Source organism: Mauremys mutica, chromosome 2 (assembly GCF_020497125.1).
Source record: "Mauremys mutica isolate MM-2020 ecotype Southern chromosome 2, ASM2049712v1, whole genome shotgun sequence".
NCBI classification, from domain to species: Eukaryota; Metazoa; Chordata; order Testudines; family Geoemydidae; genus Mauremys; species Mauremys mutica.
In genome coordinates, this window is record NC_059073.1 from 119,120,017 (window position 1) to 119,408,374 (window position 288,358).

Sequence of the window (288,358 nt, forward strand, 5' to 3'; positions counted from 1 at the left end):
ATGCGGCTCTCTTAAAGTGCAGCTCATGAAGCTCCTCATGTCCCCTGCCCCATTCCCCGCCTACCAGACTTGGGGGAGCTCCAGGCTTCTGCCTTGCAGTGGGGTAGTGGTGCAGGGCAGAAGTTCCAAGCCCTGGCAGGTGTGCCCAGCTCTCAAACTTCTGAAGATCATAGTCGTCTACTCCTCAGCAGGCCAGTAAATTTGGCCACCTCTATTAGAGGGTGAATAGCAGTAAATTATAATCTGCAATAGACTAGTAGTATGGTTTGTAGGCTGAAACTGAAGGAATTAGAAAGGTACTATTATTAAAGGTGTAAGCTGTAGTTGCCTTAGAAAGTATAGTTCACATGCTCCTTTTGTTTTTCTTATGCATGCTTTGTTTTTTTAATGTCCTGAAATGGGTCCTGATGTCAAATTCTTTCATATACATCTTTCACCCCCAGCTGCAGCCTCTAGTTTAACTGAGATCAGACCAGGTTTCCATAACTCTTTGAAGAAGCTGGGCCTGCCTTCCCCCTTATGTTGCCAATTTTGCTCATTCTCTTTATAACAGTGCCCTTACCACTTAGCTGGTGCTTTGGCCATGTGGATACCCTACCATGCTACTCTGTGCATAGTACTAATTTCCATGCATGATCTACATCTTCCCTCTGCTAGTTCCTAATAGTTGGGGAGTCAGTGTAGCCAAGACTTCCAACCTGCCTCAACAACTAGAGCCTCTCTCTTGGCATAGCAGTCACTACTGGCAATCCAAAAACACACATTGTCCAGTGCCCAAAATATTAGGCAGCTGGAGTTTAGCCAGTCCCCTAAGGTTTGACACTACAAAATGCACACAAGTAATTTGGTTTCTAGAACTACTTGACTGATTTAGTTAATTCTGATAGCGTTATGCTGACAAACACATGATCTAATCCTTTACACTTGAATATAAAATGCAAATAGGGCATTAGAATTTGGTATTGGATCCATGGTGCAATAGCCAAGTTAGTGGCTGCTGTTAAGTCATTTTTTACTATCTGTTAACAAAGTGAAGACTCCATTCAGTCTCATAACTTACAAAAAGGTACTGTGTAAATTACAGAGGAGTACAGCAGGACTGAGACACTGGATTGATCAGACAGGGAATATATATAACAAGGCAGTTTTAAGGGACAGGAAGCGCTAAGCCAATCACCATAAATTATTTTCAATGGGTGCAGAAAACAGATCACATCTGTTTTACTTTCTGTACCGTACAGACTTTCATGAAGCATCAAGGTTTAAGTTGGAAAACAGGATCCCCTATTGCAGCACCAGAAAATAGAGAAAGGAGTCAGGTACAGTCAAGCATGTTAAAAATTAGCCCTGCTCAAAGTACACAATTGAAAATAAACATAATATAAAATGAGTATTAAAAAAACCCAAGTGACAACCCTAATGTCACACTATCTGAAAGTGAGAAGCTGTCCAGCCTTTAACCCAATTTAGCCAGCCAGCCAACCAACAGCTAAGCAGCAAACACTCACAAAGGAATGAAGTACCCAAAAACTACATCAAAATGCGCCACAAGTCAATAACACATGCTGTGCAGATCCAAGAGCTGAGACTTCAGACCACTTCCACCATGTGTGAAGCAACATATTGGAACACTACTTATTTATCAGGTTTTCTGCACCTCTCCCAACTTGTTCTGGGCAGCTCTGTCCACAATGCTAAACTCATGGTATAGACAGCTAGTGGGAAGTGGCTTCCACAGTCAACGTAACAGTGCTGATCCCCTCATCCTGAAAGCTAGGTGTGGTCAGGGTCCTCCTGGCATGTCCCTCAGATGTGCAGGAGATGGGTACCTTTGGAGCAACCACCAGGAAAAACTTCTCCATAAAAATTCTTCCTGTAGTTCCTACATCTTGCCCTCTGTAATTTGTGAGTGAACTACTTACTAGACAAGTGAGACACAAAAATGGACCTCTAGCTTGTCATTTTTTTAAACATACGAAATCACAGAGCCACGTTGAGTTTTCTTTTTTACAGCATACATTGTGTGCTGTCATATAAACATGACTGAATTTTGTAAAAGGGTTCATATAGATCAGTTCGCTAACTTGAATAACCTGTGTTACGGGGAAAGGGGTGGGGAGCTTAGAAAGCAACAGAAACAAAGCCAGACTAGACATGTAGGAAAATGGCTCAACAGAAAAATAAAGTGGTTGTGGCATATCCCGGTGTCATGTTTTGGGGGGAAATAATCTTAACTCATGGAGTCATGGGATTAAACTATCTGCAGCAATAGAAGAACACCCAAGTCAGGAAGAGCACTATTTGAATATTAATATCTCATGCAACACCATGTGCTCAAAAAGTGAGCCTGGAGTAATGGACCTTCCCTCCCATCCAAGTCTATGTGCTACAAATGAGAGAGGCTTGCTAGCTTTCAGTCACAGCAATCCAGGCCCTTCCCTTGGCACCTACCTGCAATTTGAAAGCCTTGTACTATTTTTGGACAGGCAGATGCTAACAAATATTTGACCATACTACACTGAATAGGGAGTCAGCAGGTTATACTCCCTCTTTTGGTGATCTGCATGGAACAAATCCATGGTTCAGTGCAAGTCACATGCACAACAGCCCACTGCAGCATAACAACCACTTAGCAGTCTTGTTTGCAATCTCAAAGGGCCCTGAACGGTCATAGAAACAAGTGCCCCTAGACATGGGTCTGGGTTCTGAACCATGCTTGTTGGGCCGTTGCCCATGAAATGTTTGTTGTGAGGATAGAATGATTCCCTGTCCAGCATTGTCAATCTAACACCAGTCCCTACTATTCATTCACTTAAACAAAGCTCTCTACTTAACACCAAACATAAAGAGTGACTTAGGGTCTGAGCCTTTGTTTCCCTGCGCCATGTGCCATCATTTATACCAGTGCAAAGTGAATACAAAATGCTACTGTGTTTTACACTGGTGCAAGTAACCACAATTTCTGTGCTCCCTATTGACTTGATTTTTCATTGCCCTGCACTTGTGTTATCGTTTATAATATGGAGGTATACCTATCGCATAGAACTGGAAGGGACCTTGAAAGGTCATTGAGTCCAGCACCCTGCCTTCGCTAGCAGGACCAAGTACTGATTTTGCCCCAGATCCCTAAGTGGACCCCTCAAGGATTGAACTCACAACTCTGGGTTTAGCAGGCCAATGCTCAAACCACTGAGCTTTCCCTCCCTCCAAAATAGCTGCAAAGTGAATATAAAACACTAGCAGATCAGAATGGTAGCTTTGCACAAATATAAGTGACTGGACAAGGTGCAGGGGCACTGGAGAATCAGACCCTGTGGTTCCAATTCTGAAAAGTTCATAAACACATGCTTAAGTCAGTCCCTATTAAAGACAGTCCTTAAGCATATCCTTAACTAGCTAATGTCTATAGGATTTATGCACCCTTCCTCAATAGGGATGCTTCCAAATCCTGCAGGAATCTGTATGCTTGCCGTGTACAGATTTTTAATAAATTAAAATAAGTGTCTTGACTGCTGCCTCAACCTGCTCTGTACACATCCATTTGCCTTCAAAGGTTGTAAGAAATCTAGTGTCATCTGTTACAAGTCTGCCATCATTTCAAGGTTTGCCTGTCCCAAAGATTTAAAAACAAGGAAATAATCCAGCACAAGTGCCAGGATCATGAGATACACATATGTTCCTGCAAATTTCATTTACAGAAAAATGTGTATGGAAGTCAAAGAGCAGACATGCTTCTCATTCAAGAGCCAAGATTTCCAAGTGCACAAAAGAGCAAAATCAATTTGCATTTTCTTGAGCTGGAATCTGCACCAGTTCCTTCCCCAGAGACCAAGATTTTGAACTTTTTGAGAGCAAATAACCACCAGTTAATCTGCACCACTTGGGTGAAATAGTTAAGCATTAATTAGACAGTATCATGGTGAAAAGCTTACCACACACATTACTATAGCCTAGAGATTATGCAGGCAGCAGTACCACAAACTGCCAGCTGGGGGATCTCCAAAAGCAAGTTACAGTTCATCTTCATAAAAGGTAAATCTAAAGTTTCTTCTCTCAATTGCTCACTCTGTAAAAAGCAAAATTAATCTGAATGGAAAGATCACAGATTAAATTGACCAGTTTGTTTAGGTTTTTATCCTTCCATGGTGACTTTTTTCTCATCTCCAATTGCATATTTGTTAGATGGTATGAAGTGATCATGTTTTGATTACAGGTATCTACTGCATGTAACTTTACATATAAACTTTGTTCTTATACAAATATTGCAGTAGTACCATGGAATATTAAAAAGTACTGCTGTAATATTAAAGAGTTTGGGCAAAATACATATATGCAGATACTTGGTACCTCAACTAAGCAATTAAAAAAAACCTCACCAACCTCAATCTGGATTACTCCACTTGTTCTTTTTCTTGTGAGAAAGATTTGATGATCAAGAAGTTGAAGTCCACATTTTGCTTGTGGACAGTTTGCACCAGAAATCATGGTTGCACATAAACACAAATTTGGCCCCAGGGGCCACTGGAAGCAGGCACAGGATGACAAACTGTATGCATGTTTCACCCATGTAGCTCCGCCAGCCAGTGCACCTTCGGTTCCAAACCTCATCACCTGTGCTCTGCGAGTTGTGCCAAACTGTGTGGTGGTTTTGTTATTGGAGGAGGAAACTAACAGCTTCAGTCACTTGGGACATAAATCAGGCTTTCAAGCCCAGCCTCTAACTCTCCATGCCACCTGGCCACTCAGTGAGGTTCTTAATGATTCATTAGAGGAGATGGGCCAAGTTCTGCCCTCACTTCTGTGGTTTTTCGTGAGGTCTAAGTCAGAGAAGGATTTGGCCCAATTCATCTAAAAATTACTGTGTGTCACGTGGTAATTCAAAGTGCAGCTGACAAATAACCAACATGCTGAGCAAAACACTTAACACGGTCACCTCTATATAGTGAGCAGTGGAGGATTATCAGAATCCCCATCAGGGACCTGTAAGACCTTTTAAGCCTGGTTGACACAATTTGTTTTTTTACTCGCGTACCTATTTTGGTTAATGCTAATTTTTACACCAAAATACTTGTGACTGCATCCACACTAGGGGTTGTACTGGTATATTGCTATAAAAGGTACCATATAGTTTATTCCCCTTTCGGTGTGGGAATAGTTATACCAATATAAACACCTTTATACTGGTTTAACTACATCACACTCGGGAGGTTGTACCACTTTAACTACACTAATCTAGTTAAAACACTAAAACTTTCTAGTGTAGACAAGCCCCTAAGTCTTTGTCTTGCAGGCAGCCAGAACGGCTATTGCAGAAACCCAGAGGCAAAGCTTACAGGGATCAAAATCTCAGTGAGTACCTGAATAAGCACTCTATTTCACATTCAGCTAATCATTTCTACTGCTCTTAGTTCTTAGAGGAATGAGGGATGGCAAGCAGCCTTCTAGGTTCACACCCATTCCCCCTCTCCCAAAGGCTGCTTGACATCCTTTTTGGCTGTGCAGGATGCCGATCCTTTCAGAGATTAATCAGTCAATAAGGCTGTGTATTCCTTTCACCCACATGGGCTGCAGAGTGTGGGAGTGCCACTTTTCACAGAACAAAAATGTACTGTGACAGATTCCAAGAATCAAAAGAATAAAGGCATTCAAACACGATACACTTCAGTAAAATCAACCCAGGTGTTCCAGAGCATCTACTGTATCAAAGTCTTTGTTCAGTTGAGTTCATTCCCCTGCAGCATCCTGTTCAGACACAAGTTCTATGGCTTTAACAGCTTGTGTTTACCATGTAGCAGTGGGGCATGACCTGAAAAGGATCTTTCGGCACTTGCTCTATGGACTGGCACACAGACAACTAACTGCAACATTTGCCAGTTCTAGAAAACCTTCTGTGCTGGCCTGCCAGTTCTGAAGGATGGTAATTAAACCAGTGCATGGCTAAACCCTTAGATACTTCTCATCTGCAGATCTAAATGGCTTTACAAGGGTGGCCAGTATCATTATGCTGGAGAGAGACTGAGGCACAGGAAGGTGAAGCAACTTACCCAAGGTCACCCAGTGTCAGAACAAGGAGGAACAGAACTCAGCTCTCCAATTCCCATCCAGGGCCTTGTCCAATAGATTATCATCCTATTCAGTTCAATTGAGCTGATTCCTTGAACTTTCTGCAGGTAAATTCCATATTGCACTTTTGCTGGGATGCTGGAATAGATCTGATCCCCTGTATACAGACAGGAAGCCTTGGAAGAATCAAAACTGGCACATGCTTCAAATTAGGCAGCAGCAGAGGGAAGAAAGGGAAGGAAATGAAACTTAGGAGAGAGAAAGGGGGCCCTGCCCAGATTCCTTTGGAAGCATTATGTCCCTTTCTCCTGTAAGTCCTCTGAGTTTATTTCCCCCTGCTCCCAGCGATCTGGTCTACAGGCTCAGACTGAGCATGCCCAAGAGCAGATCAGCTGGCTCCAGGTATCCCCTCTGCCTCCTACACTCCCATCTCTCCCTCAGTGAGAGTTATAGGTACATCCCATCACACCTAGGGTGACTAGATGTCCTGATTTTATGGGGACAGTCCCAATTTTTGGGTGGGTCTCTTATATAGGCTCCTATTATCCCCTACCCCTGTCCCAATTTCTCACATTTGCTGTCTGGTCACCCTAATCCCACCTCTCCGGCTTTTCTCTGCACATGTGAAATAGGTTGTGTGTCTTTCATGATAGAAGATCAGGACTAAACTTTTGCTGACCTCCTGTAAAGGGGAAAACTAACCACCAATGCCACCTAGTGGTCAGGCTGGGGTAAGGTTGCCAATTTTGGTTGGATGTATTCCTGGAGGGTTCATCACATGACATAATCTTTAATTAAAGATTAATCTTTAATTCCAGGAGACTCCAGGTTGATCCTGGAGGGTTGGCAACTCTAGGCAGGAGTGCAGCAGGCGGTTGCCACTTTTCAGTTCTAGTCCTGTTCTTCAGCTCCCCAAAGGACTTCAGGGCTTTTTCCTTAGCTTTGTGGAAATAACTTAGCCTTCTGCCTGTCAACCAGGGCCGGCTCCAGACCCCAGCGCGCCAAGCGCGCGCTTGGGGCAGCATTTTGCCGGCAGGCTGGCAGCCGGCTCCGGCGGACCTTCCGCAGTCATGCCTGCGGGAGGTCCACCGGAGCCGCGTCTTCGGGGGACCTCCCACAGGCATGACTGCGGAGGGTTCGCTGGTCCCGCGGCTCAGGTGGACCTCCTGCAGACGTGCCTGCGGAAGCTCCACCGGAGCCACGGGACCAGTGGAACCTCCACAGGCACGTCTGCCAGAGGTACTCCGGAGCCGCGGGACCGGCACCGCCAGAGCGCGCCCCGCGGCGCACCGCCCTGCTTGGGGCGGTGGGATTCTTAGAGCCGCCCCTGCTGTCAACATAGCTACTTAGGCTATGTCTACACTACAGCTTATGTCAGCATAAGTGACTAAGGGCTTGGCTACACTCAAAACTCCAAAGTGCTGCCGCAGGAGCGCTCCCGCTGGGCGAGAGCTCTCCCAGCGCTGCAGGTACTCCACCTCCCCATGGGGATTAGCTTAGAGCACTGGGAGCCGCGCTCCCAGCGCTGGGGCACTGTTTACACTGGCGCTTTACAGCGCTGTAACTTGCTGCACTCAGGGGGGTGTTTTTTCACACCCCTGAGCGAGAAAGTTGCAGCGCTGTAAAGCGCCAGTGTAGCCCAGGCCTAAGGCTATGTCTACACTGCACTTTTGTCGGTAAAACCTTTGTCAGGCAGGGGTGTGAAACCCCCACCCCACCCCTGACCGACAAAAGTTTTACTGACAAGAAGCACCAGCATGGTCAGTGCTTTGTTGGTGGGAGAAGCTCTCCTACTGACAAAGCCACTGCCACTTGTTGGGGGAGTTTTTATTTTGCCGGCAGGAGAGAGCTCTCCTCCTGAGGAGGCAGAGGCAGTGGAGGATGGAACGGCTTCCTAGCCTGCTGAGGAGTGTGCAGGCCCAAGGAACAGAAGGTAGCACGGGAGTCTTTAAGGCTGTGGAGCCGTGCATCAGTAAGCTCAGAGAAGAGCCCTGCTCCCTCAAATGGGGGATCCTGCAGAGTGGTCTGCATCTCCTGGGACAGACCAAGGACCGCAGCCAGGAGCTAAGCCTCATGACCACTGCGAAGGCAACCAGCCTGGCTGCCAAGTCCGTAGCATCCCAGACCATCTGGAGTGCGTCTGTCTCTACCGCTCTGCGTTCCTCCACCAAGGTGGCGAACTCCTGGACTCGGTCCTGTGGAAGGCCTCCTTGAACTTGCTGATGGAGTCCCACAGGTTGAAGTTGTACCTGCCTAGCAGGGCCTGACAGTTAGACACCTGAAGTTGCAGGATGGCCGTCGAATACACTTTTCTGTCAAGCAAGTCCAGCCTCTTGGTATCTTTATTTTTCAGTGTGTCACTCGCCTGGCCCTGCCTGGCCCTCCCATTGATGGTGGACATGACCAGGGACCCCGCTGGAGGGAATGATCCTGCACCGGGGGTGGTTGACACCTGGGAGACTGCCTAGGCGATGATGACCTGCGCCGTGGCGATCTCTGGTGGGAGGTCCAATGGTACCATGGGTATGGGGATCGGCATCGCAACTCAGGTATTCTGTGCCTCGTAGGTGTGAGGCGCCTGGGTCTTCTAGCCAGAGACCGAGGCTGTAGTCCGAGGCTGTGGCAATGGGGACCGACACCTGCAGTCTGGGGACCAGGGACATTCCACTGTTTTAGAGAGTGGTCCCATAACTGGCTTGCCCTTGGATGCTGGGGCCTTAGCCGGGTCCATTGTTTGGCTTGGTGTCTGCAGTGCTGGTTGGCCTACTTTTTCTTTGGCCACCGGGGCCGCTTTCGGCATTGAAGGCCCTATGGGAAGTCAGGGTCCCCTGCTGCTCCCGGGAGTTGGATCCCTAGCTGGACTAGGAGGGCTAACCACAGTAGTACTCTCATGAAGCTCCGGGGCGGGCATGTTGCCTGACACAGGTCCTTTGCCTGAAGCCCCCTTCCCCTCTTGTTCCGATGGGCCCGTTGACTTCTTAGGCACCAGGGAGGAGGAACGGTGCCAGGTGGGTTCCAGTGTCGGTGATGCGCTGTGTGCTGATGCAGAGGTGCCAGGTGTGGAGTCTGATCAAGAGGGCTCCGAGGCAGGATGAAGCGCAGCCTCCATGAAGAGGATCCCCAAACGGATATCCCGCTCCTTCTGAGTCCAAGGGGAAAAGTTTCTGGAGATCCTGCATTTGTCCATTCTATGGGACTTCCCCAAACACTGTAAACAGCTCTTGTGGGGGTCACTAATGGGCATCAGCCTGCTGCATGATGAACATGGCTTAAAGACTGGGGAAAGGGGCATGCTCCACTCCAAGGCGAAGTCCCAGCCGGGACTCTAACTATTAAACTACACTAACACTTAATGGTCTAACTAAGTACCTATAAATACAAAGGAGACAGAAAAATGGGTTGTAAGAACCACAAACGTTCTTGTGATGCAAGACAAGGCGCTCCGACCAACTGTCACTGGCGGTAAGAAGGAACCGAGAGGGTGTAGGGTCGGCGGCGCCTAATATACCGACACATGAGCGCGGTACTCCAGAGGGCGCCAGAGCCGCCCTACGGATACAGCTAAGGCAAAAATCTCTGACGACTGTGCTCATGCCGCATGCGCGCACACACCTAGACTGGAATTGACATGAGCAAGCCCTCGAAGAAAAAGAAGCAGCAGCTAAAGTATAAGACCACTCATCATGCTGTCTAGATGTTATGGAGATGATTGCCATAGAAATAATACAGATTAGAGATATAAATGTGTCTGTAAATGTCCTAAGAACTCAAGCAATAACAGAAATGTCCTTTGTTCTCCCTAGACTCATTTATATATATTTCAAAATTAATAAAAACTTCCCTGGCTCTTATCAATATTCAATTACTAAAATATACATAGAAGAAGAAAGGTGCTAAGTGAATGCCCTGGGCTCATTAACCAGTGATTATCTCCATCACCTTAGGTAGCTTGGAAATACTTGTCAATGTTTCACTTGTGCAGGGTGCAGGTATCTCTTTCTGTGGAGCTGACATTTTGCTGACACTTCATCAGACAGGATCCATCTGCTGAAAAGCAAAGTGAGGAACAGGAAATGCATCTCCCAATTAGACAGCATAGGAAAGGCACCATCTTTCTAGCATGTGCTTTAGACTAAATCCCTTTCCATTTCCATTTCCACTTTTATGTTTACCCCAGCTGGGAAGTTTCTTTTCTAATGCATTTCTAGTTTCCTAACTTACCTCATCAGGCTTGTCCCAGTGGCGGCTGCCCATTTTATTGACATTGTCTTGTGTTTAAGGCATGTGTGTTTGGCAATAAATAAATACATACAACTAAGAGCCAAAAATTCTGCCATCAGTTACTGGTGTAAATGCAAACAGCCCCATTGACTTCAGTGGAGTTACTCCAGTTTTACACCAGCATCGGCAGGGTAGAATCTGACCCTAAAGGCTCAGTCCTGCAAGGGACTAAGCTCCCTGCACTCTCCTGGAGGACCCTTCACAGGATTGGCCCTGTAGTAGTTGACTCTTTTTTGTAGTTTGATGTAGTGTTTAAAATCTCTTTTCTACTACCCAGCAGTTTTCCTTTAAAGTGACAATATGGAAGTGCCTCCCCTTCCTTATTACTCTTTTGTCAGTTCTGCAGAATCCTATTCAGACTCTGGTGTCTGGGAGATGCATTGTGCTAGCAATAAAATAGGCTGCTAACAAGGAAGTGTTAGCAAATCACATAACATCCCACTGCTGCAATAGTTCATTGAAGTACTGCCACAAGGAGCCTTTCTAAGCAAAACCGAAGTGGCAGCAAGGGAATAGCTGCTATCTCTTTTAATTAGAAGTATGTTGGTTAAAGCGAGTACCTCCATCATCAGGCAATGACTTTTGCCAGGCAGGAGCGGACATGCTGGCTGAAAAAAAGCACTATAATGATACCAAGAGAGTCTGGAGGACATTGAAAGACAAGCACGACCCTGGGTACCATTACCAGATCCACAAGTGATGACATAATCCAATAGCCAAAACAAGGTAGGCGTTCAGTGCCAAAACCTACCACTCCTGTCCTCTAGTCACCGCACTGATCAGTTTCAAAAGGCAATCCTTCCTCTCTCCTGGGACCCAGGAAGGGCACTCTGGGATTTGAACACTGGTGGGCCCAGGTCTGGGACACGGCCACACCAGCAGGCCTCATGGGATAAGTCTACACTGCGATAAAAGAACTGCACCAGCAAGCCTCAGAGCCTGGGCCTTGCACTCGAAGAGCTGAAAATGGCAGTGTAGATATTCAGGCTTGGGCTGGAGCCCAGGCTTTGAGACCCTCCTCCCTCATTGAGTTTCAGAGCCTGGGCTCAAGTCCAAATCTCTACACTGCTATTTTTAGCCTTGTAGCACAAGCCCCACTGGCCTGAAGTCACTTGCTGTGGGTTCTGAGACTTGCTGCTGTGGGGTTTTATTGCAACGTAGACATACTCAGTGGCAGTTTCAGTCATGACTGGTGCTAATGCTACAAGATTTGAGGGATAACAGTCTAGAGGCAGGAGTCTGAATTCTTGGGATATAGAGCTGGCTCTGCCACAGACTTGCTGTGTGACCTTGGGCAACTCAGCATGCCTTCGTTTCCCCTTCTGTGAAATGAGGATGATACTACTGATGTACTTTGCAGGGGTGTTCAGAGGCTTTGTTCCATAAAGCCCTGTGAGGTCATCAGAGGCAATGATGCTGCAGATGTGCAAAGTATTATTATTATTTCTGTTATTCCTATTACCATAGAGCCTCAGAGGCCCAGTCATGAACCAGGACCCCATTGCATTCTCTAATGACTTCCTTCCACTGAATATTATGTGAGTAAAGGGCAAGAGAAGGAGAATGTAGCTCTGAAACCCAGACAGGATGGAGCACACTTGGGGTTTGTCCACATTAGGGATTTTTGCACTGGTGTTGCTATGCCAATGTACTACTGCAATCTCCCCAGTGTAGATGTGTAGTACTGGTGTAAGGTGGGTCACCCGTGTGATGAGTAAGTGTAGCAACGCCAGGGCAAATTTCTGTCAAGTACATGGCACACAGCAATATTTAGAACAGGAAGTGAAGAATGCAGTTTCCAATTCAAACGGGTATATAGAGAGAAAGTTATTGCTTAGTATTATTTGTTATTTCTACAGCTGTAACACCTACGAGCTTCATTGTGGTAGGTGCTGTACAAACAGAACGAACGGACAGTTCCTGCCCCAAAGAGCTGACATTCTAAGCAAATTAAAGAAATTGCATTTCTGAAGGACAAGGAAGGGATTCAAAATCCAGAAGGCATTCAACCCAAACTCCACTACTTATATAGTGAGACATTGTTCAGTTGTTAGTGGAGCTGGAGACACTTAAAGGGACACAGTTAAAAAATAATTTACAGAAAAAATGCTTTATATAGTTGCATTACCTTAGGTATGAAGAACTTTAGAAATACTGGGCTTTCCACTGTCTATGCTTGTTGATTGTTGCTTTCCTCTCAGCGTGGATAGGTAAAATAGAGTCATTAATTTCACATGTATTTGTTTACAGTCAGTTTCTAATCCCTTTCACTTAGGTTCCCCATGACATAGTCCCCTAGAACAATGTTTCGGTTGCAAACACTGCATGAAAATGTTTGCTGTTGAATAAAAATAACCCAAACTCACTATTAGAACCAAAAAACAAAACAAAACAAAAAAAGCCACGCCAAAACATTTCTTTAGGTTGTAGGTTTTTAAAGAGCCTGGGTGTTTTTATTTGTTATAACACTGAAATTTGAGGCCACCTTTGAGCGGACGGCAGCCCTTTCTGCATATGCAGATCCTCTACGCTTGAGCTAATGAGAGGAAAGGTGAGCAGACAGCTATGGATATATATCCAGATTAGGACAGAAGATAGTTTTTTAGCATGTGTTAACTAGCCCGGTCTAACACGTGTTCTGTAACTTGAGGCAAGTTGACGCTAACATGTGCTACAGTACAACTTGCCTAATCTACACTAGAGTTATACGACGTGTATGTTAGAATGTGGTAATTAACACATTCTAACCCCCTTCCCCATACTTTTTAATCCTACTCTACAGATACCAGTCCTAGAAAAGCATGTTCACCTAAAGGAATAGCAGTGAGTTTGTTTAAATCGGAAGCTCTTTGGGACAGGGACTATCTTTTTATTCTCTATTTGTACAGCACTTAGCACAGTGGGTTCCTGGGTCTATGGCTGGCGCTTAGGGCGACCTGACAGCATGTGTGAAAAATCGGGAAGGGGTTGGGGGGTAATAGGATCCTATATAAGAAAAAGACCCCAAAATCGGGACTGTCCCTATAAAATCGGGACATGTGGTCCCCCTACTGGCACTCCTAGGTTCTACTGCAATACAACTCATATCCAATAATAATAAAGGTGTATTAATCAACGGAGAGGCTTTTGCATAGTTCAGACCTGATTCTCTGAGGTGCTGAGCACCTCCTGCAAGGTACTTGATGCTTTCACTTTAATTGACTTCAGAGAGGCTTGAGAGCACTCAAGCTGCTCTCATGATTGGGCCCTTAGCAAGGGCTTCATGAGTACACCTGATGAATTCTGTTTACCTGAACCTTCCTGAGCCTGTTCTTCTGCCCATCCCTAGCCTCAGAAGAGAGGTTATAAATGCTAAACATACTTGAATAGTTCTCTGTGTACGTGCTGCTGACAGAAGTGTTGCCACTTGCTTACCTCTACTGCTCAGATCATGTATCATAATAAGACTGTCTCTCAGGGTTCAGGCTGGCATGTTATACTAGCCAGGACACATCTTTCTCAGCAACTTGGTCACATTCCATATTCTGTCATGGGTTGTATGCACAAGAGAATAACTGCCTGAAAACTAGCCCCAGGCAAATTATTTTGCACTTACCACATTCATCTTCAGTCATAAAATTATGGAAATGATCAGGCCTTTCATATTGAAAGGGAAAATTCTCCTTTTCAATCTGTATTGCTTATCTCTTAGCTACTGGGTTGCCCAATTAATATTTGTAAACTGCTTTATCGTTCTCTGATGCTAGGCACTAGAGAAGTTCAAATGTAGTTATTATCCCCAGTGTAGTTCTCTCCATGACACATTCTCCACTCCTGCATATAGAACATCCCTTTGGGTCAATGGCAGTGCTCTGAGCAGAACAAGTGAAAAACATGGAGTGAGGCTAAGCAGACTGCCTTAGGGATCAGAGTGGAAGAGTTTTCTCTTCACTGTAAGAATTTCCACTGCTCCACTTTCTGAGCTGGTTGTGGAGATGTAGCATACATTGCCCTGGTTCACACCACTAAATTACTTCAATATAAGTACGAATTATTCACACCCTTGAGTGACGTAGTCATACTGGCCTAAGCACCGGTGTGACAGCGCTACGTCAGCTGCCAACATAACTACTGCCTCTCACAGAGGTGGATTAGCTAAGCCAATGGAAGAAGTTCTCTCCCATTGGCATAGAGCGTCTTCATTAAAGCACTACAGCGGTGCAGCTGTGCCGATGCAGTGTTTTAAGTGTAGACCTGCCTTTTGTTACAGCTACATTATCAATAGCTAGAACAGGGGTCAGCAACCTACGGCACGCATGCCAAATACGGCACGCAAGACGATTTTGAGTGGCATGCAGTTGCCTGCCATGGTCCCAGCCCCACTCAGCCCCCGTGCCCGCCGCTCTCCCCTGTAGGGGCAGGAGGCAGAAGCTTGGTCCTGCAGCAGCCAAGCTTTCCCCCTCCCCCACTTCTTCCCCCCCAGCATGCTGCTTTCCTGCCCCTCCTCCTCTCCTTCCCTGCACCGATCAGCTGATGGCCCTTGCGAGGGGGAGGGGGAAGCTTGGCTCACTGTTCCGTAGAGGAGGCAGAGAAGAGGTAGGGATGGAGCCTGGGGGAAGCAGGTGGAACAGGGCACATCCCATTCAGCCCCCTGCCATGAGCCGCTCAGGGTAGGGGGTTGGGAGCACCCCCACAAGCTGAGCACCCCAGCCCTCTGCCCTGACCCCTGAAGCCCCCACACCCAGCCTTCTGCCCTGCATTTAACATGTATTACCAGCACGCAAAACTTTAAATTAGAGTGAATAAATGAAGACTCAGCACAGCACTGCTGAAAGGTTGCCGACCCCTGAGCTAGAAAGTGCCTGTTTTGCCAGCAGGATTCCCTTTCTCCAGGGGATACTAGAAGTGCTATGATTTATGTGGGTTTCAAGGGTTCTCTGCACTCTGAAAAATCCTCCTACTACAGGATTGTGATAGAAAAATTCCTTCTTTTCTGGAGTGGTTCCAGCTTTTAGAGTCTCTGGAAGGAGCCATGGTACATTAGCTTTATTTCTAATGTCCCCCTCCCCCGCACCCACACACACACACACACATCTTGGATCACCCAGGGTCTTTTACAAAATCATAAATATTTTCTAACACACAACACAAGCAGTAACATTTCACAAACTCTTGAAATTTGAAACAGAACAAATTGAGGGGATTGAATACAGGAGAAAGTGGGAAAGGGAAATAAATGTGAAGCCTCCACGATGCTACTCAACTAAACCTTGGGGGCAAAAAAAGGTTTAAAGATTTTTTTTTGTTTGCTTTTTAATTGGGCAAGGTGATCTGAGTGGATTCCAAAGGGGGCACGCTCTGCCCCCTATGGCCTACCACAGGAATAGCACAACTGATAATCAATTGACAGGTTTGTCTGCACTGAAAATTTAACAGAGTTTTCCCTTTAACACACTCTGTATTCACACATCAATGCACCACTAGTCGTGCTGCACAGTGAAGGGAGCACCATGTCCTGAGCTATCAGACAGACCCTAGTTAGCAATAAGCAGGATAAGCTACACCAAGGTTAACTTCAGTGAAAACTGGGTGGCCACTACCAGCCAGTCACAACAATCAATAGATGATGGTCCTTCAGTCCCTTCCCACAAGCTCCTGAGCACCCAATCCTGTGTACTAACTTGCCATCTAACTATGCTCTGATCCCTCACTGCAAAGGATCAACCAAAGTGGACAGCAATGCAAGGAAAATATAAAAGCGCTCACTGTGAGCTACCAGAAGACAATTTCCAGGTCTGGTACTGCCCTGATGAGCTACCCATTGCATGATGCTCTGTTCTCAGTAGCATCCTGAGCATGGAGCTCCATTTCAGTTGAGAATCATCTGTAGAAGTGGGAAGGGTGTGTGTTGCAATTTGGATGTATGCAAGGATAAGGAACTCTCCCCCTCTGGCCAGCCAGCCCCCTAGGGAGGGAGAGGACCTTGGCCCCAAACTGCAGTATCTCTTAGTTGATCCAGACCTGGAGGAGCACAGCGGGGTGGAGAAGAAGAAGAACCATAAAGAAGAACCAAGGGAGGATACAGCCATAGTGATCCAAAAGGCCCTGCATAAAGACGGAGCAGTATCCTTTCCAGTTAGTGTACTTGCTTGTTTTCTATGGTGGCCTTAGGGTGGATATATGTTTCATGTAAATTGCACTGGTACAGCTCAAGAACCCCATCTGCACAAATCCCACAAACATTTCAGGGATATTTCCAACTATTACAATCCTGGAGACCAGAACAGCATTAACAACCTTGCAAACCTTCATGCCTACTGTGCCAACTGTGGCTTTACCAACCAGGAACTGATTGGCATCCACAGACTGTTACAAATCTGTTGGTAGCCTCCACAGGGCGAAAGCCACACATTTCTTCTCCTCCCACCCCTTACCTCATCATCTGCAAGCATTGGCATGCAAACATCCAGCATCTTTGTCTGTCTGAAGTGGCACTTAGGTCCACCTGCTTACCATCTTCTTGGATGCAATCCATCCATTGCTTCCTCAGCTTTCCTGGGCGGGGGACGGGGAGGCTCTTTCCTAATCTGGCAGGAAAAGGTGCTATCTTCACCATGTCTTCTTCATTCATCCTCTGTTTGTGTCGATACAGCGAAGTCATGCTTCCTAGATTTTGTCAGCCACATCATAGACTGACTTCCATCCTAATGCTTTCATTTTGAAATCTGTCTCTTCATGTAACGCCTCTTATGGCACAAAAAAATCTCATCTCAAACACCTACAGGGCTTGAAACTGCCATCTCTTTACCACCCATGCTTCTGCACCATACAGCATTGTGGGGTGCACTATTGTTCTATACAATTGGGCTTTTAGTCTCAGTGGCATACAACACGGGAGATGTTATTCCACACTCTTCCAGCACTCCCCAGTTTAGACTGTATCTCACACTCTAGATCACCATCTTCTGTGACCCACCCACCAAAATACTTGAATTGGTCAGTCTGATTTAGTCTCACTCAGTTAATCTCTATGCCCAGTTTCCCTGTGGCACCTCTATTGGCCAATAGACCTCAGTCTTTTTTTTTTTTTTTTTTAAGGTTGTCCTTATTTCAATGTCATCTGCATATAGCAGCTTCTCACCTTTTCCTATTAGGATCATCCTGTTGACATAGTCCATCAATGTGATAAAAAGCAGCAGACTGAATGCCAACCCCTAGTGCAGCCCAACTTTCACTTCAAAGGGACTTGTCATTCCAACATATGTTTGGATCACTGGTTTGGATCACTCACCATAGCTATTAAATCATTAGACAATCCATATTTCCTCAACACTGGTGTGAGAATCCTTCTGGCCATTTTATCAGATGCCTTTTCTAGGTCTATAAAAGCACAGAAGCCATCTTATGGATACTCTAACTGTTTCTCTATCACTTGCCGAATTACAAAACGTGGCATCTGTGATTCCTTATATTTTCCTAAAGCCAAATAGTTCTTGTCTGAGGAGTAGCTCCATCATTCTCCTAATCCTAGCATCAGGGGTGAAAGTAATTTACAGGACTTACCGGTACTGCCGGAGTCCTGAGGGGGGCGTGGCCTCATCCAGAAGGGGCATGGCCTCATCTGGAAGGGGCGTGGCCTCAAGATTTAAAGGCCCTGGGGCACCAGCTGTGGCTGGGAGACCCAGGGCCTTTAAATCAACCAGGGCCTCCCAGCTGCAGAGGTAGCTGGGAAGCCCCCAGAGCTCAGGGGCAAATTAAAGGGCCCGGGGCTCCGGCTGCCGTGGGGAACCCTGAGCTTTGTGGGGCTGGGGCAGGTATTTAAAGGGCCAAGAGCTCCTGCTGCTGAAGGGAGCTCCAAGCCCTTTAAATCCTGGCCCCAGCCTGGCCACTGGAGCCGCGGCCGGGATTCAAAGGGCTCTGGGCTGCCCACAGCAGCGGGGAGCTCTGCGCCCTTTAAATCTCAGCTAGGCAGGGGTTTTAAAGGGCTCTGGGCTGACCACCGCCGCGGCAGCCCAGAGCCCTTTAAATCCGGCCCCAGCCCAGCTGCCGGAGCCGCGGGCGGAGGGTTTAAAGGGTTCTGGGCTGCCAGCTGCGATGGGGAGCCCAGAGCCCTTTAAATCCCCGCAGCGAAAGCTGGTGCAGTCCGGCATGGTGTACTGGCTCTTGCTGGTACACCGTACCGGCTTGTACCGGCTTACTTTCACCTCTGCCTAGCATTCAAGATACTTTCCAGTAACTTCATCTCTTAATGGTTTCTGTAGTCATGGAGGCTTCCTTTCTTACGTACTGAGACTAAGACAGACTTGCACCAATCTTCAGGATTTCTCTCGTCACACTGTACAGCTTAAACCATTCTGTTCATCCATTTTATGCATCTCTTGACCAAGACTTTCTGCCATCACATCATCAGGTCCTACTGCCTTAACATTCTTCATTCCCTGGACTGCATTTCTCACCTTCTTCTCTGTCATGTCAGACTCAGACACCGTATTAGGATCACAGATTTGCAACTCCATCAAAAAAAGTGTGCTTGCCTCATGTAAGAGACTCTCCAAGTATTGTTTTCTCCTCTCCTTCACTTGTTCAGATGTTACTAGCTGTTTCTCTTGGTCACCATTTCCAAATGGTATTGGCGACACCATCCTCCTTCCCTTTGCGTCTTGTTTTTGAAATGCTATAGATGGATAGTGATGCACTTCTGAAAAGTTATTCACCTCATCTGGGCATTCGGCTACTCAAAGGCCAAGGCGAGCTCCTCACAAACCTCCAAGAATTGGGCTTTCCTCAGGCAAAAGTTCTGGACCCACTGCTATTCATCCCATGTTTCCATCACAATGTAGTCCCACCGCTCTCTGCTTATGGTCCTGGTGAAAAGCAAAGCGCAGCAAGTTGTGGTGCTATGAACCACAGAATATGCACCGAGACAGCTGTACTGTCTCTCACGGACAGATATAGCACCAGTGAGGATACAGGGCATGGCAGCAGCCTGCAGATGCAGACATTTTTGTCCAGTGAGTTAGGCTACCACATGTTAATTGACCCATGACTATTTATCCCATGGTTAACATGCATCGAAGACATAGCTTAATACACATTGGTGGGACCCCCTGCAAGGGAGGTTGAGAGAGAGAGAACAGCTGCCAGCACAAAAGGCATGACCGCAGGGAGAAAGAAAAAGGGAGTGGTCTCTTGGACCATAATCTAAGTCAATTTTTAAATTAACATCAATGTGCAACCTTTAAAAAAAAATGGCATGAATTACTGAAAGAAATGGGAGGGAAAAACCAAAGTATTGGAACTGTAATAGGAGGGGAAACAGGAACATTCAAAAGAGTAAATCATTACCAAAAAACCTTGCATACAAGGAATTCAAGTGATATTTGCATTGTCAGGGGAATGAACATGACAAAGCATATTTACTTTCCATCGCTAAGTTCTATGAAACATTTTGGATGACCAGGAAAATCCTGTGAGTAAAGCAGTGAAGGTCATATAAGGCACATCAATAGTTTCAGAATGTAGACAATTAAAGAAAACAAAGAAGATAAGAGCAAGAAAAATTGCAAGTGCAAAGAGGATTTCATAGAATATTAGGGTTGGAAGAGACCTCTGGAGGTCATATAGTCCAATCCCCTGTTCAAAGCAGGACCAACACCAACTAAATCATCCCCGTCAGCGCTTTGGCAAGCCAGGCCTTAAAAACCTCTAAGGGTGGAGATTCCACCACAACCCTAGGTAACCCATTCCAGTGCTTCAACACCCTCCTAGTGAAATAGTGTTTCCTAATATCCAATCTAGACCTCCTGCCCTGCAACTTGAGACCATTGCTTCTTGTTCTTTCATCTGCCACCACTGAGAACCGCCTAGCTCCATCCTCTTTACATGATATTAAGACAAATGTGAGATTTCACATAATGTGTGTGAAACCAGAAACATTAATGAGATGTTTCCTTGCCTCAGTGTACTGGAGACAGCCTGGGAACAGGGGCGGCTCCAGGCACCAGCAAAACAATCAGGTGCTTGGGGCGGCACATTTCTAGGGGAGGCATTCTGGCGCTGGCCATCATAGGTGTCGACTCTGGGGCATGGGGAGAAAGTGCCCCCGCTGCCCCCACTTGCCGCCCCAGCTCACCTCCGCCAGCTCCCCTGAGGCCCAGCCGCCACTTCTCTTCTCCCCCCTCCCTCCCAGGCTTGCTGTGCGTGAAACAGCTGTTTGCGCAGCAAGTCTGGGAGGGAGGAGAAGCCGAGCGGCAGGCGCTCGGGGGAGGCAGTGGTGGTGGAGCAGAGGTGAGCTGGAATGGGGAACGGTTCCTCTACCCCTCCTTACTTCCTGCGCCCCACCACCCTAGCTCACCTCTGCTCCGCCTGCTCCCCTGAACGCACCACTGCTCCGCTTCTCCACCCTCCCTTGCCTGAGAGAGAGTGGGGAGAAGCGGAGCGGGGGCACACTGGGGGGAGCAGGCGGAGCGGAGGTGAGCTAGGGTGGGAGGTTGTGGGGGCCCCCAGGAAGCAATGGGGAGGGAAATGCTGCACACCTGGGGGAGGAGGGGATGCTGGGGATTTGGGGAAGGGGTTCAGAAAGGGTGGAGTTGGTGAGGGGCCGGGGGGCATAAAAAAAAAGGGAGGGGCGGCCAAAAATTTTTTTGCTTGGGGCGGCAAAAATCCTAGAGCTGGCCTTGCCTGGGAAACAGGCCAGAAGCAAAGATGAGTTTTCTGAGGGGGAAGAGGGGAAATGGGCGTTACTTACCTGTAACTGGAGGGTCAAGATATGTGGTCCCTATTTGTATTCTACACATGGGTACGCATGCACTCCATGTACCTGAGACTGGAGATTTCTATTAAGTAGTTTCCGTTCGTCTTTGCCTATGGAGGTGCTCTTCTTGTGTTCTAAAGTGAGGGTGTAACGGGCTGCATGGGCTGACCCCTCTCCAGTTCCTCCTCTTACTGCAAAATCAGGAAAGATCCAAAGCAGATGGGAAAGAGGGTGGGTAGTGGAATATAGATAGGGATCACATATCTCAAAGAGCCTCCAGTTACAGATAAATAATCTCAATTTCTTCAAGTGCAGGCCTTTATGCATATTCTCATATGGATGGTAGAAACAGGATTCAAACAGGATGAGGGTGCCAGGATGCAGTTGGAATAGATGCCTGCATGACTGCAGCCCTCACAGCTGTGCCTGCTGAAGAGGCTTGGACTAAAGCATAACGTTCTGTGAAGATACAGATGGAGCTCCAGGTAGCTGCTCTACAAATGTCCAGTACAGGCACTTTTACTTGAGATTGCTTGTGATCTAGTGGAATGGGCTCTCACCCTGCTCAGGGGAGGAATAGGTGCCAGCAGATAAAGAACAATGCAGCCAGAGATCACCTTAGAGAGTCTCTGAGTAGATAGTGCTTGTCCTCACAATTGCTCCGCTATAGTGGCAAATAACTTTGGTGACTCCTAATCACTTTTGTTCTTTGTAGACAAAAATGCCAAAGCTCATCTGGCATCAGGAAGTCTCCACCCCCTTATTGGAAGTATGAAATTTTGAAAAGAAATTACCTTGGGGATGAATTTTGGGTGGAGTCGAAGGGAAGCCTTCTTATGAAATATGGTGTACGGCAGGTCAGCCTCAGTTCATTCATCCTTCTGGCTCAAGGGATGGTGACTAGGAATGCAACCTTCATTAAGATGTGGGACATAGAACACGTGGACAGCAATTTGAAGGGTGGGCTGATAAATGCTGAGAGTACAAGGTTGAGGTCCCATTGTGGTGCTGGTTTCATCATTGGTGGGAAGGTCCTAACAAGACCCTTCAGAAATCTAATTATTGTTGGGTGAGTAAATATAGAGTGGCTTTTTACTGGAGGATGGAGGCATACATTGCTGCTAGGTGCTCCAGCAGCAAACTAATGGAAAGCCCTAAAGTCTTCAGGAACAAGAGGTAGTTTAAAATATCAGGGATATCTGCTGCTTCTGGGGATAACTGTTTCAGTTGCATCCAAACTAGAGAAATGCCTCCATTTAGCCAGATAACATTTTCTAGTGGAATCTTTTCTACTTTGAATGAGAATAGATTTAAAAGCCTTCGAACATGAGCGTTCTGGGTCTGATGCTCATCCAAATACCAGTGTCAAGGTTTCTTTCCCCACTTTGAACTTTAGAGTACAAATGTGGGGACCTGCATGAACACTTCTAAGCTTAATTACTAGCTTAGATCTGGTAACGCTGCCACCAGCCAGAAATCAGTGTCTGGCACACATTCTGTCCCCCCAAAACCTTCCCTGGGGAACACAGATCCAAATCCCTTGGATCTTAAAACAAGGAAAAATCAATCAGGTTCTTAAAAAAGAAAGCTTTTAATTAAAGGAAGAAAAGGTAAAAATTATCTCTGTAAAATCAGGATGGAAAATGCTTTACAGGGTACTTAGATTCATAGAGCCCAGAGGAAACCCCCTCTAGCCTCAGGTTCAAAATTACAGCAAACAGAGGTAAAAATCCTTCCAGCAAAAAGGAACATTTACAAGTTGAGAAAACAAAATTAAGACTATTACGCCTTGCCTGGCTATACTTACAAGGTTGAAACATGAAAGACTGATTCAGAAAGATTTGGAGAGCCTGGATTGATGTCTGGTCCCTCTCAGTCCCGAGAACGAACAACCCCCAAAACAAAGAGCACAAAACAAAGACTTCCCTCCACCAAGATTTGAAAGTATCTTGTCCCCTTATTGGTCCTCTGGTCAGGTGTCAGCCAGGTTTACTGAGCTTCTTAACCCTTTACAGGTAAAAGAGACATTAACCCTTAACTATCTGTTTATGACAACCAGGCTGTGAGATACAGGGAGTTCGGGCTGGGATATTTGATCTCGTCATTAACAGATCTAGGAAGGGACAGTAGTATAGGAGGAAGGGTCAGCATTTGTATGCAGTCTGGAAACCAGAATTATCTGAATTAGTTGGGTGTGAGAATGACTCAAGCTTTACTGTGATAAATCTTTCATAAAACCTATGGTAACAGAGGGAGGGGAGGAAAGGTGTACCTCAGTGGTCCTTTCAGGATAACAGGAGGACCTCTCCCCTGAGGCCTGGCCCAGTGCTGTGCTGGAGCAGCATATGTTGCACTTCTTGTCTTAGGGTATGGCTACACTTGCAAATTTGCAGCGCTGCAGCAGGGTGTGAAAAAACACCCTCTGCAGCACTGCAAATTGCGGCGCTACAAAGCGCCAGTGTAGTCAAAGCCCCAGCGCTGGGAGCGCGGCTCCCAGCGCTGTCCGTTATTCCCCACAGGGAGCTGCAGTACGGACAGTGCTGGGAGAGCTCTCTCCCAGCGCTGGGGCTTTGACTACACTTAGCGCTTCAAAGCGCTGCCGCGGGAGCGCTGCCGCGGCAGCGCTTTGAAGCGCTAATGTAGCCATAGCCTAAGAGGCAAACAGGTCCCAGGTGTTGCTCACTGCACTGGTGGTCTGGGGAGAAGTGATCACTAGAATTCTGTACACCTGGTAGATTAGTAACTTACATGTAATGTTGTTCCTGATGCACCAGTTAGATAAATTGACTGTCTCTATGTTGAAAGAGAAAGACATTTGGATTGTTTTCTGTTTTTGTAGTTCGAACACTTAATGCTGCTGAACCACACCAGAATTTTAAGAGTAACAAAGAGGAAAGCTTTGACTCTGGCAACTGAAGAGATACTTAGGGACTTGAGCAAATGTGGCCCATACCCTTTGTAGTGCGGTCGCCTTCTCCTTGGGTTGGAGAGAGGCCACACCGCCTTACTACGTCACCAGAATTGCTGTCTAGTATCCAAGGAATTAACAAATCAGGTGCTAGCGCCTTGACCATCCTGGCGGCCAGAGCACCAGACAGTCTGTAGGCTCAGCTCCTCAGGCAGGGCAGAGCAAATAAGCAATTTGTATGTTCTGGCCCTCAGGTAGGGCTGAGCTAACAAGCAGTCTATAGGTCCACACCCTCAGGTGGGTCAGAGCCCCAAACAGCCTGTCTTCCCAGCTCTGGCAGATGGCAGACAAATGCAGGCCTTTTGGCCTATGGTGGGGAGGCTGCCGCCCCAGGGTTTGAGTTGGCAACAGGGAGTAAGGGGACTTGGGCCCACCCTACTCCACCAGATCCCAGCCCAGAGCCCTAACAGTGGTGGAATGTTCCGCCACGGGGTCAGCAGGGACTCACCCGCAACATGCTGACATGGATTCAGGCCACAACCCAACTAGACGATAGTCTAGTGTCCCTGGGACACTTCCTGCTACCCTTTTGTTAGGTACCTTGGCTCCGTGGGTGTCCTCCATCTCCCTGACGCAGATAGACAGTGGCAGTCCCAGCAGTTCCTCTGCGGACTCGGTCTCCTCCAGGGGCAGGGCACTGCTTGGTTCAGCAGCAGAGTCAGAGGCCTGCAGCAAGTCAGGCACATTGGTCTTCTTCCCTGGCTTGGCTCCAACTGAGCTGGAGGATCCACCTTTTGTATTTCCTGTTCCACCTCTCAACTTCTGGTGGGAGGGGATAGCCCAGCCTGACTCTGCCCACCCGAATGCAGAGAGTGGTCTCTCCCCCTCTGGCTCACAGGGGGACCACACTGCCTCCTGCATCCTCCCAAACCTCATATTTAAAAAAAGACATAGGTCCTGGTCCTGGAAATGTTTGCTACTGATGTAGAGCATACTACTAGGCCTTGTTCCATTGGAGTTAATGGAACAGCAGTGCTTGCAGGATCCAAGTTTTCAGGTAGTGGTACATAAAACACCTCTCCCACGATGGAAGTGATGAGCAGAGTTCGGCAGGAATTAGCATCTGGTTTTACTCACATGGAGTATCAGTGTCTTGAACATAGGAATGCACAGCAGCCTTTACAAGTCTACAGTTGCCCCAAAACTAGAAGGGTTTGTAAATACCTCAGAGGGAGAGACATTAGATCTAAAAGAAACTTTACTAAAAAGAGGGCAAGGCCTTCAAAGCAGCTCATCCAATTTAATGGAGAGTGGTGAAGTGGGGTAGGTAGAGGTGGACAGGAAATGTAAAAATAGATTGGGCAAAAATGAGGAGAGGGATTATCCCTAATAAACAAACACACTACGAGACACTGACATGGAAGAGGATGTGGGGTTGAGATGGGGCAGACCCTTAGCCAGCAACTCAGTGTTTGGCATCGGTTACAATGAGACAACGAATAGCACCCACGACAGAAGGCAATGTGTTGCGATGCTGATCACGAACACTTCTGCGTATTGTTCACAATTGTGGGCACCACATCACAGGACAGCAAAAGCAGTGAAGAATTAGCAAGAGGTGCAGAGGAGGGCAAAGGTGGTATGTGTCTCCAGGGTTAGCATTATGTGGAGAAGGAACACTAATTCATATTGATTTAAAAGGGGAATGAGGAGACCTTCTGATGATCTCCTAGGCCCTGGTGGGGGTTCACTATTGTAGCCCTGTGGGGAGCATTTGCCTTTTTTATAATTACTGAGATCCTGAGATTTAAAGGGCAGCAACACTGATGTCCCACACTGAGTGGAGGTGGCACCACCAAGGCCTCCTTTTCCCAGCACATTGCTCTTTGAACCATTCTTATTATGTAGCTTCCTCACCACTAGGGGAGCCTTTCAACTTTAGGTGGCCATGCATAGGGGACCACTTTCCTAGAGGAGACTGGCCAATTTCTCACCCTCTGCCACATGCCTTCTCTCCTGGCTGTAGAATCCCTGTGTACTCCATGCATGATTCTGTCACTGCTCTAGGACCAGGTTCTCCAGCATTTTATGCTGATTTCTTACCCTCTGCCCAGGTCTCTTCATGTACAAACTTCCCTCTCCTGACCCCAAAAGCCTGGTCTTTGGACCCTCCCTTTCCCTCCTTTCTAATTGAAAGGAGACATTATCCCATGGTTGAAGAATGGAGGCCTGGGTGCAATTCCTGGCTCTGCCCACGGACTTGCAGTGACTTGCCCAAAGCCACACTGCACCTCTCCATGACTCCATTTATCCCCATTTTATCAATGGGGATAATGATACTAACTTTGCAAATCACACTGAGATCTATGGCTGTTAAGTGCAAATTAATCTGTTACTATTATGATTATTGCCAGGGTGGAGCACGTTATCCAGCCCTAGTCCCAGCAAGCAAGTGGGCCAAAATTTCTTGGGTCACATTAGGAAACTCAAGGCTATAATACTAAGAAGGATTAACATCTTTTTTCTTAAAATTGGGCTTCTAGAGTCAATCAACCTATGGGGAATTCTAATCAAGCTCCTTTCACCTTAAACCAGACAGTGAGACATGCCTCTTTGTTGTCTCTTGCTCCTCTTTATGCCTTGTCTCTCTCCTTGGATATTAGCAGGGATAGTCAGTCTAAGGCAGTGGTGAGCTGGAGCCGGTTCCCACCGGTTCGCAAGAACCAGTTGTTAAATTTAGAAGCCGGTGTAGAACTGGGTGGGTGCGCAAACAACTCCACATCTGGCCCGCGGGACCATCCTGTCTCCGGCCCACCTGAGCTCTCAGCTGGGGAGGCTCCCTTGGCCCCTCCCCCGCTTCCCCTTCCCTCACAGAGCCGCAGGGTGCTGAGCTGCCGGCGCCAGCGCTCTGGGCATGCTTTGAGCGGCATGGTAAGGGGGGTGGGAGGCTGAGAGCTCCAGTGGGCCACGTGGCATCCTTACATGCTGCCCTGAGCAGCATGGTAAGGGGGCCGGGCCGGGGCTGGGAAGAGGGGTTAGATAAGGGGCAGGGCGCAGTTGGAGGGGGCGGAGGTTCTGGGGGGGCGGTCAGGGGCTGGGTAGGGTGGGAGTTCCGGGGCTCTGTCGGGGTGGTGATGGATGGGGTCGGGGCAGTAAGAGGACAGGGAGTGGGGCAAGTTGGGTAGGGGGTGGGGTCTTGGGGGGCAGTTAGGGTGGGGGGGGTGTCTCAGCAGGGGGTGGCCAGGGGACAGGGAGCGGGGGGTTGATGGGTTGCAGGTTCCAAGGGGGGCAGGACGTGGGTGGGATGGGGGGACAGGCTGTTTTGGGGGGCACAGCCTTCCCTACCCAGCCCCCGATACAATTTTGCAACCCCGATGTGCAGGGTCAGCTTTAGGAAGTACAGGGCCCAATTTCGACAGCACCCCGGCAGGGATGACTAAAAAAAAAAAACAACAACCATGTGGGGCTTGTACTCACCAGGCGGCACTCCAAGTCTTCAGCGGCACTTCGGCGGTGGGTCCTTCACTCGCTCCGGGTCTTCAGTGGCACTGAAGGACCCACCGCTGAAGTGCTGCCGAATACCCAGAGCGAGTGAAGGACCCGCTGCCGAAGACCCGGTAGGGAACTGGTTGTTAAGATTTTGGCAGCTCATCACTGGTCTAAGGTACTGCCTCAAGGCAGTACAACAGTTACACCTGCTGGGTGGGTGCAGGGCCAGTTCCAGGAAAGTGTCCAGCAGGCCCCTGGGTTTTCACCTGAATCCATATTGTTGTAGCTGCAACAATCAGGATCCCTTGAAGTTTCCACAAGTGGCTTGTTTTTCTTAGCAAGTTACCTGCAATTTTGAGTCCCAAGCATAGATCTCCATAAAAGCAAGCAAATTAATCTGAGCTGGGAAGTTTTAGAGAAGTCAAAAGAATGTTTCTTCCAGTCTTTTGCCTCCTTATTTTCCCCTCTTGCGAGGCTGAGTCTGAACAGAGTGTATGTGAGGATTTCAATTCAGTGTGGGGATGAGAAGTACAACTTTAAGAAACAGAATGGGCCACATGCATCTGTCCCAGTTACTACTCATTTCCTATTCTTTCCCCACTCCCTGTAAGTACTGTGAGGGCACATCCCAACTACTGCTATTATGTGACTATGGAGATAATGGCAAATACAAAATATTTTTATTCCTTTCTCCTTACCAGAAATTTCCAGGCTGACTTTCCATCATCTTTTACCAATAGCAACCCAAGTCAACATTTCGTATTGCAATATGGGGGCAACTATCAGGTTTTTCACCCAACTCCTACATTTTAAGAATCTTCTCCCATTCCCCCACCTCCAGCGACAGATGCCAACTTTGTGCTTTACACCACCATGCAAGAAGATAGGGGTCTGGTTCCTTTCCCAGCAGAGGCACCCTTAGCCCTCAGCAATGATTCCCTGCAGTGCTCTGTGAATGGGGAACTTCAGTCTTTTCCCCAAGCCCAATGCTTGGAAAAACAATAAATGAAGTTGGCACTCAAAAATCAAGGCAAAACCCCATGGTTATTCCCAAAACAGGATGGCTCTGTTGCCCACTCCGTGGGAGTTTTGCTTAAAACATATTATGTCAACAGAATCAAAATAATCTATGTAAAACTTCACGTTTAACGCACATCTGAGGGAACAAAGAGGTAGCATTTTTGGCATATAAAGGTAACACCAATAGCCCCAAATGTCTTGGCACTTCCCCCACACATCTGCCAACAAGCTGACAGCCCTACAGCTGGTCTTCAGAAACCAAGTGTCACTGTGGAGATGGGGGGGACTAGCAGGAGCAAAATAAGGTTGTTTTGGTAGGTAGCTGTATTGCCCAGTAGTAGTATTTGGTTTCTCTCCTAAACTGTTGCAGAACCAGGACAGGAAAAAATCATGGCAGTCACAGGGCCAAATTCGAATGGAATGGAAGGGAGTGTAAGTTACATGTCAGCAAAGGGGTTTCTGGGGAGCTTAATTTGGTATGATTTAAATATAAGAGGCTACAAAAAGGTGTAAATCACAGCAGCACAGACTCCTTTACACATCACTTCACAGGTTTAGACGGCAGGAACTATCATCCACAGGGAGGGGATTTTAAAAGAAGCAGATTCTAAAACTCCCTACATTTCCCTGGGCTCTAGAATCTTGAGCTCAACTCAGATGGCCGTCACCACCCTGTGAAAGGCATTCTATATGGCAGACAAAGTGCAAGTTGGAAGGCCGTATTTACCTGACAAGCTAAAATAAAGCAACATTCTCAGGTACTTTACACATAGCTGTCTATTATATCCTGAAGACTTCACAGCTCTACTAAATTCCCTGTGGAAAATTCAACTGTGATGGTAGTCGCCACTGGACACCTATTTCATTTATAAAAAAAATATGAATAGTATTCTTTAAGTACAGCGCCAGCCCCTGACAAAGCCATTTACTTATGCGATCATGAATCTGTAGTTTAAAAGTGGAAAGAGAGGTTCAAACTAAAGGTGGCTCAAGGAAACTGGCATGAAAATTTTGCCCCAACTTTTTACTGAAATTTTAACCAAAATCTTCAATCTACAAAAGCTGTGACTTGCCCCAAACTGGTTGGAATACAGGACAAAATGTTCAAAATCTTTTGACCATCTCTAGTTCAAACACAGCCCAACAACAAGGGAGAACCATAAGACCATCCCTATACATAAACTCAGACTCTGGTTTATGTATAATCCTTCACAGATAGGCTTAAAAGCAAGTTACAACAAACCCACAAGAAGAGCCGTGTCCATTTTGCAACCTATAATTTTTAAATATAACATTTTATTGCTTAGATGGTTTGATACAGAACAGGTTTACTTTCAATTTGAATTTGGAAGTACTGTACAGCTGAATAAAGAGAGGAATAAAAGTACCAAAACAAATGTGTGATTCTCTGTTCATGTGGCATAAACCAGTCTTGTACACAACTTGTAGCAGCAGTTTAAGTTCCCTTTAGAAAAAATATGAATTCTACACATTTATTATTGTTTCCTGCATGGGCTGAAATCACTAAGATTAAATTTCCTTCTTGAATAGAGAGAATGAGAGAGAGACACACACACAGAAGGGGAGAGAAGATTACGAATCATTCTGAAAATGGAATCAGACTGTCACATAGCTCCGAAAAGCCATTTGAGAATAGTCACAAACATAAGTTCTCTTTTTCTTTTTGCGCTTTCACAGTCAAGTGCTTAATGTAGTGATTGAATTATTTCATCGTTAAGTCCATTGCAACTCTGACAAAAGAATTTCAGAAGATCCATTTTTTTTTGTAAAAGCCCTGAGAAAGGAAAAATAAAAGGATTCAAACAAACAAAAAAAAAAAAAAAGAGAGAGACAAATTAGCTGAACATGCAAACTAAGCCTAAGATTCACCCATAGTTTAAACATGTTATAAACTTCACAGTTTAATATTGGGGAAAAAAACAACAACAAAAAAGTTTTCTCAGTCAAACTCAACTAATAAAAATGTCAATAAAATGTGGCAAGACCTTATAATCTACTAGGATATAGATAAAGGCTAAATAAAGCTTTAAATCAATAGTGATTATTGCTAGCAGATGTCCCGGCAGGCTGCTGGGAATTGATTACTCGCTACATTGTTCTGCAGCATATAGTTTAGTAATGGCTTCTCCCCCACAATATTGCGCAGTTTAGTGTGGAGAGCTGCAAAAAAACACAAACCCCCAAAATTAAAAATAAACAACAAACAAAAAAAAACAACCAAAAATACCCAAAATAATATAATAATTATCATCATTATAATAGTAATAAAAAAAATTAAGGGATGTGTGAACTGGTTTAAACTAAGTAGAACACACCTGGTAAAGTTTTAAAGGAATCATTGGTTCTGAGTTTTATTAATTTGGAGTAACTTATTTCAAAACTGGTTCATACATCCCTAATAAAAATCACATATACCTCAACTATTTTTTTTTCTTATTTTATATGCGAGAATATCACTTGAGAACATTTTTCTTCCTTTGAATTCTGGGGAGTTGGATTTCAGTCTCCAGAAATATATATATATGAGAGAGAGAGAGAGAGAGAGATTTAAGGCCCTCTTCTTCCAAGTCTAATGAAAGTAGGACATGTGATTTTACATGGGAAGGGACGGGAGGATCACAGTGTGGGTGAGGGAGCTGAAGTGGTGGAACGGCACAGTGAGACTCCGGCAATACTATGGCTCTGTCTGTCCCAGAGATCATGACTGAAGGACAACAAGAACAACAGATGCTGAGCATACCTAAAAATGCACAGCTACAGCAGGATACATTTTGCTTAACCCAGTAAATGCTGGTGGTTGGCAGTATCTCCTGTTGTAGGCAACAGGAGGCCTGTGAAGAAATCCCAACCCCCAGCATTAAAGCAGTTAAACTATCAATATGAAATTTAGAAACACACACACTAGTCTTCAAGCATCAACCCCAAAACCTCAGGAAGAAAGATTTTTTTTTAAATTTATTTTATTTATTTTTAACATGTTTTATATTTGTAGTTTTATTACCAGTAGTATTTTCTTGCTTTAGAAAAAGACGGTAGCAAGATCACGGTAAGGCTTGCATTTCTTTCTCGCTTTCTTTCAACTGGAAGACTAAATAACTTTGCTCATTAGTAACAAACGTCATGTGATCGGAACCAAGCAATTTGCAGTGCCTTCTTCATGCACTCAAGGTGGCCAGGGGAGACCTTTCATGACCCTCCCCACACACACCCATGCTATCACTAGTGAGATGTTCCCCTGTACATTTGTGATGATTACTTGCTGGCCTCCATTTGATTCTCCAGTCAGAGGAAGGGTTCCATTTAAGTACAGTAGAAGAGCTGCAACATGAGAGGGGAGTTGGTGAAAACTTAAACAGGGGATCCAAGCTGCACTGTAGATCTCCGTGGGCAAATATTGCCCATTCGTTTCTGCTGTCTGCAGAGACTAGCAAACTGATGAATTTATAAAATAATAATAAAATAATAATAATAATAATAATATATTGAAGCAAATCAAACATATATAACAGCGGGTGCATAATTTCCATAGGTTAAGTTGCTATGTAACTCTTCTCTGTGTACTCAGTCCACAATGGCCAGAAAGAATGTCTTTAAATGGTAACTAGATTACCATTTCTAATGCTGAAAAGTGGAAACAAGTTATGAGGTTGAAAGCTCTTTGTCTTTCCTGGTTTTGGCTTTAACCAACTTTGAACACCTTCAACCACCATGTCGTTAATACCTGGAACTGGATTAATGCTCCATCGTATGGCAAATGCAAGAATGTCTATACTGAGAAAAATCAGCATCTTGTACATATTTCCTCTGGCTATCTCATCTGAAATACATGTAATTTTCTTCCAGTTATTGGCTGTGGTATCCAAGGGCTTCCCCACCCCACTGCCCCTATTTCCAGCTCAGAGAACAAACACAGCGACTATAACAGATATACAAGAACAAGCTCACACACACACACCAATACAAAAGGTAACATTAATGCTTAAAAGAAAAAGGTCCTCTCCAAATAATTCATTAAAATATTACAAAAAAATCATTTTTTTGTTGAAAAAAACCTATGATACCAAAAGATCTAATAAAGTAGTAAGGCACTCAAATCAGTATATACCGTAGTCTCTTGCATTATTATACTGAAAGGCATATGGCACTGAATCCAGTCTGCCATACTATCCCGCAGCTGAAGGTCACTCTTACAAAATATATTCCAAAAACCTTGCTCTGCTGGTTTTAGTTTGTATGCTGGGATGGGTCCAATTTCATAGTAAGAATTCACTCAACTCCCAAAAGCTGAGGTGTACTATCTGCAGAGGCAAGAATGTGATTCATGGGAGATTTTTTGTTGTGCATCTCCAGCAAGTCCTGAATGAAACCTGATGGACTCTCGTGATCACAGTTACCCCGAGATTCCTGATCTTTTGTGATCTGTTTCTGTGCATTCTTGCTGGACTCTGCAAGGCAAGTACTAGCTGTTCGTCCGGGGGTTTTCTCCTCTCTGCAAAGGGAATCCTTCGCTGCATTGGCCAGACTCTCTTTTCGGTTTCTAGGGACAGATGAATGGTTACCAAGGCCTGCAACTGAGTCACACTCATTTTCTGAGATGGGGTTAGTGCCACTGTGGATAGACTCATTTTCACTGTCTTCTTCACACCTAGACTGGGTCTCCTCTTTGTCACTCTCCTTCTCATGGTTCCTAGCGTTCTTGACCTTCTGATGTATGCGCTGATGGCGAACCAGGCTGTGTTTCAGAGTGAAGGTCCGTTCACAGGTCTGACATTTGTATGGTCTCTCTCCTAGGACAGAATTAAGACCAAAATATAACTAAGATTATAAATACATTTCCCTCTCTCTTTTCAGGTCAATACAACATACAAGACTGCTCTAGACCAACGATTCTCACACTGTGGGTTGGGACCCCAAAGTGGGTCACATCTCCCTTTTAATGGGGTCGCTAGGGCTAGTCCCAACAATGTTTAGTCCCAACATTTACTGTAGGATTCCCTTTCATGTGACTTGGATAACTACCTGCTACCTGAGTAGTGAGGCCGACAGTTAGGTTCCTAAATGAAAGAGACCTGATTCAGAAAGGTACTGAGCTTCCGCAGTGGGAGCTGCATGTAAACAGCACCTCTGAAAATCAGGCTGCTTTTCTTTAAGTGTGTAATTTTAGACACCAACATTTGCAGGTGTTGGCTTTATTGAAGTCATATACCAAATAAATGCTTGACTTGCCACTTCTGTAACAACTGATATTTAACAACTCTGTACCTAAAATCTGTGTAACTATATGGTTTCAAAATCTGGCTATAAAACTACAATTTATACTGAACTGTATGTCTACCTGTGTACCCAATTGCCTATTTAATAGTGAATTTACCTGCAACTACCCTACTGAAACACAAGCCAATGGTTTTAGAGAATTCTTCAATCTTACCCAAGGTCGGCAGGATCTGGTAGTGAGAGAGTACAACCAGCTTATATGGTTATTCATTGTTAAACACTTAGCTATCACATAAACCTGGGGGGACTGTAAAGGCATCTGCTGAAACACGTATTTTTTAAAGGGACTATGTTGTAATTTGGGTAGATGGGTAATTTGACATGCTGTATTCAGCATCCATAATTCATGTCTGTTAACATTCTGTGCCCTTAAGTGAGCAACTTTTTCTGCCAGAAGCTCAGAAAAGTCTTTTGAAACGCAAAGATGTTTGTGAAACTCAGCATTGAGGCAGCAGTTTCCTTTGCAGGATAAACAGACTGCACAACTTTCTTTCCCCCTCAAAAGGATGGAAATTACCACAAAACAGTAAAGACTAGCCCATGGCACAGAGGGGCTGGGGTTCATAGAAGGAATGAGGATGATGGGCTCAGTTTTTCTGGGCAACCAGTATTTAAAAAACAAGCTAGGCGGCATGTGAGAAAACATTTCTTCCTCAGTCCCTGATAGAAGGGTGAACATTTTACACACAAATTATTAAACCAACTAGAATGGAAGCTGCTTACAAACGAGTTCTGATATAGCAAAACTCTATCTCTTGTTAAGTAAAATGAAGAGTCCCATAGTGATTCAACGTGAAAATGCAGACCAAGCTGCAAAGCATTTAAGCTTATAAGAGGTTTCTGAGGCAGAGAGTAACTTTACTCTCAAAAGGTTCTGGTTAGAATCAGGAGAAAAAGTTGTTGGTTTTTTTCCTCCCCAACATTTTTTTTTCCACAAAAAACTGGCAGAATGCTGTAAAGATTCTGTATCTCAGAATCAGGTCCTGTTTAATGATGCACAAGCCCTTTGGTGCACTGCATATCCTGCATCCATGATCAACAGAAAGAAAAATAAATGATGCAAGTTTGGTATGATTCCACTAATATGATAGCTTCTTGATCTTTTAAAAAATATGAGTGCATAGAGTGAGCTCATAAATTTGAAGAGCCCATAGCAATGGACTGAGACAGACTTACTGTAGGGTGTATAATAATATACTAGAAAATAAACTGTAGGGACCACCCTGCATTGGAAGAGAAATGGACTAGAGATGAGTGAATGGCTCTTCCATGCATCTTATTTTTATTCTTCAGGCAGGCATTGTACAAATTTTTCCCACATAGCCCCAGTTGGGGAAAAATGTGGCCAGGGTCACAAAAACAATTTTTTAGAAACAACTAGCAATGAAGCTAGTTAAATGTATTATGTTTGAAGGAAAAAAATCACGCATTGGTCAAGGCTACTACAGAAAGTGTTAAAAAGTTAAAGAAAGTGTGGGTGGGTGGGTGGGGTAGAGAAAGACTCCAGTGACAAGTCCAACAAACCTTCAGGAACAATGAAAATATTAAAAGCATCTGACACATGGATTGTTGAGGAGCTCATCCTCAGAAAGCACAAAAGCAGCACTGGCTCATCAGAGAATGCTGTGTTAGACTTAAGAATCTTTCCCCAAAGGCTTTCTTGAACACAGATGTATCATACGTTGTAGTGATTTTGTAATGGACACAAATAAATATAAGAATGAGACCAAACTAATTTTTCCTTGTGACACAACCCACATGTCTAGCAGTGAAAACTGGAAGCTGATCATGGCGTTGCCTCTCACTCAGATAAACATAGCAAAGAGTGTGATCAAACAGATCCACCGAGGCATGGAGATGCCGGGTCTCTAGAATCATATGATAAACCGACTCCCCTCCTCTGATGTATTCCCTTTATAGTGTCATAATACTCCAATATGCAACAAAATACAAGAGAAATGCAGAGCCACAGAGGAGGGGGCAAGGAGCTGGATATAAAATCTGTGCAATAGTTTCCCTGATCTCTCCTCACCTCCAAATTCTGAACCACGTAAGTGGAAAAATAATTTTGGAAAAATTTAAGCCAACTACCCTTATTCCCCAGGTAGATAAATATATCATTGACTTTGTATTTCCACAGAGCTTTCTGCAGATGTAAAGGATTTTGAATGTTTACCCTTCTCTCCCCATTCCTCTCCAATTCATTTTATGTTGCCACAGAAACTTAAACTCGCCTCATAACATAGTTTGACTGTGCAGCAGAAATTAGAAGTCCCTGCTCGTGCTGAGGTCCATCAGGCTGAAGAGCTCAAAGGATGCTGACAATAAGCAGCAATCTTCTTCCTGCAATACTGTCTCATGTTCTCCACTTACCTGTATGGGATCTCATGTGTCGTGTCAAGTCCTGTAGAGACCAAAACCGCTTGTTGCACACAGTACAGACTTTCTTCCTCTTGTCTGCCTTTGTGGTACTCTTAGCCCCATTAGTCTTTGGTTTTTTGTCATCATCACTCTTCTCACAGGATTTTCTTTCTGTGCTCTCTCCCTCAGAGATGCTTTCGCTTTCTTCATTCTCTTTTCCTGTTGCCTCACAGTCCATAGAAGATTCTACCACCTTTAAGTCCATTGGGGGCTCTTCCTGATCAAGAGTGGAGTCTTGCTTCGGGGGAGCTCCAGCTTCCTCCTGAACACTTTTGCTTTCATCCTCACTGCTCTTTTCGTCCTTTCTGTCCTCACGAGCATGGGCCTTTTTGTGCCGGCCAAGAGTGCCAGCAAATTTGAAGGTTTTCCCACAAACATCACAGGCGTGTTTCTTTTCACTCTGGGAGCAGTTACCTGCACTCTGGTCACTCTCTGCCAGTTTAAAGTCCATCAGCTTACTGGCAAAATTGAGGTCAAGGCTTTTGTTACTTACAGAGTCTTCCTCCGGTCCCTCTTCGTACTCATCTGCTTTTTCTTGTGCATCCTCTTCTCCTTGGGGCAAGTCAACCTTTTGCTCCTGCTTGGGACTGCATTTGTTTTCCGGTAGCTCCATTTCTTCCTCTGGCTGCTCTCTCTCGCAGGAGGTCAGATCCAGCACCCCACCTAGAGTCTCCAGATCTGACTGACTGTCTGTAGGCAAAGAAAGGGAAATTTTTGTAAGTCAGATATTCTCCACTGACGCAGAATTAACTATGTGTCCTGTCAAGGCATCACAGACTCACTAGCATCACTTCTAATTCATTCAATTTATTTACCACCAAGGCCAGTAAATGTACAGCTGAGAAGAGAACATAACAGACACCAAAAATGAGGCCATTAGGAGTCTGTAACAACATACTTTCTTCTCCAACATACAGCTACTGGGTTCTTGGGTCTCAGTTTCATTGAGCCACAGTATAATCACTCTCACTACAGAGAACAAATGGTAATGCTCAGATATCAAAGAAGGGGAGGTAAGTGCAATACTATTATAAATGCATACCAAAGATCTGCAATTATTTTTTATTTATAATACAGGAGAGTTTTTATGCATTCTCTGAGAGTACTTAATCAGTGTGTTTAAGATGTGGTTTCTATATAATGGAGCCCCTTTGCAAAATAAAAACAAATGTAATTAATTAGTATAATTAAGTGTTAAAGATTGTTACATTCCAAATTTGGGTAGATACAGATATAGGTCATATTGACATACCTCTGACATACAGAAATCATGGAAGTTTGTGCCAGTACAGGATTCAGTTCTCTATAGTGAACACATTTATTAAAATGATACTACACTGAACTAAGACAAAAATGCAGCAATGGGTGACATCACCCACTGTTTTGTGACCCCTGCAACAACCAGACATAGGGTGAGTTATCAGCCTCAACTACTGTAAGGCTCCCTGCTTTTATCACCTTGTATCACATTCTTAACATTGCTTAAAACACAGTTTGAGTTAAATTCCTTAATTTCTTTAAAGAAAAATGGAGGCAGAGACAGAGAGCTTCTGAATTCTAGAGAGAGGGTGAATTTGTAAATGGAAAATAATCCAGACCAGATTTGGATGCCAAAGTTGAGACTGATGTATGGGACATAATTGCAGCTGTTGTGCCTCTTTTTAGTTAAGATTTCAGGACACAAGCTAGACAAATCATGTTACCAAAAGCTGTGACTCTCCTTGCTTTAGTCAACTGTTTGCAACATTAATATAGACCTAGATGTTAAAATTCATCAAGTGAACAATATCATCTTTTATATTTATCATGGATCTAATAATTTTGAAAAGACCTCTAACATGCTATATGTACTAGCAGCCAAAACACTGCACAACTAACAGTGGATTTAGTGTTTACCTGCAAGTCTAATAGCTTCTTAGTAACTATAGCGATTTAAAAATGCTGATAAAATTTACAATTATTTTCTGGCTGACACATACACAGCATGTGGAGTTTGTCTCAGAACTGCTAGATTTTTTATTATAAGCTTCTCTCATATAAAGAGAGCAACCAGAGATGACAGTAAGATAGTTATAACGCTCTTGATAGTTTGGAATAGGTTTTTGTAATACAACACCTTCACAGTGGTAAGAAATACTGTGGCTAAGCAGAACTTCTAGTAATTGTGCATACCCACTTAATACAGCATAATCCTGATACATTTTGGTGGGGGGTGGGAAGACCACAGAATCACAGAAATGTAGGACTGGAAGGGACCTCAAAAGGTCAGTTCAGTCCCCTGCACTGAGGCAGGACTAATCATTATCTACACCAGGGGTCGGCAACCTTTCAACAGTGGTGTGCCAAGTCTTCATTTATTCACTCTAATTTAAGGTTTCGCGTGCCAGTAATACATTTTAGCATTTTTAGAAGGTCTCTTTCTAAAGTCTATAATATATAACAAAACTATTGTTGTATGTAAAATAAATAAGGTTTTAAAAATGTTTAAGAAGCTTCAATGCAGGAGATCTATTCCAAAGGGTGGGTGGATTACAGATATGCCTGTGGATGAACTGATGTCTCTGACATCAGGAAATGGAGTGCAGAGAGGGGCTTAGAGCCTATCAGGAGTTGTGAAGGGCAGGGAAGACCTTGTGAGCTGGAAATAGCTAGTCTAGCGGTGAGACCTTTCCATTCCAAAAGCTAGACATCTTATTAAGGTGCCCTGTTCCAGATTCAGATACAAACTAAGCTAGGAATACATGAAAATCTGCATGTGCATGTATTGGGAGCGATACTTTTTGCTGCATCTGGATCAGCACACATTTTTAGGAACAATTTCACAGGTCTGTTACAAAGGGGCTCAGGAAAACTGGGGGTTATAAGGGAAAAACTGTTTTGTAACCTTAATAGTAGTAGTTACTATCAGAAAACAGTCTAATAGTCTCCAAGGAAGTTGTAGAAACCCCATCACACAAAGACATTTAAAAACTGGGGTGAGCAAAGCACTAGAAATAATGCTGAAACAAATGGCACTACCAGAAGGATAAGATAGAATAATATATCAGAGAGGTAGCCGTGTTAGTCTGGTTCTGTAAAAGCAGCAAAGAATCCTGTGGCACCTTATAGACTAACAGACGTTTTGCAGCATGAGCTTTCGTGGGTGAATGCCCACTTCGTCGGATGCAAGAGTGGAAATTTCCAGGGGCAGGTAAATATAAGCAAGCAAGAAGCAAGCTAGAGATAATGAGGTTAGATCAATCAGGGAGGATGAGGCCCTGTTCTAGCAGTTGAGGTGTGAAAACCAAGGTAGGAGAAACTGGTTCTGTAGTTGGCAAGCCATTCACAGTCTTTGTTTAATCCTAAACTGATGGTGTCAAATTTGCAAATGAACTGAAGATCAGCAGTTTCTCTTAGAAGTCTGGTCCTAAAGTTTTTTTGCTGGAGGATGGCCACCTTAAGATCTGCTATTGTGTGGCCAGGGAGGTTGAAGTGTTCTCCTACAGGTTTTTGTATATTGCCATTCCTAATATCTGATTTGTGTCCATTTATCCTTTTCCTTAGAGACTGTCCAGTTTGGCCGATGTACATAGCAGAAGGGCATTGCTGGCATATGATGGCATATATTACATTGGTGGATGTGCAGGTGAATGAACCGGTGATGGTGTGGCTGATCTGGTTAGGTCCTGTGATGGTGTTGCTGGTGTAGATATGTGGGCAGAGTTGGCATCGAGGTTTGTTGCATGGATTGGTTCCTGAGCTAGAGTTACTATGGTGCGGTGTGCAGTTACTGGTGAGAATATGCTTCAGGTTGGCAGGTTGTCTGTGGGCGAGGACTGGCCTGCCACCCAAGGCCTGTGAAAGTGTGGGATCATTGTCCAGGATGGGTTGTAGATCCCTGATGATGCGTTGGAGGGGCTTTAGCTGGGGACTGTATGTGATGGCCAGTGGAGTCCTGTTGGTTTCTTTCTTGGGTTTGTCTTGCAGTAGGAGGCTTCTGGGTACACGTCTGGCTCTGTTGATCTGTTTCCTTATTTCCTCATGCGGGTACTGTAGTTTTGAGAATGCTTGGTGGAGATTTTCTAGGTGTTGGTCTCTGTCTGCGGGGTTAGAGCAGATACGGTTGTACCTCAGTGCTTGGCTGTAGACAATGGATCTTGTGGTGTGTCCGGGATGGAAGCTGGAGGCATGAAGGTAGGCATAGCGGTCGGTAGGTTTTCGGTATAGGGTGGTGTTAATGTGACCATCACTTATTAGCACCGTGGTGTCTAGGAAGTGGATCTCCCGTGTAGATTGGTCCAGGCTGAGATTGATGGAGGGGTGGAAGCTGTTGAAATCGTGGTGGAATTTTTCCAGAGTCTCCTTCCCATGGGTCCATATGATGAAGATGTCATCAATGTAGCCTAGGTAGAGAAGGGGTGTGAGTGGAAGGGAGCTGAGGAAGTGTTGTTCCAGGTCGGCCATAAAAATATTGGCATATTGTGGGGCCATGCGGGTGTCCATAGCGGTGCCACTGATCTGGAGATATATATTGTCATCAAATTTGAAATAGTTGTGTGTGAGGACTTCTAAGAGAAACTGCTGAGCTTCAGTTCATTTGCAAATTTGACACCATCAGTTTAGGATTAAACAAAGACTGTGAATGGCTTGCCAACTACAGAACCAGTTTCTCCTCCCTTGGTTTTCACACCTCAACTGCTAGAACAGGGCCTCATCCTCCCTGATTGATCTAACCTCGTTATCTCTAGCTTGCTTCTTGCTTGCTTATATTTACCTGACCCTGGAAATTTCCACTCTTGCATCCGACGAAGTGGGCATTCATCCACGAAAGCTCATGCTGCAAAACGTCTGTTAGTCTATAAGGTGCCACAGGATTCTCTGCTGCTTTTATAGAATAATATAGAATATTAGAGCATCTATTTACATTCACCACCATCACAGTGCTTAACTTCTAGGCTATCCCAAGGAACACCACCTTTCATGTGTGTAAGATGGCACATTTTCTGTCACTATTTGAACAGCTTCCACTAGGTGGAACCACTTAGTAAGTTTTTTTGTTTTTTTTTCATTTTTTAAAAACACACAAGGTACAGCTTTTCCTAGCTCCACCACCAAAGTACGGAACACCTGCCCAATCACAAGAGGCTTATGATATCAACGCTCTAAAGTGGTATTTTCCCCCTTCTTCATACTCACTCAAAATATATATTATTGATACCCCTATTAAATCTAGTCACCTTTAGTGAGAATAATACACCTTAAAAACAGCCAGTTTACATTTGAGGATTTCAGTCATACTCCTAAAACCCTTCCAACTAAAGGGAAAATTAAAAGCATAAAAGGACAAGTACAATTTATTTAAAATAAATAAATCCTATCAATTTGCAATAAATGTGGGAAAAATCACCAATTTACCAAAAAAAAAAAAAGTTATTAAATACTGTAACTGCTGAAAAACCAGATGCCACGATATTGCTTATCTTCTGATACAGGTTCTGATCCTGCAATACCTTCAAATGAATAATTACTCATATGAACAGTCCTATTGACTGATATGAGTGAAATTGTTCAAGACTGAGTCCATTAATTATGTCCAAGAAGTAGAAATCAGTATCTGAAACACCAGAAAGCCCAGAGAATTTCCCAGCTGTTTTAAGATGAATTCCATTGTTTAATCAGGAAAATGTTTTTATACTCCACTGGCTTAATGCAAACGATCATTATATATCTTCTGCACAAGATTCTCTACTAAGCAATAGCACTTGCTTTAAAACAACTTAATGGCTCTTGCCTTTGTCACACACTCTAGTGCAGGAGTCGGCAACCTTTTAGAAGTGGTGTGCCGAGTCTTCATTTAATCACTCTGATTTAAGGTTTTGCGTACCAGTAATACATTTTAACATTTTTAGAAGACCTCTTTCTATAAGTCTATAATATATAACTAAACTATTGTTGTATGTAAAGTAAATAAGGTTTTTTAAAATGTTTAAGAAGCTTCATTTATAATTAAATTAAAATGCAGAGCCCCCCGGACTGGTGGCCAGGACCCAGGCAGTGTGAGTGCCACTGAAAATCAGCTCGCGTGCCGCCTTTGGCACCCATGTCATAGGTTGTCTACCCCTGCTCTAGTGCTAAGCAGCTCTTCCTTTTGTCATGAACTATGATCCGGAACCTGAAGTTGCTATGCATGTGCCGGCCACAGAGACTGCAATTTCAAGCCCTCTGTCCTGCTAGAAAGTAACAATGATCTATTTGACATGTACTGGGGGCTGCAACAGTTGTTGCAACATCATCATTTTCTAGTGTAGACAGGGCCTGAGAGATGTAAGGACGGACCACAGAGATGGAGATAAGCAATGATGGATTCGGCTAAACATACTAAATATACTTACTTTGTAAATATTTTCCCAGTTACCTCTGGAAGTAGTTTTCAACTGTCTCATACTGTGGACCACTTCCTGAACATATTTGTCTGTCTTTCTGTATTACAGAATAGAGAGGCCCTCTCTTACCTAACTCCCACTCCCAATTCCACACCTTCCCTGCATCAATTAGAACATAATCTTTAGTCACAAGAAACAGTAAAATAAAGTTGCTTTCATATGTTAAGTATGGATATTTTATTATGTCCCTTCACATTTTGTCTCTGGTTATTCCTCTCCCTGGGCCCATGGCTTCACATTTACTTATACCAGGGGTCAGCAACCTTTCAGAAGTGGTGTGCCGAGTCCTCATTTATTCACTCTGATTTAAGGTTTTGCGTACCAGTAATACATTTTAATGTTTTTAGAAGGTCTCTTTTTATAAGTCTACAATATATAACTAAGCTATTGTTGTATGTAAAGTAAATAAGGTTTTTTAAAATGTTTAAGAAGCTTCATTTAAAATTAAATTAAAATGCAGAGCTCCCCAGACCAGTGGCCCGAACCCGGGCAGCGTGAGTGCCACTGAAAATCAGCTTGTGTGCCGCCTTCGGCACATGTGCCATAGGTTGCCTACCCCTGACTTATACCAAGTCACCCCTCATTGCCTGAAATCTGACTTCTCTTCTCTTCTGTACTGTTACAATCCTCTTTGTTTGTACTCTGTAGCTTCCCTTCATTTCAGAATGCTGCATACAGGCTACTCTCTCACCTAGGAAGTGGGAACATAGACATCCTCTCTCATTTTCAGAGATTCTCTATCCATCTCTGAATCCTATTCATAAATGCCACCCTGGTTTTTGAGAACTCCTATAGACTTGTTTCATATTACATGACCTCTCAAATTGCTTTTCCTGTCTCACCTTAAAGCTTTCTTCTTTTTACCTTGTGGTTGTATCTAACCCTCATCCAAACATCCCTTCCTTCCTCTTTCCAGTGACACTGGTGCTGATAAGCACTGGCTAATGACAGCCATCTTCCTTACAACCTTTAAAATCACAGCCCTTGCAAACTTCTTCCATGTTAGCTGGACTACACTATTTACCCACCTTCTATAAGAGCCAGAAGAAGAATTAAAACATCTCTGTCTCTAGGGTAGTATCATTGAAACAGAAAGTATTTTAAAAATACAATTTGCGTTAATCTTTTATGCTCTTTACATACCATGGACAATGAAAGGAGACTGCAAGTCCAAGGCTGTACATTGATTTGGGAAAATGATTAAAAGATTATTTGGTCCTGTCTTCGCTGCAAGACTATGCTGTGTGGGAGGAACAACTGTATTGTAACTGCATTCCCCAACACTACTCCTGGGGGAATTCTGCATCACTGTGCATGTGCAGAATTCACGTGTCCTGCAGAATTTTATTTTTTTCCGCAGAAAATACATTCTGCCCCAGAAGTGCTGCAGTTCCACCTTTTTCCCACCAGAGGCCACTGTGGCACCAGAACAGCCAACAGTATGAATACAACAAGAAGTCCGGTGGCACCTTAAAGACCAACAGATTTATTTGGGCATAAGCTGTCATGGGTAAAAAAAACCACTTCTTCAGATGCATGAATGCAGCAGGCTGTTCTGGTACCACAGCAGCCTCTGGTGAGCAAAAGGCAGAACTGAAGCACTTCTGGGGCAGAATGTATTTTCTGTGGGGGGAAAAAAATTCAGTGGTACAGAATTCCCCCAGGAGTAGAAGTTCGTCACAGCACCTGGCCTGTGGAGCCAGGTTAGGACAGAGTGGGGCACCCGTGGCTGCTGGGAGGTCACAGACAGGGGTTCAGAATGGCTAGTGCAGGAGAACAGACTGGGGCGAGGGCTCAGGAGCTAGTGTGGTGACAGCATTGAGCCAGGGACTGAATAGGAGTGGGGGTGCATGGACGTATGGGGATGGGGAAGGAGGCTGCAGGGACCCATCAGGATGGGGGGTGCAGGGACAGGGGCAGATGTGCCTGACTGAATGGGAGAGGCTTGGGATCAGCCAGGGTCTACATGGGGGAGGCTCCCCAACTCCCTAACAATCCTGCCCCGACCCCCACAATAAACCTGTTCCATATTTCTCCCCCCAACAACCCTCCAGGTTCACCCGAGTGTCCTTCCCTCTCCCTCACCTCCTCCGTTACCCCTGACACTCCCAAGCCTTTGCACTGCCTCTGACGGGTGCAGGAAATACAATTCTATACTGTAATTTAAATGAATTCCTCAAAGTTCTTATTAATATGCCTAGTAAGGAATCCATTTGTCAAAAAACATTACAGACATACTTGCTGACAGATATTTTGAAATAAATTATGAAAATAATTGAAACTGGTATGATTATATTGTGTTATTTTGACAAATAAAATATGCAGAATTTTGCAGAATTTTTAATTTTTTGGCACCAAATTCCCCCAGGAGTACCCAAACGGACGTTTATAGAGATAGATCTGAACTTTATCTTGATTTGTAAGGCCCTGCCAGCACGGGCCCAATAGCCTAGTTAAACGGGACTTAAACATAATTTACTTTGACAAAGTAGTGTGGACTGAACCAAATGGTACTAGAACAATCATGCCTAGACAGAGACCAAGGCTACACCATGCCTTTTTGAATAATATTTCACTTTGATTGCAACCACCCTTGCAATCCAGCCATGTTAGAAACCTCTTTGGCGACAACCAAGTTTAAAAAAACTTTCAAGCAGGGTTTTAAAATTCTGTTGTAAGGAGAGAACACAGAAGGCCTTGGGTCCTGTCTACACAATTTTATTGTGTCAGGGGATCATGTTATAACATGAAGTCCGCTTGATCAAGTTATAACATGGTTTGGTTCTGTCTGTGCAGTCAGGAACAAACCATATCATATCTATGACACCAAACTGTGCTATATAGCCCTGTAAAGTTAAGGGCTGCTAACAGAGTTATAACACAGTGTAGTCCCATTTTGACAGGCAAGGCCAAATCGTGTTGTAACATGTCCCCAAACATGGTAAAGTTTATTGCGAGGCTAGCACTTAGCCGGATCTGTATTACACCGTTTAAAAAGGGATTGCAAGGGATTCATATTCTGGTCCCTCTTCCCTTCATTACAGTACACCACCATCTATCAAACAACTGGTGGATATTGGAAACCCTCATATAAATGGGAATTCAGAAAAATGGAAGGAAGGTATGGTGCACCCTGATGCAACTGACTGTTGGTTAAATCAGGGTTCAGTGTAATGGGTTGATTTGTAACTTTCATTGACAGGCTAATCAAAACCACGTCCCTTCTGCTGCTTTTAAATTCATTGCTACAACACAACTTCTATGAAACCTACTCAAAAGATTCCTGACATGGAAGCTCTCTTTGAAGTATGTATGTACTTCACAAGGAAGGCTCACCCGTCCAAACTATAACCAGTAGCATATTTAGCAATTTTCAGGCAACAGACTCACACAGCCATCTGCTTGGCTTCCCTCTAAGTTCGGTCTCTCCTATGTAGTCAACACAGAAAAACTACTGAATAATTGCAGCTACCCTTGTTCCTATCAGCTTGCCCTTTCTGAACAAACACCACTCCTCCCTCTGAAAGCTAACTAAAGCCTTGTGTCATGCAGCAATGTATTTGCTTCGTTTGTCTACAGGCTCCAAGCAAATTAACACAACTTGTCTTGTTATTCTGAACAACCTGAAAGAACTACCTGTGCTATCATGAGATCCAGCATCACTTTCTTTAGACTGGGGGATAAGCCCGTTTCTTCTCAGAGAGCAGTTGGCAACTCCATGTTTGCGCAAGAGGTGGCGTTCACAGTTAGATTTGGTAGAAAAGAAGACATCACATTTTTGACAGGGGAAGGGCTTCTGACCTGAAGCGGGAAAAAAAAAAAATTTATCTATCTTTCTAATGTGTAATAAGAGCCTCTCTGGTTTCCCGTTGGTTTGAGACCATGTGTGATTAATGTGATGATTATTTTTCCCCTACAACTAGAATTCCATCCTATCCTGCCTGGGTGGATAAAGTTCCCTCTCACCTCCACAGTGTCTCAGGAAAACTACTACAACATCTTAGTTTGTAAGATCCTCAATAGAAGGATCTTTTCTGTGTGTGTGTTGAATCAGGCCTGCTGTGTTACGGGTCTGATGCAACTTCCCTGTGAAATCACTGGGGAGGTTTTTCCATTGATTTCAACAGAAGCTAAATCAGGTCCTGTGTGACAGCAATGATCATCTCTGCATGTTTGGAATAAGAATAACCAAAGGAGTAAACATTAAAAGCTAGAACAGCAAAATAGGACTGGGTTTAGAAAACTTTTAAAAAGCCAAAGCAAAAACAAATGCCATGCAATGGAATCAGAAAAATAGGCCTAAAAGATACCTCTCTGAAGAAGGAAGAGGTGGGGACGAGGGGTGTGTATAAAAGGAAATCAGCTACTGTAAGAAACCAAAGGGTAGCCTCATCTCCTTCATACAACGCAGACAACATGGTCACTTCCCTCACTTTAATCTTCCATGAGTTGGGTTCTGTGCTAATTAGCATCTGAATCTGTATTAGGGAATCATGTGTCACTTAAACAGCCCTGTATCTCACAACTGAACTGTGGTAAGTCACATGGCTCCCTCAGATGAGTTCTGCTTCTTTCCCTTCCTTGATTTTCTCCGTGTAAATTCAGCGTTGTGCAAGTGACATGGTACCACTGTCTATAGGCAGATAAGCTGCTCACTTCTTAGTTGGCCAGCTAATTATGTTGGCTGTAAAATTAAGACTTGAAATATTTATACCATCTTTGTCTCCACTTGTACTTGGCTTCTTTCCATAATCCAAATATAAAACAGAACTTCAAGGGGAAGGCCCTTTCGCAGTTTGCTGCATGTTAGCTCTGTGCTTTTCCATGTTTCTCTGTGTGTATGCAGTAGAAGGGTTAGTTTGGAATTAATTATTTATAACTCAGAACCAGCTTCTCAGATCAGAATCTCCTGGCCATTTCTAACATGGAAAGCTTTCACACAGCCATCTTTGTATAAAACAGTCTAATATATTTACAGCAGTTACAACCTAAACCTTTTGTTCTTCTGACCTTCGCACAAACACTCACATTAGACGGAGGTCTCAAGTCCTACCTACAAAACCTGCCTGTTATGCAAAATGTACTCCCCTCCCGCCCCCATGTATTTTACTATCATCAACTTAAACTAATAGATTAAAGAAAGACAGTTAGGCCTCAGAAGGGCCACATACTTTGGACTCCTCAAAATAAGAACTTAAAAGCTGGACCATTCTCTCTCTGCCTCTTTTTTTTTTTTTTTTAATTGAAACAAGTTTTGCATAAGAAAATGCAGGAAACCCTGGGTAATCCCTTTAATAGTAATGAGGATTTTCTCCCCAATGAACTCAAAAGTGCTATTTCAAATAGACTCAGGATGTGGCACACTTCTCAGAAGTTTGTCCAAACCCACACATTTTATTTTAAGTCAGGTAGCAAATTACATGAAGAGACAATGTTTTGGCCTGAAGGCTTTTTCCCTGGCTTTAAATAACAAATTGTTCTCGTGATAGGATACCCCATGCAAGTAGGTACATTAACTTTTTTTTTAGTTAAACTGATTAGGACTGAGCTTTTAAGTTTTAATTATTTACTTTTTCCATAAAGACATCACTGCTTGGCCTGAAGCTTACACATTAGATGCAAGACGACTCATTGTCGAACTCAGAAAGCAATGCAAAAGAACTACTGTCTGGGTCAGGCAATTTTTTGGAAATCTTCAATAGCATCTATTGAAAGGATTACGAAACAATTACAGCATAATTTAAAGACACCATAATAGAGGCCCAACTTCAATGTATACCCCAAATTAAGAAAAACAGTAAAAGAACTAAAAAAGAGCCACCGTGGCTTAACAACCATGTAAAAGAAGCAGTGAGAGATAAAAAGACTTCCTTTAAAAAGTGGAAGTCAAATCCTAGTGAGGCAAATAGAAAGGAGCACAAACACAGCCAACTTAAGTGCAAGAGTGTAATAAGAAAAGCCAAAGAGGAGTTTGAAGAACGGCTAGCCAAAAACTCCAAAGGTAATAACAAAATGTTTTTTAAGTACATCAGAAGCAGGAAGCCTGCTAAACAACCAGTGGGGCCCCTTGATGATCAAAATACAAAAGGAGCGCTTAAAGACGATAAAGTCATTGCGGAGAAACTAAATGGATTCTTTGCTTCAGTCTTCACGGCTGAGGATGTTAGGGAGATTCCCAAACCTGAGCTGGCTTTTGTAGGTGACAAATCTGAGGAACTGTCACAGATTGAAGTGTCACTAGAGGAGGTTTTGGAATTAATTGATAAACTCAACATTAACAAGTCACCGGGACCAGATGGCATTCACCCAAGAGTTCTGAAAGAACTCAAATGTGAAGTTGCGGAACTATTAACTAAGGTTTGTGACCTGTCCTTTAAATCGGCTTCGGTACCCAATGACTGGAAGTTAGCTAATGTAACGCCAATATTTAAAAAGGGCTCTAGAGGTGATCCCGGCAATTACAGACCGGTAAGTCTAACATCAGTACCGGGCAAATTAGTTGAAACAATAGTAAAGAATAAAATTGTCAGACACATAGAAAAACATAAACTCTTGAGCAATAGTCAACATGGTTTCTGTAAAGGGAAATCGTGTCTTACTAATCTATTAGAATTCTTTGAAGGGGTCAACAAACATGTGGACAAGGGGGATCCGGTGGACATAGTGTACTTGGATTTCCAGAAAGCCTTTGACAAGGTCCCTCACCAAAGGCTCTTACATAAATTAAGCTGTCATGGGATAAAAGGGAAGGTCCTTTCATGGATTGAGAACTGGTTAAAGGACAGGGAACAAAGGGTAGGAATTAATGGTAAATTCTCAGAATGGAAAGGGGTAATTAGTGGTGTTCCCCAAGGGTCAGTCCTCAGACCAATCCTATTCAATTTATTCATAAATGATCTGGAGAAAGGGGTAAACAGTGAGGTGGCCAAGTTTGCAGATGATACTAAACTTCTCAAGATAGTTAAGACCAAAGCAGATTGTGAAGAACTTCAAAAAGATCTCACAAAACTAAGTGATTGGGCAACAAAATGGCAAATGAAATTTAATGTGGATAAATGTAAAGTAATGCACATTGGAAAAAATAACCCCAACTATACATACAACATGATGGGGGCTAATTTAGCTACAACGAGTCAGGAAAAAGATCTTGGCGTCATCGTGGATAGTTCTCTGAAGATGTCTACGCAGTGTGCAGAGGCGGCCAAAAAAGCAAACAGGATGTTAGGAATCATTAAAAAGGGGATAGAGAATAAGACTGAGAATATATTATTGCCCTTATATAAATCCATGGTACGCCCACATCTCGAATACTGTGTACAGATGTGGTTTCCTCACCTCAAAAAAGATATTCTAGCACTAGAAAAGGTTCAGAAAAGGGCAACTAAAATGATTAGGGGTTTAGAGAGGGTCCCATACGAGGAAAGATTAAAGAGGCTAGGACTCTTCAGCTTGGAAAAGAGAAGACTAAGGGGGGACATGATAGAGGTATATAAAATCATGAGTGATGTTGAGAAAGTGGATAAGGAAAAGTTATTTACTTATTCCCATAATACAAGAACTAGGGGTCACCAAATGAAATTAATAGGCAGCAGGTTTAAAACAAATAAAAGGAAGTTCTTCTTCACGCAGCGCACAGTCAACTTGTGGAACTCCTTACCTGAGGAGGTTGTGAAGGCTAGGACTATAACAATGTTTAAAAGGGGACTGGATAAATTCATGGTGGCTAAGTCCATAAATGGCTATTAGCCAGAATGGGTAAGAATGGTGTCCTTAGCCTCTGTTCGTCAGAGGTTGGAGATGGATGGCAGAAGAGAGATCACTTGATCATTGCCTGTTAGATTCACTCCCTCTGGGGCACCTGGCATTGGCCACTGTCGGTAGACAGATACTGGGCTAGATGGACCTTTGGTCTGACCCGGTACGGCCTTTCTTATGTTCTTATGTTCATAACGAAAGATAATTTCTTAACTTTTCTTAAACAGAATCAACTCATGGTATTTTCAAAATTTATTTATTTTTTCCACTGTCACCATAAGAGGGAAAAACATAATTACTATGACAAAGTGCAACAGTGAAGATGCCAATTCAAAATTAAGTTATTAAAACAAAGAATTTTTAAAATCGAGTTAGTTTTCTTTATTTGTGCCTTTATGTATTTCTCAGTGTGGACAATAAAAACAGACTTGTCAGTCTCATTTTATTTATAGTTGATTTCATTTCAAAGTCTAGTGGTTACCTGGCAAGGTTTGCAAGTCAAAGTTTATTTCTTTAAAAAAAATGCTTCTACCGGTAAGTCTTAGCAACATCTCAGTGTTAAAACGTAAATGTCAAACATTTTTAAAAACCTAAGCCTTGGGCCAAATTTGACCTGACAGCACCCTTTAAAGAATCACTCAGGAAGGTTTTTAATGAGCACACCACTGATTTAAAATATATATGGTTAAGCTGCTGTAGACTCAGGGGTCCAAATATACCAGATTTTTTTTTAAACCATGCACTGCCCCACATACAAGGAACAAAGTGAAATTAATCATCTCTGAGGCACCCTCTTGTTTCTTTCACTTTACTATTGGAACACAGAGGAGGAAGACGGGGAGAAAAGCAGAGGGAAGAGGGTGGGAAAAATAAAGTGAAGGGAGAGGATGACTCGAGGAAAATCAAATACAGCCAAGCAAAGAAGAATGAAGAAAGAAAGATATTAAAAGGACAAGGGTTCAGGTATACTCACACACAGTGGTACAAGTGTACAGGTACCACTTCTGTGCTCTTCCACATCAGAGTATACCTGACCCACTGATGACCAACTGCATGCTGTGCATCGCAATACAAACCAACAGTATTTCATTTACAGATCAAATACTTTCAGAGAAAAGTTCTTGGAGTCACAGAGAAGTATTGACGCGGAGATGAGGAAGTGGAAGGAAGCTATATGGGATTTGGTAGTGTGAGGGATGGAGCAAAAAATGTGGGAGAAGATGACAGATGGGGAACTTAATGATGGGTCAAGGCACCAGCAATGAAGATGAGGTGATGGTGCTCTGGCAGTATGAAAGAGGAAGGGACCAGCATACATAGGATGGGGTATCAAGAAGTTTTTTTTTGTTTTGTTTTTTTTAAATGGAGGAGGGAGGGAACCACATTTTAAAAATGAAAAACATATTCTGACCCTCCTTGGAAGAAATACCCCCAGTATTAACAAGCACAAGAAACATATTTTAACTTTTTCACATTTGTATAACACCCTTGCTTAATGTTGGCACGTGAACCCCAATTTAATGCTTGAAATGGTGGAGCTTTTCCTCATTAGGATACTCATTTGCTAAGCTAACTGGATAATTTAAACACTTGAGCCTGGGAACAACACAGATAAATAACAGAGGGGGAGAGGTTATTCACCACTTCCCCTACTAAATCAATCTCTATTATTTGTTTCACAACAGCTTATTACAGAAATACAGGAGGACGTGAGGAAGAGGACGTGGTGAGTGGCAAAAGCCAGGACTGTAGGCCTGGCAAGTGAGCACACAGTGCCAAGATTTCCCCCTAACTCCTTCAGATCTGTTGAGGCCAAAACCTTTAAGTGTCTCCTCCATCACTGTCCCAAGTCAGGGAATGCACAGCAAACTGAATAAAATATTCATAGTTTTCATGACAAGAAGGCTAAATAGATTTGCTCTCAAGTTTAACCAGAGCTACCCAACACATTACGGAGTTCTAATCTGCAAGAGGGGCTTCGGGAAACTATCTTTTCCCAAACCTTCTACTAACCTGAAGCTGTCCCGCTCAAGAATTCCCATTGCACAGCTTTTACCATCACACTTATCTCTCTGGCACCCATCAATATTGTATCTACTACACCTGGCTCCCAACAATTTCTTCTATGTGGTCACACCTATGACAGAGAGGTCCCATTAATGTTTCAAAATATTTACAGCTTGTTTTTGTTATTCACGCCTGCCTTCCTGACCAATACTTTATAGGCCTTCATATCTCACTCCTCCTTGGTCATTCCGTGTAATCTCCGAGGCCTTGTCCACACTAGAGTTTTCAGCTGTCAATTTTGTTGCACTGGTGCAAAACCCTGAGTATAGGGTTAGCATGCTAGTGTTACCCAGGCTAAACTGCACTAGTGCAAGTCATAGTTTATATCAGCAAACCACATCAACACTAGGAGTGTGTACCAGCACAGCTACACCAGTGTCACTACAGTGATGGCTAAAATACTCAGTGTAGACAAGGCCAGAGTGTACCAGGATGAATCTGAATTGATTGCAACAATCACTGTAAGTGATGCCATCGGCAGAGTGGCTGCTCAGCAAGAAGGATACTGGGCTAGATGGACCATTGGTCTGACCTAGTTTGGCCATTCTTATGTTCTTTGCCTATGCTGGGGATCTGCACCATTTAACACTCTCAGTGGCCAGCCACCAACTTAGCTGTACTGGTGCAAGTCGCTAGTATAGACAAGCAAAGCTGCTATATGAACTAATGGAGCTCATTCCCAGCTTGGAGTTAAGGTAAATTCCACCAGCGCACATCATGGCTTATTGTGGTTTCCTCGGTATACACTAAGTGTCTGTCCAGGGCAGATACTTTGGTGGCTAGTCATTGTCAGCTGTAAGCAGAGCAAACCCCAAGTGAAGACACACAGTGTTCTGCCTCACACACCAGATGCTGCTTTTCTGCTAAGGATGCATTTCCTCTTTGGAGGGTGGTGATTTAGAAGATGATTAAGAGAGACCTCAAACGCCCCTTATCACTGAAAACAAACTGTGTATTTAGCGAGACAAAGCAATTTGTTCTGTGCAAGGCAGGAAAATAATAGCTTTACTGTTGTACAGGTGTTCTGCAAGTTATATGTTCATGTCACCCAACGTGGACTGTAACAGGGATTGCTCTATGGGTCAGAGTCCCTTTAAATTGCTTAACTAACTTTTTCCAGCTCTTCAGTTTTCTCTCTTCATTAGAGACACAGTCAGTTATTATATTTTGCATTCTTTTCAAAATGAAGGTTAAACTTCCCTACAGTCTGTACAAGCAGTAAACTCCTTTGTGAATCAACACTACTTGGTTAATATACAGAATTCCCACAGGAGAGAGCATTGCTTACAAATGCCCATTACTCTTATTCTTCTTGATGTCAGGATTTGATATTCCTCAACACAAAAGCAAATGCTAAGAGCGTAAACTGCTACTTCTCCTCTTTAAATAAAATGAAAGAGAGACTAGGGGTCCAAGACTGCAGCTTTGCTTCTCTCTGTACACAGGATGAGAGTCTACCCGTGGCTCTGCTGCAATGCTAGTTGAAAAGGGAGAGTAAAAAGCAATGCAGCATTCACTACAGCATTATTTATTTGTTTTAAAGTGAAAAACAAACAGATCAGTCTCCTCATAAAGCCCTTGCAATATAAAAGTTTAATGTTATTTACGCAGCAATACGATATCAAGAAAAAGTTCCAAGGAATATACAGTAAGTCTTCTTGCTTCAGGGCATAAGCCAGCCTCCTAAATGTCTGGGGTTAGGAAGAAACATCCCCTATGGTGCAGGTTATTATGCAGCTGTTCATTATGATGTTTCTTGCACCTTCCTCTGAAGCATGGGGTACTGACCACCATGAGCAACCAATACTAAACTAGAGGGACCACTTCTTTGATCCAAGATGGCAGTTCCTATGATCTTGTTCTGCTATAGAGTTTTACATTTATTTCCTCTCAGTTTTAAATTTCCTTATATATTTACTAAAGCTGACAAGCTGCTAATGAAGAAAGGCAGCCAAACAAATAATCAACAAAGAACTATTCAATACATAAGCTCATCTTCAGAATAAAGTTAGAATAACTGAAAACTAAAGGGAAAATTCTCTTCCTAAGTATAACAGAAGAACTCCACTGATGTCAACTGAGGCTACAACTACACAGTGAACTTGGGGTGTGATTCCCTGGCTTGTGTACACATACTTGCACTAACTCTCATTGAGCTAATATGAGTATAAATAGCAGCAGCAGAGACACAACAGCCATGCCGCGTACAAACTGCCCGGGGTATGTACGTGGCTCAGCTGTTCCTCTGCTGCTACTACCACGAATATACTGCTATTTATACTTGAGTTAATGCGAGTATGCGTACGCAGAATCACACCCCTAGCTCATAGTGTAGACATAACCTGATTTGTGCCAGATCTGTACTACATGTAGGAGAGCAGAATTTACCTCTAGATATCCATGGGTACAGAAGTTAGGCGAGCTACAATATTATTGACAAACACCACAATACAGTGTTGTGTTTTCATACCCCAAAATAACGGGAATGGTTGAGAAGTCACAAATCAAAGAGCAAAATTATTCAGACTATAAACAGGGGGAGATGAATGAATGAATGGACACCCTTCCCTCCCGTCCCTCCAGCTAACATGGTGCGCTGAGTCTCCCAAGAAGTCAGAGAGTCTCTTTCAGGGAAAATAAGCTCAGTGACTACAACCTAACCATTACAGCATGAGGCTCTCTTACCTGTGTGAGTGAGCATGTGGCGCTGCAGGGAACTCGCCCAAGGAAAGACTCGGGGACAATAAGGACAGGTGATTTTTTGCAGGCAGTTTGAGTAAGCATTCCTCTTTCCTCTCAGCAGCTTATCGTCGGCAGTTTCTCTCTCATCTTCACTTGTTCCGTTTCTGTCAGCTTCCTCTTTGAAATCATCAGTGGACTGCAGAAATGGACTAAATTTATTAGTGTCTGTGGTAGCTAGCATCTTCTCTATGCTAGCGAACTCTCCGCTTGACTCCAGGTCCACACCACTGCTCGCTTTAGGCTTGTTTTTCGTTCCTTTCTTCCTACCTCTTTTCTTAGCCAATCCAGCATCAGCAACAGAAGACTTCTCTGGATCATTTGGATCGTATGCCTTCTGAGTAAGGTCACTGGGAAGGCTGGAATCTTTCGGGATAGCCATTGTGATTGTCGCTTTTGGTTTGGAGTTCCCTGATTTATCAGAACCAGCGGAGCTGCTGGCTGCCTTGGGACTAGAGTCTGTTACCTCTGTTTTCAGCAGAGCAGGAGCAGAAGACACAGATGAAATGATCTGGGCAATGGAAGCCAGAGGTGGCAGCTCTTTAGTTACCGGAGGCTTTGGCAAAAGAGGTGGTGGCTTAGGCCTCAAGGGCCGCAGCAAGCCAGGGTTGCCAAGAAGAGCTGGGGAAATGATTGGGACAGTCAAATGCAAGGGACCCTTCAGTGGCTGGGAATGTTTGAGGGCTCCATTTTTCTCCACGCTCCTGTTGGTACTGAAGGCCAGAGGGGACTGCTGACAGTTATAGAGCTTGTCGCTATTCCCAGAAACTTGGTCTTGTTTCTTGGCTTCACTCTGGACATCATCTTTATCCTTCTTGAGGGCTTTGGGAATTGACAGGTCTATGGGCTCCATGGAACAGTCATAGTGAGACAAGGAAGAGGTGCCAAACAGGTTCTCCTGCTTCACTTGCACCATGCTTAAGTTTTTGTTCTTTTGCGAGAAGTCTAAAGGCTCGTCAAAGTCCATCGGGAAATTATTTGCAGGTTCAAGTTTGATTGGAACATGAGAAGGTGCCCCCCGCAAAAAGCCATTCTGTGATTCCAGGAAAGACGTGATGGACTTGCGGTCCATGTAAGTGCTGTCCTCCAGTAGTGGAGGGTCTGCCTGGTTCTCCTGAGGACTGCAGTCCACTGCCAGGATGTAGTTCTCTATCTCTCTCTCTTGCACATGTAAGTGTTGCTTGAGGATATGGTGAATGCAGTTTCGCTTGGCTGAGAAGGCAGTGCCGCACTCTTTGCACTCAAATGGCTTCTTCTTCTGGCAGCCGCTGTGAGTCCTCATGTGGATGCGCAGGGCGCGATAATGCTTGAGGTCCTCACCGCAGAATTTGCACACTGTGTCAGGGGAGCAGAAAGCATCCACCATCTCTGCTGCATTGCTGGTGACATACTCAATGTTCTTTTCTATGTCCTTCCTGGTCACTTTGAGGTGCTTTTTGCGCAGGTGCCTCTCACAGTTGGCTTTCACTGTGAAAGGGTAGTGGCAAATTTTACAGATGTACGGCCTCTCTCCACTGTGCGTCCGCAGGTGCCGAATCAGTGCTGCCTTGTCAGCTGCAATGTATTCACAGATGTTGCACTGGTAAGGGGAGATGCCCAAGTGAGAGCGAATGTGAGCCCTCAAGACACCAGAGAAGGCGAACACCTGGTCGCAGAAGCGACACGGGTACAAGACTTTCCTCATTGCTGGTGCTTTCTTGTTTGCGGCCCCTGCAATGATGGCCTTGAGGTCCCCTTCTGTGACCTCTTGCTTGATCTTGGCTTCCATACTCAAAGGCAACAGGGCTTCTATGATACTATCTTGTTCCAGCTGGGTTTTCATTTCGTGCTGACTCAGTGGCTCTGTCTTGGGCTGAGGGAATAACTGTGAAGAAGGACTGGATTTGTTTCCTGATTTGGACTGCGTAAGGTGAGCCCTGGAAGCGGACTCCACAGAGTTTTTGATCAGCCTCAGTGGAGGCGGGGGAAGGCTTGGACTGATGCACCCAGGCGAGGCTTGCTGTGCACTGATCAGTGGAGGTGGCGTAGAGGTTGCTACAACTGTTCGAGGAGCCACCAAGGGCTTTGGCTTTAGTGGAGGCATATGCTTGAAAATAGACTGCACAGGGACAGCAGGTGCCTTAGAAAGTGGCGGAAGACTTATCTGAGGAGGAGCTGAAGAAGCCATCTTCAAGATCTGCTGAATGTCAGCCAGTTCGATGGCAGACTCGTTGGAGATGGGTTTGACCACAATACTGCTGTCGGGCTGAATGATAAAGCCCTTCTGGAAAGGCTGCAGCGACAGAAGCTTCATGTTCTCTTTTGTAGGTGGAAGGACCGAAAAAGAACCTCCCATGGAAGCAGCTTCCAGAGCAGACATGTTCAGCAGGCTAGTGCTGCCAGGTTCCTGAGGTAGGTTACTCTTCAGTGTTCTAAGCTGCATTTCTTGGACCTCATCTTGCATAACCTCCTCCTGTTTGACAGGCTTGATGTCTTTGGTGTGCTGTAGGCCCAAGGACGCCATGTAGACTTTCTGGTCTGGGTTCTCACCAGCTGGGATCTTTACCTGCGGTTTGTGCTTTTCTTTTCCCTGATCAACCATATGGGTTTCTGTGTGCAGTTTGAGTGCCGAATGCATGGGGAATGCCTTGTTACACGTCTCGCAAATAAACCGATGAAATTCACTGATGCATCTTCGCAGATTCGTTTCACACCAGACCTACAAGATAGCCACAAAATAATGTAACTGACCTAGTATTTGAATTATAATGCCTAAATATCAAACAAGCCTTATGCAGAAAAAGAAAACAAATTTCACTTCTCCCCCTCTCAAGAGATTGCAAATTTTATGGCAAACTTTCTTTTCCAGTGTAAACTAACCTTTTTCAGAACATGAAGTTTTTTTTCTTCAAAATATCCTTTTATATAAACAATCAAATAATATCCACCAGAAGTTAACAAGTAATTTTATTAACAAAAGAGAGAAATTTAAAAGGGGGAAGGGGGATAAACAAGAGGAGAGAGGTTTACAGCAAATGAAGTTTATGTAAATTTATTGTAAAACACCTCATAGGGGCACATATTTAAATTCATGCATACTTTTATTAAGGTATATGTGAATTAAACGTAGCCCTCAGGCTACTCTCAATGTTGCTAGTACTGCCCATGTGTGGCAAAGTTTGTCCACCATTGTTTTATACATGCCAGGCTTATTCCAGGACACCATTTGCAAACAGACAGAGGGCTAGCACTATGTTTACAGAATCTACATTTTTGTTTTTTTCTGGTATCCTCCAGGGTCTGCAACTCAGACAGGCAGGGATAGCAAAATAATGTTTCTAAAAAGACAACATATGTTTATGCCCAACAATTCCTCACCCTTTAAAGAAAGGTAAATCCTATGCAGAATCCTGGAGAATGCTTAGATTACATTTTTGCATACCTAAAATCATATATGTGTGTGTGTATATAAAATATCTTATACATGTAGTGGTGATAATTATGTGATAAACTGCATTAATATGAACCTATGACTACATCATCTGCTTTCTGCCTACTAATCCAGCTCTTCCAGGACTAAATCTAACTTTTCAAACTCCTGAGCAATTTAGTAATAAAAATAATAAAATAAATCAACCTGCCAAAAAATGTTCCCTTCTTTCCTGAATGTGGAATTCCTTCATAAAACCCATACCAATCTGAGATGCAGATTGGGATAGTTATACACAGTCCTGCACCAGTGATAGAATTTTGGTCTACTACAGGGGTAGGCAAACTTTTTGGCCCAAGGGCCACATCGGGAAACAGAATTGTATGGCGGGCCATGAATGCTCACAAAATTGGGGTTGGGGTGAAGGAGGGGGTGTGGGCTCTGGGGTGGGGATGAGAGCTTTGGGGTGCAGGAAGGTGCGTGCTCCATGCTGGGATTGAGGTGTTTGGAGGGTGGGAGGGGGATCAGGGCTGGGGCACAGGGAGAGGCTCAGGGGGTGCAGGCTCCGAGCAGTGTTTATCTCGAGCGGCTCCCGGAAGCAGTAGCATGTCCCTTCTCCAGCTCCTAGGTGGAGGTGCGGCCAGGAAGCTCGGCATGCTGCCCCATCCTGCAGCTCCCATTGGAGTGTGTAGGATCTGGAGAAGGGACATGCCACTGCTTCCGGGAGCCACGTAGTGTGGACCCGACCCTGCGGCCTCAGGGCCAAGCCACATGGTGCGGTCCTGACCGGAAAGGGGCCGAGCCGCGTGGTGCAGCTTGCGGGCTGGCTTAAAATGGCTCGCAAGCCAGATGCGGCAAGTAGTTCGCCCACCCCTGGTCTAGTATCTTGCAACCCACCAGAGCTAGAAAACAGAGATTAATCCAGCTGGGAAGGAGAGATTACCAGCTTCCTAATGGGGCACTCACTGAACCTGGATGGTCCTGAAGTATTGGACTTTTAAGTCAGGACCTTTCAGTATACAAAATTCTATTTCAGGTCTTTTTTTGAGAGGGACTGTAAATATATTAATTTTAATTTTCTTCTCCTTGTGAGCCGTCTACATTTGGACACATGGTAATTAAGGCAGGTGGGCTTTGCAAGTAGAAGGCTATAAACAAGATTTCCAGTGCAAAATTTTACAACTCAAAATATTTACAAAATGCTTTTTCTGTAAATTCTGTAGTACGTTCGGAATTCATGCAGGTATGGGAGTAGTGTAAAGCTTTTCTAGGCACACATTTGGGGGAACTGTCTAACCTCACCCAAGGCGTCGCCACGCACAAGTAATATAAATTTCACAAACTGACAAAACCTCTATACCACACCAAAATGTGCATATAAAGAGCAGAGCAAAGCCTATCACGTATTCCTGACTCTACCATGTGTCTTTTATAGGTATTTTAAATGTGGAACAAAACTAATTTTTGGGGGGGAACTGGGAGGAGGAGCAGAGATTAATTTTTAACAGCCCAAAAAGTTTTCCTTTAAAAAAAATTATAAAAAACCTTTAACAAACTAACCTAAAAGGCATCCTCCAAGACGCCGCTTGAGATCTAACATTGAGAGGAAAATTGTGGAATCTAAAATGGTTGAATATGTTCTATAGCTTTCCACTAAACATTCTACAGCTAGTCTCTGCATTACCCAGTACAAAATCCTTCAATTAATTCAACAGATAAGCATGGCTGCGATTTTCAGAGCTAGGGATGTATAATACCTGAGAAATGCGGGGGAATTTCCTACAGGAGAAGTCTGTGAATCCCAAATCATGGAAGCCTGCTGGAATTGAAGGATTGTTCTGAATGAAAGGCTTTCCCAATGGGTCTCTTGGAAGCTGCTTGTGAATAACTGCATTATGACGCAGCAAACCCCGATGAGTGCGAAAGGTAATACAACAAGTGTCACACCTGGAAAAAAAGGAACATAGTAAAAAGTCACAGTGATTTTAAGTGTAAGGAGAATGGTCATCTCTTTACACTGGACACGGTATCTTTTCTGTCATGCTAACAACTTGGTAACAGTAAATAAAGTTGTGGCCCATAAAATGCTTAGCAAAACAAACAGGACAGTTTTTAATCACAATCAATCACTTTCTACCAGCTTCTGGCTAGTACAGTGAGTTCATGGGAAGTTCGAAGAATGCAACACATGTAACCTGAATGTCACATGTTAACGGACAGTTAAGAGAGACTGGGACCACAGCATGCTGACACTGTTCCCATTGTCTCAAACAATCTACTTTGATAGCTTTATGTTGTTTAGTTTAAGTACAAATTCTGGGACTCAAGTGCTATAAACATCTTAAAATTGTAGTTGTGGGGAAGGAAGGGATGAGAAGTCAAACTCAATTCAGCAAGCACCAAAAATCATATACTAATAGCCTTTTTAATTATTGTTCACTGTACTACAGAATTTCTATTGACCCTATCAACAAACCTCTATGTATGAAATAGCAGAAACTGTTTTATACTCCACACTGTCATACTTTTATTGGTTTTCCTAAAGTTACACCACTACCTCAAACGTTCTTTTATATTAGAGCAGGGATCGGCAATCTTTGGCATGCGGACCGCCAGGGCCAGGCCAGTTTGTTTACTTGTCGTGTCCGCAGGTTTGGCCAATGGTGGCTCCCACTGGCTGCAGTTCGCTGCTCCAGGCCAATGGGGGCTGCCAGAAGGGCGGCCAGCACATCCCTCGGCCCATGCTGCTTCCCACAGCCCCCATTGGCCTGGAGCGGCGAACCGCGGCCAGTGGGAGCCGCGATCGGCTGAACCAGCAGATGCGGCAGGTAAACAAACCGGCCCGGCCCGCCAGGGGGCTTACCCTAGTGGGCTGCGTGCCAAAGGTTGCTGATCCCTGCATTAGAGTATAACCTCTTTGAAAAAAAGCATCTGAAGCAGATTCAAAAGTCTCATATCATACACATACCTCTCATAGTCAATGTATCCCAAAGACTGACGCAGGAGTGAACACATTTTGATACCATGCCCACACCAAACAGCAGCAATATTTGCACAACACTGACTTGCACTATAAATGTCACATTTAAAATTCAGTTTTCAGAATGCAGCAACATTTAGACAGCATGCTAAGATCAAGTGTAAACAATTTGATTAAATATATGGTATCCTAGATTTATACCATAAAGAAGAATTCAAATCTCAACAGTGTAAATACACCTCTACCCCGATATAAAGCGACCCGATATAACACAAATTTGGATATAACGCAGTAAAGCAGCGCTCTGGGCGGGTGGGGCTGCGCACTGTGGCGGATCAAAGCAAGTTTGATATAACACGGTTTCACCTATAATGCGGTAAGATTTTTTGGCTCCCGAGGACAGCGTTATATCGGGGTAGAGGTGTGGTAAGCAAAACATTCACACTGAATTCAAACAAAGACAGATCACTTCTATCAGCTGTACCCTGCCGCTATACTGTCAACTTTGCATTAAGATGTCAGTTTCACAGAAGCAAATGCCAATGAATAACAGTAATTTAAACCCTGCCAGTGGAAATTTTATTAGTAATATTTGTACATTAAACCCTATTCTTGCATTCCTGCTATGCTGTGCTCCAGAGTCAGGTTTTCTGCAATAAGAGACTTACCCACAAAACAAACAGTGTTCAAGTCGTTTGTCCCTTAAACTGCGCATAAGAAGAATTTTTTTGACATCTGCCATTACTAATACTGCAGAATCCCATTAATAAAAAAGGTGTTTTAAAAAAAATCACTAGCTGGTCTTCTAACCTGATTTCTGCTAAGCCTTACCTAAACGCATGGCAGTTTTACTGAAAGCACAGTAACTGTCTTCAAGGTAAGAAAACATCCTGCAATTGGAAAGAGCTTCTCTGACAAAGTCCTGAAACAGTCCCCTTCTGTCCTGACCCCTAACTCACTGCCACTGGTGCTCTTTTTATCACTTTGCAAACTTTCATGGAACTTTTTTTTTTTAATTCTTCTCTGAAAATAAAGAGATAACCAAGTCACCCACAAAGTAGCTGATCTCATATTCCCCAAGTGCTGAAAGAAATGAGTGTGAAGTATATGTAACACTGCTTTTGTTATCATGCTGTGCAGAAGGATAGGACATGATTATTATGCTCTTGAGTTTTAATCTGCTTTATCTCCACTGTCAGTTCACTTGCATATTACCTTAATAATTACTGCCAGCATACTGTCTGCATTCAATTAAATATGGAATCATGCACATTTACAAAGCAATTGTTTACTTCAAGGGCTCTGATAAATGTGATGACAACCTTTGGTCATGCTAGAGAAATACCTATGTGTTAGAGTTCTTAATATCATAATTTGCAGCTGTTCTGTTACTAGATCTATGATACCTGTTATTCTATGATGTAAAGCTTTGTCCTTTTTTAAAAAACAAAACAAAACAAAACAAACCAGAACAAATCCCATGTGTGAGACCACATGGGAAGGACGGCATCAAGGGTTAAATAATTACCAAAAGAACTTGTATAAACATAGAGGCATAAACTCTTAGAAAGGATGAAATATCAAACATGAAAGCAAAAGTGTCATCGGTAACTTTCCATGGTGCCGGAACAGAGAAATAAACTTTAAAGTATTGTATGTATTATTACATATGGTTCCATGGCTTGCAATACAACCTAGCTACTTTGAAATTAATGTTAGTCTGCTCAGAAAGTTCATTCTGCCGTGTCTTCTTATTATTTATTTGTACTGTGGTAATGCCAATAGTCTCCAATCATAGATCAAAGCCACAAACACACACGCTTGATAGAAGTAAATTTTGTTTTCTATATACTCTAACCTTTCAGATGCAATATATCCTAAAGCACATTTTATAAAGGGATGAGTTAAATACAGGTAAGAGATGTGCCTGGAGGCAAACACGGCAGCTATTATGCACTCTGCAATAGCTCTGACACAGCTCTTTGCATTAAAATCTGTTTTACTGAGAGGCAGAAAACAGAGAGCATAGAGTTCCCTTTTAGTATTTTCAAATGGTGCCATAAATTCTTTAACTACCATCTGAACAAACTAAATAGGAATAAAAGGGTCTTCTCTCCATTTAACGTATCATCTGAAAGACAGCACAGCTAATGGAGCAGCAGTGCTTCTTACAGTACCACAGCATCTGGACAGAACACAGAGTTCTGGAGGGAGTGCTAACAGCAGCCAGTTCAGGCTGACACCTCAATCAATGATGCACTGCAGTCCTACCATCTTATGCCCACTGTGTGTGTGATCTATACCGACTGCCTTTATTCTGTCCTTGTTAGGTTTTCAGGGCCGCCCAGAGGATTCAGGGGGCCTGGGGCAAAGCAATTTCGGGGGCCTCTTCCATAAAAAAAAGTTGCAATACTATATTCTCGTGGGAGTCCCTGCGGGACCGGGGGCAAATTGCCACACTTACCCCCTCGAGCAGCCCTGTAGGTTTTAGAGGTCTTGTCAGAAACAATACTCAAGAGTTTTTCTTTGAGCAGAGTCCTGATAGCTGTCTGTGCTCTTACATCACATACAGTCTTAAGGATTTGCTAGTCTTGCCTCAGGTTGGCAAGAGACCTGGTTGAAAAATGGCAAATGTTTTCCATTTAATATTAAAAAGAAAAAAAAAAGTAGAAAAAATTTTGGATTTTCACAACTGAATTTTCTTGTTCCCTTCCTTCTTCCACCCTGCTGGATGGGGAGAGAAAGAGGAAAGAAAAAGGTAACATGATTTTTTATTTGGTTGGAAAACCCTTTTTGTTCATTAAATGTTTTGACAAAAATTTCATGACCAGCTCTAGTTGGCAGGCAATATTGCCATTGCTATGCTGGGTCCTAGGATGTATAAATCACTGTCCCTTGACTGAACATCTTAAAGCACTATTGGAGCTGTATGAGACAGTCAATACAGTGGAGACAAAGGCATGAACTGCTCTCCTCCCTCTGATGCAACACACAGATTCTCTTGTGGTTCAGACTCCTCCATCTCACAGACAGAAACAAAGGTTCAGGCAGTGAGTCAGAGAGGAAGGATCTCAGGATTTAAATCGCAGAGTGTAGTGAATAAAAATTCTGTCTCACACTCAACACCTGTTGACATGGCTTCAACTTAGAAAGCTGAAATAAAACCGGCATGAAAAGCCATCACCCAGAAACTTTTGGAACAGCCTCTATCAGCCAGAGACACTTAACTCCAACAGGCCACTCCTAATGCCTCCAGAACTAACTCTTGGCACCTTGTTTCTAAAATGCTCTCCAAGGACAATGAAGGTCATTGTAAACCCATTCCTGATGCAGAGCGATGCAGATAGAGCTGTAGGCTCTTAAGGTCTCCCAGGATTTGCAAACCTCACTTGGGGTTGTCAGTCTTCATTACAGATTCAATGTATAGCCATTTTGCCCAACATTGTGCGTGACAGTTTTTTCATTAACTGCCAAGGACCTCTGAGCTCTTTGTGTACAATTAATTTTGCTTTCAATGCAATGGCACTACAGCTGTACAAATGAATGCCAATTCTATGACAAAGACATACAGATATTGCTATACTTTATATTGTAACTGATAAGGGAAGTTTCATATTATACTGGTGAATGGTCAATAACATACTAAATATCTTCAGATTATTCCATTTTAAAATAAGTTGTCAAGTTTGACAATACACCACACTGTAAATTTTTTTTTTTTAACTTATTTCATTTGTTTAATTTAGGAAGCCAGGCCTTTATCTTCTTGCTTTATGGACAACATTATCTTTCATCTTTTAAATGAAAAAACACATACAAATGCAATTTTTCTATCTGGAAACCATATTTCTAAGAAGTAAAGAAAATAGTTTAGGAGAATGCTTAACTTTTTTTTAATCTGTGCTTAATGGCTTTGGAAAGAGTATGAAAAGTCTGACATGTCAAATAAAGCATTTGAAACATATGGCAAATGTCACAATGAATAAGAAACCCATTACAATCTAACAAGTATGCCCCATGCCAATTGCCAAGTCAAATAAGGATGGGACGATTACCTAAAACACAGATAGAAGTCCATGAAGGATTTTAGTGGTGTGACACCTGAACATCTAAAGGAGGTAAAGACGTTGTATTTGCAAAACAGGTTTCTAGCTGTACTTGATGTAGGCTGGAATTGTTTTAGAATTTCCTAACGTGCTGTAGTTTTCTATAAATATGAATGCAAAGTGAACTTTATCTCTGCAACCGAATAGCTTTCTCCAACTAGAGGCAACTAAGCGAACAAGAAAAAAGAATAGTTGCAGTGAATCTGTGACTGTTTCATAATGGGCCCCATTTTCAATCACCTTGCACCCTGTGCTGTCATTCAGATGTACGCAAAGTGGGTGTAAAACACTAACATTCTCATCTGGTAGCATTTTATACTTACTTTACATTAGTGTAAAATGCTAGAGAGGGGAGAAACAGGCTCCAGAAGTTACAGGTGCCAACCCCTAATGTAGATGTGAAACACCAGTGTAAATTGGGGTTGACTTGGAGCTTAATCCCCATCTTTGTGCCAATGCAGCACATCTACATTATTATAGTAGGGGTTTGCAAGAGTAGTCACACTGGTGCAAATTATCTTAACGCAAACAAGCCCTAAATTTACAAACGTGAGGAAGAAAATGTATCATTTAAAGGAGAACGCTGGTGTGGAAACAATAATTAACATATAAAAACACTTTAATGTTCTTTTGAGACGTACTCAACTCTGGGTAGCTTGCTCATGAGGCAAGCCAAGATGTGTAGCACTTATGACTAAAGTACGTATGCAAGATAGGTTTAGATAAGCAGGGCCTAGTCATTATCTTATTCTCTGGGCTAATTCTAATTTGTCAGCAATGTAAATAACTTTCTAACAACAAAAAAATGGAATGGCTCTCTAAAACAAGATGCAGAATCACCTTTATGTGTAGTTTACTGTAATTTTTAAGTAAAGGACAGTACAGGCAAATAGCAGATGTCTAATTTGAACTCTTACAATTTTCAATTTCAGCAGTCAATGTCTTTCAAATTCTAAATTATTATACCTCTACCATTCTGTTATTGAGAAATTAAAACAAATACTAGCCTCTGCTTTATGTAAGACCTAGATTAAAGCAACGTTGAAATGTTCCAGAAGCTTAAGCTTCTGGATCTATAGCAGAAGATGACTAAAAAGCTGTGTGGATCAAAACAAAGCTGTTGTGCAAGTATGGAAGCAAACAAAAGCTATGTTAATTTCCAGTCTCCATTTAAAGCAGATTTAAAAAATGCATGACATTTTTCCATACCAGTTTTGCCCTTTTCTAGCCAATATTTTAAGTGACTGTCACTTAAATTAAAACAAACTAGTTATAAAAAACAGTCTATGACAGAATCCTTAACACAAAGCTACACTAAATAAATCACCCAGCTCCTCTCACTTGAATCCCCAATGTGTCAGTATTCTTAAGTTTGAATTCATATGGCATTGCTCTGTTTTCTAGTTCACACCATCTTTAGGATTAATGCCATCTTTTTTAAGGCCCAATGCAAAATATTGTGCTGGCATTTTACAAGGATAATGGAACAAGTTAGGGAGATTACGGAAGATGGTGTGTGTGGATGTGGTAGGAGAGAGAATGATTACGTCGTCTCATCTAATTTCTTACTTCAAATGCAAAGGTGGGAAAAGGAGTGCAGGGGAATCACAGTTCTAACACTGATCATTTCAACTGTGGAGAAGGCTGTAATAATCCCCCCCACTTTTTTTTTTTAATTTAAAATTTTCACATTTTGTTTGTAAAGTTCTTATCAAGTGACAGACATTCCTTCTTGAAAGGATTTCATTGTTCACATTTTAATCTTTTGCCTCCTCTTCTAGGGAGAGATGGGGCAGAAGAAGAATGAATTGGTTTATGCTCTTTTTTAGCCCCACCCAGTTCCAGACATTCAACTCCTTTCTGGACAACCCCCTTCCCTCCTCTGCCTTCCTACCCACAGCCCTGAGAAATGATGTCAAACAGCTGCTCTAATCTCTTCCAGTTGCTGGTAGACAGAGTGATGGAACAGTGGCAGCTCTCTGACCACGGCTGCTGTCTCCCACTCAGCTACAGTCACAGATGTCTAATACATGCCTTCTCCCATTCTCTACCCTTCCAACAAGACAACTCCATTTTTTTTAACCCAGACTCAGTGCAGTGTGAACACAGAGCAAGAGCCTGAAAAATTTGCTTATTAAGAGTTAGTACAAAAGCTGTTCATTACAATACTACACCATGCAAAATCTGCACAGAGCACGACGCTGAAGAGAGACGTCCCTTGTATAGCATGGGAGGTTTCTGACATAGCAGATTAGGCCTCTAATGCAAGCAGCTCTAGTTAAGTCAACAAAGGTGGGGCTTTTATTTTAACTTTTCCCTCATTCTCCATGGCCTGTTCTCTTTTGCTTTTACTTCTCCTTCCCCTTCAACCTCCTTCTCCCTCCCTCCCCCGATAAAAACAAAACAAAAAAACCCACCCACCCCCATCCCACCCTCGACCTTGGATGCAGTAAGGCTGGAACCATTTCATCAGACATTCTATTTATAGGATGATGCTTAGCAAGGGCACAATGCTATGTACATTCCAAACGCTGCACATTACTCGTGCAGTCTGGACCAATGTGTAGAAGCGTGTGCAGCAGCTCTGATATAAACCAGGGGGACGTTCCAAAGACAGTATTTTAGAACTTGCTGGTATGCTGCAGAGTCAGTTTCAGCATTAATATATCATGATTCCCATACTCAAAGTAACTCAGGTGAAGCTGACCATTACCAGATAAAATCACAAGTTACTTTTTGAACAGATTACTCGGTTAGTCCCCAGCCTTTTCAAAAATAAGGGGGGGAAGGACTTCACATTTCTGGCAGCATCTTAATGAATTCTGTTTTCTAGCAAATGACTGAATTTTGTAACGTCAAGACAGATTCTGACATCTCTACTTGGGTAGAGATGTGCCTCAGTCTGCAAGTGGCCTCACTGATTTCAATGGAATTATTTATGGAGTAAGGTACTACTTAGCATGAATAAGAGGAGACAGAATATGGCTCATAGTTACTTGTACAACAAAAAATGCTCATTTTCTTATAATTAAGTTTATAACTTTGGCCCTAGAATCACAGAATATCAGGGTTGGAAGGGACCTCAGGAGGTGATCTAGTCCATCCCCCCTGCTCAAAGCAGGACCAATCCCCAACTAACACTAAAAGATAAGCATCAAGAAAGCTGCTTGACAGAATCTCAGAGCTAGAGCTACATCTGACCAGAAACAATTTTGATCAGTTGTTTTTTTTAAAAAGAACTACTACAAATGTACCAAATATATAGGATTCAGCACCAAATGGCCACAAAAATCTTCATTTGCACAACACACAGATGGGTAAATGTATAGACGTGCCTATGGGCACACAAATGCAATTTTACCTCTTGCATTCTCCTTTGAAAATCCAGTGCTTTGTGTATCACAATGTTCCTTTCAAATACCCAGTAGTTGCATAGTTTAAAAAGCTTTTGCAGAAATTAACAAAGGGTATTTGCTACAGAAAAGGGCCCCAATAAATGTTCTCTTTCACTACATTACTTAAGAAGGAAGCAGATCTCTCTCCAAGAGCTGGTCTACACTAGAACAGCTCTCTGTTGATGACAACAGGTGTCAGCACTGGGTGCAGCTGAACCTGTACTGAACATGGCTTGCCCTTGCCTGTACTTGCAGCTAAACCATGCTCAGTACCTGTTCAGCTGCTCCCCTGCTGATGCTGTCACTAGCACCAAGTAGTCTTTTTAATGCAACAAACCCTGGGAGATGGGATGGACTAGAACACTAACGACCTGCTATACCAGCCTCAACCCCTTCCCCCCACACTAAGCTCCTTTCTGTAGTACACACAGGACGTCATCCTGTTTCTATTCTCATACCAAGCTAGATATTCAACACCCTGTGACATCCTACACAGCTTCGCATAAGGGATGTCCTCTCTGCATCCCCTCACTATCTGATATCCTATCCAGCAGCTTCAGATTCCCAGGCTCACAGCACATTGAGATTTTTGATGTGACCGTGCAGCCTCTATGTCTGAGCAGGACTCAAGTGCTCTGTAGAATTTCCTCATTCTTTTTTAAATAAAAACACTAGAGTGCACTGTAGCTAAAATCCTAGTCTGTTCTGACAAATCAGCACCAGGACAGATGCTCTAATAAACCTCACCTTGTTTTATTACTCAGTTTTATTTTATTTAGTCAGTGAACAGATGCATTCTCCAGCTTGGCTGCATGGGTTTCTGTTGTTTTTTTGTTTTTGTTTGTTTGGGGTTTTTTGTTTCCTTGAGATCATTAGGAATTACTTTCTGCCACAGTTTATTGTTTGCTTACAGGACTTACCAGTATGAAGCCAGCCTCTGATCTCAGTCACATGGGTGACTCAAATCAGCTCATTGGCGTTACTCTGGATTTAAACTGGTGTAAAGGACATCAGAATCTGGTTCGTTGTTTCTATCAGAAGGACATTGTTTAAACTCTCCAAGCAAGCAGCTCTTGTGACAGAACAGGATGTCAGTGAATTGAACTGACAATGGCATGCAACGGACCCCTTTGGCTTAAAGCCTTTAGCTCCACCCTGTCTAGTAGCAGTCCTGGGGGAGCGATAGCTCAGTGGTTTGAGCATTGGCCTGCTAAACCCAAGGTTGTGAGTTCAATCCTTGAGGGGGCCACTTAGGAATCTGGGGCAAAAATCAGTACTTGGCCCTGCCCAGTGGAAGGCAGGGGGCTGGACTCAATGACCTTTCAAGGTCCCTTCCAGTTCTAGGAGTTAGGATTAGGTTGGGTAAACTATTCTCACTAATGCAATTTAAAATGATGACTATAATTACAAGGGTGGAATGGCAGGGTTCTTAACTTGCTAAAACCAGAAGGAAGGAGTCTGTGGGTGCATCTATGCTGGAATATTTCATACCTGTCCTCTAGCACTTGGCAACAGTGTATGTCCTTGTGTATGTCAGGCTCAGGATTATTCAGCACAGTGTTATGAAAGTGATTTTCAGATTTACAATGTGCTGAAAAGGCTTGGACCTGATTTATGCTTGCACAGGTACTAGAAAACAGGTATGAAACTTTATAGTGTTACACAGAGCATGCGTCTCTGGTATTGCATGCTACTTCAGGTGGCAGTGTCATCATGTAAGCAGACAAACACAGAACTTTGGGTCTTGGCAAATACGTAAATTATTTTCATCAGTATTTTGTTTTCAAATGCATTTATTTTGTCATTTTAAAGTCTACAGATATACCCTAGATAAATATAAATGATTTGTGATCTTAAACAAGTCTTTTTTTGTTGTTTACAATCATTTCAGTGCACTTTAAGAAAATCCTACAATTCAGTCTCCTGGCTAGTTTCTTTCTTGGTTGCTGATTAAAGGAACCATCATAATAAAGGGCAAAAATATACTGCTGTAAATGTGAAATAGTCTAGATACTTTTAAAAAGTTTCATGACTTTATTTATCAAGTATAATTTTGAAAACAAGCACAAAGGCTGTTTCACCGTGGCTTGACTTCAATGGGACTACTCACATGCTTAAAGTTAAGCACTCCTATAAGCTTTTGCAGGATTGAGGCCTAATACTGCGTCTCTGTGCAGCATCCTGCCACCTACAACAGATGTTGCCAGGAAGTGTAACAAACCCAGCCTGACCTGAACTGCAAGCAGGAGTCCATCTCTGGGATATAGGAACTGATTTCTTCCTCCTATGTGATGTCATACCACCAGGATTCCATGGTTTGAATACAAAAGTTTAAGTAATTATTCTGCTTAGACAGTGCTGGGAACACCACCAAAAGTTAGATTTGCCTATAATGGAAAGTATTAAGACCCAATTTTCAGTTGCTTATAACTTTACAAAACTTTCATTGTTTGGTCTGAAATTTTCCCTTGCCTGGTGTCTGCCTCCAGCTGAACTTTTTGTGAAAAGTTTTAGAAAAATGGATCAGCTGATAAGGAAAAACTGACATCTTCCCAAACTTCATTTTCAGAATGTTAGTAAGTGCTCACAAATGTTTTGTTGAGAAGCTCTAGCACAGTGGTTCTCAAACTATTGTACTGGTGACCCCTTTCACATAGCAAGCCTCTGAGTGTGACCCCCCTCCCCCCCGCTTATAAATTAAAAACTTGTTTATATATTTAACACCATTATAAACGCTGGAGGCAAAGCGGGGTTTGGGGTGGAGGCTGACCGCTCGAAGCCCCCATGTAATAACTTCATGACCCCCTGAGGGGTCCCGACCTCCAGTTTGAGAACCCCTGCTCTAGCACTTCCATGGCATTTGAAATTTGGCATGAGGCGTGTTGCCCAAGGGTGCCTTCACTACCTTTCTGAAAATCTATCCAAATTTGGTTGAGTTATAAGCGTAATAAAAATAATCTTTTTTTTAAAAATCACTGCTCTGACATTGTCAGCAGAAGTTTGTAAGATTTCATCTAAGAGCCGTCTACAGTTACCAGTTACTCCATTAGCTCAAGTGGTAAATGTCTTTACAATGGATCTAAAGTTCACAAGCCTGCTGATAACCCATGGGGAACAATATGACATCATGGAATTTCTATTTTATCAGTTTGCTGGGATCCTGTAAAGAAGTTCAGAGTTTATGATCCTGCATTTAAAGGAACTGTCTTGAATGGCCCAAAAGAGCGCATTTTTCAATCCAGTTAGCTCAGTTAAGCTAGTTTTTAACAAAACAGAAACGCTCTCTGAAGACTCGTTAAGATGCAGGCCAACACATCTGAAGCCACAAGAGCTCTTCTCGCAGCTGCTGTCATTAAATAAAAATATATATTTATTTTAAAATGTATCTAGATGGCTTTTGATAGGTGTTAAAAGCTGGCCTGCAGAATGATTAGCTCCTCCCTCGTCTCTGTTCTGAAGAGAGAAAAGAGCATTCGCGGTAGGGAAAAAGGTCATTGTGTCCCCCTGAAGCTGTGAAGGAGGAAAAATTAAAAGCCCTTTCAACTGTGGATACAGGTAGAACTGAAGACAACGGGGAGGGGAATAACGGGTAACCTTTGGTTAGAGTACAATCAGGTGAAGAGATTTTTGGTGTACATACTTTAAAAAAAAAATCTTACACTTTACGTTAAGCCTGTTCCATTGTGCTTGCCAAAGGAAAGAAGAGAAACCTCACATACTGCCTCTAGAGGTTTCTCCTCAGGAAATCCTCATGTCTCATACTTCTTGAGTTTTGCTGGTGCTGCTGATGCAGTCGTGAGTTGTCCATCAGTGACATTTACAGGCATTTTTCCATGTCTGATAGCAACAGGGAGCCACAAAAGATTCCAGAGAAGTAAACCTCTGTGTGAGATTTCTCCTTTTCCCTGTTGGCTGTGTAGCGTTTCTCGGTTCAGCTAATTATATCAACGCTCGGATACAAACTCACCAAAATAGCTGGAGCCCTGCAGAGAAATCACTGGCTTCTTTAAATAATCGAAGCAGGGGAGGAAGAGGATAAAAACAGCACTGTTGTGCCACCTCCCACTGATAATGGTCACTGCAAGACAGTGAGACAATGTTGCTCTATCCAACTAATGTTGCTAATTAGGGTGTGGCTTCCAGAGAGTTCAATGGGATGAGTGGCTACCCAGGGAGGTTAATTCCATGAAGGAGCTGCACTACCTCAAGCCAATTGTTAGCATAACAAAGGGCTCTATTTATTGCCCAAAGGGTAGAGCAGTTCTTACCATAATTATCAGACAAAGATGCAGGATTTAAGATTTTACATAACCAAAAGGTACTCTCCCAAAAGGAGCCCTCCCTCACATAATCAATGGATTAAGTATTGTTTATTCTGCTGTAAGTAAACAATGAGGTACTCACAGCTCTGAGGCTTTGCATAAACAAGCAGCACTCAGGAAGACAATGTCCTGTGTCTCTTTCTTTCATTTCGAACAGCTAACCCTCTGATTTAAAGTTGTTCATTTGACAATCCTGGGAAGGGTAAAGGCCCACCCTGTAAATTACAGTGTCTCATATGCTGACCCAGAGGCTACAAACCACCGGGCAGTGTTCCCTTTCCGTATTCTTACAAGCAAAAGTGTGTGAGAGAGGCTTTGTTTACACAAGAATCTTTCTGAAAAATGACCTGCTGCTGCTAACACCAGTGCAGTGCTAAATCTACATGATATGGTGATTAAAAACCACCAGCAACATTTTTCTTGTACAGCGTTTATGCCTCTGCATCCACTAGGAGAGCTACATTGGTGACCTAGATGGTGGGAAAAGGCTAGTGCACTCGGCTTCACAGCATTTGTATGTGTGTGGAGGACAGACTTGTATTACAACAAGAAACACAGACTCTGAAAAATCAGACAATGTGGGAAATTTTAAAAATAAACAAAACGTAGTATACTATTGGGAAATTTCCCAGATCCCAATAATCGATGGCCAGTCACTGATGCAGGTGCCTCAGTACAGACCCCATGTATAGGCAAGGAAGCCATGGTTTAGACTGGTAAAGTATCACTGGGTTTCAGGCAGGGTACACCATATTTGTCCTTGTCTAGACTAGGAGAAGTATGCATTGCTGCAGCTACACTGGTGGCAGGACCTTGACAGCCTCAAGGATTTTTGCTTTTAACTTAAAGACGACAAATAAAAGTAGGTATCTTTTGCTTCCCTGCACTGCAGTGACAGCACAACCAGCTGCCGTGGCTATCACATCCATGCCCTTTCCCCTTGTTTTTGTTTTTTTAAATTAAAAATCTCTAATTTGATTAAAACCTAATACTTCACGGGGGACCAGTCTGCTATATTGGGCCAGCCCAGGGCAAACAATGCCCTGGGGCTTGTCTAGACTAGGATGAAAGGTGGGTTTTTAAAACATGTTAGCTTGTGGCGTTTCAAGGTTAGCTGGCCAAGGTGAGCCATAAGCACTAGCATTTTAGAAAGTGTTAAAACATTTTACAAATACCCCTTTTATCCTTATGTGGATAAGCTCTCAACGAGCAGCCTCACTCCAGCACACTCCCACGCAGCCTGCTCTCCGTGTCTCATAGCTAAGGAAACTTCAGTCCTGCCCAGGAAGCACAACTGCACCAGCGTGAGGAGTATAAATGGGACCAGCGTGAGTCACTACTGCCAGGCTACAGGGAGAGCCTATCCCCGCATGGCAGCAGATTACGCTGCTCCCAAGGTAGGGGGCTAGCTATGCTGCTACCTTCTATCCATTCTCTGGAGCAACAGAATCCATCTTGCCCAGCTTAACTAAGTGCAGGCTCACGAAGACATCATGGCTCCATAAAAGCTCTAGAACTGAGCCATCAATGACATGCTGACTATACTGACATGCTCAGTTACCTGCTCAATAAGTGCATTCTGTGGAGTGATTATCTCAGCCCTCCTTAGGCAGGAGGAGGAGGGGAATATATAGAATACTGACAGAAGCATCATTTGCTATTTTGTACTATGTATAATTAAAATATACTGGACTTATTTATTAGTAAACCCTGTTTAAAGAATTGATACTGTTTTGCTGGATTAAATTTAGAAAAAAGCACTTCGCCCTTTCCCCCACTAAGGACTACAAATACTTGTGATTCCTTTTAAGCTTCTTTTATATATTTTGACAGAGTAATATCATGATAGTGTGACTATGGATAATATCTGATGTGGTTTTAAGTTTATTTGCACTACAATCTATCTGATCTAACAAAAAGTTTCACTCCAACCCTGCCCCGCACCATCCAGTAGAAAAACAAATCCTCAGAAATAGAAATCTTTTCAGAAGGGTAAAGAGTCAAATCAACGAAGGTGTCCAAATACTCTGTACATGAGATGCTCTTCAAAAATAAACTTAAGATGCAGCCATTGCTCATGAGTTTAATTTACTGATGTTCCTAAAGGGGAGATATTTGATTTCTAAGTATTTAAACCAGACTTGAAATCTGTTATTTATGTCCTCATGCATTTGGATTTACCTTTTTCTGTTATAAAAAACAGGAAATGTCACAGCAATCACTCAGACAAAAAATTAAACCTTCTTAACCAAATGAAATGACAACAAAAAAAATTGTCTAACTGTAAATTTTTCTTCCTTTAACCACTATTTGATACTTCACATTTCAAAAGGTAAAGGAAAAAAAGTGTAATTTTTGGTAAGGTCGCTTCTTATACATGGGAATTCCTCTGCCCGTATTCAATTTCTTCATGACTGGCTACTATAACCATCCTCTCCATCCCATCCTTCTTCTTTTCCCCCACCCGTAAAAGAGGGGAGTCAGTTAGTAATTAACACTTATAACAGGTTTTCAAAACACTCTGTACATAGACCTGGTCGAAATTTTACAAATTTCAAGTTGTTTTTCCATCAAAAATTTGATTTTTGACAGCTTCCTCCTTCCCCCTCCCCCCAAATTCATGAGTTTTTCCAAACAACACTGAATTAAGCATCACAGCATCCCTGTGAGACAGTCTGTACTACTCCTCATTTACAGATGGGGAACCTGGGGCAGAAGGGTTAAGCAACATGTTCGAAACCACAAATGGAGTCCGTTAACAGTGTAAAAGGTGGAATGGAACCTCCCACACCCTCCTCTGTTGACAGGGAGCATGTCCAAGCCTATTTCTTACCTCAGTGAGGTATCTGGATGGGTCTCCATATGGGTCTCCAGCCCATACTTGCATACAAATTCTTTGAAACACACAGGACAACGATAAACTTCCTCCTCAGCCTTCTTCTCCACTTCACTGGACTGAGCCTCCTCGACAACCTTCAGAGAGATGAAAATGCCCGTCACAAGGACTACACTCAGTGAGCCAAACATGCAATCCAGACAGAGTCTTTCTGTCACAATGTACCAGCCCATGACTTTGCTACAGGCTACTGAAAATGACTCACTCCAGAGAGACACAGCGTGCTGCTGGATCAATAAGATACATTAGCTAAATGTTGACTAGTCCTTTAGAAGGTATGGGTGCATCACCCCAGATAATCATCTCTTATGAAAACTAAACAATTTATAAACAACTTTAACAGGGAAGAAAATGCGCACGTGAGATGTTCAACTCCGCTGACCATTTAACTAGCATCATTACCCCTCCCCCATCACAAACCAGGCTGTCAGTCTAGGTTATTTATGCCAATGAATCACTGCCAGCCTCTGACTCAAGTGATCCAGAGAAGAGCAGTAAAATTGTTCATGTTTTCTACAGACATCTAATTACAGGAAAAAAAGAATGCACCGAAACAAGCGATGTCTACACTGAGTTATTGCTAGCCTAAAGAAGGTATAAAAGGGCCACTGTCAAGTTAAATTTGGCATCGAATGTATGTTTTGTATAAACCAGCTGTTATGAAACTAAAGCCCAATAGAAATATTGTATTAAAAAAATGCCAATAGCAACTTTTTTTTTAAAATAAAATGAATATTTCCTTGCAGCGTTTGAAGCGTAAACACTGCAGCAGCATGCTAGTATGGGAGAACCTCAATGTGAAATGGACTACAAACCAACTATAAATTTTCCAGAGAAAAAATTTAAACTGTTGTCAAGATTGAAAGTAAATATTAGTGACTTGAGCTTTAAAGGCCTTCCAAGACTGTTAGGTTTATCAAAAAAATAACACAATCCTCCAGCCATCAGACTGAGTTTCAGCCTAAAATGGGTAATTCATTCTCCATCTAATTTTCATTGTCCAAATTGAAATGCAAAGAGGAAAAAAAAGCTTAAATAGTGAAATGTAAAAGAGATGTTGAAATTCTTTCAATTTGAATAATCTAAGATGTTAACACAGGTAAGAACATCTGTGTTTTAAAAATATATATGATTTTAACAGTGTTTTCTGGATAGGTTCTTTCATGCACAATTAGGTAAATATCAGATACGAGAGGTTAGGAAATCAAAATGGTGGTCAGGAAGAGATTCTGCAACATGCATTGTAAAGAACCTTTTTTGCTGGGGTTCGTTCCTCTCTGTCTGTCTCAGGCTCATGACTAAGTTTCCTCTTACAGGACAATCGTCTGCGCTTCAGAGGAGATGGGGGAGTAGTACTTGCAGTGCTGTTTGGATCCTTCTCGTGAATCTTCATGTGTCTAAGTAGGAGAGGGAGGAAGACAGCCTTTCAGCACCCAGATCAGGATTCTGAAATTCAGCATAGTTTTAATCCAAATACCATTCCAAATATTTGACTTCAAGTAATAAACACAACTCCCATAAACTGGATTGTGCCTTTCAAGCAACACATAATGTAGGGCCTGATCCTACAAATGCTTACTACCGAGTGCACAGGCAGTCTCGTTAGTAAGTGTTTGCAAGATGGGGCCCTTAAAATTCATTCATGCTAGATGGCAAGAACCCTTCTTTCCCATGTCAGAACGTACATCAGCTGAAAATGGAAATCACATGGCTTAAGGAAGCATTACAAAACTTGTGGACATGTCCTATACATTTATGAAAATATGAAGTCCCCACAATTTGATTTTTATAGCTTAAAATTTATAAAACAAGGTCAATCTTGTTCTATGTATCTTGCAACTCTGCTAACTGTACCAGGCATGCTAATAAACCTCCATATCACCAACAAAAATGGTAATATATTCATGTTTCACACAAACCAGCAGGAGGGGTCTGTATTTTACTGAAAAGGATTGGTTTATAAAAAGCACAGATGCATTTTAAAGTTGGAAATAATCATGCACTTATAGATACTAATTTATAAAATGCAGAGTTCGGTTCCTCCAATGAAAGTTAAATAGATTTTTCAGGTTAACCAAGGCCTTTATTATATAATGTGTGGGAGGAAATGCAGGCCATTAACTCATGTCACCTTGGCCAAATCACTTGAGCAATCTGTGCCTCAGTTTCCCCATCTGTAATATGGAAATCATGGTCATCCACCTTTATGAGGTGCTGTGAGACCCTTGGATATCATAAGGATATTATAAATAAGTAAAAAGCCCACTGAACAAACCCAGGGATGTTCAGTTACAGGAAATATTGTACCACTTATAAAAGTGTTTCTTTTAACAACAAATAGTTTTGGCTTACATTGTACTAAACCTTTTATTTATGCATGAGCTTTTGGGGAAAAAATTAAAAAAGCACCTAACTAACTTAAGTTGCTATAAATGTTAAATGAGACCAAGGCACCTAAGCTCCTAAATCACTGGGTATATTTGGAAATTTTACTCCTACTGGTTTAGTCACTGTTTCCAGACACAATACTAAAAGGCAATTTGTCCTGGTCTACACTGGTAATTAAGACTGGAATTTTCCAATGGGATTTGGGCACCTCGTTCCCTTATTGCACCATTTAACTTTATTATACACAATTGTGTTTAATTGTGACAAAGTTTACAATCTTCTAGACAAACTTTATATCTTCCTGCAACTGGCTGGCTGAAAACACAATCAATTATTTTGAAGGCTGCCTACATGTGAATCACCTAACATTTTAAATTAATGTTACTTTTAGATGCCAGGTGCATGACATATGAAGATAACATAATGAATCAAACTGACCCCTACGGCAACTCCATTAAAGCCAAATGGGATGAGTCTGACCCAACATGTGTTTTACATACGTTTATTTCCTTTTCACAACATCTGAACCTTGAAAACACACACACACACACACACACACACACACGGCCTTGACTATGGTCTTGCTTAGAGTGGTGTAACATCCGGATTAACTCCATGTTTAGTCAATAGGATTACATTGATGTAAAACAGGTGCAAGATCAAAAGTGATCCTGCAAGGTGCTGACCGCTTTGAATTCCCAATGAAATCAGGGAGACGACACTCTACACGGGATCTGTCCCCCCCAGGTCAAGATTATGGCTTCTTCTTTGCACCCACACAGGGGGTGTAAGGTGCTCCTTTGCTTTGCCCCCCTCCATCAGCTACAATACAGGAAAGAGGGAAGAGGAAGCAGCTACACAGGGGGGGCAGAGAGTGGGCAGAACCTTGACTTTGCACAGCCTCCTTCTCCACAAACTGGGCTGCCAGCGGTCTGGGAGAGGAATCTGGACGAGGTAAGATAAGTAACAGACTCCACTGGAGCATGGGGAAGTAAACCCAAGGACCCAAATTGTACCTCAGACAGCAAAGCAACTATGCGCTGCCCCTTCTTTAGGACATGCAATTACCCCCCAACTGAGTACATAAATGTCCTATTCCTAGCTCATATTTATGGCAAATATTTGAAACAGCTTCTCCAGATTTGCACAGTCTAGTAAATTCAATCATTCTTTTCATTATTCTAAATCAGCTTGTTAAAAAAAAAAATGGAGACAATAGAGTCTACAGGCAAGAGGCCTAGGTGCACTGAGGCCAGTCAGATCTCTCCCAGCCGGGTTTCTCCGTTTATTTTTTCTTTTTCTTTGGCATTGCTCTAGTTCCCTGCTCCAACCAAGCCAACCCCAGAGCTTTCTACAGATGATAAATCTATAGGACAAAGAACAGTCAGTTATGTTCATACAGAAGCACAGAAGTAGAACTGAACCATTTGTTCATTATTTTATGCAATAGTTGAAGATGAGCTTGGAAAAAGCAACGGGGGGGTGGGGGAGTGAGTATTTTAGTATTCAATTCATTGGCAAGGCTAAGGCTGGAAGAGGTATGGGTCTTATTTTTTTTATTTTTATTTTTTAAGGTAGACTTGTCTATTAACTGGAAAACTAAAAGTGAGATACAGATATTTGTATTACTCACACACATATATTAGGCCAGCATATTTAACATTTTGACAGCATGACTGACGCATAGCTAACATTATTTGGCCTGTGCGTTTTCAGAGAGTCAGTATAAGCAAGAAACTAAACACACACACACACACACACCCCGCCCAGGAAAAATTCTATACTATAAAAGAAAATATGAGAAACCCTGGCTTAAAGATTCTATTCTATCCCTGATACGTGTGCATAATTCCCACTAGTAGCTACACATGCAAAATATTCCTTAGGGCCAGATTCTCTTCTCATGTTATTTTTTACACCTGTTTAGCTTCAATGGAACAATTTTTGGTTTACAGGAGTGCAAGTGAGAGGAAAATCAGTTCCAATAGCAAAGAATGTTATGGTCTGTTCATGTTTTAATTTTGCATGTTTGAAGTGAAACAGTCCTAAACTACTGAGCCATAAACAGGAAGACACCCCGACTGCACCTTTGACTTTTACTGCACAGGTCAAACGTCAGAGACCCTGATAGCTCTCTGGGTGGAATCATTTAAAAAAAAACAAGGAAGCAGGTTCCAAGTTCTCAAATAAATTCACAATCTGCCCCTACAGTACAAGGAGCACATTTATTCTTTGACAGGTTAAACAGGTTTCACTGCATTGAATCGAGGGTGGAGAGAAAGAGGATTACTAGAACAACCACCCAAGATAAGCAGGAAGAGAAAGTAGACCAATACAAAGGACAGACGCAATCTTCATCATCTCCTTTACCTTGCAGCAGGGACATGACATAGTTCAGTCTGCCTTCAGAAACACGATCAACTGACTTATGCTGAACTGTAACAGATGTCAGATTGCATCCATCACCTTTTATTTATTTATTTTTAAAATATAGTCCCTGCACTATGCCACATCTGCACTCTTGAGGGCTATGGTGGCATAACTACTTGCAGGGGAGATGCAGACTACAGTGACGGAAGGAGTTTTTTCATTGCTGGAGAAACACCATGTCCCCAAGCAAGGAGAGCTAAGTCAATGGAAGGTTTCTTCTGTTGCTCTAGCTGTGCCTACACCAAGAGTTAGGTCAGCATAGCTACCGCACTAGAGTGTGGATTTTTCACAACCCTGAGTGCCTAAGCTATGTTGACTTAAATTTCAGTGTAGACCAGTCCTAAAAAGTTTCTTAACTCTGAAAACAGACTAATATTTATCTTGCTGTATCCTCCTTTAAAAGTGTACGAAGCAGCTCTAAATTGGCCTCTTTTATGGGTAGATATTGCAGCAAAAACTGAGGGCTAGACATAGATGCTGGAACTAGGGGTGCTGGGGTACTACCGCACCCCCTGGCTTGAAGTGGGTTCAGTCATATACAGGATTTACAGTTTGGTTCAATGGTTCTCAGCATCCCCACTATACAAATTGTTCCAGCGCCCCTGGGTCCAGATTCTCAGCTGGGGGTATTGCTTTATTGATGTCAATGGAGCTAAGTGAATTTATACCAACCGTGGATCTGGCCCAGACATGCACAAGAGAAATATGGTACTTCACATAGCTACCTAAAGTATAGTTTTGAGAGTGCCTAGCCTGAGTATGTGCATGCACACACATACACTTGGGAGTTGCGCAGGATGGAACAAGAGGGTGTAACTAGGCTTAATGGGATGAAATTAAGGAAGTGAAAATTTAAACAGACCAGCAGGAAAAACTTCCAAGCACTGAGAGTTATCAGTCTATGAAATAATCTACTATGGGAAGTGATGGAAGCCTCATTACTTGGAATTTTTTAAACGACACCAGACAAAACACCAGAAGAGGTACTTGTAGGAAATAATCCTGCACGGGAAGGGGAATGGACTTGATGATCTTAAAAGGTCTGTTCCATCTCTAACTTGAAAGCTTTAAGAAATGCTATGCAAAAAATGCAGATATCTTGCTCCACCAAATTTTTGCAGCAAGTTTGTGTGCAAGAATTCCCCTCCCTTTTCCCTCCCAAAATTCCACAGGTGAGTCAAGAATATCTGATAATGCCACAATCTTATTAGTCAACCCTCTAGCAACATAGGTGTTTTTCAACCATTTTAGTGCATTTTACCCCCTACTCTCTATCGGTGTCAGCTTCTTCTCCCCCAGGCTCGGTCCCTTACCCCAGGGGTCCCCAACCTTTTGAGGACCAGGGACCGGTCGGGAGCGCTCGTCCCGCGGCTCAGCTGGACCGCCCGCAGGCACGCCTGCGGGAGGTCCACCGGCTCCGGTTTAGCTGCCGCAGGCATGACTGCGGACGGTTCGCTGGTCGCGCGGCTCAGCTGGACCGCCCGCAGGCACGGCTGCGGCAGCTCAACCGGAGCCGGTGGACCTCCCGCAGGCGTGCCTGCGGGCGGTCCAGCTGAGCCGCGCGACCAGCGAACCGTCCGCAGTCATGCCTGCGGGAGGTCTATCGGAGCCCCGGGAGCAGCGGACCTCCCGCAGGCATGACTGCGGAGGGAGCGCTCGTCCCGCGGCTCGGGTAGACCTCCCGCAGGCACGCCTGCGGGAGGTCCACTGGGTCGGTTCGCGGCCCAGTTTCTAAGAGGCCGCGGACCGGTACCGGGCCGCGGACCGGGGGTTGGGGACCCCTACCTTACCCTCCATCCCCCATCTTCAGGCAACTGAACTCTGGTGATCATCTTGGTCTGAATGTTAACCATGTGATGTGGCACAGAAAAGCTGCTTTTCCTTCTCTATCTTCAGCTCTACTTTGATCCACAATATATGGTTTCAGGAAAGTAACGTGAATAATCCAGCACTGCTACTATTGAAGAAAGAGTGAAAAAAGTGAATCTCTCTAGTTTTGCTATTTTTTGTTGTTGTTTTTTTCCTCTGCTGGGATGACATTGGCTGAGTATGTCACAGAGGCAACTCCTAAGAAAAGCTCGCGCCAGTGGTTTCTACAGCTCATGATCTGACCTCCAGAAAGGTTACTGCCTAAACTTTCAGGGAGAAGTGTAGAAAATGCAGAGGTTGTGTGTGTTCAAAAGATAAGCTCTCTGAAGATTTTAATACCCCCCCCCCAAGAGCCAGGAACATCCTCTGAAGAGGATTGGGGGTGTGATGGAATAAAAACGTGATGACTGTGGCCTCTGACTAGTGCCCGGGGTTAAAGTCCCTCTTCTTTTACTTCTTTGGCATGAGCAGGACCTTGGCTGGTCCAAGGCAGGTTTGACCAAAGGAAAGGGAGGTTACTTACCTTGTACAGTAACTGAAGTTCTTCAAGATGGGTGCCCCTCTGGGTGCTCTATGTCAGGACCTGTGTGTGTGCCGGTGCACTCTTGATCGGAGATTTTTGTCTGCAGGTTCGTGCCTGGGCCCTACAACCCGTCACACTCCGACATGAGGGTACACAGGCAGGGGGCAGATCTGCCACCACTCCAGTTCCTTCTTAACCCGCAAAGTCTAACATGAGACTCCAAGGCAAAGGAGGAGGCGGGAGGGTAGTTGAGCACACACAGGGAGATACGTCTTGAGGGACTCCATTTACTGTACAAGGTAAGTAATCTCTTCTTCTTCGAGCAGCGTCCCTATGGGTGCTCCACATCAGGTGACTCCTGAGCAGTACCTCTGTCACAGAGTAGAGTGCTGAATAGGCGGATTCAGTACAGATCGTAGAACAGCTTCATTGAAAGCAGTCCCAAGGGTTGGGGCTGGTAGAGAGCTGAACTGAATGGAATAATCTGAAGAAATCACCTCCAGGATCCATCTCTCTGAGGTGATGAGCTCCCAGGAAGGGAGACAATGGGAGAGATGATCCCCATAAAGGAGGTAGCAGGGAGAGGTGCAGCGTAAGATCTGGAGTGGGAGGTAGCTCGTGACCCTTGAGTAATGGGTCAAAAAAGGGGAAAAAAGTGCAGATTCAGGCTCTCCCAGGGTGCGAAGGTCCCTGTGGAACAGACATCTGGAAGCTACCAGGGACCCCAGATAGAGATCCTCTGGAGTCAATATGTCAGACAGCAATGGAGATGGTATCGAAGAACAAAAAGTGCATGACAAAGATTTTGTATTGACTCTGGAGCCCCCTGTTTCAAAGGCACTGAGTCCGGTGTCGACGTTGGTGCTACTCTGGGAGGCATCTCAGTAGGCAGCGCATTTGCCCATGGCTTCTGAGACCCAGACTGAGGGGATGACTTTCCCCTTTTCTTATCCCATTCCAGACTATGGGGTCTTTTCTTCTTAGAAGGCCTTTATCTACCACTGGCACAGTGGTGGCTGGCAGATCTGTTGTATAGGGGGTGACTCAGAGAGCACTTCATTACCTTTGTCTTCCCTCAATTTCTTAGATCTGCTCTTGAAACCTTGAAAAACACCCCCCTCCGAGCGCAGCAAGTTTCAGCGCTGTAAAGCGCCAGTGTAAACAGTGCCCCAGTGTTGGGAGCTGTGCTCCCAGCGCTGGCAACTACGCCTCTCGTGGACGTGGGTTTTTTAGAGTGCGGGGAGAGCTCTCTCCCAGCGCTCTGCCGTGAGCGTTGCCAGTGAAGACTACCCCTTAGTGGGGATGTGAGACTCCCCAAGGCCATGGAGAAGGCAGCTTAAATTTTTGTTGCCATGGGGAAAAGACCTAGTTCAGGTCTGGCAGGGTTTGGTACCTGGGTCTTGGGTGTAACCTGAACTCAAGGCTGTGGGTCAAAGCCCAAGAAAAATCAATAAAAGCCCACATCCTGCAAAAAAAAAAAAAAAAATGGGAAGGAGAATCCCATCCCCTCAAAAGCACAAACTGTGCAAAATAACAGAATGATGTAATAAAATCTATGAAATAAAGAATAAATGAGCGATTGGTTTAGCAAGCCGGATGGCTAGCTAAATGGACACCACAATGCTCCATCTCAAGCTGCAAATGGCTGAGATGGAACTGCAGTGGTGATGGGTCCACCCCTCCTGATATACCCTTGTGCTGGAGCACCGGGGTGTCTAGGGCACAGCTGTGGATCCGTGGACACAGCTGACAAAAATCACTAGTCAAGAACGCACAGGTGCGCACACATCCTCATGAGGAGCACCCATAGGGACACTGCTTGAAGAAGAACAGCAAATCCACAGGAAAGCCAGGAGGCACTCTCAGTGAGAGATGGTTGAGAAAGTTCCAGGCTCAAAAATCCTGATTAATTGCTGAGCACACGGTTAGCAAGTGCATAGGCAAGACACCCTGTCCCTCACTGCTCTGGAAACAACGAAGGAAAGTAAAACTGGCCATTACCAATTCAGAGTGATTGTTTGCCAGTATCACGTCCACGCTTCACAGTGCACACATTATTCTATATCACTTCTCTATTGCCTTCTTCACTTTACCACTTTATGTACCATACATCCCACTGCACTGCGAGAGGCCTTTTCTCCCCTCATTTGATTTCTGAATGCCGGACCACAACCTGACCTCAAAAAGAAACGGATGGTACCCATATATCTGACATCTATCTGAAAACAACAAGTGTAAAACCGCTGTATATTATTGCAGTATATACAGCCATCTAAATATTCTGGTAAGCAGTTAGAGTGAGAATAAAATCAGCTATGTTGAAAATGGCTTCTTTCATAAGCTACCACCTAGATCATAGGAATTATTCTTCAAAGCAAAACACTCTTCAACATCTACCAATCTAGTAAGCTCAGCATTCTGTGGCGATGTAAGCTGCCCTGACCACAATGTAGTTGAAAAAATTACTGTAAGTATGGTCTGCTACTTATTCTGATAATTCTCTTCCCTAATTACCTTCAGTGTACTATTATTTTAGTTTATGTTAATAAATTTACCAAAACAAAATCAAAACCACATACTTTCAATATTCCACAACAGAGGAAATATTTACAATTCAAAATACAATTATATAAAAAAGGGTCAGTTTCACCCTGATTTCAATCCTGCACAACCACCTTAAATTCCAGTGAAGTGCTAAGGATTTAAGACAGGCCAGATTTTGGCCCATTGTGCTCTTTTTGTGCTTCCATGGGATGGAAAGTGGCTCAAGAGTGCCAGAGTGCCAACTTTAATTCCATTCATATCAAAACCAGGACCTATTTTGACACATTTCCAGCTCAAAATGTCTGTGCAATTATTATTTCATTCTGCTTGGCAGTTCTAACTTTATCCAAGTGTCCTAAAAAATATAAAAGACAAAAACATTTCATTGCACGGATTCATTTCTGTCATTTGAAGCAAGAGGGGGAAAAACCCAAACAAAATACAAAATGGGTGCAGCAGTGTTTTCAGGAGCCATCAGTCAATACGAAGACTGTTAGCCCTCCCCCAAAGCCTGGTTGTGAAGATGACTACAGCTTAACTCCAAAGTACAGTAACACTATATACCGGAGTTAAACCTCCAGTTGTTTGTTTGTCAAAACACGTTAAGTCATCAAATCTGTATTGACAATATATGTTCAGTCCTAATAATTACAAGCAGGAGAGTCTAATTCACTCAACACTGTCAGCTGTAATCGCTGGGATCAGAAAGATGTAGCTAATTCTGAAATGAAACATGACTGGTATTTGGAAGGGTTTTTGTTTTGTTTTTCCTAACAGCTTATCAACGACAACAGTTGCTATTCAGATCCTCCCAAAACACTCAGTAAACTGAGAGACATTCTGATGCCAAAACCCTAACCACCTTGTGAAAACTCTACTAACACCGATGAGAAATTTCAATGCCGAGATTTTTGCTTTTATTTGAAGTATTCACACAGTGCTGAATGATTAATGGCTAGGATCGGCAAGGAGCAACTAATAGTGAGAGAACTCTGTGTGGTTATGGCGAAGCTAATAAGAAACCTAACACAATACACTGGAGCAAAGTGACCTCAGCAGAAGAGTTGAGTGTGGCAAACAGGTCAGGGAAGAGTTATGTTAGAAGCACTTGCTCGCTCTAAGTTCAGAGCAGTTAACCACGGCTATAAACACGTAGGGTATTTCATTTATGTTTGATGTTTGTTTTTTTAAAAAACACGGGGCTGTTAGTTTACTTTGAAGTACAACCCCCTGATTGATCCTGCACTGAGCTCTGTCCAGGGGGAGCCCTTCACCCACATGAAGCACTGCTGAACTTAACAGGGCTCCAGGCAAGTGGCAGAGTCCTCCAGCATGGAGCTCATTGCAGGATTGGGGTCTAACAGGCTAGGGAAAACCTTAGTTTAAACACCGCTTATAAACACTGGCAAGACTGCCAGGCCAAAGAAATGCTCATCAGGATGTGTCTAATTCCAGATTCTCCAAATGATTTAAAGGCCACTGCTGAAAGAGTCCTATGCAGGGCGGTGGTAAATCTAAGGCTAAAGTCTATTCTTTGGTGTCTTTTTGTTCTATGTTTGTACAGCGCCTAACACAATGCGCTCCTTGTTCACGACTAGGGCCCCTGGATAGTACAATAATACGAACAAACAACACTTGACAATTATCTATTGTATTCTATCTAGATTCTTATACTGCACTCATCACTGTAGTATCTGAGTGACTTCCAAAGTGCATTAAGCAGTATGGCTAACATCTGTCATGGGTTTGTTCTCTCATCCTCTCCTGAGGGGGAGGTGTGTGTGCAGCTGAATGTTTTATTTTGCATTGCGCGTGCACGCAACACACACACACACACACACACACACACACACACACAGAGCTATCCGTGTGTTAGAAAAGGCAAGGCCAAAGAAATGCGCCTTGCACCTAAAGCAGGAGGTGGGGAGGTGTGTGATGGTCCTTGGTTCCTGGGGGGAGTTCTAACAGAGCGAAGCAAAAGCAAAAACAAAGAAACCCCACAACACCATTTTAAATATCATCGTTATGATAATATTTCTAATGGTTTAGAACTATCAAGTCTATTTGAAAGTTCGATGTTTGCAAAAGCTGCTCATGATTAATTTCCGATTCTGGTAAATAAATTCCTTGATGGAGATACCAGTAAGCCTGTGAATTGTAGTCAATGCCAAACAACATAAAGCTTTCTGAAGTCTGCCAATATACATTATAGCTAGAGTGTAAGATACACAGCCACACACACGCTTATATTTTAGTAGTTTTACCCAAGAGAAGAATATTTTGTTTTGCCAAAAATAAAAAACATAGCAGAAATGTGAGTGAGAGAGAGAGAGAGAGATCTACAAAACTAAAAGGGGAAGAGTACTATTTCTGTAAAGCAGAGCCGTATATGTTGTATTAATAAATATCTAAACAACCAACTTGCTATACTGAAGTCAGCAAGTTCAACCAGGTTTAGATAGATACAAATGCACTCCCATCTTTGCTTGACAATATCCCTGCTCTCCACCAAAAGTGTTGTCATAACACCTCAGGGGGGAAAAAAAAAAAAAGAAAAGCAAAAAGGAGGCAGCTATTCCAAAACTACATGCCTGATGCTGCTGCAACAGTGAAGTGATTCAATAGTGGCAGCCTGCCCTGTACACGCTTTTAAAGCCAGTTTTCCCAAAGGGGAAGAGGTTCATTTGCAATTGTAATCACACAATGCACAAGCAGAGAGAGAGAGAGGGAGAGAGAGAGAGAGATGGTGGAAATTCAGTGTGAGCTTCCCATTGCTGCCCCACCTAACTGGCTTAGAAGCACCTTGCAGTAATTCAGGTTGCGCCACATTAACAATGACAAATGACATATGGTGACTTTGTAGATGAAAGAAACTCTGCTTACTGAGGGGCAGAGTTAAACACATGACACTCTTTAACAGGGCCCTCTGAATCTGCAAGCTTTGTAAGAAATCCCTATTTGTGCTGTGTTTATTAACCACATATGCATATAAGCCTAGCCACTGACCAGCACATTTGGATGTTTCTATTCAATGTCTTAAGACATTCCCATTAAAAGTAGATTTAAGGAAAGAGCACATAAAACAGCTTTAATTTCAGCACAAATACAGAGCACTGCATGTAAAAAAAAAAGTTGTATTCCCCTTAAAAATAAACTGTGGTGAAGAAATCTGAGGGATATTTTTATTCATTAAAAAAAACCCAACATGATGAGCAACTATGTCCAGAATCAGACACAGCCTACTCCAGGGGTAGGCAACCTGTGGCACGGGTGCCGAAGGCGGCACACGAGCTGATTTTCAGTGGCACTCACACTGCACGTGTCCTGGCCACCAGTCCGGGGGGCTCTGCATTTTAATTTAATTTTAAGTGAAGCTTCTTAAACATTTTAAAAGCCTTATTTACTTTACAGACAACAATAGTTTAGTTATATATTATAGACTTGTAGAAAGAGACCTTCTAAAAACGTTAAAATGTATGACTGGCATGTAAAACCCTACATTCGAGTGAATAAATGAAGACTCGGCACACCACTTCTGAAAGGTTGCCGACCCCTGGCCTACTCAATTCACTGCCCTCTAGCATTTTGCCACTGAGTACTACTAATGGCAAACAGCACAGAACAACTTGTTATATCGTATGGCACAGAAAAGAAATACAGTACACACAAACGCTGAAGGTGCTTTACGAAGGGAATAAAATGTAAAAAAAATCCCAAGGAAAATGCACTATATTACAAAACCACATTCTAGACAAAACAAGATCTCTGCACTATCATGTCAGTGGTATAAATCAATGACTGCTGAGGAGGAGGAGAAACAAATCAACTCCTCAAACCTTTCCCCCCCCAACACTGCAGACCACATCCTAATAGAGGAATTTTTTTAGACCACCCGCCCTCCCACTCCTGACTCTGTGGCCCACCTATTTCTCCCATGTGTGATCCCATAGCATCCTTGTGGTAACCACAATTGCCTGTGTGGGAGAGTACTGTTAAGAACATATTTAATGAATTTCTTAGCTGTCTTTTAATATAATTTAGCAGCTGGAAACAAGAGTGCCAGCACCACAAAACTAGCCTGCTCTCTATGGGCCACCAGACATTGCACTGTGGAACACCAACCACAGTTTGGGAACTTCTGCTTTAGGGATATGAACTTCGATGCAGTCAATGCAAATGTAGACTACTGACACATGTCATCATTAAGGCTGTGTGTCTGTCACGGATTCTGGGACTTTCTGTGACCTCCATGACTTCTGGAGAGGCCACTGCTGGGGCAGTCTCATGCCACTGCACCCCCCACCCAGCAGCAGCAGTAATTTGGGTGCAGGAGGGGGCTCAGGGCTGGGGGTTGCTTACCTCAGAAGGGCTCCCCGGAAGCAGCCGACATGTCCCTGCAGCTCCTAGGCGGAGGGGGCAGGGGCTCTGTGCGCTGTCCCTGCCAGCAGGCACCGCCCCTGCAGCTCCCATTGGCTGCGGTTCCCAGCCAATGGGAGCTGTGGAGCCAGCGCTAGTGGCGGGGGGCCAGGGCAGCGCACGGAGCCCCCTGGCCTTCCAACCCTTTGAAAGGAGCTGCGGGGACATGCCGGCTGATTCTGGGGAGCTGCGCGGAGCCAGGTAGGGAGCCTGCCAGCCCCGCAAATCCTCTTCCCCCCAGCACCCATGCTTCCCCCGCAGGCTCCCCCCCTCCCCAGAGCACCCCCAGTCCAAGTTTTAGTTAGGGGTATATAGTACAAGTCATGGACAGGTCATGGGAGGTGAATTTTTGTTTACTGCCCATGACCTGTCCATGACTTTTACTAAAAATATCCGTGACTAAAACACAGCCTTACTCATCAGTTTCAAGTTTGCCATTGAAGAGGTGTCACCTGCCAATATAATGCAGGTGCCTCTATTTTAAAACAGCAGGGAGGGCTGCCTGTCTTCCTCTTCCTAGGACAGCTTTCTCAAGGCTAGACATACTGAACAGTTTGGTCAGAGGAGTCACTGAGTCAATGCACTGAGTCAATGCAATCAATGAGAGTCTTCAATGGGCTGTGGATAAGGCCCCACGAGAGCTTACCCTCTCAGCTTGGACTGGCAAGAATACCAGTAGATCCCCTAATGGAAGACAAAGCAGTATTTGTATACCAAGTACAACCCACTTAATATATAATGGCACTGTCAGTTTACATAAAAAGGCATCTTCCCCATACTGAAAGCCAGCCACCTATGTATTAGGTGTAACAGGCAGACAAGTAGCATAATGGGAAAATGAGCATGCCAGGATCAGACTGCTGCTGTTTCACAAATCCAAATACTTTGGTTTTTTGTCTCCAGTCGTCTTCTGTTTTTAAGAAACAATTTATTGCTAATGAATGGTTTTGGTTTTTTTTAAAGAAAGAAAGGAGAAGCTGACAATGAGTGCCTATATTCTGGGGTTTGCTAGTTCCAGCGTGCTAAACCAGAACAGGTTGGGCAGCTTACATATTGACAGGTGGGAGGGAGAGTTAAAGCTAGACATGCATTAAGGTAGAACTACAGCCAGTACAAAACACAGTTTAAGATAATGACAAAGGTTTTCCTCCTTATTCTCTTGGGGCCTGTGTCTACACTTACAGCACTGCAGCTGCACTGCTGTAGCATTTAGTGAAGACACTACCCGCGCTGATGGGAGAGCTTCTCCCATTGGTGTAGGTACTCCCCCTCCTTAAGAGGCAGTAGCTATGTCGAAGGAGAAGCCCTACACATTAGGTATTGCAACAATATATATTTTTGTACAGATACCTCCACACATACAGAGGATGTATTCCAACATGCAGAGAACATTCCTCATAAACCTCCTCAACAGCTCGCATTTTTAGCACGTGGCCTATTAATCTATTTCCTCACCTGTTCCATCTTGTTAAAAATCTGCAACACGGCATATTGCCGTTTGTCTTTAAAACGTTAGGCCTACAGAAAAATCCTCTAATGCTGGGATTAAAGCAAAAGACAAACAGCTTCCAAGTCCCAAAGAGATTCTTAAATCTCTAGAGCTGGAATTCTCTCTTATCTTGCAGTCTTGCGTTAAAGATGGAGAGTGGAGGCAACTGTCCTGAGCAGGCAGAATACTAAGCCCCTAAAGCAGGTGTCGCTCCTGGGCAGGTACTTATGAAGATAAATAAAGGTCTAAAAGAGCCATGTGATCGGTGACTAGAATCTACTACGTCAAGTGGCATGTTCCCGTTTGAACTGTGACACGGGAAACAAAGCAGCACTAAGCTATGCTGAATACATGCTATTATATGGAGGTTGATGTTATTACCTGTGATGAAATTGGTATTACCCCTGTATTCCAGATCACCTTCCCCATTACACACACATGCAAACCAGACACCCAAACCTATTGCCAGCAGTGCACAAAAGTGTAAGACAGTCTTAAAGTGAACAAGACCAGATTTACGTAAATTAGAGGGTCTGAGACCACACACTCACTCTGTAGACTTAGAACACCCTTGACTAACTTGTATGTTCAAGAACTGAAGAGGCCTGGATATGCAAATATAATGCGGCTTATTGTATATGCTTCAGTTCTCAAGAACAATTGAGCCAACTAAGGACAGGAGTACAAACCTTAACTCTGAACTTCCTTGTTTTCTGGATTCTAATCAGACTCCAACATGAGTGTGTGTGTTAACTTCACAGCTCTTTAATAATAATTGAAGAGGAGGGGGGATACTTCAACGGCAGTAGGTGGAGTATGACATACCTGTAATCATGACATCTCCCTAAAGCTCTTAAGGTCCGCTAAACTGTTGCATACTTTAGAGGCTTTATTTAAGAGTGTGTGTGTGCTCAGTTTTTATTGATCCTGCACCGGCAAGGTTTATAGTAAAACTATTGAGACTCAGTGGCACTAGCACTTTCTGTTATACTGGCTTTCACACCACTGCCAGTTTTTCCAGTCCTTCACTTGGAGTCTTCATAGGTGCCCAGTTACTCAGAGCACACTTTTAAATTAAAAAGAAAATCAAATGTGTTGTGTCTCAGTTTTCTGCTACAACTAAAACTAAAATCATCTGTTACTCTGGAAGCAATTAGTTCTAACTGTGCAGTGCTCAAGAATTAGGGCATCTGCAAATGCTGAACAAGTCTATCCTCTCTCAAATGCTGATGTCACAGCACCTTGATATTGGCCAACGATCCTACATTCATAGTAAGACTGAGTTCGACATCATGTCAAACACGACTTGTCCAACTAGTCCCACTCCTCCATAAATTAGTTCAGTTTAAGGAATACTGTCCAGTTTTAATTTCATGTAAACCAAAATTTCTCAGGAGTTAAGCAAGAACTCATCCCAGTGCATGAGTGGATCTAAAACTAAATACAAAGGAGAATCTAATGCAATGCTGTATCTATTACAAATGCACAAAAGTCAGGTAATTCATTATGGTCATACAGAAAATATAATTTGAGTATATTGCACATATATAGTCTTTTGTATTCTGCTAATTTTAATGCTTTAATTTGTTTATGCAAAATATCTGTACCATGGATGATGTGAGATAATCACTGATTATATTTATTACATATATATTTTTAAGGCATATAGGCTGAACTTTTCAAAACTACCTAAGAATTTTAAATGTCCAATTCCTATGAATTTTCCCTTAGGCCTGGGTTCTCAACCTTTTTCTTTCTGAGCCCACCACAACATGCTATAAAAACTCCAGGACCCACCTGTGCCACAACAACTGGTTTTCTGCATATAAAAGCCAGGGCAATTGCCTGGGGCCACAGGAGCCTGCACGAAGCTAAATTGCTCAGGCTTCGGCTTCAGCCCCAGGTGGCAGGGCTCTGGGCCCCGGGCTTTAGCCCTATGCAGTGAGACTTCGGCTCTCTGCCCTGGGCCCCAGTGAGTCTAACACTGGCCCTGCTTGGCGGCCCCCCTGAAACCTGCTCGCAGCCCTCTAGGGGGTTCCAGACCACTGGTTGAGAACCGCTCCTTTAGGCAGCTCTGAAGAAGTGTCAAACTGAATGTTGCATTTAGGTCATTTTTGCACTGTACTTCCCCCTTTTTAAAAGGCAGAAAGTTTGTCACTGTGTTTAACTATGTAGAACCTAAAAAAATTCTCTTCTCAACACGCTATCTAAAAATCAAACAAATGCAGGACTGCATGTGTAATCAGATTGTACAAATTTTATCCAGACTCTGCATACTCTGAGGCTGTATGCTATTTAATGCGCTGCACCTACAATGCACATAATACACGTCAGAAGGGAACCAGCACCACAATCAACATTGGAGGAATTCATGGGTGGGTTGCAGAGAAAGGATGCTTTGGCAAGGTCAGAAAGAGGGTCTGTAGAATCAAAAGTTGTGTGCAAATACCTAAAAGTGTATGCACACGCGCACATCTGTACCTGACGCATGTACCTATGTTTTAAAAAAGTAAAGGAAATATGGTTTATGCTCAGGGACAGTAAGTGGGTCTCACTCATTTCTTAACCAATGTTTTGTAAACCTCACAAACTGCACTCTGACTAATGAAGAACTTATACACCCAAATTTTAAATGAAAGCTGCTTTCAAGCTCTCAAAACATTCCAACATACAAAAGTGGGGAGGATGGATTCTGAAAAATGCCTTACTCAGAAGGCAGAACTGTATCATTCCTAACAACAAAAAACAGCAGCAGTTATGACATTGCACACTGGCTTGATCCTTTTCAAGAAGTTTGGGGAAATTGCCACTGAAGAAAAAACAATTTGGATGAAGTGCCTTCTTAACAAAAAAATTAAAAGAAAAAATGCCGTCTTTGACTAAGAGTCTTTGTAACAGTTTGCCACAGCAAAGCTCCTGCAATTCTGCTCTTCTGCTTAAGTTTCAAGATTTGTACATGTATGCACTGTATGGTTGAAATACCTAGGTCATCCCACCATTCTTTTCAAAACATACTACGGAATCTTTAACAGCCAACAGAGACTGTCAAGAAAGCAGACAGTAGGTATCAAACTTACCTTCTGACATTTACATTTTATTAAACCTTCAAGTTTTATGGAAAGTTTGTCTTTAACAGACAGAAAAATACCATTTAAAATAGATGGGTACAGACCATCCTAGTCATAAAACTGGAAGAGGGTCTTTTATCCAGAAGGAACTATTTTGGGGAAGCTCTGGGGATATTTTCAACTGCTACATTAAGTCCTTAACAAGTTTTGCTTCAGCAAAACTTGAGCATAGAATTAAGTCAGGCAAGCAGTTTTAGACACCCCAAGTTCCCTTAATAAAAGATAGCACCAAAAATACACTAGCAGAGCAACTCATTTGTTTTGTTTGTTTTTGAGGGTTGGGGATCTGCAACTTTCAATTTCTTGTCAGAGCCAAGGCCCAGGGAGCTTCCCAAGGTTTTCATCTGCTAATTATTGGATACATCAACAACATACAGATATGGCAAAAGTGACAGCATGGATTAAAATGCTCTCATAACATTTATCTACTCCAACATTTACTTCAGACTCTTCATCAGAAAGGATTTGAGGTCCCTATGCTTTCAGCTCTACAGAAAGCCTTCTTTTTACGTGTGCACACACACACGCGTTACAACATTTACACTGAAAATGTGAAAGCGTATAACTCATGCACTGGGAATGAGAGAAAAAAACCCTGCTCACCATCTTCCTAGCACAAGTATGTGTGGATCTGCATGCTCTAAATAGCAGTGGTCCTGTTAAGACAGCTTGCATTTTCAGGTTTATGTCTCAACCTTAATACAATTTTGAAAAATAGTTCTTTAGTTCTTTTCAAGAACAAGATTAATAACAAACTCCTCCATAGGGCTGTGTGTGTTTTGTAAGACATAAGAAATAAATGGATTCACTCTTTCCAGTGTTCCCCAGAAATAAACACATATTGGAATACGCAGCCTCCAACCTCTCCTCTCTCTCAAGGAATTCCACTCCCTGACAGACCAGGAGGGATCCCCACCACGCCAACAACCCTTCTCCATTAAGTGCAGCAGTTCAGCAGGGTCAGTGCCCCATTCAGAGAAATAAAAGTAAAATAAATTAACTTCCCTTCAGTATCTATGTGCCATTCACTGTTGTTCCTTGATCGAACAGCTCTTCCAGATGAAGGCTCCATGTTGGGCACCTGGCCCAGTGCTTCAGGCTGTACAGTGCACCTTCCAGTAGGGAGCTCCAAAGTAGCAGAACATTTTGAGCAGCCTGGCAGCCACAACAGAGACCTCTCAAAGATGCTCTTACTCAGTCCAGAGGACAGTTACAGTTCCCCATTTAGAATGCTGACCAAAAGTCATCCAGTTCAGAAAATGAAGCCACACTGTTCACCTCAGTTTCAGAAGAAGTGCTGAAACAGTGGTTTTTTTTCTAAACTTCTAGCACCAGTTCGGCTGTACTTGTGGAGAGAGGGCGTAAGGTCAAGGAGGATGACAGAGTCGAAACTTTAAGAAGTCAAAGGCTATGACTCATTCACAAAAGAAATATAAAAGATTTCTTCTGAAGGTTGAGAAGGATAGCCTCTGTACATCCGGCAAGAAATGTAAAAGAAACCAGACTGCATATGAGGGAGGCTAGGACAACTTTGGAGTAAAGATTAGGACAAAAAGCCAGACAACTATGAAAGTCAGATTAATGGGCTAGGTACTAATTAATTTTAGGGGAAAAAAAACCAACAACATTGTATATACACATGCAGCATTCACATTTCTTTCCTTTCAATGGCTTTTTAGGTAAATACAGTATTAGTTGGCAAGACCCCAATGCAGGGCAAGGAGCATTCAAAGTTACCTTTTTCTTCTACAACAGGTCCACAAATTACAGATCTATGAAACATCACTAGCTCCCGGCTCTGGGTGATACCCCAGCATGATCTCTTCTCCTGCCATCATACCTATCACTGGAGTCTGCCAATAAGGGTATAAAAGTCTCATCCCTCTCCACTTGGCACGTTTTTTGTCATCTTTTAAATATTATTTTAGCACAAAATATTAAAAAGAAAACTGGAAAAAACTGTGCAATCCTGGGGATTGGGGACTTGCCTTACCCTCCCCAGACAGAGCACAGGTACAGGTGACGTTGAACTGCAGCTGCAGATTGCCTGTAGGAGCTTCACACCAAGAGGGAGCTAGCAAGCCGTAGTGTTGGAAATCCATATAAAAGAATTTACTTTGGACCAATTTTAACTAGAAGTACCTGGTTTTGACAGATGTACCCAATGTGCAAAATAAACTTTTTGATACTGCGTGCTTTATAGCGCCATACAGTAATTTCTCTTCATATTTATCATCTGTCTGCTTGCACTCTAACGCAGTAGGTTTGATTTTCTGGAGGACTTTTTAAATCTACTATCATAAACCAGAATGTCTTTAAAACATACAGGCTGCAATCCTGCCCTCTCTGAAATCAATAGCAAAACCTCCATTTACTTCAACAGGGGCAGGATTTCGCCCTGCGGGTGGTTTGAGATCATCTTCTGCAATGACAGACTACGTCAGTACAGTGTGAGACTTCTGCAACATTCACTGAACTGTTGCAGTCTGAAATTGTGCAGTGAAATAAGAGCCTTCAAAAGGTTTGTTAATTTTTAAGTTTAGTATCTCAAACCAACACCCAGATATTGGACAATGGAAATACTGTTTATAGGCCCGTCTTAATGCTCTAAATAGCTACTGCACTGCATGCTATTTGGCTTAAATGAAAAACCTCAGAAAAATTCAAAGCATTGATATTGTTTTAATACATTTATTTCCTTTAGATAAGTCATTTCTTAAGTCAACCATAGCCTGCATTCTGGCTGATCTGCCCTTCGGGGGAGGGGGGGTAGGGGGGGGATCAGGTTTGCACCTGACTTGCTCTGTTTAACACATGACCTCACAAAAGAATGACAAGAGATGCACCCACTATGAATCACAGCAGTGAGATAAGCTTGTGGGCTGGGAATCTGAAGTACCATCTCACCCCTAGGGCAATCCCTCCTGCCCAGCAAAAAAAAAAAAAAAAACAAGGCACATTAAGAGAGCAGTGCTGGCAAGCAAGCACTTCTGCTGGCACTGTACCCATTCTATGGTTAGATCAGGTCTGTCAATCAATCACTTTTCATGGGCACTAAAAAAGTAACTACAGCATAAAATGAAAGAGATCATGTATTCCAATCCTGTACATTTATCAGTAACATGTTTCTGTCCCAGAACCTAATTTTCCCTGAATTTTTACTTTTTGGAAATTACTCGAGAGAAATTGTACATAAAACTTTTAAATTAGCATTTTCCCATTCTGGCTGGCCAGGCAAGCTGTATCTTAAGAGACAGAGCATCTATTTGGAAATCAGAGACTTGAGGTCGTTGGTGTGACTAGAACCAACTTCCTGTTCACTGGAGAAAAATGATGAGACATGCTGAACATTAAAGCTAAAAAGATGGCAAACTCTCCACATTTGACCTCAGGTTTGGGAAATGGATTTAAACAAAGCAGAGAATGCTGGATCACTGCAGTTCTCAGCCTCCAATGCTGCCCGTCACAACATCTTAGGCTTTGGCTACACTTTGAAGCGCTAAGTGTAGTCAAAGCGCCAGCGCTGGGAGAGAGCTCTCCCAGCGCTGTCCGTACTCCACCTCCCTGTGGGGAATAACGGACAGCGCTGGGAGCCGCGCTCCCAGCGCTGGGGCTTTGACCACACTGGCGCTTTGCAGCGCCGCAATTTGCAGCGCTGGAGAGGGTGTGTTTTCACACCCTGCTGCAGCGCTGCAAATTTGTAAGTGTAGCCAAGCCCTTAGACCCAAAACAAACAAGCCTGCCTTTGCCACTGCAGGGAGTACCGTGTCAGATACACAATATGTGAGAGACGTGTCAGAAGTCAACATACAGGAAAGTGTTAGTCTAGCAGAAAATGAAACTATCAACCTGAGAGCTCCTACTCTGTCCAGCGTAAGAAAGAAGATGGTTCCTCTATTGGCAGCACATTAGACAGAAGGAGAAAATGTAACCCTGCAAATATGCACAGTTTGAAGTTTATGTGCCATGTGAGTGTGTCTAGTATTACACCAGGGGCCCAATTTTTATTCTGCATTTCAGCAGCCAAATAAATATCTTAGGTGCCTTAATGCCAACTGCATTCAAGTTTGAAAACTTAGTTCTTTTGTGTTTAAATAGGAGACTTTCAGCAATGTGTTTACAACTCCACTATTCCAACCCCCAATAAATCCTTTGGAGCACCGAAACTAGCATCCGGGCAACTCTAAGTACCAGTCGGCTACAACGGCTACCAGTTTCACTCAGCTGAGGCCAGTATCTCTCTCTTCAGACCCGTCCCCTTCCAATCAGAAAATTACACAAATCACACAGATACAGATGCAGTATCTTTTTAAACTGGATACACATCATGCAAAGAGGATAAAACAGCAAGAAAAATGTCAAAGAAACATTGGCCAAGTATTCAATTATACTCTACCGCTGCCTAACTGAAATCACTCCTTTAAAACCCAGCTTTGCAGCATTGCCTTTAAAAAAAAAAAAATTACTTAGGCTATGTCTACGCTACGCACCTTTAGCGACGCAGCTGTGCTGCTACAGCTGTGCCACTAAAAGGTGCGCAGTGTAGCTGCTCTTTGTTGGCTCTCCCGCTGACAAAGTGCTGTTCACACCGGTAAAACTTTTGTCATTAGGGTGTGTGTGTGTGTGTGTGTGTGTGTGTGTGTGTGTGTGTTTTTCACACCTCTGAACGACAAACGTTTTGTCGTTCAGGTTCCAAAGCCTCACACTCAAACCAAAGAAAAACAGACAAGAACATGCTCCTGAACCCCACAGAGAACTAGCAAGATATGCACCTGCTACCACTCTGGTCACTTAACTTATCATATCCCTTTCCCCTTATATCCCCCCCCACCCCTTACCTGTCTTTCGTTGGGTTGCTTTGTAAATTGTAAGTTCTTTGATGCAAGGAATTAATCTTCTTATGAATTTGGAAAGTGCTTAGAGTATTTTAGCTGTTACAGCAATACAAATGAATGAAACAATTGTGTGGGACAAAAATGTGGGTGTGATTAAGTGTTTTGCTTTCTCAGTCAACAACCTGTATCATTATATATAAACTGAACTATAGTAACTTTTAATTTTGACAACCTGTCATAGACCTAGGAAATTCTTTGTAAAGAAGTAAGACGACTGGAGCATGCAAATATGTAAAAAAAGAACAGGCCAAAGAAGAAGCCCCTTACTGACGGTATTTAGATATTTAACTACCCAATCCACCCACAAATCACGCAGATGTCTATATGAAACCTCTTACATCTGCCAAACTGAAGCTGCAAAGTAAGAGGCTGGTTGTCCCTTTAAAATTTGAGCCCGTATGTTATTCCTCGAGAGCCATTTATATGACAATCTAACCTCTGTGGCACCTGAACAAAAAGGAAGTAGCGCTTCCAGATATTATTTGTACCCATAGTTGATTGAGCTAAAAACCCATCCCCAATTCTTACATCATCCTAAAATCTGGCATTCTGGCAGTTCTGGGGGATTATTGCGATACAGAGCATATCATCACACACCTTCTTTGTCTCTCTCTCAGCAATAATGCATTATACATAATCCATACTTCCCTGCCCACGTAAAAGCCTTTTTCTTACTTGACAGTCCTGCCAAGGAAACATAATGCCCCCACATTCCACAATCCTTTCCACGCTCCTGTGTCATGATCAGCACTCACCTGTGCATGTTCCCATTGGTGGTGAAGGATTGTCCACATACTGAACATTTATAAGGCCTTTCACCTGAGTGCACCAGCATGTGGCGATCAAGGGAGCTTGCTGAGCTCAGAGACTTTCCACAGATGCTGCAGGAATGGTCTGTCCCTCCAGTGTCAGTGTTATGCTAAAAGCAAGCAATGATTTTCATTGAATTCCTCCTATGTACTGCCCAGGAAATATCAGAGAACTGTAACAGCTAAAAAAGTAGTTGTGTTTTGGGTTGGGTTTTTTTTTTTTTTTTAAAGAGCTACTTAGCAGGGTACTCAACTTAAAGGTAAACCTTACATGCTTTTCTTTTCATTAACCCCTTCGCTGCCAGAAAACCACACCAGGAATGTCTGGCTGATGTAGGCCTACTGTGTTGTGCAACACATCCAGCACATCCACTGTAGAGTGCAATGCAGGAGGGCAAAAAGGTATCCAGACACAAATGGTTAGGGGCAGAGTGGGGGGGTGGGGACGGTGAGAAGCGTTGTTTAAACTTGAAAGATCATTTTAAAATATTTATGCTTTTTTGTCAGGAAAGTGTCAATTTACATTTGTTTAAAATTAGTAGGTGATAAAATTTAGAGCAATATTCTGCCATTGGATGGACACCAGAGTTTTATGGCTATGTTCATGCCTTTTAGGGTAGAATCTGGCCCTTAGTTATCAACACCACGTAAGGGTCTTTACACAGACTAAAATCAGTGTGATATGTTGATGATGATGCTAATTAAAACTATATGTTTTAGCATAAAAGGGAAAACTGAAATACACATTTATCCAGTGGACACCAGAAAGTGAACCACACCCTCAATGTTCAGAGCAGATCTCTTTTTGTTCCTTATTATGAAAAAAAGACAAAAGCTCCTTTACAAAACTCCCTACATAAAAAAAAGAAAGAGAGAGAGAGAAGCAAGAGGAGGACATTTAGCTCCACAAAAAAGGTGCTGTTTGCAAAGTCACTTCTTTGTCTAGCTTCCCAAAGTTGTTGCACTCTGCATAGGACAGAAGTGCTTTAATACCAGCCTGAGCTCATAGCTCCTGTGTCCATGGTCCTTAATTTGCATGGGTGTTGAAGGTGACTATGGTGAAGCAGACAATAAAAGCAGGACACGTCTTTCTAGTGGAAATGTTGTTCTGAATCCTCAGATTACTTTAAACTTCCTTGAAGAGGAAACATTTCATTGCTTGGGAATAGGCTGGGGTAGAGGGGAAAGAACCCTACAACATTTGTGGATTCCAAAAAAATTTTTTAAATATGAAGGCACAAATATGTATGTGAAAAGTGAGCCACAGTCATAATGAAGGACCTCTGGGTTTGGACAAGGAATGATTTTTGTTACTGAAAAATGGATCTCTCTCTCCAAGTCACTGTGCTCTCTTTAATATAAAAGAACGATTAAGATAAGTAGTCTGCATACCTGACGAATGTGCATAGTTAGCTGGTGCTGTGTAGTGCAAATCTTCTCACACAGAGGACAGGTATAGGAAGACTTCTCTTCTTTTGTTTCCTGTAAGAAAACAAAAAAACAAAAACAAAAAAACAACCCACAAACATAAAAATAGAGAAACCCAAAAGCTAATATCACAACTACTGATTGGGATTGAAATCATATGCAAGAAACATAAAAACATCTCTCAAAGAACAAAACAATAACTTGTATTTCCACAATCATCATCCTGAAAGATCACTAAAGGAAGCTTCAGAAACTTTATAATTTACAAATATGGGTCGCTTCACCCACCACAGAAATGCAGCAGCTGTTTCACAGCTCACAGCAACTCCGCAACAGCAGTTTGGGACAGGAAGTGAAGGCAACCATTGTGACCAGCTGAAACTACCAGAAGGAATTTAGGCAGGCAGAGCACAAGTACCTGAATTGGAAGTTGGCCAGGATGTGAGGGTTAACATCACTAATCTTGCAACAAGGACCAATGAGATCTTTAAACAAATCATAGGGGCCTACATTTTACATCTCATCCGAATGACTGTGCAGGAGCGCAGTGCCTTTAACATAAATAACACTGCTTCACACAGGGAAGCGCTGCACCTACTGAATCACCAACACCACTTTTTAGAGCATCTTGGATTTTTCCTGGAAGTATCCCACTCACATAGGGGCCCTTCTTAAGTTTGCAAGATCTGATGAAATTGTAGCCTTCAAGAGGAAATGATGCAGGCATATATGCGACACAAACAAACACAATATACCTTATTCTCCTTTCACACTGGTGAGAACCAGAGTAACTATGGTCAAGCCAGAATAAGAAGAGTGAGAGTAGAGAATCCAGCCTTATATTATTAAGTATGCCCTTGAGACACTGACTCCACCACCAAGCCAAAGATGCAATGGGACTCCAAGTGGAAAGAAATTAATTTCATTTAGTTGCCCAGGACTGCTGTTAAGAGACGAAAGGCACATCCACCCACAACCCTCCACAGAAGCACAGTGCACTGTTATTACCTGAGCCGTCAACTAAAAAGCAAGAGTCTGAGACTGAAAACTGAACATGGTTCTTCTGCAGAACAGTGTAGCTCTCTACCAACCAGGAAGACCCAATGTTTATTTAAACCCCTGGTATCTCAAGAATGCACAAAAATCATCAGTGTTGCGCCTGGCGAATATCATGTTTATACTGAAAAGGTATCTTCTACTTGAACTTTCTTGCCTGCTATTTTAAGTATTCTTAGTGCAATAATGAAAAAAGATGAATAGCTCGTCCATTAGATATACTGTGTATGTGTTCGTGTCCACCCATTTCCTCTTTCTAAAAAAGCTCACTGGAGATGTCAAATAAAAAAAACTTTCCAGAATGTACGACAGACACATGAACGGAGGTTGCCCACCCCACTGAAAAGTGGATGGCTAAAATCCCTTATGGTTACGTACTACAGAATTTAAAAGTGGATGATGCCAATCAGGTGCTCGGAAAATTATTCTGAAGTCCCATGCAATCGAATAAAGCAGTAACTGCTCTACAGTTTTTTTTGGTTTGTGTTTGTCTGGGGTGATTTTTTATTTAGCAGGGGTGGGGGTGGGGGAGACCATCCTATAGAGGGGAATGTAGTTTATCTTCTAAATTTTATAGAATTGTTCGAAAATAATGGTTATTTTCTATTAATCTCTAATAGGAAATTTCTGTATGGACAAATGGCCACTTTTCTGCATCTTTTCAGCCCAAACAGAGTAAACAATAACACTGATCTCAAATCCCAAACGCATGAGACTTGTGATCTAATTTGCAATGATTAGCCTTTTTTGCCTTCTTGCCTACACAAAGAAAAATCCTCCCACTGTTTATAGATCTACTATACACAACTCTCTACAGCAGACTTCACTATAACATGGACCAACGCCTCATGTACTTCATGTTCACAACACACTAGAAGGCAAAAACATTAGAAGACAAGTGGGAAAAAAAAAAAAGTTTCTCTGAAATCTGTACATCCCCAAAAAAGCTGATCAAATCTGAGCAGTAGAACATATCACATATGGAACATATATATGTAATTAAAATACACATATTCCCCTCCTCAGATGTAACTTTACTCCACAAACTGGTTGTGTGCAATAATGTTCAACTCCAGTTATACTGCAGCTCTGTTAAAGTTGGCTCAGGGCTGGGAGAACAAACACGCAGTGCTGTGAGGAAAATCCCTGCAGCTGTGCTGACAGTTTAGATGGTGTTTAATCCCCAGAGATATCTGTGAAATTATCAGTCTACTTTTTCCTTTTTAGCTAAGGATACAATTCTACATGATACAATTAATTGTTTCGAAGGCTGCTTTCTAGATTGCCTGCTCTTTGAATAAGCAAATTAACAAAAGATAGCGTAATTACTGGTTCACCTTGAAGCAAAGATCAGACACACACTATAGCTCAGCCTCAGCCTATTAGTATTGACTCTGGAGTTTATTATTAACTAAAACCCAAACTTTCTCCAGTGCTCACATAGTACACACTGCATACCATAATACAGGTCAACCAAATCAAGGGTGGCTAACCACGGAATTCTGGTGACTAAGTCAATGCAGACATGACTTCTGTAAAAGCAGCATCACTGAAGAATTAAAAATGCAACACTCAGGGTATGTCTTCACTAGCAACGTTAAAGTACTGCCATGGTAGCGCTTTAACATGGCTGAGTAGTCCCCTAGTCTGGCCACCAGTGCTGGGAGAGAGCTCTCCCAGTGCTGTAAAAAAAACAACAAAAAAACCACCCCCACGAGGGGAATAGCTACCAGCACGGAAAGCGTAGCTCCTAGCACTGGTGCACTGTCTACATTGCCACTTTACAGCGCTAAAACTTGCATCGCTTGGGGAGGGGGTCACATCTCTGTGCAAGAAAGTTGTAGCGCAGTAAAGTGGCAGTATAGACAAGGCCTGAATATCTGAGTTGCTGCAGTTGTGCTGGTGAAAGAGCACTTCCTGAACTGAAAGATAAAATTAGCAGCTCATTTGTTAACTACACTTGCTTAAATAAAGCAATCTGGCACTGCTCTTCTGCACCCAACTGCTGGCAAATCTCTTTAGGAGTTTCACATTAGGTAGATTTGTTTTCTTGTTTTTCGCCCTTCTTCTCTCTTAAAAGTGGCCTGAAGCCTCTTTGTGACATCTTTTCTTCAGGAGAAAATAAATGAAAAGTTATAATAGATGAGGATTAATGTGCATGTGTGTTTATGAGACTCTAGGCAGACCAGAGCCAAGATAAAGGCAGCATCATAAAAAGAACCATAGACTTGGGATAAGGATTCAGGAGAGACTGTTTCACTATAACCCCATGGAATATAGCAATGAGACACAAAAAACCAAATCAATTCTGTTACCCTTTTACTATACCTAGGGCGTGGTATGGGGGCAATTCTGACCAGAATTTAGACTCATATTTGCAATGCACTGAAACAATTCACCACTTTTAATGTGCTCTGCTGTAAGTAGAAATTTGCAGCATCCGTGGTTGCTAGAGTCAGGCTACAAAACAGACTGATACAAACTTAATATTGCTCTGAAATCCTGTCAATTCCATTTTTTCCAATGAGACATGTATTTACCTCATTGGTGGTAACCTATCTCCACCTAAAAACAAATCAGCTAATTTATTTATTTATTTTTACACTGTAAGAATCCCTCTTAATCCTGTCACATTTACTCCCTGAGCGTCCCTTGATCCGATGCCCACTGAAATATCAGGTGGAATAAAGGTCAGCAACGCTAACAAACTCTCCTGAAGCCAAATCACTTGGTGTCCTAACAGCAGACAGCTGTTTAGCAGCCTTGCCACTGACACGAGTCTGAACAGCACACTCCCACTTAATGCAACTTTGGACTGTGAACGAACGTTAGCAGGCAAATCTTTCATGCCAGCTGCCAGACAATATACTCCTATGTTCGCATTTATCTTTATGTCACCCTGACACATTGTTCTTTTCAATTAATGTATTTCAGTTTAGAGGAAATAAAATATAAGCCAAATCAGAAGCCATTTATCTGAAAGACTAGTTTGCAGGCTATTAATAAATTGCTACAGAAACATCACATAAGTAACAGGGTTTTGACTGATATAATTCTCTTCTTTGTGGTGGTATTGATACAGTGCCGTCAACTGGTAAATATGATAAACTTGATCACCCCCTACTCATTTGCATTGCATTATGCAGTAAGTCTATGTACTTGTTAAAAAAAAAAGAGAAAAAGCAGCAAAGACTGTACCTTAAGGAACAATGTGTACTGGTAGAGGGACAGACTAAGGCCCTGACTGAGCAAAGCACGTAAGCCAGGGTAATTCAGTGGGAATACTCACATGCTTAGAGTTAAGCATGTGTTTAAGTGCTTTGCTAGATCAGTGTGCAAATGACAAAGCGGTCTTTTCCAGCTCAGATTTATATGCTTATTCTGTGAAAAAAAGTCACAAACCACGCATGGACTTGTGATGCATTTCAGCTAATGCCACCATGTACTATTTGAAAAGCAAAAATGACAATGAAAATTAACTTTTTTCCTCCACTGTGAAACTCTCTCACCCATTGCATGCTTGGAGTTATATACCTGGTTCCTCCTGCCAATCCGATTTGGTGCAGGAGACTTCGATGGGGACTTGATGTTTTGAGAGTTCCCGCCATTTTCAGCGATCTTCCCCACACTCATTACTGCTGACATCATGGCATCAATGGAGGACAAGTCTGTACCTTCCAAACTGTTTGGTAAAGTTGGTGTCTTGTAATTGGTTAAGCTTTTGAGCTGCTTCTCTGGAATTGTAAACAAAAAAAGTTGCTGAGATTATCAGTTGGAGAGCTAATGGTGTGTTCAGCAGTATGCAGCTGATGGGAGAGACATGGTCCATGCCTCAAAGAATTCACAACCTGTGTGATCTGAAAAAGTACAAAACAGTAGTTCATAACAGTTTGGGGTCCTTTATTAACAGGAAAGCTACTAAAGTTCTAGAAAACATAAGCGAAGTTGCGACTTTTTCTTTGAATGCTCTGTTCATGTGAACTTGACCTTCAAACCCCCAATACAGTACAGTAGAATCTCAGAGTTACAAATACCTCAGGAATGGAGGTTGTTCAGCACTCTGAACAAAACATTATGGCTGTTCTTTCAGAAGTTTACAACTGAAAATTGAATAAATACAGCTTTGAAACTTTACTATGCAGAAGAAAAATGCTGCTTTTAACCATCTTGGTTTAAACGAAGCAAGCACAGAAACAGGTTCCTTCCCTTGTCAAATCTTTTTTTTTTTTAGCCCCCCTCCCCCTTTTTTTTAGTAGTTTATGTTTAACACAGTTCTGTACTGTGTTTGCTTTTGGTTTGTTGCTGCTGCCTGAGTGTGCACTTCCGGTTCCAAATGAGGACGACCGGTTAGTTCATAACTCTAGTGCAGGGGTAGGCAACCTATGGCACGCGTGCTGAAGGCGGCACGGGAGCTGATTTTCAGTGGCACTCACACTGCCCGGGTCCTGGCCACCGGTCCAGGGGCTCTGCATTTTAATTTAAATTTTAAATGAAGCTTCTTAAACATTTTTAAAACCTTATTTACATACAACAATAGTTTAGTTATATATTATAGAGTTATAGAAAGAGACCTTCTTGTTGTCAGTAGCCACCGGTGTGGTGCGCTGCTCTTGTTCGATGATGATAACAGTCGGCTGCATGCGTATCTTACTACACTTCTAAAAATGTTAAAATGTATTACTGGCACGTGAAACATTAAATCAGAGTGAATAAATGAAGACTCGGCACATCACTTCTGAAAGGTTGCTGACCCCTGCTCTAGTGCTTTTAACTCTGAGGTTCTACTGTAGAGTCAGTAATTCTGTGTTTAAATCAGATGTAGCTTAATTCTCTTGTCATAATACAGCACCTTGTTGGTGTCCTGTGTCCACAGTGAAAGACTGGAGCACTGTTCATGAGTAGCTGCACTTGCAAACACATTGCCATGGGGGTGAGTCGGTGTTTTGGGCAATGTTACATTAAGGTGTAAGAAGTGCAATGTAGAATATACACAGAATATTTATTCTACATCACATGTACATGTAGGAAGGATGTTCTTGTTTCAGATACTGTACTTAAATAGTTGGGGCACTAGGTGTGTGGTGTTCCACTTTATGGACATATTACGTAAACATTAATATACTAGTAAGTCTTTCATATTCTGCTTTAGAAACATAAAAAGAGCATGCTTTAAAACCCCAGCAGATTCATCATTTAAGATGAACAGCACGGAACCCAAGACTTAAAATCTGAATATATACAGGAAAAGCCACTATAAGAGATGACGTGGGGGGGGATGTATAACAAGGGACATGTCCACTTGATCCTCTGTATAACATGTTTTGGGAAAAGAGAAGTATGGACATTATAAACAGGTGTTTTATGAGGAAAAGTAATGCTGTGCCAAGTTACTGGGAGCCAAAAAAGAGTCTTCATTTGTAAGTCTTGCAATGGGGAGAGAGTAAGTGTTTGTGCTTCTGCTCAATATTGTATTTGTATGTATGTGTACATACAAATGTACACACACACCCCTCTACCCCAATATACTGCGACCCGATATAACCCGAATTCAGATATAATGCGGTAAAGCAGCGCTCCAGTGGATCAAAGCAAGTTCGATATAACGTGGTTTCACCTATAACACGGTAAGATTTTTTGGCTCCCGAGGACAGCGTTGTATCGGGGTAGAGGTGTATATATAATGAATAGGGATGGAGAAAACTCTTTAAAAAATCTTGCTGATCCTTTAATTTAATGAAGAACATAATTCTAGTTAAATAAGTTACCTTCATTTTCCTCCCTTGACTGCTGAACAATGAGGTTTTCTTCTTGCTTGCTGCTCTCCCCACTTAGTGTATTCGGCTTAGCAGAGTCTAGACCCTCTATAGCACCCTCTAGTACTGTACGAAGCAAGGGGGAGGTAAAAAGGAGTACATTAACTATGAGGTAGTTTTAACAGAGAAAGACTTCATCCCCCTAATTTATATCCCAGATTCAACTTGCAAAAAAAGGAGACAGAGAGAGTACATCACTGACACTACTGACATCTGGCTGAGAAATTCAAGTGTATTCTGCAGCTAGAGAATTTCAGTAATTCAAGTTCATACATTCCGCACTTTCCTTTTTAGAAAAATTACAGTTTATTCTAACAGATGAATTCATGATGACCCTTTGCTTAATGCTAACAGTGGAAAGGATGACTGAAATTGCTGGGACCATTCAGCACATTTCTCATATCCACTGTCCCTGTTCATCAGTAATTACTGAAAATATACATAAGCTGGTGGAATTGCTGGTGGAATTTTTTCCCCTCCTCCCTCTCTCTCTCTCTCTTTTTTTTTTTTTTGGAAGCCTCACATGCACTTATCAAGCTATTGTCAGCAACTCTAACTCTGTGAGAAGGACACCTCTCTGGTTCAAATATGCCAGAATAGTTTTTTGAAGACCTTTTTTGAGCGGCAGACATTCCAGGAACACAACAAAACATAAACAAACAAAAAGTGATATCCTGTGGGAAGATTTTTTTTCAGCAAGTAATATTGCAAAATGCAATTACAGTTTTAAACTGAGAGTTGCACCATGGTAACATTAAAGAAAAATAGTTCTGTTACTTCACTATTGAAACAAAGATCAGCAGCCTTTGGAAGCTTTACCATCTCAGAATTCAAAATGGTGTCTGTCAGCAGGCCTTTAACGGCATTATGTGCTTTTATTTCCCTATATACAGAGGCTACAAGGCTCAAATAGCAGCAAAAACTGTGGGTTTTTTTGTAAAAGGAATGAGCACATCTTACTGTAATTATCCTGTTTGAAGCATCACTGAGCTTACACAATATGTTTGCACGTATGTAGCACTTCTCAGTGGATCCCAAACCGCTTTGCAAACATTAATGAATTAATAAAACGTCATAGTGATGTCCACTTTACAGGTAGAGACAGGGCCGTCCTTAGGATTTATGGGGCCCTACGCAGTATTATTAAACCGGTGCCCCTATGCCAGCGTAACTGGTACCCCAATGCCAGTGCATTTGGCTCTGTGAATACTGGTGCTCCTATACTGCCCCTATGCTGGTGCAACTGGTGCCCCTACAGTGGCGCATTCAGCTCTGTGAATACGGCCCCTGCCTTCTGCCTAGTAAGGAGACTGCAACGCTTGCTGGAGCCGACTGCTCTGACTTGCTGTCCCAGTCATAAGCGTGGACTCCATGGGTGGGTGCTCTGGGGCTGGAGCACTCACAGGGAAAATGTAGTGGGTGTGGAGCACCCACCCACACTACACTCCCGCCTCTGCTCCCTCACCCCGTGCCTCTCGTTCGCCAGTGGCCCCGCGCTTACCAACTCCTCCCCGTACCTCCCAGCGCTTCCGGAGCACCGCAAACAGCTGATTTGCAGCATTCAAGCTCTGGGAGGCAGAGGGAGTAGGTGGAGAAGAGGCAGGGTGGGGGTGGAGCAGGGGCAGGAAGAGGCAGGGCGGTGGGGGTTTGGGGAAGGGGGTGGAGTGGGGTCGGGACCTGGAGCAGAGGGGGGTGTCAAGCACCCACTGGCAAGATGAGAAGTCAGTGCCTATGGTCCCAGTGGTGCCCGAAATTTTTGGGTGCCCTACACAGCCGTGTATGCTGCGTATGCCTAAGGACGGCCCTGGGTAGAGAAACAAAGGCATAGGGAGACAGAGGGCCTAATTCTTCCATGTTTGCTCAGGCTGAATAGCTCCTTATGCCATGCCTACCTTCACCTCAGTGGGAGGAAGGATGGCAGAATCACGTTCTGAGGGATTACTCACTTCCTTAACTGTTACCCACGTGCTTAAATACCTGTTGTAAATCAGGACCTGAGTGACTTTGACACATCGGGTCAGTAACAGATTTGGGATTAAAACCTAGGTGTTCTAATTCTAGTCCCGTGATCTACACACTAGACAATGCAGCCTGCTCCCTAAATTGGGCTTTTATAAACTGTATAAGCTTTATAAACTGTCTCCTGAATGATTCTCTCTCCCCCAATTTTAATACCTTTCCACTCAGCAAGCACTGATTTTCCCTTCTGGTGTAGGCCTGATTCTGGGAGGGGTTGAGTGGATAGCTGATGGATTCCTTCACCAAGTAGTTGAAGAACCAACAAGAGGGGTTGCCATTTTAGATTTGGTTTTGGTGAGTAGTGAGGACCTCATAGAAGAAATGGTTGTAGGGGACAAACTTGGTTCGAGTGATCATGAGCTAATTCAGTTCAAACTAGATGGAAGGATAAACAAAAATAGATCTGGGACTAGGATTTTTTATTTCAAAAGGGCTAACTTTAAAGAATTAAGGAAATTAGTTAGGGAAGTGGTTTGGACTGAAGAACTTGTGGATCTAAAGGCGGAGGATGCCTGGAATTACTTCAAGTCAAAGTTGCAGAAACTATCAGAAGCCTGCATCCCAAGAAATGGGAAAAAATTCATAGGCAGGAGTTGTAGACCAAGCTGGATGAGCAAGCATCTCAGAAAGGTGATTAAGAAAAAGCAGAAAGCCTACAAGGAGTGGAAAATGGGAGGGATTAGCAAGGAAAGCTACCTTATTGAGGTCAGAACATGTAGGGATAAAGTGAGAAAGGCCAAAAGCCATGTAGAGTTGGACCTTGCAAAGGGAATTAAAACCAATAGTAAATGTTCTATAGCCGTATCAATAAGAAGAAAACAAAGAAAGAAGAAGTGGGACCGCTAAACACTGAGGATGGAGTGGAGGTTAAGGATAATCTAGGCATGGCCCAATATCTAAACAAATACTTTGTCTCAGTCTTTAATGAGGAGTTTAGGAATAACGGTAAGATGACAAATGGGAATGAGGATATGGAGGTAGATATTACCACATCCGAGGCAGAAGCCAAACTCGAACAACTTAATGGGATGAAATCGGGGGGCCCAGATAATCTTCATCCAAGAATATTAAAGGAAGTGGCACATGAAATTGCAAGCCCATTAGCAAGAATTTTTAATGAATCAGTAAACTCAGGGGTTGTACCATACGACTGGAGAATTGCTAACATAGTTCCTATTTTTCAGAAAGAGAAAAAGAGTGATCCGAGTAACTATAGGCTTGTTAGTTTGACATCTGTAGTATGTAAGGTCTTGGAAAATTTTTTGAAGGAGAAAGTAGTTAAGGACATTGAGGTCAATGGTAATTGGGACAAAATACAACATGGTTTTACAAAAGGTAGATCGTGCCAAACCAACCTGATCTCCTTCTTTGAGAAGGTAACAGATTTTTTAGACAAAGGAAACGCAGTGGATCTAATTTACCTCGATTTCAGTAAGGCATTTGATACGATGCCACATAGGGAATTATTAGTTAAATTGGAAATGAGGAGGATCAATATGAAAACTGAAAGGTGGATAAGGAACTGGTTAAAGGGGAGACGACAACGGGTCGTACTGAAAGGTGAACTGTCAGGCTGGAAGGAGGTTACTAGTGGAGTTCCTCAGGGATCGATTTTGGGATCAATCTTATTTAATCTTTTTATTATTGACCTTGGCACAAAAAGTCGGAATGTGCTAATAAAGTTTGCGGATGACACAAAGCTGGGAGGTATTGCTAACACAGAGAAGGACCGGGATATCATACAGGAAGATCTGGATGACCTTGTAAACTGGAGTAACAGTAATAAGATGAATTTAATAGTGAAAAGTGAAGGGTCATGCATTTAGGGATTAATAACAAGAATTTTGGTTATAAATTGGGCACACATCAGTTGGAAGTAACAGAGGAAGAGAAGGACCTCGGAGTATTGGTTGATCAGAGGATGACTATGAGCTGCCAATGTGATATGGCTGTTAAAAAAGCTAATGCGGTCTTGGGATGCATCAGGCGAGGTATTTCCAGTAAAGATAAGGAGGTGTTAGTACCATTACACAAGGCACTGCTGAGACCTCATCTGGAATATTGTGTGCAGTTCTGGTCTCCCATGTTTAAGAAGGATGAATTCAAACTGGAACAGGTACAGAGAAGGGCTACTAGGATGATCCGAGGAATGGAAAACCTGTCTTATGAAAGGAGACTCAAAGAGCTTGGCTTGTTTAGCCTAACCAAAAGAAGGCTGAGGGGAGATATGATTGCTCTTTATAAATATATCAGAGGGATAAATATCAGGGAGGAAGAGGAATTATTTAAGCTTAGTACCGATATGGACACAAAAACAAATGGATATAAACTGGACACTAGGAAGTTTAGACTTGAAATTAGATGATGGTTTCTAACTATTAGAGGAGTAAAGTTCTGGAACAGCCTTCCCAGGGGAGTAGTGGGGGCAAAAGACATATTTGGCTTTAAGACTAAGCTTGATAAGTTTATGGAGGGGATGGTATGATGGGATAGCCTAATTCTGGCAATTAATTGATCTTTTATTATTAGCACGTAAATATGCCCAATGGTCTGTGATGGGATGTTAGGTGGGGTGGGAACTGAGTTACTACAGAGAATTCTTTCCTGGGTGTCTGGCTGGTGAATCTTGCCCACATGCTCAGGGTTTAACTCAGGGGTCTCAAACATGCGGCCCGCGGGCCGCATGCGGCCCGCGGAGCTCTTCCCTGCGGCCCGCGGAGCTCCCCAGGGCCGCCCAGAGGGGGGGGCAAAGGGGGCAATTTGCCCCGGGCCCCGGGCTCCGCAGGGGCCCCCAAGAGAAAAGCGGAGGCTCCCGCCTCCGCCCCTCTCCTGGAGCCTTTCCCTCCCCCCCTTACCCGAGCGCGTCTCCGTCCGAGCGCCTGAGCCCCGCCCCGATCCGAGCCGCGTGCCGAAGCGCAGCCCGGTCTTCGGCGGTGGGGGGCCCCTTCTGTTCCGGGACCCGCCGCCTAAGTGCCCCGCCACCAAGCCACCAAACAGCTGTTGGTGGCGCTTAGCACTTTCCAGGAGGGAGGGGGGAGGAGCGGAGGAGGTGGAGAAGAGACAGGGCAGGGGCGGGGCCTCATGGAAGGGGTGGATTGGGGGTGGGGCCAGGGGCAGCAAGGGGGCGTGTCAGTGATGCGGCCCTCGGGCCAATGCACTAGTCCTCATGCGGCCCTCGGGGTCATTTGAGTTTGAGACCCCTGGTTTAACTGATCACCATATTTGGGGTCAGGGAAGGAATTTTCCTCCAGGGCAGATTGGCAGAGGCCCTGGATGTTTTTCGCCTTCCTCTGCAGCATGGGGCACGGGTCACTTGCTGGAAGATTCTCTGCACCTTGAGGTCTTTAAACCACGATTTGAGGACTTCAGTAACTCAGACATAGGTTAGGGGTCTGTTACAGGAGTGGGTGGGTGAGATTCTGTGGCCTACATTGTGCAGGGGGTCAGACTAGATGATCATAATGGTCCCTTCTGACCTTAAAGTCGATGAAATCTAAAATGGCCACTCAATTCAATAAGGGCTGCAGGTGACCTGCACTCCAAGATCAAGCACTGCGTTTCTAGCAGAATTCAAATTAATTTCTTTGTTATCTTCCTCATTTTTGCACAGCTCTCAGATCAGGGTTTTTGTTAGCTACAGTGTCAGCTTACTTTATTTTGGCCCATAAAAGTGATGGCTTTTTACTTTTTAAATCTCAGTGATGAAGGGTTCATGCAGGAGTAGATTTATTTTAAAAACAACTACAAAAGTAAAAATCATAACAACATTTCCCTAATAGTTTAAAATTTTTGATATTGGCCCAAACTTAATCTTACTTAACAGCATCCCTTTAGTTAATACAATAGAAAAACTGGAAAAAATATTAAACCATTTTTCTGTTTTTGTTAAAGCGAAAAACAAACTCAGTTTAACCCATCTTTCTGAGCAGATCAATAACTATTCTTGAATTTTTCACCCAATAACCAACATGTCAGTCCTTAATTATAAGATACTTTCTAAAACAGTCAAAAACATAATCTGTTTAACCACTGTGAAAACAGGGTGTGGTCCAAGGTAATTTAAATACCACAGGGGGTCCTGTCAGAGAAATAAATTCTGAATTCCTAGCTTTGCTTTTAGTTGCTGATTCAAACTGCTCATCAGAAAGAAAGAAAGAAAAAGGGCAGACATGCAAACATCAGCCTGAAATGTCACCTTCAGTTTTGCAATCTCTGTGCAAGTATGCCTGGTGTACATCTTTCAGAAAGGGCACAATACAGTACAATTGCAGCCCATAACAGCTTCTGTTTACAAATAGCTATTTTATGACTGAAACTAAAATACAGCTTTCTGCCAACTCAAACAAGATGTTTGGATACTGATCTTGTTTTTAAACAGGAGACCAATTTTTTCTGTACATTAAAAACTTCCTAGTTTGCAAACAGTTTAAAGAATGAGACTTAATTTCTGCAAGAGTAAGTATTATTGGAGTGCACTAAAATATATTCCAGTACTGTTGTGGGAAGGAAAACTATACCACTGAAACAAAGACAATAGCATGCATTGATTCTGGAAGCACAACTTTCTATTTGCAATAGGATATAGCAACAATAAGAATACTGGGCCAAATCACTCTTTCCTGTGGGAAAACCCATGGCAGGGAGGAGCCCTGGGGCAGGAAAATTCGGTGAGGTTTCTCTTGCAAAATTTATTACACATCAGCGGGGGTGGGTGTATTCCCCCCATTCCCAAGTAGAAAAGAGAGGGTTTGGCCCACTGAACCTATTTCAGGGAATTAACAAGGGAGACAGAGCCAACAGTATGGGAGTTCTATAACTGCCTGGCTACAGGATGGCCCATCTTCTCAAGCTCTCAGGGATCCCTCTGCGTATTGCTTCACTGGGCAATTACCCTCCCTTCCCAATTAAAGGAGATAGGGAGGGTCCACAATGAAGAGGGAGCTCAGCTTGGAGGCAATACAAACTCAGGCTGCCTTAAACACTGAATTAATTCCCTATGGAGTAAGCATTTCATCCTCACTCCACCCACATGCACACAAATTCAGAGCCAGACATATGACTGCAGGTTCCCTAGCAAGAATCTGTCCCTTCGCTCTGGTCCCGGCTGCTCAAATTGTGCTGTGGCTAGAGGTGTGGCATCTGTAAGAGACCGAGGCCATGCAGGACCACAGAAAGCTAAAGGCTGCAAATAGCTGTTTGTGCCAAAGGTGATATCTGAAACAACTGACAACCAGCTTTGATGGGACAGTAAAACAGAGGCTTGAACAAAAATCATGCAGAACTTGTTGCTTCCCATTCAGTCTGAACAGGAAGGCATTTGCTAGATCTATTTCCTCCTTTGGGATAAAATGTGACTCCACAGTATGCTGAAGCTCAGCTCATCAACATTTACTCCCCTCCGTTCTTGATGGTTTCAGCATCTTCTCCTTTCATTTTAAAAGCACTAGTGAGACAGCAACAGGAGAACCTTGGTTACAATCTTTAACGGGGGTAGGAAGAGGGAAGGAAGAAGAGATGATGCTTTTTCACAGTCACTTGACTCACCACAGAGAAGCTGCTACAGAAGCAAAAAAGTGTGCCCCAACCCTTTGGAGCTATTACAAGTTTTTACTACAGTTTGTTCTACTGTCTTGCACATGAGCGCTCCCTTTGGAATAGATAGGAAGAAGCACACAATACACACAGCACAGGCAAGGAGAGGGCAAACCTGATGTATAGCACAAAGCAGCTCATTGTTCCACTTAAAAAAACCCAAAAGACACATTAATGTTAAAATACAAGCTGTGAATTAATTGGGCCAGAGAAAATTTAATACTTTCAGCCAAACACTTTTCTTGGTTTCATTAAGCATACTATGTTCTATACTATGGATAATCGTTTCTTTTGTGGGGAGGAAGGAGGATTCCTATCTTAAAAGCACATACTAAATACATTTCAAAACACTTGTCCTTTCTGGGCCTAAAAAGCATTACTACTCCCACTTACCATCCCCCTAAAATGACCTACTTTTTCAATGTGAAGTGAAACCAAAGGATTATTTAAATGTAAGTCCAGGCAGCGTTACTAATGCAGAGATTGAGAGAGGAATAACTTTCTTCAAATCAGCAAGGGGACATCTCGTCTGGGACAAAACGCCCATGATAGCTTCTTTCTTGGTGTTCTTTAAGATACAGCTCATAGGTTGCAATTCACCTCCGTTCAGAAGTCCAGTACCAAACCTATTCACCACTAAAGTTGCACTTGAGCCTTCAAATTAGGACTTAAGTGAGACATAAGTGGTACATAGGTCTCGTGCTGAGTTTCTGCTCGGGAATGAATTTCACTCAGACTATGCAATGGGAAACCGTTTCTCTCCACTCATCTCCCATGCTGTTGGTCACATCAAAAGAAGGATTATAGTTTTAGTGAAATTTTGCATCAAAGCCTTGAGGGTAGCAGGGAGGAGACGGGGAGGAAACAAGCTGGGTGGGAAGAAGAAAGAGTGATGCTATTCAATGCCACTGCCTGAAGCAAAGGAAAACCAAAGAAAGTTTTCCAACTGACCTTTTTTAATACCAAGTCTGCCCTGGCTACTGAAGTATTGGTGCTGGCGAGGCCCCAACGGCAGAGAAGTTTACTGGTAGCGTCACCTCACTGTCACCACTGCTGGAGCACCAGTACAGAGCAGCCTATATGAAAAGAAAAGCAAAAAGGATAAGACAGCGGAACAGGACTTTCTGGTGGCAGTTCTTTCTACTACTTAGCATTAAGTCCAAAAGGCACTGAGAATATTTCCAAAAATGTCTGAATACACACACGTAAAGGTAGAATTTTACCCAGAGAAAACGTCACTCTAAACTCACAAAAACCACAGAAGCACATCTTTAAGGGCCACCCTCCAACACTAAACTGAGACTACCTGTTTTGTCTGAGCCTTTTATGTTGTTGTTGCTAACAAACCATAATACGAATATTTGGTGTATTTATATTACCGTGTCTATGTAGATGTAATGGTTTATACGTTTGCTTTGTTTAAAAAAAACACAAAAAACAAAAAAACGAACCTGCCATCCCTTCACCTTCACCTTCAAAGACCCGTCAATAACACACATGCTTATTCTTCCTCTATAAGAGCTTTAGATAACAAAATATGTATGTATCATAGAAGTATGTAGGATTGGCAACATGAGCAAGTTAATGATGCTGAAAAAAATACAGCCCCTTGAGTCACCGTGGTGTTACTTCAGTTGCATGATGTAACTGTACTGAAACCAGTGCAGCTATACTGGAGTGCACCTAAAATAATGCAATGGTGAACCAGTCCCCCAACATTTCGTGGAGGAGATTCACCAGTATGCTCCAGCTGCCCTGTGCCACTTCAGTGACACAAAGCAGCCCTAATGTAATTGTGAATTTGATCTCTGTCTTATCTTTTGTGCTCTATTTCTTAACTTTAATGTTTCATCAATGTTTCTTCATTGTCTGATATGGTATGTTTATGTATATGTGGTGGGAACTGCCTCCCTAACTGAGATTAAGCTGTGAGGCAAGAAAGCTGGATCCACTGTGCCAGTAGCGAAAGTGAGAGCAAAAACTGGATGGCCCCAGGAGTGCCTGGCTCTTCAATGGACTGGCACCTTGAATAGTCACTTACACCTGCGCACAGTGGGCGTGAAACATTCCCATTCTGATTGGGTAGCATTTTGCACAAGTGTGACTACACAAAGTGCCAGGCACTGGAGAGTCAGACACTGAGATAATGATCACTACTGACACACCCATATTTAGGTTGGATAGTTGCTGAAGAGTGTAAACCCCTTCTTTCCCAATCTGGTGGCAATCACGCCCACCTACAGAGTACTCAACAGCTAGAACGTGACACAGAAAGCTAGTCACATCCTTACTGCTCATTCCGTTTCTGGGTTTAGCTTATTTAACAACAAAGTCCCAGGAAATAAGGTTCTACATATTTCCGTATCTTCAGGAACTTGCTCAAGCGAAGAGGAGATCAGGATTTGAAAGTGATCTGGATAATGTTGTTAGTAGCCCTAAAATTAGCAGCTACACAAGCTAGGACAAAACACGCAAGCAACAAACTGAAAGCCCACAAAAATCAGGAAGGAGTTTTCACTCCTCTCCTCTCTAACCCCTCATGCTACAGTATGGCACAACTGGAAATGAGGAGGCGGCTGCCTCCCTCTGAAGCCGGAGGAACTGACAACCATCAGAGGAAGACACTAGATTAGATGGACTTTTGGTGTAATCCGGTATATCTATTCCTATATTCCGTCTCTGCTTGCTAAAGACAGACACAAAAGCATTACTGTGTCTGCCATAAGAACTGCTTTGCATGTGTTCTGAAAGCTAAGACAGCTGTGTGAATGACTTAGAATTCCAGGAAGTAGATGTGTTTCTTGGCTTTAAGTCTGGTTTATTTGCTTTAGACAGAGTGGCAAGCCAGGCAAGTTCCCTCCCCAAAGAGTGGCACTGGCTGCAAGAATACTGAGCCGCTTGAGACTTCACGTAGTGTCTTTCAGTAGACAGAGGAGCATTTTCCAGTTCTGGGCATTATTTTGCCCTTTAGACAGTATTGTCTCTCATCTCACTGGGCAAGGAGACTTTTTTTTTTTAAATACAAAGATTGAGGAGAACATGGCAATCTGAGACAATACTGCTGCCAGCTTTCCAAACTCCCTATCCTCAAGCAGCCAACCTTGGGGCAGAGCCATGGAAAGAAGAATTCTATTCTGTTCTATACAGGTTCTTATATGGCACTCATTATTGTAGTATCTGAACTCCTGCTAGTGCTTTGTATCTCTTGGGGATGCTGTGATCAGAAGCCTCATTGGGGTGAAGATACAAAACAAGCCAGCAAGGAGAGTGGCCCTCTATGCAGCCAGGAGCTATTTCTGCAGAGAAGCCCTGAAAGAACTGAGGAAATGCCTTCCCTGTAGTGGCTCTTGGGCCTCCTTTCCTTCACTAAGCAGCAGTGAGAAACAAGAGGTGCCCTTTCTCCTGGGGGGGTGGGGAGGAGGTAAAGGGGTATTTGTTAGACTCCTTTAGTGATGTGTTATGGTAAGTAGTGCGTCAGATATCAAAGCACCACATGGCACTCCCCTTGGCTCAACCAGGAACTATCTTTTATTGAACCAACTTCTGTTGGTGAGAGAGACAAGCTTTCAAGCTACACAGAGCTCTTCAGATCTGGGAAATGTATTCAGTGTCATAGCTAAAAACACAGGATGGAACAGATTGTCTACTTATGCTAAACAATCTATTCCATCCTGTATTTAGCTGTGACACTCTGAATACATTTCCTAGGCCTGAAGAAGAGCTCTGTGTAAGCTTGAAAGCTTGTCTCTCTCACCAACAGAAGTTGGTCCAATAGAAGATATTACCTCACGCACCTTGCCTAATATCCTGGGACCGACAGGGCTGCAACCAGGAAAAACAGGCTGGGGCTGTAAAATAAGAAAACATGGTCTAAAATGCAACAGGTAAAGAGATCTGTGGTTGGGTCCTCTTGTTTGTTAAAAAAACAACAACAACAAAAAACAAAGGCAAACGATAATACAGCCAGACCATTAATATGAATAAACTTTAACCTTTGGAAAAGTTGTATATGCCAAGATGTCAGATACCCCTTTAAAAGGAAAGGATGGGCAGGCACTGTACTCCAGTTTATGGAAGGGATTTCACATCTAGGAGCCTCAATAATAGAACAGATGGATTAAATCTGGAAGAATCAGGTAGAAAGCTTGTGGTGAAAAGAAAAAGAGAAAGAAAATAAAAGAAAAAACTTACAACCCAAGACAAAGTGCTCCTGGATTCTAAAAATGTCTGCTGAAGAAAAACTATGAGGGCTATATGCAGGCAGAGCTGGACAATGGTGACAGAGAGGCTGAAATCCCAGACGGTATAGCCAGTCCAAGCCATGGGATTCCTGCTGTAAAATGAACAGGAGAGAGAACCTGATGAGAGGCATGATGCTGTAGCTTTGCCCTTTAAAGGCGGGCCAAGAGCAGGCATCTGTGTCCCATGCAGTGCAGCCAGAGCCTGCAATCAATTGTTTCTGAGACAAGTTACAAACGGGAACTTCTGTGTCTTATCAATTGGTCATGCAGATGCCTAGGCATCCACTGTAATGAATCGGCAGGGGACAATTGGTCTGGTTGTTCTTATTACAGCATCGTGAAAACAGCAGTCGTAGTAATGCTGAGATGAAGGAAAGCCACAAATCGGTGATGTCGAATTGCTCACTGGCAATCAGTCTTTGCACCTGTTGGTCAGGAGGGGCAGCCCATCAGTCCCAACTGGTGGATCAGATGAGCAGAAATGTATCAGACATCACTGTCCAGTTTAATACCCTCCCCTGAAGCCGTTCAGGGCATCTTTCCTCATGGATTTAAGATGAGAGGGTTTAAAACTCAGCTGTGTGTGTGTCAGGCACTAGTTTGTGCAGCAATTAGTGTCCTAACCCTGCACTTCTCACTATGTAGCTGGAGTTGTGTTGGCTGCAACAGGAAAAGGCTGAGGAAAGATTAGAGGAAGGCTGGATCATCAGTGTGAAGCGTGCACAGGAAGCAACAGCAGATCTCCTGATAATGCTTTGCATCTCTGGGGGGAGCCCTGGTCATGATCTGCTACCACCTTATAAGGATTTTTTTTTTTTTTTTTTTTAAAAGAGACTCACTGAAGGCTTCGCTATTTGGGGAATTTTAGCAATAGTGTCACTTTGGAAGCAGCATAGGAAAAATAAAACTCGTAGCCAAGAGTAAGGGTGTCCACATGGGGAGTTATATCAGTACAATTATACTGATATAATTATGCTGGTTAATTTCCCTATGTAGACAAGCCCTAAGGGGACAGTATTAGCACAGTTTGCCACAGAGTCCTGAACAGATCCTGGAACGCTGCAGCAGCAATGTCTCTGCCACTAACCATCTCCTTTTCGTGCCCCCTCGCTCACCCAGCTCGCAGTTGGGAACATCTTACATGGCTGCACCCCACAGCGCTTTGCACCTAATGAGTTAATTTAGTAAAACGATGCATGACATTAGAAAACTTTGATTAGAAATCAGAGGAATAAAAATGTCACAGTTGCCACCTATCATGATTTTGATCACATCTCGTAAAATCTGATGGAGTCATGGTATTAAATGAGCAACACAGCTTTTGCTGGGGGGAAAAAAAAAAGTTTTATATGTTTGTTTCCAGCCCTCACAGTTGTGGAGAAAAGCTGGAAAGCATGAACCCTAGAGGTAAAAACAAACAAGAAAGCAATCAAATTTAATTTTTTTTAAAAAGTCTTATGCATTATAAGCCAATCATGATTTTTTGGGGGGTGGCCTGACTCAATTTTTGAATGCTTGAGGATGGCAATACTGTGGAGAGAGTTCCTCCTTGGTACAGCGATTCCCTTACACCCTACAATGAAGTTTTGTTTGTTTTCATTTTGTTTTTAATTCATAGCACATTGTACTAATGCTACTTGTAGATGAGAAGCTCACTGAAATACCACTATTGATTTAATGGGGGAAAAGACTCAATTAACAACAAAACAATAAAGTTTTTCCGATAGAATTGTTTAAGAACGTGCAGCTCTTCTTGCTGCTCTTTTCCAGGGAGCGTGCCTTGCTGACAGGATTAACTACTGCCAGACTCACAAAGCTGGGAGACAGCTGCCATGTGGCAGCCATTTATTACAAGGCACCACTCCTTTAAAGTCAGGAAAGAGACAGAGCCTCTTATTTTCCGCTGTGTTATCAGCAGGGTTCCCCTGCTCCACAGGCTTTAGTGACTGGACTTTTTCTAAACAAACACCTCCTTTTCCCCACACCTTGTTAACATCATCATATTGCTGTCTTCTGCTCCTGGGTGAGCACAGGATCTATCCTTTATTGTGTATTCCAGACAAAAAAAGTCTATTAATAAACAGTTAAAAGATCAGAATTTCTGTATAACACACATACACACTAACTCACTCCTCTACTTTACAATAAAATTTAATTAGAAAGTTTTAGTTTAAACACAAACCAACAAAACAAAAACCAAGAAGGAGGGAGACATACTGGAGTGAAGGAATGCAGAGTTAAGGTACTATAATAATAAAAATTCTGACCCCACACATGTGACCTCTCATCCACTCAAAAGACACATATCTATAATATTGAACACGGAGTACAGAACACTATCTCAGGCTGATCTCAAAACCACTGCCTAGTCATTGACCTTTTCCCAGTCCATGTGACCAAGACACATTTCTTTCCTTCTTGGCACAGACTAAAGACCTGACAGGCTTACAGGCCACCATCCTGCAGTCTTGCATCTTACTCTCTAAATAAGTTTTCAGAAAACACCATCCCACATTCCACTCTGAGCCAGACACACCAACATATCACATCCATTATTTCCATTAAGATTAGATACCCCATTGTATGTTAGTCATTTCCTCTCCTTCTATGATTTGCACTTCACTTTAGAGATGCAGGCCAGCTATGTAACTTTACCTTGTGCTGTCTACATACACTTGCTGCTGATGTCAGAGTACCACAGGTCACTCATACTGCGCTCATAAGGGGGGAGGTATACCTCCGTGGTTTGCACATTGGCCTGCTAAACCCAGGGTTGAGAGTTCAATCCTTGAGGGGGCCATTTAGGGATCTGGGGCAAAAATCTGTCTGGGGATTGGTCCTACTTTGAGCAGAGGGTTGGACTAGATGACCTCCTGAGGTCCCTTCCAGCCCTGATATTCTACAATTCTATTTTGCCCCAAGAAGGAGAAAAAAGAACTGCCCAGATGTAAAATTTTTGATGGCAATGTGAAATTTTTCTAAAGTAGTTGTATACATGTGAGCACATCCATAAGCTCTTTTAAGTGGGCAGGGCTAAGGTGGTTCGTGGAGCCTTAATTCTGAAGTCATCTGTTTAAATTTGGTTTTCTATTCGAATGAGATTAATTTAATTATGATATATGAAGTTGACTGCCCACTAAACCTTCTAAAGTATATTGAGATCCTCGGATGGACGGCATTATGGGAATGCAAAATAACATTACTGTTTCTTAACATGAATTTTCTTGGACGAAAAATTCTTATGTTTTCATGCGTATAAGAAAATGAAGCAAGAGTGTTTTAATGAATTAGGAGCAGCTGGGCAATGCACCATCCTCCAGGATCAGCAAGGCCCCCATAGAGCATCTCACCCTATGACACAAACAGAGCATAGACTGGAAGTTCTTTGGGGGCCGAGGCAGTCTTTTTGTTCTGTGGTTGTACAGTGCCTAACACAAAGGTGGCCTGGTCCATGACGCGGCTTCTCGGTTCTACAGTAATACATCTAATATAAGAGGTATCAAGTTTAACAATTGCTCATGGAACTCAAAAGTTCCCGAGCTTTGTTAGAGGAGCTTGGGAAGAATTCTCAAAAAAAGACATTTCTGTATTTGGCTATGAGGATGGGAGGACACACAGAACCTATTCTTCTCCCCTCCCCCCAGGTATGTCTGCTGACCTTCTACATTCCTTGTAGTATTGCTTTTGGTCAAATGGACTTTACAAGACCCACAGGCATTGCAAAAGGATTTTACAAAGTACACATACCTCGCCTCGTAAGACCTACAAGGACTCCATGGAGGTCAGCACAGAGCTCAGAAAGTCTGCAAGCACTATACACTCTGTGGTGGTAAGCAAGCGAATGACCAAAATCAGCTGAGTAGGCCTGGTGACTGCTTAAGGGACAGGCTGCTCCTGCAATGCTGTAAGCTCTGCAGGCCATACCTGCTGACCTGGGAAACTCTGTAGTAGGAATAGTCTGAAGTTTACTGAGCTCCAAAGGCTAATATCTTTGCTATATGGAGGTTCAAACAACAGTGAAGTCACCAGAATTGTGACCACCTGTGTCAGCAGTGAGTTTGGCTCTATGAGCTTCCATACTCTGCTGGATGTATCAGTAAAGCTTTCAAAATCCTTGAACTACAGCTCTGGTGGTATGTAAGTATCCTGGGAAAACACACAAGACTCCAGTGAATGACACAGCCATACATAAAATTAGACATTATTGCTACTTAGGAAGCATCATTACAGAGGATGGAAGACTGGGTACTGAAGTCAGAACCAGAATAGCAGGAGTGAAAGAAACACTCGAAGAATAATCATGAGAACGGACATAAAACTGAAGATTAAATTCTAACTTAAAAATTTATATTTGATCTGTGTTAAACATGGACATTCAAATAATAATAAAGAAACGACAGTCCTTAAAATTTTGCTGTTATAGAAGAATTCTGAAAATATCAGATTGTGTAACTAACTGGAAAAGACTGGAATTCAGCAAACGCTAGTGTAAGATCTTATGAAAAGAAAGATTTGATTTGCAGGATACCTTTTAAGAGGTTCAGAGGGTGATATGTATGTCTACAGGCATTGGAAGGGAAAGCTGATGGCAGAAGAACATGAGGCAGAAAAAGAAGATCGTGGATGGATGATGTGGGATCCTGGGTGGATCAAGAGGATTATTCCTCAACAGATATTAACAGAGGACCATACAGAATGAGCTACTATTGCTGCAAACTTGCAGGCTACATCTACACTAAAGCACCTACAGCAGCGCAGCTGTGCCGATGCAGCTGCGCTGCTGTAGCGCTTCTGGTGAAGACGCTCTGAGCCGATGGGAGGGAACTCTGCCGTCATCTTAATAATTCCTGCCTCCGCGAGCAGCGGTACTATGTCGACAGGAGAAGATCTCCCACTGTCTACACCGCCACTTAGATTGGTATAACTTATATCGCTCGGGGTGTGTATTAGTCACACCCCTGAGCAATGTAAATTATCCTGAAGTAACCAGTAATGTATACAAGGGCTCAATTATGGAGATACAACATAAGAGAAAGAACAACATAAGCTATCTGGATTTAAAGGATCTTACAGACACTGCAGGCTTTCATTCTTCTACTCATCCTCACTGTAGAGGCTCAGTATGAAGAGACTACAATTCCTAGCATGTGATGTTCCATTTGTTTGGACCAAATTAGCAACCTGTGACCAGTTCTTTCCACAAACCACACATCAGGACAGTTGCAGTGTGCCTCATTCTAGGCAGACATTTAGATACACTCCTTGATTTCCTCGCAAGTTGCTTGAGTGTCTGTTGTTAGTCCTAAACCACTCTCCCCTACAAAAAGGAGGAGGAATTCCACTGCTCATATGGTACATCAACAGATGACACAGACAATACTTTGAACAATCTATCTATGAAAAGAGCAACTTGCTTCTTTCTCCCCTTGAGATACATATTGAACACCAAAAAACATAGCCTGTTTCAAGCCTATCAACAATAATTACAGATGTGACTGATTCTGGGGAAATAAAACACAAGAACAGTTATTTTATAAACATTTACATATCCAGCAGGAAGCAAAGTCCTCTGGCAGGATGGTATTAGTTTGCTAGTGAAACTAAGCTAATTAGTTTTCAAATAACGTATATACACTCATTGTATATCAACCGTGAATTTGTTAATTCACAGATACTGACAATGATCCTGCCATTCAAACTCGCTAGGATGAGCAATGTTCCTGTGGGTTCTCTCTCTGAGACAGACAGACCGACCGACCCACCCACCCTGCTCCAATTCTAAGATCAAATTGTTTATAATTCCAGACCAGGCAACTTGGTTCTCCACTCGCTCATTCCACTTTTGAGCTGGTTTATATTGTGCAGTGTAATTCCACAGGCTTCAGTGGTGCCACTCATAACTTGCACCAGTGTACGAGGAAAATCAGGCCTAGAATACTTGAGAGAGCTAGGGGAAGTTCAGCAAAGGTTCACAGAACAGGTCACAACTATTTATGCTTAATCTGAAAGGCCATTGGAATAGGAAGATCACATATTCATTCAGAAAGAGATACACACTCAGTGTGAACACACTACAGCTGAATTTGTACTTTCCTTTAGACACACTAAACAGTAGCAAATAATGAAATGGTGGGAGCAAATCCTTCAAAATTAGAGTCTTCTTCCAGTTCAGATATCATCCCCGTGCAGTATAAGGTTTCAGTGAGATCCTAATAAAACTGAGCTAGTTAGATCAAGGGAGATCACCTAGTATAATTGAAGAGGTTGAATCTCTAGACAATATTGCTGTTAAATCTGAATTAGTTAAAACAAGAAAGCTGCAGGGGAAAGCAATACCAGCAGCTCTAAAGCAATGACTTATCAGTATGATGTGGCAGCACTCTGGTTAACAAATATGCTAATTTCATATATGGTGATGTGGTACAATTTATCTATTAAGAATCGGGCTGAGGCCACCAGACTCATTTCACTTGTTCCCTAATTCAGACTTTAAGCAAGGTTTCTGAAAGCAAGAGACAGTATCAGCACTTGCCACTTACTTTAGGTGGGGGTTAACGCCCCAGCTAACGCACTAAGAGTATGTCTTCACTGCAATTAGGTACCCGTGGCTGGCCTATGCTAGCTGATGCAGTAGAAGCATTGAGGCTTGGGCTGGAGTCCGGCCTCCAGGACCCGGCAAGGTGGGAGGGGCCAAGAGCTCTGGCATCCAAAGCCCGAACATCTACCCAGCAATTAAACTGCCCCTTTGCCCGAGCCCCACAAACCCAAGTCTGCTGGCCCGGGCCAGCCACAGATGCCTAACTGCAATGCAAACATACTCAAATAGGTCTTTTCCATATCTAATACTATGATCCTACACTATATAATTTATGAAGGTGAGCAACACACACACACACCCATGGGCGGGGAGGAGAATATGATATACAGGATGAGCTTTGTTACAAATATAAAACACTACAAAAAATGATAACCCCTAACATACCCCATAGCAAATTCCATATGGGTCATCATAGCCAAAACAAGTCTATGGATTCCCCACCAAATTCTCTTGTATAGCCCCAAATATCACAAACAAGGTTACTTCTGAAATGACAACGGACTTTAAAATAGCAGTAACACAGCTCCTAGAAAGGTGGGAGTAATTAGGAGGATTAGCACATCTCTGAGGGAAGTCAGAGGTTCTGTCTTGGCCATGTTTCATACCTCAGTAAACCCAGGGGAGTGATCAGTTCATATCTGTGCTCCCTAGGGTGCCTAATTGCTTAACTGTCTTACCAAAACAAAAAGTCTGTGCCAGTGTAAGTCACACTAAATTAAAGAAATAGCAAAATCATGTTTGTTCTTTTTCACTAGAACCAGCAAAGATTACATTTTGGCCACATATGGCACACACAGAACTCGGAAGACCTAAATTTGAGCACGTACTTGCTACTAAATTGGTAACAAATGCTCTAAGCACTCTCTTTCCTAAGACACCAACACTGTCATGGCAAGGAAGGGGGGGGGAGGGGAGGAGGAGGAATACAGTAAATAGAGATCAGATGCCTTGAAATAATAGCTCTATTCATTTAAACTCTTCTCTTAATTATTAAAGAGCCTACAATCAGGAATGAGCTTCAGATATAAAATTAGAGAAGAAAATAGCTGATTGGATTTTAGTGGCATTTGAAAATAAAAGCCCCAAGTCAGTAGCAGACATAGTTGCCTAAAAGCTTGATGGCTGGCTGTGAAGTGGCTATGCCTATAGTTAATGAAGCCTTGTTTAAACAATTGTTTGTGATGAAACAAAGGGCCCGATTCTCCCCTCACACACTGGTTTTACAGCAGCACAACTCCACTGACCTCAGTGGAGATGCTCCAGATTACACCAATGTAAGCGAGAGAAGATTAAGGCCCAACATCTTTCAAAGCAGTTGAATAGCTTACTATAAAAGGGTTCTTTCTTATTTAAGATGACCCCTGTTCTTCCCTGTCCTTTTATCTTTTCTTAACAGTTTGCCATCCAGGGATAGGAGGGAACCCCAGCTGCAACAGCCTACACTTTTATCTTCTGCTGACCATGCAACAACACAAAGCTGAGTGCTGGATTTCCTGCTGCTTGCCTAAAGGGGCTGTTCGGCTTGTTTAAATATTGCTTGCCTTGAGAGTTTTGGAGTTGTGCCCAAGCAATGTACTGTATCTTCCCAGCATCCATTTCAGCATGTACTTTAAAGGTCTCTAAGTTCGATGTACTATGCCCTGCCGCACTACGGGAGGGGCTTGATGCCTTTAGAAAAGTCATCTTGTTTTTTTTCAGATCTATTCACATGCCATGTTCTGTTGCAGAGCTAACAAAGGGTCCCTGCCCCCACCCTGAAAACATACCTCATATTTAATTCAACAAAGGAAATTTTGAAACCAATTAAATGTGAGTAAAGTACGTTCTGGTATGAAGGGTTATCACGAGGAAGAAAACAAATGCCATGTATTGTCTATAAACGGTTATCAATGCTCAGTGCACAAACAGCCTGAGATAAAGTAGAGCCAGCAGCTGTGCATTACTTTCAATCACACAGGTGAGCTACAGTCCAGTGACCCCTACTTACGCCAAGTTTTAAAAGTCTCCATATTTTTTATTTATTTTTTTTAAACCACACTGATATTTACTGGTTCCTCAGGACAGTGAAATTCTGAGCCTGTATGATACGACTGTACCAACCAAATTACAAATGACGGAGAGTGAGTGCCCACATGCAGCACACACAACTAGAATCAGTGATCACAGCTACAGCATAAGCCTGTAAATTTGCAAGGACATACCTCAGGAACGGTGAGGCCAGACAGACTTAGGAAAGCTGATGCATACTTCCTGAGGAGGTGTGATTCTGTCAGCATGATCCAGGGTCCTGGGAAAAAGGCTGCTTGGAATGGCACTGTAGTGGCACAACATGCCCACAAATGCTGCTTCACTGAGGACAAGAGCAGCAGCGGCTCCAGGCACCAGTGCTCCAAGTGCGTGCCTCGGGCGGCAAGCCACGGGGGCGCCTTGGCGGTCCTGCGAGGGCGGCAGCCTTTGGCGTCTTGCCTGCAGGAGGTCCACCGGTCCCACGGATTCGGCGACGGGTACGCCAAAGCCACGGGACTGGCAGACCTCCTGCAGGCAAGACGCCGAAGGCAGCCTGACTGCCGTTCTTGGGGCAGCAAAAAAGCTAGAGCCGCCCCTGGACAAGAGTCAGCCAGCCAGTGCATTGCTAAGAAACGGGCAGTGCTGGTTGGAGGGTGAGAGGGGCTGTGGTGGTGATGACTCATTGCATCACTTGGGCAGGAGTCCTTGCAGGCTGAACCTGCCTGCAAAAACACCAGGTTTTCTTGCAGAACACCTAGGGAAAATGGTGCAAGCAAACTTCGGCATGAGCACCACATAAATAAATAAAATATTCTGCAAGTCCCCTGTAAGTCACCTAATTGAACAAATACTGTATCTAACATATGAAGCACAAACAGGGCAAGAATTAATAGAGCTGACAGCCCTTTACAAAACCTTGGTAAGAGGAGGTTAATATGAAATCTAGGTTAGGAACAACAAAAATGTAAGTAGAATGTCTCCTTTATCTCTTCTAACAACTACAGTCTATTTCAAATTATGTTTCTTTGAATTTGTGAACTTGTATGTAGTGGGTTCCCCATACCTCCTCTCTCAACAGTCAAATTTAATAAAGCCAAGGGTTTCATAAAAATACCTCCTTCGTTCTCAAAAAGAAAATCATCCTTTACAAACCCTTTCAAAATCTTCCATTTACCCAATTACCAGGTAGCCAGGATTCAACCTTGGTGGCAAAGTCAATGAGGAGATAACTTTGGCTAATAGCGTGAATCCACCTTGGCCAAACTGCAGCAAAACATGGCCAACCCATTCAGCATCCTAAAAGACAAAGCCATTATCAGCCCCAGACCAGGTTAACAGCTGATATGGACGGAGAAGAGATAAAAATCCAGATTCAAAACTTTCTTGTGAAACTTCTGAACGAAAGGTTCTTGAAAGGAAAGCTTCAGTGTATACTGCTCATAAGGAACTTTCAAAAAGGTGCTACTTAAGATGCTTTGCTGAATACGAAATATACATACATCCACAAATACAGATATGTTTAAGACAGGGGCCGGCAACCTTTCAGAAGTGCCGTGCCGAGTCTTCATTTATTCACTCTAATTTAAGGTTTCGCGTGCCAGTAATACATTTTAACGTTTTTAGAAGGTCTCTTTCTCTAAGTCTATAATATATAACTAAACTATTGTTGTATGTAAAGTAAATAAGGTTTTTAAAATGTTTAAGAAGCTTCATTTAAAATTAAATTAAAATGCAGAGCCCCCTGGACCCGTGGCCAAGACACAGGCAGTGTGAGTGCCACTGAAAATCAGCTCGCGTGCCGCCTTTGGCACGTGTGCCATAGGTTGCCTACCCCTGGTTTAAGACAACGCTTGCAAGGAAATGCAAATCTAGAGGTGAAAACTTATCTTTAACACATTCTGCACTGGCTCGGTATTGGAGCAGGGATGAGAGATCTGTGCATGAATGTTTCACGCTATTCTGCTTCTATGCTCTAATGCTGTAGTTCAATGAAGCAAGTTAAAGATGGAGCATTAGCAAATAGGGTTGCCAGGTGTCCGGTTTCCGACTGGAACGCCCGTTTAAAAAGGGACCATGGCGGCTCCGGTCAGCACTGCTGACCAGGCCGTTAAAAGTCCGGTCGGCTTTGCAGATGCACAGCAGTGCTAAGGCAGGCTCTCTGCGTGCCTTGGCTCCACTTGGCTCCCGGAAGCAGCAGCATGTCCCCCCTCTGGCTCCTAGGCATGGGGGCAGCCGGGGGCTCCGCGTGCTGCCCCGCCCCAAGCATAAGCTCTGCAGCTCCCAGTGGCTGGGACCTGCGGCCAATGGCATCTGCAGAGTACAGAGCCGCGTGGCCACGCCTCCGTGTAGGAGCCGGGGCGGGGACATGCCACTGCTTCTGGGAGCTGCCTGAGGTAAGCACCGCCGGGAGCATGCACCCCCTCCCACACCTCAACCCTCTGCCCCAGCCCTGATTCCCCTCCTGTCCTCTGAACCCATCGATCCCAGCACGGAGCACCCTCCTGCACCACAAACCCCTCATCCCCGGTGCCACCCCACAGCGCCCCCCACCTGGAGCCCTCACCCCCCCCCCCCCACACACACCCCTGTCCCAGTCCAGAGCCCCCTGCTGCACTCCATACCCCTCAGCCCCAGCCTGGAGCCCCCTCCTACACCCCAAACCTCTCATCCCTGGCCCCACCCCAGAGTCTGCACCCCCTCCCGCACCCCAACCCCCTGAACCAGCCCAGTGAAGATGAGTGAGTGAGTGAGGGTGGGGAGAGCGAGTGACAGAGGGAAGGGAGGGATGAAGTGAGAGGGGGCAGGGCCTCAGAGAAGAGGTGTGGCAGAGGGCGGGGCAATGGTGTTCGGTTTTGTGTGAGTATAATGTTGGCAACCCTATCAGCAAGTCGAGAACAAATGTGTGGCCAGTGCTATTTACATGCCACCCCTTGTTTATCACTTTTTTTTGCATTCTTTATACTGCATGGAGCCCTCTTTTCATTTAAAAAAAAAAATCTATTGGAAACTCATTTCTCCAACAAAGCTTATTGACAATAGTCTTCCTAAACAATACTTGGGTGCATTCCTGCATTCTTTGCTCAAGCATCAAACTCCATTTAACTGGATCTTAAGTGTGGAAAAATACTCCGTATTGTAAACTTTAGAGTGCAAATTCCTTGGATCAGGGGCTTCCTTCATGTTTTGTACAGAATCAAGCACACAAATAGTGTTCAATCATTCCTTTACATTTGTTGAACTGAATCACATCCTTCACGTCATTTAAACTTAAGTTTTCTGCATTTAGCTGCTTGCTATTTTTCCAGTGTAAACTGCCCTTGACTCAAGTACCCCCTCTCCTGCCCTCCTCACCCCAAAAATCTAGCAAACTACATAAGTAGCCATGCTGTACTAATGCACAATAGCACCATCACACATCTAGACCATAAAATGTGTACTCAACAACTCATCTGGCACTAAGCTGTTTTAAAAACATAATATTTTCAAACCTTGAATCTATTATGGGGAGTAGTAGGAATGGTGCACACACCCTGGCATATGTAGTTGACCACTTCCAGAGTCTGATGTATTATCACCAGAAAAAAAATTAAGTAAAGAAACCAACAATCTACTGTCTGATTCCATATCTGCAGACTCTGATAGCCTCACTCATAGTGCTCACAGTCTAGCAGCAAATGGGAAGCTAAAACATAGAATTTAGGTAGCAAGGCATAAATGCTGTTCAAGTAGGAGACGCAACCCATCAGCTGTTTTTGCCTTAGAATTAGTATGCTGTGTTTTGCGGGACTGTTTTGCTTCATAAACTGCTGACACATTTTACTGCGTTGGTGCACAGATTTTGGTGTAGGAGAAGTCAGTCAAGCACCACTTATAGCAGCAAGATTGTAGCCATTTTTTCCCCCATGGGCCTAAAACAGTGGTTTTCAACCTATGGTCCGTGAAGCCCTGGGGGTCTGCAGACTACATCTAATGGGTCGGGGTCTGCAGACTATGTATAAGATTTCCAAAGGGATCTGCACCGCCATTTGAAATGAAAAAAGGTTGAAAACCACTGGCCTAAAATATAACCCCTCCTTCTTCCCCTCCATCCCTCAGGAAAGGTTAACTGAGAAGCAATATTTTGTTTTAATCGAAAGAGCAAACAAGGCAGAGTTAAGAAAGCAGATTAACAGGGTAGAGTCACTCACTCTTCCCCTCCCTTCAGACAACAGAAGCAAGCTTCATATCAGGAAGCACCAACTAGCCGCCACAGCAGCAGCAACAGAAGTCCTTTGGAATCATTGCCCTTTGCAATTCAAAGCTACTTTTTGGCCTTTTTCCTTCAGGCCGCTGCTGTGCACATGCTTTTTATTTTTCATTTTTAAAACTTCTGCTACTGATAAAAAATGTTATTGCAAATATCCTTTCTTTGTATTACCATATTCTTGAGTGACTTCATTAATTAGCAGACTGACCCAGCAAGATGCTAAGCCTCAAGAGACTAAACAAATGGTTTCTTTCAGCTCTTCCTCCATTCTATTTTTGTGAGAAAATGCACTAAGTACAAGTGTAGGGCTCTGAAAGGAAGTTTTGCATATTGAGTTGAAAATGCAAACATCCTTACTTGAAGGAAACACAATTTTTAAGAAGCAGCAAAGAATCCTGTGGCACCTTATAGATCACCCACGAAAGCTCATGCTGCAAAACGTCTGTTAGTCTATAAGGTGCCACAGGATTCTTTGCTGCTTCTACAGAACCAGACTAACACGGCTACCCCTCTGATACTTGACACAATTTTTAAGCAATTTGAGCATCTCTGGAATGAAATATTAAGTTCAGTGATAAGGAAAGCTTAAGAGCTGTTCAAAGCCAGCAAGAAAATAGAAAAATATCTGATGCTATCTTTATCTCCGAGCCTCTAACCTAGAAGCAAAGCTGGTACTGCCAAGGGCACACAACTTTCTAGTTAGTAGTCCCAGTTCCAGTCAGCAAACAGTGAAGAAAAAGGCGATGAAGAACTGCAAGAACCTAGACAGGCTGAACTAAATTTTATTCGTATTAAAAAATACAAGAGAAAAAAAATTGATTAACTAAAATGCATCTAGCAAGCAAAAATATTTTGAAATGACTACCTTTATGACACTATGACCATCCTGGTCCAAAGGAAAAGTTCAGAAGGTTATTTCTATATCAATCTATCTATCAATCTGCTTCATTATCTCCAACTTCCTGTTTCACATAAGGTGCAAAAAATTAAATCATTTCAGCAGAAGTTACTTGCAGAAAGAAGACACATTCAAACTAAAATCCTTGTGGCCAAGGGTTTAAAATAAATAAATTCACCATCAATTCAGTGCTGCTGGTTTCACAGGAGCAGGGATGCATGCAAACATTGGGCATTATCAGGAAGAAAGCAGAAAAGGAAAGTACATTAGTGTGAACAAACACTTGCATGCCAGACAAGCACAATGATGGCTAACAGTACAGAACTTCTGTTAGCACAACTAGAACATCCACCTTCTAAGAAACCACTTCCCATCATACTAGTCCCCACCCCCGCTCCTCAATGGTGTGCTATTTATTGAAGTTTAAAATAACTGGGCAACTGATCTCTAACCAGGCATCAGAAGAGTTGGCTAACAGCATACCACCACCCTACAACACGTACAAACCACCAACGAATAAAGCTGGTGGTGAATTGCACATTTTTGCCTAACTGAAGTGTTAATGGGGGCTCTCTTGGTGACATGAACACATTGCACACCTACAAATCCACCCTCCACAGAGTCAGGATTACAAATATATACAAAAAGAACAGGAGTACTTGTGGCACCTTAGAGACTAACAAATTTATTTCAACATGAGCTTTCATGAGCTACAGCTCATGCTGAAATAAATTTGTTAGTCTCTAAGGTGCCACAAGTACTACTGTTCTTTTTGCAGATACAGACTAACACGGCTGCTACTCTGAAATATATACAGATACTCTACACATTTGCTTCCACCTTGTGGATTACTGGAGATGGAAACAACAGTATTTTTAAAACAACAATGTATGAATACCTCTAAAATTAGTCTCCAGGGTAATCTGTGGGCAATATACCATATTGTGCTATAAAAAGCTGGAGAAAAAAGCCCCACTAACCATTAAACCACGTTTTCATTTCAGTATTGCATTTTCTGGGGACAGTCTGTGTGGCAAGGGAAAAAAAATACAGTTTTGCTTTTATTTTACTGAGTCTGTCTAAGCAGAGAGCTACTCACTGCAATATTACTCTACACAGCAATTATCAGTGTCTTTAATAAACTAAAACATTTTGGAAAGTGTCTGGAACTGATAGAGCATGCAAAAATCTTACCATTGCCTCATTCCCCTAATCAAACAAACAAAAAACAGGTAACTAGTAAGAATGTTTAAACTAAAAGGGTGATCAGTTTATCAATTGCTGGATACAAAAGTATAAACTAGGGGGTCTCAGAGTTTTGGGCAAACAAATTCAGCTAAAGATTAACAAAAAAAATACCCCAAACCCTGCAAGATCTTACTTGTTAAAGCCAACTTGAATCAGCCAGTTCCTACACTTGCTTGTCCTTGCTAAGTTAACTGCAATTTTAGCATTATCAGTATGCCACAGCCCCTTTTGGATTATTTGTTAAGATATCAGTCTTCTTCTGTCACTACATAAAGCATCAGTGGATCCTGTTTTGTACATTTTAAATTCAGAGAAAAATGTCTCAGGGCTGCTAGGTGTGTCACACATTCCACTCCTGCTGTGTGGAACGAAAGGTAAATATCGCGGCAGTGTATCTCGCTCCCACAGACACAGAGAGCAGCTCAATATTATACTGCAATCAGCAGGGCACCATTACAAGCTAAGGCCCTAATCCTGCAAGTGGATCCACACTGGCAGCCCCCTGCTCTGGGGGAAGCCCCATTAGCTCTATTGAGATTTCATTCATACATTTAGGTGTGACTGTGCAAAGCACCTTGCAGGATTGGACCTCCCCAAAGACAACTGCTGAAGGATTTCCTGGGGCTGTTTAGCAAAGTTCTGTGTGTGGGATGCTTCCCGCACTTTGTTCTCCCCTGTATTTTGAAAAACAACTTTCAAACTATACTTATTAAATCTGGAGTGGAGGGGTCTTTAAAGATGGACACTTTCATTAGCACTAGACATTAAACTGGGGGCAAACCAACTCTCAAAGACAAATCCTTAAATTGTCCTTAGAGGTAAAAGACAGATAATTTAGTGCACAGCTGTGTATTCTGCACAAACAACATGTATAATGCACAATGTATATCAGAGATGGGCCCTACATTGCAAAGTCAAGATCCAGAACTGGAATAGATTCCAAACTTCTTCAGTATTCAGAGTTTAGGACAACAAATTCCAATCTGGTCCTATTTTTAGTTTATATATCAGCACATACAGATATCTCTGTTTACAAGAAACATTAAGAACCTATGACTATTTCTAAGAACTACTCTTTCACTTTGTTGCAGCTACTAATGCTTTCCCTTATCCAACCAATACACTTTAAAAATTGTATTCCATATACTGGCAATGTTAATCAAATATTCCTTCCTGTCTTCCACTTGTACAAAACTAAACCCACACCTTACCAGGGGTTTTTATATCATATTCAAAGGAAGAGTAGATTATACTATGCATGTTTACATAATCCAAAGAGAGTGTTATTGATGGCTAGATATACTATGTACTAAAATATATACACACAGAAAAAACTACATTAAAGGAACGTTGTTTGTTTGTAAACTGTCAGAAGTTTAGAAATGCCAGATGCAAATGCCTATGCAACCTCAATTTGACCCCTTTGTGTGTAGGCATTATGATACAGTCTACAATTACATGATCACATACTATTTTTTCCACAGGACCGCCTAAAACTGGGCCAAATTAGGATGGATTTTCATGGAGATGGCACATCTTTGACATGAGGGCCACAACCCTGCCAAATTTTTAAGTCCCTGATCCTAAGCAGTGGGGTAATAGAGCTTGTCAAAGAAAAGGTTACCAGAATTTTTTACAATGCACAAAATCAACATACCTTTCCAAAGATGCATTCTTGAACATTGCTGAACCACTTTGGCTGAAATCGCCATCCCCCCCCCACCCCCAGCCTGAGGCATACACCAAGCATGTAAAATTTCAGCCCAAATGTTTAAAGATTGGTAAAATTGTAAGTAGGACCAATTCATGGTCCATTTCACGGTCATAGGATTTAAAAAATCTAAAATGTCATGGTTTCAGATATTTAAATCTGAAATGCAGATTTTGTAACTGTGGCGGTCACAACCCAAAAGGGGGTGAGGGTGGGGTGTCTGGAAGGCTATTGTGGGGGGGGGGGGTGTCACGGTATTGCCAGCCTTACTTCTGCACTGCTGATAGTGGTGGCTCTGTCTTCAGAGCTAGGTGGCTGAAGAGCAGCAGCTGCTGCCTGAGAGCCCACCTCAGAAGGCAGTGCCACTGTCAGCAGCAGCGCAGAAATGAGGGTGGCACAGTATGGTACTGCCACTCTTACTTCTGTGCCACTGGCAGAGGTGGATCTGACCTGGCCCCTGGAGCGGCCCATGCAGGAGAAGTACCATCCTTCTGTAGCCCAGCTGAGTCTAGCAGCTGGAGCCCGGCACATGGTAGGTGCCCCTGACTGGCGGAACCCCAACCGCACCCCTCCCCAGTGCTCAGGGAGTTAAAGGTGCCTTGGGCTGCCTGTGTGGTTATGGGTGACCACAGCGCCCCCCCAACCATGGCGTCCTAGGTGGTTGCCCACGACATCCACTTGTAAGGCAAGCCATGTCCTCCCAAAAAGAACCGCCCCCATATCATGCTACCCTCACTTCTATGCTGCTGCTGGCAGAGACGCTGCCTTCAGAACTGGGTGCCTGGCCAGCAGCCACCACTCTCTGACCACCCAGATCTGAAGGCAGCGCAGGAAGTAAGGGTGGCAATACCGTGACCCTCCCCCCCATTCTAGCCAGATTTCACAGGGGGGACCAGATTTCAAGATCCACAATGTGTTTTTCAGGGCCGTGAATTGGGTAGGGCCCTAGTTATAAGCAACTGAAAACAGTCTTATAAATGGGAATTGTCAAGCAGCCTCAATAAATGGCACTACAAGCACTGCCTGTAATTCCATGCTGAGAGACCTGTCAGGGCTCTCTTTCCCCCTTACTTGCTCTCTTCGGAAGGCACCTGAGAATTAGGATTCCCTGAACAGCAAAGAGATTACTGGATCAATCCATCCCGTAACCTAGGACCCTAATTCAAAATTATTGGAAGTGGCTACTTTGGCTTCTTTGAAGAAGTCATCTGACCAGTCTCAAACAATATTGCTGTTATTGCCAACACAATCATTCAAAACTCCATGAGTCAGGTCCAAAAAAAATCATGCTATTAAAAAAACCAAAACAAATTAGTTTTGTTTTTTTAATTTCCATTCCAGTTTTTGAACCATAATGGTGCACTGAGTTCACGTTTTTTTTCCCCTGCAGCTATGAAGGCTAGATATTATCATTTTTGAAAAATAAAGTAAGCTGAAATTCTCAGGATCACTTGACTCCAGGAGCTTTTGCTTTAAGAAAACAAAGCAAATATCGTGAGATGGCAACACTGTAATTATTTTCCTTATTTTCTATATAAAAATAATTGGTTGGTGTTTGTATCTTTAAAGTAAGTTACCATGGCATCTAGAAGTGCTACGTTTTACTAACACTGATTCACCACTCTCCACACTCACGTTTGATATGTTTTATAGCTAAGGTCCTGCAGTCTAGCAGCTGTTCACCTGGCAGTAATTTATTTTCAAGAAAAAGTTGCTTTATTCTCCAGGCCCAACGATGCTTGAGTTCGTCCATCCCTAACATTCTCCCGAGACACTAATGTTTTCAGATAAACTTGACTGGTTCCTGGACTTCATTAATTTTGAGCTGCAATCCCTCAGTCAATAGATAGGGTTGTTCTTTTTAGGCAGCACTGGCTTACTCTCAGATAAACCCTAGAGGCAATTTGTGTTTAATGTACATGCTACGTGCAACTTGTGTACGCTCCTGCACACACACAGCTTCTATTTCCTTCTAAGAACTCCACAGGGGAATGCACTGATTCAAGTTTTTCCTTTTCCGATGTTTCTCAAAGCACAGCCACTCCTTACTCTTCCTAATTACTAAGAAAGGTTAAAGCTCACTGATCTGATGATAGCTGCGAGTCTTTTGATGAAGCAACAGTGGCTAGCTACTCGCTGAAATAGCCTGATTAAAGATCAAAAAAAACTTCGAGCACTACATGCACTACAAGCAACTGTAAAATCCAAATGCAAATTCTCTGCTCATCATTAGACAAGTCACTCTAATACAAAGGGTAACTTTAAAAAAAAAAATCTTAAAAAAAACCTAACCTACATCAACAACAGTCAGCCCATGAACAAAACCTCTGAGGTGTTATCCAGCCAACAGCGGAATGTATGTGGAAAATACTGGGCATTTAAAGAAATCCGCCCAACTCCCCCTACCCCCAAGACGCTCACCCTGGGATCCTAGTATTTCACAATCACAACCCTTCCCATTTCTGAGTTTGCTGGTGAGGAATTAGAACTTAGGCTTGGTTTTTTTATCCCATCATACATTGTTGTCACATTAAATGCCAGTAACAGCTGCTTAAATTCATAGAGCAGAGCGTAAATTCTCTCTCTCTCATCATTATACCTCTATCTACACAGCAGATGTTAGTGGACTTAGGAATACAAACTCAAAAAGAGCTACAATAAGAGAAAACTGGTGGTCACTTCCAGAATATATAAAATACAACTGCAACACAGGTCTGTGATGAGAGGAATCCTTTTATATGCCTACCCTATCTCCTTCATGTCTAGCAGAAAACAAATCCCATTTTGGAGCATTCATTTATTTTGTTTCCATCTTTCCCCCTTCATTCTTGCTGCTAAAGGACCAATTCTCAATTCTCTTTTAAGGGCTTTCCTCAAGTCCTTCAGGTTCTAAAATGCTGCAAAAAAAATATAAGCCTTTTTTTCTGCATGAAAAGTTACTGTTATGAACCCTACATTTAAAAATGTTTTAACCTCAACTATACACTTAAATTACAAACACAGTGGGATGTTCAAATTAATTTAGCTGCTATTAACATAAATTTTGTTTTAAAAGCTATTACTCCTTTGCGCTTTTTTAGTTTTATTTGTTGTTTTGATAACAGGGAACAAGTGGTTTCCTGTTGCAAAGTGTGATCTTTCAACTTTGAGATGTGATTTAATACAGGAACTGGAATCTGTGTACAGTTCACGTACATTCACACCACAGTCATAAGGCACATAAGGAGGATGTACCTGCAAGGTTGAACACATCCATACAAAGATGAACACTACATACTACCACACCTTTTCGTCAACAACTTTGTTAGGACTCTTAAAGCAAGAGCATGTTTATATTATGTGCATCTGGAGCTACTCAAAAGGCTTGTAAGCACTGTTGTTATTTTATATTGCTAGAGCTCCTTTCTTCTCCAAAGAGTTCAAAAAGTATTTCCAAACCAAATACAGGAATTAGGCTGCCATCCTGTCCCAGAAGAGGCTGACACCAGGATCATCGTTCGACTGTGCAATAGTATAGAGATGACAAAATGTTGGTCAAGAACACTGGAACGAAACCCTACTCATATAAAGTGCTGTGGAATTTTCAATATCTACTCAGAGCAGATTGAAACTAGATGCCTGATTCTCCCCTGCCTTGCATCTTGAATTGCAATTCAGAAACTGTACAAAGTGATATGTTCTAATCTGGTAAAGAGTGTTCGACCCATTTTTGACAAGTGTAGCTGACTACACAAAGCATCAAATAGAAGAGAATCAGGCCCTACATTTCTGAAGTCTCATCTGAAAAGTTCCCACACAGTAAGGTTATCTCTACACTACAAGCACAATCATGGCACAGCTGCGGTGCTGCAGCTCTGCTGTTATAGTGTAGACACTACAGCAATGGCAGGGTTTTTTTCCATTGCTGTAGTAAATCCACTCCCTGCAGAGGCAGTGACTAGGTCAACGAAAGAATTCTTCATTGACCTAGCCGTGTTTGCACCGAGGCGTAGGCTGGCTTAACTATGTCTTAAGGGTGTGAATTTTTCATGATGTTGAGTGATGGAGCGAGGTCAATCTAAGGGTATGTCTTCACTACCGGCCGGATCGGTGGGTAGCAATCGATTTCTCGGGGATCGATATATCGCGTCTTAGACGCGATATATCGATCCCCGAACGCGCTCCTGTCGACTCCGGAACTCCACCAACGTGAACGGCGGTAGCGGAGTCGACATGGGGAGCCGCGGACGTCGATCCCGCGCCGTGAGGACGGTAAGTAATTCGATCTAAGGTACTTCGACTTCAGCTACGCTATTCACGTAGCTGAAGTTGCGTATCTTAGATCGATCCCCCCCACAGTGTAGACCTGCCCTAAGTTTTAGGTGTAAACCAGGCCTAAACTGCATGGAACTTAATTTATCTATCTCAAAAAGAATAAGGGCTGAGTTGATCCTGATGGGGAATTAAACGAAGTTCCAGGGGATGTAAAAGCCTAATTCTGATCTCACCAGTGTAAGTGAGAAGTAACCCCATTGAAGTCAAACATATAACCAGTGTCAGAGCAAGAATCAAGCCCTTGGGCCTGTAAGCCAGCTGCTGCAGCGTTATTATTTCAGTTTACTCACTGAAGTGTATTCCTTAAGAAGTCACCTGTTTATAACAACTCATCTCGGAATAACATGGTTCGAGTATGAGTAATCGTCGTCATTACTTGCATTCTGGTGACACTCTCATTGTGCTAGACACCGTCCAGATGCACAGGAAAGCCCTCCCTAACCAAAGAACTCGCAATCTAAGGCCTCCATCCTGTACACTGCTCCTTATGGGCAGACCCCTGCTGTCCCAAAGAATCCCATTTTATTCAGCGGGGCTCCACGTGGGGTCTGTAGTGGAGCAGTGTGCAGACTTGGGTCTAGGACAACAGACAACTTGTGAACAAAAATACACATAACCTTTAATAAATAATACCCTGGGACTCACACAGCTGTGACAATACTGCACACATACACACCTTGTCATTTTTTTTTATTTTTATTTTTTTTTAAAGACACCCACTATACCTAACTGAGCCTCTGCCCATCCTTTACTGTGGGAGTCACAGTAGAAGTGCATCCTGCAGAGGGATCTGAAGGAGAATGTTTAAACAAGTTTAAGAAACAAGAGGGTGTAATGAGTGTACAGAGATACAACGGCTAGAAACCAGAGTACCTCACTTGATACAGTAAACAGGAAAGTGGCTATTCTGTTCTTCTGCAGCGTTAGTAACTTCTCAAACAAAGAAGCCTGATCGAGCCAGACAGAGAGGGGCTTATCAGCTTAAGAAATGGGAAGGATGGTCCAATTAACTGCCAAGCAGTCAGACATAATTCACCCTGATGAGGCCAGTAAGAGCAGACAAGACAGAGAAAGTACATGGCCTGCCCTTTTATGTAACACCCATGCTGCAAACCATCCTGGTCTCAAAACTTTGTCTAAATAAGGACCAGTCATCAGAGGGAAAATACACCTAAATCCAGTATGTGAATTTAATGGTACCTTTATGATATATCAGTCCCCCTAGCTGCGTGGGCTGGCAGCTCATGGCACTGCTAGAGCTAGGATTCAGAAGCCATGGACAGTGGAAGCACATTGCACCTGTTATCTTGTGTTCAATGCACTGCATTGACACGGGAGACATGAACATTCCATGTTGCCTTCCTTAGCCCATTTCCTTGCACCATCTCTTGTCCCCAGCCATTCTTACCAATAGGTGGAGAATCAGTAACTCCACAGGAAGTCGCTTCCTGGCACTCAAAACGGAAAGTAAGTCATTGTAACAACTGAGTAAATAAGCTGTGAAGCGGGGAGAAAGAGGAATTAAAGGGGGGTGCAGAAACGAATAGTTACAAAAAGTTCTCAGCAGACCATAGGTATTGGTGGGGATTCATCGTCTGGCATGTAACAGATGCTTAAAAAAAAAAGTTTGCAAACAGAAGGATCATAAATATATCGGACATTAAACTTATTGAGAGACAAGATCTTTATTCTTAAAAGAATGCAAATGCATGCATAGGAGCCGGTCCTTCTCATATGATAAGACAATTTGTTTTATATAATCCTCTTCATTTTTCATGGTGCTAGACTTAGAATGTCATGATCGGAAACATGTGTTTCGCACACCACAAACTCGAGCATAAAAACGGTTGTGTGGAATATTAATGTTACATACGGCAACATCTTATTTGTCAGTCTGTTACCAGGAGCCAAGGCATCTCTGTGTTACTAGAGAAGCTGCCTTGCAATGGGATGTTATAGTGAGCATGAACCAGACTATATATGGTATGTTTACTGAATGTTTAGGCATAAACATGTTACAAAAGAAATGATGTGCAGCGTTGTACATTAGACCCTGGACTAGCTGCTCTAAGGCTAAACTCTTCTTCATATTATACTCAGCTGCATTTGACTGTGAATGCCTCTGAAACCTCTAGAAAGCAGGTACAGTTTATACTGCACAGTAATTATTAACTGTGCAGAATATCAGCCTTCCAGCTCCACCCTCCTACATTCCCTCTCTCCCTCCTTCTCTTCCTCCCCCACTACTTTCCTGCTCTGGCTGTTCACAACGCAACCCCATAGAGGGCATGAAAGTACACGGAAGAATGTTGCTGCAGAATGTTGCCTATTCTACAGGATGACAGGCACAGACAAGTGCACCATCTATGTCTTAAGAAACAGCTGGCAGTGAGAGCGCTACACTATCTGCACACCCCACGTCCAAACCGAGTGTCTTCATGAGACTATTTCATAACAGAAAAAAAATCTTGAATGGGTGGAGGGAGGAGGAGGGTTTACTGAAGATGCCTTAAAGCATGGAGAGAAACTTCATAACTGGCTTCAGAGTCTTGCCTAACCTGTTTTGTGGTATGTTCCGTTTAACTCTTTTTTGGCAATGAGATCTAGATTGCAGCCCCTTTCTTCTCTCTGGCTCTATTCCATATTCTGTCACACACTACCAACACCCTGGCTCAAGGAAACACACTAAAAGAAAACTAACAACTAAATCCATCACAGATTGAAATCAGACCAACAACAACTTTATTTTATGGAACTGGATCTTCCTTATCAGCCATTCAGGATTGCCAAATCTCAAGTGTCAGGCTTCCCACTTCCACAGCTGTTCTTTGCCACGACACCTTCCATCCCCAAAAGATAAAACTACCAAAGCAGAGCAAAAAACAAAAACAAATTAGTAACCTACGATTGTGGGGGCTGGTGAGTTTTGGGTTTTTGTTGGTTTTTTTTTTTTTTTAAACAGAGTACTTGCCCTGAAAATCCAGCACAGTGCAAAGAAGGAGCAGCAGCAGCAGCAGCCATCACGGCATCGCAAAGACAAATATTTCTTCACTTTTGCATTATGTGGGGCATTTACAGGGTTAATGGATAGCCTGCAGATCAGAAATTTACCTGCTTAGCAACAAAAGCATCAACTCTAAGCTATTCTGGTTCTCTTTAAACTCAGGATAAGCAGTTTCTAACTGGTGGGAAGAACTGGGTGATGGTTCAGTAGCCATTTTAAGCAACAGATATATTAATCATGGGAGTTCAGTAACACAGGAATGGTGGATAAAGAAAGGAAAGTAGAAAACAAGGACCTTTAAAAGCTCAGCAACACATACTACAACTCAGTTGCAGCATCAACATACATAACACACATTTCAAGAAACCAACAATGTCAACTAAAAAGAAAGATCATTAGATGACCTTCAGAGTATAGGATATCCCCCAGAGCAATCAGCATGAGGCAAATTATATTGCCTGGGTTTTCAGTCAGGTTTTTACGGACTTTAGGAAAGACTTCTAAGTCCATTAGAAACAGACTGCAACATCCTCTACACACACACCCCCAAACTGCAGAGACAAAACATTTGCAACACAGGAAAGACTGAAGTGTTGAAGACGAATGCTTAAACTAATCCTTTTTTTTTTTAAATCTACTATAACATTGAACCCATTACAATGTAGAACCTGATGCATTTTTATCAGTCTGTTCTGCCATATCTTTTTTAAGACACTGAAAAAAAGAGGGAGAGCCTCTTGGAAACCTGAACACGCTTTTATAGCTATGTTTACAAGACCTTTCTTATAAACCCCTCTGGGAAAAGCTGCTTTTGTTTGTGTGTCCTGTACAATAAAAATGGATATTAAACAAATAAATAAATAATAGAGAAAGTCGATTTGCTTCTCTTTTTGGATTTGCCAGGATGCTGAGACATGCAGAGTGTCTTGTAAGTTTTCTGTTGAGTTACCAGAAATGATCCTCAAATCAGTTTCTTGGTCACACTGGGGCCTGAAATCTGTTACAATTATTAACTGTGCTCCAGTCACATGAAAAGAACAAGCTTCCCCCTCCCATCCTCATCCCGTGGGTAATTTTATGTGGGTAGTGAGTGCAAGAAAGACCAGTAGAAAAGGGAAAATCCTCACAGAAAGAATGCACGCTGTATTTCTATTTTTGCTTGGAGGATAAATTAATATGAGTTAGGATCAGCACTCTTCAATGTTTTGAATCATTCAAGTACCCAATGAAAGATTGCAATAAGGAATTTTCTTCATTTTTTTTTAAAAAGGGGGAAGGGAAGCTAAAAATGTCTGATATTATTCTCAATTATATTTTTAAAGAGCTGATAAAGAAATGTGAAAATATTGCACTATGATAGCGCTTTTAGAAGGGACTGATAGTTTTTTAAGTTTCAGTTTTGGTGGGTGTGTGGGAGATGAGACAAGGGGGGAAGAAAAACCACACCACTTTTCTGAGGGACAACTCCTTGCCGACTTTTGCAGAGATGAATAAAATTACAGGCTCTGATTAGCTGCTAGGACTTCAAAGATTCAACTGAGAGCCCAAATCCACCTTCTATTGGAACTGCCTGTACTCCAGTTTATACTACTGCTGTGATTTAAATGCAAAAAACACAAATATAAACCTCTACTGTGAAACATTATATTTACACTAGGAAGAGAGCTATGCTGGACATCCAATGTTAAATACAGTCCCCTTTGGATTCCCCAAAACCTAACTGAATACTATTTAAAACTGCTGATATCAAGAGGCCCAATCCACCTTCACAGTTTCCACCTTAGGTACTGAACACTATGGGGCTACAAGAATGGCCAAACAACGGAGGTCAAGGGTTAGTGGGGAAATGAGTCATACCTGACATCAGATGTCAAACCCAGCTGATATTTTAGAACCAGAGGGCTTTTTGTTTTACATTTTTAATTAATCTGTTACACAAAGGAGAGTCTCGAACATATAGATAATATAAAAGTTACGTCTAGGATGTGGGTTTAAGAAAAAGGATAGAAGAAAAATATCAATGAATATTACTGTTACCTCCAAAATACTAAATGCATTTTCCTCTAAACTGTAGTCGAATGAATACCCGGATCACTTGATCTGCATTTATATTGCATCATGTGTCGGTTTATAAAATATTTAATATTAAATTGGTAACAAGTCTTCCCCACCCAAATAAATTAAGGAATAAGTTTTCCATTTATGAATAGAAATCCAGCAGACAGTATCAGGGACCAGTAAACTCATGAAATAAGCCTGCATTTCCTTAAAATTAGAATCTATGCTCGTTCGGTAGCCTTTATATTAGTATTTTGAAGTACATCAATATTCTTTCTACAATTTGCATCTGAAAAATGTAAATCATTTAACAAAAAGGAAAAAGACAGACTACTACTGTGGACAAAATGGTGCCATTTAATACAAAAATCTGGTTTATGCAAAGACCTGTTATAGTGCATGCTGGTCCCAGGCAGAGTGGGATGCAGCCAGTTATATCTAACAGTTGTGCCCTCAGCAACAAATGGTGCATTCATAGAACTGGAAGAGCCTCTGTCTAGGGGCTCTAAGCCCTGCAAATGAAACAATCAGTTGCTGATGTTTTCTGAGGGAGGGTATGGTTAAAGGGGCTGAGCGGGAGCCATCTGAGCTACAGAAAAAAATTATATGCAAAAGAAATATTAATAAAGAAAGGAGAAAAACAAAACCCGCCATTATCACTACACTCTTACTGCATCAGCTAGGGTCCAGCGAGCCAAGTATATAGCAAATGCCACTCAAAAGCGAGGAACACACACAACAGAACAGCAAGCACATCAAGGGAACGAGGCAGAAAGAGAATAACTCTGTTTAATGGACTGGTATTGTTAAATAAAAACTCAGGAGTATACAAAACCCACACTTGACAGCCCAAATAAACTTTGCACAATTTCATATTACTGCCTTATTAACTATGCCACCTCCAGATGGGTAACAAAAAGGGAACATCTGGTACTAGCTAAATGTCAGCTTACACAATCCCTTTAATAAATTTTTTAAAAGTTGGAGCTCTGCTGTGACATCCATCAGAGCTGTTACAGTTGAGGTCTGTAGGGGCTTACTCTAGAAGCATCCTGAAAGTGTGACTGATAGGACTTCAGTTTTTGTTTACACTGGGCTTAAAACCTTTCAGACAGGTTCTAAAACCCAATTGTCTTTGGTCATTATAGGTAAATAGAACATCTCAATGGCTACAAAGTTTGACACTCACTATCCTCTAAAACAAAGAAGTGTATCAGCTGTGCAAGCCCTGAATCAATAAAGACAAAACATATTGGCCTCTCAAGCATAATGAAACACCCAAGTACCTCAATGCAAACCATGACTAATATGCATTCTGGTTAACTAATTTTCAGTACAAAATTTCACTGTGTGATGCTTATTCCATTTTACCTCTTTCTATACAAAATGCAACTGGAATTTAGTGAGGGCACCAATGCTCAAAGTAGTCATGACAACACACATCATAATCTTAAGAATAAAGTTTATCCTTGAAATCTCTTCCCCTCCCCCCCATCTAAGACAGGTCCACAGATACTACACGTTGCTTGAGGTCCTGGGGCAGATCCACACTGATTCAAGAACAGAGTCCTTAAATATCTGCTAGATGAGACAACTCTGTATTTGGAGAAATTATATGTCTTGTGTTACACAGGAAGTCAGATTAGATTATTATAACAGCTCCTTTTGGCTTTTAAAGTCTTATGAATCAATAGCTGAAAACTGGACCTTGATATTGTAGGCACCGAGAAGGACATATAGCCTTACGCGTAATATTAGAAAGGTAAATGTTCATTTGAACATTCTACCACAGAGCATGCAATACCATTTCCTGGGGTGAATTTCAGCACGGTTACACATCTGCACTGAGGAAGGGTTACAAAAGTGGATCTCTCATTTGAAGAAAGGAGATTTTCAAATACATATGGGATATAGTTCCCTGTTCTTCTGCACTGACAAGTCCACAAATCCTCCAATGGGTTAGGAGGAATGCAGCCTACCAATAAGCAAACATTGACCATGTTTTGCTGCATTGTGGAGAATGGAAAGTAGAGAGAAAAGATATAAAGTAGATTCATCAGTTAAGTTTAGGATAGTGCGTTCATGCTGATGGCTCCCTGCTGCCTTTTTCTTGAGAAGAACTCTGTCTTTATTGAAGCTGCATTCGTAGGCAAATATGTCTAGTTCAATATCAGCAAAATTCTGCATCATTAGATGAAAGATATCAGTGGATAGGCACTACTCTGCCTCATCTATTGTTTGGTGGCTCAGCCAATCCACCCCCAGTGATGTTCCTTCTGTGGATGTTAGAAGCCTTGCCAGACAGGAGGTTCTTCCTAGAAGAGTAACAGGCAAGCTTCCCATCGCAAAGAAGCAGATCTGATATCCCAGTGCAATATTATTGTCTCTCGTTACTACATGTGTTTGGTATTGACACAAATAGTAGCCTGGGGCCTCTGTTTATGTCTCTCTGTTCCCAAAGATAGATGGTGTACTTATTTTCCCTTGACGGCCATTTCCCTAGGCTGTTCCTACGGAGGAATCTGTTTCCCTAGATCCACTCCAATCAGTGCAGTTCTGAGATCTGGTGTCTCAGGGAATCTCAATTTTTCCATCCACATGGGGGAAGAGAGAGTCTCAGACTGCATCAGACTGGGAGAGAGTTGAACTTTGGAGGCCTGGTCATGCTGGCAGCAGTCTTGGTGGGAGCTCCAAAGCAAAACCTTGTATTAGCCTCATATGGAGGCTCTCCCATTAGGCAACCATGCCTAGCGGGCTCATGATCCACTGCACTTCTTCCACTAGGTTTTTTCAAATCTTCCATATGCTGCTGCACAGAGTTTTCTGATGTCTCTCCAGAGGAATTAATGTTTGGTGGAGGTCAAGTCTGTTATTGGCTACGCTCTTTTCCCTATTCATCCAGGAAACCCTGCTGCATTAGCAACTGAATTTGTCAGGAGAGCTCGAAACTTGCCACATTTTTAATTTTAAAAGCCCCAACAAATTTTTGTTTTTCAAAATTTTTTGAAACTTTTCAAGTTTTTCAACTGGCTCTAGTTGGAAGTCCACGCCTGAGCACTTTTTCCTTGGATAGAGCCTTTGTGAGGATATAATCTAGACGTGGATTCATGTATATCCCCTTCTGAATTTGTGAAGTGCTTCAATCTGTGGTTAGTGTAAAGGGCCAGGCAAATTTTAGAGTTTAAACCCTTGAGAGATGAGGGTTCTGATCTCACAGGTCAGCAACGGGCATGTCTGTCCACAAAGAAGCAGCTATAAAGGCAGGCCAAAGTGGTAGGCTCTTCAGGAGAAGGGGTTTCTTTCCCCAAAACTGCAAGCAAGCTGAAGTCTCACAGTAGAATCTGTAGGGCTACTGATGTGAAAGAAAAGTTGGTTATGAATTACTGGATAAGGTTTCCAGAACTTGGTAATGACTGGCAAGCCATTTTGAAATTAATGGTAATATTTTTCTTTTCTGATTACTTCTTTGATCAGTACAATTTTATTGCAATAAAGTTTGTATTATATTTGCATAAATTATTACGATAATACTAACTGAAAAGTCATTTTACAAGGAGGTTAAAAAAAAAAATCCTGTCTGAAACATGCAACTTTTTGCAGTTTCTTACTTTACTTGTTTATGGTGATTTGTTAAATGTTGCTGTTATTTAAGATCAAAACCACAGTACATTCTTTGTATGTTTAGGTGAAATACTGCATCACTAAAAAGGTTGTAATTGCAAGACTGCCTTTAAAACTAATCTCTCTCTCTCTCTCTCCCTCTCCCCCCACTTCAGCACAGAGCTACAGGCATGAAGATGCAGGCCAAAGTACAGGGAAAGAGCATTGGCCAACTGTAGCAGCAGTAGCTTCCCTCCTCCCTTCCTCATGTGGCGCTTCTGGACCAATCATTATGCTCCACCCAGCTGTTCTGCCCTGCTCTCGCTCCACTGACTGACAGCAGTGCACTGTTACAGCAGAAGGTGTCATCCATCACCGAGAGAGCATGAGAGAACTCTACAGTGTTCTCACAGTGTACCAGAAACTTTAGACATCACAAATCCAGCCTGACACATCTGCAGTTTCTCTCTCCCGCTCCCCTCCCCACCTCCACGGCAAAATATGAAAAGCAAATAAAAATTTAAAAACTTGAACCTTCTTGTTTTAGGTTATGACAGATAGGTTTGAGCTAAAACAAGCTGTATGTATGTGTAACTCATTTCAGCTACAATGCCCCTCCGCGCCTCTTCTTCACATCCCCCAACTTAAGGTAGAACAAAGGTGTCCGATCCTCCTCTTTCACACTGGTATGAATCCACTGACTTTAATGGAGTCAATCCTGATTTACACTCCAATAAGTGAGAGGAGAATCTGACCCAAAATGTTCAAAACATTCCCCGCTGACAGAAAACTGTACCCCACACCCCCAAAACACTCAGCTTTCAAGGAAGCTGTTTGCTGAGTGAGGCAACTAATATTTCTATTATCAGAGGGGTAGCCGTGTTAGTCTGGTTCTGCAGAAGCAGCAAAGAATCCTGTGGCACCTTATAGACTAACAGACGTTTTGCAGCATGAGCTTTCGTGGGTGAATACCCACTTCTTCGGATGCAAGTAGTGGAAATTTCCAGGGGCAGGTTTATATATGCAAGCAAGAAGCAAGCTAGAGATAACGAGGTTAGTTCAATCAGGGCCTCATCCTGTTCTAACAGGGCCTCATCCTCCCTGATTGAACTAACCTCGTTATCTCTAGCTTGCTTCTTGCTTGCATATATAAACCTGCCCCTGGAAATTTCCACTACTTGCATCCGAAGAAGTGGGTATTCACCCACGAAAGCTCATGCTGCAAAACGTCTGTTAGTCTATAAGGTGCCACAGGATTCTTTGCTGCTTCTAATATTTCTATGAGATTCTTCTAGTTTCCTGCACTGAATCTATTTTCATCACCAAATACACAAAAAGATAAGATTTTAACTATGCACACATGCTACTTATTTGAAGGCCATGTTTGTAGGGAAGAGTATTCCTCAAATTTCACTCATTTATTTATAATGGGTTTGGGATTTGTTTTTTTAATTTTGAAGATTTAAGGTAGGGATACAACTTTCTGCTGAGTCATAATCTTTACATAATGTTTCCTAGAAAACAAAAATCAAAATGAGCATTAAAATAATTTAACTAAAATGTTCTTTGGCTGGGGGTGCAGGATCAGGTGTATTGATTAGCATAATAAAAAAATTACGAAATAGTAAGACACTTGATATGTCAAAAGTTATTATTATGGCAGGCCTTGCTTTGTGTTCTGATTACTGTTTCTTTGATACTTCAAATAATTAAACCATTGCAATGGCAATTTGCCTAATTTTCATTGCTCAGCTGTTCAGTGCATATGTTACTTTACAGCAGGGGTCTCAAACATGCGGCCCGCGGAGCTCTTCCCTGCGGCCTGCGGAGCTCCCCAGGGCCGCCCAGAGGGGGGGGGCAAAGGGGGCAATTTGCCCCGGGCCCCGGGCTCCGCAGGGGCCCCCAAGAGAAAAGCGGAGGCTCCCGCCTCCGCCCCTCTCCTGGAGCCTTTCCCTCCCCCCCTTACTCGAGCGCGTCTCCGTCCGAGCGCCTGAGCCCCGCCCCGATCCGAGCCGCGTGGGGAGGGGGCGGGGCTGGGAGCTCTGGGCTGAGCGCTGCGCTCGGCGTGGAGCTCACAGCCCCGCCCCCTCACCACGCGGCTCTGAGCGGAATGAAGCTCAGGCCTCGCCGGAGACGCGCTCGGGTAAGAGGGGGGGGGGAAGCGGGAGCCGCCGGGGCCGGGCCGGGGGGGGGGGGGGAGGGAAGCGAGACCCGCCGGGCCGGGCCGGGGGGTGGGGGAGGGAAGCGAGACCCGCCGGGCCGGGCCGGGGGGTGGGGGAGGGAAGCGAGACCCGCCGGGGCCGGGCCGGGCCGGGGGGTGGGGGAGGGAAGCGAGACCCGCCGGGGCCGGGCCAGGCCGGGGGGTGGGGGAAGGGAAGCGAGACTCGCCGGGCCGGGGGTGGGGAAGGGAAGCGGGACCGGCCGGGGTGGGAAGCGGGACCGGCCGGGGTGGGGAAAAGAGGGACCCGCCGCCGCCGAAGCGCAGCCCGGTCTTCGGCGGTGGGGGGCCCCTTCTGTTCCGGGACCCGCCGCCTAAGTGCCCCGCCACCAAGCCACCAAACAGCTGTTGGTGGCGCTTAGCACTTTCCAGGAGGGAGGGGGGAGGAGCGGGGAGCCGCGCGCTTAGGGGAGGAGGTGGAGAAGAGACAGGGCAGGGGCGGGGCCTCATGGAAGGGGTGGATTGGGGGTGGGGCCAGGGGCAGCAAGGGGGCGTGTCAGTGATGCGGCCCTCGGGCCAATGCACTAGTCCTCATGCGGCCCTCGGGGTCATTTGAGTTTGAGACCCCTGCTTTACAGAGAATTCAGTAGCACTGTATCACCTATACAATTAAAAAAATAAAATAAAAAGCAATCCAAGAAAATCTTCACGTCATCTAAAAGGAAAAAACGATCTTCTAAACCCAGTTTCTAATCAGGATGATTTCCCATCATTTTTTCATGGGAGATAAGATCTCTTTTGCTCTTTGGGCTCCATATTGCACCATTGAAATTAATGGGCATTCTGTCACTGCTATATAGGAGCAGGCCCAATTTTGAAGTCGTTGAAAAGTTAATTTGTCATTCTCTGAAGTAGTGTGTCAGGACAGAAAAATCAGAACAAATCCACTATAACCAACAAACACACGTTAAATACACTTGAACACTTTTACTTCAATGAAAGATAAAAGGAGAAAAACCTGCTTTTTTATACAAATCTGCCCTTTTCACAAATTGTAATCATCTCTACCTCTTGTTAAAATAAAGAAAAATCTACCATCCTTTTGACCTTGGACTTGTTCGTTTCATCTGCCTCTCTCGGCACATGCTCTTTGCTAACCATTCAGCATGCTCCGAGGCCTGATAAAAGTGGTTAATGTTTACTGAAACCTGCGTATGAACTGTACTAAACCAGATAGGGGGAAAAGAAAGGCAAAGTTCTGCTGACAGCATCCATGACCAATTTAAAAAAAAAAAGTGCACACATTTTACTTCTTAACTAAGCCTTTTCACTGCCCAAATACAAGTATCAGTAGTCAAGGGGAAAATAAATAAATGAAAAAGAACAAGAACTTTAAATCCATCTCTTCAATTGTTCGAGAGAGTTAGTCACTGATACTGTGAGACTCATACTCAAAGTTCTATAAAAAAGTAACAATTAAGTTTGTTTTCTAGAACACATAAAAGAAAAAGGAAAATCAAGCATTGGTGACTGTGGCCTACTTTCTGTGGGATGCATAATTTAACCCAAAGTAGATGTTTTAAAAACATCCAGAAAGGCTTAGCAGAATTATTGAATTCCTTTTTCCGGTTTTTCTGTTGGAAATTTTATACATCCCTGCTTTAACAAAACCTTCTAAACCTCTTTTTAAAAAAAAAAAAAATATATATATATATATATATATTTATTTCATAGGGGGAGAACAATATTATTTTGGCTGTTCAAACAAACTACAAGGTTTAACATTTCAGCAGCTGCCTGAGCACACATTAGTTAAGAAGGGAAGTAGGGCCTTCTCGTAAAGTGCTTATCTTCAAACACTTTTAAAATGTGCATTTTAAAATATAATAAATAAAGTATTTTTGACAGGCTTACCTCAACAGTTTTGGGTTTAACAACATATTGGGTTCATGCTAAGAAATATACATCACCACTCTTGGTTTTAGCTTACTGACATTTTGCATGTTATTTCTTCAAATGCCCATATTTCTATCTTTTTACAGCTATTTACAGTGCTCCCAGAAAACAACTCACCACCTCATCTCTTTTCTGCCCCCAGTGTCCTTTTGTCAGAGCAGGATGCTCTCAGGTGCTTAAAACCAACTTTTTTTTTGTACTAAAGGGCTGCAATAGAACCACAGTCACCTTGGAAACAAACATCACCCACTGTTTGCAGAGCAAACAATGGTACCTTTTCAGCCAGTATAAGGCAGGCAGGGCAAGGGGCAGCCAAGCAATTCTGGGACTTACAGGAGTGTTAACATATTGCATTCATTCAGTGCGTCAAAAAATAGTTCAGCACTAAAAGTGAGGCTCTCTCAAAGTGAGAGCCTTTGGCTGCAAACCACAGACAAGCTCATAAGGCTAAGAAGGTCAAACCAGTCTCCCAGTTCAGTGACAAACTCTCTTTTCATAGATAATCTAACAATTATTTTTTAATTGCCGCCTTTCACATCTTATGCACCAGGCAAACTATTGGGTAACTGGTTTTATTCAACAAAATTGAAGTGTTCAGCTTTGCAGAAACACTCACTCAAGTTTTATGAACATGTCAAAATATTTTTTAAAATTATTTACCTAGGCCTACATAGCTTTCCATCCAACATACAACAAGCCTGATTTTCAAAAGGGCTCGCAGCAATGTCTGGCTGCTCAGTATTTCTGAAAATCAGGCCCTAGAGCCAAGTGTACAAGTAGTAGGAGAAATGGGGTACAACTGAATTCAGTTTTTGAAGCATCATGGCCCATTTGACTATCATGGCTATTTTGTAGACATGTAAATAATGTACACAAACAAGTATTTGACCTTACAGAACAATAATGGCTAAAACTATGAGCCGTTTTACAACAGATTAATTTTCTTCCCCAGTGGATTTTTCTCTCCTTTTGTGATAGGTAAAAGCAAATACGGTGTACTTAGAAGACTCAATAAAAATGTGAATCCTAAAATCCTCTTAAGAAACATGTGCAACTTTTTTTTTTTAATTACTGATTTTATTTTATATTTTTAAATGCAGGGCAAATTATTTTAGTGTTTAAAGAGAACAGGGGACTGTGGAATAATTAAGTAAGTAATTATGCAGTTAAGTGCAACAATCACTAATGTATTTTATAGCATCTCCACACCAAGCAGCAAACACCTAATTAGTCTAGATCAACAGGGAACTAAAATCCAACTGCCAGTATGTCTTTCAGGTCTTTCAACACAGGAATGCAAAGTACTATGAAAATACCACTGTTCAACTTGTATGTACAAACTCACACTCCTCTAAGTCATGAAGTAGGGCAAACAAAATTCACCAATTTTGAGAACTGTGCTGAAGTGATGGGATGGGCATTGTGTGAAGGTGAAATGAATTAAAACTACGTGGTGTTATACAGGTTTCCGCATCACAACAGAAAAGTTTCTACAAACTTGACAGCTCTTTGGGAACACATTCTTATTTCTTGATGCATGAGGAATTTTCTTTGGCACATAAGAATTAAAAAGATTTAAAATCCACAACAGCAAATAATACCAACCATAACATTAGTAACATCTGTGCTTTATTACTAGCCAGTACTGGAGTGTTAGCTCCTGTGTCTCTCTACCTCTGTCTTGACTGGCAAAATGGGTGTGTGCTTTTCAATCATCCAGTTGGCTTAGCAGGACCAAAAAGCTATCTTAACACTTCTTAGGATGTAGAGGCTAACACAGTTGAAGCTGTGCATGGCCAGTTAAAATGGCTTCCAATGTGTCAGCCTGAATCTTAACAAGCATTGAGTACTTTTTCTACTGAGTTTAGCTAACTCGATTGAGCTCAACTGAAACACTCCCTTTTTCACCTGTCAGGACAGAGACTCGCTATCTTGCTCATTGCAGAGTCATAAGGAAGAGGACTGAACTGGTATAAAGTGATTCACATTCACCCATCCTTTACTTACAGCTACAAAACAAAGAAAGCAAGCACATGACTGAAAGCAGAAACAACTTGAGGATCCTATTCCATCCTTATGACATGCTTCCGACAGTCATCTGTATGAAAAATAGCGTTAGTTCTAGCAGAATGAAGGGATCATTAAAATGTCTCTAATGCTGCCACATCATAGCTTTAGAAAGACAAGGTGGGGTGAGGTAATATCTTTTATTGGAGCAACTTCTGTTGGAGAGAGAGAGAGATACAAGCTTTCAAGCTTATACAGAGCTCTTCTTCTGCTCTGGGCTGTGTGAAGAGCTCTGTGTAAGCTAGAAAGCTTGTCTCTCTCACTAACAGAAGCTGGTCCAATAAAAGATATTACCTCACCCACCTTGTCTCTCATGTCCTGGGACCGACACGGCTACAACAACACTGCATACATCATAGCCTTGGATAGAGAACTATTTCTTCCTACAAATCCAAGAAGGCTACTTTAGCATTAAGGAGTAGCTAAAACTGTTTCACTGATTTAACTGGATACTCTTATTTCAGAATAAGGCTATGTCTACACTAGCACTGCTGTTGGTAAAACTTCTGTCAGTCAGGGTGTGTGTGTTTTTTCACACCCCCAACTGATGTAAGTTTCACCAACAAAAGCAGGGGTAGGGACACAGCTATCTCAGCAGGAGACGCGCCCCTGCCGACATGAGGCTGCTCGTTGGGGGTGGTTTAATTATGCCGACGGGAGAGCTCTCTCCTGCCGGCATAGAGCAGTTACACAGGAGATCTTACAGGGCGCAGCTGCAGAGGTACAGATATGCTGCTGTGAAATCTGTAATGTAGACATAGCCCAAGACTGGCTTTTTGCAGTTTAGCTTGTGTCACTTTGGAAGTGGTTTAAACTAAAGCTCCAAAAAGCTCCTCTAATTCTGGAATAAGAGTGGCCAGATGGGGAGTTCTCTCTGTTTAAACAAATCAGCATAACTGGAAAAATTTCCGGTGAAGACAAACCCTTGAGTTTCTTCTTTTAAAATATATTGCTTAAATGCTTAGCAAGTGAACACGGCAAACACACATGTGCACACAATATAAACGCCAAGGAAATTCAGTGTCGTGAATATTCTTCATGTTTAAAAAACTTCCCTGAACTGCAACTGAGCTGCAGAAGCAGCAGTTGCCGCTGAAGCACTACCAGCCCTTCCCCCCTGTAACCATCCCCACCCTCCAGGAGCTATCTCAAATCCTCAGGCTGTGTGGACTGCCAGCTGACAGAACTGTTTAGTCAGCAACTAGAGAGAGAGAAGCAGCCATTCGCTCCTCCATCACTCCCCTGCTGCCTTCCCTCATTACCTTTCTCTTCATAAACAGCTAGCAGAGGAAACACTCTGTTCTACAGCCCCTCCCTCCCAAACAATGTCCATTAGCAGTTTTGTCAGCAACTTATCTAACTTTGCGTGTGGCTTTTTTTTTTTAAGCTTTGTGTAACCCTCCTTCCCCACCCCACCCCCTTAAACCAAGCAAGAAGAGATCCAGAATTACAGCTTCAACTGTAGCAACTTCCTCCATCTTCTGTGAGAATATCACGTCAGGGAGCTCAACATGTTTCACTTCCTTTCTGAAGCACAATAGCCAGGGCCCCAGGTGCCAAGGTTAGCTTGTCCTTTTCCTTTCTGAGAGCTGATTTCCAAGTTCTTTTCATACTAGCCTCTCATCAAATACAAAAAGCTTGAAACCATACAAAATTACTACTGCTACAAATAATTACTTTGCACTTTTAAAGTGCATTTCCTCTGGTGCGAAGTGCTTTATAAAGGATTATCCACATTTTACAGAAAGGGAAACTCAAGCCTTGTCTACGCAGAAAAGTTGCGCCACTTTAACTATACTGGTATCATTAAAGCTGTACAATCACTCTCGCGCAGAGGCAGCATTGCGGGGATGAAAGTGCTTATACCTGTATAGCTTATTCCCATAGAGGAGGTGATGTAAGTTATAGCAGTATAACTGCACTCACACTAGGTGCTGTATCACTATAACTATATTGGTTAAAAATAAATAAATAATCACACACCCCCCCCCCCCGACATAGTTATACAAAACTGTGTGGAGATCAAGCCTCAGGAACAGAAGTTAGGCAATTTTCCCAAGGCTACACAGCAAGCCAACAACAGTCAACAAAACAACCCAGGTTTCCAGACTCCCAGACCTTTGCTCTAACCCCTAGTGGATACTGTCTCCAAATTTGAAAAAGCACATCTAAAACTGACCATTCCATAGAAATGAAATTTAATTCTTGGGGAATATATGCTCTGCAGCTCAGGAAAAAAGGCAAAGGGCAAACACTAAATAATCAATTTAACTTATTAAGGAAAGAGTGGAACCAAAACAGCTGTTAACAGAAATGTCTATTTTTAATATTTAAAAAAATTGAACAGGTAAGTGAAAGGTATAATTGCTCACCCAGATGGTGCTAAACAAATTTTGTCTTTATGTCTTTGTATTCTGGAATGCAAATTCAGGCCTCCTGGTGCTGCACTGGTTTTAAGGAACTTGGTCTGTTTACTCACTTGGCAAAACAGTCTAATTCTCAACATTAGTGGAGGTGGGAAAAGGGAGAAACTACTGCCTATACACTTCATAAAACTATGCATGGTTTATATAAAAATAACATGACTCAAAACAAAATATCCTCCATGTGAAGATGTCTGAAATGAACTACCATTTAATTTTGCATCTGTGAAGCAGCTTCTCCTTCACAATACAAAACAAAAAACAAAACAAAAAACCCCACATACATCAGTTATTGGTCTCACACTGTAGCTTCGACTTCTATTCATCTCAAAATGTTAGTTCTAGAAAAAAATCATGGTATTTTAAAAAAAAATCTTCTGTATATCTACTCATCACTGGTGCTTGTATCAGAGATGTAAAAATTATTGAAACAAACAAAAAAATCCCCTTCCCCCCAAAAAAACCAACATACTAGAACGGTGGTGAAGATTCAACTTACATTTCATAGAAGCCATGGAAAGAGTTTAGGACAGAACTCCTTCCTAACTTACTCCTTTGTACTAAAAGCACTGCAGTACACATGCTACACAAGACTGCCCAGAGCAGCAGAGCCTATAGACAGGCAGCTGCAATATCTACATATGAAGAACGTGCCTTTAGAATGAAGGTTTAGCCTTTATTGTGAGTTTTCTGTATATCTACTCATCATTGCTGCTTGTATCAGAGCTGTGTGCCAAAGGTTGCCGATCCCTGGCCTAGGTCAATAATATGCAGGCTTCAACACTTCTCCATACTCCATGTTTTATTACTACACTTAAACTGCACTAACACAATCCATGAAGCACATTTCCAAGAGAATTATTGCACTCTTATATTCAGTTGTTCAGTGTTACTTGGCTTTTAACACACCTTAAGTCATGCACCTTATAACATGACCTTAGATGCCCAACAGCTGCTCAACGAGTTACTCTTAGAGATGGCTTAAATGAACTGTTGATACAGAGGACAAAATTCTGCTCTTGGTTACACAGGTTTACTTGGAGTAACTGACTTGAACAAAGTCACTCCAGATATACCCTGGTATAGCCAAAACTAAACTTGGACCACAATCTTTGGTAGTAAAACAAAAAAAGATGTCCGGGGTGGGGGGCGGGGGAGAGTCTTTTTATGACTTACGTATCAGATTGTCACATGGACATAAACTTAAAATAAAAGAAGAAACTAGTTAAAAAGCAATTTTCAACAGCAATAAAAATTCTGTATTCCACCTGCTAACAAAGAGATTAGTATCTGAGGAGTGATGGTGGTGATTGGGTGGGGGAATGGGATGGTGATTGGGTGGCCAAGGAAATAATAGTGAGGTCACTAATTCATCATTATGGACTTCCAGGATATCAAAATAGAGAAAGAAAGCTATTTTGTCCCTCCCTACACCCTAAGTATAAAAGATAAGAAAAAGGCATCTTCAAGAACAACAAAACATTACTCTAGCACCCAGAGAAATCCTTTTAGGCTTTTTCCCTACTGTAAAAGTGCCTCTATGATTCTGACTTATTTCATCAGCACTGGTTGTCGTCATATATTCGGCTGTGTATTCACCTCTGACTGGTGAAGAAGTTGTTTGAAATAGCAGCTTGGAAGGCAAACATCACAGTTTGTCTCAAATGGAAGGGCAGGTGAAGAAGTAGTGAACCCCTATAAAAGCCTTCAACTAATATGTCTGCCTTTCTTTCGGTGTGCTACCAGCATTAAATGGTAAGAAAGCACCTACCAACTGGTGGAAGTCAGAGAGGAAATCCGCAATTAACTTTAATGGAGTTGCAAGTCAGAATACAGATGGTTTATATCAAAAGTTTAACAAAGCACCTTATAAAAAGGGATGCACTGTACCTGCATGACATAGCAAAACCACTCTCCAACTCCATGGCTGCAAAGGTCCATGCCCCAGTAGCAGAACAGATGTGGTTCCTTTGCACAGATGATGGCTTTGTGTGTCCAACCCAGCACAGGGTGTACAAGCGTACACCACAAAGCACAATTTTGCAGAAGCTCCCTGCAGTGCAACAAGGAGCTATTGAGATGCACATCTGTGTGGATTCCATGGCCCATCCCAAGTAACAGAGGCATGCTGGAAGGCTAGGTCAGTGAGTTGAAATAACCTTGGTGGAGTGACTCTGGGACTTGGGCAGTGAGGGACGGTAAGGGGTAGGAAGACATCCTCTTTCTCCTACAGCCCCTCAACAAAGATACCCAATGTTCAGCCTGCTACTCAGGGACAGGATGCCAGGGGATTTGGCCATGCAGGTATGTTCTTGTCTCCTGGGTTGCAGCTGTTAGATAAACAAAAAAACATCTGGTTGTCTAAGTTACATACCTTGAGAATAATGCAGTTAGCACACAGCCAGGGTCTGCTTTCACATTGTTTTTTACATCCTGGAACTCAACTGTCACACACAGTCACTCCTGATTACGCATGTGAAAGCAGAAGTCAAGCCCACAGTCCAAGTCCATGCCAGTTTAGGGCTCAATTCCTTAGCACTCACGTGAACTACACAACCCTCAGGACGGCAAGTACACAGAGCACTGCCAGAGTGCCTTAAGACCAATCTTGAATCCAAAAGTAAAGAATTTCACAGGTCATACCAAAAAGCATGGTTGGCAACTTAAGTCAGGATCCCCTAAAATGAAAACTTCACTGCATTTAGCTGATCCTCCACTTCATTTAACAGAGATACCTTGTACTGTAGATGCTGGGCTACCAAACTGGTTTTACACAGAGATGCAGTGAAAATTCAGCCTCCACTATAAAACAGTGCAACGCCATAATTATAGCTGGGACCCAATTCTGTTATTTTTAAAGGGATCTATAAAACACTTTTAACACTAAGAAACTGAATACAGCCGTTATACCCAACAAGCTGAATACGAGAGTATCATCCCGAGTTTAAAAAAAAACAAAAAACAAACAAAAACAGAATTATGTTTTTAAAAGTAACTATTTTCTAACATCCAGTAAAGGCACCTTTACTACTCAAGAGACTCAGACACCCAGACATTAAAATGTGCACTACTTACAGCTAAATGCCAAGCTTTAGCAAGACTGACTAAGTCTTTTCATCAATCCAAGGCAAACTGAGTATCATGCTGTATATGGTGTATGGATTAAGAAGAGACTTTAGAAGCCAAGGCTCCTCTTCTGGTTTATGTCAGCATTATAGAGTGCAGAGCACTTTTCATAAGGAAAGGGTTTTCCTCTTGGTGACCTGGCCAATACGTCTCTTCTCCCCCCACCTTTCACTCTAGAGGTGGCTGCATTTCAGTAGCACAATATATCTATACAGTTGTAAAGCACTTCGGAATCCTTCAATGGATAAGGGTTTATAAAAATAAATGGGGTTATTTTGGATAGTGTGAAAAGCAAAATAATTTCCTTTGGAAAACTTCTTTTAAGCTTTCTTATTTGTTCCAGTCCCAAAGCGTGCTAATTCCCTTACAGAACAGAGAGACCGTTCCCTGCCCCAGAGACCTCAAAGATGTGATATATAAATATGCTGAGTGATTATAAGCATAATGGGATGGGAGTAGAAAAGAGTTATAGCAATAGACCTTCTTTAAAGCAGGTCAGTGCAATTCCTATGCCAAATTTTTAGACCACAGTAGATCGGTGAATCCTGGCTTCCATCACCTGCAAGCACTCAAGTATTTCTCGGCTTTGATGAGTCTTCTAACTTTTTATAGCTGGTATCACATGGATGTGGATGGTGTCCACAGGGTAAATGCCTATTGTGTCTGGCCAAGTTTCATTCCGTAGGGTTCTAGTTGTGCTTGGAGAGCTTCAGGCTCCCCACCCCCACCCCCCGATGGAATACTGGGTACACAGTTCTTGTCAATTAACGATACCTCTCAGAGGGAGGGCAGGGATCAGGAATCACTCAAATCATTAGGCCCTTGATCAATTATCCATATCCTGATGTTAAAAGTCTGCCCATAAATTACATAATGTATAGGGTTGTCCTTAATTCTGTGTGTTTGTCTTAGTGTTACAAGGGAGGGTGGGAGTGCGAGTCTTGAAGAAAAGAAAAGAAAAGAAAAGAAAAAGAAAAACATCACCAAAAAACATGTTATGATTGTGCTGGCTTCCTGTGTCCAGTCTGCCTCTATTGGGCAAGTTTATTGAGATGATGGTGAAGAGAGAACCCTGGCTGTAGCCCTCAGCATTCCTGGACGTCTGACTATGGACTTGTCTTCATTAGGGAAAAAAAGGTATATTTTTAACACGTTAAAATCCCAGCATAGACACAGCAAGTTGTAGTTTTAACAGGTGTCAGCTGTTCAAGGTGAACCCTTGACTCCACCTAGGCTTTAACTCAACCAGTTCAACAGCTGTTAAAAGCTGCGTGCCTTGTCCACTCTGGACTTTTAAAAGAGTTAGTTAGAAAGTTGACTAACATGTTCTAGCAACATACCTTTAAATCCTAGTCAGGACAAGACCAAAGAATACCTATCACTATCATCTTGGTTGTTTTGCAGCTATTCTGAAGGCTCCATCTTGCAGTGTTCTATTTCGTCACTCCTACTTTTCAATCTGTATCTGTAAGTTCTTTGGGACAAGGGCAGTGCTTTAGTATGTGTCTCTGTACCACCTAGCATCAATCCTGACTGCAGCGTCTGGTTGGTAATGTAATAGGCATTAATAAAAATATTGAACAGCAGTCACTGTCTCCTACAGTGGTTTCAGTGATGCAATTTGAGATAACATACGGTTAATATGGGCACACACCTCTACATCTCTTTGTTCAGACCTGGACAGTGTGCTGACTCCATTCTTGTGCTCTGTGCATTAAGTCAGCTGATGCAGTCTCACTCAAAGTCCCTATATCTGAACATCAAGGGGAGCTGTTGGCCTGGCTTTTCCAGCAGAGGTCCATTAATTCTGAAACTTTTTTCCCTCATTAATCTGAGAGAGGCCAAAGTTTGATTTCAGATCATGGGCTGGTTTAAAGGCCCATTCATTTACTCAGGCTTTGGTGTGAGTGGTGAGAAAGGTCCACTGTTGTCAACCTGTCTCCTTTCACAAGCACAAAATCTCACTTTTTAAATGCAAATAATTCATAATATTCCACCACGCATCAGTTGGAAGCTAGATCCAATATATTAGCAATGACTAGATTTCACAGTGCTATTAGTACTTGTATGCCATCTATTAAATGACGATTGTCTATGAACCTACAGTTTTGTGTGTTCAGCTTCCTAGGCAGGAAGTACAACCTACTGGTTCAGGCACAAGACTGGGAGCATCTCTGTTGCACTTTCCCAGTTGCAACAATTGGGATAATACTTATTTTACCTGAGCAGGCTGTTGGGACAGCTAATGTATTAAAATGTATGAAGAACTTGTGAGATTTCTGGATGAATATACAATGTGCTATTCCTATTAGTAAAACTAGCCTGAGTCTTAACAAAAACTTCAGCCTGACAGAGGACCATGACAAAATCCCAAAGACTGTCAATGAAATTTGTCATTCATTGTATGGTATACAGCATCCCAGCACAATATTATTGTACTGAGCATTGGGGCGGCAGCACTTCACCCTGCTAATTTAGTCTTCTTGTGAAAAGTGCAGGACTGAGAGCCAGGAGACTGAACAGATCCTGCAATGTAGCTGCCCCTGCCAACGTGTCTCAGCCCTGAACTGGAAGAATTACTCCCAGACAGATAAAAAGGTAATTCACTTCTCATATATATTCAATCCAGGACCACTCTACCAAGTGCCTATTATAGGGGGAAATTTTGCAATGTGCACCCGTCTCAAAAAGGTCAGACAGCTAACTGGCGGCTAAGGGGACCTTAATTCACTGCTCCCCTGAACTGAATTTGAAATGTCAACCTACAAGGTAAAAAGCTTCACCACATCTTATTACTAACACCCTGAGCATCCTGTCTCCCTGGAATCAAGGAGAATAAGAACAAACAAAAAAAGGTTGCTTTATACAAAGCAACCCCTGGTTTTGCCGTCTGTTTTCTTCACACAATTCCCATCCAATCATTCCCCCTCTCCCCCTCAGAGTTTAAGGCGTGTTGGCTATGCTGACATCAGTGACTGGCTCCTGGGGCTGTGAAGACAGCTGTTGCTGCTCCTGCTCATGGCCAAGAGCCAAGGCTCTCTGCCTTTATGGTGATGCTCCCTCCTGCTCCCCCTCCCTCCCTTGCCCTCAGGCCCACAAGTCTGCAGGGTGGGTGAAGTGGTCACTGGCAGCCTTTCCACGCAAACTGAAGCAGAAAGCTAACTTTCATTCTCAGCCTCAGATCAGATGCAATCAAAATGTTAACCCCAAGTTTTGGCTGTCATAAGTGAAACAACCGTATTTTCTTGCCAGACATCTGAGGCCCAGGTTGTCCTTATGACAGGTCACCTTTAAATGACAATCCACCACACCTACCCTATAGGATGAGTATCTTTTTTGATGCAGATACCAGGGAGACAGGATGGCCATAGGTTGCCATTTCAAATCCATGGCAACAGAGTGCATTCTCTGGGGTAGCTGCTTTGTACAGCACCACTGCTTATTCTGCCCACAGAGCTGACTTAACCAGACCAGGGAAGGTCACATGATCGTAAGGGGATTCCTCAGTGATGCAGAGACATTGTAGGGACTCTAATGGTATTCCTCCTTCACCCTACAAGCAGCACTGTGGGGACAAAGGGGTGTGGCTAGAGAAGATGGAGCCAAGTCAATCCTCAGCTGATGCATTTTTGACTCCTGGTGACCATTTGCAGCCAGCACACCTAGAAAAGGGAGTTAACCTGCACTGCATCAGGATCAGGGGAGTGAAAAAATAATCTTTAAAGGCACCTTTGTTTTTATATCTTCCCGCCTGAGCACTGTGGCTCTGCAGCCCAGGCCCAGTATGCCACGTTTAACAAAATATGCACAAAATTTAAAAAAAAAAAAAAAAAAAAGTTTGAGTTGTTGAACTACTACACAGTTTTTGTTTAGATATTGCAGACACTGCATTTCAGTTTTTGTATACTTCAGATCTCTAATTAACAAAATTGTAAAGAACATAGCAACATTTATTCCAGTGTTTCTTCAAAGCCACCTCCCAATGGGCCAAATTCTGCAGCCCTTTCTCAAGTTGAGTAGTGTTTACTCAACTAGTCTCATTGGCTTCAATGTGTGAACAAGTACAAAGCATACAGTGAGCATGGGTTGCAGATTCTGTCTCTTATCGCAAATAACTTTTTTGAAAAGTAAAAGTAGGCCCTAGTCCTGACAAAATTTAATTTAACTTAACCCACAAGTAGTTTGACAACTCATTTGAGTAGTTATGCATATATTTAAATGTCTCTACGATTAGGCGCAAGCAACAGGTATCATAACCCTCTCCCTATCCCTTTGACACACTAAATCCCTAACATGTTAATGAACAATATTTGAGGTCTGAAAGGGATTTTTCTGCATTGCTACCAGTTAGAGAGTTAAAGAAGATAACCAACACATGCAGAGCAGATTTCACATTCACGTATTTCTTAAGGAGACTTTTTTTTTTAAAAAGAGAATCGCCAGGAAGATGGAAAGAGGGCAGGAACAGGTTAGGCTCCTGATGCTCAGTTTATCTGGACGAAAAGGAGTACCAGTAATGCAAATACATAAGTGCTGCACATCAGACACAATACGCGTAACACCTTGAGATGACAGGAAGAGAGACACCTATAAAATAATTGTATTTACAGTAAAGATTAAAAACACTAAACATTAAAATGGTTATTTGTTACACTCTGAGATTAATAAAACTATCGTACATTACTTAAAGAAAAAAACGTGTTATAGAGACACACAACTCTCAACCTCCTTCCCCAGCCCCAGTACCAGAATGGAAAGGGGCTGATGCAAACATAATAAAGAGTTTCTAGAACAAGCCAGTCAAATTCGTTAAAGTCTTCATGAACTCAGCAGGGCAAAACCCATTCCTGTTTTCAGAGCTTATTACAGCAACATGACTAAACATGCTCAACAGTCCAATTTGATAGGATGCATCCATTTGTTAAAGCTAAACGAAGATGCATTTCTGTTATATATGGTACCAATGCTGTCACGTTTTTCCAAAAGATGTTTAGAAAATAAACCTGCTGCATGCATTCAAGTCATAGTATCATTGGCCTTATATGTGTTTAACCTGTACTTGCTATGCACTGTGGGCAAATATCTGACATCAGCTTATTCCAGCTCTAGTAACACTGAACTGCATTTGACTGGGAGAAACCCAGACACAATGGAACGCTGGAGTTCTGAAACTCAACTAGTTAATACTTAGTGTCACATATATTACCTTTGGTTTGGTTTAATCCAGGTAACCTGATTAAAATGGAGCCTTCTCTAGGGGGGTCTGTTTCTAGTGATTTCCATTACTCAATATACTTTCACACTTTATAAAACCAGGATATGAGATATACATTCTAGCTGGCATGCTTTTTTTTTTTTTTAAAATCTTAAATGTGAATTATTTATGCTGCACCCCAAGGAATGAAAGTTAGATTAGGTTTTGAATGGAAAGAGTGAATATTTTAGTAGAATTCTGTACTGTACCAGCAACGGGATTATTAAGGGAATGGCACACTGCTCTATTTCCAGTTTCTTCCTCAAACCTCTACATTTCAGGATTTTAACGCTTGGCATGTTTACATCAGGGCCTAAAACAACACAAACAAACCCAATGGATGTGCAATGAAGTTTTAAAATATGCACAGAATTTTTAGGAGTATACTCACTGCAAAACTTAAAAAAAAACAACCAAACACTACCCAACTAAAGATTATTAACCATGTATATTTACTGATGCCACCGCATAGAGAATCAGCATGCCTTTCCTTTATGTGTGAACAAAGTGTTCATGAGAAGTGCCCAATTCGTGCAACCAAAGTCCTCTGTTTATATACACAAGCCAGGGCAGTAGCAGTACAAGATTAGGACAACCTCCAGGGGTAAGAGGGAAGTTATTATTAAATATTTATACTGCAGTAGTGACTACTAGGTCATGTCCACATTGTGCTAGACACTGGACAAACGTGGTAAATGTATGAGAGTCCCTGCCCCCAAAAATTTATAATCTAGGAATTAGGATATAAGAGGTGGAGGAGATAAACAAGTTGCAGAAGTGGAAGAGGAAGGAAGGATGGGTTAAGCAAAACCAAGAAGATAGGATATTTTAGCAAGTAGTTATTCAGTATCTATGCCCTCCTTCAATTAATTCATTAAATCGCTGACTTCTTGGCTGTCAGCCAATAAGGTGACAGAACCAATTTTGGTGATTTTTTTGCTATGTCTACACCCACACACTGGGAAATACTAGACTGAGTACTAAAGCAACTCATTTCTGGATTATTTTGGCTGTTATTGAGAGACTATTTGTAGTAACTTATGTTACATTCATTTGCATTGGTCATCTGGACTATTCAAAGAACATCTGACTCTCGCTCTCTAAATAATCAAATACTAGTTTGCGTTTGTGGAAGGAGCTGTTGTATTCACTTGCTAGGAACTGTTACTGAGCATGTGACAGGTACGCGTGGTTGTGTTCGTCCCATCCAACGTGAACAAACTATTTTTGGTCCAAAGACTTTTTACTGTACATTTTAAAAAGGAAGCACGATGAGCACAGACATGGAAACACTGACTGTAAGTTAAATGAGTGAGGCAGAACATGCAAGAGAGCAGCTTCCAGAAAACCAGATCAGATCAGGAGCCAGCAAATACTTCCTCAAGAGGTCACTCAACATTCTATATGGTCACGCAACATCTACAGTATAGCTGACAGAGTATTGTATGTGCTGAATATTACCAGATGACTACTAGTTTTCAATTGCATACGAATAGTGGATTCAAAACCCACACACTGAAGGATTTGGAGTAAGAGCTACTTAAAACTGGAAATAAAAACTCTGGCCCAAAACAAGCCCCTTAGATCCATACACAGAGAGAAGAATCTTCCATGTATATCTCTCACACTCTTTCTCCATGGAAGGCTGGACCCTTGGGGGACACAGTCTCCCTATCATTCCCCACAGGGAACCCACTGGAAGGTTAACACAGCCTCTGGGGTTGCAGAAGATTTTTCCAGGGACAGCTGTGAATGGAACTCAACTGCCAGGGATCCAGAATGGGGAAAGACATTTTGGAGGCAGCATAGAGGCAAATGGTACCCATCATGGTGGCTGTCAGGTGGAGAGGGCTACGCAGGAATAAAAAAACCCCACAACATATGTTCAACATGGCCCACTTAATGTTCCTGTGAGAACCTTAACTTTCATTTTTGACTTTTGAGCATTTAAAATGAGTCACCTTAGCTTTTTTCCCTCAAGGCGGAAAAAGAACCATGAAAAATCCAGAGCAACTAGACTTAAAGAGCTTACAAATTCCACCAGCTTTGCAAGCAGAGCTTGAAAACTGCCTGAATTGCAGTTAATAGGGCTGCAGAGTTTACAGATTCTGTTGGTTCCCTCCTGCAGTGTTTAAAATGTGCATGGCTTCCTTATAAGCTACTAGGCATCCACTATGACATATGGATCACTTCACCCTCTACTCAAATTTAGTCTCTAATTAGGGACAGCATGGCAGTCATTCTGGGCACAGCAAAGCTACAGAGCTGTCTGGTCTTTTTATAAATAAAAAATAGTAATAATAAAGGTGAGGAAGGAAAGAAAAAAAGTTTCTTCCATAAAAGTGAAGGGAGTTTAAGTAGACAGAATGGAGCAAATGCTGCAGATCTTAAATGGAGCAGAGTTTCCAATGACTTAAACAGGAGTTCTGCTCAATCACAAACCACAGAAATTACCGTACCTAAAATTGCAACAGGATGAGGATAGTGGATGTAACACGTTTACTGATTCAAACATTGCTATGGGACCTTACAGGGTAGGAAAGTAACCTATCTGCCATGAAAGGTGTTGTGGGATTAGTTACCAGAAACTGTCAGGGCCTCAACTTTAAGTCTGATTTGGAAGTCATATGAATGTAAAAACTGATACATATTTGGGCCATCTCATTAGGAAAAAAATAAATGCTATCTTGAGATGTTAAAAAATTCTCTCTTGAGAAAGAGAAATAGATCATTAGTTTCAAATAGCATAAAGTGTAAACTACATCTACACAGAAAAGCACTTGTTACCCCTCATTTAGCTTATACCCCACATCTGGGGAGTGTACCTTGCATTTGCAAATGGAAGATCTTAATAATCCATTAGGCCTTTTCAACCTCTAACTTCTACAGCATTCAATTATTCTTACTGTAATTTCGTATCTTCATTTAAACAAACAAAAAAAAAGTTTTATAAACTATGGTGAAACATTCAAGCTGTAATGCAAATTACTAGAGTAAAAAGAATATGGGATAACAACTGTTGAGGGGAAAAAGCTGTAACGGCACGTGATTTACACATGGCAACCACATTAAAAGTTCATCACCATATATTGCCCTTTGCATGCATGCAGTTCCACAGACATCAGAGTAGAGTTCCACACATGGATGCAGAACAGTATAGGGTCATTAATATCTTGGCTGCTTCTCAGGTTTTCAAAACACTAAAAGAAAGTAGGCATCATAATGACTTCTTTATGTCAAGACAAGCATTTTTTTCTAATCTTAGAAAAACCCACCTGATTTTAGTAAATTCCTTCCTGCTTCCCCCAACCAAATCTGACAACTGTGAAAATTATTTCTAAATTGATCCCTCCCACCCTCAAAAGGAAATAGAAGAAAGATTTTGTTTGCTAGGACTACCCAAAGCAAATCTCTATGGCTAAGTTATAAAATAGGGGGTTAAAAAAGGAAGTATGGAAACAACAACCTATACATGGGAGAAAGTTTACTGGTGTAATATGCATAATGTATTTATATGAATTGCTGTGTGGTATAAAACCTCAAGCTTCTGAACACTTAAATCACATACAAGATGGAAAGATCCTCAGCAGTGTCCTCAATAAAACAAGCTAAACAAACACAGATGACAAAAGCAAAGGCTACCTGCATTTTTAGCATTTTAATGTTTTGTTTCCCTCATCTTTAAAACAAAAAAGGAACCAAATTCCTACAGAAACTCATTAAAAACTGGCTATTAAAGTTCATTCATCTTCCAGCTTCAAAAGATAAATGATGGCGTCTATCCACACTGGCACTTGTTGGTGTAACTTATGTCACTCAGACGGGTGTTTTTTTCCCACACACCTGAACGACACAAGTTATACCAACAAAAGTGGTAGTACAGACACAGCCTCAGTGTAGACACAGCCTCAGAAGGGACTTAGAAGCATCTGAAAAATTTACCTCAAAGCTTAAAAAAAGAATATTCTTCTTGTTCCAAACACATTAGTTTCCAGTTTATAGTTTGAAAGAGATCAAGTTGATCTGATTGACAGGCATTGTGCCTCCAGGAAGATATGGGAGTCTCACATCTTCCTCCAAACTGATGTGATGAAAAGACAAACAAAATCCAAGTAATCCACCAGTGTTACCTAAAAGCTCTTTTGCACTATGCTAAGAACCTATGCTAACATTTAAGTAGAGAAATTCAAATACTACATTGAATATCCTTCCACGACAAAAAACAATGGTAATGCAAACATTGGGTCGGGGAGAAGGTTGTAATCAAAGCTGTTAAAGGTCTTAATCTAACAACCCTGAGGCCTGGTCTACACTACGCGTTTAAACCAAATTTAGCAGCGTTAAACCGATTTAACCCTGCACCCATCCACACAATGAGGCCCTTTATATTGATATAAAGGGCTCTTTAAACCGGTTTCTGTACTCCTCCCCGACGAGAGGAGTAGCGCTGAAATCGGTATTGCCATGTCGGATTAGGGTTAGTGTGGCCGCAATTTGATGGTATTGGCCTCCAGGCGGTATCCCACAGTGCACCATTGTGACCGCTCTGGAAAGCAATCTGAACTCGGATGCACTGGCCAGGTAGACAGGAAAAGCCCCACGAACTTTTGAATTTCATTTCCTGTTTGCCCAGCGTGGAGCTCTGATCAGCACAGGTGGCGATGCAGTCTCAAATCCAAAAAGAGCTCCAGCATGGACCGTACGGGAGATACTAGATCTCATCGCTGTATGGGGAGACAAATCTGTTGTATCAGAGCTCCGTTACAGAAGACGAAATGACAAAGCATTTGAAAAAAAATCTCCAGGCTATGATAGACAGAGGCCACAGCAGGGACTCAGCACAGTGCTGCGTGAGAAGCGTAACGGAAAGCCAAAGAATCAAATGGACGCTCATGGAGGGAGGGAGGGGGTACTGAGGACTCCAGCTATCCCACAGTCCCCGCAGTCTCCGAAAAGCATTTGCATTCTTGGCTGAGCTCCAAATGCCTGAAGGGTCAAAAACATTTTCCTGGGTGTTTCAGGGTGTATGTTGTCAATTTACACCCTTTCCCCCCCCCTGAAAGAAAAGGGAAAAAAATAGTTTCTCGCCTTTTTTCAATGTCACCCTATGTCTACTGCATGCTGCTGGTAGACGGGGTGCTGCAGCGCTGAACACCAGCATCCCCTTCCCGGTGGCAGATGGTACAATATGACTGCTATCCATCATCATCATCAGCCCGTGAGTGCTCCTGGCTGGCCTCGGTGAGGTCGGCCGGGGGCGCCTGGGTAAAAATAGGAATGACTCCCAGTCATTCCCGGCAGATGGTACAAAAGGCTTGGTAACCATCCTCATCATAGCAGCTGGAGGCTGAGCTCTATGAGCCCCCCCTTTCATGTCTAAAGAAAAGATTCTGTACTGCCTGGACTATCATAGCAGCTGGAGGCTGCCTCCCCCTCATTTTATCTCACTAAAAGTCAGTGTTTCTTATTCCTGCATTCTTTATTACTTCATCACACAAATGGGGGGACACTACCATGGTAGCCCAGGAGGGTTGGGGGAGGAGGGAAGCAACGGGTGGGGTACCCCCTAGAATGGCATGCAGCTCATCATTTCTGCGGGATCTCTGGGGCTCTGACACAGAGTGGCTGTGCTCTCTGGTTCTCTAGTACACTTGCCCCATATTCTAGGCAGGACTGACTATTTTTAGACAAAACATAAAGAAGGGAATGACCCAGGGAGTCATTCCCATTTTTGTCCATGCACCCCCAGGCGACCTCAGCGAGGCCAGCCAGGAGCACCCGTGACAGCAGCAGACAGTACAAAAGGATTGATAACCGTCATCACCAATTTCCAAATGCAAACGGTGCAAAATGACTGATAACCATCATCTCATCGCCAATTTACAATGGCAGGCGGTGCAATAGGGATGGTAATCGTCTCTGCTACCTTGCAAAGGCAAATGAATGCTGCTGTGTAGCATTGCAGTACCACCTCTGTCAGCAGCATCCAGTACACATACGGTGACAGTGACAAAAGGCAAAACAAGCTCTGCCAGGGCAATCCAGGTGAAAAAGGGCGCGAAATGATTATCTGCCGTTGCTTTCACGGAGGAAGGATTGAGTGATGACATTTACCCAAAATCACCCGCGACACTGTTTTTGCCCCATCATGCATTGGGATCTCAACCCAGAATTTCAAGGGGCGGGGGAGACTGCGGGAACTATGGGATAGCTACGGGACAGCTACCCACAGTGCAACGCTCCGGAAATCAACGCTAGCCTCGGTACATGGACGCACACCGCCGAATTAATGTGCTTAGTGTGGCCGCGTGCACTCGACTTTATACGATCTGTTTTACAAAACCGGTTTCTGTAAAATCGGAATAATCCCGTAGTGTAGACATACCCTCAGAGTGCCTATTTAGTACACAAGTCTAACTATGTCTTGGGGAGAGGGTTTCCCATAGCTTTTCTCCGCCCTGTTAGTTCCATCCTGATGGAGCTCAGGGAGTCTACAGGTGAATCCTCATTAAGCTATTCAGCTGCTCTGTCTCTAAGCTATTCAGTGCTTTGCTACACTGGCGCTTTACAGCGCTGCAACTTTCTCGCTCAGGGGAGTGAAAAAACACCCCCCTGAGCGCAGCAAGTTACAGCGCTGTAAAGTGCCAGTGTAAACAGTGCCCCAGCGCTGGGAGTGCAGCTGTAAGCTAATCCCTATGGGGAGGTGGAGTACCTGCAGCGCTGGGAGAGCTCTCTCCCAGCGCTGGCACGGCGACCACACTCACACTTCAAAGCGCTGCCGTGGGAGCGCTCCCGCGGCAGCGCTGTACGGCTGCAAGTGTAGCCATACCCTAGGACTTTACAGAGGCTTTCAAATACTTGTTTGAATCACACTGAATAAACAGTCTCCACCCAGTCACATACTTCTGTTGTCTAAAGCACCTATTCACAGGCAACTACTGTACTGATTGGTAGGCAGGCCAAACTGAAAGCTGAAGTACCATTAAAACCAAGATTCACCGGAATGCCTCCAGATTGCTAGAGAAAACAGAGGTCCAGATTCCGTTCTGTTACATCAGGGTAATTCCAGACAAACTCCACCGACCCAATAGAGCTCTGCCAATTTTACTCTAGTTTAACTGAGAGCAGAATCCGGCCCACACATCTTATTGCCCTTTCCAGGCTAATTTACTCTGAACCATTTCCACCGCTATGGGAGTGTGAAAATGAGAAAATCTTTTCAAATTGCCTGTTAACTGGACTTTTTATTTCACAGGAAATCAATATTAATATTAGCTTCAAAGCAGTTAATCATTTGTATAAGCACAAAAACAAACAACAGGATGCTTTAGTTCTGCCTTAAGAGTTGTAGCCTCTCAAATCATGTATGTCCTACCTTAAAGTGTTGCTATGTGAAACAAATTGATGGCCAGGGTGGGGTTGAAAGAACTTTGAAGGTGGGAAATGCTAATGACTAGTTTGCATCCAAAGATGTACTATCATCAGATTTCTGCACTGGAAGAACAGTGAAAGGCGGGAGAGTGGGATTTCTACTCAGTCTGGATCCCATCCCCCGTAAGGGAATATTTTTCATCCGTAACATCTTTGTATATGGTGACTGAAACATAATCATTGTAACTGCTGTTTTAACTAAGATACAAGAAATGGAAAGTAGACCTTTTACAGTCCTCAGAAGAGCCAGTTTAAATTTTCAACACCAGCCTCTAACAAAATCAGATCTCCCAGCCAACAATAAGAAATTGGCTAGTCCCATTGTTTCCTTGAAGAGAACACTCTTCCTCTTCCCAATTCTATATGTGATCTCCCAAGACATTTCTTGGCAAGGTTGTAGTAGGTATATGAACACCATGGTCATAATTAAAATTATATGAAGAGAACACAGTGCAAACAAACTCTGCCCCTTTTCAAAGCTTCAGTTTTCTCTCCTGAAATGCATTCTAAAGTTGTGATGAAGGGCTGGAGGGAGGAAGGAAGAACATTGGTGATAATGCAAACTACGAACCATTTTGTTTGAATTTAGAAAGGAGGTGAAAGAGTAACAGATGTGAAAAGCAGGCATCCTCACTACTTTCAGCAGAACTTAAAATAGTACTGCCAATCTCCTCTAAGAGAATGGAACGATTATCAGTTGGGGGCGGGGGGGGGGGAATGTATTGTCACATTATCACAGAGACTGTGGCTCATGACATGTATTCATAATAATGGTTCAGTAATATATTTCTCTCTTTTTAATGAAAATCTTGCCAATATTTAAAGAAAATAATGTCATATGATTTCACACGCTTTAAATTTGTAAGTCAATACAGATGACAATTTTAGTTAAGAGGATTTTCTGCACAGAAAAAGATTTAAAAACTTTTCTAAACAAAACAGAATGTACTTGTTTTCTGCTTGTTGCTGCAGAATCTTTGGTGCAGCTTTTTCCAAGTCTGTCTGCACAGGCTGCTATCCAACATACATCAGTTGCTCACAGAGCAATGAATAACAGATAACTCTTCAAGGACATTTCTAAAGGGCACAAATCAAGGGCCAAATCCCGCAAACACTTAGGCACATGAGTAAGTTTATTCACATGAGTAGTCCCAATAGGCTATTTATGTAAGTAAATTTACTCATATGCCTAAATATTTTTCCAAGATTTCACTCCAAGATCTTTGTCTGACACTTAAAAAAGAACCACTGTAAGTAAACTAAAAATTTATTTACAAACTTAAAAAGAACAGAATCCCTTACAAATACACTTGGGTTAATTTTAGCATCCTTCTGTTTAGCTGCTTAGCAACACTTATCCTATGACCTTCTAAGCACCACCTACTTTTACAAGGGATAATGAATATAACCAAAGGGATTTCTCTCTCTATTTTTGTAATCTATACAATGCAAGTACAAGATTAATTTTTATTTCAAGAAGAATTCCAACAGGCCAAACTATGTTTCTAATTAACAGAGTTTTCACTAACTAAAAGAGAGTAAATTCATGGTGCAGTTATGAACATACTATGCCATTAATCCAAACAAGTGAAACAATCCTTAAGATAAAAAAAACAAAAGCACTGCAGAAAATAAAACTGAGAAGTTTTTGTAATCTGTTGTGTTCACCTTGGGTATTAAAAGGAGTTTATTAAAATTACTATTGACACACAACATAGACATTCAGCTTTTTCAATCCTGAAACTTCAGGGATCTCCTGACCCTCAAATCCAAAATAAAGACCATATGACCAAAAGGTCACTGAATGATGTAAACAGTTAAGAATGGATGCACCACCTGTACCAGCTGAGTCAAACTGAGACATTCAACTATACTGAACTCTGCTAATAAATTAAACTTCAAAACTTTGGAGAAAAGGACAGCTAAGCTTGTGAAACTAAATTTTAAAGCATGTGTTATATTCTGTTTTAATACCAAAGAACACAAGTTCCCTATTGCAAGAATAAAGATGTTTTTATAAGAAATAAGAAGATTGTTAAAGGATAGATAAATTAATAGCTAAAGAAAACTATTGATTGGTAAACTGAAGAGATGACAATCTAAAAAAAAATGGTTTCCTATGAAAATAAGCTTGTAGAAAGCGTACAAAAAACTGTCTAAATGATGTGTTTTTTTAAAGCTACAAGATACCAGTCAAGTTCTAAATGTGAAAACCTAATCAAAAAGAGAGAAAAGCATCAAGATCAGACAAGTGCATTGTACCAAGTAAGGACATTAGGTGTGTTCCCCACTGAATGCTGAAAAGAAGTGTTGTGGTAACCTGACTGATTGGATGATGGATCCATGCTGTTTCTGAGTTTCTAACACACAAAGGAATCTATTCTCCCATGGATGTACCTAACTCCCGTTAATGCTAATGGGCATTATGCATGCACGCCAATAGAATATACCCCTAAATCTTCAAAGGGAAAATTAAAACCTAAAACAAATATGGCTGGCTTGGCCATGAGTCACTGCTCCCTCTCTCACACACCGAACAACTCTGTGGAAAAAGGGAACTGTGGTAACATATTTTATGTGCTTCAAAATAGTAGGTCTCAACACAGAACTTCAACCTTATAATAGAGGTTTCCACTATAAACTTCAGAGATGGCCGGCCAATTTATGTCTTTGACAACTCCTACTGTAGTTGTTAAAAAGCAATTACTTGTTTTAAAAAGCACAGTAATTGAATCTAGGGTCTGAATTAGAAGGGCTGGAGAAAAGGACTACGATTATTCTCTCTCTCCCACACTATTCCAAGTCACATTTAGATACTAGTTGAGTATGTAGTTTAACAGAAGCACATAACCACACTTGATCTTATCTAAATCATAAGACATGCAAAATAGGATGGTGAAAGTTAAGATCTACTTTGGTTTTTTTTCAGAAATCACTTCAATAGGCTCCTTCATAGGATTAAAGCATCTCTTTGCTCCTTTCAGCTATCACCCATCCTGGGAGCAACAAACAAAACAGAACAAAACCAAATTCTCCTCATCTTTACCACTGCTTTTTCTAAATGATTCAATCCAGCCTACAGAGGAAGAGATAATTTGGATATTTAATCAACCAAACAGATCTGCACCTTAGTCCTTTAAAAAAAAAATCTTTCCACCCCACCCATCTCCCAAAAAGAAACTATGTGTGAGTGAGTACTGGTGGTGCTGCTGCTGCTGGTGGCTCTGAAGCCGTGTAGAATTTCGTAATGGAATGTGAACTGCTCATCCGGATCTGGGCTCGCGTTCTGTCTTCTACCCAGTAAGGAGCAGGGGAGGATAAATCTGCTGAGCAAGGAGAAATACTCTCCTCCTCTTTTATAACCCATCAAGGATGCATTGCAGAGCACAGGAAGATAATGTAATTCAGAGGTAAAAAAAAAAAAAGGGAGGGAGGGAGGAGAGAGAAGGAGCCAGAGGAAACTTATCAACGACATGACAAAGTTCAATCCACCACCCTCCCCTCCCTTCTCTAAAAAGTTTAAGCATCTCCAACTAGTCTCCGTCTCCGTCTCCCCTACTCTGCCCGACAACAAGATGCGTCTGTATCGGGAGCACGATGTTGCACAACTAGAAAACTGAAGTTGAGTACAGAACACAAGCCACGCTTCCCACTGCTGCTTCTCCCTCCCAGCACCCATATTACAGTGTGTAACAAGTCCAACTCTGGACATGGTGCCAAGCCCAGCCTGTGCAGGCTCATTATTTGTTACACTGAAGGGAGAAAGAAGGGGGGGGCAGGGGAATCAGGTTCTTGTAGTAGTGACTACTAAGCCCAAAGGAGGAGGATCTGCATCCTCATTGCAACTCCCACTTAGCCACAGAGAGAGAAAATATGCTGATCAACAGAAGAGAGAAGAGGAAAAACCTCTCCCCTGCTTCTTAGCAACGATTAAGGTCGCAGTTTCCTAAGAGACGAGTCTTGACTAGTCCACATCAACATGGGGGGGGGAGAGAAGGGAAAAACTTTGCTTTACAAAAAGAAGTCCTTATTCCAAGAGATCTTAAAACTTAAGTTATTAACACACATACAAAATTGCAACACGAGTAAAGGATAAAAGTTGGAGCGCGAAGAAGAGAACTATGCAAGATCTGGTCCAGCAAACGAGGGATTAGCTAATATACCCCGTTTTAAAAGAACTGGCAAAAGCAAATATGATCTGAACTATTTCCCCTATTTCGGATGCTGCCCAGGCTCCTTCCTGTACTCGTGACGATGTGTGTGTTTCTTTCCTCCTACAATCCACATCGCACACACACAGATGTGTCTCTGCCACAGCATAATGGCAGAGAAAAGAAAAGAAATACAAACACAACACTCCTTTTTCTTTTAATAAGTGTGAAAACTCCAGAGACTTCTTTTAAAAGAAGAGACTCAGAGAGTTGGTAACTTTACAACAACAAATAAAGGCCAGGAAGGGGAAAGGACACACATGATCATGCAAGGTCCCCACCTCCCTCCCAAGGGCGGAGGGGGGTTGAGAAGAGAGGTATCAAAGTGCAAATTAAAGACACACATGGATGCTTCATCAACGAAACAAGCTGAAAAGTTAGCAGAGATGTACAGAATAAAACGTTTTCTACCTTGAAAGAGGAGCCTTCATCTCACGTTTTTTAAATCCAACTCCCCCCCAAAAAGGGGGGGGAAATAAAAATGAAAAAAGGCTAAGGGAAAGGGGGGGGTCTGTAGATTAGGAGGAAGGGATGAGTTGGGTTAAAAGAGGTTTCTTCCTCGCAGCCGGATCCAAATTGTGGTGGTTGCTGGTTAAAAATAAACTTTGCAGCAGGAGGGGGAGATGATCTGGCCAGATTCCTGAGCTCAGACGGTTTAATATGGATGAGCATCAGGTCCTGTTGCAGGCAAAACGCTGCTGCTGGTGCTGCTGGTTGGTAGAGAGTCTGCAACAGGGAAGGGGGGGGAGGAAGAAGGAGCAAAGGAGAGAGAGGACAGGAGGGAGGAGCGGGAGGTGGGGGTGGAAGGAAAGAGGGAGGCTACACAAACTCATCATCATCTCCACCACTGGCAGCCAAACTTTTTTTTCTTTACAAAAAGGAACCCAAGAAACCCCCCCAACTTCTCACTCTTTTTAAAAAGTTGATCAAAAATGAACTTTTCTCTTGAACAAAAATATTGCAACTTCCTAAACCCCTCTCTCCACCGCCCCTCCCCAAAAGTTTTTTCTCTTAAAAAAAAAAAGACCCTCATACTTAGCCACTGCTGCTGCTTTGTAACAGAGTTAAGAGCACAGGTAGGAAGGTCCGGTCGTACTTACGCTTGCTTTTGCTGGGGCTGGGCTGTTTGCGTCGAGACATGATGCGCTGATGATGGGTTGGTGAAGGGGGGGGGGGAAAGAGACGCAAAGTTGTTCCGGAAAAAGGAATCAAAATGGCGTTCCTGTGGATGTGCAAAGTTCATCAACTCCACAGTAACTTCCCTTCCTCCGCTTCTCCCTGAAGGGGGGAAGATGGGCACCGTTAGGGACCCCTCCACCTCTGCAGCGGTGCTGTGCGGGCGCCCCCCTCCCCCGCGCGCGCTCCCCCTCTCCCCCCCGCGCGCACACACACACTCGCGGCTGTGCCTCGCTCCCTCTCACCCTGATAAGTAGACACATCACGTGTTGCTCCTGCTAGTCTCCTGGGGACGTGTTACTCGGGCTGCCGCTGCTACTATAGCAGCCTGTTGCAAGTAGCAGCATCTCTAGCTCTCCCCTCGGAGCGGGGAGGGGCTCCGCCAAGGAGAGAAGTCAGCGAAACTTTTTTTCTTTCTCTCCTCCTCCACCCCAGTTGCGTGGAGCCAGCTTCCTGCCTAGAAACTTTTGCGAGCTGGCAATTCCTAACTGAAGAGCCGCGGTCCCCTCTAATCGGAGGTGATTCACATCAAGAGAGAACAGGCAACTTCTCTAGCAAGTGAGAGGTGCGCGATGGGAGGGGGGGGAGCTACCAGACTAGAAAGGATCTAGCTAGTAATGTACCATCTGGCTGCTGCTGCTCCCCTCCATTACAGAGATCCAGTGGTAAGGAGGAAACGCTGCTGCTGCGCAGAGCAGTTGAGTGCTGGTGGCTGATAAAGCGTCAGGGATGCAGACGGTGCAGTATCTTCGCTGAAGGGCTCGCTCTGTGTGTGTGTCTCTCTCTTGCTGCTTAATCCATTGTCAGCCAGGTGCCACGCATTCAGCCCGGCCGTCTAATCACTAGGAAAGGAAGAAGCCCATGTTGCCTGTTGCACTTAAGCTGCTGCTGATGGTGCAGCAGCATTCCAAGCATTAGTACACTACGCTTCCAACCATAGGCACGATGTGCCCAAGGCAGCAGCTGACTTGCATCCTTACATACAGACATACTGTTTGAGGCTTTTAAAAGTTTTCACATATGGAGTCTGTAGACATCAGTATTCAAAAAAGAAACTAGGTGAGAGGTGAATCAACTTCTTTTCTTGTAAACAACAGAGAGTGTTGGGGTTTTTTTCTTTTCCAGCATTTGAAAACACTTTTTTTAGAGTTAGTTTGGCATGCAGTGCTTCTTTTCTAGCACTTTGAAAACACTTTTTTTAGAGTTAGTTTGGCATGCAGTACTTCAGGCTGTTGAGTTTAGGAACTAAACTAGTCTATCGTTTCACCATCAAAAATTACTGTACAGTCTATTACCGATGGGTTTTTTTTCAAATTCAAAATTTGTTATACTATATTTCTTTTACCTGACCAAGGTGAAATAAACGTTCCAGAACTCATCATCACATACACGTAGAGACCAACATGTTATTTAGTGCAAAGTTTGACTATTATAAACTTTGAATACCTGGCTTCTTGCTAGAATCAGTTATACTCTCTAACAAAATTAAATTAAATTAATGAGCAGCGATGAGAAAAGCAGCATCAGAACAGAGGACCCATACACCATTTTACCAAAGGTAAGATTAAGAAAATTACAAACATAAATTGTCATGCAAAAACAAGCCCATCAAATGTTCAGAAGTGCTCCAACTTGAATGGTGTGGCCATTTTCATGGTTTTCAAAATGAAAGTATAACTGAGAGATTTTAGCAGATTAAAGGGTGATGTAGAAGGATATTTATAAACAAATTTTAGGGATTTCCCTGAAAAGCCAGGAAGAGCTGACAGTTACGGGACTGATTATAGGAATGAATGAATAAATAAATAAAGACACGTGGCAACCTTCTGCACTGGAATCTCAACTGAAAAAAAAAAGTCTATGAAAAAAGAAAAATTAAGAATATTTCTGGAGTATGCCACAAGGAGTAGATGCGGAACCAGTTCATTCTTTCAGGAAGTGGTTTTTATTACATTTCTTAAACTAAAACTAGTAAAGCAATGTCTTTGAAGTATCTTTTTTAATTAAGAGAGCAAATATCACTTTTGCTAGAAATTATTTATAGGACACGAGCAGTATTTGAAAAGGAGTATCAAAGGTTTTACAAAATAAAGAGTTAGACTGAAGACAAACCGCTTGCATCCGTTTATTAAAACCTGGTTTCATATTCTCACAAAGAAAACATTTCAGTAGGAAAGGTAAGCTAAATTTCATGTGTGTGTGTGATTAAATCTTGTGACAAGCAGCCCTTCACTTGTAAGATATCAGTAATATATAAATCTCTCTATTGTGTCATTCTTCCTTGAAAAGCTTTTTAAAATTGTGGGTCAAAAAGTGTAAAGGAGTCTATTATATGTGTTTCAACAAAATTAAGTATAGTTTACATAAGGAATTATGAACCCTTTCCCAAACTCTAAATAAAACCAATGAAATTCTATGAAAGAGTTCTGATAGCCTCGTAAATGTGTAAATGTGAAACCTAATCATGTAATCAGAAGATGACAATAATGACAATGACAGAAGATGCCAATGAAGTCTTAATATATTACAGTTGGGACAGTGGTTTCTGTACACAACTGATATTTTAATCTGTTAAATGTTGTACAATGTCATGAAAATATAACAGTATATATATACACATGGTAAGCATTATTATTTCAAACTTTGTTAACGCAGAGTTAAGACTGCCTCCAGATCAGTAACTAAAATTCAGAGACTCTTGTAATAATATATTAGTTTATGCTAAAAAAACAAACATTGGAATGTATGAGAATTCTAAAGGAAGATTCATATTTTATCAAAACCAACATGGGAAATCATGGGGAAACAGTGTAAAAGTGCTCTGAACTTCTTTATTCTGCACCATTATCCCCACCATCAAATGCACTATCTAGCTATGGTAGAAGAAATGTGTCTGTGATAAGTACGTATTGTAGTATTCTTCCAAACTCAGCCCATAAAACAAGCTCTACCTAGTTGTGATGCCAAAATGAGATGACATGCACAGTGGATTGTTCAAAATACAGTCTTGCACGATCTGCTTGGTTGGATTCCACTTTAGGGAAGATCAGATGTCCTACTCATCTCTGCTTAGTTCTTTCTTTATTATTGGAAACAACAACAGGTACCGCCTTTTATATGTGCTTTGATCAGCAGTGAAATAGTTAACTGTAGACATTTAAATGATCATAATTGGGTATCTGAGTTATCACTCCATTGAGATGAATGGGAACAGTTCACACTTCTCAGAGTTATTATTCCATGCTCTCTACAGATTGAGGTGGACATCAATAACCAGGAGTGAGATTCCATTGGGGATGTCTTCACTGTACTGTACATTTATAGATGGTCTTTGGCCCAAAGGGCTCATCTACACACAGTTTCTGTACAATAGAGGGTTGCACTAATTTAACTGCATCAGTTTATGAACCCAATATAATTCAATTGGTGCAATTCCCTAGTTTGGATGCATTTATACTGGTATAAAGTGTCTTATGCATGTATAATTTATTTCTGTATACTTACCAAAATATGTTACACCAATATAAGCAACTTTATACAAATATAATTGCAGCTACACTAGGGGTTCCACTGATTTAAATCAATTTAGTTAAATCAATTAAAAAACTGCATGCAGATGAGGCCAAAGTATTTGTAATATAAGAGTTTGTAATCTAAGGCCTTGTTTACACACAAATTTACATAGGTTTAGATAAACTGGTTTAGTTAAATTGATGCAAACCCTGGTGTGGAAACTCTTAGTTGGTGCTGACAGTATAACCTCTGTATGGCTCACCTGAGACCAATATCTCTATGATAGTCTCATGTGGAGACTTGTACCATTTCTCTATAAAAACTCTGTCCCATCCTTATTCAATTTTATAGACATCATGGACTCTTTAATCAACCTTGAAAGATGGATGTTTTCTTGAGGGGATAGACAAAACAGAATAATATATTTACACCCAAACAACTGTATCCAATCCAGCAAACCCTGAAATCTAGTATACAGTGGTGGATTAGATATCGGTTTGGACCATGCAGCTATTATAATGCTCTCATAGGAAAAATTAGAGGATTTTAATGCTTATAGAAGCCTATGCAAATACAGTGGGTCAAAAAATTCCTAGTTTAGATTTTTTCTTTAACAAAAAAAGAGGGAGGGGGGCATTTTGTTAAAAATGTCATAAACAAACAAAACCCAACATCTGTTTTCTGATCAGTTCTGTATGCAGGTATTATGACACCTGCATAGGCCAAAGCATAGAATATTGGGTGGAAGGGACCTCAGGAGGTTATCTAGTCCAACCCCCTGCTCAAAGCAGGACCAATCCCCAGACAGATTTTTGCCCCAGATCCCTAAATGGCCCCCTCAAGGGCTGAACTCACAATGCTGGGTTTAGCAGGCCAATACGCAAACCACTGAGCTATCCCTCCCCCAGTTTGCATAAGCCTTATCTAATAACTCTAAAAAATCTAACACCAAATTTCCAGAAATAGTCAAAAGTGCCTGTTTTTATCAAGTCAAGAGATTAAACCTGATTTTGAGTTATCATAAAGTGAGAGAAGTTAGAATAATTTACTTTTCAAGCTCTCTCATTTCACCTCATGCTTTCAAAACAAAAAAAAAACCCCACAAAATGCAGCATCCTCTGATTTTGGACCATGCATGTGGACTTCCAAGTAAATGACTGAGTTTTGATGAAGCATGACATCAACACTGAGCACAGACTGGAAGGTCTTCAGAGGCAGGCACCGTGTCTTTACCCACTATATAAAATGCACCATGCACATCCATGGTTGTATAAACAAATGTTAAATACAATGAACTATACCACAAATATATAAACAACTGTTTTAGAAGTCTGTTACAGGCTTTCCTACATTATTAATTTGATTAAAAGCATCAGGGATGCAGCTACTCTTGGTGATATGAGAGCCAGTTGTTCCCATCCCAGTGGAAGGACAACTTTGCCCCACCCTCAGTTTAAATATCAGAGAGGCTGATTCAAGTTATTCAGCGAGAGCAGAAAAACAGGATATGTAACTGTATAAAGGCCACAGTTAAATGATGCTGTGATGTCTTGAAGCAAAGAGATTGAAATGAGCATTTGCACTGAGAGAAGAAGATAAGGGTTATCTAGTAACTCAGAAATTTTATTCTGATTAGATATTATCAGTATTCTCTACTTAGGCCACAGAACTTGGAAATTACTTTGCCACATAAATGTTAGTATTTTCAACCTTAACACGCCACTTGGAGTCATATCACTCCTTAATAAATCATTCCTCACACCAGCTTGAACTATTTTACTACATTAAATGGAGAGTGTTGAGCCAAGTTTGGTCCAAAATGTTGGCCCTGACTTTACAATATTTTCAGGCTGCATTCTAATGTAGCGGATGGGGCACCTACAGAGAGCCAGTGATCCTTAGCCATCTGACCTCAGGTTCAGTGGAAGTTAAAGCAGCTGGGGCCCTACTTTAGCTTCCGCTACTGAAGGTGATGCCAGCAGAGGCCTTGGAGCACTGTGGATTCCACCATGCTCCTACCTGCCACCTCGCCAACATCCAGGGGTCAGAGGCATAATTACACAGCGCAAAGTGAACTTGAAGGATTAGAGAACCCAGCCACTGAAGTTTTCAGAAATAAGCTTTTATAAAATATAAGACCAAGAGAAATGCTTCCTTGAATTCCTTTACATTTCAACCAGGTCTTTTTAAAAAAAACCAAAACAAATAAGCATGCACTCTGGTTTTTGCATAGCTGCAGTATTCTAGTCTAAGTTATATTGACTAGAAACAAAAGTACAACCGACTAATGTGTGTTCATTGTCCAAGATGGGAACAATGCAAAAAGTAATCAGACAGCACACATGGTGAAAAGTTAGATAAATATTTTGTTAATTTTTTTTTAATGAAGCCTTATTAATTTCAGCAACAGAAAACCAGAGTCATACAAACAATACTACTTAAATAACAACACTTAGGTCTTATCTAGCACTTTTCAAGTCTCAAAGCACTTTACAAAGAAAGTATCATTATCTGCATTTTACAGATGGAGAAGCTGAGGCACTTAGTTGCAAAGTGACTTGCCCGAGGTCACTCAGCAAACCAGTGGCAGAGCTGGGTATAGTTACTTCCAAGCCAGTCCTAGCTTTATCCACTAAGCCACACTGCCTCCATTTAGTGGACAAAGTATTAACAGCAAATCATGTGAAAGTTATCTTCAACATATGGTATTTTAGTCATAACACAAACAAAATGCAAAAAAATCTAATATTAAAGACCATATCCTTGGCCTCACTAAGTCTCCTTTGAGCCATTCCAGCACTGCAAAGCAGTCTTAAAACTGGCTTACCTGGCCAGCTGAGGATTCCTCCTCTTGTATAGGGAATCCTCTAGCAGTACTCAGACAATGTTACTGGCTCTATGACACTTCTCCCCTCACAGCCCAGAACCTGGAGGGTACACTGGGAGTCGGAGCCATAACTAGGGACTTTTGAGCCCGAGGCAAGAGACGGGCGGCACATTTGGCTCTTCAGCGGCGGGTTCCTCTCGGAGGGAAGGACCTGCTGCAGAATTGCTGCCATTCTTCGGCGGCAGTTCGGCAGCAGGTCCTTCCCTCTGAGAGAGACTGGGGGACACACCGCCGAATTTCTGCCGGAGAGCTGGACGTGCCGCCCCTCTCCCTTGCCGACGACCAGTGGCAATTCGGCGGCAGGTCCCTCAGTCCCTCTCGGAGGGAAGGACTTGCCGCCTAATTGCCGCCAAAGGAGAGACTTTCTGTGCCCCTCACCTTCTGCGCCCGAGGCAAGTGCCTCACTCGCCTTGCCCTCGTTACGGCGCTGCTGGGAGAGAGGTCCAAGTACTGTTCTCCAACAATCCCTGGCTACCAGAACAACCCCCTGGGACCTGTTGAAGCTGGGTGCAAATTAAAGCACCTCTGAGACTGCTCTAATGTATGAGGAGCTGAAATAGCCCAATATTGGGAGAGTGTCAAAGCAGCATAAAGTTCTCTTTCCCCCACAGCTATACTTTAGGTTCTGCCTTGAGCAAAACTTGGCCAGGTCTAGCCCTGACTGTACAATAGCTAATCATGTGAAGAACTAGAAAAAAAAAAGAGAAAAGAAAAGAGCCGTCTATACATTGAATATTTGGACAGAGGTAACAATGACTAATGAGGTAATAGTCCTGAGCCTTTTCTGGAGTATCTCAGTCTCTGAGACTAACACGTCCAATAAACTATTGGACATTGTGTCCCAAATACAGTGATAAAGAATGGCCAAAGTGATAGCTGGTCAAGTTATATATCCATAAGTTTAACGATTACTGTCCTCTTTAGAAGAATAACTTTATACAACCAACAAGAGTGGTTTAGAATAGGATTATTAATTTTAATAATCTAAAAAAAAGGTGAACCTGGTAATGTCCCTTTAGACATAATGAATTTCCTAACGAAGTTTTCAAACGTATGATCTACCTAATGTCCAGTATTGATTTTTAAAATGTAATATGAAAAATTATATGATAGCTATTTGGCATTTACATTCTCTAGCAATCTCCCTGATCACCAACATAAGACTCAGAAACAGCCTCTACAGCCTGGGGTGAATCCAGAACTTCTGCTTCTTTTAATACTTCTGAACTGTCACCATCACCTTGTCATCACCACCAGGCAGTGTCGTCATGTTTAAATAAACCAAGTTAGGGTTTACCCACAACTAGTTGATTTGATAGTGAACATGACTTGTTCTTGTCTGTATTGACCAGGTAATACTGGTCAACATCACAATATCTAACTGATTAGTAAAACGCATATTTAAATTTCCTAGTGAAGACAAACTATAAGAGAGCTGTGTGTTTAGCCAGACCCTGTTTTCTTAAGTGGGGTGTTGATTATGAAGCCTGGCAATGACAATTTACATGCTGACATTAACTATTTCACTGCTAGTCATTTAAGGCCTGATCCAGCACCACTGACATCAATGAGAACAGGATCAGGACTTTTAGCAGAAACATCCAGCTAATGAGTTGCCCAGTGTGCTTGGATATAATAGATGGTTAGAGAAATGAAAAATACTTGTATCGTTTTATTCATCCTCTGAGGCTGCTGCAGGATTGTTCCTTGCAGTATCAGGGGTGTAGACAACTTTGGTTTATTTGGGGGTGGGTGAGTGGGGCTAGAACTAGTAATAAAATAATAACTGTTGACTATGGCTTCAATGAGCAGTTTGGTTCCATAACTAAAGTGAGCTAAAAGAACTTCCGTTCCAAAGTCAGTGTTTCCTTTATTTACTAAGGTAATCTCTAGTTTCTCCAGTGTTCAGTTTAGTTTTAAATGGTCTCAGTTATGGAGCTTCAACCAGTTCCCTTGGAGACTGGTTCACAGTCTGACAGATCTCACGGTTAGGGGCTGTATCCTAATTTTTGCAGCCTATATTTTTCTTTTCTTAACTTCATGCCACAACTATCTATAGCTCAGGACTCTAAGGGTATGTCTGCACTGCAATTAAAAACCCACAGCTGGCCCATGCTAGCTGACTTGGGTTCATGGGGCTTGACCCAGGGGGCTGTTTAATTGCAGTGTAGATGTTCGGGCTCGGGCTGGAGCCCGGGCTCTAGGACCCTATAAGGTGGGAGGGTCCCAGAGATCAGGCTGCAGCCCAAACCCAAACGTCTACACCTCAATTAAACAGCCTCTTAGCCCGAGTCAGCTGGCACAGGCCAGCCATGGGTGTCTAATTGCAGCGTAGACATACCCTTAGAGAGCAGATAGAGATGTGGGGAAGGACAGCCAGAGCAGTTAGCCGAAGAGATGGAGGAAGCAGGCTGAGAGGGAGCCACGAAGGAAGGAAGAAGAGAAAATAGGGGCCACCAGCCATAAGAGGAGTGGAGAAATGGGAAGTGAGCCAGCAGTCATGACAGCAGATAGGAAGCCTCAAGGCAAGAGAACAAGAAAACAGGGCAGCAGCCTTCATGGGGAGCTAGTGTAAGAAATATGAAAGTGGGGGGAGGGGATAGCAGCTAACAGGATTTGGGGCAAGGGAAAGGTGAGGAAAGGAACTTCCAAGAATGATGGCAAAGGGAAAGCAGTGGGCCTCACCCTCAGTAGTAATAGGGGAGCCACCCAATGAAGAGAGTTCCACCACTCTTTGCCTCATGTTTTTTGTCTGTTTACACCACAGACAAATTTGTCTCCAGATTTTATAGACTGTTTCTAGAACTCTTATTTTAAAAATAAAATGTCTTCAGGGAAAGAAAACTTGAAATTTAAAAACAATTCTAGTACTAACAATCTGTGGATGTTAGGAATTAGGTAAATTTGAAATTGACAATTCTCAGCTGGAAATAAGGCTGAATAAAATTTTTTGTCCATTCTCTCATCCCCCTCAGCTTCTTTCTCAATGGAATTCTAGATCCTGGCACCTCCCCGTGAAGCTATACAGGAGCTGGTGGCCTTCCTAATCAGAATCTGGAGCCATATTGATCATTCATTTTTTCATTTACTTCTTTGGCCAAAAGGGACTGTGCTCTGTCTGAAACGAAACTAGGAAAAATATGGCTACCAAATGCACCGGAGTGAGATGATCCCTGACATGCTACATAGCGTGCAATTAAAGAGATGGAAATTTGAACTCTAAAGATATATTTTCAAATAATGGAGCACAAATTGGAGCCTTTTGCTCAAGACTCCAAATCACCACCTCGGAATCAGTCTGTTTAAATACTGCATGCACCTGTTGCTTAAAGATTTAAGGATGAAATAATTCAAGACTAATATCTCAAAAAAAAATCTGAAATCCTAGCACTTTAAAAAAAAATTCTTTGGGACCTTTTATGATCTGACAAAAAAACTTTTGTGGCTCCTTCACTTGTTTGTGAAATCATCTCAACAGCTGGTTTTGAATTAGATGACAACTTACTAGAAAAATTGTTGGCAAATGTACATATTCAGTTTATGATGGTCATTTTATTTGTACTCCCTCCGTTTCTCAACAAAGAGTGGACCCATGAGATCTTGACTAATGATACTGATTGTGTTACTGTGTCTCATTTCTCTCTCATGCGGTTGAAGATTAACTTTAGAATCCCTTTTAGTGACAAATTGTCACTCCATAGTTATCATTATAGTTCTATGGAGTTATTTATTATAAATACAATATAAAATCAAAAAGCACTGAGAATGATGCCTATTGTAATTATATGTGCTGAAAGAAATGGTATAAAGGTGGCAATCTGGGACAATGGGGGAAGAGGAGGGGATTGTTAATGAGCCTGATGGCACCATGGATTAGAACTTTTACCTCTGGAGACGTGGATGCAAAGCCTGATTTAGTACACAAATGAATTTCATGAATTCATCCTAGTCCCTATTGGGGAGTTATGCACATGTTAAAAAAACACCACCCGCTGAAGGATGCTGACATCCTCCAAGCCGAGAAAATAGAAACACTAAATACAGCATGAAAATGTAGAGCAAGCAGCAGCCAAGCTAACAAAGAGATGCAATGTAGATTGCTATCCTACCGCCTGTTCTTTTACTTTTCTTTTTTCACATTTAGTCTTGTTATTATATTTATTCTGGTGATGCCATATGTCAGAGAGATATGCAATACAGTTTTAGGTAGTGTATAGTTTGCTAAGTGATGTGAAAATATGAGTTGTGGCTTTTCCAGTAATTGCAATTGATTTACCTCAAAAGACCTGTGTAAACTCCAGCCTACTGTTTTCAAAGCATAGCTTGCTTCAATAAAAAGACTGTTTACAAAACAAACCAACCCACAGATCCACCACCCAGTTTGACACAATTCACCCTGATTTTCACTCTTTGCTAAGAAAAGTCTTGGGGCTGGATCTACAAATGTTTCAGGTGTAGACTGAAGATGACTGAAATAGAGGGAATTTACATGGTGCTTACTTGCACTACCATAGCCTGACTAACCCTGCTGTTCTTAGTCCCTCATTATTATGAAAAAAAATTACCAAACCAAGCTTAACAGAATAAAATAAGAGTATATTGCCTCTAACTAGGAGCTACGGCAGGATCTGGTGTTAGCCTGTTGGTCAAACAAAAATGGTAGTTTAGACAGCTGGGACAATTGTGGAGTTAAGATAAAGTAGGTTAGGAAAGGTATGAAGTAGTTCAATGCACAAGAGTAAGCAATGACTACCTTTAGACACGATTACTTGGCCAGCTTTTAGGCTAGTGATGACAGCAACAGATAAGAAGGTAAAACAAAAAGGAGAAAAGCAAAATTACTTGTACACAAATGATAGAAGCATATGCAATAAGGACCTGGCCTACGCTTATAAATTAGATCAACCTAGCTGTGTGGCTCAGGACTGTGAAAAATTTCGTTCCCTGACCGCAGTACTGGGCTCAACCTAACTCCTGGTGCAGACTGTGGTTTAGGTTGTGGAAGAATTCTTCTGTCAACCAACCTACTGCTTCTCAAGGAGGTAGATTAACTACAGCAATGGAAAACCCCCTTCCATTGATGTGTGAAGTGACGACACTATGGCGGTAAAGCTTCAGCAGCATAGCTGTTCCTCTCTAGCGGCTGTAGTGTAGACTTGCCCAAAGACTGCTGAACTGGAGTTACATGCTTTCTAGAAGTAAGATATTATTAAAATATGGCCATAGATGGGGAATGATGGGGAGTTTAATATACAAGGATATGTTAAAGGTAATGGATCTAACTTGTACTACAGTTGCCTGGGTCTGAATTAGGGAGCCAGAACTGGCTCCCTGTGGCCACTCCTCTATACTATATTTAAGCATAGTTTGGACTTGGTGGTAAATTGGGGCAAGGTCTTTAATTACATAGCCACATACTATTTCTCAAAGTACAATATAAAAGCAAGCCTTTTTTTCCCCTATAAACTTGGGAATGTGTAGCATCTTGTCATTTTTTTCATCATCATCATTATTTTAGGCTAGAACTTTGATCCTTGGAGACTGTCATTATTCAGCTAGTAACAGTGATAACACAGTAAAAACTATTTTTACAAAACTACCTTTGTATGTATATCTATGATGTCAAAGGGCTTATGGTTGTCACCCACCCTGGTTATCTCGGGACAGTTCTGTATGATGGGAACTTCACAAAATTAAGGGGCTCTAACATATATTTGGGGATCGGTACAGCATGATATAAGGATACAACTCATGTTCATGAATTGTGAATTGACAAAATGTAAAAGGTTACAACGCTGTGGCTTTTCTGGAATGCTAGGAAATGAGGCAAGTATGATAAATAAGTTGAAAGACAGACCATATACCAGGGGTGGCCAGACTGTTGCTTGCAAGCCACATACAGCTCTTTCACAGTTAAAGTGTGGCTCTCGGAGCCTCTCCCTGCCCCCCCCACTTCCACCTGCCAGACTGGGGGAGAGGGAGCTCGGTACTTCTGCCTTACAGCAGGGTGGTGGAGTAGGAGCTTCTGCCCAGCAGGGAGGGGGTCTCAGGGCTTTAGCCCCACAGGGCACACCTGCCAGGGCTCATGGCTTCAGCAGGAGCAGGGCTAAAGCCCCGAGCCCCAGCAGGTGTTTCCCACATGGCTGAAGTCCCGAGCTCCGGCAGGTGTTCCCTGGCTCTCGAAATTCTGAAGATTGTCGTATGCAGCTGGTAGGCTCAGTAAATTTGGCCAAAGAGTTTAGAAACCATAGTTCTTACTCAAACTACTCAAATGGCATAATTTACTGGAGAAAGCACACATACAGGATTTGTCATACGAGTCTGAACAACTGGTCTGTTGTCAAGTCAGACAACCTGCTTCTGGGTACTGACCTATACCTCTAATAGAAAAGAAAAAAAGCAGGCCAAGATTTTCCAGTTTAGGTGCTAGTAGTTAGGCACACAACTCCCTATTTGTTAGACACCTAAACAGTGGCTTGATTTGCAGAGGTGTTGAGCACTTGCATTATTCCAGTGGGTGCCTTGTACCTCTGAAAATCAAGTCACTTATTTACACACCTAAATGAGAGCTAGAGACCTAACTATAGTCACCCAAACTTGAAAATTCATGTCTTAATACATATAACCAATTGTGCAATCATTGGTAAATAAGGGAGGGAAAAATCCTTCCAGACCCTTGCAGTGATTAGTTGATGTTCTAAAGTGAGAGATTTGATTATTGCTATCTTAGACTGTAGAATGACAAAAGTTGTTAATAATAAGATTACCTACTCTCCTTGTAACTCCTGGAAGGCTGACTTTGATTAAATGTGATAATGCTGTAAGGAATTTTGTTTAGAATACTATATAGTTTTTGAAATCTGCCGCAGAGAAGAGGGAAATATTTGAGAAACAATTACAAAGAAAACATGTTAAATTCCTCCCAGTTAAGCCTAAATGGTGGGGAAGGCTTATAGAGGCCAATGTGCTTAAGCCAAGATGTAAAGAGTATCATAAAGAATAAAGAGAAGGCTTTTACAGATACAAGTAATCTGATGAGGAGATGGTTTGAGAAACCCATAAAAGAAGAATGAATGACGCAAGTTTAAAGGATACATAAATCTTTTAAAAAATCATTTTAAAATATATTTGATTAATGTTTTCTTCAATTATATTTCACAGGAGACAGAACACGTTAGGGATTTGTAGACATAATAATGAAATGATCTGCAAAACAGGCTATTTGCTATTGCCTTTATGCAAAAAGAAGAGGATGGAATCAGCTATCTATGACAGGAATCCTCTTTTCTGGTATGGTGAGCAGAAGTCAATGTGCACACAACAATGTTAAAAAGACTGGGTAGTAAACATACCAATAACACACATTCATGAGCTGTATGCAAATGGTTTAAAAAGAAATCCTACAACATTAGCAAAATGTTAGCTGAATGCTTCTGAATAACAGAAAAGTCTACAGATGATTAACTTAAAACTTACGGGGTCTGGTTTTTGTTCCAGAATCCCACTATGGAAATCTTGACTCTGAACGATGGCCCAAGATGCACTATGTTAGTAACATCTCATCAATAGAGCCCCATTGCAAACTGGAGAGGGCCAATACACAGAAAGGCAAGTATTGTCTTCTTACAACAGTGTGTTGTTAAGAACATAAGAACTGTCATACTGGGTCAGATCAATGGTACATCTAGGCCAGTATTCTGTCTTCCAATAAAGGCCGGTTGGTGTCAGATGCTTCTGAGGGAATGAACAGAACAGGGCAATTATCAAGTGATCTATCCCCTCTCGTCCAGTCCCAGCTTCTGGCAGCCAGAGGCTTAGGGACACCCAGAGCATGGGGTTGCATCCCTGATCATCTTAACTAATAGCCATTGATGGACCTATTCTCCATGAACTTATCTAGTTCTTTTTTGAACCCCGTTATACTTTTGGTCTTCACAACTGACCATTTATTCCTACCCTTTGTTTATCTTTTGACCAGTTGTTGATTCATGAGAGGACCTTCCCTCTTATCCCATCGCTGCCTGTGCCTATTTTGCTTAAGAGCCTTTGTCAAAGGCTTTCTGAAAGTCCAGGTACACTATATTCACTGGATCACCCTTGTCCACATTTGTTGACCCCTCAAAGAATTCTAACAGGTTGGTGAGGCATGATTTCCCTTCACAAAAGCAGTGTTGACTCTTCGCCAACATATCATGTTAATGTACGTGCCTGATAATTCTGTTCTTTATTATAGTTTTAATCAGTTTGGCTGGTACTGAAGTTAGGCTAACTGGCCTGTAATTGCCAGGATCACCTCTGGAAACTTTTTAAAAATTTGGTGTTACATTAGCTGTCATCTGGTACAGAGGCTGATTTAGTGATAGGTTCCATACCACAGTTAGTAGTTACGCAATTTCATATATGAGTTCCTTCAGAACTCTTGAGTGAATACCATTTGGTCCTGGTGACTCATCACCAGTGGTGAGCTGCAGCCGGTTCGCACCAGATCGTGCAAACCGGTTGTTACATTTAGAAGCCCCCTTTAGAACCGGTTGTTCCTGGAGGGACAACTAGTTCCAAAAGGGCTTTTAAATTTAACTAAAACTCTAGCAGCTCCCTGCCCTTCCCCCAGCCCCAGCTCACCTCACTCCTCCTCCTCTTCTGAAGCTCCTCCAGCTTCTCCTCCCCCTCCCCAGCTTCCCGCGAATCAGCTGTTCGCGCGGGAAGCCTGGGAGGGCTGAGAAGAAGCAGCGCTTCCACCAGGTGAGCTGGGGTGGGGGTGCCAGCGGGAGGAGGGCTCCAGACGGCGATCCCGGCGAGACTCTGGGGTCGGGTGGCGCGGCTCCTGCCCCCAGGGTCCAGCTGCGACCTCGGCCGGGCGGCGGGGTTCCTGCCCGGCCAGCGCCGGGTCCGGGCGGGCAGGCGGTGCGGCTCCTGCCGCCGGTTCCTGCCTCCGGCTCCGGGCGGGCGGGGGGGCGGCGCGGCTCCTGCCGCTGGCTCCTGCCGCTGGGTCCGGGCGGGCGGGGGGGGCGGCGCGGCTCCTGCCGCCGGGTCCGGGGGGGCGGCGTGGCTCCTGCCGCCGGGTCCAGGCGGGCGGGCCGGGCTGCAGCTCCGGCAGCGCGGGTCCGGGCGCAGCAGCAGGTTTTTACACACCTGACTGTAAAGTCAGGTGTGTGTGTTTAAAAAACAAAAAAAAACAAAAAAAAGGGGGGGGGCGTCAAGGAACGTGGGGGGTGGGCCAACCGGTTCCCTCCTCACCCTCCTGGGGTGAGGAGGGAACCGGTTGTTATGATTTTGGCAGCTCATCACTGCTCATCACTATTTAATTTATCAATTTGTTCCAAAACTTCCTCTACTGACACCTCAATCTGGGACAGTTCTTCAGATTTGTCACCTAAAACGAATGACTTAGGTGGGAGAATCTCCCTCACATTTTCTGCAGTGAAGACTTATGCGAAGAATTAATTTAGCTTCTCTGCAATGGCCTTGTCTTCTTTGAGTGCTCCTTTAGCACCTCAATTTTCCAGTGGCCACACTTATATTTGGGGTATACATATAGTTTGAGCCTCTATTATGATGTTTTTTAAAAGTTTCCACACAGCTTGCAGGCATTTCACTCTTGTGACTGTTCTTTTTAATTTCTGTTTACCTAACTTCCTAATGTTTGTATAATTCCCCCTTTTGAAGTTAAATGCTAATGTGGTGGGTTACTTTGGTGTTTTCCCCCCTACAAGGATGTTAGATTTAATTAAACTATGGTCACTATTACCGAGCGGTTCAGCTATATGTACCTCTTAGGCCAGATGCTGTGTGCCCCTTGGGACTAAACCGGGAATAGCCTCTCCCCTTGTGGGTTCCAGGACTAGCTGATCCACAAAGCAGTCATTAATGGTGTCTAGAAATTTTATCTCTGCATCCCATCCTGAGGTGACATGTTCCCAATCAATACAGGGATAGTTGAAATCCTCCATTATTATGGTGTTTTCTGTTTTTGTATCTTCTCTGATCTCCCTGAGCATTTCACAGTCACCATCGCCATCCTGGTCAGGTGGTTGGTAGTATATTCCTACTGCTATACTTTTATTATTCAAGCAAAGAATTTCTATCCACAAAAATTTGATTCATTTAAGATTTTTACTATATTTGACTCTATGCTTTCTTTCACATATAGTACTACTCACCCACCAGTGTGATCTACTCTGTCATTCTTTTACATTTTGTACCCATGTATTACCTTTTCTAAGTTTCTGTGATGCCTAATATAGCAATATTCTCATTTAATAGCAAGCACTCAAGTACACCCATCCAAGTGTTTAAATTTTTTGCATCTGTATACAAGGACTCTTAAAAGTTGTCAATACTTAGTTGTCAACCGTCATCTGATGTAATTGAATTGGACTCTTTTTCATTTGACTTTTTCTCTTCAGCTCCTACCTGTACTTTATCAACATCTCTCCTCTTTACTAGAGTATCCCCTTTAATAAATCCTCCCCTAAGGGATGTGCCTGTCTGAAGTGTGTGGTCCTCCGCAGCTGTCAGCTTCCCCCCAACCCTTAGTTTAAAAACCCCTTTGCGACCTTTTTAATTTTACATGCCAGCAACCTGGTTCCATCTTTGGTATAGGTGGAGCCCATCCTTCCTGTATAGGCTCCTCCTTTCCCAAAAGGCTCCCCAGTTCCTAATAAACTTAAATCCTTCCTCCCAACACCATTACCTCATCCACGCATTGAGACCATGCAGTTCTGCCTATCTAACTGGCCCTACATGTGGAACTGAAAGCATTTCAAAGAATGCTACCATGGAAGTCCTGGAGTTTAATCTCTTAGCAGCCTAAATTTGGCCTCCTGGACATCTCTCCTACCTTTCCCTATGTCACTGGTACCTACATATATCCCGACCTCCGGCTCCTCCTCAGCATTGCACATTGGTTCTGCAGAGCTTAATTTTAATATTTGTATTTTATACCATTTGAGATTTAAAGTGACCTTGCAAACCAAAATCCAACCAAGTATTTACCTGACCCCTTTAGGCACAAGCACTATGCAGTTGTGAGGTTCTGTTGTAGTGATGTGGTGTCACTAGCATCTGTGGGAGCAGGAAATGTGATCCAGAACAAGGCTGGCCACCACAGGATCTTAAAAATCAGTGTCAGTCTAAGGAGGGTAAGTTTTAAATGAATAATGTGCGGCATGTACCTCTTAGCCTGCTGGGAAGGCATTCAGTATATACCTCTAAAGTTATGGAATTTGCACATCCATTTTATGTTACCTTTAGCCAAAATGAGGCTTCAAATTAGGAAATTTCAGATACCTGATTAATTAAAACTGGCTCTAGTGTCAGCCTTTAAAAAAAAGGGGGGGGGGCATGAACAGTGACATGGATTTCACAGAGGGATTTGCACTGAAAAATCACAATGAGTTTCTCAAGAAGCAACCTAGATGTCAAGTTAGGCATGTATATGTGGACCGGGTTTACCAATATGGGAACAGGGGCAGACCAGCTGATGTATCTAAACGGCTGCAAGTGTGCTAAAAATAGAGTTGTGGCGGGGTCAGTGGCAGGAGGGGCTAGCCACCTGAGAACGTACACCTCCAAGACTTAACACATACCTGAGGCAGCTAGCCCCTCACGCCACTGCAGCTACACTGTATTTTAGTGCGCTTGCTCGATGAGAGTTAGTGTGAATATGTCTCCTCGAGCTGCGAATCCCACCCCCAACTCAAAGTGTAGACATGCCTATAGTTACACCAGTAAAAGCCCTAGCATGAATGCATTTATACTGGTCCAAGGTATTTTTATACCAGTATAACTGCATAGGCTCGCAAGCTTGGGCTTTTACTGGTATAACTTTAAGTATAAACCAGCCAGAGACTAAATCTGAGTCTTGCAGTTTTCACAGCATGTTACTGTTTCTGCAGGCTAAAGAAAGTAAGAGAGACAGAATATGGGTCTGACAATGTAGTAAAATTAAGGGGCTTTAATGAGAGAGCTCCATTTTTAAAGGAATTCCTCCTTTCCTAATGTTATGTAATGGCACCTTCAAAATGCTAATAAATAATAATATACTGTTCTCCGGTCCATTCACACAAGAATTATTAACTATGGTCATCCAAACAATTTATAAATAGGTGTGAAGAAGGGGTTGACAGTTTCCTAGAGAGGAGCTGTGGGCTGAAGCATACAGGGGGAGCAGTGGTGGATTAATTCCATATGGGCCCTGGCCAATTTGGGGGCCCCCGCAAGAGCACTGGAACCTGTGTAGAAGAAGGAGAGCCACTGGTGCTGGAACTGTGGCTCCACCCCTTGCTCCTCTTCTTCCCCCAAGTCCCGCCCCTGAGCAGGCCAGAAGCCATTGCCAGGCAATGGTAAGAGTTGCCCAGAGTCTTTGCTGCTGTGGGGAGCCCTGGACCCTCCAACTTCCCAAGAGCAGCCCCTGGCCCATGTCCCTACAACCTGGGATGTGCCACGGGTGGAGGGTTCAAGGCGCCCCACAGCAGCCTGGGCTCCCTGGGTGGCTCTTACCATGGCCCAGCTCTTGGAGGGAAGAGGAGGAGCAGGACCCGGGGTCCCGTGGTGAAGATGTGGTGGGGGGCCCATATGGTCTTCGTGCCTCGTGGGGCCCCAATAAATCTTAATCTGCCTCTGTAGAAGCAAACTAAGTAGGAGGGTTGAAACAGACAGATTTTTTTTAACTGGCTTTTTCTTGGCCAGAATAGAATAATAGAATATTAGGGTTGGAAGGGATCTCAGGAGGTCATCTAGTCCAACCCCCTGCTCAAAGCAGGACCACCCCCAATTAAATCATCCCAGCCAGGGCTTTGTCAAGCCGAGCCTTAAAAACCTCTAAAGATGGAGATGCCACCACCTCCCTAGGTAACCCATTCCAGAGCTTCACCACCCTCCTGGTGAAATAGTGTTTCCTAATATCCAACTTAGACCTCCTCTACTGCAACTTGAGACCATTGCTCCTTGTTCTGTCATCTGCCACCACTGAGAACAGCCTAGCTCCATCCTCTTTGGAATCCCTCTTAGGGTAGCTGAAGGCTGCTACCAGTTCCCCCCTTCCTCTTCTCTTCTGCAGATTAAATAAGCCCAGTTCCCTCAGCCTCTCCTCATAAATCATGTGCTTCAGCCCCCTAATCATTTTTGTTGCCCTCAACTGGACTCTCTCCAATTTGTCCATATATTTTCTCTAGTGGGGGGCCCAAAACTGGATGCAATACTCCATGCCGAATAGAGGGGAATAATCACTTCCCTCGATCTGCTGGCAATGCTCCTACTAATTCAGCCCAATATGCCATTAGCCTTATTGGCAACAAGGGCACACTGCTGATTTATCGTATTTTCCGGCGTATAAGACGGGTTTTTGGGCTAAAAAACAACCCCCAAAAATCGGGGGTCGTCTTATACGCCGGGTATAAACTCCCGACCACGGCTAGGATTTAAAAGGCTCCGGGCTCCCCTCCGCAGCAGGCAGCGCAGAGCCTTTTACACCCCAGCCGCGGCCGGGAGTCAGAGGGCTCTGGGCTGCCCGCTGCGGCGGGGAGCCCAGAGCCTTTTAAATCCTAGCCGCGGCTGGGGTGTAAAAGGCTCTGGGCTCCCCGCTGCGGCGGGGAGCCCAGAGCCCTCTGACTCCCAGCCGCGGCTGGGATTTAAAAGGCTCTGGGCTGTCCACCGCGGCGGGCAGCGCAGAGCCCTCTGACTCCCCGCCGCGGCTAGGATTTAAAAGGCTCTGGGCTCCCCGCCGCGGCGGGCAGCCCAGAGCCCTCTGACTTCCCCCCGCAGAAGGGGGGGGGTTTGTCTTATACGGCAAGTATATGGCAAAACTAATTTTTTAATGAAAAAATTAGGGGGTCGTCTTATACGCCCCGTCGCCTTATACGCCGGAATATACGGTATATCCAGCTTCTCGTCCACTGTAATCCCCAGGTCCTTTTCTCCAGAACTGCTGCTTAGCCAGTCAGTCCCCAGCCTGTAGCAGTGCATGGGATTCTTCTGTCCTAAGTGCGGGACTTCCCACTTGTCCTTGTTGAACCTCATCAGATTTCTTCTGGCCCAATCCTCCAATTTGTCTAGGTGACCCTGGACCCTATCCCTACCCTCCAGCATATCTATTTCTCCCCCAGCTTAGTGTCATCTGCAAACTTGCTCAGGGTGCAATCCATCTCATCATGTTGAACAAAACCAGCCCCAGGACCGACCACTGGAGTACTCCACTTGATACCAGCTGCCAAACAGACATGGAGACATTGATCGCTATTCATTGAGCCTGACGATCTAGCCACCTTTCTATCCACCTTATAGTCCATTCATCTGATCCATACTTCTTTAACTTGCTGGCAAGAATACTGTGGGAGATCATATCAAAAGCTTTGCTAAAGTCAAAGTATATCACGTCCACTGCTTTCCCCATATCCACAGACCCAGTTATCTCATCACAGAAGGCAATCAGGTTGGTCAGGCATGACTTGCCCTTGGTGAATCCATGTTGACTGTTCCTGATCACCTTCCTCTCCTCCAGGTGCTTCAAAATGGATTCCTTGAGGACCTGCTCCATGATTTTTCCAGGGACAGAGGTGAGGCTGACCAGTCTGTAGTTCCCCGGATTCTCCTTCTTCCCTTTTTAAAAGATGGGCACTATATTTGCCTTTTTCCAACGGTCTGGGACCTCCCCCAATCGCCACAAGTTTTCAAAGTTAATGGCCAATGGCTCTGCAATCACATCACCCAACTCCCTCAGCACCCTCAGATGCATTGCATCCAGCTCCATGGATTTCTGCATATCCAGCTTTTCTAAGTAGTTCTTAATCCGTTCTTTCATCACTGAAGGCTGTTCATTTCCTCCCCATACTGTGCTGCCCGGTGCAGCAGTCTGGGAGCTGACCTTGTCTGTGAAGACGAAGGCAAAAAAAAGCATTGAGTACTTCAGCTTTTTCCACATCATCTGTCACTAGGTTGCCTCCCCCCTTCAGTAAGGGTCCCACACTTTCCCTGACCTTCTTCTTGTTGCTACCATACCTGTAGAAACCCTTCTTGTTACCCTTCACATCCCTTGCTAGCTGCAACTCCAGTTGTGTTTTGGCCTTCCTGATTACATCCCTGCCTGCTCAAGCAATACTTTTATATTCCTCCCTAATCATCTGTCCAAGTTTCCACTTCTTGTAAGCTTCCTTTTTGTGTTTAAGCTCACAGAAGATTTCTCTGTTAAGCCAAGCTAGTCATGGTTATTCCTGCCCCTTCCTCTTTTGAGGAGGCCCCAGACTCAATGGAACCAGTGTGGATTTCTGTGCAGAAGAATAATTTGGGGAACATACTGGTGGTGTGTGCTTTCTGTGCTGCAAAGTTCATCTCTGTGGAGGGGGCAGGACCCAGGGGGATGTTTCAGTAGCTCTGCCACTACATGCATCCATCAGTCAAAGCCTCCCCAAGAGGTGAGGCACAGGGGCGATAGTAGGGCTGCGGCAGCATTCATAGAGTGGCTCCTCATCCGCTACTGGCCTGGACATGGGTGAAGATTCCTTCCCTACCACCTCCTGCTGGGAACCTCTGCAAGCATCCCAGCTGGCTCATATTATGCACTAATTTCCAGAGTTTGGCCCTATGTTTTTATAGTAAAAAAAACAATTATGAGTTTTCTCTCATTTTGTTTTTTTCTTAAATTTTTATTCTACTGGAGAAACAGGGAAATAGGGAAGATGAGGGAAAAAAAGCAGGAAAGTGAGATTAAGATACACCATAAAAAAGGGCAGGTCTGTTGAGCCAGACTGCCTTAGTAAAATTTTTGTTGTTCTCTTATTCTTGGTCAGGTCTGCAATGCTTCCAGCTAAATCAGCATCCTCTTCCCTAAGTTGAATGTGAAACAGTGATCTTTTGTTTGGTTAGTGAGGATCTGATTTTCAGAGCTGCTGGGCACTCTCATCTTCCAGTGACTTGAGCTGAAGTTGCCAAGCATTTTGAAAATCAGGGCCTTAACATGAAAAGAAAATTGGGAGTTGGGGGGATAGGGGTCTGGAATAATAGGAGGTTAGCATGCTTTGAAAAGGCCTGGTCCAGGTCTCTCCACCCCTAACCCAGCCTGCAAAGCAAACATTGCCAGGTGGCTTTAGAAGGGTACTCTCACAGTCCCTTTAAAGTGTGTAGATTTGTAGATCTGATTGGAATTCTCTTCATTGCTCTCTGGGCTTGGGTGGGAGGGTCTGGAGAACACGTAGCCTTGGGGGATGAAACCAAATTTCTCTTAACTGAGTTCGTTAACAGGAATTTAGAGAAAATAGGATTGTACTATAATGACTGTTTCTGATTAAATGCAAAAAAACTACATCTCCCAGGGTGTTGTCTGAAGTGTACAGTGTATAAGTGTATAATACAGTGTATTAAGGTAAGAGGAGCTAGGAGGGCAATTAAGACTTTTATAAGTCTTTTTTAAATGGGATCTAGTAAATTCAAGGCTAAAGTTTTGAAAAATTGTATAACACAGAGAGAGGGTTTATATCTACCATGTTCTTACTTGCAAATTCTTTGAGCTCCTTATGAAGCATCTCATTGGAAGAGAGGTTATTAAACACCTGACTTTTGTTTGAACACTACCAAAATCAGGGAAATGTGTTTAATGAACATTCTTCTTGTTCAAAGTGTTCAGTTTCAGTGTTCAGGTTCTGCACTGATATTGTTTCAAAACTGTTTTCTCAAGGCCCTCTAGCATATGGTGTTATGAAAAAGTTGTCAGACTGGTTCTAACACATCTCTTCAGCACTGATAAGCAAAAGTTCACTGAAGTAATTATGAATAAGATAAAAGCAGAATAATCCTGTAACTTTCTTAAAACTTTCAAGTTAAATTCAAACTCAATAATACTTTTTTTTTTTAAAAAGAGAGCTGTTGAATTATTAAGCTCAAGCACCATTTTTTTTTAAGTTGTTAGAAAACTACAGGGATGTTTCATGCACTGTTCTGCAGAAAGAGGGTATGTCACATCCTGTTAGAGTGTCTGCTTTTAAACCTGTTTTGTGAGTACTCCACTGAATCTACAACTGCAAGCAACTTTGAAATTGCACTAAGTGCATTTCAAAAAGAAAATGGAACACTATTGTATTTTGGTTGCTAAAGGTGAGACACTCAACAAATAACATGGTTTTCTTAATCTAGTTAACGATTTAATCTTGAAACTACTCTGTTTAACAATGCCATCATTTAAATGGTAATAGGCTTTGAGGTCCCTATTCACTGTGGTGGGGGATCATACCTTTGCTGCTATTGTTTCATCCTGTTTACAGAGAGGTTTCTGTAATTCAGTCTGGTAAGAACAAGGCACTGGGGATATAAAGCTTCAAATGAGGTGTGGCTAAAGCTTTAAACTTTTCTTAATAAGGCCCAATTCAACAGCCCAGAGAAACTAAGCAATGTACCTTGGTAGGGTGCATTATAATTTCCCTGGGCAGCAAAGACAAACTAAGTTATAAACTATGAACTATGTTGTAAATGAGGGTCTTAAGACCCTGTCTACATTTGTGTTGACACTGTCAACAAGAACAACTTTACAAAACTGTACAGACCAGTCTATTAGTACAGTTTGGCAAAGCAGTTTTTATAACACTTTTCATTTTTGTCCACAATGGCCAGGGAGACCAGGTTGGCATTCTGCTAGCAGGAACACTTTTAAACTGTTCTCTTTCACACTGCCTCAGTACGAGGGGAGACAGGGCCTAACACTACCTGACAGGGCCGCCAAAACAATGAAAGCAAAACCACTCTGATTACCCACAGTTCTGATTTTCCACAGGTGGATTCAGGTCTCAGAACTGAAGCTATGACTCATGTGCAGTCCATTCTATGTTCCCTGTTGGCCTGTTTCTCCACTAAGCAGCCTCTCACTGCCAGGCTAACTCCACTTGGGAAAGTTGATCATACAGTCTCCTCTGAGGCCACAGTCAAATACCAATCATGCCATAGATTTTGGGCCTAATTCTCCATTACAGCTAAACTGTGCTTGGTGCAGGTACGTTTTAAGACATCTTTGTTCCTCCTCACGTTATTGGCCCTAGTGGGGGCCTGCCTAGCCCTCAGCATAAATTAGAGCAACCTCAAGGTCACTGTAAATTGTGAGGGGCTGTAATGGCCTTCTAGAGGCCATTGCAGCAGCCAAGAAGAGCTAGCCATTCCTCCCTCTCTGACTCACAGTCAGCATGTGCTTGACACAGTATTATCCCCGGCATAAAGAGATTCCCTGATGGCTGGTTGAACAAATTTGACTTCTCTGGGTCCCAATGTAGCAGAGACTCAGGCCCCGTGTGTCAACAGCTGTACTAACTAAGTGAAGGAACTGCCACAAAACCAAGTGCCTCTCGGTTGCAATATGCTTAGTCTTCACAGGTCTGAGTCACTAGGTTCCTTCCAAACGCATGTAGTAAACAATACATAAATAACATATGGTAACACACTGAGGGTCTGCCACAGCACTAGGAAAATGATAAATTGAAATCCTGGCATCTGGATTCATGAGTGTGAATCCCAGCAGGCTCCTGCCAAAGTTAGTGAGACTACATGGGTGCAGAGATCCAGACTTGTGGAGCCCATTGAAAGATCAGACCCACTGACAGCCCTGTATTTCTGAAGGACTGTCAGGAGATTTCACAAAACCAAGTAACATTCAGCAGTGTTTGTCCACAAAAATAAACATACAAAATCAAAGCAATTATTTATCTTAAAACTGTAGGGAAAGGTTGTCTACATCTTTTCTATTTACAGAGACAATGGGCTAAATTCATCCCCGATGTAACTCTGAGCATTTAAACATGCAGTTAGTTTGGATTAAAAAAGAAAGAAAACTGATCAGTGTTAGAGTTGATCTGTTTTATTTTACCACAAGTTACTCGCTTTTTTATGTGATTCTTTTTATTCTTAAATTTCACTTTTAATAACAACTGACTACCTGAAATGTACAAGCATAATTATCTCACACAAAAAGTGAAACACTATGATTCATCATCTGTGTCCTTGAATCAAAGGGCATGACTGGGTTTAAAAACTGAGAAACTAGACTAGCTTCCAGAGAAGAGAGAAGCTAGGTTGCAGCATTACCCATTGGATGCAATATCCAAAGGGGCACCAATCTGAAGCAACAGGATTAGCTGCAAATTCTAGTCCGTTCACTTTTATTTCTTAACTAATATACACATCTTTCTATGTCCAGCTATGGGACATATCAGTGCTTACTACATAGCTCTAACTTGAAATACTTGCATACTTCCAAGTGAATCAATGGGCCTGATAAAACTCGTACAGTGAGAGTAGAATCAGGCCCCAGGAGCTTGTAAAGTACACTGGACTTTTTTTCAAACATAGGTGTTTTAAAAAGAAATCAGCAATAAAACCAAGAAGAAAACTGATCTATTGTAGTATGTGTCTTCTCTGTTTTCTGCCTCTCAGCTCTCAATCCTTACTCTGAAAAGCAAGGCCCTGCCCGGTGATTAAAGGCACTATAGGGGAAAGATGGAAACCAGACTATATGAGCTGGGGGGAATTGGGAGGAATGCTCCATGATTGGGCCTAATGTTGAATATTTGTTGGTTGTTCTTTTGGCTTTGTTTTCAACTTCCAAAGTGTTTAGTTTGACATTGTCACAATAAACAGCAGAGCTGCATGTAATCTGTCTGGTAAAATGAGAAGCTATTTATGAGCAGTGAACACTAGAAATGGATTATATCTATTATGGATTATAATTAACACTATTATATTATATTATATTAATTAAATAATATTATATTATAATATTAACACTAGAAATGGATTATATCTAAATTGATTATATTTCATTCTTAAAAAATCTGCAACGTTTTAAAAAAAACTTTTTAAATTAAAAGAAAATTGCAAATAGCCTCCTACTGTAATGTTCTGAGTGACAGCAGGGAGAACAGGGTGCTCAGTATCTCCGGGGTTAAAGCCCTAGCCAATCAAAAAGACAGATTATTTCCACAGATATTTTATAATTAGCTTATGATATCCAGGGGATGGATACTATGGGTTTCAATAGAGCAGCAAATACAAATCATGCATTAAACCCTAACATTCTGAGGTTTGGTGGAACATTTTATAAATGTTTCTCTATGTGCCTGCACTAGAACTGCCTATACAGTTTCAGTTTCCTCATCCACCATTAGCAAGGTTCACCTATGATATTTACTGCATCATTGCATCCAAGCCAAACTTGGTTACTGAGGCAACTAAGTTTTTCTTCTCAAAGGGTCACAAGGAAACACATCTTTCAGGATCCCCTGGTAACCGTCAGCCAGTATGGCTGGGGAACATCAACAGTGAAATGCCTGCTTTCCATCGCTAAGGCAGCGCCGCCTATGTCTGCAACCGGGGGGGGGGGGGGCAGAGTCTAGTTACATTCCTGACCCACTTTCATATCCCCTCCCTCCTCCTCCTCCATCTCCTCCTCCCTCTGTAAGAGCATAGCAGCAGCCAGTAAGGGCAGCAGGAACCTCCATTTAGCAAGACTCAGACACCCTCAACTACCAGGCAGTTTGCTGTCTCCTAGCAAGCAACAGAAGTGCTGCAAGTTTATTTGTAGCACTGAAGCAAATGCGCACCATTACCACAAGTGAGCCTAGAGAGGGCATATTCTTCCTCTTATTTCATTCCTTACACAAATAGCCCACCCTCTCTCTTCTCTTCAGCTGCCCCCCCACATGTGGCTGGCCCCTTTCTCCCTAGGCCCCACGCTACTGGTGGCTGTACTCCTTCCTACCTCTCATCTTAATGGGAGTCCTCTTTCCTTTCCACACCACCCACATACACTCTTTTATGTGACTGGTGCTGCATTTCTCTTGCCCTCCCGTCACACATTATATGACTCCCCATGTCTAAAATAGTTTATGGGTCTGCCACCCATTTCTCTTTCACCACCCACCCACACTCTTTATGGGGCTGCTCCATCTCTCATCCACCCTTGTCCTTCTAGGGCTTGCCCCCTTCCCCCAACCCTTGGGAAGCCAGGCATTTCAACACCTCCTCCCACCTGTGGTACAGGGGAATTGAGATGATTAAGAGGAGGGACGCACTGACAGGTTTTGCAGCCCCAGGAATCTGCATCCTTAGTGCTGCCCACTGTACCCTGCCTGGTTACTTTGCAAAGTGCATCCCCATTTCCTGCAACCCTGTGACAGGGCTTAAACACTCACACCTGGCAAGGGCTGAAGATTAGCCCCCACAACGCACACATACACCCCTGGCAGGACAAACTGCTGTCCTGTGTTTATCCCGACCCTGACCATGCTGTGTACCAGGCTGGGGCCTTGCTCAGTGCCTGGCAGAGATGCTGCTGTTGCAAGAGCCTAGGGGTGGTAATCAGCCCCCATCCCAGCTCCTGCCTGCACTTGCTGTGGGCGGGGGAACGGGGCAGGCTAGTAGGGAGAGGAGAAAAGCAAAGCTGCTGCAAAATAAATGGGCAATAATATCCTGCCCTGTAAAGTCTGGTACAGCCCCTCTACCCCCATGTGGCTCCCAGGCAGTCATTTTCTCTATGGAGAATGTGTGGCAAGCGCCCCCTCTTCCCCATAGGCCATATGTGCAAACCTCTCCCTCACTTTCACGGGCCACGTGTACAAACTCCCCTCCCCCATGAGCCATATGTGCAATTCCCCCTACCCCCTGTGGGTCATGTGCATCCCCCGTGGGCCACATATGCATCCTCCATCCCCTGTGGGCTACGTGTACACTCCCACCCTCCTGGGTCCTGTGTGCATCGCCCCACCTCTCACGAGCCATCTCATTGCATCAACCCCCCCCTCCCCAGGAGTCCCCACTGGCCGTGTCTGCACCCCCACCGGGCTGCACGGAGCCCTGCTCCCAGCAGCAAGCGTCCCCTTCCTTGTCCCTCACTAGTTCCCCTGCACTAGTGCTGCTGATGGGTTACTCGCCCCGCCCGGCCGCCTTGCTCCCCAGCGTCCCGCAGAGCTTGCGCGGAGCAGCCAGACCTGCCTGGTGCCTGAGCCGCGTGGCCCGGCAGCTGCTGTGGCTCGACCTGCTCGGAAGCCCGGCTCGCGCTTTCCCTCCCCGGGGAGCCCCGGCGGCGGGCGCAGCAGCAGGAGGGTTTCCCAGCGAGCCGCTGCAGTGCGCGCTCCGGGTGAGAGAGGGGCTGGGTGCAGCTCCTGCTCAGTGAGCTTTACCCTGGGAGAGGCGTGCGGGGCACGGGCTGGAGCCGGAGCGCTGGTCCCAGCTCTGCCACAGGCTCCCCGGCTGGCCTTGGCCGCGGCACTCAGTAACACACCTGCCTGGCCACATCCAGGTTTACATTTCAGTGTTTGTTTTTACAAAAAGTTGACTTTTTTCCTACTGAAAATGTCGATAGAAACGTCCCCCCCCCATTAACCTCATTTTCCAAGCTGCTCTGCTGCTTATTTTTGCTTTATTCTCCTCAAGGGACAGACATCTCGCTCTCAGGTATCAGACAGAGCAACATCTGGTTTAAGCAAGTGCCTTTCTCATTAACTTTTCTCCAAGTTAAATGGTTGCACTTTCAGTTTCACCAGGGACCAAGGCCTTTTCCTCAGCTTTACTGTCACGTTAGAGTGGTTCTCTGGGAAAGTAGTGCAGGCGAGTCTCATCTTACGCTGGGATTACGTTCCGCTGTCAGCACGTAAAGTGAAAATCGCGTATAGTCAAAATTACATTGAGTGTAATGGCGGGTGGAATCACCCGCACTACAGGTACAGTATTTAAATTGTTATTTTTCTTTTTTTGTTTTGTTTTGGCCAACCACACAAAGCTGAATTCGCACATGTTAAATGCGCGTAAGATGAGACTTGCCTGTACTGTGTTTCTTACCTCACTGGTTGTGTAAGCTCTCATCCTGTAACACAGGCTGAGTAACGCCTGACGTTGAAATTCCATTGATAAAAATTTTACTCACCAAAGTTTACTTGGTGCTCCTGGTCCAATTCCCAGTGAACTGCTGTCTACCTCTCAGTATGTGATATTGGCTGCGCTAAGGAAATTTTACAAACATTTCCCTCACTAAGGAGGTTGCACAAAAGTGTCTGTTCTGATGCATGTGTGTTAGCACCTTTAGGAGTTAAAGTTTAGAGGGAAGCCACACTGTGTCATCTAAAGCAGGGTTAGATTTCACTCCACAAGATTCACTTCAGAAAGGAAAACAAAACAAACTATAATAAAAAACAACAACAACCCTACCTGGTCCAATAGCTATGGAATATTGGTACTTCAAGGAATATCGCTACCTTCACCCTGATACAGAAGTTGTAGTGGAAACGGGGAAAGCACTTGAATGCAGGCCTTATACATTTTCCTCATCCTATAGTTAATGCTGAGAAGAAACTTCCATACTAAAATATTGGCTGAAATTTGACATGCTTATTCTCAGACCAAAGGTGACATTTTGGTGAAAAGTGATACCAAAATTGGCTCATTCATTTCTGAGTAAGGAAAAGTCATGCTTTAATAAAAATTGTTCAGATTAATTTTGCACTTGGATAATTTAAAACCAACTTTGTTTTCAAATTTGAACTTGATATATTCTTAGGCTCTGTTCCTGTAAACACTTATGCACATGTGTAAAGTTATGCACATACTTAAGTCTTTGCAGGATTGGGGCCTTAGTCTTTAATGAGAGAAACAAGCTTTGTTGAACTTAAAAAACAGTCAAGTAATAGATAAATTAATAATGCCTGAAAATAACATGAAATATATACAACATTTAATTTTTATTACCTGTGTAAGAGCAAATCAAATCCAGTTGTCCATATATATGTATAAATGTGTGTATAACAGGATTTCTACACATTGAAATGAACACAGCTGTATTTTTAAGAAATTAGATATTGAAATAAATGGGCCTGATTCTCAATGACACTAAGAACATTTTACACTGCTGTAGTATAAAAGGACCTTGAAGCATACGTAAATATAATTTATTCCAGCTTTACACAGCCAGGGGGGCAAATCCTCAGATGTCGTAAATTGTGCATTGAGTTCCCCAGTTGAGTGCATCGAGTCCCTGCCGCCCCAGTGTGGTGTAAAGTGGCCTTAGTATAAATGAGAATTAGGCCCAAATGTCTTTCTTTGACCTGATTCTGATCTCATTTATACCAATTTTACTCTGGATTATACTTACATAAAACTGGTGTAAGTGAGATCAGAATCAGACCCTTAATTTATTTATTTCAGTGTGAGATCATGTCAGAAAAAATGTCTGTGCAAACACTTTTTATTTAAAAAAGATAATTAAACACATACCAATAGATAATTCAGCATTACAATTGATAATTTACACACGCAACTGTCTGGAAATTCAAACTTATATTTTCCATAGCAGCCACGGCTCTGACTCCTTGTCCATTTTGCTGTAACATACATGGTGTTAAATTTAATATCTAAATTATGTACAATATGATCAAGTTATGGTTGCTATGGGATCCATGACTTTGAATTTCCTTAGTTTTGTGTATTTACATTTTCAGCCACAAAGCTTCAGTCCTGCAAAGACTTATGTACTTATTTAACTTTACACTCCAGGAGTCAGTGGCACTATTCACAGTATGCAAAGATGAACATGCTTGTGAGCCTTTGCAGGATCGGGGCCTAAACAAAGACTGCATTAATAACAATTTTTCTCTTTAGTAGCTTTTTGAAAAATAGATGAATATGTCAGTCCTTCCTAATGCCTTTTGACCATGGCACAAGCTCATCTTTTGTTCTAAATGGCATCAAGTGCAATTCTCAGCCATAGATTGAAGTAGAAACAGGTACAAAAAATTAGCAAAGAAGGGGAGATACACACAGTCAAGGAAATAAGAAGTGTGGAAAGACTACAGTGATGGTTGCAAAAATTCACTCACTTCAGTGTCTAATATAATATTTTTTACTGAGGTATCCATAATCTATAGGTGGCTTATAAACTATGATTTTTAGTAGGTCACTAAGTTACAATGCTACAAATAATATTTAGATTTGTAAATGTATAAAAACATGATTGTGACAAGCTGTGAGACAGCCTGTTTTAATGTATTGTTATTGATAAACAAGGTGTGCCTGTTTAATACAGGATCTTAAATTGTTAGTAAGCCTGCAATAAAATGCCATAATAATGCAAAGTATTTCCAAGCGGAGCTGTAGCATGTTGCATGGATTCATTAGATAAAGAATTACGTTGCAGTAGTCCAGAGTTAAGGTTTATAAACTAAACTATTTATTTTAGAAGTTCATACAGTGGTTACTGGGGGGAAAGAAAACACTAAGGGCTTGACTACATTAGAAAGTTGTACCATTTTAAATAGATATAGTTAAAACAATACAATCCCCGGAGTATGGACATAGTTACATGTAGTCATAAAGGTGCTTTAGACCAGCCTAGCTATTTCTATACTAGAAGGGGAATAATATGTTCATGATAAATTTATGAATGGGATTATATGATGCGGTTGCTTGCAGGGGGCTGGACTTGATGATCTAGGAGGCCCCTTCCGGTCCTATGCCCCTAAACAGAATAGTTACATCAATAAAACATTTAAGAATAGACTAGGCTCAAGGAGGCTAAAAATGGCTTGATTTTCAGACGTGCTGAACAACCCCGGTTCCCATTGATATCCATAGGAGCTGTGGGCATTCCGCACCCTCTGAAAATCAGGCTACTACTTAAGTGGCTGGATTTGGTGCCTAATCTGGATGTAGGTATGGATTTAAATACTTGACTCCAGGCAACCAAATTTGACTTTCAAGTATCAGGAAACTAGCTTTCTATCCCAATATGTGGGGGCAGAGGAAAGGGGTTTTACAGAAATGCCTGTCTTCTCTCCATACCAGACCTTTTTGTTATTCTGACATTTTATTTAGAATAATTTATCAATGTAGACAATGCTGTATGTTAAGTAAAATGTACCAAACAAATAACTGAATCTGTACCCTAGGGAGTATACATTCTAAAGGCAAAATGGTTACATTATGTTATGTACATAATGCAGAATGGTGAACTATCAGTCAAAATAAGTCATAAAATAGCTAGATGTTGAGTAGATTTTTGAAGGAGCAAAGGGAGGGGGTTTGATGGTGGTTTATGGGGAGGCTCTTCTAGGTGTATGAGGCAGTGTGAAAGAAGGCATCAAGTCTGGAGTGCACAAAGGGTAGGATTAGGAGAGAAGCACGAGACAGTTATCTAAGATCTACTTTATGGAGACCTATAGCAACAACAAGAACAAACAAGAAAAGGGAGTGGGGGAGAAACTCCTGCAGCTGACTTTTTATTCCTTTTATTGCAAAACAGGCAAATTCAGGTGTGCTGTCTAGGGCCTTCTCTTCACTGTTAAAAGGGTGCATTTTCTACCTTGGGGTAACCCATGCTCCTGAATAAAAACACAGTAAAGACAAGACACTGACTGGGTAAACTAGATGAGGTCAGCAATATATCCCTGCCTGGGGCTGACCTTAGGTAATTTACCTCACTGTAATACTAAACTGCCTTGTCTTTACTATGTTTTTACCTTGGGATAACTCTATGTTATTTACCTCCCTCGGGTAAATATTACACCTTTTTTAGCAGGCCTAGCTCTGCCTCAGACATCTCCCTCTGTAACTGGAATTTCAACAAGTACCTGCCCCAGAGATTAATGCTGCGTTGCATTTCCAGGCATGCCACACCTCAAACATAGGCCTCGCTTCCTCCAGGCCTCAGTGGAGCAACAGAATCTTTTCCTGCCTGGGTAAACGAAGGGATTGTACTCTGGTCTAGGAGCGGGGCTCCTAGAGCTGCAAACACATTCTACTAACAGATTATTAGGCAGGAATCCACCCCACCACAGGAACCTTAACGTGTTATCATCTAGGGCCTCTTTTATGGCTAAGAAGAAGGGGGAGGGAGGTTCTTCCCCCTCCCTCAAGATGTATAAAATCTGTTTATAATATCTTAATTGTAAAAGTAATATATTTTGAACATATGTGCTTTCTACAGCACTGTGAATTTTATCATTCTTTTCCCCCCTGTAAATTCATAGGAGGTATTTCTGCATCTGGAAACTGTCAGACTACCTGAAAGACAACACACTGATACAGTTAATTATAAGGAATAAACACCATGGGGGCTATAACCAATCTCTAGATATGAGTCAATATTTTGCTGTTGAGCTAAAGGATAAGAGTTCATTATTTGCACTCATGTTATATTCAGTAAAGTCTCTGTTGCACATAACGCAGATTTCTTTACATGCTGCATGGCAGAGAGCCAAGGAATTATAGCGTGGACAGGATTTTACAATCGGTTGAATTTAAGGATGAACAAACCTTGAAACTTTAAAAGGTTGAGGGAGAAAATTCATATTTTCAACGAATTTTCAACTTGTTCTTATTGTCAGTCTTTTATTTTGGGATACCAAAGCCAGCAACCTTTTGTGAGGGGATAAGCAGCTCTCTTCCATCAACCTACTATTATGATATATATGGCAACAAATAACATACTCTGGACCACAAGATATTCCTTCCCTGTCGTGTTGGGTGAAATTTATCTTTGTGTATCATCAAAAGACATGTGCATCACTGAAATCCTCAGGTACCATGATGGTTCATGAGGACTTAAGTTGTGCATATTCCTCATGCTAGCCTCCTGCAAAGGGATGGATTTCACCTTTTATATACACTATATCTAGTTAGTTATGACACTTGAGTTTGCAAGAGAGAAATTCACAGACAAAATCTTTGTTGAGCTGGAGTTAGCGTATCAGGTACATATTAATAACTTAAAGGAGGGAACCTTTGATAGACTGCTGTTTGTTTGTTTGTTTGTTTGTTTAGAAAAGCACATACACACAAAAGTCTGAGCACCATAACATTCAATCTTAAACAAAACACACACTGTAAAATATGGGTAAAGAGTTAAAGTACCCTAAACAATGTTAAGTCTGCCCTCATATCCATACTCACTCTACATCAATAATCATAACACAACTTTGCACCTGCATAGTATACATCTATGACACTGAGCCACATATCCACACTACATTGTGCTATTCACAGCACACCAATGTATGTGTCACTCAATATGTATGGGTAGGGTGACCAGACGTACTGATTTTATAGGAACAGTCCTGATATTTGGGGCTTTGTCTTATATAGGTGCCTATTACCTCCGCCCCCGTCCTGATTTTTCATCTTACTATCTGGTCACCCTATGTATGGGCCATCTATCCAGCATTTCTAAACTGGTGGGTCATGACCCCCAGGGGAGCGGTGTCACAAAAAGCAATCAGGGTGTCATGTGATGCTTAAAATTGTATTACACATTGAAAGACAATTAAATGTCCAGAATAACTTTGGGGCAGCCAAAACCTTGGTGCAGGGAAATATGGGGGCAGGAGGGAGACCCTCAGGAGGTTCAGAAAGATGCGAGGGGCAGGGACATTATAATTTGATACAATTTTTACTCTTACTTTCATAGTAAATATAAGGGGGTGGCCAAAATTTTTGACTTAGAAAAGGTTGAGAAAGGGAGCAGGTTCCAGTGCACGAGGACTGATTAACTACTGTCCAGTTGGGCCTAAGGGAAGGTGCCTGAGCCCTGTGAAAAGGGAGCCAGCTGCAGGGAGTTAGGTAGATACCTGCAGATGCTGCAGGGAGTCAGGAGGTATTGGAAAGGGGACAGACTAAGCTTTAGGCAAGAGGTGCTGGGGGAGTGGGAAGATGGACCCTCAGGGAAGAGTTATACCGAGCATGGCAGTGGGTGAAAGTCATAAAATGCTAGAGAGAGGACAGATCTTAAGGAGGAGGGGCTGAGCCCAGGTGAGACTGAGATAAAGACTTTTAAGCTTTGAGGTTTTCTTTGAAAAGACATTGTGCTGGCTGTAATAAATTGGACCGCACTAAGGGGGAATGTTTTGAATATCTGGCCTGTGTGGGCTTTTTAAGGGAGCCTAAGTTAAGAAAAAAACCTGACAGGCCTTAGCTAAGCCACACTTGGCCAGAAGGGGGTGCTACAGAATAGGTGTGTCTAGTGACAGTTCCTCAAAAAAATAAAATAAAATAAAAGCAATGCTGGCAGAAAGTGCTATACTATAACTGTGTCTACACAAGGGCTTTTTTGGGAACAGCTGTGCCAGTTAAGGGTGTGATTTTTCCTTCCCGTCCCCCAATTTACAGAGCTATGCCAGTACTACTTTTAAGTGTGGACCAGTCCTAAGATGGAATTTAAGGAAGCTGGAGACCCAGTTTCTTTTCCTGACTCTGCAGCTGACTTCCTGCATGACTTTAGGCAAGTCACTTAGGCCCAAATTTTCAAAACTGGGCTCAGGTTTTACATGCTCTACTCCAGATATCTAGGGCCTCAGTTTCAGATGTGCTGAGTATCCCCCCAACTCCAGCTGAAGTCAGCAGAAGCTAACTACAATTGGTACCTCTGAAAACAAGTCCTTAGGTGTCTGCAGTTATGCAGAAAAATGTAGATGCCATGTTAAAAATGTGGCTGGCTAATTCTGTTGCAATTTCTGGATCTGCATAATGGGCATGATAACACATACTTCCAAGGCTGTGATAATTAATGCTTGTGAAATGATTAATGATTGTAATCTCCTGTTTACAGAACCCTTTATATAGGAATAAGAGATGAGCTCTGTGTCTGTGCTATCTAATCTGTCATTTCTGTAGGTCACAAATAAGTATGGGGAAACTTTTACCTTTTTTCTTAGCAGGTTCAATGAACGTAATGTGCATAAGAAGATTGGGTTTTGATGGGGAGGGTTATGGGATAAAGGAGATTTTGATTCGTTTCACTTATTTGCAACCAGTATTTCCCATACATATCACTGCTGGTCAAAACAGTGCTGTTCTCCTTAACAGAAGTTAAGGGAGAGCAGAATTACTCTGTAATGTTGTGTAACTGGACAGGATTATGCTTGTCCAAACACAGGATAACTTAGCCTGCCCTTTGTGCTTGATATTTTATCCTTTTTTCTCTTGGGGGTCCAGTTAAGAAATTTGACTGGGAGTGGCTGAATCACTCCCAATCTGTTCTTGTTCTGTGCTTTGGGTTTTGCTGAAATTAGAGGGAAGCCTGGTCCTCTTCTATGCGTGTGAAGTTTCTCAATTCTTTCTCATCACCCTCATCTCTGTGGTTAGTACAGTATGTAGCAACAAGTTTTGGTACTCAGCTGTAACAGAATTTTTTTTTTGTTCGAACGCTCATTCTGTGCCTCTGTGCTGTACGTAGGCTTTGCAGGACTTTATTTTTTTTATGATGTTGACAGATAATTATACATTTTTATTGATCTACATTTTCACAATTGTAGGAAATTAGGGGTGGGTCAGATAATGATGTAATGCCAGCAGATGTTCAGATTCAAAGAGTTAGAGCTTTTGAAGTGTTAAAACAGAAATTGTGACATCACATCTCAAAACATACAAAGTAAATATCCTTAACTCAAACTCTAATAAGTTCTCAAGCAGTCAATAATTTATCAGTTTGTGTGTCTTCAGTTAAATCAACATTTACCAATCCAATTTTAATTCTTCCAAGTCTAGCTGTAATGTTGGTTCCCTCCCTCTTTACAGTGAAGCCAATGGAGCTATGCTGACTGACACTAGGTGCGGATCTAGCTTCTTGTGTTTAAAAAAAAAATAAGAAAAAGAAAAAAATCCTAACCAGGTCACTGACACTTCTGTCTGCCCCTTCCTTCACTCTACTCCTTCCCCTTCAGCATCCCAATTGCTGCTTTGGTGTTGCTTGTCCTTTGCTTTCTCCGCTGCACACATTTCTCCGAAGGGTAAGACTCACTCACCTAGGCTGGGAAGAGATGTAATGGAACCTACTAGATACAGACCACAGCTGGACAATCTGGGCACCAACAGGGCCCTGTTTTTCAGAGAAGGCCACCATACAGTATATGTGTGTTCTCCAAACTTCTCCCTCTTGCCAGCAGTCAGTCTGCTAAGCAGGCTGTCATTGGCCACCAGGTTGAGATGCAAACAGGAGCAGAGGGATGGAACCAGCAGGGCCCAGGGTATGTGAAAAGTCCTTCTCATCACTAGTGGTGGAGAGTAGAAAGGATTCAGATGTTATACACAGGGAGAAGATAGATTATTTCAAGCACAGCTGCTGTAGCTCCCTGGCTCGCTCACTCTCTAGCAGACTGAAAACATAACTTGTGCTGTGTCCTGGGCTGCATTAAGCAATCCTAATGGATTGCTGACTCTGCTATGTTGCCCACCCACAGCCACTGGCTCTGTGGAGAGAGGCTATTAGTCCTGAAAGCAATCCTGCAGCAGAAGAGTGAGCCATGTTCTCAGAAGGGGCTAAGCAGACAGCCTAGAAGAGGATTGGGGCTGCTGGTCAGATGGGCTCACAGGAAGACCTTTCACTAATGTTGGCAAGGGGGAAAGCACAGTATGATTATGGGCACTCTCTTGAAAGAAAATTACAGGAAGTAGGGAGAAGGCAGAGAGTCATTCTAGTGGGGCAGAGCCAGGGCAGGGCTCAGAAAGATATTGGGGAATAGAAAATGTAGGTGGGATACCTGAAAATGAGGAGAGATAGAGAGTGAGGATAGCAATAAAAATGTAGGTACCCGAGGAAGGGACAGGCGAGGGATCTGGAGAATGAAGAAGGGAGGAGACACACAAAAGTGAGACAATAGTGACAGCAAGAAAAAAGAGACAATGAACAAATGGAGAAATAAGAGAGCAAAAGATTTGGAGAAAAAATAGAAAATAGAGAGGGGAATAAAGAATGGAAGGAGAGAAAGAAAAAGCAGGATAACAGACAGTGAATTTTATTTTGTTTATGCTTAATCACACATTTCCCTCAACTTGCAGGAACTGCTGGGTGAAATTGTATGGTCTGCGCTTTGCAGGAGGTCAGATTGGATGCTTGTAGTGATCCCTTCTGGACATAAAATTTATAAATCTATTAATTCTATTTCCTGGCTGAAAAGGAGTCCTCTTTAAATCCTGCAGATGTCGGGGTGGGGGGAATCTTTGGGCAGGGTGCAGCTTTTAAGGTTGAGGGAAAGAAGAGGCATACCATCAACTGAACTGCATGAGTCACATCGAGCCTGTTTGCATGTGACTGTAGGATCAGGGCCCTTATTAATCCTTGTTTTAAAACTTTTTTTCCCATGCAGCTAAGAACTGTTGCTCATACATCCGTATACCAGTGGCTGTCTTTTCCTTTATCATAGGTCATTATTTTTGTTTTTAAAGATTGCTTGAAGCACTGTCACCTTTTCTGAGCATATGCTAACTTTTGCTTTTTATTACAATTGTATCAAAAGTACAAGTTAAACCCCCTTGCCCCTGAAAAAAAAATCTGAAGTCCCAGTCCTGCTTGCAGTGAAGTCAATGTGTTTGTATTTGCACTTAGCCTATCCCCGAAATAATTTTTTTGAATATATGTTAACTTGCTGTGCCTGATTCTCATTTACACTAGGGCCACCTCACACATTTCTAGAAGTGCCAGCGGCCCTTAAAGTGGAGGTAAATATAATTGATTCCCATTTTAAGGCCTGTTTACACTGGCAGAGCCATGTAAAGTGGTATTTGTTTAAATGAAAATCGGGCCTAAGATGTTTAAAAAAAAAAAAAGACTTTCAAAGGAACCCAGTTCAGAGATGTGGCCTGATTACTTTGTGCCACCAGAGGGTACTGTTCAGTATTGTGAACCCAGAAAAGAATGGGAAGAGGGGAAGAGCACAAGAGAGCCGTTAAAGTAATAAAACACAACAAAATGTTTTCCTGCATGTTGGGTCTAACTCCAAATCCTAGCGGCCTGGCAGCAGCAAGTCACTCACTGTCAATAGTGTAATCCTCTGGATTATTTGGTTTGTTTGTTCTTAATGCTAGTGATCTCTGCCTGACAAATGTCAGCTCTCCAGAGAGAAAGTGTTTGTGGTCATACTGATCTGCAGGGCGCAAATGGGCCCAGTTGATAACATGCTTGTTAAATCTCGAGGATGTCTGCTTGAAAAACAACATTTGCAGGAGCCAGGCTTGTTTAAAAGTGTCAGGCTGTTAGACCCAACTCCCCACCCATGCAAGTAGGCATCATTTCGCAGAAGAGATTTAAGACAAAACCTCCCCTTACTTAGCCTTTGTGCTGACTCAGGGTTTGGTGGCATTTTACCATTTCCCACTTCTTCCATCATCAGCTATTGCTTCCTTTACACTGAGAGAAATAAACATGCATTTATACCTGATGGACCTGATGTCCCCTATGTGTAGTGCTGTCCTGCAGAGCATTCCTTATAAAGCCTTCTTCACTCGCACAAGCATTCCCTCGCAGCAGGATTCTAGGGTGAAATGAAGCCTTCTTGGAACAAATACTCAGGGTTTTATTCTTCTTGAAACTAGAATATAGGTTCTTAGCTTTACTTATATTATTCTTCAGCTGGATAAGGGTGGAGACTGTTCTCCTCTTCCCTCTTCCAATTGGGGGAAGAGCAACGGGTAAGGGAAGTTAACAACATGGTGAGGGAGAGAAAAGGATGAGGGTAGCTGGCTGTTCAACCTGCTCCAGAAAAGCGGGTGGTAAAACTGAAGAGCCATTTGTTCACCAAGCCAGCTGCTGAACAGCCACACCCTTGTCTGTGATCATATTCTAATTCCATGGAATTTAGGCCTGGCCTACACTTAAAAGTTAGGTTGACAAAGCTGTGTTGGTCAGTCCCACGGCTGGTGCAACCATTTAGGTGACCTAGGCGGTCGCCTAGGGCACTGGCATTTGGGGAGCACCATTTTCTTTGTCAGCGACTGCGGCGGCCGGATGTTTGGACGCCCCGGTCGCTGACAGTATTTAGGTGGAGGGAGCTGGGGCAGGAGAGCGGGGGGGGGGGGGGGAGCCAGAGAGCGCCTGCTGCAACTAAGGGGGGGGCAGCACGCAGGGGAACTCCCCACCCCAGCTCACCCCTGCCCCGCCTCCTCCCTGAGCACGCCGTGGCCACTTCACTTCTCCCGCCTCCCAGGCTTGCGGCGCCTAAGCTGATTGGCGCTGCAAGCCTGGGAGGCGGGAGAAGTGAAGCAGCCATGGCGTGCTCGGGGTGCTTGTGCTTGTGTGCGGAGCAGGGGTGAGCTGGGGCAGGGGGAGGTGCCTCAGGGTGGAGGGTGGTGGCTGGGGAGCTGCCACAAGGGGGGAGACTCAGGGTGGAGGTGGGGAGCTGCCGCGGGGGGGGGGGCGTGCCTCAGGGCAGGGACGCGGGGATGGGGGGATGGCGCAAGGCGGAAGTTTCGCCTAGGGTGCGAAACATCCTTGCACCGGCCCTGGTCAGGAGTGTGGATTTTTCACACCCCTGACTGACAGATCTGTGCTGACCTAACTAGCAGTGTAGACACACCTATGTCGACAGAAGAACGTTTCCATCAAAGTAGCTATCATTATTTGGGGAGGTGGTGTTCCTACACAATGGAAAAACCCCATCTGTCAGTGTACGCTGTGGCCTGGCCTACACTAAAAAGTTAAGTCGACTCAAATACACGGCTCAGCAGCAGGGGCGGCTCTACGAATTCCGCCGCCCCAAGCAGGGCGGCGCGCTGCGCCGCTCGCGCTGCCGGGCGCCGGTCCCGCGCCTCCGCGGGACCTCCCGCAGACGTGCCGCTGGTCCCGTGCCTACGGTGGAGCTTCCGCAGGCATGCCTGCAGGAGGTCCACATGAGCCGCGGGACCAGTGCACCCACCGCAGGCATGCCTGCGGGAGGTCCGGTCGTTCCGCGGCTCCGTTGGACCTCCCGCGGCTCTGTTGGACCTCCCGCAGGCATGACTGCGGAAGGTCTGCCGGACCCGCCTGCCGCCCTCCAGTTAAAATGCCGCCCCACGCACGCGCTTGGTGCGCTGGGGTCTGGAGCCAGCCCTGCTCAGCGGTGTAGAAAATCCACATCCCTGAGCAACAGCGTTAACCTAATCTAATCCCCAGTGTGAATAGCACTAGGTTGACAGAAGAATTCTTCTGTCGATCTGCTACCAACTCTCTGAGGGATGGATTACCTACCCCAATGGGAGAACCCCTCCTGTCGCTGTAGTGAGCGTCTAAGCAGACGCACTACAGCAGTACAGCTGCATGGCTGCAGGTATGCTGCTCTAGCATTTCAAGTGTACGCAAGCCCTGTGTCAGTGCTATGGGATTATGCTGGTATTGCTATGTCAACATAGCTGTATCCCATTTCAGAGTTGCTGCTTTTTATTGGACCAAAGTATATGCAAGCAGAACGGAAGATTTTAGGCCAAAGAATCACCCTTTTTATGTTTTGGCAGTTTATGAAGCTGTGTTTTTTGTTTTGCACTAAAATTTGTGTGCACGTTGGTCCACTAACATATGCTATCAGCTTCCTTGCTGAATATTGACAATAGTGTTCTAAAGTGCTTTTCATTTTCCAAATTCTACCTTTTTAAAAAAATGCTGTGTCATCAGTGCCATCTTCCAATTCATTGTTGTTGCTGGAATTAATCAATGTTATAGACCAGCGTTTCTCAAACTGGGGTCCGTGAAGGGTCCGCTGGCCCCGCTGATGAACTCCTCCCTGACCTTTCTGCATGTTGGGGAACAGCTGTTCAGTAGTGTGCAGGAGGCGTGTAGGGTTGCCAGGTGTCTGGTTTTCAACTGGAACACCTGGTCGAAAACAGACCCTCCCCAGCCTGGTAAAAATGAGCAAGTGAGTGAGGGTGTGGGAGAGCAAGCGACGGAGGGGCAGGGGATGGAGTGAGTGGGGCAGGGCCTTGGAGAAGGGGTGGGGCAAGTGTGTTCAGTTTTCTGCAATTAGAAAGTTGGCAACCCTACAAAGTTGGCCTGGGGGGGGAGGAGCGGGGATAGGATATGCTCGGGGGAGGGGGCAGAAAGAGGTGGGGAAGAGGAGGGGCTGGTGTGGGTCAGGAAGAGGTGCGACCTTGGGGGAAAGGGTGGAGTGGGGGGCAGTGTCTGGGGCTGAGCGTGGGGCTTAGGGGTCTAGGGAGACCAGATGTCCCAATTTTATAGGGACAGTCCCGATATTTGGGGCTTTGTCTTATATACGCGCCTATTACCCCCTACCCCCGTCCCGATTTTTCACACTTACTGTCTGGTCACCCTATAGGGGTCTGTGAAAAATTTTAAATCCAAATGGGGGTCCTCAGGTTGCTAAAGTTTGAGAACCGATGCGATAGACCGTATATGGTACACTGCCAGAAATGGTTTTTCATTGGCTGAAAAATTCATTCTGGTGGCTTACCTGCTTCTTCCTGCTTCATTTACCCAAAAAGTCTGAAAAGACCAGAATGAGTGTTAGTTTTTCATGAAAAATGTTTGAAATTTTAATGGAAAAAATTTCACTGAAATTTAAAATAATTCTACCAGCCCTAGCAATGTAATTAACTTTCCTGTTTCTTCAGAAGTTAGATGAAAGGTTCTCAAGCCTCATGCTTGAAATACACTAACTGATCACCAGTTGTGTTAGAAATACATCTCTTACATAGTGGTATTATTGCAAAACTAGATGCATTATGAGTAGGGCCCTACCAAATTCACAGCCATGAAAAACGTGTCATGGACCATGAAATCTGGTCTCCCTCTGTGAAATCTGGTCTTTTGTGTGCTTTTACCCTATACTATACAGATTTCACGGGGTAGACCAGCATTTCTCAAATTGGGGGTCCTGATCCAAAAGGGGGGGGTCACAAGGTTATTTTAGAGAGGTTGAAGTATTGCCACCCTTACTTCTGCACTGCCTTCAGAGCTGGGTGGTCAGAGAGCAGTGGCTGTTGGCTGGGCATCCAGCTCTGAAGGCAGCGCCCCACCAGCAGCAGCACAGAAGTAAGGGTGGCAATACCATACCATACCATCCTTACTTCTGTGCTGCTGCCTTCAAAGCTGGGTGGCCAGAGTGGCACCTGTTGACTGAGGGCCCGGCTCTGCAGGCAGCAGTGCAGAAGAAAGGGTGGCGATACCATACTATGCCATCCTTACTTCTGCGCTGCTGCTTGCAGTGGCTCTGCCTTCAGAGCTGGGCTCCTGGCCAGCAGCCACCACTCTCCAGCTGCCCAACTCTGAAGGTAGCGCCGCTGCCAGCAGCAACACAGAAGTAAGGGCAGCAGTACCACAACCCCACCCCTACAATAATCTTGTGACCCCCCCGCCCCACAACTTGTTTTTGCATCAGGACCCCTATAGTTACAACACTGTGAAATTTCAGATTTAAATAGCTGAAATAATGAAATTTACAATTTTTAAAATCCTACGACTGTGAAATTGACCAGAATGGACCATTAACTTGGTAGGGTCCCAATTATGAGGATTTTACACCTCTGAAGCATTTGACTTTGGCCATGGTGAGAGACAGGTGCTGGATTAGATGCACTGTTGATCTGTTTCAATATGGCAGTTCCTGTGTTTCACTTAATTCTGCCAGTAATTTAAACAAAGTTAGGTATTTTCCTTGCCAGAGCAAGGAAATTCAAAAGTAAGGATGGGCACTTATCTTTAATTCATACCTGATGAGATTTAAAAAAACACAAGAAACAAAACCAGTCAGCCATAACTTTGAATTTCGTGGCTTGTGTTACCTGGATGTAATTTAAAAGCAGGGTATTTTTTAAATTTTTTTTTAGAGGAATGAAAAATCTTTCGTGTGAAGGCATCACAATGGATTATTATTATTATTATTTTTTTAAACTATGATTCAGTTTTTTCAGGGTCTGATTCCATGCCCATCACCATAGTATCTGAGTGCCTGACAAGCACATGAAAGTGAACACACAGATCTCTGGGATCTCCCTCTCTCTCTCTCCATTCTTCTATAGGGAGATTTTTTGGCTTTGTTTAGTTTTTTTACGTAATGTGGTTTTGGTAGGTTTAGGTCAAAGAAAGGAAGGACAGGTGGAAAAAGGGGAGTTTACATCTCATTCTGGAGGATCTGAGGTCAGTGGTTTAAATCAGTGTTTCTCAAACTGGGGTAGCCGCTTGTGTAGGGAAAGCCCCTGGTGGGCCAGGCCGGTTTGTTTACCTGCCCCGTCCACAGGTCCAGCTGATTGCAGCTCCCACTGGCTGCGGTTCACCGCTGCAGGCCAATGGGAGCTGCTGGAAGCGGCGCGGGCTGAGGGACTTACTGGCCGCTGCTTCCAGCACCCCCTATTGGCCTGCAGCGTTGAAGCTGCGGAAGCTGCGATTGGCCGGACCTGCAGATGGGGCAGGTAAACAAACTGGCCTGGCCCACCAGGGGCTTTCCCTACACAAGCGGCGACCCCAGTTTGAGAAACACTGGTTTAAATGGTTTCATTCTGAAGGTGCTCAGGATCTGTCCTGGAAGTGATTTCTGCAATTACAGACTAGTCACTGAGAAAACTCTCCTGCACACACAACCTTCACCCCTTAGGTTTACTTTTCCATTATTCCAATGGAATGGATCTGTCATGTGACAGAGTGAGGTGGTCCTTAGGTAATTTGAGCTAATCCTAAATATGGAGAGCTTTGAAAATAAGGCCAGTAAAACATTTAAATTGATCTAATATTCAATTGATAGCCTGTGAAGAGAGTGGAGCACCGGGGTGATGTGCTCCTGGCAGCCTCATTGCTGAGTAAATGGACTGCAGTTTTCTGACCCAGTCAGACCTTTCTTAAGCATGGTGGTTTCATTTCTAGGCACTAAGGGCTGCAGCAATATGAAGTCCTGTATGCACTGATCACCAGACCAGGTCCGAATCTGATAAATGTGTGTGCTGCCACCTGGCCAGCAAGTTAGAAAAGGGTGGTTTTTGTATCTGTGTCTATTTAGTTTTCCTAAAGCAGTAAGGAATTGGTTCAGGCGAATGCTAAGGCTGCAGTCAGTTTTAACAATCTGAGATGGGAGCATTTTACCGTAACAGCTCCAAACTCTGGAGGAGTTTGAATTCAGATCCAAGCACAATGCACAGGTTCTTCTCTAAATAAAAGTAGCAAGATGAGACGCTACTCTGGGTTAGTGACTTTTAGAAAAGAAATTTAGAACTTACTCTTATCAAATCTGGTTTGCATGCTGTACAGATATTCAGAATGCACTTTCATTGGGGCAGGGGATATCTGACAGCTGAAATAAGAATGCAGAAACTGTTGAACAACTGACATTCTGCAGGATAAATACTCTTTGCACCTAGCATATTCTGCTTCGGCTACTCCGGTTGCTGCTGCTGCTGCTGATATAGTTTCTGTCATGGCCCGTGATGAATAGCGTGCAATGTTAGTTCAAGATAAGAGCCTACAGCATATTGGAAAGATTCCTGTAAATACGAATCCCAGTGGTTCTGACTTCCTTGACTGGGAGGTGATTGACTAAATGGCCATGCCTGCTACCAGTTACAAAGTTGCCAAAGCTGTTAATCACCCTCTTCGCCCTTCCCCCAAACACCACTTAACTATTCTAATGTCTTTCTATTTAGTAGAATAATCATGTGAATAATTATTGTTTGGTGAAGACTGTGGAAGAATATAGCTAGTTATCATAATGCTTGTGGGGTGGGAGGCAAGGGAGAAGGTAATATTTTGAGACATTCCTCTCAAGCATGTCAAGCAGCAAGAGCTAAAGCATGTTCTGCATCAATGTTAGTGTCAATGTTAACAGTATTCTGTTATCCCTGCTGGTATTGTGGTCTGCAGATGGAAGGTGGGAAGATATCTCTGCGGATTTCCATGGTTAAAATAGTTTGTATTCTACAGCACTTTGTATCCTAGGGTCACCAAGCACTTTAATGAATTAAACCTCTCAGCACCTGTATTATTATATCATTGTATGGATGGAGAAACTGATTTGCCTAGTGTGTCTCACAGGAAGTCTGTGTCAGAGCCAGGAATATAACCTGCTCTAGATCTTCTGATTTATGGCCTTGTGTTTTAACCAAAAGACTGTCCTTCCTTTTAACATATCTGTCTTCCTTCTCTTTGACACTATTCCGTCCCTTCATATTACTTTGGTAACATCTGATCCCTATGATTTTTGTATTGGATCAAAAAATCTAGTAGTTTATTTCCTGCTGTGCTAATTTTGCTGCATTTATTGAAGATATCATGAGACTCATCACAGGAGTCAGGGTGAGCTAAGCTCTTTAAAGCAAGGGACAATCCTTGTTTTTACTCCCAAGGCCTCATACAAATAATCATAACTTCGGTGTCCTGGCCAAAATTCAGTTTGTATAATATAATTTTGCCTACCTAAATTCCTCCTGAGCTGCTGCTGAATATCGTATTCTTTACTTTCTGTCCTAAACTGTTGTGTAACATTGCTGTGTGTAGATGTAAAGCTTCTGCCCCTTCCAAAGTGGCTTAATTTCAGTGTTGGATGGAGTGATTCCTATAGAGAATCAGTTCAACATCTGAAGTTTTAGTGTTTTCCTTGGATATAAGGTGCTACGGTTTATACATGATATTTATTTTAACTGTACTGTAAGATTTTTCTTTTGATTTTAATCTCATCTTAATGGTTTGAAACTTGCTTGCCATTTTTCTCCTCTAAATGTTTACAGCTGAATAGGCATCATTGGGGAAATCCTGGCCTCATTTACCTCCTATGAAGTCAATGGAGTTGCACAAGTGTAAAAGAGGACAGAATTTATAGGATGTGCAAGCTATCACTTTGTCTGGAAAAGCAGCGTGATCTGGTGGATTGATTTTTAGGGTAGGTGTGGAGAGGATTCAAAAATTCCTGATTTCTGAAGACTTGATGTACACTCAGTTTTTATACTTGTACATCTATTTTGGTTGGGGTAGTGATAATTTTCTTCTTTTTTTTAACCAATAATTATACTGATATAACTCCTAGTATAGATGCAGTTAAGCATATAAAAATGCCTTATAGTAATATAGCTTATTCCCCTTCTGATGTGGGAATAAGGGCTTGCATACACAGAGAAATTTACTGGAAGAACTTTTCTGGGTACAATTATTAGGGCCATACCGAGTGTGGATGTTCCAGTTCATGAAAAATTTCAAGATTTTGAAATTTGTCTTGTTCCCAATCAGAACGAAACCCCCAAATATAGAAATGCTGCAACGGAAAATAACAAAGCCCATTAAAATGTTTAATTTAAACAAAATCACAATGTTCCAATTTCAACTCTTTTTTTAAATTTTGTGTATATGTAATACAAAGTTTAAAAAATTCAAAACCAAAAACCTAAACTTTTCATTCTGAAAATTTCCAAAGGGGCCATTGTCAGAACTTCCCCCCCTATTTTTCTTCCAAAACAGATTTTCAGCGAAATGATCCAATTTCACAGAGTACTTTGATTTTGACAGACCCACATATTCTGATGGAGTATAGATCTGTCAAAGTTTCTCTGGCAGCTATTATTAGTAATAACTATACCACTATCACTGCCCGATTGGATACTCTTATTCTGTAGTCAGAGTGCCTTTTTCCAGTTTAGTTTGTATTGCTTCCAAAGCAACGTAAGGAATTCCTTTATCTAAGGAATTACTCAGGAGTGATACAAACCATTTCTTTCCTTCAGGGGTGGGATGAATGTGCTTCCTCTGCAGCAATCATGGCTTCCAGACCCTGCCAGCTAGAGGTGCACTGGGTCTAAAGTCAGGTCATTATACCCTATTCCAGACTCAGAGTTTGCTAAACCTCGGGTGGGAGTGGGGTGGTGGGGGGTGGGGGTGGGAGAGGGAGACACTCCAATATTGGGGGAGAGAACCCCAGGATGGCAAACTGTGCTAGCCACGTCCTGGATCTGATGCATGAAAACTATCTCTTGCTGAGCTCTGCGGGTTGCCCCAGGCAACTGTACTCATGACTCTTACATGATGCAGCAACCACCAGACTGCTGCAGTTCTTCTTATACCCTGTTACAGGGGCAGCTCAGGACAACTCCCAACCTGAGTTGAGATTGAGACAGACTGCGTGTGTGTTGGGAGAGAGATGGTGCTGTCTCTGACCATGCCAGAACTCTGGGGAGGGTGGAGCTGCTGTCATTTGCATTTCTCCTGGGGCTTCAACCCCACAGAGGTCTGACCAGAAAAATGAACCTTTCCTGCTGGACGTAGGCCAACAACGACAGTTTCTCTTTTTCTTTCCCCACAGTCATTTTCACTTCTCTCTGGAATGGACTGTGTGTGACCATTGCTTGCTATTGGTTTGTGCCCCCTCTCCTCAGCTGACCATCTGCTTCCCACCTCCCAGATGTAGTCCAGATAAGAGTCTTTCCTCATGCAGCCTAGGCATATTTCTCACAGGTGTGAGAGTGGGCTGAATCCATTGCTTTTTCCCCCCAGGGAGAGCAATACAGCTAGATGCTCAGCTGGTGTAAATGACTTCAGTGGAACTCTGACAGTGGAGCTCTGCCCCTAGGCTTTCTTGTGTCTCACCAACAGAACAATTTACAAAAGTTCAATTAGTTGCAGTTGTGCAAACCCTGTGAAGATTACCGTATGCACAGGTGTCACCGAGGGCATAATTTAACCTGCAGAACCTTTTTTACAGGCAAGTATGCATGAGAAGGAAAGAAACCAACATGGTTCTCATCCCAGTTTGAGTTTGCAGGGCAGGCAATTAGATTTTTTTATGGATATAACTGAGAGATAATAAACATGGAACCCTCCCATGATCATATTTTTGGAGTCCTTTCTCAGATCACAACAGCACTTTAAGGTATATTTCCAATCTTAACCCTAACAATCAGGGCCAGGAACTTTATACTAATAACTCTAGGAGGTCCTGTTCATTATTTGTCCTCTGGCCCCTTCATACTAGTTAGGCTGGTGTAAAGGGTCTGCAGAGCAGCCACAAGAACACTCAGGGAATACATCCAGTATAGAAGGGCTGTCTGTGCAGCAGCACCAGGTGAAGGGAGTGTTCTCTGTGGCCTGGAGATGGAGTAGAAGCAGGGTGTGTGTGGATTGGATGCAGGAGGGTGCAAAAAGGGGGGATGGCCCAGTTGGACTTGCATCCTGATTATTCTGGGCCCTGCAAAGCCCCATAAGTTTAGCGGTGGCATTACTTAGGGCAGCTCTAGGAGTACACCTCTACCCCGATATAACGCGACCCGATATAACACGAATTCGGATATAACGTGGTAAAGCAGCGCTCCGGGGGGGGGGGCGGGGGCTGCGTGCTCCAGCGGATCAAAGCAAGTTCAATATAACGGAGTTTCACCTATAACACGGTAAAATTTTTTGGCTCCCGAGGACAGTGTTATATATCGGGGTAGAGGTGTAAAAAGATGTTAAGCACCCAACTTCTATTAGAATTCATTCAGCTTCATTCTCTTGTGAGGTCTTAATTTCACTCGTTCTCCAGTCACAACAGAGTCTTCCTGCATTTCTATTAATTTTTTTTTTTAATGGTGAGAAAAATAAATGTCTTTGACTTGGAGGGAAGAGCGCCACCTGCTGAAGTAGAATATTGCATAAGTTGTGGTTAAAAATATAACATCAGCCAAAATAAAATCATTGGCTTTCAAGTTTTCCAACGCAATGACAAGTAAGATGCTATATAGCCAAGAATTTAGAAAAATTATTAGAAACTTGGAGTGCTTCAGTTTTTGGCGTCCGAACCTGAGCTGCTGGAAAGGGGCCTGACTCAGAGTGAATATACAGCACTTTCTGACATATGGCCCCCTTTAAGGTGCCTCAGATTGGACCACCAAAAACTCAGTCCCCCTTCTGAAAATTGTATCTTATACTTATTGTTTTATAAATACACAGAAATCTCTCATTAATTTGTAATCCAGTACAGGACAGGGATATGTGCAGGAATTTAAATGTGACCCTTTTGGTCACGGAAACTCACTGCCCCCCATCCCCACCCTGTTCCAGCAGGAGCTTGATCTTCCCTGCCTCCACAGCCTCTGGCTGGAGAAGTTCTGTGCCCCCAATGATTATTGCGGGGGGGGGGCATGCCCCTGCTTAACCGCCCCCCCCCCCTTGTGCATGCCCCTGGTACAGGAAGGAACAATTAAAGAAGCTGCAGCTATCTGTCAACTGAGACATAAAATCAGGGTTGGAATTTGGAGGCTTTCTTCCTTGTGGTTGCTTACTGGAAAAGGTGCAGCTTGTCCTTTTGCAGATATAGTTGTTACACAGTTCACAGAGAACCAGGTAACCCGTTGATGCAATTGACGTCACGAGAATGAGAAACAGGATATCTTCTGTGCACTATTGTTCTCCCCAGGGACTTCAGGCATGATGTTCGGTTACATGCACCAACCTGTATGGACAGTGCTGCTGTGTGAATGATGTCAACTGGCTCAGTGCATTAGGCCCAACTAATCAAGAAGGGTGTGAACTGTAAAACTAAATGCTCTTCCCCTAGTGAAATTAATGTCTATGGCTAGACTTGGACTCTTGGGTTTTTATTTTTGTGTGAGTAATTTAGGAACAGTTGAGGCAGTGGCTCGGTTATGAAATCGGAACATTTCTGAAATCCATCATGGGCTGTGACATGTTCCCGTCTTTGACTAAAGTGTCGGATTCGTGCTGACTTTACATTGGTAGCTCTGGCAAGAAGTAATAACAGCATGAATCAGGATTAGCTGGCACCTGCTCCAGTCAGTGTGGGCATGTTTGATCTTAACACCAGCTGAGTTCTATCCTTTGCGGGAAAGACTACTAGGCCTATTGCAATGCACTGAGGCGAGGCTGGATTTGCTGGGTGTGGCACAGCATCAGTTCATCCCTCTTAACCAGGAGGAGGGATTTTTTTTTTTAACATAACATGGGCTGACACAGTATCTGGTAAGATTTACTGGAGCCTAGTAATATTGTCAGCTGTATAATGTATCCCCACTGTACAAAACTCAAATAGCAAGACAGCCCATGCTCTAGTGTGCTTATAATCTAGTCTGAAGGACAAAAAAGTTCCAAGAGACCCAGATTGTCCTTCAGACAGGACCATGACATGGAGGCAGGTGAGACATTATCTACAATGATGTCAGCACTACTTGGATTTTTAGGATTTAAATGGGAGCAGCGCTGCGCCCTTCCGCCTTGTCTCCCCCCTCCCCTCTTATTCTTTTGTTTTTCAGATCTTTGTCCCCTCTTGTGCTACTTCTCATGCATCTGTTTTGCTGGAAGATTGTTCTTTTAATTTAAATGCTCCCCAACACACTCTCCTCTCAGCTCTCCCCTGTACGTAATCCAGCTGAGCAGCAGCAGGAGGGTCATGTTTGTACACCAGCTCATCAACAGTACCAGTGCACGAGTCAGATCAAATCAACAGCTTGAGCCAGTCACCACTGATCACTCGGGGTCTGTTTCTGGGCCTCTGCTGTTCTACACTCAGGCTGCCACTTAGCTCTCTAGTTTTGTCACCTCCAGGATTTGGTGCAGTCCAGTGAAACATTCCTACCCCCACCACCCTTTTAAGGATGCAAGATGCTTTCTTTATCTGTATGAGACAGATGTGCCTAGGCTAAGACGGGACATTCTTAGATGGAGATCATATTGCCATTGTTCACAGTTGGGGGCTACATTGGGGAAAAATGATGGCACTCTAGTCATGTTCCCCATGCCTGATGGCTTTCCCTCTGTTTTTTCCCCCTCTCCCATGATAGTTACTGCTCCCTGCTCTCCATTCCCCTCCCCCTTTGGCCCTCTGGTCCCCCCCCTTCCTTTTATCCCCTGGTGATGGCAGCTTTTGCTTTTCTTCTCTTTGCTCTTGCCAGGGTAGAAAGATCAAATCATTGTTTTAACTTTGCTAGCAAATTGTTCTACTACCCTTCAAAGTCCAGGGCTGTCCAAGGATTAGGTAATACACTTAAAACAGGGATCAGTCCTGTGCATGCAGGCAAGGACAATTTGTTTTAGGCCACTGTCTTGTTGGGAACATACTCATAATGGAAAAGTCTTGGGAACACAGATATTTTGCTGGTGTAGACAGGAGCAAAAGGTCTTTTGCATGAAGTCAAAAGGGAGAAAGATGAGTTCAAACTGTGGTACAAAAGGTGAAAGACCAGTGAGACCATTCATTAAGTACCCGTCTGTAAAATGGGCAGCAATTTCTTAATTTTTCTAGGATTGTAAAAATTGTATACTAATGTTTGTTAATGACTTAGCATCAGTGTTTAAAAAAAATGAATGTGGGGGCCAATTTTGGTCTGTTCTGGTGTAAAGTCAGAATAACTCTCTGATAAAATCAGTAGAATGATTCTCAATTTACAGGAGGGTAATTCAGAGCAGAATTTGGTTCAGATTGCCCCAAACCCTGATTGTCTGCATCTGATAGAGCTGTGAGTTTTATAGCATTCTCATCTGGGTATTCTCATAAAGCTGATATTTTAAGATCAAACCAAAAGCATCACTCTATAAATAACTGATTGCAAAAAGTATGTCTGGGGGACTTAATATTCTTTAGGTCAGTTGATCTCTAATGTTTTTAGCCTCTGCGGTGGTTGTTATATCTTCATAAACTCTTTGTATGCTCATGCATCTCATGTTTTTTCTTTGGCTCTCAGTCAAACCAAAACTTCTTGGAGGCTGGGTGTGGCGGTGAGCTGTAGAGAATGCAGTAGATTTTTCTCCTCCAGGATAAAGGTAGGGGCCAGAACAAAGATTCCTTCAAAGGGAGTTTTATAATCTGTGTTCACACCTTATTAAGCACAGGCCTAAACGGACAAAATTGTGAAGTGACACATCATCATCATATCCCCTGCAGCTTTCTGATGAGAAGCTGACCTCTCCCCCTCTCTCCCCTTTCCAGGAAGTTCGTATCAGGATGTATGCTTGGCTCGGGTGGACCAATAACAGCCCAGTGCTTGTTGGGGTAGAACTTTGACAATTTAGTGACTGATTCTGCTCCCATTGAAGTCAATGGAAAACTCTCACTGACTTCAATAGGAGAAGGATTTGACCAGTTGACATCAATAGGAGCTGGGAGCTTGCAGAAGGCTCAGGACTGTGATGCAGACATGAAATCTACAACACCTCGCTTCAATCAGTCCCTTGATTTAAGAACATTTCCAGCAACCAAGGACACACCAAGCTATTGCAATATATTCCTAGTGACTCATCACTCCTGGGCAAGTGCTCAGACCCCACTATCTCCCAGTTAACCAATCACCTCTGCCAAGAATCTAGCTTCCACGAAATCCTCTTTCAAGGACTGCAGAAAGCTTAGGACCTTGGGAATTCTTCCTGCTTGAGTGTAAATCTCTATGTTGACAGATTAATCTCTAGCCCCATCCCCCATCAGTAGAATCTGTGGATTTGATTAATCTCGGCGTTATTCTGGCATACAACAGGGTAACCCAGACCACAGGGCCCCTGGTGGTGAAGGTCTGCTTGGAACCTCCATTCTTGTGTGGTTGCACTAGCTGACTGAGTAATCTCTGGAAGTGGGTGCTGCAGGCTGGAGAGGTTTTGTGACCAGGATGTCACAGAGAGACCATGATTTAGTGCATACAGCCTCTTTCTGGGGAGCTCATGCATCCTCTTTCTGGGGATCTCCTTTGGCAGAGCCCCACAATCATCTCCCCTCACAAGAGGGCAGCAGTGAAAACACTGCTCTTCCCTTGCCCCCTTCCAAACGCACATCCTGGAGGTTAATACCCTGTGAGACCCTTTCACGGGTGCAAATGGTGAAGTTTGCACCTCCTCAGCACTCGTGCATGTGAATCTCACTCTACGGCCTGGTCTACACTACGCGTTTAAACCAAATTTAGCAGCGTTAAACTGAATTAACCCTGCACCCGTCCACACAACAAAGCCCTTTATATCGATATAAAACCGGTTTCTGTACTCCTCCCCGACGAGGGGAGTAGCGCTGAAATCGGTATTGCCACGTCGGATTAGGGCTAGTGTGGCCGCAATTTGATGGTATTGGCTTCCAGGAGCTATCCCACAGTGCACCATTGTGACCGCTCTGGAAAGCGATCTGAACTCGGATGCACTGGCCAGGTAGACAGGAAAAGCCCCGCGAACTTTTGAATTTCATTTCCTGTTTGCCCAGCGTGGAGAGCTGATCAGCACGGGTGGCCATGCAGTCCCAAATCCAAAAAGAGCTCCAGCATGGACTGTACGGGAGATACTGGATCTGATCACTGTATGGGGAGACAAATCTGTTCTATCAGAGCTCCGTTACAGAAGATGAAATGACAAAGCATTTGAAAAAATGTCCAGGCTATGATACAGAGTCCACAGCAGGGACTCAGCACAGTGCTGTGTGACAAGCATAACGGAAAGCCAAAGAATCAAATGGATGCTCATGGAGGGAGGGAGGTGGGGACTGAGGACTCCAGCTATCCCACAGTCCCTGCAGTCTCCGAAAAGCATTTGCATTCTTGGCTGAGCTCCCAATGCCTGAAGGGTCAAAAACATTGTCCCGGGTGGTTCAGGGTATATCTCGTCAATTTACCCTCCTCCCCCCCACATTAAAGAAAAGGGGAAAAAATCGTTTCTCGCCTTTTTTCAATGTCACCGTATGTCTACTGCATGCTGCTGGTAGACGCGGTACTGCGGCGCTGAACAGCAGCATCCCCTCCCCTTCCTTTCCTGATGGCAGACGGTGCAAAATGGTGGAAAACCATCCTCATCATCCCGTGAGTGCTCCTGGCTGGCCTCGGTGAGGTCGGCCGGGGGTGCCTGGGAAACAATGGGAATGACTCCTGGTCATTCCCAGCAGACGGTGCAAAAGGATTGAAAACCGTCCTCATCATAGCAACTGGGGGCTGAGCTCCATCAGCCCCCCCCCTTCATGTCTAATGAAGATTCTGTCCTGCCTGGACTATCATAGCAGCGGGAGGCTGCCTCCCCCTCATTTTATCTCACTAAAAAGTCAGTGTTTCTTATTCCTGCATTCTTTATTACTTCATCACACAAATGGGGGGGACACTGCCATGGTAGCTCAGGAGGGTTGGGGAAGGAGGGAAGCAACGGGTGGGGTTGTTGCAGGGGCACCCCCTAGAATGGCATCATCATTTCTGCGGGATCTCTGGGGCTCTGACCCGGAGTGGCTGTGCCCTCTGGTTCTCTAGTACACTTGCTCCATATTCTAGGCAGGACTGACTCTATTCTTAGACAAAACATAAAGAAGAGAACGACCTGGGGAGTCATTCCCACTTTTGTCCATGCGCCCCCGGCCGACCTCAGCGAGGCCAGCCAGGAGCATCCATGACAGTAGCAGACGGTACAAAAGGACTGATAACCGTTATCGCCAATTTCCAGTTGCAAACGGTGCAAAATGACTGATAAACGTCATCACCAATTTCCAATTGCAGATGGTGCTATAGCTGGTAACCATCTCTTTAACCTTGCAAAGGCAATTGAATGCTGCTGTGTAGCACTGCAGTACCGCGTCTGTCAGCAGCATTCAGTACACATACGTTGACAGTGACAAAAGGCTAAATGGGCTGCATGGTTGCCATGCTATGGCGTCTGCTGGGCAATCCAGGGAAAAAGGGTGCGAAATGATTGTCTGCCGTTGCTTTCACGGAGGAAGGATTGAGTGACGACATTTACCCAGAATCACCCGCGACACTGTTTTTGCATTGGGATCTCAACCCAGAATTCCAATGGGCGGGGGAGACTGCGGGAACTATGGGATAGCTACGGGATAGCTACCCACAGTGCAACGCTCTGGAAATCGACGCTAGCCTCAGTACATGGACGCACACCGCCGAAATAATGTGCTTAGTGTGGCCACGTGCACTCGACTTTATACAATCTGTTTTAAAAAAACGGTTTATGTAAAATTGGAATAATCCCGTAGTGTAGACATACCCTACAGCTGTTACACCTAACTGAATGGGATACAAATGAGATATGCATTTGGTGATTGGCTAGCCAGAGTCTGACACTGCAAAATGTAAGAATGTGTTATTGGCAGTAAAGGAAAACTATGTTCACACTGATGAGAACTTGTCATTACAAGCAATGTCTCTTTCCAAAGCCTCTGATGCTGCATTAAATAGATGGATTAGAAACATGGCAAATAATTTAAAAATCACAGTCTTTATTTTGTAAATTTTCCAATCATTAGGCCTAGAGCATTCAACTTGCCTTAAACATTTAGGATTTAGTTAAAGGCTAGCATTGGTAGAGATGAAGAAGCATGCCCTCATGTGGCAAAAGCTTTTTCTTGTAATACCAGTTTATTTTTCTTCTAACCAAAAATTATCTGCTTCACCAGTTAAAGAGGATGATATTGTGTCTTCAATATCTGCAGATAGAATGGGTGTTCTGATACAGCAGAGCTGGATTACACACAAGCTAGCCCCAGAATAATGAAACAGGTTTTAATTCACATCTTTTTGTTATTTCTGTGCAAGTCTGTGTGTGAACATTTTTATTCTGAAATAAGTGTATCCACACAGAGGGCCTGATCTGCACTGAGGGGAGGGGGGAGATCGATCTAAGATACGCAACTTCAGATACGAGAATAGCGTAGCTGAAGTTGACGTATCTTAGATCAACGTAGATTGACTTACTTCGCATCCTCGTGGCGCGGGATCGATGGCCACCGCTCCCCCGTCAACTCCGTTTCTGCCTCTCACCCTGGTGGAGTTCTGGAGTCGACGGGGAGCATGTTCGGGGATCGATGTATCGCATCTCGACGAGACGCGATACATCGATCTCCGATAGATCGATCACTACCTGCCAATCCGGTGGGTAGTGTAGACATACCCAGAGACTAGTGTAAATTAAATCAGAGTCTTGTCTGCATGAAAAAGTTGCACCATCTTACTACAGGTATGATTTTTAAACTGATTTAGCTGAACCAGTGGAAACCCCTATTTAGATACTCGTGTTCCTGTTTAAACCAGACTTGGTTTTGGATTAGTTTAAGTCAATTAGGAATTGATTTAAGCTAAATCAAAATAAGCCACTCTTAGCTCTGGTCTACACTTAAAATGTAGATCAACCTAGTTACATGATTCAAGGGTGTGAAAAAGCCATAGTTAAGATTTAACCCCTGGTGTAGACACAGCTAGGTGAATTCTTCTGTTAACCTAGCTACCACCACTCAGAGTGATCCAGGTAATCCAACTATGGGAAAAACCCCTTCCGTCAACATAGGAAACATCGACACTACAGCACTGCAGCTGTGCCACTGTAGCCCCAGCAGCGTAGACGTACATTAAAACAGAAATAAGTGTCCACATAGGCTGGCTGAACTAGTTTAATTAAATCAATTAATGTAGACATAGCCTTCATTATTTTGGTGCAAGTTTGTGTATAGAAAAATCCCAAGAAATATAGTTGCCTTTTATTATAAATTTTGTATTCTTGACAGAGAGAGAGATTAGGTTTTATAACTTTACTGACATTGTTCAGATAAATGTTTTAAAGATCAAAAAGTTCCAGTCTTTCCCAATATAACACAATCTACTTTTTACCATAGATTATGATTTATTTTTCTTCCCTGAATTTAAAACAGTAAATGTGATTTATAGAAATTACTAGTGTCTAGTAATTTACCAGTATTTTTTAAACTTTTTTTAAAAATGATGCACATGGCTTGATAAATTTCATTCCAAGCATGATAAAGGGGATGGAAATGAAAGAGCATCTTGTGATGTCTCTTCTGGTGATCTGGAGACTCAGATGACAGATGAAATCAAGGTTTGAGCCCTAAGATCAGGATCATCTCCTGCACGGGAAGTATCCAGGCAGAGAACAGGAAATCATGAGACTCCAATCATGGAGTTTCCACAGGATCATTCCTTGTTTTGTCTCCTGCTCCCCATGGAATGGCCTGATGTTCTGGCCCCCCAAAATTCATGATCTCTATGGGCTTGAGGGGAGCTGCCAGAGACAGGGGAGCTAAACTGCCTTAAACCTCCTCCATGTCTCTGGAGCATTCCTGCCCCTCTCCCTTCTCCATGACAGTTTGCCCCTGGTGGAGACATGCTGTCAGGGGCTGACCTCTTGGCTGCCTCCAGGAGTCCTCCCACAGGGGCTTCACACAACAGAGCAGGGAGAAATGATTCAATTAATGCTGACTCCCTTGCCTTGATGAGAGGCTAATTCTGTGTCCCCAGCTTCCCCTCTCCATGGATCCCAGCCTCCATGGAGGATTTAGGTACCTGAGGGCTGTCCATGGGGCCAGGGAAAGTGGGGAACAATGGTAAGGAGGCAGTAGTCCCACCCATATCGCTAATTCTGCTGCGTTCTTGTCCTCCTCTCCCACAGAACTGGAGAGAAAATGTTTCGCTCTTTCTTGTGGATGAGACACAACTCTCTGGGAAAGGTCACAGGATGACCTAGGGATCAGGGGGTGCAAGATGGTGGCAGATAGCAGGACACTCACCAGAGACTGCTGTAATGTGATCTACTTTGGGCTCCATCTTAAATCCTTTTGGAAGCTAAAGTTGGTGTAGAATGTGGCAGCTTGCTAGTTGATTGCCTTTGGAATTTGCTTCCCCACCCCTTGTTCTGACATAGCCTGAATCTATTAACTTTCAGTGCCTGCTGCAAAGCTAATCTGTACAGGGAGCTTTAAAGGAGGGAGATGTGTCAGGGGCTGATGATTAGAGAGGGAGGAGGATTTCTTTTATTTTCTATTCTGTATAGTTATATTTTATGGGGTTACTGCTGGTTCTCATAAATCTAAACAAATAGTCTTGCCAACTCGGATGATATTTGGCATTTTTCTTGAAGCCCCAACTCCTGAAGTCAACTGATTTATGTGAGCATCTTAGCTTTCATTATAAAATGAAAGCCAAGTTTCTACCTCTTGTGGTTGCGGAGCAAAGCTGGAAAATTTGAACCCTAAAGGCTCAAAAATATGAAGGCAAATAAAAAGAACCCAAAATTTATTATTATTATTATTTAAAAAAAAACTGCAAGATTTTAAAGCCAGTCTCGTGATTTTTGAGGCCTGACTCATGATTTTTGAATGCTTAGGGTTGGCAATACTGAAATAGCCACATGTTACCCCGACAGAGATCTGCTCCATACAATCAAGCTGCAGGAGCCTTTAGAAGTGTTCAAACTACCACCCGCAAGACAGACCCATATCCCTCCTGGCTGGTGACAGCCAGCAAAGAACAATTGGGTAATGGAAGAAACAGAATCTGCTAACTTCATTGAAAAAATGCAACAGTCTACCCAGTTCTCAAAGCCAATACTGGATACAGAAGACTTCTTCAATTTACCATTCTAAGGCAAAATCACTGAAAGTGGTGACAGCCAAGTTCCAATTACATGTGACATCTGCTAACATCTTGGGTGCCTTGCAATCAAGCTGCAAGATGGGGCATGGCCAGGAGACAGCTTGGTGGCACTAAAAGACAAGCTGCTTGTGGCAATGGGTACAGGCAGTAGTTCCATACTCATTCTACTGGACTTCTCTGCCGCTTTTAATGCAGTTGATCTACTTGCATATGGAGTAGATAGTGCAATATTAAAATGGCTCCCATCATTCTTCTCCAGCAAGCCCCGGAGAGTGGAGATGAGCAATTTCTACCCCTCCCCCAAAGACCTTCACCTGTGCAGTCTTGTAGAGATTTATCCTGCTTCTGTGCTTCTTTCTTTAATGTCTCCATGAGACCATTGGGAGGAGTGGTGAGATGACACCTGCTCTGTTTCCAACAATAGACCAGTGACTCCCAGCTGCTTTTTCACTGATGTAATCAACATCATCATAAGGATGTCACAGTGCCAGCAAGAGAACAGCTGCTGGACAAAGAACAGCTGGCTTAAACTAAACCTAGGCAAGACCCAAGCGATGCTGGTTAAATGGGGGAAATGCTTCAAAGAACTATCTGGGTCATTTCACTCCCTTTCCATTGAAGGCATCTGCCCCTGCTTGTCAAAGTGGTGTGTAGGCTGAGGATCCTGTTTGACTCATCATTAAATCTAAGCAATCAGGCAGAGACTGTGGTTAAAACTGACTCCTTTCACCTTCAGTTTGCTAGGTAATGATGCCCTTACCTCCTGGATAATGATTTGGACACAGTGATCCATGTGTTCATCACTCCCAGACTGGAATACTCATTGTACCTGGGGCTGAATGTGGATGCACTACAGAGACTCCAGCCTGCACTGAATGTGGCTGACTGGCTGCCTCCTTAATGGGACAGGCCACTGTGAATGTATTCTCTCCCCACTGTTTTCCTCTACTGGTCTCCATCCACTTCCAGTAATGGTTCAAGGTCCCAATCTTCCAAGCCATCAGTGGACCAAGACACAGCTAAACCTGTGATAACATCTCCGTCCTACCAGGGCAGTTGCGCTCTTCTGAGCCCACAAAATTCACAAAAGCTCCGATTCAGGAAAGCACTTAAGCATGTGCTTAAGTCCATCCCTGTTCCAGAAGGGGGTTTAAGCATATGCAGGTGACTTCAGTGGGACTCAAGGATATGCTTAAAATTAAGGAAGCCTTAATGTGCCCTTTCTGAATCAGGACTCAACGACATGAGGTCCAAGATGAGCTTTCTCAGACAAGGATGTTCTGCTATGGAATAAGCTCCAGAGGAAATTGGCCTAATGGAGAGTGGCAGCCTTTAGGGAATGAACCTGCAAGACTCTTGTCTTCAAGGAAGCCTTCTGCTCATAGCCAGATTGACCACTTCATTTTTGTTACATACTTACAACTGAAGCAGAGCCTCTTATAAACGTGGCAAGAAGAGCAGATGACTAGTGAAGTCCCTAGCAGATTTCATGCAGGCAGGTCTAGTTTACCTGTGACACCCTTGCCTGGTATGGTGATGGGTGCAGTAGAAAAGCACAAGATAAGATGATCCTGTCCTAGTTCTTGTGGGTGTTATGATGAAAGCCGCCATGCAAATTGAAAGTTTTCTGTTTTCTACCGCGGTTTCATTTATGCTTTCTCGAGTGTAAGTTCTGTAATATGCAAAAATATATTTCTCTTACAGCATTTTCCAAGAACTGGTTTGTGGGAAAATGGGAGTTTACTTGGGCTGCACAACATAATAACAATACAAATACCAAATAGCTGACTATTTTACTGGTGGGGAAACTGAGGCATGGGGCGGTGAAGTGACTAACCCAAGGTCACCCAGCAGGTCAATGGCAGAGCCAGAAATAGAACCCAGATCTTCTGAGTCCCAGTGCGGTGCTCTAGCCGCTGGGCCACATGAGGTATAAAAATGTGCACATCAGTGTTTTATCTGCTTTATTTATTCAGACTTATTTCCAAAGGCGTGCTCTGGGAGAGGAGACTTTCTAGCTCAGTGACTGCTGCTGCTCCTTGCTAGCCTGTTCTTCAGTTCCTTTATGGCATTTTCCATATGGTCACTTGATACTAGCAGCTGCTTTGTTGCATCACTGTCTGTCACATCCTTCCTTTTATTTTAAGTTTAACTTCCAAAACCTAAGCTAGCCTTTGTCAAGAGTCCCACAAAAAACATTTCTAAAAATAACCAGCTTCTCTCCCAAGCTCAGTTCTAAACCTGTTGCTTTAATGATGCCTAAGCTACATAGTGGTTGATGAGCAAAACATTGCTATCTTCTGTCCATATTTGTTTTCTCTGTCTCTCGAAACACTGTAGTCATCCAGGGAAAACTCTGTGTTCTACTTTGCTGCTGTAGAACAATTATGAATCTGAAAAGTTCCCATTAATCTGCTCCACAGATGAATGTTTCTGGATAAAGCTCAGTAGCCAGATCTCTCCCTCCGCCCTTCTTTTTTTGTGCATATCAAGTGAAGCAGAAAAAGTCTCCAATTTAAATACACCAAGTGAATAACCAAATAGCAAGATTTATTTTTGTTTAGCCCACAAGCACAAAGAAGCAAACGGCCAGTTTTGTATGTAGATTCCTGTCGGTAGTTCATTACCAGCAGAGTCTGTAATAAGTTAATGTAGAGATGCGATGAAAATGTGGGTTAATTATAAGCAGACGGATGCTGACCATGCACAGTTTAGAACAAAATATCCCAAAGCCTTGTGTTTTTGATGTGGACTCAATTAACAAAGTCCACAACTTGTACCAGAATTTGTTAAGATAGTTAACATAGTGTAAGATTATTTAAAACAACAACAACAAAATCCAAGAAAATAAGGGGAGAATGAAAGACAAGGGACAGAAAAGCATGAGACTGGTAATAAAATGCTGGACTTCGGAGCAGGGCCAAGGCGAGCTATTCAATGGGTTTGAAGTTTGGACTAAAGCTGGGTTTGAATTGGTTTTCATTCACTGTCCAAGAGGTTATAAGTAACGGACAGAGAGAAGAAGTTGCAGTTAGTTTATCAACTCCCAGCTGTGTGTGTTGGCAGGGGTATTATGCTGCTAGTATGCCACAGTCATTAGGCTGACTGATACCAGCATGTGGTACTGCATGCTGCAGATTCAACTCTGAAGCTGAAATGTAAAATCCTCTCTGATGCTGGCTGGCACAGACCTACTTTTTCCCCTGCAACCACATCTGGTCCTAATATAAAATGTGTGTTTAGAATGACTCCTTTAAAAATCCTCCGTGCATTTCTATTTGTTAAAATGTTGGTTAAATTGGTTTAATAATGCAGGTCCAATACCGAAAATGAAAAATCTGAAACTTTTTCTGGGTGTGATCCTGCCAGGTTTTGAGATCCCTCCGCTCTACTGATTTGTTTCACAGACTTGAATCTTAAAAGTACTAATTCTTCCCTAAAAACCATCTGCTACTTGCTTGTGGAGCTGTAGTCCAAAACAAATAGCATTTAAAAAACAACAACTTTGCATGATAAACAACTTAATTCTGATACGACTCTCTCTGAAGACCACTAAGCGCCTTCACAAAAATGACTGTTGTGCCCTATGTGGAAGATCAAGGGACCATATCATACCATAGAAAGCAGAATTCCCCACTGAAATGTACAGGACACTTTGCTTGTGGCCCAGGGAGACAGGAAAAGTCATGGACTTTAACTTGTGGAATTTCCCACAACACTGTTGGGTTGGGAAGATGAGCTTGTCTCTATCCATGGAGAGGGTGGGAGACCTGGCTCGTGGATGCCTAAAATTCTCTGGGAAGTTCTGTGGATCTGGGGAATCCAGAGGGCTGGGGAATATGAGTGGAGGTCCAAAGAGTCCTCAAATCACCCTTTCTTCATGATGACACAGCTCCTTCGCGGCAGCTTCCTCGAAATGACCCCTGGAGCATTTCAGTGTGCAGAAGGGGAGAAAAGTGTGTGCGATTAATGCCAATAGGTTTAGCATTATCTTATGTTAACGTTAGCATGTTGATTGCAGTATGGCCCTTAATAAGGCAAACTGGAGAAATGGAGGGAGATGATTCAGGGACCACTGTGACCTTTTTGCCTGCCCCTCTCGCTGACTTGAATTAAATAGTTAAAGTATTATCAGTAAAGGTGATTGCAGCCTTTACATAGCAAATCTCTTGTGTGCTCCCCTGGAGTGGCACCTTAGGACAAGGTCAGAGTAGCAGGAGGGAAAGGCTAATTATACTACAGTTATTTTTTTGGATTGAGGGGAAGGGGGATGCATGGAGGTCAGAAAAGAGAAGGCTGCAATAGTCAATCTGAGGCAGCAAGTCTTTGGCAACAGGGTCAGTCAGTGAGGAAGATGAAGCAAGAAATTTTGCAAAGGGTCAGAATTGTGGGGAAACCTAATTTTGAATATCCTGGCAATAGTGCTTTTCAAATCCAAAATGTTGTGTAAGTACAGGCTTCTTATTTTGCTTTTAAAATAAAATCATCTCCAGGCACTGCCTTCCTTAGCACTAACAAAGATTGCTAACTGCAGTCACAACAGCAGACAGCTCTCTTTTAATATTTAATGCTCTTTATTCTGTTAGCAGGCTACTTCTCTTCTATGGTTTAACAAAATAGTAAGCAAAAAAGTTACATATTCACCCTTCAAGTGATCGTTGACCATTAAAACTGTAACTTCCTAATTCGTGCCTTGTAATTGGTGCAATTATGACAGAAATCAAGTGAAATTCTGATGTCCAGGCCTATTCTTACCTTAAGTATCAGATCACAGTTCAAACAATCTCGTTTGGTCCATGTTACAGTATATATCCAAACCAAGTCACTTGTACTATAGGGTGATGTGATTGCCAATGATTTGTAAGATACAATGCAAATCATTCATGATGCAGCACTACACTTTGCAGTATGTCCTCCTATGAACTTGGATCAAAGTTCCACAAAAGGCCAGGTAATCTGGGAGAGAATGGGTCTTTGTGTGTTGGAGCATCCACCTCCATTATCTGTAGCCTGACCAGAGAAAATTTTTACAAACTTCTTCAGTGCTGCATATGCAGCACTGTGAAGTGCCAATCTCCACCTACAAAACAAGAAAAACAGCTCTCCTTTGGAATTTATGTTCCTGATGTGGCGTATGTAGCTATGAAACTATGGTGCCTTTTGCTCAGTGTGTACCGCACCTTTTATGTTTCTAAGCATTCTCATTGTCTGTACACTTCAACAGCCATTTTGTTCTCCAGGTTCATTGTAGACTAGCATAGGATAGACACTGTATGGTCTCTTCTGGACACTTCATATTTGTTCTTTCTTGTTTGGTAGTTTTCCTAGGGCTGAATGCCAACACATTGAATAGCACCGTACCCACTGAGTGGTCCTATTAACTTCAGTTAAACTAGTCACAGAGTGAAAGCAAACTATGCTGCTGTGGTTTCTGCACAAACATTCTGCATAAGAAAAATATAGTCCATGATTATGACAATCACAAAAACAAATATTAGATATTGTGAATCCATAAAGCATTCTCCATCAGATCTTTGTTACCAACAGAGGCTCTAGTACTATCAGCATAATTCCACTGAAGTCAATAGAGCCATGCCAGATAACACCAGCTGAATACCTCCTAGAATCCTGGAAATGGAAAAGATGTAGAATATTATTACTGTACATCATCTAGTCCATTCCCCTCCCAACATAAGAGTGTTGCCTACAGTCTCTTTTCCAGTGTTTTGTCCAGTTTAAAATTAATCAAACTGGATCTAATTTTACTTTTAAACCACCTTATAATTTCCCTTTAAAATTAGTTTTTTGTTAGCACTCAAAAGCCCATGTTAATATTTTATAATTTGTGTAATACATCCTGGGGCTTTAACCATATTGTAATAAATTGACGAGAATGTTTACACAGCTCTTGGTTTTTGGCTTCATGCCTTGTAGCAACACCCTAGGTGTGAGTCTAGTAGCAACACTATAGGTATGAATTATGTTAGCATGACAGTTCACACTCTATTGTGTTTTACTGTTTCATTCCCCGCCCCCACCCCCTTTAAAAATCCTAGGAAATAATACAATGCAAATTTTTCCTCTCGAAATATTGATGCTTTCATATTACATGTCCTATTCTCTGGACTGGCCAAGTTGTGCTCCATGCAGAACCATGTATGGGATGCACAGGGAAGATGGCATTAAGACACCTTTAGTCCCTTAAGTCCAGAGCTTCAGTGTCTATTTCAGACTGCCTATTTTATATACAGATGCCCATAGCAGTCAATGATCTGCAGTCACAGGGGTGCTATGGCCATTCCCACTTTTACCCAGGGACACCAGTGCCAGGGATCTAGGGCCCTGGCATAGGAACCACTGCCCTATGCTACTGGAGGATTCTCCCATGCTGGAGGGAATCTTCAAAAGGTTGATCTCATCTGTGTAGGGAGTCACTCAACTTTCCAGAGCATGGCACAAGATCAAGATTCTCATCATACTGAACTGTAGACCCACAGTCATTCCTGCTGCCAGGGGTGCCTCCAGACATTTTTTATATGTTACTCTCCAGAGCCCCTCTCCTGACCAGCTGCACTGGGTGGACACCCCCTGGGAGAATGTCACTCAGCAAGTACAGTGGATAGAGCTGAGGGGACACAGGCTGCTGGAATTGAGACTAGGCTGAGTAGGCTTCCAGAGGGGGTCCCTGGTGCAGATGCAGGCCCCACAGCAGCAGCAAGGAGGAGCAGCACTGCCACCCTAACAATGAGAACAATGCAGCTGGCTCCCTTGACATACATGGCCCTCTTTGTAAGCCAGTGCAGAGTTGGGGTGGGGCTGTGGCCCTGTCTTCTTCTGTCCTTCTCTGCTCTTGTTGGGGTGCCATGTACTTTCAGAGACACTGGAAGGGATCATTCTCTATGCTTCCCCAGGGATTGTGTTGCCTACACTTGTGTGACGCATGCAGAAAGGTGAGGAAGGCTCCCAAGCAATGGCTGCAGATGGTCTGGCTCACATCAAACTTGTAGCTCTGTTGTGCAGACTTAAAAAAAAAATCATTGTCTTTTAAATAATTATTGGGAAAATCAGCTGGGACCATTCTCTTTGTTCCCTTCAGTGACCATGTCTTGAACCCTTCTAGCAAGGATTCCCTGAGCAGTGAAGATGGGGCTTTACTTTTCTGTGCATTATATAGTCAACAATCTCTGTTCCGATTGGTCAGGGAAATGGTTCTAGAAGCCTGCTATCAGTAAGCTTGCTTTAGACACAGTGGTTGCTGGTCCAGCTGCCACCCTACTATCATTTACTTCTCCCTGCTGGAGGCAGAGTCTGAGCCTGTGTAGCTGCTCTGTGGTAGTGAGGGAGCCTGCAAATATTTTCAGTTCAAATCTGGCAGGAATATGTGCTCGAGGACAAAGTTCCAAGTGACCTGGCTCTTTGTGACTCTGGGCATGAGGTCACTCTGTGGCTAATACAATTTACAGCACATCTTTTTGTTTCCTTAGCAGTTCCTTCTGGCTTTAAAATCTATGAAGCCTGTCCTCAGTTACAGCTGTGCAACCCACTGGCTAACAGGGCAGGATCTTCAGAAATGGGAGTCATGTACTGATGTGATCTACACTGTGATTGCCTAAGCTGCCTAGAAGGAGAGAATTCACAGCGGTGTCCAACCGTGCGCTTGGTGTTGAACTGAAGGGGTTACTCTCGGTTAGAATGCTGTATTAGACCTGCTCTAGCTAAGTTTATTCCTCTCTGTTAGAAAAAAGCCAACATCTCAAACAGGGGGCTCTGAATTCTGTGTCCACTGTATATTGTGACATTTGCCATCAATGCTCATGACTGATGGTATTAGTGATGTTGCAAGTCAGGGCAACATGTAAAAAGATTCTCCCCTTCCCCAACTTTTGAGGAAATGCATTGTGATTTAACTCTTTCAGTGCTATCCCTTCTGGCACCAAAAGTCTACCCTTTCCATTTTAGTCAATGCTGATTGTTAGACCTGTTTTTAATAATATTTATAGAATAATTTATTTGGTGAAATTGGCAATACTTCAGGTAACATTCAACAATTTATTTTTCTTTATTTGTGTCTTACAGAGGCAGGACTCAGCGATGACGTGGTGTGGGGGCATGCAGGATCGTGTGCCCCACTCCACAGATTTGTTGCTTGGCTTGAACTGAGCATGCTCAGTAACACTGCTGAAGCGGCTGCCCTCATTCTACCCCGCCAATATTGGCAGGCATCTCTGGCAGGACTTAATTCTCAGCTGCTATAAATGGTTGTAGCTCCATGGAAATCAATGGAGTTGTTATGATTTGTACCAGCTGAGGATCAGGCATATGGCGAATAACTGCAGATAGAAACATTTTGACATAGAGAAAAATAAAATATTCACCAATAGTTTGTTTCATTATTTCTCCAGGTCTAGTAAGGATCTAGGGCATGGGCTCTCAACTGGAGAGAGGGTAGTTAAGCACCCTAGTTTCTTTAATAGGAGAGAGGTTCTTAAATCACAGGAGGAGGTGGTAATGGTGTCCTAAAATACCTTTCTGTTGTCAGATGGGTAAAGATTGAAAACCACTGATCTAGAGCATAAAAGGCCATGTGATAGGGTAGCTGAATGCTTTAGGCCAGCAGTTCTCAAACTTTTAGCATGGACCACTTCTTGATTAATAGATGAACCACCTCTCCTCACATTTGTGACCTCAGAACATTTCTGTGACAACTACAGCAATTGCTGTCTTAGAAATGCAATAGGAAAGGACTCCATGTATCCTTAGTGCTACAAATGTTCAGTCTTTTTTCTGTAAAAATAGTTACTGTGCTTTTGCTCTTCATTTCATCTCTCCCCTCCTGTTTGCTCTCTTTCTCTCACTAGGAAACCGGGAGAACCAGCACCAGGTAACCAGCCAGGTCTCTGCAGCTGACCAGCCAGTGCTTTAGAGGTATCGGTTTTACAGAGCTGCATTGCCATCTTTTTCCAGGTACCCATTTTGTCAGATTGCACCTTATTAGCACTGTCTTGCTACCATGCTGTATGCTTTAAAGATATTGATTTATATATTTCTATAACATGCTGTGGGGACTTCGGTCTCAGATTAAATTGCAAAACAAAACCAGAAACAGTTAATCAAATGCTAAACAAAATAAATGAGACTTGGGTGGTGCTCTGAAGGTCACTAGACTCAAGGTCTGACTGATTGCCAAGGGGAGCGAATTCCAGAGGCAGTCATCTGAGAAATCCCTGCTGCTGGATATGGAGGGGTCAGATTTAGGTACTGAGAGCAAGCACCTCCCAGCTGATTTTGACTGCCACGGAGTGAGGGTCTGTCTCTCAGATAACCCATGTTCTAAGACCATTCAGGTCTCTAAAGATAATCAGTAACACCTTGGGCCACACCCAGAAATGAACAAGAAGGCAGTGTGGAGACCTGCCTATTGCCCACACAGTTACTTGCATTCTGCACTAGCTGTTGGGGTAGCCCTAAGTATGGCACCTGATACTAGTCAAGCTCGGTGGTAAGAAAGGTGTAGATAACAGTAGTGAGGTTTGAAATTTGAGAGATACGCTATATTTGGTGAAAGGTCCTGTTGCTTAACAGAGCCTAGGAGCAAGGCTGGAGCCAATAGGACACCAGGCTGCAAACCGTCGTTAGAAGGCAGGTGTATCTTCAACAGGTAGTGCAGGCAGCATCTCTGTCCATTGCACTTAAAGCTTCCTCTACCCACAAGCATTGCTTCAGTCTTACCCAAGCTGAGTCACAGTTAGTTCGTTTTCAGCCAAGTTCCTGTCTCATTCTGAGGCAGTAAGAAGGCCATAGAGTCTGGGGCCAGAGAAGAGGAAACACAGAGGTGAGCCTCATCAACATATTCATGTCAATGCATCTCAAGGCCTCCTAGTCTCACTTTCTTCTGTTGGCATCAAATAAGCCTTGACTAGAAAAAGTGACCAGATGAAACTTTGTGGGATTTCACAAGGGCGGGACTTCAGGGAGGATGGATGAAGATCAGGATGCACACAGGTATCAGTGTTCATGAATTGCAGCTTGTTATAACCTTCAAATACACATATGTATAAGTCTGTCTGTCTCACCCACATCATTGTTCACTGATTCACTACATAACTTTAGGAATCCTACCGTAAGAAAGTTAAAAAGTGGTCTAACTGTGTATGAATCACTAAGTAAATCAAATGGAGAAGTTGGGTAGATAGGACTGACAGGCATGTTATCTTCAGAGGAGAAGCTTGTACAGAGGAAGCTGATGTTGTAGACATCCTCCATTCAATCTGTTTTAGTGTCTCAAACTTGAAGACACACACACACACACACGATTCAGTATCTGTTTCATGGACACATTCTTCCTATTTCAGTGGCAATGCATAAAGATCTTGAAAACAATAGCTATTGGCAGTAGCCCAATGCAACACATTTAATATATTCTTTCCAGCTGCAAAAGCTCTAAATAAACATGCCCAAATGTAAGAATGGTTGGTGGATTCAAACATTAAATTGACTTGTCAGAAAACAGTGAAGCAAACTGTGTGCTGGGTCAATATGGTTTGTTAATCAGCAGAGGAGAGAAACTTAAGGGGGGGAAATCCTCATGGTTTGTGCTTGGTTAATATTTACAGAATCTCCAGCTTAACAGTAACAGTATCTGAAAGGCTGACATTCATTTGCCAAGCCTAAAATGCCGTTTAGACTTTGCTTTTACATTGGGACCACTACTAACAATGGTCAGTGTAGCACATTCATGCCTATAGTCAGCACAGACTCACTCACTAGTGAAGGCTCGGTGGTGTCTCATGGTCCTGTGTAGAGTGGGTCAAAACTTGGAATTTCTGTTTTTGCAGGAAATTTTGACATTTTGTCAATTGTTTGGGTTTGTAATTGAAATGTGACTGAACAGATTGAAACATCTTATCTTCTTCTCTGAATCCAAGTGTCTCCTTGCTGCAGGGGTGCTGGAACAATTTGAATACTGGGAATGCTGTGAGCCATTGATCCAAACTGTAAACCCTGTATACAGTAGAAACCACTTCAAGCCAAGGGGTGCAGTAGCACCCCTAGTTCCAGCACCGATGCCTTGCTGTGTTGTAATGAAACAGTTTGACACTTGGATCTAGAAAAGAAGATAAGCACTCAGTATGCAAATGAGAGGAACAGCTCTTTTCAGTATCCTAGTGTTACCTTAAAAAAGTGATTCCAGGTAATTTTAAACAGCTGTTCCTCCTGTTAGTACACTGATACTTCTGAAGGGAACATGTCTGCTTCAACAACAATCTTCCAACTAGCTCTACTCCTGTGTTCCTGTGGCTACCAGAGGAATTTGTTCTTGTGGACAAAACAGGCGATCTGACATCTTGACTTAGACACTGTATCTCATTTGCAAATGAAGAGCTTGTATTTCAAAAAAATGTATTGCCTAAAGTTCTTTGGCAGGTTTTGATCTATTCCAGCAGTTCTCAAAAGTGGGTTGCCAGGACTGGCTTAGACTTGTTGGGAACCAGGGCCAAAGCCTGAGCTCCATGGCCCGGGGCCAGAACCTGAGGGCTTCAGCTCTGGGTGGTGGGGCTCAGGTTACAGGCCCCCTGCCTGGGGCTGAAGACCTTGGGCTTTAGCATCCCCTACCCGGGGCATGTGCTTAGACTTTGGTCCCCCGTCCTGAGGTGATGTAGTGATTTTTGTTGTCAGAAGGGGGTTGCGGTGTAATGAAGTTTGAGAGCCCCTGATCTATTCCCTGTATACACCAAACTGCTGATGACACTGTAAGATATATAAACTACAGCGCCAACTTGCACCTGCAGTGAGTTTAGTACAGTTCCCATGGGCTTGAGCAGAGGGAGGCTCCGTTCTGGTTCATGTGGTAAAACTGTTGCCTGTGGATCATGAGAGTTCTAGGTCAAGGAAATGCAGTGATGCGTAGGGTGTGCTCACAGCAAGTTCAGCCATTGATAAGGCAGTGTTTCTCCAGGCGTGGGGCACATCTCTCTGAGGGGCATGAAGGACTAGATGGGGGACAGAGAGAGACTTCTCTGTTCTTTTCCAGAGTCTCAGCATTTGTTTTTATAAGTGAATCTGTCACTGTTATAGTTGCAGAGGGAACTTTCAAAATGTGAAGCATGTGTAACTGATGCAGAGATGAGAGAGCCTTGAAACAATAGGTTTGAGCTATGTACTGTCCCATTAATTTCAATAGGTGCTAATGATGATACTTTAGCTATCAACATTGTTAACTATTTTTCTGCTCCTCAAAGCATGGAAGAAAGGGGAAGATTATTATGGAGATTTACACCAATGATTCCCAAAGGATGTTTGAGACTGGAGAGGGGTGCAGAAGGTGTATGAATGAAGATTGCAGTGGTGCTGGGGGTGATGAGTGGTTTCATTTTCCTGAAATAGGGCTCAGTTTTAAGAGTGTGGGAAACACTGAGATGGAGGCTTCTGCTAACTGGGGAAGTCTGCTTTAGTGTTTGGCCAGCAGCAGGTGCCATGTCACTCCTGGTGCTGAAGATACAGGACTTAAGCCTGATCTACACACCATTTTTGTGCCAGTATAACTACTGTGGTTATGGTTGTGATTTTTTTTTTAAACCAGTATAGTTATATGGGACAGCCTCTAGTGTAAACATGCCTTATCCCAGTATAATTTATTCTCTTACCTCTAACACATATATATATAACACATTTATACTGGTATAACTGCATCCACACAGGAGGTGTGGGATTTGGGTTGTACTGCTCAACTATACCAATATACTATACCAGGATAGTATACAACTTTTGTGTGTAGATGAGCCCTTAGTTATGTTTTTATTTAATACATTTATACTTTGTCATAGAGTAAAAACAAAATAATATGCTATGTAGGCAGCAGTCTCAGGCATCAGTGCGTCTGAGTGAAGTTGGAAAGCAAGAAGCCTTAAGGCTCAGCCAGCCATCCACAGCACTAAAATTCTTGAGCCTATCTCTGATTGGACTAAATAAGCTTTTTACAAATCTCAAATTACTACTTTTTCTTTAACGGTACGATCCAATGCCTGTTAAAATAAATGGAAAGACTCCCACTGGTTTCAGTGGGCATCTGTGTCCTTTGTAAATTTAATGCTCCAGGAACCATGGAGACTCAAGTGCTGTTTTAAAAATAGACTAGATATGGCATATGCGTGTTATACAAAGAGTATAAACTTCTCTGCCAATGTCCATAATCCTTGACGGGAGGGACCACCTCTAAGACAGAGGGGAAAGTTCATTCTCCTGGCCCACTCAGTCACTGCCCTGTCCAGAAGGGTTCCAAGTTGGATTTTGTTATTTGAGATTCCATCCATTAGAAATGTCACCTCATACTTTTATAGGTGCGATTCTCCACTGCCACTGAAACGCTCCCAAGCTGACTTGCACAGGTCTGCACAAGGTGCCAGGCAATGGCAAATCCCCTTCCTCCCCTCCATCAGTTTCTCCTTGTGATGTGCTCGGTACCCAGGCACTTGAGAGAGCCGGTAATCCTACATTTCATGATAAAGGTTTTTATCCTGAAAAGTGAATGTAATGCCAATTAAGATCATTTTAAAAGCAATTGTCTCAAATATTCTGTAGATACACAATATGCACCCATAAATTTAATCCCATAAAATCATTGAAGTCTGGCCCATACAGCCTGAAACATTGGAGTGGTGCTTCTGTAGAAGTGTGGTGGGTGGTGGTTGGGGGTGGAGGTATGAGAACAAGGGGCAACAGCATCTTATTTCTTGTAGGAATTGTTTGTTTGTATAGTATGTTTATTTAGTGACACCAGCCGGACTCAGTAGGAAGCAGTAGTGTGGCAGGAACATCAGGGGCATTTCATGAATATTCATGTTTCCTGAATACTTGTTCAATTAACTCCTTCACAGTTCTCTCCACCCTCAGCTTTGCAATGGGTCTGGGCCTTTTTACTGCAAGTTTTAAATGAAGATATCTGGGTCTTTGGCCAGCATCTGTGGATGCCATTATACTAGTAAAAAGGTGCTTATACTGTTACAATTTATTCCCATACAGGAAAGGGGAATAAACTATACTGGTGTAAGGTACCTTTATACCAGCGTAACTGCATCCACACTAAGGGTGGTGTTATACTGGTGAAAGTTTCAAGAGTAGAACAGGTCTTAGATTGTTATTGGCATCAGTGATAGGCAAACCACTTCAAGAAAAAGAAGAACAAAATGACCCAAGCTGTGCTTGAGATATAAAAACTTATAAAAGTTTTGGGAACTTTGTTTTAAAAATTAATTTTAATATTTACTTGCCTCACCACTTCGAGTTGTTCTAGTAGTTCCAGTTGAAACCAGAAGTAAATGCGCTGAAATACAAGAACCACTATGCGCCTTAGTAAAAATCATGCCATCACTGAACCTCTGTTGCTCAGGAATCTGCTGTGTGGTTGTTTTTTTTTACTTTCTCTCCGCATATAAGTCTCTTCTGTGTTGTGCAAGTCTTGTCTTTCATTCTGAGATACTGGATTCTTGTCATTGGGAAATATTTTTCTTTAGGCAAAGATTTGTTTTTAGATGTATAGACAGTAAAACTGTCACTAACCAAATATGTGTACACTGAACATTCTTGGAAGTCCTGTCTTTCATGGTGCATGTATTGAATACCATGTAGTTCGCCGTGTGGTGGTAGTAGTAGTGGTGGTGGGAGGCATGTTTTGAAGGAGACCTTAAAAGGCCAGGTGCTGTTTACTGTCCATGAATGTAGAAGATGGTTTGAGCTAGTGTTCTTGGCAAAATTTCATTTCCTCTGTTGTGCTCTATGGCTTGTCAGCTGGCTACTGCCCATACTCCCATACTATTATAGTACTACCTAGAGGCTTCAACCAGGATTGGGCCCCATTATGCTAGGTGCTGTAGAAATACATGGTAAGAGACAGTTCTGTGCTGAAGAGTTTATAATCTAAGAACTTGTCTACACTTGAAACACGGCGGTGGCACAGCTGCAGCTGCATTACTGTGTAGGCATTACTACCCATTCTGAGGGGAAGGGTTCTCCCATCACTGTAGTTAATCCACCTCCACAAGAGGCAGTAGCTAGGTTGATGGAAGAATTCGTCCAGTGACCTAGGTCTGCTTAACTACGTCACTCAGGGGTGTGGAGCAATGTAGCTGGGTCAACCCAACTTTTTAGCAGAGACCAGACCTAAATAGACAAGAAAGATGGACAAAGAGCAGAAAGGGTAAAAGTCTGGTCTACACCTAAAACTTAGTTTTACCTAGCTACGTCGCTAAGGGGTTGTGAAAATCCTTCTGTCGACCTACTTACTTCCTCTCGGAGAAGCGGATTACTTACAGCGACAGAAGGGGTTCTTCCATCGCCATAGTGCTGCAGATGGGCTGGTGTAGTGTTTCTACTATAGACATACCCTCAGGCCTGGTCTACACCAGGAAATTAGGTTGGTATAACTACATTGCTTAGGGGTACGAAATATCCACACCTCTGAGTGATGCAGTTAAACTGACCTAACTTCTGGCGTAGACAGCACTAGACTGACAGATCAATTCTCCTCTTGACCTAGCTACTGTCTATGGGTAGTGGACTACCTATGCCAGTGGGAGAAGCCCTGCTTTTGGCATGGGTAGTAGCTTCACTGAAGTACTTCAATGGCGCAGCTGCAGTGGGGCTGCTGTAGCATTTCAAGTGTAAACAAGCCCTAATAGGAGTCTTTATCATCCTTCCAGTTAGAAAGCATTTATCAGAAACCCTTGCTAACTCAGTGTGAGTCGACCCATCATTCATAATCACAGGCCTTACAAACCGGTAATTAAACGTAGCAATCTGCCCGGGCAGTTCTGATCTGAGATGTTTACAGGATGGAGTGCAGAGACCTTGGGTTTTCCTTCCCAAAATGAAAAGGTTTCAGGGAAAGTGAATGAAGGCTCCCAGACAGGGGATTAACCAGGCACCTGCTTCTGCCAGTCACCTGGTGTCATGAAAACCTGTAAACAGATTGTGATGGGTGGTGCTGAGGCTACCCACCAAGCAGGCTCCTCCTGCACTGCTGATGCTTTGGCTGTGAGTCTTGGTTTCAGGCCACACATTGATTCAGTCATCTGTGGCCAGGATACTGAAATAGCTTTACTCTCAGTAAACTGATCTAAGTATGGACTAATGCACAGTGATTTTTAACTAGGGATGGGCCTGTGCCCAAACCTCAGCTCCAAACACCCCTCCAAACTCTGGGAGAAGTTCAGATCCAGCTGTGTGTTTTAACTAAAGGAAGAATATAATGTAATTGCAGTTACATGTGCAGTGCCAGATCTTCCACGGGTGTAAATGATGTAACTCCTGTGATTTCAGTGGAGTTGTTTGATTTATGCCAGCTGAGGAGCTGCAGTATTGCCAACCCCCACTCGAAGCATTCACAAACCATAAGTCAGGCACCTGAAATCATGAGATTGGTTTAAGGAGAAAAACACCAATATTGTGAGATTTGTGATAATATTGCAAGGGTTGGCAACACTGGCTCCAGCCTAGAAGTTTATGTATATGTGCAGTGAATTCGTATGTAGTGAACCTCCACCTAAAGCCAAAGAAAATGAAAGTCCTGTATTATTCCACGGTAATGCGCTTGGCAAACTATAGTTCTGATGACAACAAAGCTCTGTGTTTTATAGTGGAGTTGTTCTGTGACAAAAATGACTTCACTAGATTAGGCTTTTAGTGCAAGAATGATAGTGTTGCACTAGTAATGCCATAGTTTACTGCTGAGATTGTGAAGGCACTTTTATTATACAGTAAGCCATTATTTCTGGCTCTCACTAGTTTGATACAAATTGGCCTTTATCTAGTCAAAAGTGATTTAGGAAAAAAAATTGAGGAGGGAGGCAGATTTGGGGCAAAATTCCATTGAGGTCATAACATGGAGGTTCCCCTTCCCCCCCCCTCAGATTATGGGTTAGATCCTCATCTACTGTCAACTGGTGTATGCCAATTTCCAGAAACCAATGATCTGGGCCTCTATTTTTAGTAAGCTAATTTTGGTCAGAGAAACCAAATGTTTTAAAATAATAACAATAAACCCCTTCAAACTTGCTCTGGCTATGGCAGTGCTAACTTCACCTCCCTTCTCCATCAAAATCTGGTTAAATTTGCCTGGTTTGGGGTTTTGATGGAAACACACAGCTCACAGAAGATTTGGGTTTGGATTTGTCTGGAACTGTCCCATGACATTCTCTACCTCACTTTTCCACAGGAAATCGCACAAGGGGAGTATGTGGTTTTTTGTTGTTTTGTCCTGTCCCTCTCCTCCCCAGTCTGTCCTCCAGATTGGGAAACACTGTTTTAAAGAGACCACCTACATTTTAAAGAAATAAAGAACTCAATGAAAAGTACAGGCCAGAGCTTATATTTAAGGGTCAGATCTCCACAATATTTATGTAGTTGTCTGAGCTGGTGTTGGGTGTAATTTTAATTGCAGAGAAGAAAAAAGCATTAGCATGTGAGGGCTGGGAAGGTTACCTCTGTAAAACCTAAAAACAACTGGAGGAGTGCCAGCGACAGGAAGGGAAAATGCCTGGGAGACCTATGAGGTATGGTAAGAAACAGGGCAGAGAGAGAGAGAGAGAGAGAGAGCGAGCACTATTTGTAGCATGGTGGTGGGACAGGGCTAGCCTTATATTTGGGGGCTGCATCTAGCATCATTTCAGAGATTTCTCCATGTTCCTAAAGGGGGAATTGAGACTTGATGAAAAATGGAACTCTGACAAGAAAATGCACTTTCCCCTTCAAACTACCTCAAGGTTTCTTAGGGCTTTCTGCTCTTCTGATTTCACATTTGTGTAAAAAGACAAACTAAAAAAGAGAGAAGGAAAAGAAACCCAGTAATCTGGAGCAAAGGCCTCCTTTTCTCACCAATGTACTGAACTGGAACATAAATTATAGGCTATCTGTTTCAGGGCTCTTTCACTACACTGCTCTCCCCAGAGCACCAATGTAAGATAATCCTCTTGAGTTCACAGGCAGTGTGTTGTTAGCAAAAGCACAGAGGTTACATTTTACTGGTCGTCTTGGGTACTCTTGTCCTAAAGAGGTAGTACCAGCTAGGGACCATGTAATCTCTCTCCTGAGCCTAATTATATGTTCATTATCCAGACACCAGATTATTCAACTACATTTAATTAATATTGAGGATCTGATTTAAAACCCACAAAAGCAAGGAAGGTTAGAGTTAAGGGTGAAAATTCAAGCTAACACTCTAGCTTTAAGTGGCACCATTTAAAAACAATTGCATGAGTTATGGTTAGAGAGTCAAATTCTGATCTGTTACATTGGGGTAAATCCAGAGTTACTACTGAATTACAGTGGAATTACTCTTGATTTACATAAGTACAACTGAAAGCAGAAATGGACACAGTTTGTGTCCACCTTGATTTCAGTCCTTCAATCTAATTTCCTTTGCCTTGTGGGCTTAATAGTTTTTTATTTAAAAAAATGTCTGTACATATTTTAAAAATTCCACAGATATACTTTCTTGTTATGGGACATCAGGTAAATTCCTTGAGACTTGCTTTTAAAAAAATGCATTTACCAGACTGGGATTATAACTAAGGTAAGGAGTTACTTAAACATAATCCATAATGATTTTTTTTCTTTGAGTGTTTGCTCATGTGGATTCCAAGTAGTTGTGTACGTGCTGCGTGCACAGTCATTGGAAGGTTTTTCCCCCAGTGGTACCCATCGGGTTGGCTGTGGAGCACCCTGGAGTTGTGCCTTCATGCCGCCACTTCAGTTCCTTCTTACCGCCCGTAATGGTTGTTGGAGATGCATTTTTTCTCTCTTGCCTCGGCAAGCGTTCCCCTAGTGGACTCTCTTGTTCAGTTCCTGTAAATAGTTAGATTAGAGTTAGTGTTTGTGTAGTACTTTAGATTAGTTAGTAAGTTTTCGTTTGGGGTTCCCTCCCACAGTGATTCCTTTCCCGGGACCGGGGCATGCCTCGAACCCAGGGTTTCAAGCCATCTGGGTCCTGCCACAAACTCATGCCCAGGGGCGGCTCTAGGATTTCCGCCGCCCCAAGCACGGCGGCACGCCGCGGGAGGCGCTCTAGTGGTCGCCAGTCCCGCGGCTCCGGTGGACCTCCCGCAGATGTGCCTGTGGAGGGTTCGCTGGCCCCGCGGCTCCAGTGGACCTCCCGCAGGCGTGCCTGCGGATGCTGCACCAGAGCCGCGGGACCAGCGGCCCCTCTGCAGGCTCGTCTGCGGGAGGTCTACCGGAGCCGCGGGACCAGCGGCCCCTCCGCAGGCATACCTGCGGGAGGTCCGCCGGAGCCGCCTGCCGCCCTCCCGCTGGGATGCCGCCCCAAGCGCGCGCTTGGCGCGCTGGGGTCTAGAGCCGGCCCTGCTCATGCCTAAAGGTGATCGAAACGACTCCTGCTTAAAGTGCCTGGACAAAACCCATCAGACCAATCGCTGCATGATTTGTAGAGGTTTTTGCCCTAAGACCAAAAAGGAGAGGGATTTAGACTGAAGCAACTGCTCATGTAAGCAGCTCTTCGTCCCCAGCTTTCCCTGGGCCACTCGGATCTGGCACCCAGCACTTCGGTGTGGAGTGGGCCAGCCTCAATTAGAGAGGCTACAGCGCCGAGGAAGGACTCTGAACCCACTGCCCCTCGGCACCAACATTCTCCAGCACCAAAGCCTGCTCTGCCAGCCTGGCACCGCTCCCCCTCACTGGAAGGCACAAGAAGGCACAAGAAAATGGACAAGGGGTGCTTGCCCACAACAAGAAGGTCCAGGCACTCAGTGCTAGTGAAGTGTGTCCCACGTTGGGCATTTCACGCCTGTGTCACCAGAGGTGGCACTGTTGACTTCAGTCCCGCAGAGGGGTCCATTGAGTCCAGCGCCCGCGGAGTCAGGGAATGCCAGGTGGAGGAGCTGGATCTTCCCTCCACTTCAGACACCTTTTGATGCAGCCAGAGACCTGATAGCATGACAGCACCACAGTCCCCTGCCAGAAGAGAGGGAGCACCAGACGTAAGTCCTCCGTCAAGCCCAGGGGTAGGCAACCTATGGCACGCATGCCAAAGGCGGCACACGAGCTGATTTTCAGTGGCACTCACACTGCCCGGGTCCTGGCCACCGGTCCGGGGGGCTCTGCATTTTAATTTAATTTTAAATGAAGCTTCTTAAATATTTTAAAAACCTTATTTACTTTACATATAACAATAGTTTAGTTAGATATTATAGACTTGTAGAAAGAGACCTTCTAAAAACGTTAAAATGTATTACTGGCACGCGAAACCTTAAGTTAGAGTGAATAAATGAAGACTCGGCACAGCACTTCTGAAAGGTTGCCGACCCCTGGTCTAGAGGCAAATCGGCCATGTTGCGGCACTGATCGCTGTCTGCCCAGCACCGCTCCTCGGCACCATCCCGCTCAGTGCCACCGTGGTCTCCACGTTCGGAGTTGTAGTCTCCAGACGAAGCTGGCACCGGTTGGAGCAGCGCCACCATAGGCAGGATGCAAGACAGGTCCCTGCCATGATGCCCCTTGGCTAGAGCAGTGTAGGATGACCAGATGTCCTGATTTTATAGGGACAGTCCCGATATTCGGGGCTTTTTTTTTATATAGGTGCCTATTACCCCCCACCCCGTTCCAAATTTTCACACTTGCTGTCTGCAGTTGTAGGTGCCAGTGCAATGACCCTTCTGGACCCTGTGGGTGTGTCACCAGGCCCAGGGGCCTCTCTCCAGAAGTTCCTGGTCTGTTACCTTGGAGGGACGGGCTACTCTACCACATGGAGACTGCGTACCACCCCGCGGCACTGAAGCTGACACCAGGTTCGACACTGGAGCTGACCCCGGCATCGAGCTGGAGGTTGCGAACGTGGCGAGCTGGAAGGTCAGGAATGCCCGGTGCCGCCGCGTCCTCTTCATCCTTCCCAGACGAAGGGGTTGGGGGGACTTCATCAACTCCAGTCCCCATGGTCAATATGGCTCACCAGGAGCTGTTGCAGAGAGTGGCCCAGAATCTGGAGCTCCAAGCAGAGGAGGTGATGGAGTCAGTGGACCCCGTGGTGGACATTTTGGCACCAGCAGGCCCCTCAAGGGTGGCCCTGTGTCTCTTAAAGACTATCCAGGCTACCACTAAAACTCTCTGGCAAACGCCTGCTTCTATTCCCCCAACAGCTAGGAGGACTGAAAGAAAGTACTTTGTACCCTCTAAGGGATATGAGTACCTTTTTACTTAACCGGAGCCGCGAATGAGAGGGAGAGGCAGGGGCAGCAGGGCCTGACACCCAAGTCTAAGGACTCAAAGAAGCTGGACCTCTTCGGTAGGAAGATGTACTCCACCGTAGGGCTCCAGCTTCAGATTGCCAACCAACAAGCAATCCTGAGCTGTTACAACTTTAATTCATGGGATACCATGGGGGGAGGGATAGCTCAGTGGTTTGAGCATTGGCCTGCTAAACCCAGGGTTGTGAGTTCAATCCTTGAGGAGGCCACTTAGGGATCTGGGGCAAAAAAATTGGTCCTGCTAGTGAAGGCAGGGGGCTGGACTCGATGACCTTTCGAGGTCCCTTCCAGTTCTAGGAGATTGGCATATCTCCAATTATTACCGTGACAAAGTTTAAGGAACTGCTCCTCTCCAACTCCAGGTCAGAGTTCACAGTGGTCATGGAGGAAGGCAAGGTAGTGGGAAGAACCGCCTTGCAGGCTGCCCTAGATGCGGCAGACTCGGCTACTCGCACAATGTTCTCTGCCATCGCCAGGAAAAGGTCATCATAGCTACAAGTGTCAGGTCTCCTCCAAGAGGTCCCACAGACCATCTAGAACTTGCCCTTTGAGGGCTCAGGACTGTTTTCTGAGCAGACTGATTCCAAGCTCCATAGCCTTAAAGATTCAAGGGCAACATTGAAATCTTTGGGGCTACATACACCAGCCTCACTGAGGAAGCACTTCAAACTCCAGCCGCTGCCTCCTCATTTCTACCTCCCACAACATAGGCAGGACTACTCTAGGAAGCAGGGCAGGAACAACAGATGAAGGCCTCCTCCCAGTCTAACTAGGGCCAGGGTTTGGCGAGGCAGGCCTCCGGCTCCAAGCACATCTTTTGAAGGTGCGACTCACCAGCCCAGAGCCCGGATTCTTCTCCCTGCTTCCTGAACCATCTGTCTCACTTCTATCGTGCATGGGCCCAAATAACCTCAGACTGAGGGGTGCTGTGCACGGTAGAAGTGGAATATTCTCTCCAATTCTGTTCCTTCCCTGCCCCCCATCCCTCTTCAGGGACCCCTCTCAAAAGCAGCTTCTTGTATAGGAGGTGCAATTGCTCCTATGCTTACGAGGAGTAGAGGAGGTTCCTCAGGAGCTAAGGAGAAAGGGATTCTATTCCTGATACTTCCTAATCCCAAAAGCCAAAGGGGGCCTCAGACCCATTCTTGACGTGCGAAATCTCAACAGATTTATGAAGAAGCTGAAGTTTTGCATGGTATCTTTGGTCGCCATTATTCCCTCCCTAGATCTAGGGGACTGGTATGCCGCCCTCAACTTGAAGGACGCATACTTTTGTATATTGATAGTCAGGCCCACAGAAGATTCCTTGGGTTCATGGTGAACTGCACTCATCATCAGTTTACAGTCCTCTCTTTCGGCCTCTTGGCAGCCCCATGTGTATTTACCAAGTGCATGGCAGTCGTTGCCACATTCCTGAGGAGACAGCAGGTGCAGGTGTTCCTGCATCTCGACAACTGGCTTGTCAAGGGGAGCTCCAGGGTGCAGTTAGAAGTGCATGTAAACCTGATACAGGTGATCTTCAGCAGACTGGGCCTATTGTTGAACGTGCCCAAGATTACTCTGCTCTATCCCCTACCCAGAAGATAGAGCTTATAGAAGCAGTTCTAGACTCCACTCAAGCCAGGGTGTTCCTACCGGAGTCTTGCTCTTGAGCCATTCACGCCATCATAGAGAGCTTCAAAGGTTTTCCGACCACGATGGCACGGAACTTCTTGAAGCTGCTTGGTCACATGGCCGCATGTGCATATGTGGTTCAACGTGCAAGGCCACAACTCAGACTGTGGCAGGCATGGATGGTGTCAGTATAAAAAACAAACAGAGATAACCTGGGCAAGATAGTTTTGCTTCCTCCCCTGATTATCAAGTCCCTCCTGTGGTGGCTCAATCCCCAAACAGTATGTGACGGAGTCCCCTTCTCCAGGGCCCAGCTCTCACTGTCTCTAGGCACGGGCACATCAGCGTCGGGGTGGGGAGCACATCTAGGGGATCTCAGAACTCAAGGCCTCTGGTCCCAGGTGGAGCTCTCACTTCACATCAGCATAAGGGAACTGAGAGTGGTTTGCCTAGCCTGCCAAACCTTCCAATCGCATCTGGAAGGCAGGTGTATTGTCCATCATGACTGATATACAACAGCGATGTTTTATATAAACAGACAGGGTGGAGGATGCTCCTCTCCCCTATGACCTTCTGGAGGCCCTCAAGCTGTGGGACTTGTGCATAGCTCTCTCAATACACCAAGAGGCTTCTTACCTTCCGGGGCCCTAGAACAAGCTGTTGGACCATCGAAGCAGATCTTTTCACAGTCACGAGTGGTACGTTTGCCCGGACATCATCAACAGCATCTTCCAGCGGTGGGGAGTTCCCCAGATAGACCTGTTTGTGACGAGATTCAACAGGAAGTGTCAGCAGTTTTGCTCCTTTCAAAATCACAGCCCAGGCTCAATCGCGGACACATTTCTCCTCCCCTGGAGGGACCATCTGTTTTATGTGTTCCTACCCTTCCTGCTTATTCACAAGTTTCAGAAGGGACAGAACGTCAGTCATTCGGATAGCGCCCACTTGGGCCCACCAACATTGGTACACAACACTCCTGGAACTGTCAGTAGCCACTCCGATCACCCTGCCATTGGTGCCGGACGTAATCATTCAGGATCCCCGCCACCTCCAGCATTCTAACCTCAAATCTCTCCATCTCACAGTGTGGAAGCTTCATGGCTAAACCCCATGGAGTTGGCATGCTCGGAGCCTGTCAGAGAGGTCCTCCCTGGCAGCCGTAAGCCGTCCACTAGAGCTACTTACTTAGCCAAATGGAAGAGATTTTCGATTAGGGCAGTACAGAAGGGCATGTTTCTGATGCAGGCATCAGTGCCCTTCATTGTGGACAATCTGTTGCAGCTGAAGCAGTTAGGCCTAGTGGTGTCGTCCTTAAAGGTTCACCTGGCAGCTATCTCGGTGTTCCATCCAGGGGCTGACGGCTGGCTAGCCCACTGGTGGGCTGCTTTCTCAATGGACTAGACAGGTTATACCCTCAAGTTCGCCACCCAATACCTGCATGGGACCTTAACCTCGTGCTCTCCAGGCTGATGTGGGGAGAGATGGGGGACTGCTTCGAGCCCTTAGCAACTTGCTTACTTCTCTACCTCTCCTGGAAGGTAGCATTCCTGGTTGCTATCATCTCGGCTAGGAGGGTATCTGAGCTTAAAGCCTTGAGATCTGAACCCCCATACATGGTATTCTGTAAGGACAAGGTCCAGTTACGGCCTCATCCAGCCTTCCTTCCAAAAGTGGTATACCATTTTCACACAAGCCAGGACATTTTCCTTCCGGTGTTCTACCCTAAGCCACATGCCAACAGCCGGGAGCAAATTCTCCACTCCCTAGATGTAAGGCGGGCATTGGCTTTTTTATATCGAAAGGACAAAACAGTTTAGCAAATCAAAGCAGCTCTTATCGCAGTAGCAGACAGGATGAAGGGCCTCCAGGTCTCGTCCCAGAGAATTTCATCGTGGATCACGTCCTGCATGTGAACTTGCTATGACTTGGCAAATGTGCCAGCCCCGGCTCTGACTGCACATTCCACGAGGGCACAGGTCTCCTCAGCCGCATTCCTGGTGCAGGTCCCTATTCAGGAGATTTGCAGGGCCGCGACTTGGTCGTTGATCCATGTGTTCACCTCGCATTATGCCATCACTCAGCAAGCCAGGGACGGTGCAGCTTTTGGCGGAGCAGTGCTCCAGTCAGTGAATCCATGAGCTCCGACCCCGCCTCCAGGGAACTGCTTGGGAGTCACCTATTTGGAATTGACATGAGCAAGCACTCGAAGAAGAAAAAGCAGTTACCTACCTTCCCGCAGCTGTTGTTCTTCAAGATGTGTTGCTCATGTCCATTCCAAGACCCATCCGCCTGCTTCCCTGTTAGAGTACTCCAGCAAGAAATAACTGAAGAGGCGGGAGGTTGTCAGTGACCTATATACACCGCCATGAAGGCGTTACTCCAGGGGCCTCCACAGCCAACCCAACGGGTACAGCTAGGGGGGAAAACCTTCCGACGACTGTGTACGCCGTGTGCACACATCTACTTGGAATGGACGTGAGCAACATATCTCGATCAACAGTTACGAGAAGGTAGGTAACCGTTTTTTAGCCCTTGAAAATATATGCTCCTTTTTTTTTCCCAATTCAAAATATCATAATATATATATATTTTTAAATCTTGCAGGTTTTTTTGAGCCACAATAAAGTCATTATTATTTATTATTGTTTATTACAACAATGTGGCTGCTTTAAATTAAAATGTATTTGAGCCAAAGCATCGTTAACAGACCTGGTAGTTAGGAGATCTATACAAGCAGCAAAGAGTCTTGTGGCACCTTATAGACTAAGACGTTATATATATAGAGAGAGATCTATACAGTTTCTGCCTCTGCCACAAACTTACTGTTTTACCTTGGACAAGTGATTTTAACTCTGATTTTCAGAAGTTGCCATTTGTTCCAGGTGTCTCAGTTTTGGGAAACCTGATTTGAAGCCATTTGGTTCTGATTTTCTGAAGTGCTGAGCACCCGCAGCTCCAGATGAGGTCTAAGGGAATGGGATCTGCAGCTACAGAGCCCTATTGCAAAAGGCAGGGACAAGGTGTCTCAAGTTGGGCATCCAAAAAATGGAAGTGCCCAAAATCAATGACTACTATAAAAAATGTTGCACCTTACTTCAGCTTCCCTGCCTGCAAAATATAGATAATATTTTTCTGCTTTGCAGGGTTGTTGGGAGGCTAAGTTCATCTGTTTGTAAAGCGCTTTGGGCTCCTTGGCTGGAAGATGTTATAGAAGTGTGGAGGATAATTTTATTTAGTTATTGCAGAAGATATATGCTACTAATTTGCATTTACTATTTACCTATATAGTACTTTGATTTTAAGTTAAACTTTGCTAGAGAGGCTGGAGGAAGGATTCTTGTGTTAGAATTTAAAGGATCCTGGATCAATCTGGGAGATGAGGATACAGTGGAAGCAGAGCCTGCCCAGTGCCCAGGACCAAATGGCGCCCTAGGCAAGGAGCATCTTCAGCACCCCCATCCATTTGTTAAACTTTTGAATACTGTAGCTTACTTTTTTAATGCATTTGTAGCCCTTTTCACATCTTTGATGCAGCATCTGCGTGGATTTCTCCTTGTCATATAAGATGATACATGTGCACACTAAGATCTGTAAATCTGTATTTACATTTTACTTCAAACATTCTGTTTTCCCATTTGTCATTAACAACAAAAAACAGCACCCCGAGCCCGATGGCCCCAATGCCTGGCACCCCAGGCAGTTGCCTGGGTCGCCTGTCCCTAAATCTGGCTCTGAGTGGAAGGTGCAAGGATGGAAGGATAATGTGAGGCAGAAAGGAAGCAACAACAACAACAAAAAGCTGAAAAGAGGTGAGAGTGAAATTCAGCTTCCAGAACTAGAGGGCAGGGTTCCAAATTCATTTAATGAGACTCAGTCTTGGCCTAACAGTTTACTAACGGACAAAGCGTACCAGGGCAGGCTGAGGAATGGCCATCCCATGGGGGATGATTGATAGTGATATTGGACATCCATCACTGGCTAGTGACAGAGATGGCACTTCTGTCACTGCTACCCTGTCTTACACAGGGAGTTGCACATGACTATCCTGAGAAGGGTGCAAAGGTAGATTGGCTCTGTTTTCAAAGGCTGAAAATCCATTACTATTTCATTCTGAAAAAAGATAGAACCTAAGTGAAAGCAGAGTAGGAAATAAAGGACCTCTTGCATGCCTAGATCTGGCATACAGTACAGTTATTGTCTGGGAGCTCTTTCCCAGAGCATGAATTGGTCCACAGTGTATTCCTTTAACATTTATGAGAACCATCATATGCCTCCATATGCAGTGCATAGAGTTTTCTGTTTGTGCAATAGATTTTTTTTTAATTCTCTATGAAGTAGCTGTATGAAAGGAGGTTCAGATACTGTATGTTCATGAGCCATGATTGTGGTCTTATGGTTAGAGCAGGGGACTGAGAGTCAGGACTCCTAAGTCCTGATCATTCCATCAAGTGTGCTTGCACGATGTATGTGTATATGCAGCTCTCATTGAAATCAATGGGAGGTGTGTGAGAGAGACGGATGTGATATTTGGGCACCCAGAGTCTGTTCCTAGTTCTGCTAGTAATTTGCATGGGACCCTCGAGACCTTTAAGATGCTGAGCGCTCATGGGTCCCATTGACTTGATTACTTAGCAAGTCCAGGGCTTAGCTCCCCCTAAACTGTGTTGCTGTTTACCTATCTGTGTAACGAATGTCATAATTCATAGCTACCTCACATACTTGAGATGTGTTGAGGCTTGCTTACTAAATCATTTCTAAAGTGCTTTAAGATCATGTGATACCAGGTGTTTATTTAAGTCCAAAGTGGTACTGAATTTATTTCTGAGCTGTTTTCTCTATGATGTGTCTGGTGTACAGAATGCTTCTTGGATCTGGAAACTTTTTTCTTTATCAGCATAAGCAACTGTCAACTGCAGATCTAATGCCTCTGCATTCTGTGTTACGTACTGTGCAGTAACGTCTGTGTGACAGAAGTCTCTGCACAAGCAGACACACTTTTATCTAGATTGTTCAACAGCATGTAGGGCTGAACTCTGCTCTGTTACCCCTTTCAATCCCAGTGACTTCTCAGTTACACCTGTGAGCAGAATTTGCCTATAGTCTCTTTGAGGAAGAGTTTGCTTTTTATCAAGATATGCTCAAAGTGGGTTGGGCTTAAAGAAATTAGTGGATATATGTACATTGCCTCTTGCTCCATAGTCAGCCTTCTCCTGCACAGGATTGGTAAATGGTGCAGAGGTGGAAGTAGCGAAGTTACAGTTTCAATTGTAAAAATAATCTTTGCTCTTGAAATGAGTTTGGTAACACTCCCCGAAAATGAAAGGTTATCTGAGAAACAGATGTAGCAAAGAAAAGTGTGGTTTCAAGACAAGGAGGGCAGGTAGCATGAAGCTTTTTTTGTGCTTTCTGTTTTCTCATGTTAAAGCCTCATCTGTTGGTACTGTTTATATTGCAGGCCAACACTTTCATAGTGAGTCTTTCAGTCTGTTTTATCAGGCAACACATGGTTTTACTCAGAATGTGGTCAGGCTTTGTAACAAGGTGTACTCAAATAGACTTCCCACACACATTTGCTGCAAAATAGCAAGGCTATGGGGAGGCATGGGAGAGTGCGTGTGTAACTTTTTTTTACATGCTGTTACAATTAGAGGCCAAGGGCAAGATTTTTTTTTTAAATGGGTGCCACAAATGAGGCTCCTAAATCATTATTTAGGCCCCAAAATAAATGTGTCTGACTCTCAGAATACGGAGCTCTCCTCACCTCCTGCTGTCTTTAGGATCTGAGCAGAATCTGGCCCAATATTTTTATATTTTAAATTATTTTAAGCTGACTTCAGTGATAACTGTTGATTGTCATATGCCACTTGTTTAGGTGCCCAAATATGCACTTAAGAGACTCATTTTAACCACCTATGGCTGAAAATATTGGCTCTGGAGACTATAGCCTTATCTACATGTGAAAGGTGCACCAGTGTAACTTTAGTTGGGTTTGAAACCCGTTTAGTTAAAGCGGTGCAAAAAGGCTATTTGGTCACTCTCTTACTTTAGTGTAAAAGTTGCTTACATAGTCTGTAAGCTTTTTGAAGCAGGGACTTTTTGTCCTGTGTTTGTGCGGCGCCTAGCACAATGGGGTCCTGGTCCATGGCTGGGGTGCGTAAGTGCTATCATAATGCAAATAAATAATAATATTCTTGGTTAGCCACTCAAACCATAATAAGAGTGTCAGCATAACTTTTGTACCACTTTAATTAAATGTCTTTAAAATAATGCCTTAAATCGTACTGCTAGAGCTCTGCCGGATCTAATGGGCTTGAGCTAAGGTCCCCTGACTTCATTGCCTTCAATGGGCTGTGGACAAGGCCTTAAACACCGTAGCAGAACAGTGTCATAACTGCAGCGCAAACTTGCAGCATCCTCTGGTGCTCTTTCACTTCCCCCTTTTTTAAAGCAGTTAGAGGAACCGAAGCATATTTATATCATGGTATAATTTTAGGACAGCTGACTGTTCCTGTCTTGGTATCATATTCTCACTGCTCTGCTTCAGCCCAGCACAGTAGTGGAGAGACAACCCTTGAAATGCTGGCATGTGTTCTGTTTTCTGCCTGGAGCATGTTGTCGCTTGTGAGATTTCAAACAGTGTATTCTCCATTTGATGGGCTAGGCAGATGAGTCACAAGCTGAAGAGTAGCTGATTTTCTGCTCACTCTGTAAACAGCAGACCTGTGTGCCGCAAAGTTTTAACTCTTAAAACTTATAGGGAAAGCATAATATTGTTTCCAGGTGACCTACACAGACTAGTTCTCCATCTCCAATATCTCTGTGCGTGCCCTGTTTACATGTGTGACTGACCCAAATGTAGTGGGGTACATCTTTGATACAACCAATACTGCACTTCCACCCAACGTGGCGTGAGGGCAGTCGGGGCTGTCTTTAAGCCCCAAGAAAGCAAGTTTGTCATGCTTTTGGGTGCCCTGCATCCTATGCAAGTTCTTTCACTTCTGGGCTGGTCTTATATCCTTTTCCCACAACAGGAAAATTATGACTCTTTCTGAGATATCCCTCCTGTTTTAGGGTGAAAGAACTAGATGGAGCGACAGCTCATGGCCCGGTCTTTGCATCTTCAGGCCTCATGTGAGGCCCTGCAACTAGCAAAGGAGACAATTTTCTCCATCAGGCGTATTTTAATTCTCTGGGCCTACTTAAGCCCTGGTGAAAACTCCATTGTCTCAATGGCCCAGGCTGTGTACAGGGTAAATTCAAGATATGTACATTGATACTTGTGTCATGTCCTTAGAAAGCATGTGGAGTCTGACAACTGGTTTGAATATGGTCACATGGTGATGAAGTGGAAAACATCCCTGGCTTGGTCCTCATCTGAGATCATCAGTGCCATGTGGGGTCATGCAAAATAAGCCTTAGGAACAGATTATCTCTAGGGTGGATGTTTTATAGGACAGTACATTATACGATGCTGATGTAGTACATCCATGTTGCAGCCATTCATGCTGCCAATAATTCAGTGGCCCTGGATAAAATTGTACAATGTATATTTGAGGGGTTATATGAACTCAGTCACTCAAAATATATGACAGGCTGATGGCATATGAGAGGCTCAGGTCAGGTGTAATTTATTGGTATACAAAATGAGAAAAATGCACTCAGAAATGGTAAACTATGATATATGGAAAGAAAAGGAAGAGTTAATAATCCAGAATGCTTTTTATTCATTCCTAAAGACTGAATTCTGCTCTGAGTGGTGTAAATCTAGAGCAATGCCATTGACTTTAACTGGCTTTACTCTGTTACTGAGAGCATAATTTGGCCAAATATTTTTATTAATATTTTAATTGACTTTTCTTTTCAGAAAGATAAAAATCACTTTGACAAATATAAAGTAAAGGCTGTCAGGGACCGAAGAAGAAATGACTTTTTAAATGTTCAGATTTTTAAAGGAAAATATTTAAAATGTCATATATCCTAACACTGATTCACATGATACTTCTACCATTGCGTTTTATGCAGCACACCTAATTCAGTAAATTATGCACAATCAGCAGGATTAATCAGCATTGTCCCATGTTCTTCTTCAAGTGATTGCTCATATTGATTCCAAATAGGTGTGCGCATGCCGTGTGCACAGTCGTTGGAAAGTTTTTCCCCTATTTACTTTAGTGTTTGTTTTCCTTAGTTAGCTTAGTTAGTTATTAGTTAGTATAGTGTTAATAGTTTGCTGTCGGGAATGGGGGCCAGGGGGGACTCTAGCAATTTCGCCGCCCCAAGCACGGCAGCATGCCGCGGGGGGCTCTCTGGCGGTTGCCGGTCCCGCGACTCCGGTGGACCTCCTGCAGACGTGCCTGCGGAGGGTCTGCTGGTCCCGCGGCTCCAGTGGAGCATCCACAGGCACGCCTGCGGGAGGCCCACCGGAGCCGCCTGGCGCCCTCCCGGTGACAGAAAGTGCGCCCCCCACGGCATGCCGCCCCAAGCACGCGCTTGGCGCACTGGGGTCTGGAGCCAGCCCTGGTGGGGGGTTCCCCTTCAACCCGACGGCGCTCTCCCTGGGGACTCAGGGCATACCTACGTCTCAGGGGTTCAAACCCTGCAAGTCCTGCAACAAGCCTATGCCAACGGGCGACCCCCACAACACTTGCTTGAAGTGTCTGGGGGAAACACATCAGGCGGATAAGTGCAGGATTTGCAAAGGGTTTTGCCCGAGAACGAAGAAGGAGTTGGACTTTAGATTGAAGCAGCACCTCATGGAGGCAGCACTTAGACTGCAACCAGCATCGGCGCGGCAGGATCCAGCACCAAGTGCATCGGTGCATAGTGCCCCGGCAGTGGCAGAGATGGCACAGCGGAAGGACTCTGGAAGAGACCCATGGTACCACTGCTCTCTGGTGCAGAAACCGTTGGAGACGACTCAGTGCTGGTCCCATTCCCTGGGTCAGAAGCGGCACCGGAAACAAAGTGGTTCCCTAACTTTGGGATCCAACCCCTCAGAACCAGCTAATGGGGCACATCACAGGGAGGAGCCCCCAGTGCTGAAAACTTCAGAGCCAGCACTGTCGACTTCGGCCCTGCCAGGGGGGCCGTTGAGTCCGGTGCAATTGGACTCATCATGTCAAGTTGTGCCTAGACACATCTGAGGCCGTGAGAGACATGACAGCACCACAGTCTCCAGCCCTTCATGCCAAGTCCCTGATGCCACAGCGTGTGACACCATCCCGCGGAAAGCCTGCAATGCTCCGCCCCTCAGTGCCATCAGGGACAAGACACCACTTGGAGTCCCAGCGCCGATCACACTCGTGGCGCCGGTCTGACTCGCGGTACCGCTCCAGGTCCCACCAGCAGTCCTGTTCACAGCATCGATCGCCATTGCGCAGCAGGTCCTGGGCCCGGCGCAGTTTGTCTCAGCACCATTCCAGGTCATTGTGCAGACCCTGCTCGCGGCACCACACTCCAGCCTCATGGCACCACTCCCTGTCTCAGCAGCGCTCGGCACTGCCTTGGCCCTTTCAGTCTAGGTCCAAGTCTTCGGGCTCAGAGACGGAGTCTAAAGTCTTGGAGTGAGCCTGATGCAAGCTGGCATGGGGCAGACCAGACAAGGGTGTGGCACCATGGCCTGCACAGTGGCAGGGGCCAGCGCAGTGGTCATTTTGGACCCCATGGGTGAACTGTGAGGCCTAGGGCTCCCAGTCCAGGGGCTCCCATTTGGTGGCATCTGAGGCAAGGGTCCTGGAGGCAGCAGTCAGCCATCCCACCCCGAGGGGTGCAGAGGAGCTACCACCTCCCCTGGAACCCACCCCTGTTTCTGACCCTGACCCTGGGAGGGCTGACACTGGATTAGAGACAGGGCGGGAGGTAAGGGAGGACCAGGAAGGTCAGGAGGACCCAGTTTCCCCTCTGGCCTCCTCGTCTTCCTCCCTGGACGAAGCTGTGGCAGACTCCTCCACCTCCGGGCCTACCCCTATAGACAGCCGTGCCCATCAGGAACTTGTACGCAGGGTGGCACGGAATATGAACCTGCAGGCCGAGGAGGTGGTAGGGTTCTAGGGTGGATATCCTGGCATCAGAGGGATCATCTAGGGTTGCTCTACTACTCATCAAAGCTATCCAGGCCAATGCAAAGATCATTTGTCAGACACTGGCCTCTATCCCTCCCACCGCCAAGGAGGTGGAGAGGAAATATTTCTTCCCCTCTAAAGGGTACAATACCTGTTCACACACCCACAGCCCTGTCCCCTGGTGATGGCTGCAGTGAATGAGTAGGAGAGGCAGGGGCAGCAAGCCCCAGCACCTAAGTCCAAAAACGCCAAGCACCTGGATTTATTCGGACGCAAAGTATACTCCACAGGGGGCTTGCAACTGAGGATTGCCAATCAGCAGGCAATCCTAGGTAGATACAACTTCAACTCCTGGAACTCGATGCTGAAGTTTAAGGAATTCATACCAGCGGAGTCCAAAGAGGAGTTTGGGGCTATTGTCGATGAGGGCAAGGCAGTGGTACAGATGTCTTTACAGGCCTTATTGGACACTGCAGACTTGGCGACGTGCACCTTGTCCTCAGGCATAACTCATGGCTTCTGCCCGAGGTTCAGCTAACTATGCAGGAGCTGCCTTTCAACAGGGTGGGGCTGTTTACTGAACAGATGGACTCCAAGCTGCATAGCCTAAAGGATTCCAGGGCTACAATGAAATCCTTGGGTATGCATGCGCCGGCAACCCAAAGAAAGCCCTTTAAGCCCCAATCGCAGCAACAGTGGTCATATCCTCCTCAGCCAAGGCAGGATTCCTACAGATGCAGGGGCAGAAATGGCAGGCACCAGCCCTCCCATCCTCAGTCTGGGCAGGGGCAGGGCCTGACTAAACCTTCGTTGGGCTCAAACCAATCATTTTGATGGTGCGCCTGAGGATAGAGCACCCGTCTCAGCACTGGATCCTTCCCTGTGTTTTCTGAACCGTCTATCCCACTTCCACTGTGCTTGGTCCCCAATAACATCAGACCACTGGGTCCTTTGCATGGTAGAAGTGGGATATTCTTTCCAATTCTGCTTCTCCCCTTCCTCCCATCCTTCTTCAGGGACCCTTCTCACGAGCAACTCTTTATCCAGGAGGTGCAGTCGCATCTCGCCATAGGAGCAGTGGAAGTGGTTCCTCAGGAGCTAAGGGGAAAGGGATTCCATTCCCGCTATCTCTTAATCCCCAAGGCAAAGAAGGGTCTCCGACCCATTCTAGACCTGCGAGGACTCAACAAATTCATGGTGAAGTTGAAGTTCCATATGGTCTCCCTGAGCACAGTTATCCCTTCCCTGGATCCAGTAGACTGGTACGCCGCCCTCGCCATGAGACGCATACTTTCACATAGCCATTCTCCCCATGCACAGGTGATTGTGGTTGACCACAAACACTATCAGTTCACAGTCCTCCCATTCGGTCTGTTGACAGCCCCCTGAATTTCACCAAGTTTGTGTCAGTCGTAGCAGCCTTCCTTTACAAGAGACAGGTGCAGCTATACCCCTACCTCAATGATTGGGAATCAGGGGGCACACCAGAGAGCAGGTGGAATCTCGGGTCCAGTTAATCAGATCCACTTTTGAGAGACTGAGCATCCTCCTCAACATGAACAAGTCAACCTTGTCTCCGACCCAGAGAATACAGTTCATCGGAACAGTGCTGGACTCGGTGCAGGCAAGAGCGTTTCTGCTGGAGACATGATTTCGAGCCATGTCGAACATCATTCAAGGCCTTGGGTGATTTCTGACCACTATTGCAAGGGGTTGCCTATGTCTCCTTGGCCCCCTGGCAGCCTGCACTTATGTGGTCTGGCATGCCAGGCTGAGGCTCAGACCCTGCAAGCGTGGCTTGCGTCAGCCTTTCACCTGGGACGTGACAACCTGGACTTAGTAGTGACGGTACCAGAGCACATACTCGAGTCCCTCCAATGGTGGCTCGACCCTCGGGTGATGTGTGAAGGAGTCCCCTTCCAGAACTCCAAGCCCTTCTTGTCCCTGGTAATGGATATGTCGGCTCTGGGTTGGGGTGCGCATTTGGGAGACCTGCAAACGCAGGGCCTATGATCTCGGGACGAGCTCTCCCTTCATATCAACATCAAGGAGCTCAGGGCGGTACACCTAGCATGCCAAACTTTCTGGGACCATCTGCAAGGCCAGTGCATGGCAGTGAGGATGGACAACACCACTGCCATGTTTTACATCAACAAGCAGGATGGAGCCCGTTTCCTCCCGCCCGTGTCGAGAAGCCCTCAAGCTCTGGGAGTTTTGCATAGCCCACTCCATTTACCTGGAAGCATCCTATCTACCAGGGGCTCAGAATGACCTGGCAGACCACCTCAGCAGGTCCCTCCACAATCACAAGTGGTCTGTCTGTCCGGACGTTATACACTCCATCTTCCAAAGGTGGGGGGTTCCCCAGGTTGACCTGTTTGCCACCCGCAGCAACAGGAAGTGCCCAATATTCTGCTCCTTCCAGAATCACAGCCCAGGCTTGGTCACGGACGCATTTCTACTACCCTGAGGAGGCCGCCTGTTGTACGCCTTTCCCCCATTTCCTCTGGTGCACAAGGTTCTTCTCAAGGTTTGCAGGGACAGAGGGGAGGTAATCCTGGTGGCCCCGGCGTGGCATCGACATCACTGGTACACCACGCTCTCAGAACTGTCAGTGGACACCCTGATTGCATTGCCACTCCACCTCGACCTGATCAGTCAGGACCACAGGTGACTGCTCCACCCAGACCTCTAGTCTCTCCATCTCACGGCTTGGAAGTTTCATGGTTAAACCCCATGGAACTTCTGTGCTCGGAACCTGTATGGGAGGTCCTACTTGGCAGCAGAAAACCATCCACCAGGGCCACTTACATAGCTAAGTGGAAAAGGTTCATCTGCTGGTGTGCCCAGCATCACACACCTCCAAACCAGGTGCCTATACCACTCATCCTAGAGTACCTCCTACACCTAAAACAACAAAGCTTGGCAGTGTTATCCATCAAGGTACACTTCACTGCTCATTTTGGCCTTCTACCCAGGAGTATCTGGATGCTCCATATATGCCAACCCCATGGTGGGACGTTATCTCAAGGGCCTGGAATGCCTCCATCCCCAGATTAGATGGCCAGTCCCTGTGTGGGACATAAACTTGGTCCTCGCTAATCTAATTGGGGTCCCCCGTTTGAACTTATAGCAACTTGCTCCCTCCTCTATCTCTCGTACAAGGCAGCTTTCCTGGTCGCCATTACCTCAGCATGCAGGGTGTCTGAGTTGAAGGCCCTCATCTCTGACCCACCTTACAGGGTCTTCCACAAGGATAAGTTGCAACATAGGCCTCACCCGGCCTCTCTTCCTAAAGTTTTGTCACATTTGCACACAAGTCAAGACATATACCTGCCCGTTTTCTTCCCTAAGCCTCATGCCAGTAACTGCGAGCAGAGGTTGTACTTCCTGGATGTTTGGCGGATGCTAGCCTTTTACATCAAATACATTAAGCCGTTCAGAAAGTCGAACCAGCTATTTGTAGTGGTGGGTGACTGGATGAAAGGACTTCTGGTATCATTGCAAATAATGTCTTCTTGGATCACATCCTGCATCTGCATGTGCTAGGAGCTGGCCAAAATCTCAGCTCCAGCACTTATGGCACACTCCATAAGGGCACAAGCCTCATCGGCAGCATTCCTTGCCCAAGCCCTGATCCAAAAAATCTGCAGGGCAGCGACTTGGTCCTCGGTGCATACCTTCACCTCTCATTACGCCATCATCCAGCATGCTAGAGATGATGCAGTTTATGGCAGAGTGATGCTCCTATGAGCGTTTCCTTAACTCCGACCACACTGCCTAGGTAAGGCTCGAGAGTCACCTAATCGGAATCGATATGAGCAATCACTCAAAGAAGAAAAATGGTTACTCACCTTCTCGTAATTGTTGTTCTTTGAGATGTGTTGCTCATATCCATTCCAAACCTACCCGCCTTCCCCTCTGTCCGAGTAGCCGGCAAGAAGGAACTGAGGAGGCGCCGGGTCAGCAGGGTCATATATAGAGTGCTATGGAGGTGCCACTCCAGGGGGCGCTCTGGCGGTCGCTGGTCCCGCGGCTCCGGTGGACCTCCTGCAGATGTGCCTGCGGAGGGTCCGCTGGTCCCGTGGCTCCGGTGGAGCATCCGCAGGCATGCCTGCGGGAGGTTCACCGGAGCTGCCTGCCGCCCTCCCGGCGACCGGCAGAGCGCCCCCCGCGGCATGCCGCCCCAAGCACGCGCTTGGCGTGCTAGGGCCTGGAGACAGCCGTGTGCACACCTAATTGGAAGGGATATGAGCCACACATCTTGAAGAACTACAGTTATGAGAAGGTGAGTAATGCTTCTTTCCGTTTACAAGGCTCTGAGTGAGGAAGAAAAAGGAGCTAAGAGCTGTTCTTCTCTGCTGAAGTGGATTAACTATAACATTTATCAATCTGTTGTTCATAAATCACTACGCTTAAGAGTATTATGCATCTGATACTCTTGGCAAGAAGAGTGTCTCACTCACATGCAGGCTAACTCTCTGACATTTATAAAAACAATGCATAATCCCATCTTGACTGTCCATAGAATTCCTGTTCTCTCCTGAGGCAGACCTGCCATTACACATAATGGGCTAAATTCGCCCTTGTGTAACTCCATTACAGTTCAGTGAAATTATACCAGGGATGTACTCGGTATTATCACTGTCACATCCTTTACTCACATGAATGGTCATTATGGGCCAGACTGTGCTATCCTCACTCAGGTTGAATAGTGCCTTACACTATGATTATTGCCATTGAAGCCAATAGGACTGCTTGTGGAGTAAAGTACTACTCAATGTGAGGAAAGGTATCACAATCTGGCGCTATGGGAGTAGCTTCATTGACATCAATGAGACTTCTCTTACTAGGTGTCTATACAGTGCCTGCAATAATGGGGCTCTAATCTCAGATGGAGCCTCACACCATTGTAATGTTACTAATGGCTATTCCTAATTAACTCCACGTGTGGACACTGATTCTGGATTAACTTTAATTTAATGTGAAGTAAGATATTTTTGAATAAAGCACTCTGATTCCATAGAATAAGCGTCCACACGTGGAATTAATCTGGAATAGTTAATCTGCTTTAAATCAAACCCTACTTTATTCCAGATTAACATTCATGTCCTAATATTCATACGGGCATACTGTCTATTAGGAGCCAGTCCTACAGGGTGCTTAGTGCCCTCAGCGCCCAAAGACAATAACAAAACTGAGAACATTGTGGAACTTTCAGAATCAGGCCCAAAGTTCTTATTTCATAACCCTTCATTTACTTGAATTTCTCCTTTCATTGTGTGTGTGTGTTTGTGCTTTTACATTAGTTAGTGGCATGGTGGTGGCTGGGAAATGACAGCTTTGCGACAGACAGCTGTGTGCGTGCGTGCGCCTTTGTGGTAGTGAGACCAGCAGGGTTATATGAATCCCTTTGCGTGTGTCTGCATTACAAAGCTTTAAAATGCTAACATGTTTTATGGGAATGCTGTGAGCAAAGCAAAACTGTAGCTACCAATAACTTGTGTAAATTCCAGATGTGACAATCCTTCTGCTGGTAAACAGAGCCGTTTGTTGCTGTGCACCCCTCACATTGAATTAGCTGCTGCTCCTAAAAGCTTGCTTAAAATCTCTCGCCTGCTGCTGGGATGGCTACATAATGGTCCCTCTTCCTTCCCTCAGGGAGGGAACATAAAGTATCTCCCAATACAAAACATGTTTTCTGAGTTCTTGGGCAAACCATGCCGGGCCCTCAAGAGTACTCTTTCTTCAGAAATTGGATCTAGTTCCTGAAGATAAGACAGGATTAGGGCAAAGGGAAAATGAGTGGCTTAAATGGATGTGAGTTACAACAAAGCTCAGCAAAATTTTCTCCCCTCCCCTCTTCTTTATTTTTGTAAGGGGGAGGAGGAAAGAGGCCTGGAGGTTGTGAAATGGGCAGAAGAGGAGCAATATTTATGCTGCCTTATTGCAGAAAGCATATGCATTCTGTTATAGCTGGATAGCCCTCCCTGCTGCCACATGGCTACACACTTGGGAAACCCTCCCCCCACCTCTCTTGCCACCCCTCTTGAAGGGACAGGCATTAGTTATTAGGGATTAAGTGGAACAGATACATGTAAGATGCTTACAGTTTTTTCCAGATGCAAGCCCACTTTCCAGTCAGTTCAGAGGAAACAGGGTAATTAGATGGAATTGTGGACAGAGAGCAAGACAAAAATTAGCCTGTTACTACACCAAAAGATCCCAGGTCCACCCCTTTAACTCTCCCTGCCTCCTTCCCTTTCCCCTACCTCAGTGCTTCATGTCATTTCAAAGCTTTTTTTGGTGGAGGCAGCTGATGTCAGCTATCTGCTGCCAAACAGTCAGGCCTTTGCAGCTGAAATTACTTGTGATACTTTAGCAGGGCCATGAATCAACCGTGTCTTTTAAAAAAGCAACATCTCTTGGACTTGCTACAATATGCTCTGGGAGGCTGTCATCAAGGGTGCTGACTGGGAACTCTGGGTTATATGACGGTCCCTTGGGCCATATTTTTAAAGATATTATGGTGCCTAAAGGTGGAGATAGGTGCTTTAAAAAATCTCACTATGCACCTAGGTACGTATCTGCATGTTTAGATGCTTATATACCTTTACAAATCTGGTGCCTATGGATTAGGAGCTAGCCTGACACCACAACTCATTTCACATACTCTGCTGAGTAGAGAGATGATAACTATTTTCAGGCAATCCAGACCTGGGGCAGATTTGAAGCAGTGGTTAAGAGGTTCCTCGTAGCATTTATTACCAGCCTTTCCCTCAAGCGCTCACCCTGCCTGTTTAACTTTTGTGGACAGTTTGTATTGCTATTTATCAGCAGATGATTCTCACTCAGGGGTGAATAGCATAAAAGTCTTACTGGTACGGGGGCCCAAAGCATCAGGTGGAAGGGGCGGGGCCGGGGGTCAGCCTCCCCCAGACAGCCCTTCCACACTGCCTTGCCTGCGTCGCCTGGGGCTCCAGCAGCAATTTAAAGGGCCCCGGGCTCCTGGCCGCTGCCGCGGTAATGGTGGTGGCGGCGGTGGCGGCGGCTGGGAGCTCTGGGCCTTTTTAAATCGCCGGGCCCCAGTGGCCCTGGGTGGGGCAAAAGGGGCAGCTACGTTAAAGCACTGCCGCGACAGCCATACCGGCCTGTACTGGCCCACTTTCACCCCTGCACCCACTGCAGTGTTTTATTTTAAAACCATAAAAGGTCCCACTCCTTTTAGAAAGGCACCAAAGGCAGCATTCCCCCGTGGAAGAAATTTTCCAAGTGACAGTTCAGTTCAGGAATAAACAAGCAGCAAGAGGTTCACAAGAGGGCAGCCATCGCAGCTGTAACTAAGCAGAAGAGAGCTAACCCCAGGCAGGGGAGAAGGCTGACTTTCAAGGCAAACTAACTCACAATGGCTATTTATCTCTCCAGATTGATGTCTTTGGTTGCTCCTGATGTGCGGCACCAATTTGCACATCCTGGGTGTAGTCTTCCAAGATTTAAATGGGCTTCTTATATTAACTCCTTCACTTCTGCCATATGCTGTTATTGAAGTAGGAGTTTCACTTTAAAGGTCCATTCTCTAGCTGCTTGGAAATTTTCCCAGAGCATGTTTTCCTGTCAGACAGCACTGATTCAGCACAAGCGAAATGTGTCAATTTTGGTGAAATTTCATTTCAAAAGAAAAACTGAAAGTGTTTAGAGAGGGTCAAAATGTTCAGGCTTTTTGGAATTTTCTGTTTCAAAATTACTTTTAGTTTCAACTTTCTTATGTTATATAACATAAGGGAAAATAGTCAAAACCAGAATGTAACATTTCAGTTTTATCAAAATAAAACATTTCTCTTGACTCTTTACTATTATTTATTTAATTGTGTAGGAATTTTGAACTTTTTGTTTTGGATCCAGTTTGGAATGGAAAAAATGCAAAATTGCGGATTTTCCCATAAAGTGAAAAATCCGGTTCTCATCTAGCTCTAGCCCATTCAGATGGATGTAAAATTATGAAGTATCCAGGCAGTTCTTGGAGGTCCATCTTGAGAATGGTACCTGGCACATTGTGTTTAGCAGAAAGAAATGAATGAATAGCCTCAGCCAACAAAAAAATGAGTCAGCTTTGGCTATTTCACAATAAACTAGAAGTCCTAGATTAGTCATGCCTGGGTTCACAAACCACTCTCTTAAACGTGTCTATAGTTCCCATACAAGTGGTGCTTAGATAATTGATATCATCCATGTGATCTTTTGTTGCCCAAGAGTCTAAGAGCTGAGTTCTGTCTAATCCTGCATGCTGTATTGCCAACTCCAAGTATTCAAAAATCACAATTCAGTTCGCAAACATTTCTGTGACTGGCTTAAAAATCATGAGCTTTTAAAAAAATAATCAGTCGGGGTCTTTTTATTTGCCATCTGGCCCATGAGCCTTTAGGGTTCATGTTCTCCATCTTTTCTCCACCCTATGAGGGCTAGAAAGTAACTTTTTAAGAATAGAAATTGAGATTCTCATGTAATAATATGACTCCTGGAGCTGGGGCTTTAAGAAAAATAAAAAATAGTGTGACACTAGCAATGAAACCATGTGAGTTGGCCACTCTCTACTTGTCTGTGATGGGATGGAAAGAGGGTGCAGAGAACCTCTTCCTTCCATACTTGCACAGGCCCTAGGCAAAATGCTATCACCATCACTCCCTCACATGCATTGCGGCACTCTCCCGCTCTAAAGGAGCGTGATTTACAATCTGAGAGTATAAGCTCTTTGGGGCTTGTTGTGTTTGGACAGTGCTTAGAACAGTAGGTTCCCAATACTGATTGGGGCTTCTGGACACACATATAGGCACAATAATGGTGTATCCAGGGCTCTGTGTGTCCTGCAACAGGCATGAGAGGAAGGTGGGCGTGCAAGCTGCAACTTTTCAAGACTCCTGCTAAGTGTGTTCCTCCAGTCTCCGCACACAAACACATGCTGGTTTTCTACCCTGCAGGCTCTGCACCCTGGAGTGTTAGTTCTTCATGGTTCTGGTAAAGATCTTGGCTTTTCCCTTCTATGCCATCATTCTGGGGTCACTCATTTACTTGTCTTTCCACTTCTTTTTATCCTGTAAGGGACAAATGAAATCCTCAAAATATTCAAAACCTTAGAAGTACAAAAATGAATATCTCAGGCGGAGACAAGGCCAGGGTGGATTTGAAAGGATAAACATAAGTGATGCACATTAAATATGTGCACTGTCAGTTGCGGCTGTGCATTTTTTCCATCTGCCAGATATACAAGATTGCGAAGTAAATAAACTAATAAAATATAAGAAACGAGCTGGAGCACAAATCAAAGCAAAATTGTATTCTAGCACAGTTCATTTAAAAAAAACAACACACAACAGCTGGCAGTGCTTTACGTCAGACTATATAACCTGGCATGATGAATATTAAAAATAGGTCTGGCTGTTATCAGGGCTGGCTCCAGCTTTTTTTACAGCCCCAAGCGGCAAAAAAAAAGAAAAAAAAGAAAAACCCGATTGAGCTGCCTCCAAAGTGCCACCGAAGAGGAAGCCAGGGAGTGAAGGACTCGCCGCTGAATTGCCGCTGAAGACTCAAGCAGGCCAATTGAGCTGCCGCCGAAGTGCCGCCTCCGCCCGTTCCAGCAAGAGGTGAACTGCCGCCCCTTTCTATTGGTCGCCCCAGGCACCTGCTTCCTTCGCTGGTGCCTGGAGCCGGCCCTGGCTGTCATACTGCCAAATGGATTTTAATGTAAACTGTATTACCTAGATCAGGGGTAGGCAACCTATGGCACACATGCCAAAGGTGGCATGTGAGCTGATTTTCAGTGGCACTCACACTGCCTGTGTTCTGGCCACCGGTCCAGGGGGCTCTGCATTTTAATTTAATTTTAAATGAAGCTTCTTAAGCATTTTAAAAACCTTATTTACTTTACATACAACAATAGTTTAGTTCTATATTATAGACTTATAGAAAGAGACCTTCTAAAAACATTAAAATGTATGACTGGCACACAAACCTTAAATTAGAGTGAATAAATGAAGACTCGGCACACCACTTCTGAAAGGTTGCCGACCCCTGACCTAGACTGTCAGTGCCAAGTGATGATTTTGTCAAGATTAGGCAAATCTAATATATTTTATGGTCTTCAACATGGTATTAGAGTACCTGATGTCCAACTGACTTCACCCTCCGTCCCCACTTCCTTTTAGTTTCTGAGATGAAAAACTGTTCAATGCTACCGAAGCAAAGCCCTTGGACAATGGAGCACACAACATGCTCATCCCCCCACCCCTTGTGCAGTCATTTACACATGCGTGTAAAATGCTACCCAGGCAGAATGGTTTGGCATCAGTGATGACTTAAATGCATGTTTAAATGCTGAGTCAGGGCTTAAATTCCCACAGCCTCCACTGGTGAATAGCGCCAACCTTGTATCTGAGTCTAGGTCAGTGTTTCACCTTAGTGTTCAGTTCCCACACACAATCAGGTGGTATCCTGTATCTTAATAAGGAAGCTGCAGCATATCCTAGCCTATCATTGGTATTTGGTGTCACAAATAGGCTCCTGTATCATTAAAGATGCTCTATATTTGTTCTCCTTCCTTTATCTGTACAGTTCTCTGGAATGGGTTAAACTTTTTATTTTAGGGGGAAACCTCATTTCTTGGGTAACATGAACACGTTTTAAGGTTATGGTAAATCCTTGGTTGGCAGGGAGATGCACTAGACCAGGGATTGGCAACCTTTGGCACACGGCTCGCCAGGGTGAGCACCCTGATGGGCCGGGCCGGTTTGTTTACCTGCCGCGTCTGCAGGTTTCGTGGATCGCGGCTCCCACTGTGACGGGGATGGCGAACTGTGGCCAGTGGGAGCTGCAATTGGCCAAACCTGCAGACACGGCAGGTAAACAAACCGGCCCGGCCCGCCAGGGTGCATACTTTGTATAATTTTTGGTGGTGCCCAGAATGGGTCCAAGTCACCCCCCCCCACACCTGGCTAAGGCTCTGGGAGGGAGTTTGGGTGCTGGAGCGGGTTTGGGGTGCAGGCTCTGGGAGGAAGTATGGGTGCAGGCTCTGGGATGGAGTTTGGGGCAGGGGCTTGGGGTGCAGGAGGGGGTGTGGGGTCCAGGCTCTGGGAGGGAGTTTGGGTGTGGGCTCTGGGAGGGAGTCTGGGTGCTGGATGCGGGAGGGGGTTTGGGTGCTGGGTGTGGGCTCTGGGCTGGGACAGGGGGTTGGGGTCCAAGAGGGGGTTTGGAGTGCTGGGTGTGGGCTCTGGGCTGGGACAGAGGGTTGGGGTGCAGGGCATGGGGCTGGGCCAGGGATGAGGAGTTTGGAGTGCAGCAGGCACGCTACCCCAGGGCTGGGGTGTGGGGCCAGAGAGGAGGACTCCCCCCAGCCCTCTCTCTGCCAACAGAAGTGAGCTCCGGCATAGGGGGGCTCCTGCCCCCCACCAGGTTCCCCCAGCACAACACTTAGCCAAGCCTCCCCAGCCTGCTGCTCAGGAGGTCCAGCCAGGATAAGCCTCCCCCTCAGAGTCACTGGCTGGTGTGTGCGGGGGAGGCTGCTCCTCCCTCCTCCCTCCGCAGGTGCAGCAGCTGCTTCAGCCTGCCCCCAGCGCCGCTCCCTTGTAGCCGGCAGTGGCAGGCGAGGGAGCACAGCATGGAGCTGCATGGGGCAGCTGCCCACTGCCCAGGACAGGCAGGGATGCTTCAGGGATGGGGACGGGGGTGGGACCCAGCCCTGAACATTGGTGGAGGTGAGCCCGTGGGCCCTGAATTTGCTGGAGCCTGGGCTCCACGGGCCCATACAACTCGCCAGCCCTGTCAGCCATAGGTCTTTTCTGTCTCTGTTAGGATTGAGGTGCACGGGTACTATGGTGACGAATACAGTATAAAAATTTCAATATTCTTTCAAAGACAAATAATTGGTAAAATGCTTATTAAATTAGTTATTAGAACAAGGATTGTTGAGACATTTGAGTAATCTATTTTTAAATGATTAAAAGTTGATTTACAGTAGCCTGACCTCAAGCATGCATAATATGAAATACTAATCCTCTTGGAACACATTTTCTATACTTATCTTTTACCTGTCCAAGCTATCATCCCATCATGGGGTTGAACCCCTTCTTCATTCCGCTAGCAATGCAAATATTGATTGCCTGCTTGTTTGCTTCTCCCCAAACACCTTGGCACTTTCACTCTCCTTAAAACTTCTCTCTGCTGCTCTGCCTGCAGAACATTGCCATCAGTAAGTGGATATGCAGGCAATGAATTGTGCTTGCTGCTACTGATGGGATGTGAATGGTGCACATGGCTGATGATGCTAAAATAGCCTATTATTTTTGTTACCCCATCAATGAGCCCATTTGTTTGTTTTTTAGACTGTAAACTCTTTGAGGCAGGTACTGTTTACCACATGTTAGTACAGCACCTGGCACAATGGGATAATCTCACCTGGTTGAGGTCTCTGGGTGCTGCTGCTCTAGCAGTGCTAAATACTAATATTTTTTTCGTACGTTACTAAAGAAGGAACTAGCAATTTTTGTTTATCCATTTATTAATCAATTAGTAAAGTGTTTCTCAGAGTTACCTGCTTTTAAGACAAATCCTGAGAAGTCCTGAGCCTCTGCGAACACTTCTGGTTTAGTTCTGGTTAGTTACTGCTGGGAAGGTGGAACGTGAACAAGGAGTTACCCAACTAGTCTGAAAATTGTCCCTGTTCACAAAGTCAAATGCTTCCAAATAGCATGTTGAAAAGCATTCCGTTTTCCTGCTCTTTGGGAAGGTAGGCACATACCAACCTGGCTTTAAATGATAGAGGAGATTTCCAAATCCCAAGGAGCCTTTCAGACAATCAGTGGCTGAATTTAGATTCTGTCATTGACCTTCAGTATGTGACTCAGCTGTTTTGCAGTCTCTCACGCACACATCATTAAGCAGTGAAGGGAGAAAAGGAAGAAGTAGTTCAGTTCTCTTTTTCTCTGCCTGTTCTTGTTATCCCTCCCACCCTGGTCCAGCTACTTTGCTTCATGGCAGAATTATTTCTATTGCATGTTTATGACTAATCTGGAAGAGCTCCTGTTATTCAGGGACTATGAAGACAGTTCACAAAAGAACAACAAAGGCCATCAGGGAAAGATTGATCTCTGGGGAAAGATGAAAAGGGGCTAAAAATTTACATCTTTGTTAAGTGATGACTAAGTGGGAGACACTGAGGGGAGCACTTAGATACTAACAATGGGGCCAGACTCTCCACTCCCTTAGAGTCAGAGTGGAGCAGTGACTGTGGGGCTGCCACATTGCATATCCTCGTGTCTCACCCCAAGCCTATGTGTGGGTGGGTAATTTTTGTGGGGGTATGAAGTGTTCCTCACCAGCCCGCCAGTCGCTGACTTGGGAGGCTGGTAGCTGCGTGGAGGGTGTTTGTACTCTACTGGCATGGTCAGAGTTCCAGAGGGTTTGGGCTTGAGTTTCCTGCAGATCCTCACCCCTCCACCTTCCTCCGAGGTAATTATCCTACTTGAGATCTCGGTCCTGCTCAGTGCTGGCACTCTGACCTCAATCCAGCAAGGCAATTAAGCATGTGCTTAACTTTAAGCAAGTGAGTAGTCTCAATGACTGCACTGGCTGTATTACATTCTCACATCTATGAGTGCTTCACTAGGTCAGAGCCAGAGTGCTCAGCACCTTGCATGATCAAGCCCTAATAGAGGGACTAGTATGTCAGAGAATCAGCTAAGCAAACATCATTTCAGTGGTCTAAGTTACTCTTCCCATTCTAGCACTGTTTTCATGTGAGGGGGTAATGTTGCTCATGAAAAGGAATTTAGCATGAGACCAATGGTGGGGGAGGTTAGTTAGCAGTAATTGGATGAATGAAAAGAGGGAAAATGTTGGCTAAATATCAGGCAAAACTTATGCTTTATTATGATAATATTTGCACATCAAAATGTTTGCAGACTGAGTCTGATTTGCAGAAGAAATCCATAAATAATTCTCAAGGCAATTCCTATTTAGGAAAAAGGGACATTTGTTAGATAAATTAATCATTGTGAATTATTGGCTCAACTCTACAAAACATTCCCCGGAGAATACCACACTCCTTCATTGCCACTTATGGCAGAGATGGACTGAAGTCTCCAGAGGTGAAAGGCTAGTACATTCATTAACTTACAGTGCCATCTAGCCCCCTTTCTAAGACATAAGACATTTATGAGTGGTTGCTTTTTTTTGTTCCCATAATTTAAAAGCTGACTCATTTTATCTTTAGTCCACATCTCAGATCATGTGCATGTGAACATAGGTATATTGCAGAATATATATATAAATGTGTGTTCAAATATATTTTTATAACTGTATGTAGGTTTAGTTTGTCACTGCTTGAATGACAGAAGGGAGCTATCACATCTGGGTAAATCATATACATTTTACAGTTATTAAAGGCAGGGCGGGTAGCAATGTCTTATTTATGGTTGCCTGACACTTTATATTATAAGAGCCTGTTTGCATTGCTTGTAACTTTGCCAGATGTTAACTGTTTGGGCTGAAATTTTCCATGCTGAGTGTTTGCCTCAGCCTGACTTTTGTGTTTAAGAGTTTCCTCAAGAATAGTACAGCCATTTCTGAGAATGATACTGCAGGAAAAAAATGTTTTACTCATGCTAATTTTTTAAACAACTGTTTCTTTGAGACACTGTGGCAGCAATATGCTTTGGAGCAGGGACTTGAAATTTGGCAGGTGGACAGCCCTGGGGTCAGGGATGTGCCTTTTGCTGTTCCTGCAAAAAATTTCCCAAGTTATAAGCCTTTGACAAATCTCAGTTTGCACATGCTCAATAGAGACTTGTTAGAATGTGGCAGCTAAATCATACGATTCAATGTTCACTGAGCATGCTCCAGCCAAGAGCTTCAGGGCCTGAACAGGAGTTTCCTTGTGATTGCTGCTCCTAGCTGCTGTAGAATGAGCTGGGGTTCAGCAGGGAGCCTGTCTCTCCTCTGTGTGTGTGTGTGTGTGTGTGTGTGTGTGTGTGTGTGTGTGTGTGTGTGTGTGTGTGTGTGTGTGTGTGTGTGTGTGTGAGTGAGTGAGTGAAGGAGTAAACTGGGACAAGGAGCCGGTGGAGGATGACAGTGAATGAGACTGGGAGACGGCCTGCAGGGTGGGAGACTTGGAAACTTGGGCCTAGATGCTGGGAGGGGACTGAGAGAGATCAGATGAGGACTGGTTGGGCAAAGAGACTGGAGCAAGGAGATGGTGATGAACAGGGCCAACTCTAGGCACCAGCATGGGGTGGTACTTTTCGGGGCATCCCTCTTTTTTTTTTTTTGCTTGGGGTGGCAAAAAACCTGGAGCCGGCCCTGGTGATGAAGATACTGAGGAGAGAGACAGGGACTGGGAGATGGGCTGCAGGCAAGACTGTGTTGAGGACAGGGAGCCGAGAGGGGGAGATTAGGACTGGCTGGGAGAGAAGACGGGGGCCGGGAGTGGATGGAGACAGGATGAGGACAATGAGAGCCTGGAGAGAACAGAAGCAGAAGGGTTCAGACTTGGAGGTCGAGGATTGGGGCAGAAGGGTCTCCAGAGTCTGGAATGGAACCCAAGATTTCTGAGTCTC

At 43.5% G+C, this 288,358-nt stretch overlaps 1 protein-coding gene and 1 long non-coding RNA gene across 4 annotated transcripts; one reads left to right on the plus strand and one right to left on the minus strand.

The window, feature by feature from the left end:
• Window positions 1-29,769: 29,769 nt before the first annotated feature.
• On the minus strand, window positions 29,770-181,179 carry RREB1 (ras responsive element binding protein 1). 3 transcript variants are annotated; one of them, XM_045005657.1, is made up of 13 exons: window positions 181,050-181,179; window positions 180,351-180,528; window positions 109,041-109,154; window positions 106,810-107,009; window positions 102,184-102,273; window positions 100,738-100,901; window positions 77,553-77,697; window positions 76,238-76,377; window positions 60,359-60,548; window positions 55,139-57,890; window positions 46,268-46,432; window positions 36,162-36,899; window positions 29,770-33,301 (listed from the first exon to the last, which is right to left on the minus strand). In XM_045005657.1, exons 2-13 carry the CDS (start codon window positions 180,388-180,390, stop codon window positions 32,781-32,783), a joined length of 5,259 nt encoding a protein of 1,752 aa, XP_044861592.1. In that variant the 5' UTR covers window positions 180,391-180,528; window positions 181,050-181,179; the 3' UTR covers window positions 29,770-32,780. The 3 variants fall into 3 exon arrangements, with proteins under 3 accessions (XP_044861592.1, XP_044861593.1, XP_044861594.1); XM_045005658.1 differs by lacking the exons at window positions 46,268-46,432; window positions 181,050-181,179 and adding an exon at window positions 180,672-180,915; XM_045005659.1 differs by lacking the exons at window positions 180,351-180,528; window positions 181,050-181,179 and adding an exon at window positions 117,651-117,657.
• On the plus strand, window positions 163,363-178,757 carry LOC123363981. The gene is made up of 3 exons (XR_006576959.1): window positions 163,363-163,491; window positions 164,848-164,952; window positions 178,024-178,757. It is a non-coding gene; the product is annotated as an uncharacterized LOC123363981 (long non-coding RNA).
• Window positions 181,180-288,358: the final 107,179 nt, after the last annotated feature.

What these genes read in the sequence shown, in the direction of transcription:
- RREB1 (XM_045005657.1), bottom strand. Translation starts at nt 180,390, where the DNA reads ATGTCTCGACGCAAACAGCCCAGCCCCAGCAAAAGCAAGC. An exon ending in CAGCCCCAGCAAAAGCAAGC is followed by an intron (nt 109,155 to 180,350) that starts GTAAGTACGACC and finishes TGCTTCGTACAG; the next exon opens with TACTAGAGGGTGCTATAGAG. An exon ending in TGGATCTCATGATAGCACAG is followed by an intron (nt 36,900 to 46,267) that starts GTAGTTCTTTCA and finishes CTTTGCCTACAG; the next exon opens with ACAGTCAGTCAGATCTGGAG.